The sequence below is a fragment of the Colius striatus genome, chromosome 3 (assembly GCF_028858725.1).
Source record: "Colius striatus isolate bColStr4 chromosome 3, bColStr4.1.hap1, whole genome shotgun sequence".
NCBI lineage: Eukaryota > Metazoa > Chordata > Aves > Coliiformes > Coliidae > Colius > Colius striatus.
In genome coordinates, this window is record NC_084761.1 from 35,852,014 (window position 1) to 36,140,371 (window position 288,358).

The window sequence follows — 288,358 nt, forward strand, 5'->3', positions numbered from 1 at the left end:
ATATTGTACCCTTTCACTTTGCTAATACCAATCTCTTTGTGTTACCTGTAATCTAAGTCAGAAATTTTCTCTGACTGTTTTCAAGAAACCAGAACAAAGAAATATGGTTAAAAGTAAGAAAATGAGGTACAAAGCTAGTTAAAGTCTCCTTTTCTTTCCAGTTTACTATGTAGAATGTTGGTCAAGAAGGGAGATACAATACCTTTGAAGATGTCTTTTCAAAGCCTGGTCATTCAGGTGATATTAATATTTCTTGGCAGCTCTTGAATTAAGTCCCATGGGAAGGAAAGGGAATATTTGAATTCAGGGACACTGAATCCGGAGTAGCTTTTGGAATGGGTTGATGGGAAAGACTTAATCACTCTTGGGGAAGATTTCCCACAGTTCATGTGTCACACAGGGAAGAAAGATCTTATGAAAGTAACAAGGGACAAAGGTTTTGTGATAAAAACTGGGACAGACAAGAAAAGGCTTATTTTTGTTTCCTTCTAAGATATGACTGGATTTTGACATAAAAAAATATCCTCTTCCTTCTGTGTAGGAAGCTCATACTATGAGATCAAAGACAAGTATATGTCTGGCTGCTAGCTCACACGGATTTTATAAGTTGGATATTTGGAAACAAGAAAGTCAAACCCTGGAGCTAAAAAGGAATGAATGCTCCACATTCAGAACTACTCTACCTAAGAAATTTGGAGACTGATCTCCCTATGTTCAAGACCAATCCTGAAGAACTCTGGGGGTTATGCTTTTGCCATGGTAGGATCTATCCTGGGATATGCTAAATATCAGCTGGAATCCAGCTATGGCAGAAGTCACTAGAGGGTACTTTAATACACAGCATTATTTCTTGTGCATGGGTGACATTCATTGTTCCTGTCAAAACTGAGGCTTGTCATCTGATTTTCAAGGGAGGGGTTGATGTAAATACAAATAATTTTATTATTAAAACTGCCTTCTTCTGTCTTTATCACTTGCCTGGATGTGAGGGCAATGATACTAGAACAGGACAATGTCTCCATGTTATTCACCATATTCATTGAAGAACCAATGTAGTCATGGGAAATGAAACTGGAAGAAAACATATATTCTCCCTAACACTAGTTTCACCTCTAAATACAAACCAGCTTGCAACACAGTGAAAGCTAACCTGATCTCATGCAGACATGAGCAAATCTAATCTCATGCAGATTAGCAGTGCTGTACTGCATGAGTTCAGAAACATTATGGTCTGTTATGTAGATATATACCCGAGAATCAAGCCCCCAGACAGTCAGCCACTTCCCTAGAAATAATTTGAACAACTGTGGTGCTAAGGACTTTCCTAGGCACTGTTTTCCTGTGCTTTGGAGCAGGTATTTTGCACAGTGTCACGTGACCCCACCCAAAGTTAAGGCTGAATCTTGAGTGGACCTTTCACCTTCTGGCCCAGATACCTCCTCATTTCCGAGTCCCAACAGGCATTGTCAGGCATTCTGGGAAAAGACAGGAAAAAAGCAGTAACTCATTCCTCCTCCTTTTTCCTCTTAATTTTAGACTTCCAGTAAGGAGGAGATTTACACATAGCTCCTGAGAGACTTTTATTGCTAGTGGTTAGTTGTACTGTATGAATATGTTTTCTTTTCTGAGTGCCTTTCATATATCTATAGATGTAGATCTATTTCACCACTTTTAAATCTGCATTTTGTGAATTAATTATGATTCTGCTGTCAGAATAAATGGTAAAATGTAGCTATGTTGCTGTCTAGGAGGTTAGACATTCTCTTTCAGATATGGATAACAAATTGATATTTGTGATTATTAATTCGATCTAAATAACCTGAACTGTTGTCAGATCTAGCTGACATGACATAGATGTAACTACTACATACATGATCTCAGAAGCCTGAATCTAGATCTGTTGTTCTCCCATTCTTCTTTTCATATGCATAGTCTTGAAGTTTGGTGTCATATACATCTTCATTTCTCACCTCATAGTTTACAATTCCTTTTTTTTTGTTGTCAAATTTTTATCAGAGTTATTTTTATTTTGTGCAGATACAGTGATTTTTTTTTACTAAGTAGTCAATGAGCACTAAACAACTAGTCATGATACAGTTGTTCTAATTATTCATTATTTGTGCTTTGTGAATGATCACTGAAGTCATAAAGTTTTTAATTTTGGTGGGACAAGCAAAACAGATATTTAAGTAGTCACAATTCTGATATTTATGTTATTTATATACACTTCCATTGTGGCATTTGATGTTCAATAAAACTTCATTTTTTCCCCCAAATAATCCAATATTTCTAAATATTTCAAAATATTCTGTTTTTTTCAAAATATGCTTTTGCAGCCTCTAATCAGTTATTAATTTCTATTTTACTTGAAACACTTGAAAATCTCTCAACATTTAACTCACTTCAGTGAATTAAACACAAACATTATTAATTGTAGCAAACAATATATTATTAAACACAAATATTAGTGAGAGAAGATTATGAAAACTCTAATGAAATTATTTAAAGTTAATTTTCAAAACCGTTCCTAGAAACAGGTGTCCATTTTATGAAGTCTTCTAATCACTTTGTCCCACTGGAAGCTGCAATGTTACTGAGAGTCCACAGAGAAGATCCAGATTTATTATGCAGAACGGGAATACGAGAAGGCAGAAGTCTCTATGTTGGCATAACAAACAAGGGACTTCCAAAAGATGTATCTCTACTTTGAAAAGTGACTATGTAAAACAACAAGTTTTTTCCCAGTTTTGCTGCCTGTGTGCAAAGTTCCATCTACTGACCTTAGTGACCTAGAAATAGTTTTACCGATCTTTAAACTTACTAACTCTGATGAGCAATACAGATCAAGAGGCTGAGTCACATCCCATTCCTCCCAGTTTGCTATCATTAGGGTAAGTCACTGTATGTCACTGTAAAGTACAGCATACCCACAGATGGCAATCAGGGTGCTCAGGGGTCACTGAAGGTATACACTGAAGACAGTACAGCTGTTCAAGGACAACTCAGAAAGTATTATGTCTCTCAGGGTCCTCAGTACTGGCAATAATGTACAGGAAGGAATAAACCCCATTTGACTCTCGTATTTTAACTTGAGTCTTCCTGGATGAGGGTTGAAAGCAGATTTGATGTCTTTCCCTTTCTTTTCTTTTTTTTTTTTTTTCCTATTGGAAATTGAGCATATCTGCTATAAAGGTCCTCAAACTATGCTCCTATATGCAAACTAAAATCCCTCCCAATGCAACCCTTTTTTACTTTCCCATATACAAGTTTGTTGTGCTTCAGAGTAAATGTATATGCTGAAAAGTGTCATGGGTGAGTCAACACATTGGGCACAACGGCACTTTCAAACAAAACCTTCTCAAAAGCAGAAACAGGGGTATTACTCATTTTCTTTTGTTCTTGCTGCCAAACTTGTTTCTCCTTCAAGATCACAGATCTTTTCTCATTTGTAATCCTATTTGTAATCCTATCTCATTTGGAAATAAACTGTCATGTAAGGACAAATATATTGCATGACAGAAAATGTTTGCTACACTGTTTATCTCTCTGTCTATCTGTGGCTACATGTAAGCAATAACAAAACAGTGAGCTGAGTGCAGCAAACTGTCTCCTCATAGGGGGATTTTGTGGTAGCCTAGAACTTCAAGACTTACGACTCCCCGTGCTTTCAGCGTAGAGAGTTCATTGCTCTTGCTCTATGAAGTAGCTCCTTGTTACTTCATATGTTTCCCTCTGTGTAATTTAAGACATCTGGTAGTTGCCCTAAATTGCATTAAAGGACAATGGAGCACCTCTGAGCTTTGCTGTGCAAACCTTTACCACTGCCAAGGCAACAGCATCATCCTGAGTCATTCTTTCTTCCCTGCTCCTGGGGAGTAGAGGGCTCACTGTGTGAAAGCTTTACTCTCATACACAAAGACTGAACAAAATGACATATTCTTTAGAATTGTTTGAGATTTAAAATTGAAATGCTTTGCTGCCCTTTTCCCTCAGGAGCCAGGAGATGAGGGGGTAGGTTTGTACTTGCAAGCATCCTTCCAAATCTCAGACTTCCATATGGCTAATATTGCTGCTTGTTGTTGTGGCATTGGCTACAGCCTTAGCTCAAACAGGCTTCGTTGACTCATCTGCTACCAAATTGTTACGTGACACTGGCTTTCTCTTCTTAGTTGTTTCTTTTCTTTTTCTTTCTTATTATTTTTTTTAATTGTTGAATCATTAATGTTTAGCCTATTATATTTGTTACCTAGAAACTTTGGGAAGATTGGACAAAAGTTTATCAATTGTAGACTTTGTGTCTCTATGAACAGTACACCTGTGGATTTTGTAAGCAGATTGGCCATGTATGTCTCCAGGAGGCAAGACACAAGGAAGTATGACTAACTTGCATATCAACTGCTTCTTCACGACTTCTCTTTGTAAGCAAGTTTTTTTTTCCTAACAAATGAACATGATTTCTTGAAGAAGACACAGATATGCAGGGAATTTGGATGGCATAAAAAATGATAATGATAATGACAATGACATAAGTTATAAGTATATGGAGATTACCAATTTTGACTACTGGATTGCTGTCAAACAGATTGTTTTTCAAGGACAGTTAAAACAGCTAATATTATCAGTGGTTTAGTCCAAAAAGACTAAGGTTTTTACTTGTAACAGACAAAAAAACCTTCCAGAGCTAAGCAAATTTGTCTTTTAAAAACTAGTAAACACACTAAGAACAACAAATATTCAATTCATTTGCTGAATGTATCAGGAGAAGTATATTGCTCACAAATAGTTATTGGGCTATATTCTATTGGATTTCTGAAATTGCCTATTCCTCCCTCAGCCAATTTAAATTCTCCAAAGCATTGCTTTCTTAGCTGAGTATAATTGAGCTGAATATAGTTGACATTGGACATAAAGTTATTGCTAGTCAGGTTTGGATATCTAAATCCAAAAAAGAGAGTAGACTCCCTTTACAATCAACAGAGAGAAAAGGATGCTTTCAGGTTACACACATGTGGTCTGCTTTAGGTGACTGCTTTAATATTAAATGGATAGTGCCCTAGACTCTTTTGTATATTGCCTGGATGCCATTTGACTGAAAAAGAGACAAGGCTAACTAGCTTGTCTATAGCTATGCAGATGAGTCCCTCTTCTTTTTATTCTAAATAGCATAATTAGGTGATGCTTGTTACATGCTTCAACCTGAAAATGCTGTGTATGGGCTTGTTCTGCTCCTCCCATATGAGGATGCATGCAAAATATGTATGAATCTAACAATGACTTTTTTGATGGAACAATTAAGAAAAACATATGGGGTGTCCAATCCTCTGGAAGAAGCTGAGTTAAAGAAGTTTTAGAAAATTTTGTATATGCAATCTCCATATATGCATCGTCAACAGCTTATTACAGTTTTTCCATACCACGCGATCTAGGCATTCTGCCAGAACACTCTTAGGGTATGTTTAGTATGCAGCACCTGGAAGTACTTCCGAGATCACAGATCAAGTTCTATGTCCCGATGCCACCCCTATTTTGGGAGGCTAAATTTTTCCCTTCCTCAGTTCCTTGTTTATTTGGGGAGGAAAGCCAACTACATCAAGTGAGGAGGTCATGACAGTTCTACTAGGGAAGCACTGGGATCCGGAATCTTGGGCTGGTACATGTATCAAACAGTTTAAACATATACTACGTGGCAAATAGTATTTAAGATGCATAGCACTTTTCAGTGCAGCAGGTCAAGTTTCATTTTTTACTTACCAGTCTTACAGTGTTAAGGTCAGATAATAGGACCTGAGTTCAAACTGCATCCTGCCTTGCTGACAATGAGATGTGGAGTGATTTCTTCAGTAAACTATTTATATATCTCTTCTTTTGCTGCTTGTAGTGCATACATGTGACATTGTGTCACATGGGACAAGAAATATAAATGGTCACTTTTTCCGTGTTATCCTGAGACTGTATTTCACAGATTCTGCTGTTCCTTCCATTTTGTGACTGACAAAGGGGTGGGAAATGCTCAGTTATTCTCCCCTATTCAAGATGTTGTAGCAGTGACAAACCATAGTCACTGAAACAGCAGAAGAAGGAGAAAGCACTTCCCTGGGATCACACTAAATGTGTGATCCAGAAGCCTTTCTACTTACTTCGAACAAAGGTACCCTAGTCTTTGAGGCAATAAAGTACCCTATGTCTCCCTTAATCACTTGCATGAGAGATAACTGTAGTTCGAGGGAACTGTATGTAATTGTTCTTATCTGGCAAGGATCATATAATATTTAGAGAGAATGTCATAGAAAATTTCAGGAGGAATAAAAACACTCCAGATAGACATAATGGAATCTAGACTCACTTTGCCATTTAGATGTAGGATTCAAAATTCACATCTTATTTTCTTGGCATGCCTTCATTTTCCTCCTTTTCTTTGCAGTCTTTCTTAGTTAATTACAGTTCTGGGGCCAGTGCCTAAAGTCTCTGCAGAGACTCTTTTGTTGTTATCCACTGAGGTCTGGGATGCCTAAAAGATTATGACTTAAATAAGGTGTCTTTTACTAAGATGGGTCCTAAAGCTAAAACAAAGTTGCATACAAACTTTATGTTGACTTCATAAGCTGTTGTGTGCTGAAACAATTTTCCCAAGTGTTCTCAAAACAACGCTCATTGAACAAGAAGCAGAAAGTATCACATTACTATTACTTCTAAATTATATGGCATCTTACTGTAAAATGTTATGCACCAATTCTTTGTGTACCACTATTAAGACAAGTGCTACTAAAAATAATCTTGTGTGGCAGAACATGCAAGTAACAAACTATACTGCCAGAATTCCTGATGGAAAAACGGTATGCCTTGTATATATCTGTGTTGGTTTTACTCAGATGTAGACACTATTCAATATTATCTTACCATTATGCAATATTTACCTCTGTATTACTTATATATTCATATAATAATCATCTGCCTCATGCTTCCTTTATTTATACATTACAGGGTTGGGGTTTTTTTCCCAGATGAGTATTCTTAGAATGAGAAAATCACTATTTAAAACATCACACGCTTAACAGAGTTTGATTTAACTTTCACACTACAGTGTGGTCTACCAGCAGATGAGAAGGTCCAGGGTCCTTCTTAAGATCACAAGACGTATTAAAATAGTGTAGCCATATTCAGTGCCTACATGCTCCTATCTCAGCTCTACTACCCCTGGGACTTTTTTTTCCCCACAGAGGCAGATATGGGGTGCTTGGCAGCATGGCTCATGGACCCCAGGCTATTACTCTGAACTTACAACACCTGGTGAGGCTATTTGCATGTAGCCTATAACCCTGGCCTGAAATCACAGAGACCAAATGCAAGCAGGTCCTGAGAAGGAGGTTTGGGAATCCTGCTGCTGACATGACTTGCTGCAGCAATTAGCAAGGATGAGTAAAAATAAAGCAGAGGATTAGAGATGGGTTTTGAACCTGTTGCCCATTGTGTATTTAGCACTTGCAGCTTTATTAAAAATGAGTATGCAAGAGATTTCTGTCCAGCTGAAAACCTCAAACTGCATTTGCAGGAAAAGAAGCTGCATTTGCACATCTGAAGGCAGACTTTTATTTTGAAGGCTGAGGACTTTAAGACATGGTAGCATCTGTACCTTCCACCGAGGCTGAAAAAAAAGGTCCACAAATTGTTTGCATAGAGCAATAGGAAGCCAATCAGACCCAGAACAAATTTAAGCAGTAGTCTCTGATACATGATCACAAACAGCTCAGGATGGTCTAGTCATTGATATTACATCAGATTTCTAGATTGTCTGTCATTTCTGTAGTCACATTTCTCATCACTTATCAGGGATGTTTTGGGTGGAGAGGAACCTCATGAAGTTCAACAAGAACAAGTGCAGAGTCCTGCACCTGGGAAAGAACAACCCCATGCACCAGTACAGGCTGGGGATTGACCTGCTGGAGAGCAGCTCTGCAGAGAGAGACCTGGGAGTCCTGGTTAATGATAAGCTAAACATGAGCCATCAATGTGCCATTATGGCCAAGAGGGCCAATGACATCGTGGAGTGCATCAAGGAGAATATGGCCAGTAGGTCAAAGGAGGTTTTCCTCCCCTTCTACTCTGCCCTGGTGAGGCCTCATCTGGAGTACTGTGTCCAGTTGTGGGCTCCCCAGCTCAATAGGGACAGGAAAATTCTGGAGAGAGTCCAGCACAGGGCCACCAAGATGATCAGGGGACTGAAGCATCTTCCTTACAAGGAAAGGCTGTGGGAACAGGGACTGTTTAGTCTAGAGAAGAGGAGACTGTAGGGGGATTTCATTAATATTCACAAATATCTAAATGGTAGGTGTCAGGAGGTTGGGACATCCCTTTTTTATGTTGTATCTAATGACAGGGGTAATAGAAAGAAGCTGGAACACAAAAAGTTCCATTTAAACATAAGGAAAAACTATTTTACTGTTCGGGTGAGGGAGCCCTGGCACAGGCTGCCCAGGGAGGGTGTGGAGTCTCTTTCCTTGGAGGTCTTCAAAACTTGCCTGGACACCTTCCTGTGTGATCTGATCTAGGCAGACCTGCTTTGGCAGGCGAGTGGACTAGATGATCTCTAAAGGTCCCTTCTAACCACTATCATTCTATGATTGTATGATATTTACCATGGTATCTAGATCCCAACCTGGAAATGTGCTGTATGTTCTGAAACAATACTTTCTTATACCAAAATCTCTCGTAATTACAAAATTTTATGGATGTCAATAGACTTGCCATATTATTTGGATTGATTTAAAGATAAGCATCAAATATGAGTCAACCAAGTTTCATTATTAACCAGATTCTACTTTTGCTTTGAGAACAAAAAATGTGAATGTAAATCATCTTATCCATATGGGTTTTCCACAGAGAGATAATTAGTTCCTTCCTTCCAGTAGTCATCTTCATTAAATGCCAGACTTCAGATGAAGCTAATTCTGGGCTGAAATGCTGGGGAGATGACAGTCAGGGAGCAGAGCATGCCCAGGGAGCACTATGAGGGGAAATCTTCTGTAATGGGATGGGAAACCAGAGGCTGAACCCAGAGGCTCAGGCATTTCTGGCTACTTTACCAGTAACTACAACTGCTCTTTTATTGAATCTAGTTTCAATAATCTTCAATGATAGGTCGTTTACAATTAGTGTCTTGCAGAGGGTGGTTCATTCAGGCTCTGTCCTCAATTTTCCCTGATTTCCTGGTTTCCTACTCTTTCTTTTAGATCCTTGAGTCAGTTTAAAAACAACTTCTTTGCACATTTTAATTTGATAACTGCTTCCAGAGTATACTTTAGCCCACCTTCATCTCACTCCAATTGTACTTACAGAGACATTTCCAGTAAAATAACTGATGTTTTGTTATGAACATTCATGTCGACGTAAATGAAGCAATTAGACAACCATGATTTGCTGGACCCTTGTCACTGTTACATTTGCAGAGGTGCCTTCTCTTGGTGATTTATATCTATACTTGTTCTTTGTGTTAATGTTATTTTCTGTTAATAGCACAGAATCACAGATCTTAAGTCTTGTAAGGGACCTCGAAAGATCATCTAGTCCAAACCCCCTGCCAGAGCAGGACCATTTAGAGTAGGTCACACAGGAACTTGTCCAGGTGGGTTTTGAATGTCCCCAGAGAAGGAGACTCCATAACCCATCTGGGCAGCCTGTTCTAGTGCTCTGTCACGCTCACAATGTTTCTTGTATTTCTTTGAACCTCTTGTGTTCCAGCTTATATCTATTGTCTCTTGTCCTATCACTGGACATCATTGAGAAGAGCCTGGCTCCATCCTCCTAACAACCACCCTTTACATATTTGTAAATGTTAATAAAGCCACCCCTCAGTCTCCTCTTGTCCAAGCTGAAGAGTCCCAGCTTTCTCAGCCTTTCATCATAAGGGAGGTGCTCCACTCCCTTAATTGTCTTGGTGTCCCTATGCTGAACTCTCCAGCATCTCCCCGTCCTTCTTGAACTGCAGGGCCCAAAACTGGACACAATATAGACAGCTATTCAAATGATGAAGTGAAGCAACCACAAATATAACCCTGTCATGGTTTAGGCCTATCTGGGAACAAAGGACTATGATCAGTCATAAGTACCAAGGGCCTTTGGAACCCCTAAGGTTCCAAAGGACAGGGTGCTCTCACTCACCACTTATGGTCCTGGGCAAAACAGACAGGACAGGACTACTCAATGTAGAGAAGAAACATAACTTAATTTAATTTGCCACCAACCAAAACCTAATAAACAGAAATACTGAAACAAAAGCAATACAGAATAGGGCAAATGATGAAAAACACAACCAGGCCCTTTAAGACCACCTTCCCCCAAGACTTTCCCTCTTCCCATGCTCAGGCACCTAATACCAGTGTCTTTACCTCCTCTCCCCGTGAAAAACACAGGGGACAGTCAGTCCTTTCTTGATGGCTCCTGCTGCTTGCCTAACCTCAGGGCAGGCAGGCTCCTCACTGGCCCTCCCTGCTCTAGCACAGAGTCATTCACACACCAGGCAGCCTTGCATGGGCAGCTCTGATGTGTGTTCATCCCAAGGGCTGCAGCTCTTCTCCACTTCCTCTGGGTCAGAGTCCGAAGCACTTGCCCATTCTGGTGCAGTCTCCAAAACTTGCTCCCTCTGGTACAGGATCCTCTTGGAGCTGCTGGCAATAATTAGTCCTGCCATTGCCCTCCATGGGTCGCAGGAGGACAGCTTGCATTCTCTCTGTGGGCTGCAAGGGGTCTCCTGTCTCTTTCCTTCTCTCCGACTGTGGGGTCCACGCAACTACCTCCTTCTTGCCCTACTCTTCCACTTCCTTTGTGCTATAAATTTCTGTTCTTAAACTTGGGCCACAACAACCCCAGGCAACGCCACAGGCTTGAGGTAGAGTGGCTGGAAAGATGTCCAGTAGAAAAGGACCTGGGGGTGTTATTCAGCCAGCTGAATATGAGCCGGTAGCATTCCCAGGTGGCCTAGAAGGCCAATGGCATCCTGGCTTGTATTTGAAACAACGTGACCAGCAGGGCCAAGGAAGTGATTGTCCACCTATACTCTGCACTGGTGAGGCCATACCTCAAATACTGTGTCCAGTTCTGGGCCCCTCATTACAAGAAAGACACAGAGTTGTTGGAGCATGTCCAGAGATGAGCAACAAAGCTGGTGAAGGGTCTGGAGAACAAGTCTGATGAGGAATGGTCTGGAGGAGACTGAGGATACCTGATCACTCTCTGCAACTACTTGAAAGTGGGTTATAGTGAGGTGGTAGTTGATGTCTTCTCTCTCTGATAATGAATGATAGGACATAAGAAAATGGGCTGAAGTTGCACCAGGGGAGGTTTAGATAGGAGAGTAGGAAGAACCTTTTCACTACAAGGGTTATTACCAAATGTGTTACCATTTCCCCATTATTAAATACTGACTTTATTTAAATGATCTCTTCACCTGAGAGAAACAAATTGATTTTGTGATTCAGATATTGTGAATAAAATCATTATGATATCAGAAGGCCATTAGTTGTCAACTAATGGACAATTGGTAGATCAAGGTTTATAAAGGGATTAATTCAGAAATTATCCATTTATCTGACTATTGTGTTACTATGACTTTTGTTATTATTATTATTGCTGCTAAGACATATGATGTAGTGCATTTATCATCAAATCAGTCAATTCATTGCCAAAAATACAAAAAAAATGGGGTTCACATTTACTATCCTGAAATGATGGTTAAACACACACACAATTTTATATAAAATAAATCAAAACGTGGGAAAACTTATGTTTGCTTACTGAACTAAACTCAGATATTCTGTTTTTTCCAACAGGTATATCAGTTAAAGTCAGACTTGTACCTAGGGAGAAGCCAGTCTGAGGACACACCAGTCAGCTAATTGGCACTTTCTGAGATGTGATCACTGTTTTGGGGACATGGTCTGAAAGAAATTAAAGAATCTTTACTTCCAACAAGGTCTAAGCATTGAAAGACAGGCACAACAGCTGATCACATTGGTTTTTAAAGTTCCTCTGGAAGGCTTTCTTCCATATATTGTTGTTAGTCCATTAGAATGAGCCTACATAGAAAATGGCATTAGATATATGAGATTAAAAAATAAGTCAATTTACATTGCCCTTTACTTCAGCATAGACATGACGTAGCCCAATGAAGGAAGTTGCATGGTTTCTTAAACTTCTATTTTAGTTTATTAAATTAAGCCTGTCAAGATTTTACATATCTGTCTTTCCAGCTATCCCTTTTCAGAACTGCTCCTGTCCCAGCTACCAACTAAACTCAAACAAAGTGCTGCTATGGTTACCAATCATCCTGCCAGACTTCATTAGACTTCTTGTACATCTGTCTATGAAAATACCTACTTATCTTTTTTGATTTACTACCAAAAGACGAACAGTTTAATCTTGTCTATAAGTATTTCATAACCTGTGTACAGAAAAGATATCAACCTTTTTCCTTTCTTTTTTTTTTTTTTTGTTTGTTTTGTTTCGTTTTAAGGACTGCTGTCTATCTTCAGTACAGACATTAAGATGGACTTTTCATACTACATATAAGAGACAAGTGAACTTATTTTAAAAAGAATTTAATGCAAACTTTTGGACATTGTTTAATTTACTTGCAGTAGAACATACATTACAGAAAATATCGAAAAGGGATGTCTTTCTGGCATGGTGTAAGCCTAAACAGCCACTAAGCACCATGTAGTTGCTTGCTCACTCCTTCTCTCTCCCAATGGGATAAAGAGGAGATATGAATAAACATAAGAACCTGTGGGTTGAGAAAATAACAATTTAACAATAAAAATAAAAAATACTAATAATTAATAATGATAATAGTAATGAAAAAAATATAACAAAAAGAGAGACAAGTAAAACTCAAGGAAAGACAAGTGATACCCAATGCAGTTGCTCATTCTGACTGATGCCTGAGCAGCGATCTATCTCTCCCCACCAACTCGCCCGTTTCTATGCTGGGCATGATGTTCTATGTTATGGAAGAGCCCTGTAGCTAGTTTGGGTCAGCTGTCCTGGCCATGCTACCTCCCAGCTTCTTGCACACCTCTCTGCTGGCGGAGTCGGAGGAAATTGAGAAATCTTTAACCTGAGATAAGTGCTACTTAGCAACAACTAAATCATTGGTGTGTTATCAACATCATTCTCATATTAAATCCAAAACACAACACTGTACCTGCTACTAGGAAGAAAATTAACCCTATCCCAGACCAAAACTTGACATCTTCAGTGTGAGAGGTCATGGTTTGATTTCTGACCAACTGATCAGCTGTCCTTCACAGCAGAGAACATCTGAAGGAAGATAGGTAGATGTATATGAGGAAAGAAATCTAAACTTGTTTTATTTTGGTAGTAAGTATCATTTAAAATAATTTCATTTAGGATCTAAAGACCCTCTGGCATAGTCCAAGAAATGAAAAAAAGCAGAAAAGGGTTCATCTGTAAAAGTCTGTCTAACACAATGACTTCAAATGTCTTTTATGATGTGGAAATCTTTGAGTCTTGATTTCTATTTAGGCAACTGAAGTTTTGTTGGATAATTCACAGACTCCAGCATCCTGCTCTATTCTAAGCTGTTTCATACTGGATTTCTTTCACTGTCTGCCCAGCTTAAAGAGCATGTGTTAAAGGGCTTCTCAGTGCATTTCTACAGCACCTGATACACCCTCTCATTGATATGCTCAGGCTGACCTTTGAAAGCCTTTAATCACAGCCAAAACTGCAACAAGGAAACTACGTTAATAAAAATGGCGTTTTTATGCTAATTTATTCCAGACAGTACAATAGCTCCTACAGTGAAGGAGAAGGAAGGAACACACTGGCAAAGTTTTAGAGCATGAAGTGACAGTAGCTAAATTAATCCAAGAAACATGGGACAAAGAAAGGCAATCAAAACCTATGATTTTTTTTCTGCATTCTGAGTCCTGCACCAGTGGCACACAATTGGACATGTGCACTTTGGTTTGTGTGCTGCATAGTTTTCCTTCTCGTAAAGCTGAGACATCCACAATGTTGTTGTGTTGTTCAAAGGCCTCTACAAAGTCACAGTGGCAGCTGGGAATGTTCAGGGCTCCTGATTAGCTTGTGTGGATACCCCCATGACACTCAAACCAGCTGGACATATTCCCCAGTTGACTTCATAGAGAATATCAAGGAGCCATCTCCTCAGTTGCTGGACAGCAATGATAAACATTTCCAAGCCTCATATTGTTGTGCTAGTAATTTTTTGCAAACAGAGGCTATTGACGATATTGTAGGACGATATTAGAACAGGATTGAGAAACAGGAAATCTGTCTCACTATCTGCCGATCATATTTATGGTGCAGAACAAGTCTTGCAACACTTTCAAGGGCAAGCAAGACTTACCTAGGGGGAGCCACTTTGTTGACAAAGCAGAGAGAAAATAATTTCAGTGCAAGGAGACACCTTGTGCAGCTACCTGTTTTTGCAGGTCTAAGGCCAGCCTTAGTTGCTCTGGAAAATCTGATGGAGTAGCTTATCAAGTGCAATGATGCTAAAAGTTCAGTGATGTTTTTAACATAATCTATATCATCTTGTTTTGCATCCAAGTCTGTGTTTGTATTACAGGAATATTCTAGAAAATTAATTCAGTGGAAGGAGTGTTTGCCAGCATGCTGAAAATATAGGTGGAAAGTTCATTTTTCATTTCAAGTGCACTAATTTTTACTGGGATTGTAGTTCTAACTTTTTAAGTCATTGAAATAAAGACAGAGAATGGACCATTTTAGCCAGGAAAACCACCTATTTAGATGATATTAATATCTGCAATGTTGTCAGTGGTGTGTATTTTTATAAAGCTTATAAATACAAAGCTCCTTGCATACAAATATATATATCTTTATATAAATTTTATTCAAACCTAATATTAGTTTACCTAGTAGATATATTTAAGAAAATTCTCAAATTACAAAAATAAACTCATGAAAGATGATTGTTTTAAATTAATAGCTTCATCTTTCCCTATTATCATTAGTAGAGTTCTGAGCCACAAGGATTTTTCTGCAATGTGGTACCAGCAATATTTTTATTGTTTATATTTTGTTAGATTTGTTTCTTCATATCCCTTCCTTTTGAGTTTCAGTTAATTACTACATTGCTAAGGGAAGCTGAGAGCCATTTTATTTTCTAGAGAACATTTATTTGAACAATGCTCTCAGCCTAGTTCTTAGATCCCACTCCAAATTAGTTTTGCTGTTGTTTATTTTACAGGTACAAGTAAAGCTTCTAAACTACTGATATATTTGTTATTTCATAACATTATTTTGGTGTAAAAATTTACCTGCTGCAATTTAGAGTAGGATTGAATTATACTCTTCCATTTCTAGGTTTCAAGGGACCATCAACATATCTGTCCTCCGTTGTTTTGAAAAGGAAAAGGCATCTCTCCATTTCAAAAATCTTATATTAAATCTCTGACTGAACACAGGGTATACTCTTCAGTTAGATTAAGCAGGAGTTATACTTTTAGAAATACCATTTATCTTTATGGAAGTAGAAGGATGGACTCCATATTTCATATTTGAACCCAAGGACTAAATCATGCCTGAAGATGTATCTGATTCATACTTATCATCTGAAGCTTCCTCACTCCAGACTGAGATACTACCTTGTCATTCCTCTCCAGATCCTTGCTCCTGCACAACTGAAGACATATTTAAGCTTAAGGTAGCTTGCAGTTTGAAAGAACAGGTTGAAGATGGATGCTAATAAGCTAATGTTCTTCTGGTGATAAAGGTGGGAGCAACCTGAACCAGCACAACTCACTGTGTCGCTGTTCTGCATTGTTGTGTTGGCTTACTCTTGTTGGAACATGAGTATAGTACACTAATAGTAGCTGTCTTTTGCAGTGGCGATGACCTTTCAGATGCCTTTCATGTTACAAAAACACGGGGTCAGCTTTTAAAGGCATTTAAGCATGCCAAGATTTGGGCAGGCAGGAATGAGATTTAAAAAAATCATAGGTATCATGTTTAGATGTGTAGAAGATTTTGAAAAGTCTACTTATGATCTCCTTGCCCAAATACACCTTAAAAGTCAAATCCTTATGGCAAGACAGGCTACAGTTTGCAAACAATTGGTTTCTCAAATGCTATCTTTTTCCTTCCATTTCTAAGTTATCCAGAAATATGGCCCTTCTTAACAACAGAAAAAAAGTAATAGAATTATTTAAAATAGGTTGGCAAGCAATTTTATGGACATTTTTGAGTTATGAACTGCCATTTGTCAACTGTTTGTAGTAAATATTTCATTGACTCTTTGATGTAGGGTTGGTGTTTGGCTTCCTAAATCACAAATTCTGCATTAATTTCCTGGAATGTATGATGTAACTTTATAAATGACTTCTTGACACATAATACATTTTCTTTGTTTTGTTTAAAAGGACTTCAGTAAGTGGGACTTAAATTATGTGTTTGAGATCAGTCATTCAAATACAAGTAAAAACACATTAGCAAAGGCACAGCAACAAAATGATATTAAACCTTTTTCCTTTATTTTGCTAAATGTTTTAGATTTTGTGGTTTATTACTAACTTTATCAGTTCTGTACAAAACTAATTGGTCTCCAGAGACGGCTGAGAAACTGGTAAGCCTGGTGTTTGTCATCCAAGTTTACAGTGTGAAACACCTGGATAAAGTCACACAGATGTGCTACACTGTGGAAACTGCAGAGAAAGGTTGATCCTGTGGTAACTAGTGCCATACTTGCACAGGTCAGGCTGCTGTGCTGTTGTGTGATGCAGAAGGTGATGCTGGTAGGTCTCTGGTAACATACAATCACACAGAAATCTTGTGCTGAGAGTCTTGAAATTTTGCTCTCAATATGTTAACTACTCACATTTTTGTAAACTGGTCAGAAGACATTCATTCTCATACTTGAAAATGGAATATGCTTTATTATTTTTAAAGTAGCTTTTAACAGATCAGAAAGTAGAATATTTTTTGCATTGCACACAAAGAAGATACATCACTGGATACTTTAATTTATAAGTACCCATTATATTCCAGCTTCATTGCCAGTATCTATTTACACATTTCCCACAAAGAAATTAAAATAGAAGAACATATTGTTCCCCAGACTTGTTGATTGACTTACTGATTTATGAGCTTGGTTTTTGAGACTCAACCAGAGCCTTTCCCATTGCACCACGCTAAGAGTCATGAAAATAATAGAACAGAAATACCACATAGCTAAGCCATGCATGCTTTCTGTTTAAGCAACGTCAGGCTGACCTTGAAATATTTCAATCTCTAAACCTTGAAATCTCCAGCAAACCACACAGGAAATACTTGCTCTACACCAACCAAGACATAGGAGAAACCCGGTGTTAAAAAGAATAATCCATTTCTTTTTCCTTCAGCACTAGCAATTACATTAACTTTAACATAGTACAGGATGGACAAAATGAATGTTGACATTCAATGTTTTAAATCTAAAATTCATAGTAAAGTAACATTCAGGTCCTACTCTGCTTTCAGACATGTTGGAGGAAGCAGAGTGGATACTCTATGCAATTCCTTTGTCTACAACATGAACATTATACCAGGCCATCCAGGCAATTTCTTTTTTTCTTTTTTTCTTTTTTATATTGTACTTATCAGTGTGTACTTTTACTATACAGTTTTCCTGCAGGTAGTGCCTGTTTATTTTTAGCACAGCTAATGGTGTGCTTACTTACAACATAACAGCCCTGCCTTCTGAATAAAGGGAATGACTCACATTCATTAAAATGAATCTTGATACATTTGGCTACTCATATAAAACAGAGGTCCATAATGTGGGGGAATTAGAGGACACAGAATTCATTAATCCATGAGGTGGCAGTGATGCCAAGCAGAGACAAGCATAAATTTCTCATATGTGTCTTGGTGACAAAGTAATTGTTCTAGGGAAAAAGAAAAGAAGCCTGGAATTTGTGAACATTTAACTCCTGGAGGGGAATGTTTCACAGGTTGAAAAGAAAAATGGACTGTGAAAATCAAGGTGACAGAGACTTTTAAGATGAGCATTCATGTGACACTTTGTATTTTTCATTTTGTTTTGAATGTTGGTAATCCTTCAGATTGTTTTGATTTAGTGATTTCTTTCCTTTTGGAATGATTTTGCTTAGCAAAATTTGTATTGCTGCACAGACTGAGAAGAAAATCTATTATATGAGTAGCAGCAAGAGGTGACATCAGCTTTATGCTACATGGTGATTTCGATTGTGTGTGGGTTGCATGCAAGTCAGCTCCTTCTGTTTAAAATAATGGTGCGGCCAATAAAAATAGTTGCTGCTGTTGAAACTTGCAGAAAGCAAAGAAAGGGACAGAGAGAGCAAATTTTCTATCTAACTTTTAGCTAAGAAAAACATAGCTCTCAACGCAGCATTTCTTTTAGGACCAACCACCCACTGACTTCAAGAGAAGTTTGCAGTGTGCAAGAGAGATGAAAGTAGTCCAGAATTTTGAAACTGGGATGCTTTCCATAATGCCAGTCCTTCAAGGCTATGTTAGTGTGGGAGAGGGTCATCTCCACACATTGGTGGTTGCATGACACCTATTGAAACAGAATGTTTGCCTCGTTTAACTTTTATGCCAAACACATGGTATTTTATAGAGACAACTTGTCTGTGTAGCCCTCTCATGTCCTCAAGTAGCTATGACAATATGTTCAGTGTTGATATATTTTAATATAGACAAAATAATACATAATCACTAATAATTTGCATGTAAGTAACACATTTTATGCAGTGTCTGGTAGACATATTACTGAATTCACTGAATATTTGAATTGACTGGGTTTCCCAAGTCTTTTCTGAGACAAGTAAGTGAAAGCTGACATTTACAAAGTTAGAGGGTTGGTTAGGCAACTAAATTTGTAATGAAGGCTCAGAAAGAGCATCCTTGTATTCAAAAATTCTGAGACCCTGCAGTTTCCAATATCCACAGTATTATTCAAGTCAATGATACAGAAGAAAAAGATGTGAGAGAAAAAGTCCTCATACTCAGATTCAAGTCACTCACATGCATATCCATCAAGCAGTAACCCTGTACCACAATAATTATAACTCACAAGCAGGATACATCACGGATCTCACTTGTATTCTTTTGGACTTTACTGCTGCCATCTCAGATCTACTACAAGGGTCACCAACATCGAGTTATCAAGCATTCAAATAGTGTGTGAAAGAATTTTTCCAGCTTGAAATTTGGAGATGTAGGAACAATTTCGGGAATCTCTATTTCATCTTTTTGTCTCAATATATCTACAGGCACCACCTTGGTGGCATAGCTATCCAAGAAAATGTCATCCATTGTAGACAAAACCGACTCCTGTTGTCTGTACCTCCCTGCACTACAGAGAAATGCTGAGTGTGATCTAGCATCATGATAACACTGGTGGTGATTTCTGACATGTGGAAGTAATTTCTCTTGTGAATAACACTAAACCCAACTCTTGTGGCTTTCCTATTGCTGCCCAAGATTTACCTCAGCTTTCAGTAGCCAAGCTAGGGTGCTTCTGGCCTAACAAATACATAGGCAGTGACATATAACTCAGCATCTTCAAAGTCTTCTTTATCCTGAAGGATAGTTTTTATTATTTTAAATTATGCAATAGTGCCAAGACACGGCAGTAATGGATTCCCTAAAACATACATGCTGTAATAATGATCCCCCTTTTATTATGTCTCTCTAGGATGCTTAAACTAATAATCTCTGGAAAGCTTTCTCTGCACCAGATGCAGCTACTAAATGCTTTTATTGTTATTCTCCACACTACCAGCATCTAATCCATGAAGCCAGGGAAGACTGTCCAGAGAAGAAGCAAATCAGCATTGATCACTGAGGGACTAATTTCCAACAGAGTGGATAAATCCCTGTTATCTCTCCTAATGTTCTTCGTGGCCCAAGGCACCCTGACAAACCATTGGCCTCTCTCCAACCCACTGTGAAAGGAAGTCAGATTCACAGTGAGATGATTCAAGGGAATAGTCACCCATTGCACCCAGACTGTTTAATTTTATTGAAAAGTCCAACACTAGCTCCCATTGACAAATCTGTTTCACTGAGATATACATAATCTTAAGTTGTGCCTGATCATGTGTCAAGGACAATAGCAAATCTGTTTCAATTGCAACCATGAAATATTAAGGGTTGGCTGGGAGTGGAGTTAGGTCTATCTTCCCCTCCCTGATGCACTCGCACCATGAACAGGTTTTTTCCTTTCTGCATTATCTTCTGTGGCAGGCATGATTTCTATGCCAAAATTTATCTTGGAAAAGATGAGTTGGATGGAACAATTTGCCTCCAAAATGTGAGCAGATGATGGCTACAACTTGAAAAAACCTTACCTTTGCTCTTCCAGCTCCATCTGCAGGGTAAGGACCAGTGCTACATGCCCTGGAAATGGGTGCAGGTGCCTGGCGTGCAGGAAGGCTTGCAGTGATAGGGCTGAAATAGGTGCTGCAGAATACTGTGCCCCGTCAGCTCTTTAAATCTATGTGTCAGTGTTATGTACAGAGAGACAGCATTATGGATAGCTCTTATCCCAAGGAGCCCCTTTTGACCTTAGCATCATTCTGTGTGATCTGCAAATTAAGGACTTCCAGGAAATTACATACTAGAAGCACTTATATGAAACCAAGAATAAGGTTTTGTAGCAGGACAAAATGCTTTTTTAAAGTGCCAGAGCAAGAACTGTCCTGCAGCGGTAGCTCACTTCATTTTAATAAATTTATGCCACTTTTTGAGAGACTGTGTTTGAGCCTTTTTTTTTCTTGGGTGTTTAAGGAAATTTGGGGAGTTTAAGGCTTTTTTTTTTTGTTATGATAGCCTGAGATTTCCTACCCTAATCATGGAATTACAGGGAACAAATGCTAGAAACAAAGCTAGAAACACAAGGGGGACAGTATCTTTTTTTAATTGCTCTGAAATGTGTTAAAGAATAGTTAGCCTGTCAATATTGAAATTGAGAGCTGTCAAAAAATTCTCTGAACCTGCCATCTGGAAATTAACAGCTGCAACCAAGCTAAGTTAGACACTGACAGAGGAGCTTTCTTAAGAGAAACATTTGGCTCAGAAGCACCACTGGATCTCAGAATAGTCACTCTCACTATGCCTAAAAGCCTTGTCCTGCAGACACATTGACATTGCTGAAATATTTTTTAGCCCTGTTGCTGCTGCTGATTTTTCCCTGCCTAGCCACTGTGGACTAGTAGGTCTGTTTCATAATTAGCAGTTGTTGCTCTTTCAGACTGGGAAGTACTAAGAGATAATTGGAGAAACGTGTTAAACTAGCCCTATTATGTCAAATCTATTATGACTAGTCTATTACAACTTTACACTTCTGTTTTCTCTGGGATGCTCTTAGCTGCAAGTTTGAGTTCCAGAGGGTTCTGCTGATCACCTGACACCCAGTAACGGATTTTATACACCCTGGAGAGCAAGCCAGAGAATTGCTTTTATTTGCAACTAATCTTCCTAAAACAATAGCCCATCCATTGTTTGTGGGATTGCAGTTCATGTACAAACAGGATGGCACGACAGTGAGAGAGGCCAAGGGGACAGCTTGCTCTCTATAAGTTCGTTGGAGATGATAAACACAAGAGAGAAGTAGAGAAGCTATTTAAACTACAGAACAATGTTGGCACAAGAACAAATGGGTCTGAGTTGGCCATGAATAAATGTAAGTTGGAAATTAGAAGAATATTTCTAACCCTCAGCACAGTGAGTCTTGGGAACAGATTTCTCATTGGGGGCAAGAAACCAAACTGAGTTTAAGATGGAACTTGATCAATTTATGGAAAGGATTATATGTTGTGGTTGCCTAAGACAGCGGGGGACTGGACACAATGACGCAGGATGTCGTTTCCAAGCTTATGTTCTTCACAGCAAAAGCAACAATTACTGTTTCATATATGTGTTTTTCAAGGCCTTCTTTTCCAGTTTAGGGCTGCACTGCTGTTCATAATCACGTTGAAGGAATTTAGGTTCAAACGTAGATACAACCTGGCAGCTTTCTTGCGTCAGGCAGTGATATTGTGTTTTGATTATGCCAAAACCAATCCTGGGAATGAAACCCAGTCTTGCTTTGGGTTTGGTTTGTTGTTTCTTGAGGCTTTTTTAAAATTATATTATTTATTGCAACTGGAAAATGACAGAACTTTAATTCTTACAGCATTCTTACTGATGCAGAAACTGCTGCGCAAATTTGGCACAACTACTTGTTTCTCATCAGAAAAGCATAAGACTAGAATAATAAGGAAATTCCCAATCAGGGTGAAGGTGCTGTTTTGATCACTTTAAACAGCTTATCACATACTGTATACCTGGAGGATGTGATAAAAATAGTTGTTTGTGTTAATAAACTGAAGTTGTCACATAGCACTGTTAAAGACTTTTGCATTAACTAACTGAAATTTAAAACCAATATCTATTATTAGGATTTCTGCATAAAAATGTAAGACAAATTCTTCATAGTTTTTACAGTAGGAAACAGTGGTGATATAACTCCAAAATCTGGGATTTTTTTTATTTTCAGGAAAGTCTGTTATCACATTGCTTTCACGTTAAGTCATGGCCTAAGGATAGAAAAGACATTTCCTTAATCCTATTAGACTTCCTCCAAATTATCACTATGTTCAATATAGTCAAAGTCACATTACCTGAATGTCAGAAATTGCATAACAACACATACCCATAAACACTTGAGCTGTTGGGTAGAGCTTTAGTTCACACAGGAGGAAGATGATCAATTTGTAGAGGGACTTTCAATGTTGGTCATTATCTGACAAAATGTCTACAATTCCAAAAGGGTGACTTAAGCCTCTTTAGACTAGAGCTGTTCTTCTTCACTCTTACAGCATTCAGCAGATGTACCTGGCTTCAGATGTAATTTTCATTAGAGAATAGCTTGCCCACCTCAGTGTCCTGCTCTAGACAAGGATGGGAAACTATTTTCAACAATAGCAGAGGTCTGTTTTTCTGGTGATTGGGTAATCCAGTACAGGAAGCCTATGTCATATATATTACCTTATTAACCACTTTGAAAACTGGAGATGATTGCATGTTGTAGTTATCCATCATCCTCTCATAAAGCTGTATTTGATGTCAGTTACATAGCTGGTGTTTGTGGTCTGTGTTTTTCAAATTCTACAAAAGCTTAAAGAAAAACTTGGAAGGTGATCAGTCTTACTTCTCTGTCTGCCAGTTGTGCCATTCATAAACTAGGGATAATGATATTTACCTCCTTTGTAAAGTACTTTGAGGTGCAGCAAATGAAAAGCAGCAAATAAAAGAGATTATGATTAGTTGTTACTTTATATTACAAATACAGCTGGTTATTTCAGAGCTGCATTAACTTGAATCTGGAGCTCTATAAAACTTTATTAAATCAAGGTGGGTAATTATTTTACAAATAGTATCTTCCACAAATCTATGTTCACCCTTTAAACAGATGAATTCCAGATGCTTCTCCAAAAAGCTACATTGTACTTTATCTCATAGAACCTGCTGTTCAAAAGCCAAAGAAAAAAATATCTTCTGAGTACTAAAGGCCAAGCAAGTAAAGATGTTTCTTGGTTAGTGGCAGTCTATATGGATCAATTCCGAAGGAAACTTCTCAAAAAGTAATGGACTGCACCTGACCTCAAAGCCATTTTTGTCTGGAAGACGACACATAAGCAGCAGCAATGATAGTCAAAGAAAAAAATGTTCAAACATTGCAAGTCAGTTAGTGCATTAGTAAATAATTCACCAAATAATCATTCTATCAGAAATGTAGATTTTACACCAGGAATGAATGTATGGTGTCATTTATATAGTATTGCAGTATAAGCAGTAGTTTTGTATGACTAAAACAAGAAATAATCTGTCATGATGTTTAGAAACAATCATTTGGAAGCCCTGGGCATTAGCAAAACCTCTCTGATTGGCTCAGTGGTGTTGTGTTTCATTTCCTTGATACAAGGTGTGTACTTAGAGCTGTGCATTTCAAAATAAGTTTTCTGTGAGTTTAGTTACTATATTTGGTTGAGTTTCTGTAGGCAGGCTGCCTACAGTTATAATGTCCATCAGTAAATAAGATACCTACTGGTCACAAAAGGTTAGAAATTGTATGATGAGAATAACATTGCTGGTGTCAGTAAGATAATGCAGACTTATTGTCTGGCACTAATGATTTCATCAGCTTTTGCACTGTTGCAAATCCTGATGTATTAGGAATGTGGGATTTACTATAGCAGATTGGCTAAGTCATGAATCAAGTGCAGGATGGGCTTTCTGATGGAGACACAATATTACCCTCATTATTTAGAAGGCGACGAGGTTTGATCCTGCTTTTATCGGAGTCAAAGGTGAAATACAGTGTGACAGCTAAACTATAATTCACCCTGTGAACTGCCTGATTCCAGGGTGGAATCTGAGCAGTGTCATAAAATCATCCAGCTATTCTTAAAAATATCTAGAGATAGTATTTAACTCTTTGACTTCCAGTAGCAATAAATTGCAGAGGCAAGACAAGGACATGGACATATTTTGGTTGGTAGGTTTTATTTTGAGGTCATTGTCAGATTTCTAAAGTAGTGGCAGAAGGCTTAAAAGCAGATTGTGCATCCACTTAAAAACAAGCATTGGGATATATACAAACTACTGTGCCTTGCATGCTGTCTGTTGCACATTTAACACAGATGAATTTCTTCACTGTTTAGGATTGTATCCTGATGGGAGGAAAAGATTAAATCAATGTTACATACAGAACTATTCGGACAAGCTCTATCAACTTTTGGAATTTATATGACATTAATAAGCAGTCAGCAGCCAGAGGCTTTTGCTTTTAAATTCCGTTTTATGCCACCGATGTCTCAGAGAAAATATTAAATCGATCTAACAAGTTGAATTCAGTATTATACAAAAGGTTATTTTAATATATTTCTTTATTCATCATCATCCTGTATTTATTAGTAAGAGTATTGCCTGGTGACAGATCTCAGCTGCAGATTTCTTGAGGTGATACTATTGCTTGTTTCCAAAACAGCAAGTGAACAGACAAGAGAACAAACGCTTTCCCTGTACTTTGATCCCTGTTATCTTCCCCCCAGATTTCACAGTAGCATCTTTTTTGTCTGTGTGTCTGCTAAGCTGAAGCATCATACTTTTTAATACAGTTTAACAGTTGTCACTTGGCTTATAATTTGCATTCTTAATGTTTCAACTTGCACTTCGCATCACTGAGCTGGCCCTTCACAATCTTAGGGCACTGATGTGATTTGAAGTATTTAACCTCTTGGATCAAGGGAACTGAAGTTTTGAATTTAAAACATGGGGGGAAAAAAGCTCTGCTAAGATTAAGCAGAATAGGGGTGCATGCTACTGAAGCATTTGTATTAATCACTAGTTTCTTCCCATTAAAGAGGCATTCTGGGAACGGCTTTCTCAGCTGGAAGTATTGTTATGTGTATGTAGCACACATCCCCAGGGAGAGATGCTACATATGATTTACTTCTAGTTTTACAGCTAGATTTGCTTAACTTATATTGGGAAACTTCTTCCACCCTCAGAGCCACAGAACACTGGGGAAATGTCACTGACTGGATCAGAGTAGCATCAGAGCAGGATCCCATTTCGGGGTGGCCCATCATTGCCTCTGACTACACAGTATCCCAAATGTGTTATAGAGCTGAGATAGAGTGCCTCCTTCCCAAAAGGCATTTTAGTATCTGAATATTGTTATGTTTAGAAATAGTTTTTATGACTCTCACATTTAAGGTAAAATATTATGGTTGAGATAAGCACATAGAAGATACATTTAAATACCTAGTAAGGTACTTATGGTATGAAACACTATATATACATTGGCAGCAGGTGAAATTTTAGATAGAATTTTGTTATGTTTTATAAAGTTGTGGATTGGAAAGGCACTTAAGCAGCATCCTGACAGGGGCCCACGAATCACTTTAACCTTGGCAGAGCATTGTCAGCTGGCATTCGGCTTTGTCACAGAGATTGCATAGCTCAGAGAGTTACCTTGCCCACCCCACAGTGCCTGTTATGTAAAGAACTGTCTACCCTCCCAAGCAGTTTGGATTATTTTCCCCTGTAGAGAGTGACAGGTCCTGGGCCACATGACACTGTGAGCTGCTGGCACCTGAGCAAGGTGGTGGCTACACCTCCCTTGGGTGGCACGGCCTGGGAACATTGTGCTGCAACTGTATGTTCAAATCAGAAAATGGGGATTACAGGAGGGTGAGGGGAGCAGATGCAGGCTTCACCATCTTGGCTGAGGAAGCTACTTGTATCAAGTGGAAAAAATTATGAATAAGTTTTTCACCACCAATGGGATTTTCCTGCATCATATGAATGTTTGAAGGTAACATTGAGAAGCCCAGAGAGCTGCAAGACACTGACAATCCCAAGACATATTTTTTGCTTTGATGAAGTTTCCTGTTCATGAGTGGTATTTTCCATGGGAGGCAATTTCTCCAGACTCTGTGTCTAGCTGATGGCTTTTGGCAGGGGTAGAAGTTTTTTGAAGAGCTCTGTTTTTTGAAGCTGTGTTACTAATTATTCCCCAAGTGAAGTACAGCTACAGGTGCCATCTATCTTCTCTAAGTGACTATAAGACCTAGAAGTCTTGGAGAAAAGTTTCAATAGCCTACTTCAAAAATGGCACTGAAAAGTCTTTATTAATACTAAAATTACACGTTTCAGCTCAAATTAGGCTTTTAAGCTTCAAAAAATTGGAGTAACCCCTCACTCACCTATATGCCAGGCCTCCTGGATGTGACTCCCGTTATAAAGAGTAGAAAGGAACAGAGAAAAACAGCTTGGTTTTACCTGGGGAAGTTTTTGAAGGGTTTGTCACATAGCAACTGCCAGTAAAGGCCCCAGAAGGTTTGTGGTCACTGGGGAACCATACTCCTTTGCTGCACCTTCTCTCAGATGACAGTCTGGTCTATCTAGAGCGCAATTTAATGTGTGCTAATCCCGCAACCTCTATGTTTTGATTAAGCATTGACTATAGATAAAGTGGCATTTTTTCATGCTGCATTATTCATGTATGTAAACTAGCCTGATTTAAAACTTGTCTTGTCCCAGAATGGAAAAGAAAACTAAGTTTCAGTGAGTTATTTGATTTAATTCATTAAAACAGTGGAAAAATACGTCAGACTGAGTTCTCCAGTTCTGCACTTCTCCTAAGCATCCTTATCATGAGACTTAGGTGATTTCAACCTGAACATGTTCCTCACTCTACCTCTCCTTCTCACTTCATGATCCAGAAATAACTATTAATAAAAAAATAAGTGGAGCATTAGCCCTCAATATGATTTTTCAAAAAAACCATCCCTGTCATCTCTGTCACAGGACTTTCACAAATAATAAGCAGCTTTTGAAAAGTCTTGCTTGACAAAACAATGTTAACCCACTGCATAGAGAAAACTGAATGGTACTTCAACATTATTTGCACTGAGCTACTACAACCAAACCTGAAATGTAATATTGTATTCTGAATTTTCTCTTGCTGTCCTCATGTACGAGGATGCGTGAAAGTTAATTTCATGACCTTTTTGCAGATGTTGTTAACATCCAAAGAAGATACATCACATAATTTAGCTGTGGGATAAAGGTCTACTTTCTCTTAAAATAACAAGTATTAGATAGGCCACTGACTGTCTGTAAAGCTAGTACTGTTAGACAGAACTGATCTTGTCAAGATTTAAGATGACAGATGCACAATCTCAACAATTCTACCTATGTCTTGCTATTGGTGAAGGAAAGCTATCTCTGTGATTAGCTATGCTCACATAGTGTAGTGTCTAATTTCTGGTCCCAGTACTCCTTTGCATTTCTGAGGGATTGTTTTGACCCTTAATGCTTAAAAAATTCCTTTCTTTGTAAGACCATCAAGGAGAGCAATAGATCTCGGGAAAAATCCCAGGTAGGCAGACATAATTGCATCCCGTCCACACTGAGATTTAGAGAGCTGCACCGTCACAGATATTATTTAACATTTGTTACAAGAGTTCCCACTGTCAACAAAAGAAAGGAGAGGAAAAAATTATAATTTGTGAACTTCAGTATTCTAAACCAAAGGAAGCTAATAAAATAGCTGACAAGATGGTAAAAGCCTATTGGCCTTTTTGATGGATCACCAGGAACTTGCTGAAACACCAATTGACAGACATTATATAAAATCTAAAATCATTGGATAAATGAAGAACAAATTGAGAGTCAGTAACACTGAAATCAGCAGAAAAGACACATTGACATAAGTGGAAGGAAAACCTGGCCATTAAATAGCAGCTTGTCACAATCAAAATTTAAAACCTAATCATGAAAGCCCCTTACATTTTATTGCTTGTGTATTTCTGTCTCCTCCACTGACCCTAGAATGTAACAACAAAATCATTTCTATTCCTAAACCAGTCCTCATTGATAATGGAGTTGATGTAAGTTTTCAAACTGGGCCTGATGACATAATTATCAATTATAACCCTTTTTTTTCTTCATTGCCTCCACCCACCCCAATCCATGTCTGTAACATTCCTATGCTCTCTGATAGAGGTATAACCCACCCTGCGTGGGATTAGTCTGCAATTGCCGCAAAGGCAAAATGCTCACTGAAGGGATGTTAGTAATAACAGGCAGGTGGAGGGATACATCCACCTACACCCTACTGCAGAATTAATTTGTTAAAGACTACTAGTAATAGTGACAGAGATAAGTCAACTGATATGTCTTACTTTGTGTAAATGGTTTCCTAGTTTCTTTTTATGAATATGTCTTATGGCCAGCTGAGGCTTTTAAGTGGACAATAGTTAACTGACTATTGACTTCATTTTTTGGGATTGCAACAGAGTGGAAGTAGGTCTCAGACAGAAGAGGAGTCACTAAGGGACAAACATAAAGCTTTAGAAATCTTTAGAAAGCAGCTTTTGGAGACTGACCCTTAGTGTCTGGGCTCAGGAAAAGGTGAGAACCAAAGTGCAGGATGCAACAAGGTCAGTCTGAAAACACTCAGATAAACATCTCCAGAGGCTGGTGGAGAGGTGAACAGTTGTTTCCCCTTGGCTCATTGACAGTATGAAGCATGGCAACTTCATGGTCTTCACTGGGACCAGACAGCTCTGCTTGCAGCAGCCCAGGAGAACTCCACAAAAGTTGCTTAAGTTGCGGCTGCTGCTTCTGGCTACTGAACCTGCAACTTTGAGATGGAAATGGTGGACATTTAACTTGCAGCCTAACTGCCTTCAGACTACTTCTTCTCATGGATTTAGTTATGCAACAGTCCGGGACTACGTCCAAAGTTACTCAGAGGCTTGGTCAGCAACAAATATCACTGTATGTTTCCCATAGAAAAGCATGAAACCCCCGTGCCTGACATGGAGGAGAGAAAACTCTTGTGCTGCAGTTGTGAGAAAAGGTACAATTACTACAATAGATTAAAATATTCTTGACCTGAAAAGGAAGAAGGACAGAGGAAAATGTACCTATTATGCTGCCATATGACTGCCAGATCTAAGTCTTTCTCCAGACTATAAGAGACAAGAAATTACTGTGCAATCTGACTGGTGTTTTGTGAACACTATCTGCAGCTCAAAAGAGTATACAAGCCTGTAACAAAAAGCATGGATTTCAGTCTTTGCCCTAGTAAGGAAGCAAGGGATCTCCTCCTATGGGATGCATTCTCCTCTTAAGAAGGAAGGAAACACCAGAATTTGTCCCTCCAGAGTAACACCAAAGATTTTGCAAAAATACTGGACACACCTACATTTTTCCTGCAGTCTCAATGACGCAGTTCTTTGGAATTATTATCTTATATTGGCATATTGTGTGAAAGTTAGTCCAAATGAAAAAAAGTGATATCAAGTGATTTTAAAACTTATTTCTGGAGTACCCAGCTCAAGAGAGACAGGGAACTTCTAGAAAGACTCCAATGGCCAAGAGGACCAGGAGACTAGAGCATCTTTCATATGAGGCAAGGCTGCAGGACCTGTGGGACCTATGGGACTCTTCAGTCTAGAGAAAAGAAGACTGAGGGGGCATCTCATTAACACAAGTATTTAAAAGGTGTTTGTCAAGAGGATGAGGCAACACTTTTTTCCATTGTATCAAGAGACAGGAAAAGGGGTAAAGGACACAAGCTCGAACACAAAAGTTCCAAAAGCCCTGGCACAGGCTACTCAGGGAGGAAGTGGAGTCTGCATCTCTGGAGGTTTGCAAAATCCTCCTGGACACGTTCCTGTGTGACCTAAAAAAGGTGAATCTGCTTTAGCAGGGGTTTTGATTACATGATCTCCAGAGGTCCCAACCCCTACCATTCTGTGATTCTATGATGCTGTCATTTTGTTATTTCTGACATTTGTAGCAGGTCTGCAAAGCTACTCAGAGAGTAACTACCTCTTGTCTGGCATCACAAAAAGTATAATAATTTTAAATTGACGATTGCTTATCTTTTAAGATTTCATTATTGCATCATCAGTAGAAACACACTGTTTCTACCCCAGAGATATATTCCCACTCTAAATGATATAATTGTCAATTTGTGACAGTAACAAAAGGTTTCTTGTACATAACCTCCATTTTGCTTATTATTTTACATTTTGAGAGTATGTCATTGATTTACATCAGGTGAGATTTGCTCCTTTCAGTTCAGCTTCTCAGCAAAGCAACCGAGCAAATTATGTATGCAGCCTACTCCATCCACCATTTCAGTTGGCAAAGGAAGAGGAATAGATAGTTTTCCAAACACACAGGAATTTCTGTATTTCTGTAATTTCTGAACATCCTAATGGCATCTAAGTGCAATCATACGAGAGAAGTTTCTTTTTAGACTTTTGGACCAGAGAATGTAATATCACATATTTTAACATCTCAAAACATTTTTTAATTTTGTTTTTTAAATGTTACTATTTTACAAAATATTGAAAGTTGCTTCTGACAGACAAAACTACATTAAAATAAACATAAGCCAGGTTTACTTTGGAAGGAAAGTGCCTAACTCCCATCAACTTGGAGGTTAAACACATTGCAGAGGGTAAAGTCTCTTAAAGAGTGCTACAAAATGCAAAGAACAGGAATATCTGTGTTATTTGGTTACTATATTGTTGTATTGAGGTGGAAAGACAGACACATATAAACACATATTTATGCATTTCTTTTATTGCAATTGTAGTGTTGTAAAACTACAAGGGATGGTAGATCAATCTGAAGGTAGTTATGTCATTACATTCATATATGGAGCATGAATCTATTTTTCTTTGAAGTGAGACGTGATACTTCAGATATACTGGTCTTGTTAAAACTGTGGGTCGACAAGGTGTCTTGTGAACTATGTTTTGCACTTTCCTCAGGTAGCTATATTGGATTTTATTTGCCATTGCTATACTTGTTTTTTAATTCTCCTCATGACAACAAAGCACAAAACAGTTGATGAAAAAGAATGGTTATTTTATAACCATATTTAATGTTGTCCACCCTCATGTACAGGAGGCTATTCAAGAAAAAAAAAAAACACATAATAAGGTGACTTACTAGATAATTTTAAACTAAATATATTTTATTGAATCAAAAAGGTTGTAAGTCTAAGAATTCCATAGCAGACGCAAATGTTCTATCTCCACTGCCCTTCAAAACATATTCCTGTTATACTAATAAGACATATTGCAAAGATACCTGGAAGAGATGGCACTTTGCCTATATCCTTCATGCTTATTTATAAAGTCACTTTAGAGAAGTCGGAAAGCCTCCAAACAAGAAAGTTCTATTAAGAATATATTAATAGTAAGAACTCTTCACAGTTACTCTTCATGTCACAATCTAACTTGCTGGATCTTGGGTATATCAGGTGCAGGAGTTGGTAAATTCATGCACTCAGTATTGTGCCTCCATCCTACATGGAAGATAACTGATAATGTGGATTTTCTATTGATTATTGTCCTGGTTTGGGCTAGGATAGAGTTAACTTTGATGAGGAAGTAGGAAGGGGCACAGCATGGGCAGCTGACCTGGGCTGGCCAACAGGTATTCGATACCATACTGACATCATGCTCAGTACCTAGGGGCAGGGAGCCAGGCGGGGGCGGGGCTTTGGGAGCGGAGACGGGGCTGCCGGAGGGGGGGTCGCGCCGGGTCCCGCGTGGTGAGCAGCCGCGGCACGCGCCATTCCTTTTGTATATTCCCCTCGTTTACTGTTAAAACTGTTCCTTTTCCCCCCTGAACCTGTTTCTTCTTATTGTTGTTCTATTAAACCGCTCTTATTTCAACCTACGCGGGTTTTCCCCTTTTTTCTCTGGTTCCCCTTCCCGCTCCACCGGGAGGGGAGGAGTGAGCGAGCACCCTCGTGGCTCCTTGTTCCCGGCTGGGCAAAAACCACGACAATCATCAGAAACAGATTATCTGGGACTATTTTTTGTCACTACATTTTATACATTCCAAATGCTTCCAATTTCCTTCACTTAATTCCTGTCATTTCATCTCATCTTCTACTTGTACAGCCACTGAGATAATCATTTACACCCATGCCCATTTATCCTTGCAGTCATATTGAATCAGTCAGTCACCTGACATCACGTTCAGGTGAGCAGCCAGGCATATTTACTTCCAGGCTTACTCCCAGTCATACTTCCCAACCTATTTGCTCACACTAATTCAGTATCCCTAACCCCTAAGTAGCAGCATTAGCTGAAGAGAACTTTGATCCATAGACTTAATTCATCAAACTCTTTTTTGCAGTTCACTAGCTACAGGTTGCTTTACTTTGATCTCTTTGAGGGAAAAAACCCAAAGCGATCATATTTTGTGGATGCCTCCTGTGTTCATAACAGGAGCATGTTAATGAGACCATTGGATTTGTAGAGCTATATCTAGGAGTTCTTTTAGGAACTATATGTAGATCTGTTCCTAGTCAACATGACAGAGATCAGACCGATTTTAGCTCTGAGGATGGAATATAATATAATGTGAATTCATATACATCTACATATGCATATGTTCTTTCACTTTATTCCTCATAGGCAAGAAAGTCATGCTTTGTCCAGGGAGATAATACACCTGATTTGATCAGCTATTACAGTGGAAAAAAATCTGACACTTTCTGAGCCACTGAAGTCCATTTGACTTCCTTCAAGTTGCCATTTCTTCCTGTGCTTTTCTCTGTAAATTTCTCAGGAATCATACATAGGCTTATACTAGTAAAATGTGATTCTTCACCTAGTGAACAGCAGAGATACAATAATCTATGTGTAATTTTGTGAAGTATGTAGAGATTCACAAATGAATATTACCTGTTTCTGTTCCTTATGCAAACAAGGTCTGTGTTTTATGAGTGAATCTGTAAAGAATATTTCAAAACAGGAATTAATTCATTAGTTCATTGCCTCACTCTACTAGTAGTAGCTACACTAGAAGCCCAGCAGTAATTCTTGTTGCAATGCTCCACCACAATATATTCTCAGCAGTGCTAATGAGTGCACATTTCTCTTTTACATAGGGGTTCTATCTGATATTGGAAATCAACTGAAGATATAAAACTTTGATTATGGATAACATAGCATCATATTAGTAGGTGCAGCTGCTGATACAAGATGACTGAGGGAATAAGAGAACTACTGACATTTTTCTCTGCTTTGTACTTTGCTCATCCATCTTGTCCAGGTAAATGCTGTGATCACATCCATTTGCCATCTCTTGGCAACCTTCATTTCTCTTCTGTATCCATGACTAGTATTCTGTGACTTGATTTTGTCCACTGCATGTCCTGTTTTAGAGCTAGCTGTCCTACTTAGTTGCAATTACATCTCCATGTATTGATGGTGAATAATTTCTTAGACGGATGTTTGTTATAAACCCATTCATTGATCTTCCTGACTTAATCTGAAATATTTAACACCTTATATATTTCTCTGTGCTAAAAAAACCCATTTTGTACAGACTTTTATTTCTGCTCTATACATCACTGTTATCAGGATGCATTTTTTAAATACGTGCAGACAGACATGAGCTGATTCTTCAGAAAGTTACAGAACTTATGAGACACTACAAGCCAGCTTTGTTCTCTGATATTCCTTCTCTCAGAACCCTTGCTCTGAACACCTGTATTGTATTTATCCTGTCTTACTGCATTTTCCTTCTACAAAAACCATCACTTCCAAAGACATGCAACTACTTTCTCTGTGTTTGCTTCATGCTAGGACTTTCATTTCCTTGCAGCTGTTCCTGTACCACAAACTTGCACCTTCCATCGTTATCTTCTTGGATATAAACATAGTGGGAGTTGTAAATGTCAAGTGCCTGACCACTGTCATGTTTATGGATGTCATGGTTTGGCCCAGCTAGCACAGCAGCATCACGACAGTCTCTCACTCGGTGCCCCCATTCACCCCAACCTTCGTTAGGATGGTGGAGGCCCCAACGAAATGGGAGTAAAAAGATAAGCAAGATTGTTGTGGATTGAGACAAGGGCAGGGAGGGCTCACTGCCAATTATGGTTCTGGGCAAAACAGACTCCAGTACTCGACTTAGAGAGGAAAGTAGGAAAGTTTATTCTACAAGAAACAGAACAGAATAAAAGCAAAAAGGGAGTAGGATGATGAGAAAATTACAACCAGCACTTTAAGATCTCCCTCCCCCATCCCTCCTTTCTTCCCGGGCCCAGCTCACTGCTCCTGATATCTCTACCTCCTCCCCTCTCAACGGCTCAGGGGGGCAGGGAATGGGGGATGTGGTCAGTCTCTCACAGATGGGCTCTGCCGATTCTCTCTTCTCAGATGAGGACAACTCCTGCCATTCTTCCCCTGCTCCAAAACGGGGTTCCTCCCCCGGGACACAGTCCTTAATGAACTTCTCTGGTGTGGGTTGCTCCTAACAGCTGTGGCTTCTGCCGATACAGGGTCCCTCACACGGGACGCAGTCCTTGGTGAATATCTCTGGTGTGAATTCTTTGCCACTGTTGTAGTTTCTGCAGTTACAGGGTCCCTCTCTTGGGACAAGGCCTCCTCTAGGCATAAGTTTAATGAGCTGCTTTGTCGTGGGTTCCTTCCCACAATTACAGCTGTGGATATTGGGTCCCTTCCTCGGGACATGGCCTGCTCCGGCCATAGGTTTAAAGAAGAAATCACTGCCCTTGTCTCAGGGTCTGTAGTGAAGTGATTGGGTCCCCCCACGGGACACAGCCTCCTCCAGCCATAGTCACTGTCCCTCGCTCGGTGCCTTTAATGAAGTGAATCACTGCCCCTGGTCTGGGGCCAGCTTTATCAAAATGAGTCTCTACTGCTGATGCAGGGTCTTTAAAGAAATGAAAATAAATCTCAGTTTTACCAGTTCTCTCCATAGAATGCAGGGGAGTCTCTACTCCAGCATACCTCCTCCTCTCTTTCCTCACTGACCTTGGAGTCCGCATGGTTGTTTCTCTCACTGTTCCTTCTCCTTGCACCACCACCAGCCAGAAGAAGGAGAAGCAACAGAAGGAGGAAGAAGATGGAGGAAGATGGAGGAAAGAAACCTCCTCTTCCGACTTCTTCTTAAAAAGTGATCACGGAGGCGTCTAATTGGCTCAGCCCCAGAAGTGGGTCTGGCTCTGAGCTGGGGAGAGTTGCAAGCAACTTCTTACAGGAGCCATCTTTACATCCCTTTCCCCCTTACCAGAAAAGGCTGTCATGTCAAACCATGACAATGGACCATTCATGGAAAGCTTCTTTCAGGCAGGCTATAATCAATGCAGCTAGCAGTGATATTTCTCACAAGCTCACATTTTTACTTACACTAGCTTAAACGTTTCTGCCTTCCTTTACTGTCATTACTGGGACAATTAATGCTTGATATGGTGCCAGGAACTTCATAACCCAAAACCAAGATACTTCAAATGGGAATGTTATGAACACAGAATCAGGGAATCACATCCAGTACACGGGCGGAGAAATTACAATTAAGTTTATTATTGACCATTGTAGGTAAAACTGACCCTGGTCTCTTCATTAAACATAGGAGGCAAATTGACTCTTGTTGTATTCTGCTACCACTTGTGGTGGCAATAAAAGATGTAGGCAACTTTTGTGCAGCTAATCTTCTTAGAGGAATTGAAAGAGCAAGTCGGAATGAAGGACTTTGCATACAACCCTTCTCCTCTCCTGTACACACATTACAATACTTGTCATCTTGGTTAGTAAATCTAAAAATGGGATATTGGCAGTGCCTGAGCATCAAGGTCAATTCTCAACTATTCCTCCAATTCCCATTCTCTCCTCTAATTCCCAGCATCTGAATTCTATCATACTGCAAAGAGATTATGGGCTTGTGACAGACAGATGATTTGAAGTGTATCACTGAATCCTTTATCAGTTCATTTAAAAGGTTTTGCTCAAGTCAGAATCACAATTTGCGTAGTTGAATTTAGGGTTTTTTCACCATTTTCAAATGAAAGTTCTTATTTGTTTTTTCAAGTTCTTCCACTGAAAAAATGTTCAAAAGAATAATATTCCTGAAGTGTGATCTAACATGTAAGAATTAAGTCAGAATGGCTTAAACTGTGAAGGAGTGATTTACAACTTACCCACCAGGCAAATTAATGTTTTTTAATGTAACACTGACTGCTTTTCTGAACTTGAAGGAGCAGAAACTCAAGACTGTCATTGTCTAGCTTCTCCTCTTTCTTGTCTTGTTTATTCTTCAGAAACCAAATTATTTCTAATTAAGAAAATGATAGTTCTCTATATTCTACAATAGTTTAGGTCAAATGGTAAAAATTCTCTCCTATGCAAACCCTTATGCAACAATGCAATATAGATTTTTATGCTTTGGATAGTAGTGCATAGTAGTTGTGATTAATATACCCCATAACCAACATAATGGAGACATATTGAGCTAAATGAGACAACCTGATGATGATGAATGGTTAACAGGAAGTTTTTATCACATCCAATGTCATACATCGAATATCTGGGACAGAATTTGCTGTACCTCATTCTTAAACTATGGTTGTTTTGAGCAAAGGACAAAATTTGGCCTCCTGTGCATTACTATTTTCTTTATTCTTCTAGATTGTGTTCTGCTCAGGGCAGGGACCTGCTATTCCTCTTTGCAAAATCCCAAGCACACTCATGGGTCTTGTAATAAATATTAAAAACCAATCCTAAAACCAGAGAAATAGAACTACTTTCAAACAAGGATTTTTATGCTTTGTCTAGCATCAATTTCCGTGTCCTTCTGAAAGTATTTCTTGTGAATTTAATTATTTTTATTATTACACTACAGGAAAAAGAAATAGTATTCATCTGGCTATTGTACAAATGTAAGGTAATGGCGTAAATGCAGTTTTCTGCTGCGCACATATTGCTTTACATCATCTTTCTTAACAGTTTATATGCAATTGCTGTTCTTCTGTCCTGAGATAAATTAACATCAAATAATTGCAGTGCAAGGTCAAAAATAAATTAAATGGAAATTACAGTTATTTGTTTAAAAACCTCAAGTAATGTTTTATATCACAAGTCACTTAGGTGATAGATCAAACAGGTTAATCAGCAACCAGTTTTCTCTGCCATCCTGACCCAATTTTACCTTTAGCAGAGTGTCAGAAAAAGTGTCCATTACCTACTTATGGTGAGTATCAAAGATGCAGGGCAAATCACAAAAGTATTGGCATCTACTACTGCTTTGCTACTAATATGTCTTACTGCACCTGGATAGCATGCATTTTAGATAGTGGAGAACTGTACTGTGTGCCTCTGAATGAACACATCTAGTTTTCTGGATCATTAAGAAGTTTGAAATGTTTCAGGCCAAACACTGTATTACACCATCTCTTGAGATGCAGATTTTTCAGCTAAACCCTACGGTTTCCAAATAGTACTTTCCTGTCAGCAAGGCAGTAGCTCAATTTCTATGTCTCCCCTCTTTCCCCCCAAAAATTGTGTTTTTTTCCAGTTTCTTCTTGTTTCATGCAATCAACAAACTTGTAAAACAATTATTGTAATGCCAGAAGCAAAGATCCACATCTGTAATTGTAAAATATGATGTTGGTATGTCAGTCATGGTTAGTGAGGAGCCACTATTGCTTGGTAACATAGGGAGGAGGCTGCAGTGCAGACCTGGTAAAGAGTTTTTGGACTTTCCCCTGGCTCTTGGGTTCAGATCCACCCCTAGCCCAGCTGGGCCAATCTGTCACCTCTGCGATCACTATTTAGGGACGGGAATTTGAAGTGCTTGGCAGGAGGTGTAGGAGTGGTACAAGATGGAGGCAACCATGTGGACCCCACAGTCAGAGAAGGAGGAAGGAAGGAGGAGCAGCAGACCAGAGACCCGCCTGCAACCTGTGGTGAGAACACAGGCTGTACCCCTGCAAACCATGGAAGGCAATGGCAGAACTGAGAGCCACCAGCAGCTCTGTGTAAGTGCACCTGGACAGGCGAGAGACTGTGTGAGGAAGCGGCCATGGTGCAGGCTGTGCTGGAGAGCCTGCACACCGCTGAGTAGATCCACACAAGAGGCAGAGAGAAGCTGCAGCCTTTTGGATGAACGGACATTGGAACTGCCCATGCAGGGCTGCCAGGTTGTGTGAGATAGCCTGCGCAGCTGCAGGGAGGACTGGTGCGGAGCCCACCTGCCCTGTGTAATGTAAATGGCTAACTATTTGTAAGATTCACACACTGAGATGATAAAAGAATTAAGTTGGTTATTTACATATTAATGGATACGCTGTTATGTGGTTGTTTTCAGACTTCTTGATTTTGCTTCCCCTTTTCTTAAGTATGAATAATTTTTCTTTACTCTTCTATTTTTCAGTTCCCTTTGCTTTTCTGCCTTCACTTTTCTGCAAGAGAATACCTTAGCTTCTATGTATAGCTTTCTTTTCCAAATAAAATTTTGCCATTTTCTTTCTCTTTTTAGCTGGACAGTAAGAGAAAAAGCACATGGAGTGGTGAAAACAAAGAGCAATAATATCCTCTATGAAACCGATAGCAAGGAATCCTCACTCAATTTTAGACTGACCCAAGAATGTAAAGGAGCCACAAAGCACCAAGTTCCTTGCTCTTATATCATTCAGCTTATTTTATAGGCAATAGAGTAAAATACTGCTGATTTATCTCTGTTCTTAAATACCAAAAAAAATAACGTCAAATAATTTTTCCAAGGGTTTTCACTGAGCTGCTATTTAACAGTAGAGCATTTCACAGTTTATCATAGAATCATAGAATGGTAGGGGTTGGAAGTTATCATATGATCCATTTTCTAAATTGTACTTTACATTCCTAAGTACAGAATAAAATTCTCTGCTAATATAATTACCAGTGATCTCTTATATTGTCATACTTGAAATTAACTGAGAATATGTAGTTGGGATTATTAATACCTCTTGTCTCCTTAGTGAAGCAGAAGGTAGAGGCACAAGCTTATCCATCATGTCTCTATAGAAGAGTCTGGACTTCACAGCTGGACCGGGTTCTAGCTCCAGGGATGTCCCCTCAAATCCATCAGGTCTCACTATTTCTGTTTTGCTAAAAATGTGAAGATCTCAATTCCTTTAGAGAGGTCCCACTATCAGCGGTGTGTTGCAAAAGACCATATGTCTAATAGCCATGTAGGATGTCAAAGGGGGTTAAACAGGGTGATCTTCTGCCTGCAATAATACCACTGAGTAAAGCAGAGCAAAATTAAATGCGTGCTGACTCTCCACAGAGAATAGATTCACTGTGCACCAGAGCATAGAGGGAAGTAGAATGAGACTTTTTTATATGAATACTCAATAAAATAATGGAGTTACTGAGGTAAGTTTTTTGAGGACACTAACAGGTGAAATAATACAAGAGTGAACCCACTTAAAGAAACACCCGAGAAATAAATTCTGCATTGCAAACTGATATAAATTTCACCTACCAGCAGGGAACTTCAGTGAATATTAGTCTTGTGCAACATGCTAATGCGTGTAAAATAGGTTTCTACTGTACTTTGGCTTTAAAAACATTATTCAGTTTCCTAGTACAAAGCCCCAGCAGGCATGCACTTGGCTAGCTAGTGAAGAACTCTGCCCCAGTTTTACATAATGCATTCATGAAGGGATTTGTAACAACTGATGGTTACTGCAGCAGAAAGACTAAAATGTTGTACTGTGGCACTTTTGAAACAAACACAAAAGTTCAATTACTACAGCTCTTACAGGCTAATGATGTGCTATAACCAGTGGCATATTGCTAGCAATGTATAATCCATACTCAAAGCAGCCATTCATTAAGACTTATAATTTCTTTTCTATATACTCTGCTCCTCAGTTTGAAACTGTGGATTTCAGAAGGCCCTATTGGTGATTCAGTCTCACTGTGGTACTTACCTGCTTCCTGCAGGGCTCAGTATACTGAGAGCTTTACAGAGAGTTCCCAGCACATATACCTCTCAGCTCCCTACACTTCTCTTTTACACAGAACAGCTGTTATCTGAGCATCTATGAAGAGGCCAGGAAGGTCAAAGGGCTCGTCAGCATATCAACAAAATGTAAAGCCTGGGGCTGCATCAAACGATCCTGGAGAGACAACACCAAAATCCAGTCAACAGGAGGATCAGGGCTGGGCTAGAGTAATGTAACTGCTAAGCAGGAATAATTAGGTAATGAACTACCAGTTGGGCTTAGTTTAAGGTGAAGAACGGCACCTCCTTAGCCAAGAAAACTTGGCTTATCAGAATTAGTGTCCTCCTCAGCCCTCCATTTTTAGTTCCTCATTACCAAGAGCTTGCTTCTCTCTCTCTTCTGATTCCAGCAGTTGGCAAGCTTCCTTTCCTTAGTTTCACGCTACCCTATTTTATTCCTAGATTTTTTTATCCTTCCAAAGCTCTCTGTATTAAGTAAAGGTGTGGCCTCAAGCTGTGTGAGGAAGAATGTGGAAAAAAGTTGGAAGAATATGTTATCATATGGAAGATTTTTTCTAAATTGATCTGGGAAGATACATACAGTCACAGAGAAACAGATGTCATTTATGGCCATCTCTCTCTTCACACAGCCTGGATCTCCCTTCGCACCTGACTTATTAAAAATAGAGCCCAGACACCTGCTGAGATGCTGTAGTACTCAATTACAGAAGAATATGTCTTCTGAGTGACAGCATTGACAAGTTGCATTATTGCAAACTCAGATTAGTAAAATGCAAAGGGAGATGGATGACCACGCTTCTGGAACATCTAACCATGTCCACCAGCAAAAGAGCCAGTTCAGCATCCACCCTGGGAAGAGTCTGGCCACTGCTCAGAAGCTCAGTCTGGGCACTGTGATGTCAGTCAGCATCCTCATATGAAAATCGATGATAAAGTATGGTTACATAGACAGGATTTAATTCTCAGTATTGGGAGGAAGTCACTATAGTGGATTGAACAAATTTTATTCCTAAAAGACAAACTAACAATAAGCATTGTCCAACAACTATGGGATAAATATGTAATGTTACAATGAAGAACTTTGTAGTGACAGTTTTACAGTGTTCACCCTGAAGGATGCAAATTCAGACATTTTTTGCATTTACAAGATTGGATTTAATTTATAATGACTATATTTGTATTTAATTCCAGCTCTTACAAATACTGGATAACAGCCTTCATCTGTGCTGTTTGCTGATATTGACCCATTCTACCCTTCTAGAGAACCCAATATTGAGATGAAGAATAAAAAAAATACTGAAACTGGTAAAAGATCTGAAAACTTCTGAGTGTGTTCACGTTAACATTGGCATTAGTGCAGACAGTGTCTCTGGAAACTTGAAATATGTGCATATCTCTGGAGAAATAAGGCTTGAATTAGAAGGAAAGCACCTGTGAGGAAAGGATTTTGCTCTTGAATCTAAGAGCAATTTTTTTGGAAATGAAACAAAATATGTGCTGCAGGTCACATGACGCAGCTGTGGCAGAAATCAAGCTTCTTAATGTTCAAGACTTAGCAGTTCATACCTTTCTCATGAGTCAGTTTCAAATTAACCCCTTCATACTCTACAATACATACACAAAAGGTAGTTCAAAAGGTCTTACATGTGTTATTTGCTTTCTCGACCCTGTTATTTCTGCACAGCCTGTGTGCAGATCTTATTGTTACAGCAGGATGAGAATATAAGAATCATGTATTGGGATAATACCACATATGATGTACTCAACTCTGAGTCATCTAATTTATGAAGCAGAAGCACTAGGCACAAGGGTGGGGATTTGGGAGAATCGGGGGAGCAGTTCAATCCAGGAGCCTTAGCTGGGCCTCTTAAACTACTGTTATGTCAATAAATCTAATAATAGCAAAAATGAATCGGTTGGGAAAGCGTTATTATCCTTTTTCACTGCAGACCAAGGAAGTTATTAATTTGATTTGCAGTCAAATCTCAAGTGGAGCTGGATGGTTGCCTGGATTGAAAAGTATTCGCCAAGCACATGGAGTGAGAGATGTGGGGCCCAGGAAACCTGGGAACTAGACTGTGCACACCCTGTGGAGACTTCGGATTATAGTTGGAGACACGTTTAAAAATCACCTTACATAGATGTCCAGCCTTCACAGACACTTCTCTGTCTTGAGTCACTGAGTCTTTAGTGTTTTTTTTCACTTCTGATAGCAAATTAATTTAACAGTGATAACAGGGGAGCATGAAGTCCTTATGCAAGGCTCAGCAAAGAGTGCTGGGTCTGAATTCTGCTGATTGAAATCCAAAATTTCCCCTCCCAAATGATAAATCGAACCCCCACACACTGAAGCTCAGCAAAAAAATGTAAAAACCTACAACAGGATTTTAGTTCCTTAAAATTGCTCCTTACCTTTTATAACTCCTACACAAATAGCTGTGATATTGTAAATACGATAAATCACTCTATGTGAGCTGAATAAATTGATTAGGAAAAAAATAGTCATGTGGGCTGGACTAGATTGGCTTATTAAGGATTCAACAACTAAGTGCTTGCACAGTGGGATGAAAAGGAAGGAAGAAATAAATATATAGAGAAATATATGTTTGTTTGTGACACAGATGATGGGCTGCTGGCCAGGGCAGGCTGAAAAAGACTGCAGGAGTTTTAGATACAGTGAGAACCTATTACCAATGGTTGGCATGGAACAAAATTCAAAGGAAGACATCCACAGACTGCAGTGCCTGCAACAATATAGCTGTGGTTCAAGAGTTTCTCTTTTATGGCCTGATTACAAATGCAATATAATTAACTGCACCATATACTTGCGCAGTTCCTTTAATCCAATGATTTCAAAGAACTTCATAGAGAATTATTAAACAAGGAAAGATATTTGACCCAGGAGGAAAACTTGGATATGGACTTTCCAGCTTCCCACCCTTTCCTGTTTTCTTTGTTGAAGTCGTATCTGTTTACTTGGATTGCGGATAGTGAAGTTTGGAGGCAAAGCTAATTAATAGTAAGAAGATGTTTGTGTGAGGTAAGAGGAGCATGTGCATTCAACTGTTAGTCAGAAAGATAGATGCCAAGCAAGAATGAAGAATCAGGTAAGAAAAAAGGGAGGATAGAGGTTGAAAAGGAGTAGAACAAGTTCATATTAGTAAAAGAACTAAGGGAAAAGAACTAAGGCCCCTTTGAGAGGATGCTGGGAAGAGTGCTGTACTTCAGGGTAGGTTTTGTATTATTCTTTGCCCACAACAGCTCAGAAGAAGGTCTGTTCCCTTTAACAGCAAACATGGTGGGTCATTCTTCCTTCTAAATAAGGGTTTAGAAATAACTCTAGCCAGACCTCATCAGCCAATGTAAAGCAAAATCTACAGCTTCAGGGAGAAAAAGGAAAATTAAGTCTTTCCCAACTATTCATTTTCTATGACTATCTCAGCAACAAGCAAAGGACTATACATGGTGTGATAGATTAATTAGCTCCCAGCAGATCTGCAGTTCCCCAGCCATGCAAAGTGCTCTGTTGAAAAGTGCCTAGTCATTCTGCCAGCCCAAGCAAGCAGAAAAGGGAATGACTTAACACCTTCCACATTTTAGACAGAAATAAATAAGGCCAAAGCAAGTGGACTCTTAATAAATGAGGAGGTAATTTAGAAGTAGCAGAGTAGTAGTTGAGAAACAGAAGTATATTTTAAAATATGTGGTCAGTTTTCACCAGATAAGAGAAAATTCCAGAGCAGTGGATGATTTAAGGTTTTATGCAGGAGTAGCTATTGTTATTGCTGCAGAACAGATGAAGAAACTGTCAAAAGCTCTGTGCAGTTGCTAATTGGCTGGTCTGATGAGACAGGCCACAGGTCAATGAGGTCTCTGTGTCACCGAAAATCCAGCAAAAATAAGGACAGCAGCCTTTTTCTAAAATGAGCTTTCCAGGATTGCAGGCTGCATGGCTTCTTCAGCAAACTGTCCCAGTGAAGCAAAGCAGAGCTTGAGCAGCATAAACCTGACTATAACACAATTAAAAATATGGAATGAATATCAGGATAAAGATACTACTGAAAACCTAGAGGAGTGCAAATTTGCAAGCTGTAGACAAATACTGTGTCATTAACTTTAAAAAATAAGAATAGAATGGTAAAAAAGAGGCCTAATTTTTATTAGCACCTGGATGTTAGGAAAACACTGAGTAAAATGTCTCAAGGAATTCAAACAAAAAAGCAAAGCCCACCATGCAGACAGCTGAGCTGCAAGGAGCAGGGACACACATGCTTCTGCCTGGAGCTAAGTGTAGTTCTGCAAGAGCCAAAGACCTCTGGAGAATGTACTGTCTATGGAAGAAAGGGGAGAATCACTTCTTAGAGATGAGCAGTGATGCTCCAGTCACGAATGCTCACAATGGGCTTAGAGATCATTGGTAAAAGGAGTGATGTGAAATACACGTGAAGTATCATTATTATTTCTGTTACACAGGTTTATTAAATTTAATGAGAACATTGAGAGATTCCATTAATCCTAACAGCAGCATCAGTGTCTCTCAACATTTTCTTGATTAAGCCATTGAAAATATAACAGCTTTGAGTGCCTTGCATTTTTACACTGTGAGATTGTAAAGTGCACTCTACATGTAACTGCATTTACTCGTTACACCTGAATTCTATTCTGGCATGTAATCTATCTGCTCAGCCTCTTTCATAGCAGAAGAATATGATCCTGCGTAAAGTCCATAAATATACTTTTCCTGTAACACTTTGCATAAAGTGAACATTAATTTATGCTAAAGTACAATGGAGCTTCCATAGAATTACATATTACATGTATACTAGTATCCAGGGAGCAGCTTGATTAATATGATTATCACAATGAATAGTTGAGGAATTACTGTAATTTACTTCTAACTATAGCAGAGAAGGGTTTAAATTATACTTTTGTAAGACATCTTCCTTATTTTCCTATAAAAAGTCTTGAAAGTTGAAAGAGTGAATGTGATAGTCAGCTGAGTAAGGCATTTCAGAAGGCAAGTTATTGGATTTTTATTTGTTGTTAGGCCTTCCTCTTTTTTTAAGCCTTTCTGTGAATACGTGCATGTCTTGCATGTATATTTTTTTTCTGTAATATGAAATAGATTTCACAATAAAGTTTGCATTTGATTATAGTGAATTTTAAAAAGCTTCTCCAATACATTTGCAAGTTGTCATGACTTCCTTCCCTGTTATTAAAAAGTTATAAAAACTAAAAAATATATAAAATGTGATGCATAACAAAAAAAATTTGTCATAAGTAACAACTAGAAAAGAATTCTTAGTAACTAATCAGGAGCAGTGCACCCAGTAAAATACACAATTACTTGTATTATTTATTTTTCAATCCTTCTGTTTCAGTGGGATCTACGAAGCTTAGTTTGATCAGGTAGAATATACTTATATTTTCAAACTAAGTAGACGAGCGCCATAAAAATGTAGGAGAATGGAATACAAATGGAATTCATTGCTTAATGTGAATAATTCATTGCTTAGTGGACAAATAGCTTCTCTTAATATGTTACCAAACTAGCAAAATTTTAAGAATTTAGAGAAAACAAGGATACACAACTTCAGTGTACAAAAATATTGGCTCTGAGATGTTTCATATACACATAATGAATAATAAAAGAGTAAGGGATAGAGTGAAGATTCTAGGTGTTACAAGTTCTTGATTTCTCTTTTTTTTTTTTTATAAAGTTGAAAATTTGCAGAATACTACTAGCTCATTTCATTTTCGTTGCTTTTGATGGATAGCTTTTGAGCCATCTGGAGCTTTGGTAACACCTATGACAACCACAATAGAGAGAGTAACTCCTCTCATCTCTGATAAATGACATAAATACAGACTTAAATCATTTTAAAGTGGTGACTTTGGGGACATTATTGATCCTATTTGATCTCATTAACCCCCACCTACTTAAAATTAATGGCTGACAATTTTCTCAGGCATAACTGGCATTTGTTGGTGAATTTAATAGAAATAACACTTATAAACACAGGGTTTATAAGTTTAACTTTCTCACTACAAACATATTCACTGCTGACGCAGACCACATTGACTGCTTGGGCATATGTCAGTCATGTACACTTATACTTTCAAAACAGCATCCAAAAAGGAGCCCTCACAACTTCTTGCTGTAACACAGACTCATAAATTAAGCCATAAAAATAAGTTGGAAATTTTACAGGTCTTAGAAGTGTAACGTGATGGCAATGAGCCTTCTACTTACCACTTCAGGGCTGGCTTAGTTCACCTTTAACCTAGTTTTGTATATAACTAAAAGGTCTTTGTACAGATCTTACTGCATGTAGAAGAAAGGATAGACATGTAAGATTCCTGCAAAAATGGCCAGTTGGCCTGGTTCCCTTTCTGTTTGCAAACCACATACTTGAAATGAAACTTTACTGTCCTGAACTGCAGTATTTCAGTTACCAGTCTGCCTTCCCAACTCTGGGGATCTGTGGAGTGAAATGCAATAAAGGTGAGTAAGGCACTGCAGCGTCTCTCCTACAAGGAAAGACTGAGAAAGCTGGGACTGTCTAGCAAATCACACATCAAAACACAGGAGGTGCTGTCTGAGCATCAGGGAACTTTTTTTTTTTTTTTACTGTGAAGGTGACTGAGCACTGGCACACATTGCCCAGAGAGGTTGTAAAGTCTCCATCCTTGGAGATATTTAAAAGACACCTGAACGTGGTTCTGGGCTACCACCTGTAGGTAGCTCTGCTACTCTGTCTTCCTATTGCAATGACTACCAAATAAAGTAAGTTTCTATACCTATTGCCACAAGTAGTGATATGTTCCTTTATCACTATATGCTTTAAAAATCTTGCCAAAATTAACAACAGATTTTTAAAACAATTCTGTGTCTTAAGAACCAAAATAATAAAAAATCTTAACAGTGTCTTCTTCCTAAAGGAGTCCTATTCTTTCACTATGTCCATTGTAAATTGAGTAAGCAAAGACTAAATTATCTCATAAGTGCACTAGATATAATTTTATGTGGTAATAAGCTGTAAAACTGAAAACAGAATAAATTAAAATTAAACTTCAGGAGACATATCATGACTACCAGGTTTATTCAACGTATTTTCCAAAGCAGAAGTATTTCAAAATTTTAGGCTACTCTTGGAAAAAGTACTAGAAAATATGATGTAATAAACAACTTTGTCTTCACAGTGAAAATAGGAGAAAAGTTTAATGTGTTTTATTGATCTCAAGTTTCTCCAATATCATGTTTACTTGCATTAAGTTTTTTGTGGGGGGTAGACAAGGACATTTACTTAGTTCGTGGAATGCCTTCAACTCAGCAAGCTGTAGATAAAGCTTCTGAACATTGGAGATGTGAGTGGGAAGTTAGTTCACAGTGTTAGGGCACTTACATTATCCACCACAGAAAAAAAAAAAAAGGAATCTTTCCTGTCCATCAGAGCAATACAGACCCGTGCTTCATGAGGGCAGTGAAGTTAGCTGGCCATCACCTTTTCTACCAAATATGAATATTCAGTCTTAACATACAGGTTACAAAACCTCAACAGAGAGGCCATGGGTGCTCTCATCAGTTAGTTGGCTGTCTGCAGCAGATTCTGGTAGCCCCAGGACCACTCTGCTCCATGCTCAGATTTGTTGAGGCTCTGGGTGTGGCAACTCCACTGGCCCCGCCAGGGAGAAGCAGAATTCCCATTTACTGCACCAAGGCTTGAACAGTCTGTGTGTGTCAGGATTTTATGAATAATTTTATTAAGACTGTTAAAAAAACCTTGAAATTAGATAGCTCAGTGATATGAAATGTTCTGTGCAGAACAACAAACTGTGCAACATTTGAGGGTTTTTTTCAGCTTTTACTTCTGTAAAAATGGATTCTGGGAATAGAATAGGGTTTTTTTAAGAAGGAAAAAAAATTCTTAATGTTTTTAGAAAAGGTTTGTCCTTTGGTAAAGCCATTGTGCTGTATTTATGCAGCAAACGATGTATTAATGGGTTTTCATGTACCTTTCCCTGATAGATGGGCAATCTTTTTCATAAGAGTGAATGACTAGAAACATACTAAAGAGGTACCTAGAAACAAAAGCCTGAAGCTGAGAATACAGGTTATCTTCCCAAAGCAGGATTGTTAGCTAGGGAATGATTGTACAGTTCCAAATGTAAAAAATATGATCTACTGCCACTTCTCTCTTGTTGACTGCTATTTATAGCGACAGTTGAATGGTAGATCGCTGTTTAGCAGTTTGATGTCATAATTTGTATTCTAAGTGAGATAGATAGCTTTTTGAACGTGAGTAAATATAAATACTGATTCCCGTTTATCAACATGTATACATTCATTATCTCCTACATTTACCAGAAAGCATGCATGCTAGGATCACTGCCACAGTAGTAATTACCAATATACAGCAGGCTCTGAAAGAGCTAAAAAGTTTGCTAGTTACCATGAGAAATATTGCCCACAGGAAATGTATGATTCAAAATCAGTTTGTACATGGTGAATGCCTACCCATAACCATGCATAATTCAAGTAATTCATGAACCATAACAGCCTCACTTGTTACTCCTGAGACAACCAACAAATGTCATAGTATGAATAATAGAAGAACACATATTTGTATAGCATGTTGAATTATCTACTGTAACTCCTCAACTCATTGCAGATACTGGAAATTATCTCTGTGTTAGCAGACACTGAATAAGCAAAATATTTACCCGAGAGGCTTTAAAATTCTGAAATCCCTAATCCTGAGTGGTCTCTGTTGTTTTGCCTTGCATATGGAGCTCATCAAGTGCTATCTAATGACAAATGTTCATTTTGCAGCTTTCAGCACAGAGTCCAGTGCTCCGTTTCTTTTTCAGTGGGCTATTTTAACTTTGGAACTCTGTGTGTAAGTGAAATTCAGTTGACATCATTCAGATGCGGTCATCATAGTTTAATTGCCTAACTAACTAAGCTGGTGGAAAGGAATGTGTAATTTGTCAGGGCATCTATCTAGACTGTAACAAGGTTCTGTTCAAGTGCCCATCAGTACTCTATGCTTTTGATCACCTGTGTTGTCTTGACTAGGTTTCATCTGTAACAGATTTCTCAATATAGACACCACTATCCACATAGTTGTCTAGACTATTTTTGTAGTCAATAGAAGAAACAGGCACTTCACAGCTAGCAAACATAATGAAAAAGCCTTGAAGTATTCACTTTGAAGGTAGGTGACTAACATAGGACAGATTAATTTCTCTCCAGATATGTCTGTTCCTTTCACTTATTAGAAAGAGTCTAGAGATAGGTCACCTTATATGCGGACATCAAATTTCAAATGTACAAATTCAAGGGAGCTGAATCATACCTTTATTGTACACAGAACAACTATTCCAAGTATATTTTCCTGAATTTGGACTTACATGAACTTAAGATCAGAACTTCACTTTCTTTTATTTGGACTGTTGTCATGGGTTTATGTGGCACTGTTTCTAGTAATGGGGAAGGGGCTGTAAAGATTGCTCCTGTAAGAAGTTGCTCAAAACTTTCTCCTGTGCTAAATTAAATCCACCTCTGGGGCTGAGCCAATTGAGTGCCTCCACAGTCAATTTTTAAGAAGAAGATGGAAGGAGAGGGCTACTTGTTCTGGGAAGTGGTGAAAAGAGTTGGATGAGAGAGAAGTGACCATGTGAATGCCAAGATCTGTGAGGGAAGAGAGGAAGAGGTGTGCTGGAGTTCACCCCCCTTGCATCCCATGATGACAGCTGTCCCCCTGACATCCATGGGAGGTAATGGTGGAGCTGAGATCTGCTGGCAGCTCATGGAGTAGCCCATGGCAAGGGTGATGAGTGTGTCCAGAGGAGTCAAAGCTCTGTGGGACAGCAGCATTGCAACAGAATGTACCTGGAGCTGTGTATCTATGGAGGGGTTCCATGTTGGAGGAGTTTTCCAGATGTTGCAGCACACAGGAAGGACTCAGCGCTGGAGAGGTGTGGTGAGGACTATATCCCATTGGAGCGACCCTGCATAGGAGTAGAAGAACATGGGGAGTCCTCCTCTGAGAATGAAGCAGCAGAGACTGTGACGGACTGACTACAACCCCCATTACCTTCCCCCTTCACCACTGAGATATTGGAAGCAGGGAGCTTCCCGGGAAGAAGGAGATCTTAAATTGTTGGTTGCATTTTTATTATCATCCTGCTTTCTATCTGTTCTAGTTGCAGTAGATTAAACTGTTCTTATTTTCTTCCCTAAGCTGAATTGTTGAGTCTGTTTTGCCTGCAACCCAAGCTGTCGAGCAAGCCTTCCGTGCTCTTGTCTCAATCCACAGGGCCCTTTAGTGTCTTTTCTCCTACCATCTCACTGGGGACTACCATCCTAGACAACATGGGAGTGTGTGAGGACTGAGTGATTAGCTGTGTGGTGTTTCTTTTTTTCCAAACACGGGTCAGATGGTAATTACTCTTCTAAATTAGATGAATATGAAAAAATATACAAAGAAATCTTTTCAGAATTCAGGTCCACAGTGGCCCAAACTCATTTCTGGATTGTGAAAATGTTAATTTTCTGCTTAAAAAAAAAAAAAAATTCAAGCCAGAACTCTAAATTATTTTTCTTGTTTCAGATTTATGGAAAACACAAAAAGAGGTTTTCACTTCAATTATTGTGTCTTTTCTAATAAAACTATTGTTCTAAAAGGACATATTTTCCAAAAATGTAGCTAATCCATTCTTTTCCTTGTGTGAGCCATTGGGTGTTTTGAGTTGATAATAGTATAGATATTTGTCTGAAAATCAATGGATAATCTTCAGTGTTTGAAGAAACTTGTATATTTTCTGCTTATTAAGACACACAAGCTTGCCACTTGGCCAGATATTTCCGAGCACATCTGAGCTTTTCTCAGTAAATGCCAGGTAAAGTTGATACCATACAGAAGTGTGTTATTGTTGTTGAATTTGTGTTTTATAAACAGATAAATAAACATATACTAACAGCCTGCCTGTAAATGCAAGTGAACCATATTTCCTGGACATTTTTCAGCTTTCCAAAAATAGTCTCAAGTTAAAAAAAAAAAAAATGATGTGAAGTAGCCCAGCAGTACCCAGTGTGTTCAAATGTGCAGAAAAATTACAGTATGGCAAGTCTCAGGCACAGAAGTTGTACAGTGTAGAGTGATACATCTGATAGAGATTTTGCCTAGTTGGACTTGAGAAGGTCACTACAAAGCTTGTTCAGTGACATGAAAGAGAAAACCACTACACATTAAGGAGTGAAGAGCAACATTATCTACAGTTATCAAGGTCATAGATGAAATGGAGGAAAATTTTACCTAACCCTGCAGGAGATGAAAGCTTTTAAGGCACTTTGATGCCTATGTGCAGAGTCATGTTTTTGCTTTGCCTCTTTCCAGACTGGATGCATAGGAGCTGGGTTTGCTGGCAGATGGGCAGTGGGTGCAAGGCCAGTGCCAGAGAAACATTCCTTGTCAGTAGAAGCAAGCTGTACTGCAAGGTATCAGCATTTTCCCTGTGCCCAGACAGCCTAGGGTGAGCCCTAGAATCAGACCTGTAACATCTACTTGATTGTAAAAGAAATGTTCCAGTCTCTAGACTAAGAACATTGCTCCTGGTGTCTAACTACATGTTTTATTTTTCATTTTAAGCTTGCTATTTTTTATTCTGCTGACCAAGGGTGTGAAGACCAAATTATTTTCCACATGCCTTATATATACGTGAACACAACCGTCTTGTGTCTCTCAGTCCTCTCTAAGAAAAGCCAAGGCCGTATTTTCATATGGATTGTGTTTCTGGATCCTTCATGATTTCTTCTTTGCTCTCTGTCTTGGTTTCCCACTTTTCCTAGGAAGCAATATCACAAACTGGGCATGGATTTCATCTGTGACAAGTCAAAGGATTGCTCTGTATTTTGTATATATAGCACTCCTACTTGTTGGCTTCAGTGTGAAACGTCTATTATTCCAACTGTAGCTATTGGTTATTTTACTCATGTTGAGTTTGTATTCCATCAGATTTTTTTTTTGCCAAGTTACTTGCCTATCAAATCAGTACTCTTGTAATTGTGTGCTGTTAATTATGCCTACTTAAATGGAATATTTCTCACTCACCTCTACTGAAATGTTTCTTATTATATTTCAAACTATTTCTATGATTTGAAAAGATTTCTTTGATTCCCAATTCCATACACTGAGATTTGTACTACCTTTTGTGTTGTCTGAAAATTTACTAATGTGCTTTGTTATACAAACAGTAAATGAAAACATTCTTCAGTATCAGAGGTGGGACAGGTTTACATAGAACCTTAATACACATTTCATGACAAAGCATGGACAACGTTTTGCATTAAAGCTTTCAAATTATTGCTCTTATGTCACAGCACTTTCAACTAGATCTTTCATTTCCAGATTTCTGGAAATGTCTGGAAATTTTTCCCTTGTTCACAGGTTACATTGGCTACAGGAGGCAACCTGATGAAACAGAGATTCTGAAACTGAAATGTTTATTAGAGTATTTTCTGTGTGATTTCTCTTGACCTTGCAGATTCTTTTAGTAAGTTTCTCTTCTTCTTAAATACAGGATGCTTGAACTCTACTGCTTTCATGTTTGCCAAGTAAATTACAGGAAATTTGCATTTTGGCAAGGATTTGTTTGCATTATACCCATAATGAACAGTGGATACATAAAAGTAGAATTCCAGAGAGGGCATAACCAAGAAATCATCCCTCTGCTGAAGTTTGAGATGTGTTGCTTTCCTTTTGAGCTGCAGTTAGTTAGGTCTTCATTCTGTTGTTTTCTCCTGGTGAAATTCTATACTGTTACTTGAGCAACAAGTAAATCTGTGGGGACAAGAACCAGCTTGGTTTCAGAGTGGTTGTGCAGTGCTTAGCAGAGAGGTCACCAGCACTGGCTAAGGTGTGTAAGTACTGTTTGAATGATGAATTGATAATAATCAGCCATACTGTATAATTTCTAATGTTTTTCCAGATTTTATTAAGTGGATGATGTATCATGACATCCATAGTTTTTTCTTTAGATATTTATTAAGTAAACCGATCTTATCTGAAAGATTTCCTTTATATTTAATGTGCACAAAGGTTGCTCCTGTGGAGCATGTAGCTTATAGGACTGGGACCAAGCAGATATTTGTTTGTTGGTCAATATTTGGTCTTTGTAAAATCATTCTACTTGGAACTCATATTTCTTATACCCTTTACTTGTCTACTTTCTTGTTATCTAACATTTCATTTCCATATTTACTACCTCATTTTAAGAGGGAAAAAAATAATTTTGATGGAATTACATAAATAAAGATTTCAAAATATTTTTTCTGGCAAATAGTTTTCATTTTCTTAGAAAAGCAGTAACTATAGAAGAAAATTAACAGCAATCACTGCTTAGTTTATTTCATGAGACAGTGCTTTTAAATGTTAGTTTAGAAATTGCATATCTATTTCAGATAAGCTACTTAACTGTAAAAATAGTCTCTGTAAGATGCAAAACATGGGAGAAAAGATGGTAGAAGCCAAAAGGTTGACTTCAACAAGAGTTTTGTTGAATTAAATTAAACTCTAGCACAGAAGAAACTCTATGGAATGCAGGAGGACAGTCTAATTTAAAAGGGTGTGTCTTGCCATGTAGTCTCTTTAACTGTGATCTGCTTTTGGCCTAATTTTCTGTGACAATGTATTTAATAACAGTGATCCCTTACTGAGAATACCTTCTGCCTGGTCTGTCACTGTAGAAATTTCAGCTCTGTAATCAGCATATCTTTGTCAGTCCAACACTTAAATTTCCTTCAGGGAATTAAGAACTCTTAAATGTTGATCATACATCTTCAGATGAAGAAATTTTATGCTGTTATTAAAGCATCTCAAAACCAAGCCATTCTCAATTTGTTTCTCTTCTACTTTTTAGCTACCTATTAAAAAATCAGGAATTTTTAAAATAAGAAGACTGCCTTGTAAGACTGATTATTTAAAATCCTATAAAAGGCTCTCAAGGGCAGATCAAGAGTTTCACAACAATGTGGATTAATATGATCTTTTTTTGTGTGTGCTAAAAATAGGTAGGCACTGCTGTTTGACAAGTGTTTTATGGGGAATGTACATTTTTCATTTATGAACATTTATCATTAAGTAACTTTATATTTAAAACATTACCTAATGGAGCTGCATGGAGTTAAGAGCCAACATGCAGATGTACTTCAGTGGTACTTAGTTTCCAAAGCAGCAGTTCTATTTAAATGTGTACATGCCTTCTTTGACCTGACATTAGAGGTTCTGAATTTAATTTAGTTTAAATGTGCAATTTTCTCTTTTTTTCTTCCACTGCAATTATGCAGCATATGAAGTATATAGAGTAAGTCCATGAACATGCTGTGTCTGAGGAGTCCAGCAGACATGCTGAAGGATTATTTTTCTCTCTCCTCACCATTATGCGAATAATTGTAGGATTAAAAATCAAAAGAATCTGTAATAACATCTGAAGGGCTTGAGTCTTGGTCTTTTAGGTTTCCTATAGACACAGCAGGATAAAAGCAGTGCTTGAATTAAGTCAGATTCCTTAAGGAGTTCTGTATGCTGTATCCCATACAGCACTTAATGTGTCAACAATGTATAACCATTTTTGCCACTAGAGCCATAACATGAACAACTCCCAGCTTGCAGCAGAAGTGCAAGGTATCCTGTCTCTTGCTGTATGAGCATCCTTATTAAAAGCAGTAGTGAGATAGGAGTCTCAATGGGAGAATCTCCCTTTCTCTGAGGGTGTCTGACCTGTTCCAGCCCTTCACACTCTCCAGTCTGGTGTTTTAATCCCCCAGCAGATTGTGGTTTCTCTCCTCAAAGAGGTGTAAGAAGCTGAAGAAGGTGGCCTTGGGCATATATCCCAGCAGCAGATGTTTATCTCCTGTTCCTGGAGAAGGAAAAGGTCCATATTTGCAATCAAGGGTGAAGAGCAATCTCTATCTGCAACAGCAAGTACTCCAGTTTAACAAGTAATGGGAGCAGGTGCACTGGTGAAGGACAATTTAGCAGATTTCCCCTTAAATGCTGTCCTGTGCAGGCACCTAACTTGACAGCACTGCTGAAGCTAACCTGTTGTCCATATCTTTATGGCTAAAAGCTGTTGTCACAGTCTTAGCTGAGGATCAGAGTGGATTCTAATCAACCAAAATCGAGAAACACAGATTGCTCAACTTCTGTATTTTCATTTTTCATCTCCTGTGGCACAGGAAAGGTCATAACAAATCATGTCTTGGCCTAGACTGGAGAAAACGGATTTCCTCACAACCCTATTTTATCAATGAGGATTTCAGTTCTCACACTCTGAAGGCTTGTGTTTTTGTTGTTGTCTAGAGCAAAACTGTACAATGGCATTATCCATCCTCATGTTAGTTCTACCTGCCACCTATCACAGTTCATTGTTACAGAAGACTATGCAGAGGTAGAAAACCAAAGTGGTAGTAACCCTTCAAATGAAGGTGGCAGGCAGAAAACATAGGCTTAGAGGATCCCAAAGAGGGGTTCTAATTTTAACAGTGTTCATTATGCTGGTACATTTCAAATAACAGTATTTGGGAGAGGTTGAAGTTATACACAATTAATTATTTCACATTCTTAAACCACTCACTAATTTAAGCCAGACACATGAATACTATATGCATCTTCTTATGAAACATGAATCTTGTTGAAATAATCTCTTTATTACTCTCACTAAGAAGTATATACATGTAGTTCAGAAAAGAGAACACATGTAGCCAACAAGAAAGGAGAAAAGAGGGATACTTTGTCATTTGCTTTGTTCTTGATGTAAATGTCTCAAGCCAAGACATGGGATATATTTGACAATCCCTGCAGCACATCTATCCCAGTGTAAAATAATCAAGGTGAGTTATAAGGTGCATGCATTTACCTTTAGCATCCTTATTTACTAACAAGTTTCACTCTATCTCAGTCTTTTAAATATCTTGTAAAACATGTAGTACAATGGCTTCTGTCTGGATAAAAAGAACCTGATCAGTCTGAGCTGTCACCAATCATATCTCAACTGAGAATTTGTTATCTTTTCCACACTTAATGCTGGCTTTGCTACAACAATCATAGCATGCATTAAATTAACTTAGTGATACATTTATACAACTGGAATAATAGCAATTGTCTCCCTTGTCCACATTGCCTCTATACCCTAACATTAACTGTCATATCTTTATTCACTCTTTTCTCAAGTGCTGATTGTCTGCCATAGGCAGCTGAACCCTATGCCATGTTCAAATGTGAAACAATAAAATACACAGTAGATTGATATGAAAAGGCACAAAAGTCAAATGGAGCCATTTCTAAATTTATCTTCTTGTCATCCCATGGTGCGTTTCCAGTCATGTAATAATAAAAGAAACAGAAGGAGGGCTGAAATTAGATAAGAATATCAAATTGGTTTTTGACAACTGGCTTCTAGCTTTAGGTTCCACACAGATCCTTTCCTTAGTCCTACAAAAGTGTACTTACTGAATTCAGTACATGAAAATATAAGAAGCTAAGGTGAGGTTTTCCTGAAGCAAAATGGGGAATAAAGAAGGCGTATACACAGATATAGCTAAATATTTTCAATTCCCACATATTTTTTAATGTACTCTCTTTGTTTAGGGGTGCTTTATTACAGTCAATTACTTGTTCTCATTAACTTACAATTTGACGCTGATAGCTCCATAAACTGCCCTAACAGCCTCCATGAGTACTACTGTAGTGAAGGATCTGATTGTGTTACCATTATAAACCCAGAGATATTTATAACTCAGCCATTTTAATTTGCATCAGGCTTTGAGAAACTTGGCTTATAGGTCAAAGAGTGAAACAATTTTCATCTTATGTATTTGAAAAGAAAATATTTTAGCCAAGAGCAGTTTGCAGTACAGAAAATTTCATCATGATTTAGAAGGTTTCACATTAAGAAAATTTTTATTATCTTATGCAGTAATTATATAATGTGAATTACATTTATGTGTATACATTCAGATTAATGATATATATTAAATATTTACAATGTTTTATTATCAAAATATGTTATTTTTGCAAATTATGTGAAAGATTAAAATATGGATACTATCGTTTCACCTTCAATTTTTGAAAATTTATTAAAACTTTGCATTTAGAACTGTTTCACAAAATGAAAAACAAGAAAATGTTGATGAGAAATACCCCAAATGTGTAATCATTTAGTTGCTTACTTCATATATTATAGTGATAACTCACTGCATTTGCAGAAGAAAAAAATCTGACATTTCCTTTTTTGGGGTCCTTACATCTGCCTGGAATGTATACAATATTGCATGCATTTTCTCTCCTGTTAACAAGGAAATGAAAGCTGCTTAACTCTACTAAAAGCTTTGGGCTGGCTCATACTTACCTTTACAGTGGGAGTGCTTTCTTACTGTGGATATATTTACATAAATATATTTTTAACATGCATTCAAAGATTTTTTTGAATAATCTAGAATATTTGTCTACTGGAAAATATGATACTAACTTATGTTAATTTTCTCAGTTATTTAACTTTAGAATCTAATCAACACAATTTCTATCACTAATACTCTCAGGTCTAAACCATATAGCTTCTAGTCTAAGTTAATAACTGATTTTCACTCTAGCTCCTACTCTGTCAGAGAATTGCATTACCTCTTCTGGGTCACTGATATGAAAACTGAAGAGACTCATCCTTAATGTTTACCCCTTTACAGGTCCATTAGTTGCATTCCTCTTTCTGAAGTTCAAAATTACCCTCTTTGATGTTTAAGCCTATTTTGTATCTGTGCAAATACCTTATACTTTTCACTGTTCTTTCTAACCTTGTAGATTAACATTTTTTCCACTTTTGTCTATCAAGCTGCCTTGAAGTCCATGTAAATTGTGATGATGACTTCCTCTCTCTTTTTGACTTTACCTATCTTTTCTTCCTCCTTTATCCTTACCTGCTCCTAACCTCACTTGTTCCTTTTTTTTTTTTTATTTCAGGTGGACAGGTTTTTAAAATTTCTGTAAAAACCCAGTTCTGCAAACAAATATTAATTAAAATAATGTTTGTCCATTGCATATTGTGTACTTAGGTATTTAAAATATACAATACCATTTACAGAAACAGGGTCAAAATTCAGAGAATCTGATTTCATAATTACTTTTGCCTAGTTCTCAAATCTTTCAATACCCAAAAGATTAAAAAAATTGTAATTCCTTTTCATCTGAAAATGGTGCAAAATGTTGATAGCTCTAAGTTCCTGCAAAACTAATTTTCTGAGGATTTTAATTATCAAAACCTCAACATAAATTTATGAAGGAAGAAGTATCTGCTTTCATTAGGATAAAAACAATTGTGTGACCCTCAGTTGGAATTCTATGATTCCTATATAGGTATATAATATGATGTGACAGCTGTAAAAGTCATAACATGCATTTCATCCTTACCAACCCAGCACACTCAACCTTATCAAGACAAATTTTTACAAAGCCCATTTGACAAATCAGCATTTGTGGCTGTAAATCATTCTGATTGTTCTGGAAATAATCTAAAATATTTTGCATAGTCATTGTGAAGTTTGATTCATGGCTACAGTGCTCTCGGATCCTCAAAGGAAAGTCTCTTTATAAGTGGAAGAACCTAAGTACCACTGCAAAGCGGGATACACTTTCTTAGGTTCTTGTAGTTTGATTTTACACAACTGGGGTTCTTTCCCTCATGAAAATCCAGACTGAATGTGACCTACTCTAGGTGGTCCTGCTCTGACAGATGGGTTGGACTAGATGATCTTTCAAGGTCTCTTCCAACCTTTAAGATTCTGTGATTCTGTGAACTTGAGGAGGGTTTTATCTAAAATATGGTTAAATTAAGTAGTTATTTAAGATTTGTAGTCAACATCTTCCCTGGCTAGATCAGCAACAAAAAGGTCTCATTATCTTTCCCCTACATCCAGTCCCTCTGTAACTTCAATTTGACAATGAGAATTGCCTCTTCTTGCTGAATTATAATTAGGATTCAAAAGGGCTGCAGAACTTGCCTGCTCAGAAAGTCTTAAAATAATAACACTGAATTTTGCAGGACTTCTCAGATTTTCTCTTTTACAATATCATCTTAATAATTTCCCCAGCTGTTCAAAGATGTTGGTGAGATAAAAGAGCCAATGGTTTATTTTTTTAAAGCTTTCTATTCATGCTTTTTTTTCTTTTTCTTCCATGACCATTCTTCAATAATATACTCTCTTTTTCACTACAATAAATAAGGCTTCTGTAAGATCTGTGTCGAATGAACGAGTGGAGTATATTATATTTTGACCCTTTAGTAAAATTTGTCTTCAAGGCAATTAAAAAAGACAAGAGGGGAAAAATGTCTTATGTGTGCATTTGAAGTTGCTGCAAAAAAGGCAATGTAAATAGCTGTGGAAGAATACTATATTGTATCTTCTGTAAATGGCAAGGGGCTTCAAGCTGTAGAAATGATCTGCTAGACCACCCAAGAGTGAGTAACACATAACATGTTCTGTACCATATGCATTCTATCAAGTCCTTAACATGAGGATATATTTACTACACAAAAATTTAGCCAAAGGAAAGATTGTTCCTATATTCATTTACTCTCTTATGCATGTATGTTAGGATAATTATTCATGTACTAAATATTGTAAACTGGAAAATAAGTGTTCAGCTGCAATTAACTGCAACCTAATAGCTAGTAAAATGAACAACAGCTAGATATCTTGATTAAACTTTTAATTACAGTTAAATATTTAGATCTTTGATGTCAAATTAAGTTCAAACAATGCAAATTCAGATAAGATGGCATTTTAAAAGTTATAGGAACAGGAATTAAAAAAGCAATGGCTTGCTTGAAAGACTTAATCACAAGTTGACAGAGAGCTATGGCTTCACTGATGCTTGTTGTTACATTTACAACAATGCACAACTATTGGAGAGAGAATAAATTTAAAACCTAAGCCATTCAGATGTAAAATGAAGTCACAAAAGTAACTGAGGAAAAAAAATAGAATGTCTTAGATTCTGAGAGTTAACCTTGAAGACTCTTCTTTCACATCATGGGCTACAGAAAGAAGCGTCAAATCTTGGAGAAGGTTGTGCACTAACAAGGTAACATAAATACTACCTTATGAACCAAACTCATCTAGAACTCAGACTTAATAAAAAAGCATATGGTTCACATTATTCCCCAAATTAATTGAAAATAGGGTTTTGAATTTCAAATGAAGTTCTTTTAACTAGTAAGCAGAGAGGAGAACGTGCTGATGCTCATCCATAGGCCCTTTATTTGACTCTGACGTACAGACAAACAGAAAATTGAAGTTACTGCATTTAAATGATGCAACTTCCCAATTTAAAACATCAACTTCTCAGAATCAAGTACCCTTCATCTTGCAGATATGTCACTCAGAAGCTCTCCTTCTGCCTACAGGGTCATGATGTCAAACAGCTGATGCTCTTGGGAAAACTGTTGGCATGAAATTCTGTAGCTGCTTAACTCTCATTGCAGGGTGCCTTTTCTCTGTATTAGATCTATAAAATTGTCTACTGGAGGTCTGTACACATTCAGAAATAATGAGAGCTACAAAGACACATAAACCATTCATATTGTTTGTATTTTTTGTGATATTTACATAACTTGCCAAACCAGCCATGTCCTGTTCCTATTTATTGAATGAATTTCTCCTACTCTGTACTGCATTATGTTTACATGGGATCACTTGCTTGTTTATTCCTTTTTTTTCTTTTCATTCCTGTTATGATTGGTTTCAATTTTTTTCCTATTGTACTCAGAGCCTCAGAGCACCTTGTCCAGATGCTTGTGAGCAGAGTCGCATTGAGAAGACTGAAGGGAGATTTCTCTGATTTTGATGGCACTGTCTACTGAATCTGCTTTAGTCCCCTGAATCTGCCAGGAGTTTTTCCTAGGAATCCAGGGTGTTACACTCCAAAGCATCCAGAGAAAACCTCTATATAAATATGTCCAAGTGCTGTATAGACCTTAAAATTGTCCACATTTCCAGCAAGTCTCCTGGGGAATTTGTGTTTCAGTTCACCAAAGTTGATTTCTAATTGTAGAGATTGCTTCCTTTGGAAACATTGCAGTGAAGATGTTGTACAGATAAGCCTGCCCCACATTTCCTCTGTTAGAAGAGTCTTCTTGGTTTTCTTACATTTTGCTCTGTGCGCAAATACATCTCATTTATATGCTATGCACCACATCCAACTGAAATGTGCATTAGTCTAAGCGAGATAATAAAAACTGAAATCCTTCAGTGTCCTTGCTCTCTTCATTTTTCACTACACTTTCAACAGAATCTCACCTGTCACAGTCTTCAGCATCCAGTTTATACTTTTTTTCTCTTTGCACTTTTTTTCTGTCTCTACAGAAAAGGAGATCATACTAAAGAATACTTAATAAGTGTAAGATATATTCTGTCTCTATGATGAGGGATATTTTCTACTTTCTTCTGGGTATGCATTTAAAGAATAGTACTGCAAAAATTGGGATTGTTTCTATTCCCTTGGGGGCCCTATATGTACTGGCTTGGGCTGGGATAAAGTTACTTTTCTTCATAGCAGTTAGTATGGGGCTATGTTTTGGATTTGTGCTGAAAACAATGTTCATAACACAGGAATTTATTGTTATTGATGAGCAGTGCTTATGCAGCATCAAGGTCTTTTCTGCTTCTCACCCCAGACTGCTAGCAAGTGGAATGGGGGTGCACAGAAGTTGGGAGACGATACAGCTGGGACAGCTGATGTCAAATGACCCAAGGAATATTCCAGACTGTAAGGTCCCATGCTCAGTGTATACAACTGAGACATTCAGACTTACAGTGTTTTTCTTCCCAAGTAACAGTTATGCTTGATAAAGCCCTGCTTTCTTGGAGATGGCTGAACACCTGTCTGCCCATGGAAGGAGTGAATGCATTCCTTGTTTTGCTTTGCTTGTGCGCGTGGCTTTTGCTTTACTTATTAAACTGTCTTTATCTGAACTAATGAATTTTCTCACTTTTGTTCTTCTGATTCTCTCCCCCATCCCAACATGGAGGGAGTATGTAAGTGGCTGTGTGGTGCTTAGTTGCCAACTGGGGTTAAACCACAAGAATAGGTTGCTTATGTTTTTTCACATCCCTTTTCTTACTTACATTTTCATAGATCACATATATTATCCCCAGGTCTAGGGGATAATCTAGTTTCTGTGTGCACACGTAGAAATTCATGTAGAAATCAATTACAAACAAATGTAACTTTACGTAAGAAATGTGATTTTCACCAATACTAGAGCTTTCACATCCAAAATTTGAGATGAGTAACTCCAACTATTTCTAGTAAATCAGAGAAGTTACTTCAGAAAGATTCATATGTTCATATGTTGAGATGGTTTTAAATTATATCTTTCTTTGGTACTTCCTCTGCCTCAGATTAGCCATGACACCCTAGACTGATATTCATTTTATATTCCAAATGAAATGAGGTCTGTGAAAAGTCTTAATGATCTGAGTTAGGAGGGAAGATTGTATCTAAATCTCAAAGGACATATGGACAAGGACTGCCAAATAAGCTAGCAATGGGAAAGTCCTCAAAAAGAACTTTTCTGCTTTTAACCCTCCAGCTTGGCAGTTTCATTAGACCTGGAAGATGCGTATGCAATATTCCTATAGGGAGGTAGGCATGGAAACCTTACTTCTGTGTACCAAAAAGCTCTATTATCTCCTCATTGATACCATTGGGTTCCATTTTATTCCTTATCTTATATCTTTATGGTCCTCTAAGACTCCATTGTTGTACTCCATCTCTTCAAATGATTTGTCAGAATCTCAGTCATAACTGCACAGTGTGAGGGTCAGATTTGTCCTTTCCTGTCCTGGCTCAGTTATACAGCACCTAATACTGGAGGCTACTGTGTTCCTGATCACAAAAACTCCTATGAACCAAAACAGCAGATGGAAAAAAGGGAGGCAGGAATGGGTCCTTGCCTTCCCCTATCTACTTCAGATACAGACCCTAAATCACTAGTAGACAATACGCTGTAGGAGAGTTTGCACTGGTTCTAATTTTGTACCCTGGTGGTCTTTTTCCATGGTTAGCAAGAAGGCATTTCACCACCATCTGGTTGTACAGAGTCTAAGAAGTTAAGACTCAGACAGATCTTAGAAAACTATCTAGTCTGGTTCTCCCTGTTCCCTACTGACTGCCACCTTCTAAAGCCCTTACTTAGAAGACTCCTGGGAGGGCAAGAGTCTTCCAGGGTAGTCAGCTTGTTCAAATATTTTACTGCATTGTAAGGGAAAAGGTTTTCCTGATATCCTCTACCCTATTATACTTATTTTTCTTTAGTGTGAAGTTAACCTGATTTCTTCTTGCCTGTCCTTTAATCTCTGTTTCCAATGTGATCTCAATTTTGTAGACATTCCAGGTCATTTTTATTCTCCATACTACTTTTTGTTTGAATCCACATTTAAAATAAAATAGAATTAAAAATCATTAAGTATAACTAATGAAATGTGGTCCCTAAATTTTCCCAATTTGCGGCTGCACAGCTCTGGCTTTTGGCAAGTGTCAGTATCTAAGAATAACAATGCTCAATGACACAATGACTTTTTAAAATGAGGTTTAAAAAAATCTGTTTAAGCCAGTAGCCCCATTTGTCACCAAAATTCCCAGTATTACAGAGAAGATGGATTATCATGAGAAGAAGTAATCCCATCAAACTGCCTGCTAATTCTATTAAAATTATGCAAGTGACAAGTACTCTCTTAAGCACTGAATAACCCTTGCAGAAGTATCCCTATCAGTGAGAGAATGTTGATTTTTATACTGTCAGCAGCAAGAGAATACCTTACTCTCTCTGCAGATATATGCAATGCTTATTTCTAGAAGGACACAGAAATTTTTCCCTTTACTGCTAGGATGTAATTTTCTATTGAATTGTTTAAACAAAGTGACTAATTTTTCTTCTTTTTTTTTTCCTCCGATGGCCAATACATATGTATCCTATAGTTGCAAAGAGCATAACACTGCTTATAGTGTTGGTAGGAGAAATTGAAGAATATTCTGCAATTGATATTCATCACATGAAAATTATGTGTTTTTTTTAACTTCTGCATTCCATTTCATAGCTAGTGCTTTAGTTAACTTGATGACACTTTATGACGATCCTATGGTCACAAGGAATAGAGAAATAGGCATACTCAAATTCAAAACCCTTCAAACACTGATCCTGTTTCTTTTGTCATTGCATTGTCATTTCACTGATGCAAAGTTATTTAAAATGGGTGAAAAGTCTTTCTAACACCAAGGCAATTAGAATTTCCTATCTGGTTGTACTTATCTAATTTCCACTGCTGCCAGTGGAAGTGCAGAGAGCCCTCAGACCATCAGTGGCTTGAAGGCCATTATGGTCTCTCAGAGTGACCTTGAAATGGGATATTTGGAGTTCAGTAAATACTTATGATAATAAGTTGTAGTATGCCTAGCTTGTATAATTTCAAAATAATTGGAAAAGGTGATTTATTTCCTGCCAACTTTTAAAGGATCTTTCTAAAAGTACGCAATATGTCTCAGAGTGTTAAACTGTGTCCTAAGGCTGTTAGATTTTACACATTTGCATGACTTTTTAAATCAGTCCTAAAGCTGTTGCTTTTGGTTATTTTTAATGTAGTCCACAGAACAGATACTGTTCCACTTTTACCATTCTCTTTGATATCTACACAATGACAAGAATAGTATTTATGACCTTTAATCTAAAGAGCACACAGACGAGACTGAGAAAGTGCACATTTGAAAATATTTCCTTCAGAAATAGGGGGTAGAGGAAAAAGAAAAAAAAATGTGTGAGAAAGAAAGAAAGAGAGACTGAGAAAGAGTAAACAGTAAAACACCTCTTTCAGTCTCAGTCTCAATCTCTGGAGTCTTTGGCATTCAGGGAATACAAACGTGCAAGTGATGTCAAGCAAACATGAAACACAGAAAACTTCTTGCAAAGAAATCCATGAAGAATTGGAAAATGCTGCTACATGCCAGTGCTAGGAAGTGGAAACGCAAAATTTGTAATCTAAACACTCAATTCAGAACAGCTAATATGGGATTTTTTTGAAAGTTGAAGGTGTTGAGTTACTTTTTACCACTACAATCCTTCCCATTCTCATGTCCCCATTCTCTGTTTCCATGCACTTCAGGCCTCAAGTGGGAATGGAAGCAAAAGTATGGAAAATCTGTTGGAAGAGCTCTGCTCTCATCTTTTCATTGACTTATCTCCAGTTGCACATATCTGTTTTGACAGCTCTTTCTCAGGTGCCTTCATCAATGGAGCTCCCCTGCCTGAAATTTCCTTCCTGACTCAATCCACTATGCCTCCACCCCGTATTCTTTAAAGTCTCTTCTCAAAATACTCATCTCACAAAAACTCTAAGGCCCAGTTCTCCCATTGGATCCATCAAAGAAGCAGACGTAAAAAAACCAAACTAATCCCCTGAGGACTTACTAAGGCATGAAAATGTGCTGAATGCAAGTGCTCAGTCACTTTTTTTTAAAACTGTCTTCCCACACTGTTTGCCTTCTAGTTTTATCTACCTAGATAGATTGTTAATTGTCCTTCTGCAGTTTTATATCTATACTATCAATTTCCCAGAGCAGGATCTTCCTTTTAATAAAAGGAGTCCATAAAAAAAAGTAACGTCCTCTTTGCACAAAGAAAAATTGTATTCAAATATCCTTTTACCAATTACTCAATAACAAAAATTACTGAAAAAGCTATCATCAGAAAATTACCAGTGTAATTTATTTGATTAAGAAATGCAGATAAGCATCTGGGTTTTTGAATGCTTCCTGAGACAAAGGACTATATTCATCAGATCCTTGGAGGTGCAAAGCTACCATAAACTCAACTTTTTCTGGAGAGGGAAACAGTTCTACAGCTGTTTTCTGTTGTCAGAATGACTCAAACTGTATGGGTGAATCTGGTTTCAAATCTTCTGAGATTCACCAATTATTTGCTTTCACCTAGACAGTTGCAGACTTAAAAAGTTGCACTCTGATTCTGGAAAATTTAAGTCTAGAAGTCTCAGTTTGAGTCTTCTCTTCTTTTCTAGCCTCTTTCAGAATAGCATTCCCCTCTGTGTTTAAGTCAGGCATAGGGCTAATTCACAAAGGCTGTCCTGCTTAGGCACCAGAAGGCTTCAGTAAGTCAGATGTAGAAAAGGCATTCTGCTGACCGTTTACAAGGTAGTAAGTTTATTCTTTGTTAGCCCAGGACTTGGTTCTCAATAAACACAGAACAGGCACTGGAGATAGAAGGTTGCTGTGCAGTGATTTTGTTTGAAGATTATTTTTACTTTATGATTTTGAAGAGCTTTATGTCTTCTACACTTGAGGCAGTTGAGTTTCTCTGTACTTACATGTCACAGTTTGAAGGTAATTGTGTCGATTTGTTCAATATTAAGACCATAATGGAGAAGATAATTTTCATGATCCTGGGACTGCTATTAATGAATATTTTGTTATTCTATTTATTAAAGATACAGAATCACTTCTCTAACTTACTTCCAAAAAAGCATGATTTATCTTACAGTAGATTGCGCCATAAACCCCCCAGGCCATTTTGGGGGATAAGAAAGACAAATCTTTGTTCTGTTGGATTTTTGTTTTTGTTTGTTTGTTTTGGACTAGAGCTACAAAATCTACAAGTAAAGCATGTAAGTTGTTATTTGCAAAATGGCATCAGATTTACAGAGGATAAACTAGAAAAATTTATTTAGCTATTTCACTAAGACTTCTTTATTTCCAATGGAATTTGTCTTCCATAGTAATACAATACACAAAATGTTCAGAGAAAAACCATGATTTTTTTAAACTGATGGAGTCTTTGGGCTAAGTGCTAAATTGATTATTGTTCTGAGGAGTCTGTATGCCAGATTGCAAGTATGAAGCAATGAAGAGCACTCAGCAGCATGACTCATGTTTATCACTTTGTAAAAACCTTTACCCTTTGTTAGGGTTCAGATCTTTTTACTTGCAACTTGAAAGACTCGTGAGTCTGCTCGCTCCCTCATGATATGCATGTAACCAGAGTTAATGTTCATCCCACCAGTTGCAGATCTAACGAGGCAGGCGGAGTGTGTTTTTGCAGCCACCTTCTGTCTTTTTTAGCAAGAAAGACTGATATTCACACAAGAAGTCCAATTTAAAACAATCATTTAAGGCTATGGCTACTGGTAACTGATCAGTCCTCTTTTTAAACTATCTCAGACTTCTTCTCAAACATACACTAAAGGTAAAATGTAAAACGATGATAAAATCTAAAACTAATAAAATGTAGCTTTCGACCATATTAGACTACTGCATACTAGAGAAAAACATGGTGAAATCAGATGAAGTGAAACCATCACAAGTTTAGATCTTTGGCCAAACATTTTGCAGGCAAATTTTGACATTGCCCAGAAGGCCAAGTTTTTATATAACAAAGTAATTGACCTGTCCAGCCTGAGAGCTGTCCCTCTGTCACATCTATCTTTAGAAACTGATGAATTTATTTAGTAATTCATGACAAGAATTTTAAAGGGAGGAGGTTTACTACCATGTGCCAACTGCTGCAGATTGTTGACTAGCTAGGCTAAATAGTGTTTCTGGCAAGCCTGCCCAACTTGGTGCTCTGAAAAGCTGGTTTTCAGAGGAATTTATCCAAGCCAAAGGTATGAGCAATGGAAAAATGGGAGCAGTAAATATATTGTGCAACTGACCCGTTGGTCCACATTCCACAAAGTGAAAAAAGAAAACCTCTGTCTTTTTAAAATACCATATGCAAAGACACAAGGTCTGACTGCACAAATCGTCTCTTTTTTAATTACCTTTGTGTTAAGTATTGTGTTGCTCTCTCACATTGGATTCCATTTCTAAATAAAAGTGGCTTCTTTAAAGGCACTGATTAATTTGCTGATTAGGTTAATTTTTTTTCATCAGGCTAATTTAATTTTATTTAGAAATAAAAAATTCCCTCAAGAGAAAATTTTTGTTTTCATTTGGCATTATTGACCACTTTGTGCAGCCAAATGCAATTGCACCTATCTACATGTAAGCACACAAGAGTTTGAGGATTTGGAAAGGTGGTCTGGAATGGTGATGGAACAACTCATCCAGGATGCCATCTCAAAACATATGGAGGAAAATATGGTTATCAGGGCAACGCAACATAGATTCACCAATGGGAAATCCTGCTTGGCCAATCTGATAGTCATCTATGAGAGTATAACTGGCTGGCTAGATGAAGAAAGAGAGTGGATATCATCTACCTTGACTTCAGCAAGGCTTTTGACACTGTCTCCTATTATGTCCTCATACAAAAGCTCAGACAGTGTGGCTTGGATGAGTGGACAGTGAGGTGGATCTAGAACTGGCTGAATGACAGAGCCCAGAGGGTGGTGATCAATGGACTCAAGTCAAGTGGGAGGTCTGTGACCAGTGGGGTTCCACAAGTCAGTTCCAGAGACAGACTAATTTCAATATCGTCGTTATTGACTTGGATGAGGAGACAGAGTGTACCCTAAGCAAGTCAGCTGATGATACCAAACTGGGAGGACTGGCTGATTCACCAGAAGGCTGTGCTGCCATTCAACAAGATCTTGATCTGGGCTCAGAGGAACCTCATGAGGTTCAACAGGGACAAGTACAGAGTCCTACATCTGGGGACGAACAACCCCATGCACCAGTACAGGCTGGGGGTTGACCTGCTGGTGAGCAGCTCTGCAGAGAGAGACCTGGTGTTGTAGGCGTCCGGAAGATCTTGGGTTGTAACATGAGAGGTGGAGGGTACAGAAGAGGTGGGCACGGGGTGGAGTGAAAGGAGGTGCTTGTGTTAGCAGATAAAAGCACATGGTGTAAACAATTAGTTGGAATAAAGCATCTTCCATATTGTATATGTATTGATCTTGTTCCCTCAGCAGGGGTGGGCTGAGTGATCCATGCAGGCAGTCTGGTGATGTTGCCGGTAGCGGCAACAACCTGGGAGTCCTGATTGATAACAAACTAAACATGAGCCAGCAATGTGCCTTCGTGGCCAAAAAGGCGAATGGCATCCTTTGATCAATTTGATCCTTTGATCAAATCCTTTCGTCAAGAAGAGTGTGTCCAGCAGGACATAGTCCCTCCTCCTCTGCTCTGCCCTGGTGAGGTCTCATCTGGAGTCCTGTGTCCAGTTTTGGGCTCCCCAGCTCAAGAGGGACAGGGACCTTTTGGGGAGAGTCCAGTGCAGGGCCACCAAGATGATCGGGGAACTGGAACATCTTCCGTACTAGGAAAGGCTGTGGGAACGGGGGATGTTCAGCATGGAGGAGAATGAGGGGGGTCTCAGTAATACTTACAAGTATTTGAAAAGTGTATGTCAAGGGGATGGGACAACACTTTTTTGTATGGTGTCTAGTGATAGGACAAGGGATAACATTTAAAGTTCCATTTAAACATAAGAAAATCTATTTTACTGTTCAGATGAGAGAGCTGGCTGCCCAGGGACAGTGTGGAGTCTCCTTCCCTGGAAGTTTTCAAAACTCACCTGGACGCATTCCTGAGTGATCTGATCTAGGTGGGACCTGTTTTAGCAGGAGGATTAGACTACATGATCCATAGACGTCCCGTCCAACCCCTAACATCCTATGATTCTGTGATTTATAGTGTCAGTGCACTGTCAGGTATGTTTTTTGTTTGGTGGGGCTTTTTTTTCTTTTCATGGTTTGGGGAGCCTGTTTTCCTTGCACAGGAAGAAGATAGAGAGTCTGGTTATCTAAAACTAAATGGAGAAGAAGCCCTCAACCCAGTGTTACAGCTTTTTAATGTTCAGAAACCCTTCAGCTCCTACTGTTCAGTAGCCATATCCAAATGTCTTGGGCAGTATCACTGTGTTTTGCACCTTCCACATTAAGGTCAACTTTGCTGCTGGCTTCTGCCTGTTTGTGATCCTGAAGTGCAATTGTAGCATGAAAAGATTATTACCTGGCACTGTATAATTTCCTTTCTCTGAGAGCTGTGGATATGAGAGACAGGGAAGTTCCTTTGATTTGTTCCTAAACAACTCTGCAAAGTTTACCCTGGTGTTTTAAGACTGGGTAGGGTAAAAGGAAATTTGAACTCATAAGCGTAACTACAAACCCACTTTGGTTATTTGCCTTAGCTTTCAATTATATTTTTCTACTTTTTTCCATCTTTCTTTCCACTGCCTACTGTCCAGAGGGCAAATATAGAGCTAGTATGTCTTACATCTCTTTGACATGGTAATGACATTTATTTTATATCCTACTTTCTAATTTTTATTATAATAACATCACTGTTGCTGTGAACTTTCCACAAGTTTCACTGATGTGAGAGATTACTACCACAGACATCCATTTTATTTGACCATCTCTTTGCCTAATTAGCCCCAGCTTGCAGCAGAAGGAGAACTGGTGGTAAAGTAGACTTTTTGGTATGTGAAAAACAATCTTTTCCAAATTTTGCTTTAATAAAATTTGAATAAAAACCTAAAAGGTTTCAAAATTTCCTATGAACTAGAAATCTTGAAAACTTTTTTTCCAAATTTAACACATATGATACTTCCCCAGAACCTAAATCAGTTCAATAAAATTACCATTCTCCTAATTTTCCCTGATGCAAGGAAAGTCAGTTCTGTTAAATAGCTGACTGAAACACCAGGGTTTCTGGTCTACTTTATAGCTAAGGCTTCTTGTGCTTTTCTACATCCCTTGCCAAGCAGTAAAGACATAACTAGTGCTGAGCTGATGATCTTGAACTTCTAAGATCCCTATCTTATGAGCAGGCTGCCCCAAAATTCTAAATTCCAAATGAAATTCTGGACTGCATTTGGCAAATATTTTTTACAGAAAACTTTTGGGTTGAACACAACCATATTTTTTGTTAGAAAATGTTATTCATAACACTAACTGAGAACAGCATTGGATTGTCTTACTCCAGAGGAAATTCTGGGAGTTTAGAAGAAATCCCTGTAAGTAGGTTACAGAGAATAGCAAATACTTTCTTCCATATCTGTGCCAGTGAAACTGGCAGGGTCGTGCCCAGGGCACATACTAAAGGAGAGACTGTCTGTGCAATGATAATAAGAGACTATTTTCTGGCGTCTATCATGTGTCATGATCAGGGCTATAAAAATGATGCACAGAATACATAGCAAGTTTCCACAGTTGCTGAGGCCAGTCACTGCTGTTACATATCTTGTATGTTCATTGTCCTTTTCAGGGGTGGTAGGACTCGACCATAGTTGTGGCAGGAGGTTCTGACAAATTTCCATTGGGAAAAGCAGAGTTTTGCACTTTCTCTTTTTGAAATTACTCACACAATAGCCAAGCATGACAGAGTCTCTGCTCTCTAAACATGAAACGATTCTATGATTTTATGATTCTATGAAATGCAAAGATGTTGCCGACGGTACTATTACAAATAAAATTTAGAATTAATTATTCTTTTTCTCTTCTGGCAATGCATAAAAACAAACAACTGTACCTGGTAAAAAAGAGAATGTTTATACAATATTAATATTTTCTTTAGCTAGTTTTATAATTGCCAACACCCAATGGCACCATCAGGGTCATCTTTTATTAGCCAATATTTGTGTATGTACGTATATACCATGATGTCTCTTTCCTGCTCCCTCCATATGTGTGTGTCCATATGTATATTTAGAAAAGCACAAACACTTTAAAAAAGCAATCCTTGCCTCATACACCTTGTGGTCTGTTGGAATATCTATTGGTGAGACAGCATTTGAGTCACTTTGGGACCACGTGCAGCTGTTTTTTGGACATGCACATATGTGTGTTTGTGTGTGAGCCACCAGCTTCCATCTGCAGTTGCATTACTGAGACTGCATGTGTGATGCCATGTGGCACTAATAGTAACAGAGCAGCTTATGCCAGCCTTTGCTTTTTTGTTGGATCTGGGCCTGAAGCTGATGGGGAAGTGGTCATCAACTGAAGTCACCATAGGTAGTAGTGTGACCCTTGGAAAGCATGGAGTCAGATTTTCAAGAGGTAGTTTATTTTGCAAATGCAGTTTGTACTTGTAATTTTAGAGTTGTATTTGAAATGGGAAAAGCAGTCAATTTTCCCCTGTCTCCATCTCAGAAGCTCCAAGCTTAGTAGTTGGTGCTTCGATAGATACACAATTCTTACTATTGAGGATGGGGGTTAAAAAACAAAGGGGATGTGTTTCAGTCTGAAGATACCATATCCTTCTTCCATATTTTATATAAAGCCCATTCCAGAACAGAAACAGTAAACACTAAAAGACCAGGAACCTTGTCCCTTTTAACAGGGAGCTTTATGAGCTGCTGCAATATACTTTGAAGCCATTGCAAATCCCATTAGTAGTCTCAAAATCCAGCTAGTACACCTTACAGCATAGCAAAAAATTGTAAGTAGCCAAGGCAGTAACCACACTGAACTTCACTTTTCACTTCAGGAAGATGCCTAGATTTCAAAAGAGTTATTTTCTTAATAGTAATTGGTATTAAATGATATTTCTTGTAATTTAAATATGCTCAGTACTACTATTCTGCTTTATTCTGTTCTATTTTATCTTATTCTGCATGTGAGATTTCTAGAGTAAGAGATCAAGAGTGAGCACGAATCTGTGTCACCATAATCTAGGCCCTCCTACCCTGGTTCCAGTGATAAAAGCGTGTCTCGTGCTGTCAACCAAGCCCTGGATACAAAACTCTTATTCTTCGTAACACATCTTATGGAATTGAAGACTGACAGTTTTCTTGAGTAGGAGATAGGGACAAGAGTAATATTTGGGAATACAGAGAGGAAGTATTAAACATGAGAAGAGAAAAACAGTAGGTACAAGTGCAGAAAAAAAAAAGCAGAAGAGGACTGAGAAAATCTGGGAGAAGAAAATAAGGAATAGTCTACACCACAGCACACCTCCTGAACTCACACACAAAGAACTCATAACTGTGTTAAGAGTTATCATTGTTAATTATATCCATTTCTAAATTAATAGTAATTATCATAATCATTTTGATTGTAAGACTGGTATTGACATAGTGCTAATAACTGCACTTATAAGACCATTGATAATACCGATGCTCCAGCATCCCGACATTTCTGTACTGTCCAGCAGATCACCATTGAACCGTTGTTGTGTCTCTGCTTGCTTTCAGGTTCATTAAGTACCAGTTGATCACCAAAAAAAAGCTTGTTTGGTGAATCCAGAAGATGTAACTCTGACATTAATTTGATTCATATTTCATGTTGAAATTTTAGGGTAAGGAATTCTTCATTTCAATTTCTACAGGTATTTGGCAACCAACATTTAAAAATAAGATGCTGAAAGACCTTTTGGCTTGAAAAATGCTTATAGAAGTGACTAAATGGGCATAATTGTAATTCTTGCTGTCTGTCTGACATACCTGAAAGGAACTTATTTCTACAATGAACCAGAGCGTGCTCCTAATAGGCGGCTTTTCACCAGGGAGCTCCCTGTGGCAATAACGTATCATGAACTCCAGTCCATAGAGGATACCAAGATTAACAGAGCAAGATGAACACATTTACAAGTATTTCAGGATATGTTCTCCTGCATTTTTGACAGATAGCCTTGAATCTGTTAAGAGCTTGGGAAAAAAAAAAAAAAAACCAAAAAAAACCAAACAACCAGCAACAAAAAGGATATCTCTAAATACTCAGTAACATTTAAACTTTAAGGACAGAGCAGAGGCAAATATAATCTTAAATCTCTTGCAAATTCTCTGGGATTCACTGAAGATCTGTGTTAATATAGGTTAACGAACACTGGAGCAGCAGAGAGGTGCTTTCTGCAACATCCCTGCAATCGTTATAACTGGATATCCAATTTTCTTCCCATGGTGACACAGTGCTAGAGGCAAAAAAGAAAAATGGGAAAGGAAATTATGCATCTTGACTTCATCCTAAAATGGAACTAGTAGAGCATTGGGGGTCTCTTCATTCAGTTATAGACAGAGATACCAAAATTTTTCATTTTTTGAGATGGAAAGTCTGAGTGTGAGGCAAAAGAGAAAAGAAGGGTGAGACAAGGGTTCATGCAGAGACATTTCAGAACATCTTAAAAGATGCAGAAAAATGAAGAGTTCCATTTTTTGCAGATCACGTTAACATTATTTTTAACCTCACTTCTTTTGTAACGACCCCTCTGGAAGGGTGAAACATGCATTCTTACTAGGTCCTTTTATTCAGCTTAAAACATGCATGCTGAGTTGTTGTTGGCTTTTGTACTTGAAAAGTAAAAAGAAGCAGGATGTTAGGCGAAAATATATTTCTGAAGCATTATTTGTTAAAATGTCTACAAAGAATTTCATGGGCTTCACAAATAGATGAAAGTGAAACAGCTCACAGTTTGACCTTTCAACCTTTCCTGGGATCTCAGTAGGTGATACTGCAAAAAAACGGGGTTGTCTGTTTCTGGTTGAAGCTGCATTATGGTAGATTTGAACTGTCATTTTCCTATTTGCTATACCCCATAAAAATGAGGGGTCGTCTCATAGTCTCAGTAAGACTGTCAAGGATCATGTGTTCCAGGACAGCCCCTCTGAAGCCCAGTCAAAATCAATGAATTAAAAAAACCTTATCCCAGTCATCAGTGAGAACAGGCAATGAAGCTGCAGCAGTCTGGGTGAAGAAGATGACGACAACATATTGGCAGATTTATAGGATGTGAGTTGAAAAAGAAGCAGAACACTTCCCAGCCACTCCAAATCCATAACCAAGCAGAAAACACAAGTGTGTTAGAGCTCCTCCCCGAACAGCTGAAGATATTGTCAGACATATTCTGCACTCCCACTTGAGTGGAGACATAAAGCTGGGCAGTATTAACGAAGTAGTTCTCACACCTACAGCCACACTTTAAGGAACTGTGTTTTGATGATGTTGGCAGGCTTGCAGAACTTGGACATAGCAAAGCTAGGTCTACTTTCAGGGCTACCCCTGAGAGTCTAGACACCCAGGTATATCCTAGATGCAGACTGCTTCAAAATTTTTAAATTCTAAAGAAAGGGGTACTTTTAGTCCAGGAGGACTGTATAGAAAGGTCTGAATAGAAAAACCTGATCTAGTCTGTTCCCATATTGATGGGAATAGTGAAAAACAGAGGGAAAAGTAATGCACTGATCAGATATAAAGCCAAGAAGACTTGTCACAACACTAGGTTCAAATATCAGTGAACAGAGTAGTTTCTCAAAAAGTTGGAAACAGAAGATTTTCTTTGACTGTCTCAGACCATATTATTAACCTTTTATTTTCCAGAAGTTCATATAAGATTAATGGAGATATCAACGTGGAGTCTACAAAGTTTTTCCTCTCATGACCATGAGTCAATAATAACCAGAAACATAAAATCAGGGTAACTGTTCAGCTAAAATCAGACAGTTATTACCAGGGATGAAATGAAACTTTTGTATTTTGCAGCCACTAAGTGAGACTAGGAAATCAAGACAACTCCAGATGCAAGCTCAGCATCCCCTTGATCTGCTTTAAGATAAGAATGTTAAGTACACATCACAATTACCCAAACAGATTCTGTAATGTAGATCAATAGTCTTAATGCTTTAGAAACCATGGATTTGATGGGTGACGTGCAATTAACGGACATACCAATAAAATCTCCACTTCTCCTATCTGTGTATATATATATATATATATATATATATATATATATATATATTAATTATTGATAATTAATATACCAATTCACTTCTTATAATTCAGTCAAAGTCAACATTCCTTGATTTTTACATCATATCTGACCGTTTCTCTGACAGAGGCAGGAAAAAACCTCAGAAACCATAGTATCACAATGATGGTTTCATTTTAGGGTTTAGAGTGCAGAAGTATTTTCTTTCTGACCTTTACCAAGGTAGAGGGAGAAAAGGGAAGTCCACGGAGAGCTCAGTGGTCACATAGTTCCTTTCATGGCTATTGTTACTGGAGGTGAAATAAGAGAATCAAGTGTGTATTTTAGCAAGTCCAAGTGTTTCTCTGTGCATTATATCCTGGCAAATAAAAACATCCAGTATAAGACTGACCACCTTCCTCTGAAATTCAGTCAGTGGGATTTGAGGTGGAAAGAATAAACACAAAGAGTTACAGAGTCCAATCTTTGACCCCAGAAACACATTTTTGGCTCACATTTCACAGGCATCTGCTACTAAGCAGCCCTACTATGTCTTTTAAAAGATCTTGTGAATTGAACTGGGTGTGTTTATTAAATATACTTCTTGCCCACCTCTGTTTCACAAGCACAACAGCCTAGTGCCCTTTGTCAGCTCTACATGGAAGGTACAAAGTCTGTGATCAGACTCCATGCTTTCTGTTGATGATTTTCCACAATATTGCATAATTCTACCCAGAGTTCCTCAGAACAGATTTAAATCCTATCTGTTATTTGGGGAATTTCCAGTATGAACGAGAGAAAAATTCCAAAGTTGGAGAAAGAATATGAGAGCTAGGACAGGAAAACCAACTGATGATTGATAAAGGACTGTTAGCTGGAGGTGACAAAGGAGCAGGTAATTAGACATTCCATCCTCGGATCACGGAGTCTGCCAGGTGGCCACAAATCCTGGGGTTTTGGTTAGCCATTGCAGAGATAAGACCAGCTGCAAAGCTTGGATCCTGATCAAATGTTTGCAATTTAAACTCCATACGAGTTGGGGTTATTTTTCATGAGCTCTTGTCTAGTTTATATTAATGTTTATTGCCCTTTGGCCATTCAGAAACTAACTTTCATAATTCACACCTCAGCAGTGTATGTTTGGCTGTCCTGATGGCAGACTACAAATCCACTGTCTAGCAAGCACTCTTTTTAACTCTATGGAGCTGCCTTGAATGAAGCTTACATGTTACGGCTGACATGGGATGAATGACAACTTCAGGACTCGGTGTTACGAGCGTAGCCAAAAAAAAAAAAATCACAAAAAACAAGTGTTCTGCTAGAGCTTTCATCTTCCACTCAACGCTTTTCACAGCAACTCTTTGGGTGAGAAGATCCTTGTCCTCTTTGCCTGCCTTCCTTTCCAGAAGTCTCACTTGGCAGGCTGTTTCATTGGCTCCTTGTTCGCATGACTTGTAGACTTAAGTAGGCTCAGAACTGACCTCTCTGCTCTTAAGTGTGCCTTAGATCTATCCCATGATCTTGAAATCTTCACCTTAATGGAACTTAAAGACTGGCATAGATTCACCATAAGCTTCATGAGGATCAAATAACAAGACCAAGAACAAGAGCAAACAGTCTGGACTTAATGTTTCTTGGAGCACAAAGAGATGTTAATCATCATAATGAATAAATTTATTTCTCATACTCTAGAAGATAAAGAATTCAGCCCAAGAGCCTCCTGCTTTATTTCACTCCTCTGGTAAAAAGTGTATTTTATTAATTACTCTTCACATTTAAGTTTTCTCCGTTCTTTCAAGCCAGGGGAAAAAAAAATCAGCAAAAGATATATTTCACAGGCTATTTCTGAGAGCATGTTGGATACTTAACAAGTTCGTCTTTCATGAGCAGCCATTTCATGCATCAGACCATAATAATTGCTTGGGTTCAAACTGAAGCACACAATGAAACTCTCTGTTAGATCCCCTTCCTTGATGCAGGAAAGCCAGAGTAAATGTTATCTTAACAATACTTTCTTCCTCTTTCCACTCCTCATCTGTTTTGAGTATTTCCCTGTCTTCCCTCCCCCTATTTATAGCATGTCTTATTGAGCATTGATGGGTGTCTTCACAGACAGTGAAGAGGGAAGGATGTGGTGTTGCTGAAGGATATTATTTTCTCTAATGCTTCTAAGTCATTCCTGGAGATCACTTCCGGTTTAAAAAATAAGGTGTATTAGCCTGAGCAGTGTAAACTAAACTTTGCTTAATAGTTCCTCTATTTAATTTATATCACATAATGCGGCCAAAGTTGGCACATTTCTGACCTCAAAGTCTATCCTAACTAACATGACCACTGCTCTTATACAACATATGAGGCACACACTATCAGAATTTTCCTGCCCCAACATTATCAATCTTTTATTTATGCAAAAATAACCCCACCCAACCAAGCCCAATTTGGATGAACTGACATTAGGATAATGAACATTTTTTCTAGTTATGAGTGGTAGTGTAAGGCAATTGCATCTCAGGGCACAGTCTAAATAACCTTTTGATTACGTTGTTGACTTCTGCTGTCAGAAAAGAGCACTTCCCCTGATTGGGGCACTTCTCAATTTATAGATTCTGTTGAGTTTTCATTTTGATAAAAGAGAGCCATGAGGAGCTCAATTTTCTTCTTTCTTTCCCCCTGTGGGGCCACCTACCCTGAACACAGCTGGCACAAAGGCCTCTTGGATCAGGCTTGTGAAAATGCTCTGTTTCACACCCAATTAGCAGTGCAAAAACAGCCACACAAGGTTAAAAACAATTTTCCACTGATGAAAGTTAATTGGTGAGTTGGACAGAAAACTAAACTTTCACGATAAATCCCAGCTGAACGGCCCTGAGTGAAATATTTGCTACTCTTTTTTTCTTTGTCCTGTAGTCAGTTTCAGAGCAGCCCAGCATCTTTTTTTTTTTTTTTTTTTTTTTTTTTTTTTTCCAATGGCCACTACCTTCCCTTCCCAGACCTCCCTCTGCATCTTTACCACAGTCTGGATCAGCACAACTGAAGGAAATGTCACTGTGAGGCATTTTCCTACTCTGATCACTCTGATCACTCCATCTTACCTAGTCACAGGCCAGACCAAGCTCTGGCATAGTTTAGAGTTACTCTTAAAATACTCTGTGACGTGACACATGTATCTAGCTGGTAGAGAAGACAAGAGGATGCCAAAGCCCTACTCAGCACCTGCCTCAGTTGGGGTCACTCTAAGTATGCCTCAGGGAGGGGCAAAGGTGGTGCATGCAGCGTGAACCAGCCTGGCTTCACAACACCCTCGGTGGTATTTCCTCTGGCAGAGGAGACTCTCAACTGCACTCAAGGTCCACTCATCCTCGCACAGACACATCCCAAAGTAAAGCATAAAGCACTCAGATGTCTTTAGGATTTTCAAGTTCAGTACTGAGTATAGTGAGTCTCCTGACAGTATTTATTGCAGAAAATAATATTTTATAATTTTTCACCATTTCACTTTAAATTCAGCCTCTCTCTCCATACCACTTTCTCCAGCACATTTTCTTCATGCCTAGAGACACCCCTGCTGCAATGTGTCCATAGATCAGACCACAGGTTATGTTTCAGTTTAACTTTTAATGAGAAGAAATGCAACATTCTGAGAAAGGAAATATGACTAGACAATTACTCTTGTTCATATACAGTTCCCTGTAGAGAGAAGCCATGTCTCCTACTTGATTATGAATCTTAGTTACAGAAAAATATTGCTCTCCAGCATAGCCTTGGGAGCTACATGGTGCTGTTTTCATTCAGCTCTGCTGAGGCCACAGATAATTTGCACACTTTAAATACAAATTACATCATGCTAATGAATTCATAATAGTCAAAAGTATTCATAATAGATCTGAAAAGCCAAAATACATTACATTAATATATTTTAAAGAAAATCTGTTTCAAGAATCCCGTAAACTAGAGTTAGTTGAATATAATGCAGACAGTTTTCAAAGGATATTTTTGACAATGTTTACAACATTTTAAATTTTAATATGTATTTCATCTAAACAATTCTTTACAATCTTGTGCCATGTACTGATATTTTAGTGTCTTCTATGCTGAGATGTCAAGCAGTAAGTACAGTTATAATTTTCCTCCTTTTGACACAATGTACACCTACATAGTTTGCACACAAAAGACTCCATATGTTGTAGTGCATAGGAGGATCAGGCCCTACAGTACAGAAGATTCTCTGAGTACGCATTAAATCCAATCAACAGTAAACTGGAATGTTGCTTTATCACCAGTTCAACCTTGTAACCTCAGAGTCTCCGGATCTGTATGTTATCTCATAATCTCTTTTTGTTAGCAAGCATGAGTTCATGATGTATAATGCTTAACCGATGATTTAGCGGTCTTTTAAAAAAAAAAAAAAGTTTATTATTATTAAGAATAAGTATATTGTGAGACTTTATGTTGCTGTCTTTGTTTTGTCCTTCTTAAATCACTAATGTGTTTCTATGTAAAGGCCTAATTCCATCTTCACTGATAAAATTTACCCTGGTGTTGATGAGGGCCTACAATGTTTAGGGAGAAAGATTACTCTGATTAGTAGGAGCCACAGAGGAACAAAAATATTCACCCTTACAGGCAACTAGGGAGGGAGAAAGTAGGAAAAAGAAAAGAAAAAAAAAAACCTACGTGGCTGATCCCCTTTACTTACTAGGAAACTAGTAAGCAAACAGATTAGGTCTTTAGTCCTCTAACACACCAGACGTTAAACTTTGGTAAGGCTGTTTTAACTCGTCATTTTCTTTCCTGACTATACCTTCCAACGTAAAAACCCTATCTTCACATTCTTCCATATATAAAATGAGACAAACAAGCAAAGTCTTACTAACCACTGGTTGTTTCAAAGACTATCTGAATTTATTTAAACAGTATAGATTCTATATTTGTTGCACCAAAAGTTGAGTTTGGATTTGAGTCTATGTCTCCTTTAGCAAGGTCTCACTGAAACACAAGTTCTCAAGTAATTGTAAGTTTTTACAGCAATCAGTGATGCTCTAATTTATAATATAGCTAAAACTATAAGAATTTCCAAAGAGGAGGGCAAACACAGCATTCTGTCAATTTTAGATCCCACACTCATAATTTTACAGACTTCCTTATCAATATTCCTTTATTCATATTTCTAGAGGATTTGAGCCTTGAAATGAATAGTTCCTACACATAATGCATGTCATTAGGTAATTTCTTTGTAAGATTCATGATTTTCATATTAAGATGTCCATCTTCTAGTGTTTTGTCTTTCTTCTTTTTTTTTTTTAATTGTAAAATTAAAAGCATTTTCTTAATCTATGTTTCTGCAGTGGGTGAATTGTCTTCCTCAAAACTTCTCCACTATCTACCCATGGCTGAGATATGTCTGCTCTTGATTGGAGCCCAACATAATATTTGAACATTTAATATTTTTAACAAGGACAGGAGATAAATGTTTTTTAATTTCCTGAGCATCTCATATTGGCACCTTTTAAATGAAATTATATCACCATAGCTGTTTTTCAGAGCTTATTAAAAAGAGACCCATTCTCTGCTCAGGAGATTACAGAGCACCGACATAGATGGGAAAGAGACGCAGCAGCTCTTAAACATTGGCAATAGTGGGTAAGTCTGGGGAATGTGCTAAAGAGGTCCTAGGTGGGCTGTTCTGTGTGACTGTGTATAGCCTAGTGAAATCCTATCAAGACTAAGCCACTGTGTTATCTCATGAAGCCCACAAATGTATGAAGAGGCCTTGTTCTTAGCCTCTCTGAATGAAAGCACCTTCCTCAGCAGTTATAACTCAGCTCTATGTTACTGGTATCCTTTTTTTTGTGTGAGCTGTGGCAGATTACCTTCTGGTCAGCCAATTCATTACATCCCCAAAAACCCGTGAGCCAGGATAAAATGCACAAGTGTAAATTAGAGAAGCTGAACTAAAGCCCTAGGTTTGCAAAAGACTTGGCATTGATCACAAAATGTGTGGGTGGACAGTATCTATGTTCATGCACCAGGAACATGGAGTAATGATTAGGCCTCTGTTTTCTCCACTCTCTGATGCTGGCTTGTTGGTACTGAACATGTGCTAAAATTCTATGGTGCTTTACTCATAATCAGTTTTCACATCATGCCACAGAGGGCAGGTACCCTGAAATCACCCAGTGGAGTACACAACCAGCTCTGAGTTAAAATAGAGACTTAAAGGAGAAGACTATTCTCTTTATTCCTGTTTAATAGTAGGAGAAATATTGGAAATAGCACAGAATATTTATTAAAGAAGTAGTTGATACTATAAAGGCAACTGAGAATCTCCTTAGTAATAAATTCTGCACAGACTATCCAGAAAAGTCTTTTATTTTAAAATGTATCTTTAAATAGAGCTGGACTACAAAAGGAAATTCATCACTACTCCCTCCCTTGAACTTTGGGCTGAGCCACAGCTCTAAACCACTCCCCAAATTATGGGCTGCAAAGCCAAGAGGTGTCTATTTTCTAGTCTCACTCTTCTGGACTGTGACTAAAGTCCCACAAAAAATCATCTTGAGTTTTCACAATAGCAGAAAGCCAAGAGTAAGGCTGATCAGCATCAGAACCCCAGGAATTGGTTTGCAAACATCTCTCTTGGCATCTTCTAAATTTTCAGATAATTTGAAATTTACTGTATAGCTAAAACTGACAAGGACCATCTGGCAACAGTCCTCAGTTGTGCCCTGGATGTGGTCACACACAACTGGATTGCTTGGGCACAGTAGGACTTGCCTGCCTTATTTGCCCCCATATATCTCCCTTTCAGTGTTATTCCACAGTGCCATGACAGACAAATATTTAACAATATGGTTAACTTGAAATGTATGGAGCACTTGATATTACTAGCTTCATCCATTTTGGCTGGAGGAAATGTTGCCTCCCCATTATGGCTAGGACAATACTGTAGCATGGTATGAGCTGATTCTCCTAATTTATCATCCAGGCTCTAGTCTCTGTTCTTGAATCCTTAGCAATGTAAACGTATGCAGCTCTGCCCACACTGTTGATTCAATTCTCCTGACAGGTACAGCTTTGTTGGTACAACACACCATAGTCTTAGCTATGCCCATTTCGAAGTGGTTGGGAGGAGAACCACATAATCACAGAAGCATCGGAAGGGACTTTCAGAGATCAACTAGTCCAACACCCTGCTGCCTGAGCAGGATCACGTAGAGCAGATCACATAAGAACTCATTCAGGTGGGTTTTGAATGTCTCCAGAGAAGGAGAATCCACAACTCATCTTGGCAGCCTGTTCCAGTGCTCCACTACCCTCACAGTGAAAAAATTCTCCATTGTCTTTCTTTGGAACCTCTTATGCTCTAGCTAGTACCTGTTGCCCCTCATCTTATCATTGTTCACCATTGAGAAGAGCCCTGCTCCATCCTCCTGAAACCTACCTTTTACATATTTATAAACTTTAATAAGATCACCCCTCAGTCTCCTCTTCAAACTTCCCTCAGCCTTTCATCATAAGGGAGATGCTCCACTCTTCTCATCATCTTGGTGGCCCTGTACTAAAGTCTCTTCAGCAGCTCCCTGTCCTTGAACCAAGGGACCCATAACTGGACACAATATTCTAGATGTCGCCTCACGAGGGCAGAGGGAAGTGGAATTTTTTCCTTTGTAAATCATATGCACTTCGGTGTACATCATATGCATTTCTGTGTACCTTTTTACAGGATATCTTTCTTAAAAATGGAAATAGGTGAATCCAAAGAAGATTTTGAGGGGACTTCACTCAGAAAACTAATAACAATTTAGGCACAGAAGGAATGAATCCTGCTTTCTGTGGAGCTTTGTCTTTTAAGTGGTCAGCTCTGACATGCATGAAACACAAACGCAGTTGAAGCTAAGTCTGTGTCTGGGGCATTTACAGGGGTCCTTTTCCCATGTGGCTGTTCTAGTGCCTAATGATGTGTGATACCACTCTTCAGCTTTTCCCACAGTAAGGGCATTTTCAGCATCTGTCTGCTCTACCCATTTGTCTGTTTTCATGACATTTGTTACTTAATTACCCTGGAGAGCTTTAGCCATTCGCCACATTTGGCTGAAATCTACCACTGGACTAAAACAAAAAAAAAAAAAAAAAAACCCAAACCAAACCAAACAAACAAAAAACCAACAACAAAACAAAAAAAACCCACCAAAAAACAAAAAGAAGAGAGAGGCAGACAGACATCCAGGCAAACCCCATGCCTCTATAAGCCTTATTCCCTTAAGAAACAAATTAAAAAACAACAGCAGTGCGGCTGACAACAGTAAAACCGTGCAGTGACAAAGACCACACAATTTCTGAAGCAATCCCCATGATTCTTGAGGAAAGAGCGGGGAAGCCACTTGAGGAGCAGTGAAATCCAGGCACAAGGTACCAGGGTATCCGATCCAAGAAAGTGCAGGTTTAGGGGATATATCAGAGCAGCTCGATGTGACCTGTCATTCCTGGGCTTCAAACACCCTGCTTCAGACAAGGAGAGGCATTTTGGCAGCTTGCCCTTTCCTCTGGAAGATCCTTTCCAGGATCACACCAACTGTAGGTCTGGGCTTTCTATGTCTCCAAGCTCTGGCCACACCATCCGTTGAGCCTTATGAAGGGCATCCTGTCCTCCTCATGTGCCAAGGCCCACTGGGAGAAGTTTTCTGCAGGATCAGGATTTCCCTTAGCAGCTTATTTCCAAGCCTCATTTCATTCACAGCTCTGTGCTGTGACAGTGCCCCTTGGAAGACAAGACTGGGATGGTGACTTACAGATATTCCCAGGGTTTCTATGAAAGTTGAATGTGTATAGGTTAGGAAATCTATAGAGTATTTTAGTACTTAATTTTCCAAGATGATGCAACTTGGCTGAGCATTCCCTCCCTCTTCTCAGACCAGGTTTTTACAGAAAAGTTGCTTTTTACATAGCATTTCTTTAAAAATGCACCTTTCCATCACCATCTGCTTAGATAAGACAGAATTACGTTCATCCACCTGATGTGATAGATAATAGATTAATATACATTTTTTCTAGTTTTTAGGAAAATTATTCCATATATTTTATCTTTCATTTTCTGCCTTTCACCTGTGCAGTGCAATTGTCATCTGCAACTTTCTTGATTCAGGAAGTGAGATCCTTGGGTTAGCATGAAGAAAAATAAACCAACTCCCATCAGCTACAGTATAGGCTTAAATTACAAATTGGATAGTTGGGAACTCAACACTTATGCCAATTAAAATATTAATGAAGAATTCTAGTCATTTTTTCTATGTTAAAAAGGAGGAAATTCTGAACTACATGACTACTGTATAATACACAATTTAAAAAGATCTCTTTGTTACTTGTTCAGTGCTCTAAAATATATACTTTTGAATATTGGGTTGGATTTTTACCCCTTGATCTTTTTGAGAGGCAGAACAAAAGTTAAAAGCACAGGAAAGAAAAAGTATGAGGCAGTCCAGCTTCCCTGAAGTGATGGATTGAGTGGGTGGTAGCCATTTGTCAAGGAAGTTCATCTGGTAAATTCACAACTGAATTCATGTCAAAGGGAATAACTGCATTTCAGCTCCATGTTGGCCAGACTGATCAGCATTTCAGAGATAACTGGACTGTAGTAATATTTCATAGCTCCCATAGGTTCTCACATGGGAGGATCGTTTCAAAAAGCTAACCTGCTTGCAGATGCACTAGCTGGGCTAGAAGGGAAAAGAGGGGAAAAAAATAATGTCAAAGGATTTTATAGGTTGATTTTGTTTCTAAGGCTTATATTTATAAAATGCAACCAAGATCAAGAAAAATAATCTTACTGTTTCTCCAGATTTAATTATTTCCAGTCAGAGCTGATAACAGGCATGCAGACTTTCCTTCGTCAGCTAGTAATCTGCTTTTTGATCAATATTAGGTATTGATTTATGAATGGTGGCCACCAAGCCTTCTGGGACTCCCTAGGTTCAAGCATGCTCTCCACTGATTGTCACATGCCAGATTTTTTCTGGTCACAGAAAGACTTCTTTTTCACCTCAGATCACTGCATTACTAACTCTCAATGCAGACTATTGCATTGTACATAGACACATATCCTCTTCCCTTTGAGTATTACAGAGGCCATAGGCAACTGCTAGTACTTGTAGAGATGGTTCGGACATCTGACTGTAAGGACAGACACAGGCATAGATCATTTTGGTACTAGCTAGTGCCCTTGAAATAATTCTTCATTGACATTAGGTGAAAATTAAAAGTAGATTACTTAACTTTTACAAAATGCAAAAGAATAACCAATGGCAAAGACACAGATTACATAGATGCAGATGATAGAAATAAAAGCAAGTTCTACTTTATCAACTGGAACTAAGGATAAATTGAAAAGATTCATCTTTACTCCTCTGTAGCTAGCTGACAGGCTACGGTAGTGTACCCAACCCATTTGGTGAGCAAATACATTCTCTTGCATACCTACATCTCATGCTACAGCCTTACAGTGTATTCTGTTTTGGTATCATGTGCTGGTTTGTATCTTAAATTCCTCTCTTGGTCTCTCAGTCTCTTCCACAGACTGAAAGCTGTAGCTTATATCAGCATGGAACATCATAGTTATACTTCACATAAACAGATAAATAGAATCAGTTCATGTAGTGTATTTGTGGCACTTCACTGAAAATCTGTGCATTGATTTTACAGTGGCAGTGGATTTGAGGTAAGTGAAACCATGGAAATGATTTGCTTAAAAAAACAGCTTTGATCTCTTGGGAATGTCTTTAGTTACTTGGTACCAATGTTTGCAAATGACCCTATCTGTGTGCAAAAAAACTGTATATAGAAACAAAGCAAAGAAATCTGGATATTTTTTGGCCACAAGGTTTACAGGAACTACTTGAGAAGAAAGTATCAAAGTGTTTCCATGATTATCTAAAGCCCAACTTTGCCATATAGTAAGATACTAGATCAAAACAGGGGAAAAATAAAAAGATGGAAAAAAGTGAAACGCGTAATTTAGAAAATCAGTATATTTGGGGGAGTAACTAAGACAACAGATACAGTGGCAGAATTATCAACAAATTGAAAGACAATCTGTGAATTATATTTATATCATGAAAAACTTCAGTTATATATGGCCGTGAAAAAGCAGGACTGGCTGTTCAATGCTCTACTTAAGAGACAAGCTTACTAATCTCATTAGAGATTATCTAACAACAGGATCTGCCCCTGTAAGTGATAGAAAAAAAGGGGTTAATATAGTGAACTGTAGTTTTCAACCTAAAAAAGGTGATTAATTCTTGTTCTTTGGCATAGGGTAAATAAATTAATAAGCAAGAACAAAAAACCCCAATAAATAAGTGGTTTGATTTTGAGAAAAAGCTGTATTTTGAGTTTTTAAATAAATATAACATGCTCTTAAAATAAAACTGAGAAAATCTGTTACATTAAAATCAAATGGAGTAATTATTTTTAAAAAATTATGGAATAGAGAATGTCTTTTTGTCTATTGGCTCCTTTTGTCTGTTCATCATGTGAAAAACGAATGCTTCTTGCAAAATTTTGAAGCCTTGAACTCAAACATGGCAATTAGGGAAGAATTTATTTAATAAATGAAAACTATATTAAAATTGGAGATTTTACAAAACTCTTTTAAAGAACTTTTATTTACTGAAAAATTACACTTTTAGGTTAATGTCCTTAGACAGAAATAAGTTTCCACCTTTCCCCTAGCAAATACAAAACCAGCCTTTATACATATGTGGTGTGTTTGTCTCATTCTGTGGGCTGCTGGTACAAATTTCAGCACTGAAAATCATTCGTATATGAGCATTTTTTACTTGCCAGTGTGTTTTCTTTGACTTCAAGTAACAAAGTCTACCATAGCCAAAGCTGAATGATCTCCTTTTAGGAATATGTTCCCAAGTGTTGTTCATCACACTGAAAATGTTATCCAATGACATTAGGACTATTTGGGTGGTATTATTGGAATATTTATTTATTTTTAGTGTTTCTCATGCAGAGCTACATTCTTTAGGTCCACATTTTTTAAACATGGGATATATTAGCTCAAACATAAGAAACAGCTCAAATAAACTGGCATAAGAGGCCTGCAGGCCTACTTCACAATATTTTCTCCAGCTGTTTCCTCTGGGATACAAAGAAAAAAGCAAATACACAAACAAAAACCTCAAATAAACCAAACAAAATCCCATCAACAAACCAGACCCAACAATAAGCCTCTCTGGCCATTGCATACATTGCTTGAAAGTGGTGCTGCCGCACATATACACACAAGCACTCAATAAATTCCCTCCCTAGGGAAAGCACAGGGCAGCTGGAAACCCTTTCTGTGTGCCCTGATTAGAAGCAGAACTGTGCAGCAGAGAGCTAAGCTGGCAATTGAATTCCAAGTCCCAAGGACTATTTTACTCCCACATAACTTACCTTCAGTAACAGGGATAGAGAATCATATATTCTTTTCAAATAGCAAGAACCAGCATCTAATTGCACAGCTACACTCAAGACTCAGTGATCTAGTCCATGCACATTTGGCATCATGGTATTTTTGTGATCGATTTCAATGGGAACTATGTCACCCCCAAAGGAATAACCTTCTCTCCTCTCTTCTTCTCCCACTCAGTCCACTCCTCCTGCAACACAAAACACCCCTGGCCACCTTAGCTACACTCAGATACAATTTGGCTGCTGTTAAAGGTCAATGAGCAATGATTAATAAGGGAGTTGCAGCAGCTCTAAATCCTGTCACAGTCTTTCTATCAAATTGGTCATTTGGTGAAGCTGCTGAAATGTAGGCATTTGGTTAAGTGGTGATTTCACTCAGGCCTTTAACGATGAATAAAACTTTCAGGTATTAGATCAAGTGAGGGTGACATGAAATGACAGTATGATCTGAATTCCAGACAGACACATGAGCAGACTTTTGGAAGAAAGACAATTACATGAACTACAGAAAAAAATTGTCTTATGTGATTAGGTTAATTGCTGAATTTAGTCATGTCTACAATCTATCTTTATATTGGCTACATCCTTCAATGCTCTTGTTTACAGCATGGGTTTTACAACTGGAAGTTGGGGGGCTGAGGTGGAGATCACTCGCAGAATACAGTCACCAACCTGTTATTTCTCAGATGCTGAATTTAAATAAGATATTTACTTTTTTTACCTGCATTGCTGCAAGAGTGTTTTTTTAAAACTACTCAAAAAGTGAATTATCATCAGCCTCCTTCTGCATTTTTCACCCTTCAAAACATGGATATTTGGGGGGAGAAGTGTCTTCAACTTTCGCTCTCACAGCAGGGATTTGAAAAATGCACCTTATATGTATGCTTTGTTTCTGACTTCCCTCTTCGTTCATTTCACTGGCTGAGTAACCATTAGTAACCACTGAATCTCCAGAATAGTGACCTCAGTCATATAATAAGGGCAAAATCTTGACTAAATGTGACTCATTTTGGTGGGATGGCAGCCAAGAAAAGAAGTTAGCAGTAGTCTTAGCTATCACACCTTCTGTATTGGAGGCACATTTATCCTTTAATACACAAAGATAATATTTATCTAATAGAGAAGATGTTCTTATTTTGAAGATATGTTTTCAGGTTGTCAAACTCAGAATTAAAAGCAGAGGAGGATAAACCAAATCTCATTAGGAAAATAGCCAACATTAGGATAACATGATTTGGCTTTTTTGTTTAATATGTATTAAATAACATTGTTTTAGTAAACTGAAGGGCAAACAGGAATTTTGCTTTCAGCTTGCATGTTTTTCCTTCTCTCTTTTTATATATGTATGTGTGTATATTTCCTTCTTTTAACAAAGAACAACACATATTCCATATAAAAGTGAAAACATACTCCTTTCAAATATGCACTAGGGTAACATTATGTATTCATTAGTTCTGTTTGAACTAAACAAGATTACTTGTGTGTAAAGTTATTTCCATATGTAAATTTATATAGAATCAATGTATGATATTCCAGTTAAAAATCTAAAAAGGCAAGGAAAACTTACTCAGACAAAAATAATGGAGGTGTTCTATGATTCTAGAGTTTTATGACATCCAGTACTTGAAAGCAATATATTGCTTATTCATTTCTGAATGAGTGGATTTTTTAATATATTGTGTTTTATTCTTCACTATGTTCTCTGGTGTCTGTGTGACTTACATCTACATATTTTTGGTGGAAGCATAACAGTATATATTCGGTGGAATTTAATAGCAGATCTTTTGTTTGTGAAAACCAAGTAGCAATTGATAAAAGTAGAAAAAAAGTAGAAAGAAGAATTAGGTAAGTGTTAATTGATATACCAGATGATAAAGAGAAGGCTAAGGTATTTGTAACTACTTTGTTTATAACAAAACATGAGAAATAATGTATACTGTGTCTATATCATTCCTTTTGAATTAATTAAAACAAGTGGAAAGATTGTAAACTAAACTTCATACATTTCTTCATATATAAAGACTACATAAAAAGGAGTTATTATTCCACTTCAATGGATGACAAAACTGAATAACAGTTAGGGTCCTAAACACTCTAGCTCAGATGCTATCTAATGCCATGGATTCTCAAACTGGATTTTTTGCTTAAATGTGCCCCAGACAACACAGACAATCCCTCTGAACATGCTGCTCTTGCTACAGTACCTCTCTCTGGTCCAAGCTCCAATAGAGATTCAACGCTACACTTTCCCTCCTCCACATTGCTAGCAAACTTGCCATGTGGGAAGGTGTTGCGTGAAGGGTGAAAGCTTGATGTTTGCCTGTTGAAGTCCCTCCCAGGGACTTTCACCAAAAGCAGTTTTGCAAAGTCTAGGGGTCAGAATTTGATTTGTAGGAATTTGTTAAGGCGATAAATATAACAGATTCAAGATTGCTGTTGCTAAACACATTTGCTGCAGCAGCGCTAATATATGATAGAATGCCAGCAGTACTTATCCCAGGGATTCATTGCCACAGAGAAAAAAAGTGCAATTCTTACCAAGAAGACATTCCTATCTTGCTGAAGGAAGGGCAGTACAGTGCTGTCAGGTCTGTACTGGGAGTACAGACTCTCATCTCATTCTTCAGTCTCTTTCTCCCTGCTGCGTCTTTATCTCTCTAAGTCAACTTGAGGAGAAAAAAGAGAAGAAGAGAGGAGAGGAGAGGAGAGGAGAGGAGAGGAGAGGAGAGGAGAGGAGAGGAGAGGAGAGGAGAGGAGAGGAGAGGAGAGGAGAGGAGAAGAGAAGAGAAGAGAAGAGAAGAGAAGAGAAGAGAAGAGAAGAGAAGAGAAGAGAAGAGAAGAGAAGAGAAGAGAAGAGAAGAGAAGAGAAGAGAAGAGAAGAGAAGAGAAGAGAAGAGAAGAGAAGAGAAGAGAAGAGAAGAGAAGAGAAGAGAAGAGAAGAGAAGAGAAGAGAAGAGAAGAGGAGTCTCAAAAGGCTAAAAGGCTAACAAAGCTAAAACCCCCCTTTATCTCCCTCTCCCTGTGGACTTTTATGCCCCAAACTTCTCTGCTCCCTCCCTGCGGTGACGTTTAATATCATAGAATCATAGAATGGTAAGGTTGGAAGGGATCTTTAGAGATCATCTAGTCCAACTCCTTGCAGAAGTAGGTTAACCTAGATCAGGTCACACAGGACCATTTATATATTTGTAAACCAAACCCTTTCTTCAGGTCTTTGAGTACAAGACTGTAGCTGTGTAACTTCTTAAAACCCATGGGATAAAAGAAATCTGCATGAAGTACAATATAAACATATAATATATATAATATGATATATGATATATAATATTATAGATAATGCCATCTATTTTATGTTATATGTTATATGTTATATATAATAAAATATATAATACAATATTTTTGCTATTGTAGAGTTGAGTCAAGTCAGTAGAAAAGTTGGATGAAGAAATCATAACACCTGAATACTGTTTATATTCTTTAAACTTTACATTATGTTCCACTTATGAGTTTCATATGTAACCAGTTTGATTGGAGTCATTGGGCAATTAATGGCTTCTATGAGGGTATATCAAAACGAACACAGTGAACTGTAATTGCTCAAGAGATTCCTAATCCAGCAAGCTAGGATCGACTAAATGGCCCCAAAAGGGCAAGTCCAATAAGGCAGAAATAAAATCATCACATCTCAGCTGTTCTGAAAAGAAGGCAACTAGTGATCTTAAACTGCTTATCATTAATATTTACAGGGTAACGTGCTTTGCAATATGTGGCACACTCCAAAAAGAGTGCATGGAGAGTTTTCATAGTCAATGAGGTATGCAGCTACTCCTATGTGATTAAATACTTGGTCCTAACATTCAGTCACGTCACTAAATTATCGTGTCCAAATCTTTGCCTTTCAAAGTCATGTATGACCTCTGTTTTATGCAGGAAAAATTACTATCAATATATAGAAATTGCTTTTATTTACATTTCTTCTGAAGGCAAAATCAGTATCTATGCATGGTGACCACTGTATTTGGTCCTAGCTACTCTCCTCACCTTCTTCAGTGTCAACACACATCATACTTCACTTTTCTCCTCTCAGCAGCAAAATTAAGCAGACTTTACAGGGAAAGCTAAAGATATGAGTCCAATACCTATTTAGGGAACAAAAGACTTGTGGTCCCAAGTGTGAGCAACCTGACAGCTACCTCTTCACTGCTCCTTCATGGTGCAATTGCAGCTGTTACATGTTAACCGAGAGAGTCTTTCTCAGACAGGTATACCACAGGTTATTTACTTTTTATCTATGAAAACCTACTCACATTGATCTGGAAACCAAGCAGCAGCCAGAGTAGCTGACAATACAAATTTGGCAAACTCATGGATAACATATAGCCCAACAAGCTCAACATGTCCTATCCTGCACATTTGGTTTTGCTGTGAAATTACAACATCCAGAGCATTAGTTCTGATGAACAGCACCTTCTAGAGAATATTTATTTAAAAGGAAAATGACATTGACTCAGTTGTCTGCTCTATTGAAACCAACTACTGCCACTCTCTTTAAAGCAGGAAAGCTACACTGGAGGAACCAGTCAAAGAATTGTAATTCCTGTAATGAACTGCAAAAAGTTCAGAGCCAGCTGGAGACTGATTTAACACCAGGATGCAACTTGTACATCAATCCTAATTAAAAGAGGAAATGGATTTGTCGGACAAATGCAATGTTTCAGGGCAATTCCTATCACCAATGATAACAGTTACCAAATTTTACAAATTGGCTACTCTAACATCACCATCAGAAGGAAGCTGAAAAGAATAGACATGTTTGAAGAATGACACTTGAGCTGGGTGGAAAACTCTGCTAATGATTTCTCTTGCAATTTCTTTTGTAGCCAAAAAAACCCCCATCTTTTTCAAAAGACAGGAAAATCAAAACTTACAACTGAAAAAAGAAAGTTGGCCTTCTACTTTCCAGTTGTTGATGAAGACAGAAAATTTCCTGTGTATTTTCACTGAAGTATTTTATATTGGAGACCAAAAAAAAAAAAGAAAAAAAAAAAGATGGACTTATTTCACTTAGCTTTGCTACCCAAATCAGGCAGAGAAACTTTAGCCACTGCTCTGTTTTATTGCATAAGCGATCTAGTTTCTAAAATCCCAACACTGGCTACAAGAAAATACCAACTGGGACATTGTAGAAGAATAGAAACAGTCAATTGTATGAATTCAAGCTCCCTGTGCTGTTCAGTCACCACTCTGCAGTAATGACCTTGGCAATGACTGTTTCATTCCCTTTTTCTCCTGTGGACTAGGAACTACCACACAGACAGTGTTGAGCACACATCTCTGAACAGCCCAGATACCACATAGTTATTCCCCAGAGCAGCCCGTGAATGATAAGGGAGCAGTGTTCACGTAACATGGGATTTCAGGAACTTTGAGCCTGTCTGCTACTCTATCTTCACAACAATGTCTAGCTAGTCCATGATGCTACTGACATCTGAACTTGTATGTCTCCTCTGATACATGAATATTAACATCAAGAAGCAGCAAGTCATTTATTTTGCCATACGGATCCCTTTGGTGCGAGAGTCTCAAAGTGCATCAGGATGATGCACACAACACTGCTCTAGAACTGGGAGGGCACTGTCAGCTCTGTAGTAGTCCACCAGGAGCAAAAGCACCCTCTCTTGAGATGTTCTCTATATATCCTTTCTTTTTTTGGCTTCTTTCATTTCAGGATCAACACCCTGTGTAAGATAAAGGAACTAGCATCCTTCTAACTCAAGAAATAGCATTCATGCCCTTGTTGCTGTTTAACTGTGGCTCTATCTCACATATTTCTTTAGTCGATGTGTAAATAACACTCTTCATCAGTTTATCTTCTACTTGAGAGGCTTTTCTTTAATCTCTTTTAATAGAGTTTCTGGGAATAGTGGTTTATGTGTCAGTGTGCAGCTTTGAAATAATAGCTGTCATATTTACTTTCAGGTTGACAGTCTTCATATTTTGGCAGAGCATTATTTGTTGCTGCTATGTGGAGTTCATCTGAGCTAGAGGCACACTTGTCATCCTTTGCCCGCACTGGCCACACGTTGGGAATATCTGCAATCAATTAAAAGCATGGTGAAACTCATTCCCCTTTTGTATATATATTTCTTTTTCTGGACATCATCCATTTTAATAGTGGTTGTCCAATGTATGCAAGCTGCTTTGTTCTTGTTTTGATCCAAGACAGAGCTCTGCATCCCTTTTTAGCTTTAGGACTTTGGGTTCTGGTGATATTTTTGCATATCAAATCAGGCCTGCAGTGTCAAAGGACTGTGATCACTATGTGGACTGTGGCAAGTGACTTTCTTCCTCCCTAACACACATCAGCAGCACTTTATAAGAGCTTCACTCTGGATTTTCCTGTAGTTTCTCTACATTTTCTTCCCAGCTCCCATTAGGACATGGTCTCCTCTTAGTTATCCCTCAAAATTGCAAGACTGATTACTCTAAGCTAATCTCACACATATGTTTCATTTTTACATGGAATTTAGGGTTTCTTTCTGTACTACCACTTCACAGTCAGTCTCTGCTCTACTTAACAGAAAATTATTGAATGCAACACGCTTTTCAGAACCAGTTGCTGTCAAAAACAAAGATATCTTCTGAATATCTTCATTTCTATTGGCACGGCTTGCCTACAAACACAAAACAAACTGCCTACTGAATTTCCTTCAGTTGTCTTCCATATTTCTGGAGAGTTTTGGCTCTAGAGATTTGAAGTTCTCCATTCCTCTACTTAATCTATTTTTATTCTTGGTACCATGTGGTGCTCAGCAATCACTTGGAGACAAGGTGTTTAACACAGTTCTATTCCGTTCAATGTGTCTGCTCCAACTGCTTCTGCATTACAGCAAATGAGTCCTTTACAGATATAACTCCTCACATCTTTAAGTGATTACATTCTTTTTCTGATGAATAGCTTTTTCTGAGAAATCTACAGGCTGTATATGTGTTGGGGTGTTCACTATGACAATTTACTGCTCTTGCTGTGTGATTTAATGTACTGTAGCTTTTGCCCTATAGCTATTGCTTCAAAACTTGTTAGCTATTTGGGTTATTTTTGTAAGAATATGCAAGATTTTACAAGACAGTTTGCAACACCACCTTACCACTTTCTTTGCAAATAAGCTCCTGTAACATTGCTAGAAAATACAACTAAAGTTGTTGGAACCATAGCTGAAATAAATAAAATTTATTCAAATTATTATTTCTAATCTACTTTTTTGAAACACATTTTTGCAGCATTCATCAACACATAGCTCTTATATTGCTCTGGGAAAAAGTGGGAGAAAAAAAAATAGGGACATTTTTGACTGCATATATAAAAGAGTAATCCCAATGGAATTTGAATCCCACATTCTTCAGAAACTGAAAGAGCAAATAGAAGGTAGCATCCTTAGCTGGTTCAATTGGCACACCACCATTGAATTTCAATAGCTTATCTCAGAAAGTAATAACTAGAGCAAGAGAAAGCTATCTGTCCTTCTAAAAGTCAAGACAGAAACTAGTGTGACATGAAAGCAGTGACTCCACAATTCTTTCAATAGTGATAAAAATAGATTTCATGCTGCTTTACATCCTCAGCCAGCAGCTGAACTGCAAGTTACAGTATGTGACCCATCTGAATTGTTTACCAAGAAACAGAACTTCAAATTCTGAAAAAATCCTGAGTAATTTGTTGGGACAAAATGTTTAAGAAAAAATGGCTATAAAAATGTGCATGTGTGTTATACTTGTACACAGGTAAACATTTCAGTGTGTCCTGACCAGCACTAGCTCTGAAACTGAAGATATGTGTGAGAATCACAAGAGATGTCCTCTGGAGGTCTGGTTAGCCTGTGAAGAGCATAGCTGCTCTAACACTAGCTGATTATTTCCCACAGTGGCATGCTCCTAGACAGGACTCTTAACTTTTTATAAGACACCTACATGTACTCCTGATAATGTTTGTTGGGACTAGTCCTAATAAGGAAGTCTTTGCTTACACATTTATCAACCATTTAGAAGAGTTCCTTTGTGAGCTCTTATCTTACATGAGTTGGATGATATAAAGGGTTTCCTCATTTTTCTTTTGTTTGGGGGGTGGGGTTTTTTTTTGTTTTTTAATCTCTTCTTGCAATATTTTTTAATTTCTGTTTTTCATAGCTAATTTGTTAAGATTACTTTATGGTTTTCATTTATACTCCGAGTACAGTGCTCATTTCCCTGTACAGCAAAGTCTTTACATTACATCTGTTACCCACTGGAAAGGCAAAAAGAAAAGAGAATAAGAGGGACTAGATTGACTTGAAGTGGAAAGCAACAAACTGCACATTGAAGATAAATATTGCAATTACCTTGCTCTGAGAGCAAGCTGGAGGGCAACTAGTATCAATTTTGTACTCAGCAGCTGTAAAAATTGGGCTATTGTGTAGCTCACCCCAGCCTGAGCTGGAATGAAAGTCCCTAGTTCTGTCCTGAAGGTAACAAAAAAACCCACTTCAGTATACAACGTGACTATTCAGACTGATTGAACTAGAGAAAGTACTGGGAAAAATATTGCCCAAGTAGTCATATAAAAATGTAGTCTATGTATCAAGAGCAGGTTTTTCAGTTAGATTGCTGACCAAAGATGAAAATGAGGTTATGTTTGGTTGGCTCTTTGCCAGGAGATTCTTCAGACTGATAGTAGGAGCAGGCACAACCTTGATGATTTGTAAAATCTTTTAATATTTTTTTCTTAGCAAGATGTTTATGCCATGGAAGAGACCTTGATGAGTAGCTTTGGCTTCCATGGGTCTTAAGAGATATGTCCTTAATATATGTAGATTTACTGCTGTGGTCAGCAAGATCACCTAATTTCTAGAGATTTACACTTTTGGAAAAAGGAGAATGTCTTGTTATCAAGCAGCTTCTTCAGATCACCACAAGCCTATTCAACTGCATTATTTTTATTTTAAATAACAATACAAACCAGCTAAATAATCTCTCCTCCTTTGGAATTAAGATTTGACCCTTTCTTCAAGAGAGCCAATAGCAAAAAACTTCCTATGCTTCAGTAAGAACAGGTAGGAACCTCCCCTTGACAAGTGAGGCTCAAATCCTTTTCATTTCTGATTTAGTTTCTGTCCATTTTTAAAGATTATGGCCTAGGAATTAAAGAAAACATTCTTTTCTTGATGACTTGGGGTAGTTAAATAGTTATACTTTTACAGCTCTATTGATTCATTACTGTTAATAAACATAACCCCCCCCCCCCACAAACTTTGGTAGAATATGCAGGAAAAATTCAGAGGACTCCTACCTAGCAGGTAGATTGAGCAATACAATGCTATTTTACTGCACAAAGTTGCTACTTTGGGATATAGTAATGATTCTAACTAATGAGAGAGAGCATCAAGATTAGATAGAGTGACAGAAATTATGCTAGGATATTCTTTCAAGGTCTCAGTTCCTAAAGGTTTTCAAAGTAATTGATTTCAAATGAAAGCTAGTGAATGTGATATTCAGTTTATGAGAAATTAAAAAATCATGAGGAAAACCAACATCCTCTCTCACTATTAAATCACGCAGAAATCTTTGGTAATGCTTAAAGCTAATGTTCATGTTTTGGTATCAGCTAGGCTGAAATGTGTTGAGAGAAATTGTGAGTATAAATCAAATAGAAATTCTTAGTCAAAGACCTTCATTTTTCATGAAATGGAGATTAAAAAATGCTGGGCAAATATTGTCTGACTATCAGTTTAAAAATGTCACATAGAGTAAAAAATACATCAATTTGTCCCCCTGAAAGAGGCTTATAAAGAATATTGATTTTATAACCAAAGACACATTGCCCTAAACAAAAATGGGTCAGCTACTCAGCTGCAAATTGGAGAGCTCCAACAGAGATCTCAGAACTTCCCCTGATAATGCTACAACCTCTACCAAAGAGTTATGAGATGAACAGGTTGAGGGCTGGAAAATATAGAATAATTACAAGTAATTTCCATGTACTGAAACCCAGGGTCATTTGTGTGTCAGTCCTCAATACCACAGCAAATGAGTTTGGGCAATCATAACACCAATACATTTAGTGCACTTGGCTTTCTGTTCAGAAAGTATACTATGGTGCTTGGTTGGAATACTAGAGTTTTAGAAAAAAAAAATCTTAAATGGGTTGACCTCAAGTATCTAATTTTTAAAGGGTTGCTGTAAACCATTAGGCAAATATAGACAATCATTTGCAGGTGATGCAAGTGGAAAATGAAGACAGGCACTTACAGAGAAGACTTGCATTAAAAGGTCTGAGAATAAACATTACATCAGATATCTTTAAACATGTTCTGGAAAGATCATGTAGAACAATAGATTAATGACTTAAAATGAGCTTAATTAATTATTAGCCAGTAGGCTTCATGAAGACTCATATCTTTGAATACAATATAAATCATGAGTAAACTAGATGTAGAGCCTTCATTATGCTGAGAAATAAAATTAGAATTCATTATAAGCTGAGAAAATATAGAAAATTTGCTCAGTATCATCATTTATTTCATCGGGGACAACAACACCGTGTAAAAGCTGCACAAAAATGAAGTTCAGTAATAATATGACAGTAATTCATAGCTGAAATACTCGCAGAGTCTCCTTCACAGGCTATGGCTTCTGCTTCACAGATCACTTATAAAAATAGAGAAATGGAAGCTTAAGCACAAATAGAAAAAAACAAAGTTCAGGGAAGAAACATGAAAGAATTTCTTTCTGATTGATGTTGAGGTCAGACTATTGGGTCACTCAGCTTGTAGTGACACTGTCACTATGTCATTGATCCTCAATAGTTTTGGGTTTTGCTGCAAAAACCATACAGCTGCTAGTCTGACACTGACATTTAAGTAAATCAATTCAGGAAAAAGTGATGAATAAACTAAAAGTTACTCTAGCCAAGACCTGGGAATCCAACTCAAGCCTAGTTGGCCAAGTCAGGGAAACATTTCTTCTCTCCTTTAAACATGCAGTTTGACCAACATATTGAAAACATTCTGGTCTGAATACACCATTTATACCTATCTTTCAGCATCAACTTCCCATTCCTGAGCAAGATGATAAGTCTAAATTCTCAGCTTCATATCTATGTGAAGATCATCATCAAACTCCTTTAGTTGAAGTTAGAATGAGATATGTTCCTCTTTTATTTCTTGTAGGCTTTGTCTGCTTAAAAGATTTTCTGGTATATATATAGATTTGTCTGCATGTTATTCTCCGGGTGGATGTGAATTCCAGCTTCCTATGTCTCTCTTTGGACAGGTCCAAAACAGAAGCCATATTGCTGTGATTAGTTCAGAGCCCAGCCTTTTGCTCTTGAGAGCATATTTATTCCCAAGTTAACTGCAGCTGTGTGCTTTCTTCTTCAGAAAAGTTTCACATCATGCCACTTTAAGGACAAAGAGAGAGAGAAAAAAAAAAGATGATTTCTTGGAAAAAAAAAAAACAAACAGCAGTGTCAGCTGGCAGCATGAAAAGAAATCTGCTTCATGCAGTCAGGAATCTTATTACCGGTAATCAATAGGCAAAGAGAGGCCTATTGCTCAACTAGGTTATTCTGTTGGGTGTTTTGCCTCCTGGTAGCATTACAGTAAGCAAGGCTGACTTCAGGGGCTTACCCTCAAGTATGGCTGTAGGCAAGCAAGATCAACACAGCTGCAATAGGCATCATGATTTGTAGAACCCTGGGCTATGTGCTCTTTCGGATGAGCTCAAGCTTTAGACAGCTCTGAATTTAGCAATCACTGCAAGCACCGCCCTGACACATATCCCCTAGTTGACTATGGTAAGTGCTTTCACACGAGGTAAACCCATTGACAGATGTCCATTTTGCCTGTTCAAATATACTCTAAAAAGCATGGTCTGTATGTCCCAGCTTAAGCAGAACAAAGTGAATAAATAATAAATAATAAATAATAAATAATAAATAATAAATAATAATCAGGGTTAGAGCATAGATGCTCAGACTTCCCAGGTCTTGTCAGAAGGCTCATCCTACACTGCCAGCTGATCCAGTTGGTTGTAGAATGTGTACCGTGGATATGTTTTATGAATGATGTTTTTGTTTGCTTGTCCATCACCACAGTTTGACAGACTACAATTACCTGCTAAAAAGAAAGTCTTTTGACTCCATTGTGAAAGTCTCCAGAAAATATTGTTCAGTGCAGTTCAAACAAAAGTTTTCCACATTTGCCTCTTTTGTCCTTTCTTCTAGGTAGCTGTCTACCTCCCTATGTGCCTCCTTCATGTACGCTTTTTCCAATGACAAGTATTTGTGAGAGGTGTCTTTCTGACAGTGGAAATAGCGGAAAAGTAGAGTATCTGGGTTTCAGAAGCACATTCATGTCATTTACAGATATTAACATAATTATTTCAGTTTTGATGCTTGGCTTTTTTACTTCCTCTATCTAAGATAAAAAAGAAAGGGCAACTGAAGGGGCAGGGACAGATTCATAGAGCAGGTCAGACTAATCCTTCTTGTCACATAGGATGGCTGAGACCATGTCCATTTAAAAATGCAATGCAAAATACAGTGAATAAATGCTTTTTCACACACCAAGAAAGTACAAGACATGGAGGGAGCAGAAAGAGATGCTGCTTCATAGCAGCACAAAGTGTCTCAGGACCAGATAGAGCACACAGATTACCAAGCAAACAAACCTGGGGCAAACTATAGTACCACTTCATACCAAACACAATTTCGTATTCAAAATACTCTACAAACAATAACGAAAGGAAACGTGCATATGCTTGCATGCAAAACAGAACTATTGCTGCTGGGGAACTGTGTTTGTTTGCATGCAAAATAGAACTATTACAGAGTGGGGGTCACGTTTTCCTTTTATGAAAGAAAGAAAAACACTTTTTATTTGAAATCAAAATGCTTCATGAAATCATTTCCCACTGAACTTTAACCTGTACTATCTCTCTTGTCCGGTGTGTAAATTTTGCCAAAGGGAGAGGGAAAGAGTTTGACTACAGAAGCCTCTTCCACCTGAGAAGCAGAGAATGACAGCACAGTCACACCAAACCATACTTCCTTAAGACTGGGAAGATCCTCCAAGGACCTACCTGCTAGGAATGACCTTCAAGCTTCATAAAAAGTCTTTGTTAAATTTTGGATTCCATTCTACTGAAAGTAATGGGAAGGAGAAGACAAATCTTAAATTCTGCAGGATGCGAAAAGTATTTCTTAGCCAGCTCAAATCCAGGCTAGTGAAATTCCAGCTTTCAGCAAATAGTTTGCTTTATTTGCTGGATCTCCTCGGTGCTAGTTGTAACCCTACACGGGTATTGGAAAATGAAGGCATTGTAACCATTTCTTTTGTAGTTGCTATCTCCCTTTGACTAATCTAATCCTACCTTTGTGTTTTTCTAGGCATGTTCCTGGAAGGTAATTATTTTCCTTCTTTAATTGACTTGATATGAATATGTATGTTTCCAGTAGTGGCAACATTTCTTGTCTCTGGTTGTAAAATCTTGGTCACAGAAACCTCAGGGGGTTTGTCCTGTACATAAAAATGAATAGTCCAAGCTTCAGTTATAATGGACCCCAAACTTCAGTTGTTATTAACTCCAGATGCTGCTTAAAAACTATAAATATATGTATTTTTGTATTAATTTCATGTTGCTCCTTGATAAATCAAGATCAATGCAGTTTTCTTTACGTTGCATTAGTTCAAAAGTATGGCAAATAACAGATTTGCTTATAAGTATATATTAAAACTTAAATATAATGGAGTGGATGTTATGTCAATCTTGCCATTTGCAAAGCTGCAGTAAAATATTTTTAGTTTAATGAGGGCAGACTGCAATCTGGTCTAATCTATTTAGTCTCCAGTCAAATTCAGAGAATCAAAAAATGGTCATAAGCATCTTTGTGATTCCCTGATCTTTGCTCATTACACAGCAGGCTGGACCCAAATTTCAACTTAAAAGACATCTAAGACTGTTATTGTATGTCTTTGACTGTAAGAAAACCATTTTGGTGCCATGGGAGAGTGTGCAATGCAACAGCAAGTTAGCTACTCCTTCCTTTCCAAAGTTACACAAAAGGAACCCTGAAAGAAATGGTTCAAGGCAGCTTCTAGGTTATATTGAGTCTTAAAAACCCATTGATTTTGTCGTCCTGCTTGTAGTTCCTGCTCTGAATATGCATATTGATTGTTGTCTTTTTTTCTGTGCATGACATTTTTGAAGATGTTAACAACACTGAGTAGTTTTTCCAGGTAGCTTTTGATTTTACAGTGTCAGTAGCTTGGAAGCATCTTGACAAAGAATGGTCTTATCTCGGTCTGTCAGGCAATCGCTGAACCTGCATCAGCCAATAGGCTGCAGCCACTGTTTGTGCTGTAAATGCCACCAGTTGCCATAAGCTATCTTTATTCTCCTTGCAGCAAGTGAGGTATAGCTGGAATGTATCATCCAGTTCATAGACAGCAATGTGGATCCCACACTAGTCTGTGAATGTGTATGATGATGTCCAAAAAGGGTTACTGCACTCATGGACTCTCGGTGCTGCTATCCCTGATAGAGCTGGAGCCTGATGGATGTAAGCTTTTCACCCTGAAAGCAATGGCTTGTATTCAGCTTGACAATGCACAGCTTTCTGATGTCAAAACAGGCAGTTCCCACGTAAGGGATAAGTGACTGAACCTTAATATAAAAATATCAAATTAAAGATGTATTTTTTTCTCCCTACCAAAACAGTATTTGCTTACCAAGGTACAGTGGCTTTTAAAATGAGGCATGATAGGGCAATCATACACAAGAACTACTTTTCATACCAAGCATGGCCTCTGAATGAAGTGTCACCCTTTTTCCTTGACTTGATCTCTGCTCTCAAAATGCAAGTGGGCATTTGGGCCTGCAGTGGGCTCCTGGCAGGATACAGTCAAGGTGGCCATGCACCAGGGAGCAGGAGGAGTTCTCTTATACTTGCCTGTCAAGTGAGAGTGACTGAGTCTGAAAAAAAAAGAACCAAAAACCAATCCTCATAAACAAATTTTAAACTGTGGGCACAGCAGCATGGGGTGGGAGAAACAGTGCTGGCCTGAGTGAACGCTCAGTCAGAGCTGGTCTTTCCCCATGCTCTCACTCAGATATCTCCTTTAATCCACTATCCATTCATGCAGAAAAGTCTCTTATCCAAGGTTAATTTGGTCCTTTCAGACTCAGTTGGCTTACACACAGCTACGGGTGAGATTTCCCTTCAGACTGTGAGCATTTGCTCTGCTGAGAGGATTTATCATGCAAGTGCTGACAGCGCTCTAACATTTTTCCACAGTCTCCTTATATGCCCTAAAAGTCATTTAGCTTTCCCACAGTTTACTTGGGAGGACTCAGGCCTTGTCCCAGTGCAGGCTGAGGATGCAGGGGCTACTGGACCACTGTATAAGCTATCACTGGTTGGCTGTACCAATGCTACAGAGTCACACTGTCACAAGACTCACTGAGCACCTCAGTGTGATTAGCACATTCATGCAGATCTCTGCACTGCTCACCTCCATCTCCTGAATGCAAATATAGTCAGCTTTGAAAGCTTTTCTCCTCTGGTCGAGTACAGGGGATCAGCTCTCCATGTCATGCATGCTTTGGAAGAAATCATAGCCCCACAACAAGAGGCCCAGCAACTGAAGAGGTGTGACTGTATAGTCAAGAAGTGACGTGTATCACCTTGAAACCAAGGATCTAAAAGTGTGTTTCATTCTCTGAGGCTTTTGGGGATATGTTTGTTGGTAGGGATAATGTCTCTTAATATCAAAGCAGCAGATGATTTTCTGGATCTTGTTAATTTTTTATGCCTGTCCCTGCACAGGGAAGCCTTGATTCGTTATTAGTTATTGAAAGAATACCTATCCTTAGCTGCTGATTTGCGCTTGCAGGTTGTCGTAGTTTGGCCCAACTCGCACAGCAGCGTCACAACAGTCTCTCGCTCGGTGCTCCCATTTACCCCCACCCTTGTTAGGATGACAGAGGTCCCAGCAAAATGGGAGTGAAAAGATAAGCAAGGTTGTTGTGGATTAAGACAAAGGCAGAGAGGGCTCACTGCCAGTTACAGTTCCAGGCAAAACAGACTTCAGTACTCGACTTAGAGAGGAAAGCAAGAAAATTTAATCTACAAGACACAGAACAGAATAAAAGCAAAAAGGGAGTAGGATGATAAGAAAATTACAACCAGCACCTTAAGATCTCCCTACCCTATCCCTCCTTTCTTCCCAGGCCCAGCTCACTGCTCCCGATGTCTCCACCTCCTCCCTCCTCAATAGCTCAGAGGGACGGGGAATAGGGGATGAGGTCAGTCTCTCATAGATGGACTCTGACACTTCTCTCTTCTCAGATGAGGATGACTCTTGGCATTCTTCCTCTGCTCCAACACGGGCTTCCTCCCCCAGGACACAGTCCCAACAGCTGCGGCTTCTGCCAATACAAGGTCCCTCACAAGGGACGCAGTCCTTGGTGAATAACTTTGACATGGATTCTTTGCCACAGTTACAGTTTCTGCAGTTATAGGATCCCTCTCTCAGGACAAGGACTCTTCTGGGCATAAGTTTAATGAGCTGCTTTGTCATGGGTTCCTTCCCACAGTTACAGCTGTGGATATTGGGTCCTTTCCTCGGGACATGGCCTCTTCCAGCCGTAGTTTTAAAAAAGAAAATCACTGCCTCTGGCTTGGGGTCTGTAGTAAAGTGATTGAGTCCCTCCCACAGGACAAGGTCTCCTCTGGCCATAGTCACTGTCCCTGGCTTGGGGCCTCCTCCTGTCTTTCATCACCGACCTTAGAGTTTCTCTCACTGATCCTACTCCTTGCACCACGATCAGCCAGAAGAAGAAGAAGGGACAGAAGAAGGAAGAAACAGGAAGAAGAAGGGGGAAGAAGCCTCCTCTTCTGGCTTCTTCTTAAAAAGTGAGCATGGAGTCATCTAATTTGCTCAGCTCCAGAACTGGATCTGGCTCAGAGCTGGGGAGAGTTTCGAGTAACTACTTACAGGAGCCATCTTTACAACCCCTTCCCCTTTACCAGAAAAGACTGTCATGTCAAACCGTGACACAGGTGTTGCTTTGTAGTTCTTCTTCGATCCAATAGCTCTTTGGAGTCTTTTTTCTCAAGCTCATTGAGCTGAGGATGCAGAGCATTTGTCTGTTCACGCCAAAGGCTTTAATGACCCCAATCTGCATGGACTTAACAATATTTCTAGTCATTTGTGGCAGCTGTGCTCAAGTCTGGATTACTTCTAAGTGTGTTAAATTTCTTGTATAGCTTAAAGCAAACACTATGCCGATTTTTCCAGAATTCCCTTTGGAAACTTTAGGGAAGCATGAGGAGTGCTACAAAAAAAGGGATTTTTACTAGTACTAGTTTTACTATTATTGCTAGGAAGTCACCAAGGGCAACTCGAGGATATGGGTGCAAGGTGATATCTACCAGTGAGTTATGAGTGTGACGGTACCAAAGTGTTGTAGGGGTGTGGTGTTTCTCCTATATCCTACTGAATAGCAGTTTGAGAGAGTATTTTTTCAGCTGTGAAAAAAACACAGACTCCACTTCAGATAGGTACATTAAACAAGCTGTAGTACTTCTGGGAAGTAATTGGACTGGGAGTAGACTACTACTGTGACGCAAATATAATGAAAAAAATATTTTGACTATTAAATTAAAGTAGGTGGTCAGTTTCAGATCTGAAGAAATGCCACAGGAAATAGACTGGTGACAAACAGTGAAGACTCAACACCCAGAGTCTGATAGTCTGCTATTGTGAACTCTTGCATAGAACACATGTAAGAAAGCCAGCCCTCAAATCAGCAATATTTTCCACCCTGTATTATTTTAGATGATGCAGAAGAAAACCCACAGGTCAAGCTACAGAGAGGCCTTTCTCTTCCTTATAGTGACCAATGATGACCACACAGTCACAACTTGTACATTTAAAATTGCCATTTAAAAACTCTTTTGCTCATCCAGCCAGAAGCCTCACGTTCTGAGATCATAATGCACTGCTGCAGGGCACATTTTCCTGTCACAGTGGGAAGATTAGAGATGAAAGAGGTCTGTAAAGAGTAAGAATGTCATGCAAGGAGGATGAAATTGTTCTATAAGTTGAATGATTAGGAGAGATATGTAGATGTAAGACACAGAGGTTAGATTTCTTTCCTAGGCCAGGAGCAAACAAGACTTAAAAAGCAGAACAGATACAGTGACAAAGCAAGACACATACAAGCACTAAATGCAAACAGGCATCCTCCCAACTTTTCAATTTCGTATTCACTCAGCACACTGGAGAGCCTTGAGTGTCATAGCTTTAAGCTCTGTTTACACTACCCACCCCTCCTGCACAAATACTTGGAACACAGCAAAAGGAAAATGAGACCAAGCACTATCCTTTCAGACACTAATGAAACCTCATATTCCATAGCCTTGGATTTATGCCCTTGTGAATGTTTGTTAGGAAACGTCTCCCATTGTTTACTCCTCTGTTGTCACATGAGTAGCCCTGCTGGGCTTATAGCATATTTATTTAAGTAAATTGGTAGAAAACACATTGCACTTTATTGTTATTCTTAAGACTCTTGCATAAACATTGTGGCATTTTTATAATTACACACCTAAGTAGTTAGAATGCCTGATTGAGCAGACTGTTTACTGTTATTACTTTATTTTTTTAATTTCAATATTTTTCTTTTTAGTTACATTATAATGTGTGCTTTCACTCTAATACTGTACAAGATGCATGCTAGGATGAGCAGATTGTTGACTCTTGTTTTAATAAATATTTCTATTGAGCTAATTTATATTAAAGTGATCCCTTCCACTAGCAGGAGAAAAAAACGGTTTCTAGAATGACTAGCCAACTGCAACAGGCATAATAATAGCCATCAAGTTTATAGCAGTACCTTCAAACAATGACAACTGAAGACATATGTTGTTTCACGAAAAAGCCCTCATGTATTATGAAAGATGAAATTGCATCGTGTTTAAGGTATTCGGCATACAGTACGTGTTAGTGAAGTGAAAGGGCACATCTGTGCTGTACTTACTCAGATGACTATTTTATTCACTGGATGATGGCAATTTATTCATTGATTTCTGGATCCCAGATTGCCAAGAAGATATCAGATATCTGGTTGATGTTAAAAGCAGTTGGACTTTGCATTTGAATCTCATTGTCTGTAGCTGTTTAAAAATAATAATTGAATGGCAAGCAAATGAAAAAAGAACAGTGAAATAGAAATAAAATATCTCATATCACTCCCTCTTCTCTGGTCCCTCAGAGGGAACAATATGCACAAACTTGCCCAATGATTTCCCACACACTTCATTAAAGCTCACTTTGCCTGTGAAGATTCTCAAGTTGAGGTCTGGACCGTAAAATGAAGACATTACTAGGATGGTCATAACTTACCTTTCTGCCTTGCACTGCTGTAAGCAGGCTGTCTGTACCAAATGAACAAATAATAGATGCAGTGGAGTCTTATACAGGCTTTAATTTTCACTTTTTGCTTGAAGATCAGGAGAGGGGAGGTCTCATGACTTCATTCCCAAGCTAAAAGCAAGAGAATCAACGTGAATATTCTGCCTGACAAACAAGGCACAATACACACTGTCTTGTCAGTGTGGCAGTTGTCAGAGCATCAGTATCTCCTCTTGGTTTCACTTACAAATGTGTGGGCTGTGTAGGTGGGTAAGAGTTCAGGCTGATACTTCAGCCACCATGTGCTAGGGTTCTCCTCACAGTCTGCTTGGCCTCCACAAGGCCTGTCCCACAGACTATATCCAACCACCCTACCTTATAACCTGAGAAGTAGAGTTCCCAATTCTGGTTTTACATCCGAGGGATAATGATCTCTGCCCAGAAGTATGAGAAGATCCTACTTTCTCTCCATTATCAGACTGTACAACCTTAACAGACTATACAACCTTAGTGACATTGAACTCAGAGATAACACAGAGGTATACATCAAAAGGACATTGGTAGTCTGCAAAAAATGAGATTAAGACGGGGTCTTCCTTACTGTCATCACAATGTACAGTCTTTAAGCCATCTCTTCTAAGCCTACATAGCAGAATGTGTTTTAAAAACAGGAAACTATACTCACAATTTTAATGACTATGCCTCAGAGTCTCCAAATATTATAGAAAAAGAATTATATTGAACTGATATTTAGAGTGGAAAATGAAAAGTTAATTTCTACTAACATTTAGATATTTTTGCATGCAAAGCATTCCTTTCATTGTGGTAGAAAGCATCAGTATTTTCTCAAGTTATTTTTCTCTTTTCCGCCTTGGGAAAAGAACACTCAAAATAGTTCTTGGTGGAAATATTAAAAGTAGAGGAATGATTTTGCATCTGAGGCAATACACAATTTTCTATTTACCTTTGTCTGATTAACTGCACAGAAAATATTATTTATGTTTATATATATAAAGCCAAAATGCAACATTTTTTCTATTTTCTTTTTTTTTTCCCTGTGGCCTATGTGGTTAAGGCAATCTCAAAGCCATAGTGGATTGTTTCTATTAAGAGGAAAGAAGAATGGTATCAATCAGATAATGTGGAAAACGGAAAACACAGTGCCTTTACCACACCCTTCTGCAGTGTCAAAGTAACCCATCCACCACCAATGTGATTCCAAATATACTCACAGCTGAATAAACACAGAGGAAAACAAGGGGATGCAGGGAGTCACAAGGCATCCTGATTTGCTCCCCAGTGAGACAGTGTTTGCCATGGGTACACTGCAGAGAGGAGTCCTGGGGATGGTGCTGGGCACTGAAGGCCAGGAGTCAGGGGAAACCTGCAGTATAGGGTGGGCAGCCTCTACCTGTTCCACTAATTCAGGGCAGGAGCAGGCCAGCCTCAGTTGAGTAACTGTGTTGTTTCTCTCTCTCCCCCCCATAAGTGTGTGCATGCAATTTAGCTTCTAATTGATCTGATAACAGCAAGCTTTGCCTTGAGCTGTGGCTTTCTCCACTACCACTACACATCAGGGCATGTAGTTGTTCCGAATAAACAGTTGCTCATTTACTTTAAGTACATCTTTGGCTGCTCAATAGATATGTTTACTAGAAGCCATTAACCTCTTCCAGCCTAAGAAGAGGAGAAAAAACAAAACTCCATCTCACTGTGAATAGATGTCATGAGTCATAGTTTTACAATTAAGCTATCATTGCCCCGCCACTAGCAATGGCCATTGCTTACTTCTCCAATGATAGAATAGAGACTATTAAAAATATCTACTGGAGAAGAACTTTGGAAGTGATCTAGTCCAAGCCCCTGCCTGTGGCACTAGCTCAGGTCAGCCATGACTGTGTCAAGGCAAACCTTGAAAACCCCCAAGGATGCAAGTTGCTCAGTTTCCCTGGATACCATGTTCCAGTGCTGCACAATCCTGGCAGGGAAATTTAGCTCTTACTGATTTCTTCCCTATGTTGGGAAAAAAAAGAAAGATGTGAGAGATTACCAGAGATTACCTCTTCCAGGCACTGCACCGTCCAATCCTTGTAATACCAAAAAGTGAGGAATCCGGGGCAGTGACCCGTTAGAGATGAGCTGGCACCCTCTCCCCATTATGACTGTTGGCATGACCAGCCCACACAGGAACAGCACAGGATGCCTTGCAGTTGCATGGTTGTGATCTTCTGAATGTTTTTGAGAGAGGGAGAGGGAAAAAAAATTGTCATTTTAGAAGGAAGAGTGTGGTAAAAACCATAATTTGGCTGGGATTAAAGAAACCACTGGACGTTCCTTAGTTTTAAATTTTGCACAGATGTCAACTATACTTGTTCCTACTGTCTTTAATTTAATGTCTGGAATATTGTGGTACTGTAACTCACATGACATATGACTGGGAAACAACCAGACCAATAGATTTGTGAAATTTTCTTTTTATGTTTAGATTTAATAACAACAGAAAAAATAACAACAATAACAACAACAACAAAAAAAAAAAACAGAAACACACCTTTCGTGTGGCATTTCTACACAGCGGTGTAAGAAATTGCACTGGAAAGCTATGAAAAATATTTGGAACATGCCTGCAGACAGAGTAGAAGGTAGAGCTACATTGTAGCAGTGGTGGCAGCTGATATTTTCTTATGTTTTTCCAGCCCAGCACACCATGTCTCTTCCCCTTCTCATCATGGAGAGGAACAGGCAAATGTTGGTGCACTGCATTTGCTTCGGTCTCTTAATCAGGCACAGGTGCGAGGAATTGCAAAGACACCTATTCTGAACTGTTTCAGCTGTTTCCAAATTGATCATCCTCATAACACCACACACTTTACTCCATCTTATGCATTATTATCAAATTACAAAAACTTTGGGTGTAGTGTTTGTTGGTGATTTTGTAAATAAAGACCTGGGAAAACTAATAAACAGTTCAAATGACTGTAATCAGATTTTTGGTCAAGTGACACAGATGAGATAAAATCAGCTTATTTTTGTCTAACTATACAGTGCTTAAACCTGTCCTTTAAGTTTCCTTAAGGAGGAGCTGAAGTTGTCCTGATCTCAAAGAGATCCAGGAATTTAGCTCACTTTACCTGAAAGAACTTCAGAAATGGTTTTTAACTTATAAAGGAATCTGGTAAGGATCAAAGATTTTCTCATCTTACTGTCATTGAAGAAAAAAAACCCAAATCAACAAAAACTCCAAGTCTTGGAGTGACCCTACACAGTTCTTTTTAGCCTTCCAGTTCTTTGGCAGCTTATTACAAAATATCTCTGGAGACCATTTTGCTTTTGGAAGAATACTACTAGTATGTAACAGACCAAAGAGAAAATTATCTCAGTTCTAGTTTCTGAAGTTGTTTTGTACACAGGTCAGATGATCTTACCATCATTGTGCCTCCAGTAAGGTCCTGCTTAGCCTGGAGCGGGATCTACAAAATTACAAGTTAAATTATCCTCTCCACAATGCATTTGTAACTACTTTATCTTTGTCCATGTTTTTTTACACGGAGGAGGGAACACTGGTTCCCTCTGCATTCTGGAGGGAACATCAACTTACATCATGCCCTACGGCAGAGATACCCAGACGCAGTCAGTGTAGCACTACCTTGCAGGAGCATGTTTAGGTAAAATAAAATCTCTCGGAGATGTATGTTTAATGTTAAAGTTTGTGAAAGAGTTTAAAGAACTGTGCAACAAATGACTTCAAACTGCCAATCTGGTCTCACTGTGTGTCCAATTGACTTATACTGTTTCAGATCTGCTTACCTTTGTTGCATTATGCAACTGCAGTAATACAAATTTCTCCTCAGGACACACCTTTGATCCCTGTTCATGTGCAGCAATAAATTCCTAGCTCTCTTAATGACTCTTCTGATTTAACTGTTCTTTCACTTGTTATAAGTGGGAGTTTATCAACATATTTATTGCCAAATTCTCTCCTTAGATTTTAAAACATACAGTAAATTATGTGGTTGAAAATTTGGCTGCCAAAAGATAACCATGGCAATCTACATGGACAAGAAAATATAACATACACAGTGGCCTCAGCAGCTTTGAGACCAAAACTTTTATTTCAAGAAATTTACCCTTTCACGATATTACCACAGGTCTAAAAAACCCTACATTTTTTCACTTGAAATGTTGACTTGTCTTTAATCTTAAAACATATGGATGTCATTCACTTTTTGCTCAGAGGGACTGATGCAACTAAAGAAAAAACATTACATTTCTGGAGAGAGGCCAAGCTGGATAGCAGCAGCATAGAGTATACAGTGCTTCCATTGACATCAGATCTGGAAGCAGATCAGATATGAATGGAAGACCTATAGTGAGTCAGGTTTGCATGTAAATCCCCAGTGAGTCTGGATTAGCTCCAAAACCTAATTTGATATCAATGAAAGAACTGCACTGTATCCACTTTCAGACTTTTCCTGAAAAAACAGATTGGTTTTAGCTCATGGATTAAAATTCAGGCAAACTGTGGGGACAATATTTTATTTTTTAATGGGCCCATCAAAACTCCATCAAAGCATTGTTAAGACATTACATAAAACAATGAGAGCTCAGAAATCCGTGGTAAAAGAGAATACTGTGACCTGCTTGGTTAAAAAAAAAAAAAAAGACTACAAGAAAGACAGTGAGATCTTTTGGACTGTACTTTCTGTAATACCAATTTTATTTACCTTTCTATATTTGAGAAACATTTCTTTTCAGCAGAAGATTCTTGTTTTTATCTTTTATTTTCTATTGGCAATTTCAAGTGTTTTATCCCTTGGTTAAGAACTGATGGATTTATTAGTTCCTGTAATCCATGAAGATTTTTGTCTTGGGATTAGAACAATTTAGAATTAACAAAAAAATATTTCCGTTCTGAACAGGTGTCAATTATAAATATGTAGGCTATCAAATATTCCCCTGCTTTCTAAAATATATTTGCTATTATATATATTGTATATTTTATAACTACATCAATGCTGTTCTCCTGCTCTTTCAATTCTTGCACCAAATTTTTGAAAAGGAATAAAGCAAAGGGAGAAGACAGGAAGAAACAAGAGCAACTCAATTCCCTTTGATAAAGCAAGACCTTTCTTTTCTGGAAAGCAACATGCATGTTGTGTTCTGCAAACTAAAAGCAAAGTGTATAAATGTTATCAGCTCCTCACTTCTACTGGAGAATTAAGGCTTTTGCTTTTAATAACCTTGCAATCTCAGAACTTCTTACCTACTGATTTCTTTCTATTTCTACCGAACATAAAAGAAAGAAATTCAAATCCATTCTCATTTTAGTGGGTAGGTTTAAAGGTGCTTATGTAGAAATAAGTCCCTGCTGTGCAGCTCCATCCTAACCCACCATGCTGACATCTTTCTGAGTCTTGTGAATGTCATTGTGTAGAGCACAGAGAACGTGATATTTGCTTTATTGTGTGTGTGCTGTACTGTGTGTCAGTTACAAAATATGAAGGTATTGCTAAAATCTAGTATATTTCATGGCAAAGTCCAGTCCAGAATAAATTGTGCTACCTTTGAAAGAATCCAGAAAAATTTAAATGTGTTTAATTTGGAGTACATTTGCAGCCAGTAGGTTAGATGTGAGCAGAAAGTATGAAGTCATTTGTGTGTGTCCCAGGTCAGCACTAAGTGGGCAAATTCTACATTGCCCCTATAATTTTGGAGGAACTCTCTCTGCCAATTACAGTTATATATGCCACTATGTCAAAGCTTTTAGACTTACAAATAATTAAGAGATCAAACATACTGGACGTGCAAGAAGTCAAGAGCGGAAACCCAACACATTACTCTGACTCCTCAAGTTTCAGGTGTACTATAGGTATCTCCTTTTTTCCTTTTTCTCGGCCCGTAGCTCTGGGATTGCCCAGGTGTTTTGCTACTTTGTGTCTATGTTGTAGCAAGGTGGTAGGTTTGAAAGAAATGAATGGAAACATAGGACTTCTGAATAGTTTTGGTTTTGTATTTTTGAACCATGCATAAATATGTATTGAGAGATGAATTCTGTCCTCCAGAAGAGACAGTCAGTACCACATGGATTCTCTCCTTTGTTTGTTCTACAGCTGTGAAAGACTATACTCCCACATATTAAAAATATTACAAACATTAGTTGCGGTCCTGGTTTTAGAACCATCCATATATAATCTGGTTCCCAAACTGCTGAAACATCTGGAAGAATACCCACTTCAAACACACTGTCTTTTCAGGAAGCAGCAGGGCTCTCTGCTCTCTCTGGTTCTTGAATTTACTGGATTCTTCATTCCCATCCACCTCCCCTCCTCTCCTGCTGTTATGCATGGACACAAGGCATCGTTTTTGATGTGCCAGTTAGATATAGTCTTCCCTTTCTTGCAAGGGAACCTAGTGTGCTCTTGTTACATGCATTGCTGGGAAGCTTTTTAATGGTGCTTGAATTTACAGGCTCATTGCAAATACCACACCTTTTCTTCACTACATTTTTGAAATTCAGTTTCCTGTTTTTATAACACAGCATAAAGGGAGTCTGGCACTAGAGTCTTTGCACATGTGAACTTTCTAGGTAAATGCCAGCTTGACTCATCCCACAATTAAAACTTGACAGAAGGAGATCTCAGTTTATATATTTGAGCAATGTTATTGTTCAAGGGACAAGCATAAGATATTCATCTTAATTTGAGATGGCAAAGAAATGAGTGAGAAAGACTAGCAACAGATGCGCTTTTGTTTTCTTTGTGCAGTGGAAAAACAAAATAGAAACTGAATCCCTGACTTATTATTCTTGTATGCATATTAAAAAATATACCAGTCTTGAGTAAAGTTTTTATCTAGGCAGTACATTTCATGCATTAAGCCACTCCTTTTATGCACTGCAGGGTAACTGACGTCTCCTGTCAGTTGTGCAGGAGCACTGTGTGCAGAGGAAATGGTAACAATTTCCCTCTCCTCAGTGTGTTGAAGACATTGTTAAAATCCAAGTGTAGGAATAACTAACCGCTACTGATGAAGGTCTCCTCCAACCCCTACCATTCTATGATTCTATGATCATTCTATTAATGCCAGACAGTGACAGTATTATTAATAAAAGTCAAGGATGGCTCTACAGTTCTAAAAGCTATCTGTGCATATGTGACTCAGATCTAAAACATGACTTACTTATCAGTTTCCCCATGCACACTCTGGAAATTTGCCGTATTGCATAGGAATAACACCTGGGGAGTACAGAATTACTACACTGACACCTGCAAATCACCCTTGACTTAAACTTTTGTAAATAAAGATATTTGACCCTTGGAATCAGACACAATAAGCTGAGATGACAGAATCATAGAATCATAGAAACGTAGAATCATAGAATCATAGAATGGTAGGGGTTGGAATGGACCTTTAGAGACCATCTAGTCCAACCCCCCTACAGAACCAGGTCCACCTAGACTAGGTCGCAGGAACACATTCAAGAGGGTTTTGAAGACCTTCAAGGAAGGAGACTCCTCAACCTCCCTGGGCAGCTTGTACAAGTTCCCTGTCATCCTCACAGGAAAAAACCTACTGAAGATGAAAAAGATAGTTTTATTCTTTGGTACTAATTTTTAATAAATAAGAAACAATTTAAAAGTTTTTATATGATCTCTTCCATTTGACCTCTCAGACTTTTGACTTTTGTCCATTGTCTTGAACATGATTTATGTTGATATCCCTCAGTACTTTTATCACAGAAAACAGCAATTAACATGTATGCAGTCTTTTTTCTAGGTTCTTGTGAAGTTTATTCCCTTTTTCAAATGTGTCACGAACTTGCTATCTCCAACTAAAATACTCTGTCACATTTTCCCTGTCTCTCTGGAGCCTCCTCCGTGTCTCATTTTTCTTTCAGGGCAGCAGTTGCTGGATCTCTTCTTTAAGATTCTCAGCAAAGTTCAAAAGCCAAACAAAATACACAGAAACCTCTGAATCAGATTTCTGTTTTTCTATAGGATTCTTGACATATTAGTCTTCTCACTCTTAAGGGTCAGTCACCACAAGAATTAGCTTCCACACTGTAACACAATAGTGACTAGTACTGTAGACAAACTATTGCTTGTTGCCATTCTGGCAAGCACAGAAAACCCTCTGTATGTATGTCTCTCCTCCTCACGTTACTAGCCACTTTTTATTGCAAAGATCCATCTTTCCCCAGCTTCCTCCGCAGCTGTAGGAGTGGGGTCTGACACACTTGTGGATGCAAGGCAACAGGTTGAACCCTCAGGCTTCAATTCACTGAGAGCTACCAGACATGGGTACTCTGTTGCCGGTAAGTGCAGATTCAACTGACATAAAATGTTCCAGGTTGTAGACATAAAATTTATCTTTCTGTCCTAATCTGCTAAACAAGTAAGTTCCCTTCAGTGTTGGGATTTCGGAAAAGAAAAACAAACCTCAGATATCTCTTGCATAAATAGTAACATCTCTGGACATTTATGAGATCACAGGCCTCGGGTAGGAAGGCATAGGTCCCACTACAGCCAAAGGCCACAATTCACCTTTCCCTGCAAAGAGTTTGGTCCATGAGAAGCAAGCAATCCTTATAAATCTATACTTTTGATAACTCAGTATAACAATGTATTCAAATACTACCAACTGCTGAAGCTGAAGAAGAGTTGTAAAAAACAGTTGAAATGACAATCTGCTCAGTGCATTGCATGTAATCAATGTGTCATCCAAACAAGTTTGGTTGTCATTAAAAAAAAAAATGCATTTTCACTGGTTTATTAGACCTAGTAAATTCGTTCATGACACTAAGAACATCATGTTCAATTTTATACATGAGTGTAACACAGAGTGGCCAGGTGCTTATTTCTAAATGGAGATTTGTGAACACTCACCAAAATAGTTAGGCTGTAACACCAGTTGTTGATCTGAGGGATTTCTGTTGACTTCCCCAGAAATAAGGAAGAAAAAAAGATGGATCTAGACATAAGTCCTTAAAAACACACTTTAAACAATGTGATTTCACAGTTGCTTAAAAGTCATGGAGCAGCTGCACTGAAATTGTAAAATCTGCAGTTTTATTATGCCAATGACTTTCTATTGGCCTCAGTCATAAAATAACATACTCCTCACTGAAGTTCTCTACTAAACAAAAAACACATCCAGACTGACTAAAATCAAACTCAGACAAGCAAAAAACAATTTGGCCTTCATCTTACTGGGCTCGATTGGTCCAATAATAAACAATTTTATTTTTCTTCCTCAATACTACTCCTGCTGATAATTACTGTATTCTCAATGGGGAAAATAAAGGACTGAAAAGCAACAATTGCTGAGAGGAATTCACAAATAGTACTTCAACCTCCTGCAGGACTTAAAGGCATGCTGAAATTTTTCTAACTTTTTCTGTTACTATTTTTTTACAAATTTCAAATATGCCAATGCAGAAGAGGATTTGCTGAGGTGGTTTCTCTCCAGTAGAGAAGACAAGTGAGTCCTAATCAGTTCGCTGCTGTTTGGGAATTCAGGTGATGGCTTTCAAACAAATTATTGCTTCTAGAGTAATTCCTATTTTTAGCCTACATCTTCTGTGCCTACGACTCTAGTTAGAGGGTACATTAAGGTCTAATGTACTGTATACTCTATGCAGAATAAAAACATGTTCTAAATATAGCACTTACTTGAGCGTAAAATAGATGTTCCAGAAAATAATTCAGGCAGTGAGACTACTACGATACTGTACTGCTTATAGATAAAATGTCAGAGAATTAGGGAAAATAGCCCTTTTCATGATTTCTGTGACAATAAGTAATGTTTGAAACACATACTTCAAAACAAGGAAAACATAGGTAGAACTATTGTTCTTTGTCCACTTAAAGAAAATATTCTAAATCTGATTTCTTTGTACTTTTTAGCCTCAGTCTTCTAACACTGTATGTGTTTTTTCCTGCTTTATACTCTCTGACAATAGTGGCTTGTCAAATATTTGAAGGACTGTATGCCAGGATAGATGGGGTACAAAGCCTTCTTGAGGCGTCTGTACACAATCATATATGATTTGCATCAAATTATACTTCTATGGAGTTGAGTCCATTAATTTTGTATTTGTAATGGTATTTACCAGCCATATGACAGGATAAAAAATGAGACAGTACACTGTGGCTATGATCAGAGTAACAAATATTGAATCAGTAGGTAGCTCTAAAAGATGTTCTGATTATCCATTTACATTTCTTAGATTTAATTCAGTCTGTTGTTATGCATACCCTTAGATTTAGAAAACAGTGAATATTAATCTTCTGAAAGTATAAATAAAATTGATCTCTATGGACGTTATCTGATGACTCATCTGTTGGACTATTGAGTTACTATCAAATAAATTTTATTTTTGGAAGAACTACAGCTTATGCAGTCATCATGCTGATGATGTGTACCAGCTAACCTTAGGACTTATATTAATTTTAATGGAACTAAAACTGTACACTATGATCATTTAATGGACTACGTAAGTACACAAGCATTGAGCTGAATCTAGATTTCTATGTACTCAAAAGGACACTCAATTGCTACTGTTCAGCTTTCAGGGTTAGTACCCTATTGAATTGGAAGGGACCTTTCGTTATTCTCAGAGATAAAATTTCAGATTGCTTGCAGACTCAGCCTGATCCTCTTAAACTATTTCTGGTTTTATATTTGGATGGCAACAGCAAATGGATTATCTCATTCAGGTCAGCAAAAATTATTCAGCCTTCTGTCTGAGTTCCACCTTGACCTTCCACTTCAAAACTAGAACTCAAAGACTGAGAACACCATACAGGTTTCTGCTTTCAGACCTATATCACAGAGAAGTTACACTCCACCAAGTGTAATAAACCTGCACCATGAAAAAACTGACAGCTAACAGAAATGAATTTTTTTAAATTATCCGATGCAATGTGGCACATAGATTCCCAGGCAGGTCACACCTCCCAGAGCTGTTTTTTCAGGTATGTGGAAACTTAACTCTGAATGCATTAATCCTCTGAAATTAGTAGCTAATGTATTTCTTCGATAGCCAGAGTTTCTAATACCAAAGATGGCAACTTTGGAAGAAATGTTGGTGGGGTGCACCATCATGTGTCTTCATTTGATCTCCATACAGATGGAAATGGAGATGAACTCAAGGAGTGCAGGATGATTCCTGGAAAGCTGTAATAAATTACAGAAAAGATGATTCGGAGCACTCTGGTGCTGGAAGTTGATGCTTCACTGCATTGTCTTTTAGATTCTCCAGTAGCCATACAGGTAACCAAGGTTCCAATTTAAGTACCCAAGCTCTCAGATACAGTATTTCTATTTGGCATGTAAGTACTCTTGGGCAAAAATACTGAGCTCAGGTTACAAAGAATGAGATAAAAAGAATGGGTACACCCCAATAATTTCTTTAAAATTCAGGACAGCATCCCAAAAGTCAGGAATGTAAGAAATTGAAAATAATGATAATAATAAACCAAAAATTTTAGAAACAATAATAGCATTTATGTAAACATGTTCTGAAATATCCACAACTTTATCAAAGACTGTATCATTTGCCTTCCTTAAAGCAAGACAGTCATGTCTTACCCAAAGCTTGCTTCAGGTTCATTTTAATTATTTCTTCCACAAAATATTATATTTTACAGAATTAATCCCTCTTTTCTGCTTTATTTTCAATAATAAAAGCAAAAAAGCCATCATACAGGAAAATACTGTAAATCAGATTGCTATCTAATGCAGTGAAACTCAATGTGTGATTTGTGGGATTTTTTTTAACCGATTTAAATCACAGCTGAATTACAAATCCTTCCTTGTCAGAGAGAATGTAAAGTCTGGGCAGCTCTAGAGTTCTATCAAACCTGAATGTTGACCTTGCACATCTTTTCTTTCACTTTTTGAATGCTCATGAACTTAATTTGAGTGTGTGTGTTTCAAAGATCAGTCTGAAACAGTGTTTTTGAACTCAGCTGGGTCATACGAACTTTCACAGCACTCTATTCTAATTTGCAGTTTTGCTATAATAAAAGCCCCAAATATATTGCTACTGTCTAGACATTTTATCTGAAACAAGTGTCCTTTGTAGTCTCAGAGGACTTTTCTATTTTATTTCCAGTAAATCAAAGTCTGTGAAGAGCTTTGTTTCTTATTAAGACATACCCTTCACAGTCGAGCGACTGCCAACGGAGGCAAGACATTGACAGTTCATTTACATATAAGTGATGACTTCCATCAGGTAGTTGGCTCAAAAATACAATGGACATTTAGAGCATATCCAATACTTCTTGTTCTTTGATGAGCATCAAGTGCCAATTTATATACAGAAACTGACTATTGGAAAATGAAGGCTTCTCTTCACTGACCTTACAGTGTCTTTTGCAGATCTGGAGTGACATATTGTCATTCCACTTAACACAAGTTCTTTCCTCCAAAGAGGCATGTAGAGCAAGCTGCTATCAATAATCATCAAAACAACCCTAAGCTTCATAGAGGAATGCCCTGGCTGCATTCAGTGGTAGTGCAAATCACCATACTTAGCAAAGGGCGATGGGGGGGTGGGTGGGGGGGGGAGGGCGAGGCAGAGAGAGTGCTGCAGAGGTTGCTTTGAGGGTTGCTGCTCCCTCAAACACTGGACAAACAGCCACACTCTCCCCTGGGGCTGGAAGGTGTGTCAAGAGAAGGCAGTTATGTGCTGTTGGCAAACTGGATAACATTCCTAACAGTGAATGCTAATAGAAATAGAAAATTTTCTTTAATAAAAGATGATAGGAGAAAAATAATAACAAATAATAATAATGATTAAAATAAAAGACTGAAACGGACAAAGGGGAGCACGTGTACCTTCCTTCTAGTAGAGAATGTGTTCCACAGCAGTACCTATTCAGTATATTTGTTACATTTCTGTTAAAAACGATGAAGGAAAGAAGCCTTCCAACTTGTTCCAGTGAGAGAAAGCAGGCAGAATCTTTGCAGCTGCAGCAGCAGCAGCAGCAGCAGCAAACAGTCAACTCTTCTCCAAATTTTCCTCTGCACTCAAGTTACCTTTGTTGTTAGCATGCAACATGCTTGTACCTTCAAACTAATAAGCAGGTGGGTGGTTAACTGATAAACTGCTAAGTCATTTTTAATGTCAGAAATTAAAATCAGTTCTATAATACCTTCTTCTGGCAGATGCTTAAGCACCTTATTTTGGCAAAAGGTGCATGAACAGCTGGGGATGGACAGTTGGAAACCCCTAAAGGGCATCAGCTGGCAGTGGATTTACAATTCTCCCTAAATAGCACATCTATTTTAGAGAGTCCCCATCGCCTCTCTCCTCCAGGTGGAATGGATGCTGAACCAGCTGCTGGTGTGGCAATGGGGAAGAAAGCTCTGTGAAAATAATACACCTTAGTGATTTTCCTACATCACTTGTCAGCTGTGCTTACTGGACAAAAGAAAAAAGCCCTGTCTGCAGTCTTCAATACTTATCTCTATGTTGCATTTTTTTATGATTTATGCCAATTTGAGGGACAGAGGTACCAAAGCACGCATTAGCAAAAAACAGAGGTGTCATTTACTCTACTAGGTTTAAAATTCCAAAATATGAACTGAATTTTTACAGAAGGATGTTGCCTCTACATTTACAGTAAGATTACCAGAATAAAGATCTATCCCCTATACAGATTGAAGAAAAAAACCACTAAAAATTACTTATATGTTGCCCCAGAAAGGCTACTGGTTGGTACAACTTTAATTTTTTCTTATCAATTAACTATGTCATAGTGTTTTGAACTCTGAATGCACTATGTACATTGCACACTGATTCACTTTATATGAAAATCGATACATGTTTTTAAAAAATGGTCTTGAAATTATGCAACCTGATGGATTTTCATATTTATTTTTATGTCTTCATGAAGGAGATCTTCAACATGAAGGAGTCACATATCCTGCTTACTCTCAGATGTAATATTATTTCCCTACAAAAGTATGTCTCTACAATGGAACTTTATTTCTAAAGACTTCATCAGCTATTTTTCATGCAGTGGCACTGGAAATCCTGATCAGACAGGTGATTTTCTTTTCCATGCTCTTATTGAAGAAGTTGCTAATGCAGCTGACACTTGAAAATCAACTTTCTTCAAATTTTGATGGGAAAATGCTGTAATTAAAAAAAATAAACATTTATTAATTAGCATATCAGAAGTTTAATAATTAGAGGTTTGACAACAAAGGCCAATAATATTTCAACACTAAACCCCTCAAATTCTACATTCTTGGGAGAAGACTGATAAATGTATTTTCCTGGCTGATATTATTCAGAAAACCCAGGAGTTTTCAGACTTTTTCAAGGAGACCAAGCTCATATTTGAAATAAACAGTTATCCGCAGTGACTTGCCTTGACTGTTTACAGAACCATATTGCATTTGGAAGCAAAGCTCACTTTAAATGTTCAAGTAAGATGTGACATTGCAAAGTTATTCCTAGTAGTTTCAGTTACTGGATTTCCCTAATTCAATAAATTTGCAGAACTGTTTTCCCTGTAATGAAAGAGAAATTACCACTGGCTTTGGATTACTTTCAATTCTTTATAAAACTTTTCCTTTTTAATTTAGAAACCTCATAACACTTCTTTAGGTTGGCCATGCTATAACACAGTTTTTTAGGTTCAGCATTTGCTAACACAGTTGCTCAGTACCATATTTTATTTTTTTAGAAAAGGAAAAGTTGAGCCAGATATGTAAAATGCAATCCTTCCAGAAAGAGAAAGAGCAATTTTTAACATTTTATAAAGCAAAATAAAGGAAAAGGAAGATATTTATCATGTAGTCCTGTAATTCCAGGAATCTCTCAGTTTTATTTTTTCTGACCTGAAGTGAGGCCTTACTTTAGTTTCTCTTAAAAGAATGAGAATTTGTTTCATTTTTTTCTCAGCCTGACCAACTTGAGAAAGAAAAATATCCCTAGTACATGACAAGAAGAAAGACTTGTTAGTGCTCATCAAAAGGGAAGAAAAATGGAACCAAAAATATACTCCTGTACATCAGCCAGTCACATCTACAAAAGAATATAAAAGCTGACACAGAAACTTCTAAGTACTAACACTTAACTTTCCTCATACTGAATACTTTTTCATAATCTTTATGTGACATTTCTAAAATGCAAGTGAAAGGGAATCAGGTATGATCGCTAAGGAATAAAGCTAAGGAATCAGGTATGATCACATTAGGCACAGAAAGTCACATTTTGCTAAGAATAAAAAAAATGAGTATGTTTACAGTTAAAAGATAAATTCACAGTAAGAGGAGTAAGAAATACTGCTTCCACACTGCATTCATAAAGCAGCCCCTTTCCATCTCAACTTGTTGCACAGAGGTGCCTCACATAGTAAATACTCAATTGAAATTAGGACCAACACCATCCAGAGCTATGTTCTTGGTATGTATTTTGGCTTGCTTTAAAGTAAAATCAAATAACATATATTTAGGTTTAAAATGGCACATTTTTGGCATAGTTTTAGGGAATAGGAGTTTACCATGTGGATATTACTTTCTATAGAAAATAGACTATTCAAAAGAAATAACAAGAGCAGGATGCTTTCTAATATGTTCCAAAAGTAGAGAAAACAAACACACACATATAGAGACAAACAAAGGACTTAGTTCCATAAATACTTTCACACATGAGAAAACAGTACTTTGCTGCTTCCATGCCAGTTAACTATATTTTGAAGGAAATAAGACCCATTCACTTCTGACAAGACTAAGATTAATACCATCACAGTAACAGGTAATCAAATTACTTCCACAGATGTAAAAAAACTTGTTTTTTTTTTTAAATTGTCATTTATACAATATATGATTCAAATGGTGCACACACAAACCCCTGTTTTGTGCATTTAACTGGCAGCAAACCACTGAAGAACTTTGGGTCAACAAATCCCACAAATCCCATTATTGCTGATGCTGAACTTGCAGTGTGAGATTGCCAGGAGGCTTTGTGCTGCAGACAGACTTTGTGGGGTAGGTTAGGTATTAGCAGGAAATGAAGAGCTGTTTAAAGAGTTTTCCTTCTTGCATCACTCTGGTCAACACAGCCCACATCATTTTGGCCACTGTGTTACTCCTGCTGTGTCTTAACATTGAAAATGTTCCTTGTGAATCCTCTTAGAAGATTATTTGCACCTTTAACATTCTGATGGAGCACTGGAGTTCTCAGTGACGGACTCCAACTGGAAAATACAATTGGAATCACTGGAGAATGATTACAAAGAGTATAGAAAGAAGCAATTGCCAAGAACATTTATATTACTACTTCAAAGTCTAACCAAGCCTCTACTCCTTCAATAGTGAAAACAAGGAGACAGGAGGAGAATAACAACAGAAGGGATAAGAAAGAGAAGCAGCTGGAAGAAATAAGCCGGAAGCCCCAGAATGGAAAATCTCTTGGCAGGATCTGTGGAAAATATCCATATCCATAGAGCTGAACTATATAAAATAGTGCATTACCAAATGAAGATTTAAATAATATCTTATTAGTAGGCTATTGCCTATTGTGCTCAAATAAAGAAAAAAAATGGACCTTTGATAGTTTAGAGAGCAATCTAACTATGAAGGGTCAAGTGAAATCGATTTCTTCCTCTGCATGGTGCCCTTGGTCTCTTCAGTTTTGCATATGGAGACTTTCTCACCAAAACTCTCCTTGTTGCAGAGAGTACCTGTGGCTTCTCAAAGCCTTGTCAGCACTCAGGTGTGTCAGAAGTGGGACTGGGTAGTAGGAAGTACAGGAAACAATGCCAGAAGTATTTAATTAAAAAAAAAAAAAAAACAACAAGAACCAGCATGTTATTAAACCAAGAAAAAACTAACCACACAAAGTATCTTTAACAATTACATATCAAGATACTTACAGAGCAGATAAAAAAATTCCATAAGCCAACTCTCCAAGATAAATCTATGACACCTAAAAGTTAATTTGCAGTGGTCACACATGAAGCTGTACAAGTACAATGTACAGCAGAGGCAGCCACCTTATGACTTCTTAGAGACACATTGCAATGAAATACAAATTATGAATATTTTTCCTCTGGGGGAAGGGAGGAGGAATGGGGAAGCCTGAACTAGATCATTTAAGTGAATTAGTTATGACGTATCCACTTCTAAAACTATTCATTGCTTTTGACAAATGCCTTGAACACACTTTGTGACTGTGGTAGTACTATATAACGGATTGCCTTGGTCATCTGCCCCAGTTTTCTCATGTTGAAAGTTAGGATAATACTGAATACTTTTGCAACAGTTAATTATCTACTATATTTTTTAAGATATAGAAGGATCATGTATCACTTGGTGTTAAAAGTGCAGCATCAAGTATACATGTTACATTGGTCAACATCAGAGGTACAGCAGCCTAACTCATTCTGGACAGTCACCTCAAACTTAATAAAAGCAGAATTGTGAGACTTTGTCACATGGTCAGCTGCAAATCTAACTGAAATTTCTAATCACAGAGGAAAGACAAAGAACTAGAAATGACTGTTAAGGGGAAATATTTTTAGGTATTTTCACAACTATAAGTATTTAGATTTTGTATATAGCTGACCACTGAAAACTCTTGAGATTGAAGACGAAATCAAGTATGATCTGAAACACAATTACATTGTCTGAAAGATAAAGCAAACAGGGTCAGTTTGGATCCTTCCATGAGACAGAAGCTATAGTCTGAAATCTTGAGTGATTACTCTCCTAAGCTTCCTATCTAATTCTTGTCGGCATGAATGAATCATATTTATATTACTTTCAATTTTAGGATACTGTGCATTAGAGAAGCATAATTCATCTTGTCCATTTAGATTGATGCTATTGCATCTATTTACAGCCATTAGACATTAAAAGTGTGATTATGGTCATTAAAAATGACTATGAAGGCATGTAATTTTATTTTTGAACCACTGGTATTTCTGTAGCTACTTAGGATAGCAACTATTGCTTTTTATAAAAAATAATTTCTTGAGGATTTTTTTTTCCTTTTTTATTTCTTTCCTTTTTCACTTCAGCTCTTTGCAGAAGCAGTGCAGCTATAAAAACAGCCTCAGTCCTATGCTGGCTCAAGTTGTCAGCAATATTGTAACGTAAGATTCTGTTGCAAAAAAAAAATCATCAAGAGCAAAGATGACAGCTTGACTTTGACATCACAGGCAGAGTTACAGGGCTGGCATGTAAAGAAAAAAAAATCGTATCCTTATTGGATATGAAATTCTCTAAGATAATAAATGTGGAAACCTGTAATGACATTTTCGGTCAGTCTCCTGAATATAACTAATAATCAGATACTCTGCTGTTTCACAACTTTGGCTGCAATTTACAGCTACACATAGACAAATCTCCCAACTCAGTAGACTGGCAACATAAATAAAAAAGCAAAATGTACAGAGAGACTTGAACAATGTGAAAAGGAAAAGAATTGCAGGGAGTTTAGACTTTTTGTCTACTCTGTTAGCTAAATTTGTGGTTAAGATTAAAGGGGTGGCCCTTTCCCATGAGGAATGACATTGCCTCACAGAGAGTGAGGGGAAAGACTTCCAGCCAATGGAGACACAGTTTCACCTTGACTTAGGAGCAGCATCAATGATCAAAAGTTTTGGAGTGGTGCCTGCCTCCAGTGAAAAAAAAGATTCCTCTATCTGAAGCACACCTTTTAAAATTGGCAAATCCAATGTAACAGCAGTTCCAGAAAGGCAGCTGGAACGACCTGAGCCTAGAAGAAGCTTGTACATAATACTAGAAACCAATTTAAAATTGCAACATTTGAATACATGCAGCGCTATGTATGTGACATAAAGTCATGGGATCCTTTAAAAATATGATTCTATGGCCCTGTTAAAATACATGCAGTTGACTACCACTGTCTAGTTCTCCCAAGTAACTAGTCCAGAAACTAATATATATACAAGATTGCATTATGATCTAACAGCTTGGAAAAGCTGACGTCTCAAATCATTAATTATTCTTTTAAATCTAGAAGCATGAAAGTTGGAAAAATGTCATTTTAAAATTAATATAAGTGATAAAAGAAAGCAATAAGCAATAAAAGGGAAACTATACCAAAACATTAGCTATGTTATAAACTTGAAAATGCTCTATTTTCTTTACATATAATGCAAAGCTGCTTCTTATGTCTGCATTAGCACTTCCCGTATCTTAGCTACAGTATATGTGTGATGATATAGGATTTTGCTCTGTGTGTTGTGGCTGGTTATATATTTCTCAAAAGTTAATCCACTTAGAAATTTATTAAGCAGTAAAACTAAAATTCTATTAACCTTAATGGGATTTACACAAGAGAATTCACACTTAATATGGATGCAACACTGATTCTTAAAACTGTTGCCAGAAAAAAAAAAAAAAGGAAGACAGGCTTAGTGTAGTTAAAGTAAAGCCATCACATTTTCTATATATGTAGTCCTTCACAAGGGTAATCCTCTGTGTATTAAGGGGAGAAGAAAGAAACACAGACTGGATAGTATTTAAGCTTTTCAGATGCCAAGCAAGATAACTGCACTTGCAAATAAAGGGTAATCTTATTGGTATGGGGCTAATAAACAGTGGCATAAGGATGGAAAGACATTATCTTTAGTTTTCTTATGGGTCCTGAAAATGCTTTTGCTCACATTTTCTTCTGTATAATGCTGCACAGTAACACTGCTATTGGAATACATTCCCTGTAATGTAATATATATATGATATAACGAATACAAATTCATGTTCTGCCTGTACCATCCATTCCTCACAACCAATCAAAAGTAAAATTCCTCAGACTTTTTTTCAAGGGAATGTTCATCTCTATAGTTACTAGCTTAAAATTAATTGTAGAATAGCTTCTAAATCATCTAGTTAACACATGGGAGATGATTGACTTCATTTGGAAAGGCTGAGTAATCTCTAAGTATGTGATCCTGAATTCAGTTTTCCAAGAAAAAAATTATTGGATGCAAGGTACCAAAATGTAAGATTGCTGAAATGTTGAGATTTTGGTGAGAGAAAACAGCAGGTCCTGAGTTTTGTTCAAAGAGAACCACTTAATGGTGTGTACATCAGAGTGAGGGCTGCACAGAAAAAAATAGAGACCCTGAGGCTCAATGCGTCACCTCTGCCAGTGAGGAATGGAGCAGCCCTTGTTGCAGAAGTGACAGCAGAAGCTGGAGAGCATTTTGGTTCCTGTAGGTACAGCACTAGGACTCCCTGGGCTTTGAAGCTTTATGGGATCACATGCAGGAGCTGTAACTAACAGTCAACTCTTCTGATGGATACAGTTCAGAAGTTGTCTTTGAAGCAGCTTCATGGGTTTCAAAGTGGTACGTCAGACACATTTTGAGCACTGATGATAGAAAGATTGAATTATTTGTCTTGCCACTTTGTCCTAGGAGTACATTTCACTCAAAACAAATGATGTTACCTAGATTATATCCTAACCTAGTCCCATTGAAAATATTTGTAATATTGAGGTCTAACCTTCTGCAGAATAAATTCAAATAAAAGCCCTTGAAACACTTATGAAGGAATTAGAAAATCTTGTGTAAATTACTAGAAACACGTCAGACTTCACAAAGTTCATAACTTGAGTTTTCTGACATAAAAATAGCAGTCTGAAGTAAAATTACTGAAATAATACTGTAGTACAAATAAATTGGTACTTTTATAATGAGTCACATGGTAAGTGCACTTGGATATACTGACATTAACATGCAATCTGAAATGATGAAAAATAATCACTTCCTTTCTTATGCCACTTTTTATGAATTAAACATTCACAAAATAAAGACTTTCTCATGCTCTTAGCATCTTTGCCCTTTGACAATGTAACTCTGATACCCTAACACAAACATAAAGCTTTCTAATACAGATTTACAGATAGAGGTCTGGTTTGTTATTCCATTCATGTCATTCTGCCTTGTGAAGATAACCATTTTAAAGCCAGTAAAGTCGAGTTCCTCTCTGCACAACATCATCTGCTGTGTCAATATTCTTCATTAGCTCAGATAAACTATGCAAAAATCTGAAAACGATATTAGGTGGTGTAGGGATTAATTTAATGGTAGCTATCTTCTGAAAACAGAGATAATTTTATTTTGGTCTTACAGTAAGTTTTCTCATACATAGAATCAGAGCCAGGCTACATGCTGTGAATCTAAGACTGTATCATTTCTCTCCATGTGGGTAGAGGGTTCATTTGCAAGGGCATTTACATTTTAAGATTCAAAGCTTCTGTTTTTTGGATTGTGTTCTCCTTTTCATAACATAATTGCAATGATACAAGAATGACAGAAAGTTATTTGTCTTTACATATGTGTGCCTGGAATCTTGAAATGGTGATTGATTTTGGTCACAGCAATTGATCTTCCTAGAAAAAAGAACAAGAAGCACAGGAAAAAAAGTTCTGAGTCAATCTTTTAATAAAATGATGAGACCAGACAGTCAGGTACCCTAATCTTCGTTTGAAAAACCACTTCATACAGAAAGAAATAGGAGATATTTTTTTCATAAGCCCACCAAACTTAATGGAACCTTTCCCTGACATCCAGAACTGCAGGATCAAGCCTCATATCTGTAAGCATCAGCCTGTCAGACCAGTGAGGGCTTGGAGAACTTCAGCATCACAGTGCACAAACATGCTAGCTAAGACTGCAAAAAAGAGGCGGGACTACCTGTGAGCCTACAAATAGGTTTTGTACTGTCCACAATATAGGATATGCCAGCTTCTCCTCGGAGCACAAATGCACTTGTTGATGGCCTAGATCACATTGTCAGGTGAAGTGCCAGTGTGGTGGATGATGGTAATTCACTTGCTGTTCCTGTGGAGGAGTATACAGGTTGCAACCAAAGTCCTTTAATACTAGGTTTAATGTTGGATGTGAACAGTAAGTAGTTGCCTACAGTGGCTGCACTGAGTTACAAGCAGTATCTACTTACCTGTCTGTCTCAGAAAAGCAGTTTAGTCACCTGTCAGAGCTTTCTCTTTAAACCTCAAACATGCAGGGTGAGAAAACTGAGTATCTCTGAACATTTATGCCATAGTCCCCAGCAGTGCACAGAACTTCATGCAAAGATCATAGAAACAAAGAATCCACTGCTCATCTTGCATTTCTTCGGTGTTTTTAGTGATATTGAGGGATATTTTACATTCAAATATTATCTGTCTTGAATTAATGAGGATAGAACCATTCGGAACATTGCTACATATTTTCAGTATTCCTTATGTTTTTTTCACCCTGTGAATGTTCTTGAGGGGAAATATACCACAAGAAAAGACATATACTAAAAGAAAAAGTAGTTATACTGAATTCTCTCTCCCTTTCTACTCACATATCCATCTTTACTTCTGTAAAATATCTACATGGCTCATGGGCCACATGAGAAAAGATAAAAATACTGAGCAAGGAAAAAAAAAAAAATTTAAAAGGTTTCGTGCAGCAAATTGACAACAGGCATCATAGTACTTTCCTAATATTTAAAATCCTCTACCATCTCGAATCATATTCAGTGAGGACACAGCCACTGCATCTGTACTTCCTTGCTAATTTGTCATGCTACACCATGCTCCAGTAACAGCTTTCCCAAATGTTCAGATCAGGCATCAGTTTGGATGAACACATATTCAGTCATTTCGTAATGCTAAAACCCACATTCCAGGAAATGGAGGTGTGAGCAGGTTTGCGTACGTGAATGTGAGAATTCAGAAGACCAGTACTCTGGACAAGTACAGACAGGACATCTGTAAGCTGATTGTCCAAGATCAGTTTATTTTCTTCTATAGTTCCTGATTCATCAGTCATGTTTCTATATACATGTATAAATGTGTGTGTATGTAACATACACGTCCACACATGTCCATATTGATCTTTTCTTCTCAAGTTTCTACCTAACACTAAAATACAATTAAATTATTATGAGTCACGGTATTATTTAAAATTTTACTTGCAAGTTTCTATACATTTCATTACATCTCTTTTTAAATAAATTAATGTAATTATTTTTACATAGCATTGCAATTGCAATTATTTTTAGATGACAGTTAAGATTTAATGGAATTAGTATTTAACAGATTTCTGCAATCTGTCCAAGTCTGTTTGTTAAAGAATAATATTATTTCTACTGCTGCATTTGAAGTAAAAATTCCTTGAACTCTGAGAAAATGAGAAAATCGGAATTTTACAACACAATGTTAGACTATGTCCTCATACAGTGCTCTCAAAGCATGCAAACACAGCCACACATCTTGGAAGCTGTTGCTATAAAATCTCTGATGCAAATAATCCTTAGTCAGTCTTTAGTCAAATTCCAATCATTCAACAAAGTCTGGAATTTATGAAAAGTCAACATTTTCTTTCAGAAGGAGTGGCCAAGGAGTCAGGTGATGAAATAAAAATGCTGGAAGAAAAATGTTGAGAATTTAAGAGATATTGCATAATACTCAAATCTATTTGTAATTAATTTTTTTCAGTAAGTACTTTTCAATAATTTTCATATCTGGAGGTGAAGAAATTAATCAGTTAAAATCCAGTACATAGTTAGCAATGAACACATCTTTTGTCCTGTAAGAATTTATCCTGTTTTATCCATCACTGAATCCTGTGAAAACAATTATTAAGTCTTCTGTCAGATTTATCTAACCTATATAAATAACTATAGATAAAAATATTTTACACTTTTAGGGCTTCTAAATTTTTTTGTCATCTGTATTTCCACCTCTCATAGATACAAAAATAATTTATAGTAATTCTGCTCTGAGCAGCTATGGAGATTAAACATAATGACATGTACGTTCATGGCATCAGACATCCACTGTCAGAAAATGAGAAACTTCCTTGAAAATTGCAGGCACTTGTGGCAATTACTTCTATCTTTTCTGATCTTTCCAGAGCAAGCAAAGAAACAGCAGCACAATACAAAGTCTCCTCTTTTTTTTAGGACTTTTATTACTAGTTGATGACAAGTTGTCTTCAGAATTACTGTGAGGGTATAAGCCATGGATGGATGTAATGCAATCAACTAAAAATAGTTTACACTGGGATTCCTTGTTAAATCACAGTAACTATCTTCTTTTGATGCATTCTGTTTATTTGAGGTGACATTAAATACTGTTCCATTTATGGTCTGTATTTATTGATATACATAGGGTAGTTAAAATTTAATCTCTATGAAAAATATAAAAATTTAGCATGCTTTCCTATTAGTGGGAAAAAACAGAAGGCGGTGTTATGCAAATTGGTCAGTTACCCAGATGCCTGCTTCTATGAGCAAGGGATTTTTCTCCTCTGTCACACTCCAACATTTGGTGTACCCTGGGTACATTCTCTGACCCTTCAAAATTAGTCTGAGAGTAAAAACAGTTTTTCCACTCACTTTTATTGAGGAAGCCTCCTGAAACTTTTATTTCATCCTTGTAAAGGTGCAGCAGGGAGCCTAGTTCTTTCAGGATCATCACAATATTTGGAAGCCTTTCTTTTCCAATTTTCTTGTCAGCCCACAGAATCTCATAATGGTTGAGGTTGGAAAGGACCTCTGTAAGTCATCTTGTCCAGTCCCCTGCTCAAAACAGGGCCTCACAGTAAGGAAATATTTCCAGATGTTCAGATAGAATCTGCAGTGTTTCAATTTGCTTCCATTGTCCCTTATTCTACTACCTTCATAGGAACCAAGGTAAGTCTGTCCAGTCGGTAGTTCCCTGGGTCCTCCTTCTTACCCTTTCTGAAAACATAACATTTGCTTTCTTCCAGCCCTCACTAACCTCTTCCAATTGCCATGAATTTTGTAGAAAATTGAGTGGTCTTTCGGTGACATCAGCAGTTGTGGGTGAATCCCATCAGGTCTCTCAGATTGAAATACCTCTAGTTTGTTTAAATATTGTCATTTCTGATCCTCTTCCATCAAGGATATCTCTTTCTTGCTCCAGACTTTCCCCTTGGTCCCCAGGGCCTTGCACGTCCAAAGGTTGTTCTTGCTAGTAAAGACTAAGGCAAAGAAAACATTTGGTACCTCAGCCTTTTCTATGTTCTGTGTTACCAAGTCTGCCACATTTAGCAGTGGGACCATGTTTTCTCTAATCTTACTTTTGCTGCTTAAGTACTAGTAGAAGCCCTTTATGTCGTCTTTGATATCCTTCACCAGGTCCAGTTCCAGGTGGCGTTTGACTTTCCTCATTGTGTCCCTGCATACTCAGATAGTGTGTCTGTCTCTCCCAGGTTACCTGTCTCTGCTTCCACCTTCCCTATACTTCCTTTTTGTACTTGAGTTTGACCAGGAGCTCCTTGCTCACCCATGCAGGCCTCCTGGCATTTTACCTGGACTTTCTGCTCTTTGGGATGGACATTTTTTGAGCTCAGAAAAAATGATTCTTTGATAACAACCAGATCCTTGGACTCCTCTTTCCTCTAGTGCTCTATTCCATCAGACTTTCAAGCAGTTCTCTGAAGGGCTTCAGGTCTGCCCTTCTGAAGTCCAGAGTTGTGATCTTGATTTTTTGCCCTACTCCCTCTTTTCCTGTTCCTAAACTCCATTTCTTAGTCATTGCAGCTAAGGCTGCCTTTGAACTTTGCATCCCCAGCAAGAGTTTCCTTGTCTGTTAAGTATGAGCTCCAGTAGACCACTTCCCCTCATGGTTCCTCTGTCATTTTTGTCAAAAAGTTTTCATCAATAGTCTCCTAGAATCTCACAGAATCACAGAGTCATGGAATGATAGAGGTTGGAAGGTACCTCTAGAGATCTAGTCTAACCCCCTGCTAAAACAGGTCCACCTAGATTAGGTTGCAATCTCCTTTTGCCCTGTTGTGATGTCACTTCAGAAGATACTGGAGTGGTTAAAATTCCCCCTGAGGACAGGGTCTGTGAATCGAAGGCTATATATAACTTTCTGTAGAAGGTCTTGTGTACCTGTTCTGATGAGGCAGCCTACAGAAGACACCCACTGCAATGTCTCTCATCCCCTTAAGCTCTGTTAGTTCATCACCCATCCCCAGAAAGAGTACCATGCACTCCAGCTACTTCCTCACATAAAAAGCAGTTCCTGCCTTTCATCTTCCCAGTCTGATCTTCCTAAAGAGCCTGTATCACTCCATTCCAGCATGCTACTCATATGAACCATCCCATCATGTCTTCATCATCCCAACAAGATCACAGCCTTGCATCTGTACACAGATCTCTGATTCATCATGCTCATTCCTCATACTTTATGAGTACAAGCACTTCAGAAAGTCAGCACAACATATGGATTTCCCAGAAAAGGTCTGGAAGGACAATCCACATAAAGGTGTCTTGCAGGCACTTCCTTGCATACATGCAAATGCTTGAGGTGACTCCACCTAAACACAGTTTTATTGATTATATGTTCCCTTGGTTCACATCAGCTCAGGCCCTTGCAGAAGATCCAAGCAGCATAGTACAGCTTTGTCTTATATCTCCTGTAGCCCTTTTTTTACGTAGGATCTGAGTAAAAAGTTCTGAAGCTTCTAAGGACAATTGCCAAAATCATTCCAGGCCTCACCCGAAAGATTTGCTTCACTACCTCATTTCAGAGCTCTACCCTGTTCATGGAAGTCACTGAGACTTTGCAATAAAAACTCCTAATGCCCATATGTGGCAAGCATTTGCTGTTTACACAGCCATTAGCCAATCTTTCCAGAAGATTTCTTTCTTGCATGCCATTTTCTTACTCAGGTTACAAGTGCAAAAAACAGAGGCCTGTAGTAATATGTTTTAACAGGCAAAAACTCAAACATGAAGTCACAGCCACATTTTTTTTTTCAGATGTGCTTTTCAGCATAGTCAACAGAAGAATCAATTTTAAGTGGGTTTTTTCCTGCTTTCATGGTAAAATTTACTATAAAAGATCTTTTCTTCAGGCTGAAATCTACATTGAAAGCAAGATTTAATCAGGAATTACATTTCTTAATACTGCTTTGCTGAGCTTTGATTGATCAATTCAGCCTTCCCTTAGTCATATGACAAATGAGTGGAATGAAAGATGAATAGTCTATCTGGTCCTTCCATACTCTGTGGTATTCAAGCCAGCCTTAACAGAACTGCTGTTTAATATCAGTCTGAAAAAAAGATCAGAGCCTATTACAAACTACTGTACCAAAGAAATATGCAAATCTTTCCTTGTTCCATATTCTCTTTAGCCTTCCACTACAATTATAAAATTATAGGGTATTAATAGAAACTAAATAAAGCACTCTGAAAAGATGAATTCCAAAGATGCAAAATTCAAATGCCAAATAAAAAGTATGCAATTAGGCTCTTAAATAATTCTTATCATATTTCATGCTAATATTAGCACTTCCAAAAAACAGTAGAAAACTGCATATTCCCAGAGACACTCCTTTGAAAAAGCATAGTGAAGCACAGAATTCTTGGTGACTTCTTATATTTTGATGTTATGCACAAGTAAAATTTAGATCCAACTACAATAGTAAAATAATTTTGCACTCCATAAGGCATTAGTCATATTTACATGATGATACTGAGAAAAAAAAAAAAAAAAAGTAGGTTTGGACAAATGCAATAGCAAAACTGAGGGGGTTTTGTGTAGATTTTTCAGAGAGCACAAACTTCTACTTTATTAGGCTCTTCAAGTACGTACATAGCAATGAGCACTACTCTCTCCTCATTGCTTTTTAAAACCTTTATGTCTATCCAGATCCCATAAACTTACAGATTCTAATAGCCTTAATGAAGAAAAAGAACATTGTTATTCAGTTTGACTCAAGCAGATCTCCATTCAGAATGACAATGTCGCCATTCACAATGCCATTGCTGGAGTTGTGTCATCCTTTGTATTTCTTGTTTTTCAGGAGTTTTTAACTTGTCAGTTATTTTTCTTTCTTGAATCTCAGGCTTAGCAAATAAAGCTGGTCAGTCCATTGGACTGTCAGGCTGTCTGTCTGTTATCTACACACATATTCTACACTCCTATACTACACAATGCTGACTGACAGAATCATTTGTTTGATGAGTTATTTGGAATATCACTTCATACACCTCAAAATGACTGTTTCAAAAAGTACAGTTTGTTAAATGATTTACCCACTATACGGTCAAATTAATCTGAATTTCCTGATGACCAAAAGAATCTAATAGAATATTTGCAGGACTGAGGTTTACATATTTGCTTCTTATGGCTTGAGGTTCTTTGCATGTACTAAATCTCCAGGATCATTCTCACTCAGAATAGATACATAACAAGATATTAGAAATTGAGTAGACATTTTGATTTAATAATAAATTAGGCAGCTTTATCACATTTCAGAGCATACTCTGTATTGGATATGGTTACATACCAGAGCAAGTTCATGAAAATCAAGTTTACATTTTATACAACTGCAAATGTACAAAAGTCTAGATTCATATAATTCTAATCAAGTTACATCAGGAAAGGCAAAGGGAATACAGGTCTCCTCTCCTTTGTTAAGTGAAAAGAAAAAATAAAAAAAAGAATGGAAACCATAGCATTTCAGGAGGAAATCTAGGATCTGCAGACCTCTAAACTGTGGAAGTGATATTTTTCATAGATAGTCTTGTCCATTACTCAATTCCTTTTGAGGACAATCTGTTGGGAAACTCCAGAATACTGAATCTTTGGTGTATCATATGCAGAAGATCTGTGCACTGTCTCCCTAGACATGTATTTCATCCTCTTCTTTTCATAGTAGAACTGCTTTGACCTCAGAGATGGAATCTTCTGTGACTGTAGATGCCTGGCTACCATCAAGAATGCAGAAAGGATTGTTAGGCAAAGAGGAATCTCATGAGGTTCAACAAGGACAAGTGCAGAGTCCTTCACCTGGGGAGGAACAACCCCATGTACCAGTACAGCCTGAGGATTGACCTGCTGAAGAGCAGCTCTGCAGAGAGGCCTGGAGTCCTGGTTGATAATAAACTAAACATGAACTAGCAATGTGCCCTCATGGCCAAGAAGGCCAATGGCATCCTGGTATACATCAAGAAGAGTGTGCCCAGCAGATGAGGGAGGTTCTCCTCACCCTCTGCCCTGGTGGGACCTCATCTGGAATCCTGTGTCTGTTTCTGAGCTCCACAGCTCAGGAGAGACAGGGAACTTCTGGAGAGAGTCCAGTGCAGGGCTACCAAGATGATCAAGGGACTGGAGCAACTTTCTTATGAGGAAAGGCTGAGGCTGTTCAACCTGGAGAAGAGACTGAGGGGGGACTTCATTAAGGTGTATGTCAAGAGGATGGGGCAGCACTTTTTTCTGTAGTGTCCAGTGACAGGACAAGGAGTAATGGACAAAATCTGGAACACAAAAAAGTTCCACTTAAACTTAAGGAAAAAACTTTACTGTTAAGGTAAATGAGCCCTGGCACAGGCTGCCCAGGGAGGGTGTAGATTCTCCTTCTCTAGAGCTTTTCAAAATCCATCTGGACGTATTCCTGTGCAATGTAATCCAGGTAGATCTGCTTTGGCAGATCTGCTTTGGGGCTTGGACTAGATGATCTTTTGAAGTCCCTTCCAAATCCTACCATTCTGTGATTCTGTAATGTCAACACATCTACAATACAGCCCAGTTGTCACACCTTCTACATCCTACATTCCCACAGGGTTTTCTTTAGCTAACCCAAACAGCCCATCTGCACTGCATGCAGTCGAAATATGAAGAACTTTTCTATTTCATAAATGTGATCACTACACTGTTGCACCTACATATTAATGGTGCTTGAACAGCTGCCTCAGATTTAAATCTGCTTTGCTTCCAGGTGCTATATTGGTAACCCCAAAACTGATTTTCTACTTTCTAAGTGTGCTGTGATCCAAACCAGGAACCAATCATAACCTGGAGTCAGATGTCATCACAGCATGATATTAAATACTCACTTCAGGCTACACAGTTTGCAGTAGCATACAAGAACTAGCTGGAGCAGGAATGAAAGTTGGGTACTAGCTGAGCATTCTCAGCAGTGCAGCTCTCTGAGAACAAATTATTATATCTAGAAGAAAATATTGCATGCTAAATGCTGGACCAAATGCTGGAAAAATTGGAAGATGAGAGGAACAGATGGCTCTCTTTCTCAGACCAGGGAAGACTGAAATGAGACAGTAGGATCACAAGCAAGCAGAAAAAAATGCCCTGATATCTGAACTTCCCTTCTCTTGTCTTCCTCTCTTTCCCTTCTTCTATCAGAAAAAAACCCAAATAATGTAAGTTTGGGATAACCAGTATGACCATGGAAGTCACCAGAAAAGTACCAAAGCCTGGAGAAAAAAGTTTCAGCCCTTCAGAACTGTACTCACCTAACCACATTTAGTCCACTCAAAATGCTCAGTAAATGAAAACAGTTCCAGAAGAAACTATTTATTTATTGTTTTAGGCTTAGATGCTTGCTTGCTCTGGAGCTGACATATGAAGTCAGATTACATGTAGATATCTGTATTCTCCTTATTTTAGAGGTGCCTTCAATAGATATTTAAATAATTCATTCTTCCATGAAAATTGTTTTCAATATTTTATATTATATATTAAAATTTTTAATATTGGATATCAAACATATCACCTGTTTCACCAAATAATGTTTCTATGAAGGTGTCTGACTTGCTTTCCTAATCAGAAATGTTTTTAAATATTATTTCTTGCTCTAAAAGGTGATCTTTTTGAGATCACCGTTGCAGAAACAAAGTTTACCATTTACTAACTGGCAGTATAGTCAGAATGTGCTTTGAGTTGACTAGATGTATTATCACCTGTCAGCTATTTAGAGCTCATATTAAGTTAGAAGAGAGACCCACACTGAGTCGGGAAAAACTACATCTGCTTCCAGACATCAAACTGACATTTCCTGGAAAGAAAACGCCCCACCTGTTCACCAAAGTGTTTGGAGCTGTCAACAGGGCAAGCAGATATTATTTTCAGGATAACCAACCAAAACCAGATTAGTGAACATTAAAACTTTGCCATTACATTATTAACTCCAGTATGTTACCCAGGACTGGAAGTATTAAATATAGCACCTGCTGGAAACTATTCAAGGGAAAAAATTAGACACAGAAATAAGGTCACTAACAATGACTCTAGGAGAAAAACATGCCCTGAAATAAATGGATTCCAATTTTCTTAGTACTTGGGCTAGAAACTGTTTTCTCATGGATGTTTAGTGCTTTCTTATAACATGGGAAATGTTTTATTGATTTACGAGTCTATTGATCCGAGAGCCTGGTTTTATGGGATGTAGCAATAAAAATAACTACAGGTATGCAGCTTCTTATGTGTCTCTGGGTAGTTTACCGTACTCACCATCAAGTATTGAGGTATTAGCATGAACTCAATCAGATCACTAAAATCATTGTTCAGATTTTTTAGTGTGAACTATATCTTCCAAATTTTCTTTCCTCCTCATAAAGGAAGGAGTTTGCTAAGCAACAAATTCGGCATTTCTTCTTGTGATTGAAACCCTGAGAGCAGTTATAAATAATAGGAAGTGGAATGCCTGGGGCCTAGAAAATATTCAAAATTGTTCTATTCAAAATTTCCCTTGTCATCAAGTGAAATAGATGTAGGCAATGTTTTGCCTATAGTCGACCAAAACCAATGCAAGCAGACATTTTAGCAAGATTACGAACTTGTACTTTAGATTTATCTCAAAGATAGACAATTCATTCGCTCAATATTTGGCATAGTTTTAAACATTATCTTTTTAATTGTTACAGAAACCAACATAATCATATTTGTGAAAACTAGCACTCAAACTAGTTAGATCAAGTAAAAATAATATAAATAGATGTGGAGAAATAAAAAGCAAATAAGTTTCAAGAGATAATAAAGTGGAAGTTAAGAATTTCTTGTTTCATAAAATGTAGCTCACTTGAAGAAAGAAATCTTATCAATAGATTTGATGTTTTAATCAGATTTGACAGTACCAGAAGGTATATTTCTGTTTGCTTAATTGAAAAAGTATTTTTTAAAACAAAACTCCTCTCTACTACAATTACTTTCTTCCCCAAATTGTTTCTCAGACTAGTCTTTTTTTTTTTTTTCCTTAAAATTACCAGAAAGTTACTAAGTTACCTCTGGATATCTATCTAGGAGGGGTAGGTGGTAATAATGATGTTTACAAACAATTGTTATTTTGAAACACTGTCTTGCTCACAGCTTCACAATTTGGAGTATCGTGTTCTCTAACTGTGATATTACAGTTTTGTTTCTAAGGGATCTGATTTCAGGGCTACAGTTGTATCATTTCAAATAGGATTTTGCAATACAGCTCTTCCTGCCGTGGAATTCCAAAGCTTTTAAGTTATTAAAATTTTATGCATTCGTATATTTTCTATAGATATAATATAGCATAGCATTTTCACTGAGGCAGTTATGATCCTCTGAAGTCAAGGCTTTGTTGCAACATCTAAAGTCAGATCTGAATGTCTTTCAGAATTTGCTCAGAATTTTATTCTTTTATTTACCCTGTTCTAATAAAAAATGTTAGCAAGTCAGTTGATTTACTGATTGCATATCTATGCCAGTCTCCACAAAAGCTGAAACTTAAATTTTCCCTTTGTATGTAATGTTTTGATATAGGCACTGAAGAATAACATGGTGTTCCTACTGTACCAGTTCTTCGTAAAGAACTGCATGCAATTTACTGTACTATATGAACTGTGAAATCCTTATTCAAGGGAGCTCTCAAATGGTAGGCAAGAAGTATAACAAAACCCACATATGTTGCTGGTATTTCTAGTCAATGGACTAGTAGAATAATTAATAAATGGGATAGTTTAATTCTCTTTCATGTATGGAGATGAATTTAATTCTTTATTCTTGTAACACATTTTTTAGATTGTATAATTTTTTAGTTTAAAATAACACGGTTAATTTGAAAGCAAGAAATATTTTTACTCCTTTTTTTTTTTTATATAACTCAGATTTCTGCATGTAACTGTTGGGACACAAACTACTCCCAGACTATTTGCAGAGCATGACAAGCATGTCTTGTTCTGCCATAAATTCATCAGTACCACTTCTCAGAGTTTTAAATCCCTATTTCAAAGGCAGAATTCCAACTAGATTCATACTGGAATTCTTTATGATCTCCTTGCAGACTTTTAAGATACCTTGATTCTATAAACACTCTACCAAAGGTTATCTTGACTCTGGATTTCAATTAGGATTCATGTTCTTGCCTGACTCTGTTAAACAACTTCATTTAATCATGTAATTGCAAATTTTCAAAAATCTCTTTATGATATGATTTGATTATCATCCCTTCAAAAGTATTATATATTGCTTCATGATGAGTAGCAAATGACAATGCAGTAATAAACAGTAGTTAAGAAGAGAAGATACAAATAATTTCGACTGTTACATTTGATATTTTAAAAATTTGTCTTCATTAACAATGAAATAATGACATTTCAGTTAAGTAGAACTTTTAAAAAGTGACAGCTTGACTAAAATTTTTCTCTTTTATTTGAAAAGTTTGAAATTTGTATTTCAAATACATTGAAGGAGATATTTAAACAAAAAAAGTATCAATGAAGAATACTCACACATTTCATTCAGAGGATGCTGAAGAAAAGATGCCAACTACTTCAGTTAGAAATATAAATATTTTAAATCAATATTATAATTTCCTTTACAAATTGTATGTCATAATGTTCTCATTCTATATATTAACACATACATGCATGTATGTGTGCACATATATATCTAATACTCTATTTCTCCATATTAAAGTATTTTGGAAAGTTTGTTCTTATCAGATGCATTATGAAGTATTTACATTCAAAAACGTAAAAAGAAATCCTACACTAATACTAGTTCTCACAAGTTGCAGTGAATTATGTTTTAAATTTAAGATCAGTTTAGTCTAGTAGATATAGAACAGCTTCGAAATTATCCTAAATCTGCATTTCTAGGATTCCAGACAACCCTAGAAATTTCAAAATTAATCAGGCTTGAGACTGTGATTACATGTCCAGAATAATTTGAGTACCTGGTAGCATTTTTTCACAATTCTACTTTCAGCATGTTTCTGCATCTTTTTGAACGGGCTTGAGTAACACAAAGTCTATCTGAAAGTCAATATGAAGCCTTCAAACTCCATTACTTTTGTTTCAGTGGATTAAGTTAATATAATCAGGAAACAGGAATAGAACTGTGAAATTTAATTGACTAGTCACAAATATTTGTACAGGTCAGACTTCAAACTCTGACTTTACAATGTAATGGATTAAATTTTAGAGAACTGCAGACACTCCAAGTACCTTGTAAACACAAAATTAGACAAGAGTTGACTTTTCTCAAATTATTCAATATATTTCATTGCTAAATTATTACCAATCCAAGTGCCACATTCAAAGAATCATATAAAATAGGACTAAGAGCAATGTGACATCTCCCTCTTGCCTTCCTCTAAAGACATTTCAAATACAATTTTTTCACCTTTTTTAAATAAAAGTCTTCATTTCTAAGCAGTTAAGCTGTCATTTCCAATGCTTTAAAAGGATTTTTTGGCTGAATTTTACTTCAGATTCCTTTGATATTCAACACAGCTTAGCAAACTAAGGTATGCTCTAATGTGAAATGCAACAAAGTAAAGAGTCACAATCCTCACCTTAAGGGAGGGACTAAGGTGCCACTGCATTATCTACGAGTTCTACAAATATTTGTGTTCATGTGAAGCATTTTTTTTCCGGTTACATGCCTTGCAAACATTTAGAAAAGAAAGGCTTTGCAGTAGAGAGCTTAAGCTTTCATTTGTGAGTCCAAATGTTGCATGCTTTTTATAGACAGCTTTACAATCCCCCAAACTATAACAAGTCACATTGCCTGACTAAAACAGAAGAAGCAGCAGCTTTGCAAAAACGCAAAGGAAAAAAAAAAATACAGTAGATATTACTAGCCTAGCCCAGTGGGCATATATTGTTGGTCACAGCATGGATCTGACACTGTGGGCATATTTACGGCATGGGGTATGGAGAACTACACATACAAACAATCGTGAGAACAGTATATTTTTTCCTATGTGAAACGCATTGAAAATCAACCCTGTGATGTAAATGGGGAATTGGACTGTTGTGGAAAGTCTACTGGTTTGTGTGCTTTTTAAGTGTTGAATTTTCTTTTCAAGTGATCAAAAGTGTCTTTGAGTCATAACAGTCAAAGATGGTAAAGACCACATATTGCTCTAATTCTGGTCTTCACGACATCTTGCAGAGATTAATGCTTGAAAGATATTATTAGAACTTTTTATTCCTTTATCCTAGACTTACACCATATGAAAAGCTTGCCATGATAGGTCTTCAATATCTTCTCTTTTTATTTTTGAAGCTGTATGATGTAAATTAAACAGAGAAAATAACATCAAAGCTAAAAGAAAGAACTAATATGCACTACATAAAGACATTTAAACACCAGCCATACCCACTTATGCTCAGGTAGTAGAATAATCACACTAACGCTTGAAGTTAGTGCTACAGCCTTCCATTTTACATTGCTTCCTCTCTGCCTCTTTCTTTCCCAATGAAATTGCTGAGCCCATGTTTACAAAGTTTCTTCTCACATACACAATAAGGCTAAACAATACTATAATTCCTCTAGTTGGTAAGACACGGTACTTTCAGGTCCTTCTTATCACAGTTTAGTCTAGTAGCAAAAGGAAAGGTTGACAGAATCGTATCTGTTCTGAATATCGCCAGGAAACCATCCCTGGCAGAGATTCTTTACACCCGTGAGTTAGCTAGCGACAAGTAAACAGACTGCTGTGGGCATATACCAGTATGTCATAAGAGACATTTGAACATATCCATGGCTTCTAGAGGCTCTGGTAGTAAACAGTGGATTTCTAAACCAATTTCTCAAGGAAAGGCTTCTATTCAAAAATCTTTTCCAATCTTCTCCATTTGAATTAACCAACCTAAGCCCATTGGTGTACTACCAAAATAGATAATTTCAATGTATATCTAATTCCAGCAAGTATAATAACACTAAATTTTTCTGTTATTGCTTCTTTGTGGCAGTTAAACATTAAAAAAAGTCATATCTTTACAGACAAAAAAAACAAACCCATGCCCTGGTTCCACAAAGGAACAAGATTTTTGTAACAAATAAAGTAAAAAAAAGTCATTCCTTTAACTATCAAGAGGAAATATTGTACTATAAGCCTAATACAGAAAAGCTATGTCATCGTTGATAGTTCTGTACAGTTTAGTATTTATTTCAAATTGCTCACACAGCAAAATAAAAGTGTTGCTCATTCACCCATGTAATTATTTAAATAAGGAAACTATGCCTTTTTTCACCTAAAAGCACTTCAGAGAAATGAATTTTAAATACTATCCCATTTTCAAATATGAAAACTGGGATATATGGAAAGTTGAAATGCTTCCAAAACTTAGCACAGCATCAAACTTCAATATAAATTGAACCTTGATGTCCTGACTCTTTAATCAGTAAAGCAATCTGAATACAAGAGCTGGCAAATAAATTGAGTAGGAAGATGCATTTTCACATAGTCATTTTTCAGAAGGGAAACGAATATTGTCTTCCATTTTCCAGTTAAAAGATACAGTGAAGATTAGTCATCTTTAAAGGAGATGTTAGCACACTACTTACTGGTAATGCAGGAGTAAGTGCAGAAGTGTCACGAAAACTTACATTATCTACCAATGATATGAAAAAGCTTTTGGATTTTAAACAGTTTAAAAGCTTAATTCCTACTTTTTAAACACACATAGAATTTTTATATTTAGACTAGAAATTAATGATACACTGTGCCAGAATCTATAATTTACATATGGCATAAATATATGCATATCATAACTTCCACTTTTGAATTAAATATAATCATAGTGGAAAAGATTATTTATCTTTAACAAATAGTAAAAGTCCTGCCTACAGATCAGTCGGTAAGTGGGTGTTGACCGCTTCACAGTTATCTGCTGAAAGCTCAAAGCACCTCAGAAGCCACAGAAACTGACACAGTAAGCGAAAAAAAAAGAGTGTATGAATCTTGTAGTATTTATGAGCATTAATGCTGGGACACAATAAATTTCCACGGCTATCTAGAGCTAAAATGCTTATTGTAAGAGAAGTATCTGAGCTACAGCAAGTCCTCCTTCAACAGACTAATCTATTTTCAAGGCAACTACTGCATCTCTCTTGTCAACCAGTTTAATAACTGCTGTAACTCTAGAAGATGCAATACCCTGGTAACTTGAGAAAAAAAGCTTGAAAGCCCTCCAGAGGTAGATCTTTCCATATACATCATAATCTCATTTGAAGGTCTATTTTTATCTCTTCCACTATTCCTGTCTATATTATAATCAAAATCTGACAGATCAATATGCTATCAAAGATCTGAATAAGCATTTAAAATGAAAAGTCATTATCTAGAATATTGACTAGCATGAGGAGAGTGTTAAAATACTTCAGGTCTTGTCAGACTTCAATAATCTCACAAAAATGGCACCTGTCTGCAAGTGACATATACCAGCCTTGCTGGAGAAAAAGTCAATCACTTTTCCCATCAGACAGGAATCTGGTCCAAACAAAGTATAATTCAACATATCATAGTACCTGTTCAAGCACAGTAAAGAAAATGCTAATGGTATATCAAAAATAGGAGGGGAAAGCAGTTTTGTGTATTTACCTTAAAAGTATCTTTTATGTATGCAGGTAAAAAAAATCCTTTTACATTTTATTTTGAATCAGAGACTTACAGATGTTAGACTCACAAATTATTATTTATGAAAATATAGGAATGAAAAATGTTGAAGAATAGACTCTGCAGCTTAAAGTTCGAGTGAGATAGAAAGTTATTTTTTGAATAATAATTTCTTCAGCATAGTAGCTGTTATGAGGACACTTGCAAAAAGGAGAATAAGACTGTCTTGTTAACACATCAAGGATAAGCACAACTGTCTTAATTTCAATCCAGTGCTCCTTTCATCTGAACGCAGCATAAAAAAGCTGAATATTGTCTGGACAAGGAATGGCTCCCATTGTCCTCTGACACTTATTCCTTTCCACCAATCTGATTTACATCCACATTTGAAAAATAATCTGTGCTTGCAGAAAAGGATGTTTGTCTTTCAGCATCCTTGAATTCCACATTTTTGTGCAACCTACAGAATGCTGTCTTTAAACCAACATTCTAGAAATAGGTTTACAGTCTAAATGAGCTGCAGGAAATTCCCATGAAGATGTAGGAATAACCAAGATTTTGAACCTTGAGTTTCTAACATACTGTTTACCTGACATTACCTGGGAAAGTAAAGGGAAAGAGTATAAGAAGTGCAAATCATGGACCATTTCCCGGTACAGACTTTAGTCTGATGTTTTCTCCAACTCCAAGCTAATTAGAAGGAAAACTCTTCTTATTCTGACGTTAAGGAGCCAATAAACAAACCTGCAACACACAGTTTTGTGGAGGTTTTCAGTTGTTTTTTTTTTTTAATTTTATTTTCACGTCTCTCCTGCTTACACAATCTTTGACTGCAATCATTGTCCCTTTTTCAGTGGAATCATGCCCTGAAGACAAGCTCAGTGTATCAGCTTAGACTTTGTGGTAGCACTGTACTCCCAATACTAGCACTACCTGGAGAGGTTCCCTCCTCTATCCTTTTCAACTCCTCTCTTCAGCATACACACTATACACCCTTTCTGCACATTCAGACTCATTTGCATGAAAATATGGAGTTCCTCTCCCTATGATTCTGAGGCAAAAGTGACAGAAAAACAGTTCATCCCCTGAATCTGAGTCTTCAAAAAGGTGACTACTGAACGTGTTCTTAGTATTAACATGTACTAAAATCATTACAGGTTGAATGTGATGCTGTTACTGAATTAGTAGGTTTTTTTGTTGGAAATTACTGAAAACTAATGAATTTCTCTCATCCAGTGGAAAATCAGTAGGTAAACTAACTCATTTGTGGGAACTATACATGAGTTTTTTAGTAGCAAGTGGGATGGTGCTGGTAAATTTGTTTGTGGAGATTAATATCCCACATATACAGTTTCTAACAGATGATATGGAAGGTACAACATCTTCATGCTCTTCATTACATTAATATCCTTTTGAGGGGATGAAATTGTACCTGGCTTCTTGGATCCATCCTTTTCATTCATAAGAGGGTGCATCCATGGTAGCAGCACTGTGATTAGGCTCTTCACTTTTGCACCAAGAGAAGGGGATGACGTGAAAGACATTTCAATTGCTTGATATTATTAGATGCTTCTTATAGTATCAGCAGAAGCTGAGGAAAATAAAAACACATATAATCATTAATATATTTCATTTGATATATATAAAAATGCAATCGACATTCACAGTAATAACCCATGCAGACAGATTTCCTTTTATTATTTTTAATATTTTCCTTTTATTATTTACTGAAACACATTAGGATGGAACTATGAACTTCTGCAACTTAAAATGCTGAGATATGTATAACATACAGGCTGTGGAGCTGTTGTATGGGATTAAAAAACAGGAAAAGGTATCCAGTTTGGAAAGAATTAATTGATTACTGTTCTAATACTTCAGCTACTTCAATATGGATATGTGTTCTGTAAGGACACTCACTATATAATATGATTCAATCTTTTCTGAGTGGAGACCAGTATTAAACGTGGCTAAAGTTTTCCTAAGGGAGGATAAATGTGCAATTATTCTTCAGCCACTTTGAAAACCTCAGGCTTGATAGTTGTTATTTATTGATCACAAACAGTAGCACACCTGAAGGTAGACCATAAAATTACATGGTTAAATGAAATATTTAGTAAGAGTACCCTATTGAAAACCAGAAAGAGTTAAAATTTCAAGTGAGAAACTATTCTCCTCATACTTTAAACATCAATATTCAACAGCAGTTGATCATAACTTTTTTTTAAAAAAGTGGAACATCTTCAGCATAAAAAAGTGTCCTCGTTTGGGCTGGGATAGAATTAATTTTTTTTGTAGTAGGTAGTACTGGGATGTGTACTGGATTTGTGCTGAAAACACTGTTAAATACACACGGATGTTCTGGTTGTTGCTAGGCAGTGCTTGTACAGCGTCAAGGCCATTTCTACTTCTCCCACCACTCCACCAGCAAGTGGGCTGGGGGGGGGCACAAGAAGCTAGGAGGGAGCATGGCCAGGACAGTTGACCTGAACTAGCCACAGGGTTATTCCATACCATAGAACATCATACCCAGTATTGAGGCTGGGTGTGAGTGGTGGGGAGGGGAAGATGGCTGCTGTGGCATCGAGTTAGCAGATGAATAGCAATTGCATTGGGCATCATTTGGTTTGGTTTTCTTCTTTCTTCTTTTTTCATTCTATTTTTTTCTGTTCTATTACTTTTCACTGTTACTGTATTTAATTTCATTTTAGTAAATAATCTGTCCGTATCCCAACCTAGAAGTTTTACTTCTTTTCTCCAGTTCTCCTCCCCATCCCTCTAGGGAAAGAGGAGGGCAAGTAAGCAGGTGGCTGGTTCTCAGTTGTTGTCTGGGGTAAAACAACGACAAAACAGAGCCTGTAGAGGAGTCTGATCCTGTAAGCGTACCCCATGCATGTACTTCTACCACATTCAGGAAGCATAAGCTGTTATGAGACCAAAGAGTTTTGTCACTCATATATGGAGAGCCTTCTTCCTTGGTAACTATAGTTTGTTTCTGACCACAGGAACAGTTAAAGCCATGTAAATTCTGGATATGACATTTTTGGCACAACAATTAGGATACATCTCTAGAATCATGTCAGGGGCAGGAGTGGGGCACAATTTTCTCATCTGATTAACATCCAACTGCAACCCATGCCCAGGATGCTGATCCTGACACTCAACACAAGAACACCTGTTGCATTCTTTAGAAAAGGCAAATGAGCCAAATGTCTAAGCACTACGTCTCTACCGGTCTTGGTCTTTAAACATTTCGGCTATATCTGAACCTAAATATGGAGGCAAAGGGATCTATGTTATATAGGGAATAAATTTCAAGGCCAGTTCAGCACTGAACTTCCAATATTTTGTTGTTACAGTTCAATAAAATCACTTTATGCTACGTTCATTTCTGTTTAAAACAAAGTGAATGTCATACTTTTTTTGTCATACCATTTTTATTCAACAGGCTTTTTTCTATACCCATTAGTTAAAAAGTTGTAACAAGACAAATCATTTATCAAAATGAAAAATGTTGTACTCCTTGAACAAGGAAAGGGGTATCTAAATAGAATGTCCGTGCCCTGAAATTAATGGAACCATCTTACACTTAATATTTTCTCTTAAGTAGTTATGTAAGCACTCCAGACCATTAATGAAGTAGTACAAAATCACAATTTACAGCTGAAGGGCAAAACTGCTAACAAAGCATTTCAGAATCATGTCACCAAGTGATACAGTCTAGAAAAATAAATGTAAGGATCATTGAACTCCGATATCATAATTAAATGCATACAACATATGACAAGGAGAAAGCACAATAAAGTTCATTAAAACTTGTCTTAGAATCTAAGATGCAGAACTAATCAAGCAAATGTACTAGGGAAAGGTCAGGTTTATAAACAAGATCCACTTTCCTTTTAGTAAAAAGAATTTTTGAATAGATTTTTTTGTTATTATTCCAATTTTAAATAAGAGTAGTGGTACCTATTTTGAAGAAAAAAATATCCAATCTACCAGAGGAATTACAGACAGATAATTCAAATTTGACTTGCCAAGTTAATTGGCAAGGCAGACAATTTGCAACCTGCTACAGAGACATGCTGAAAGATGAGTGATAAATAGAAACAGGAATTGTCAAAGACAAAGCCTGTCAATGATATAGATGTTGTTGAACATGAGTCTCCTGCTCCATATTGATACCATTCAATCCCTTAGTATAATCAGGCTGTCTTAAAACACCTTGATGTGTGCCAGCAAGTACAATAATCACCTTTTTCAGACTTGGAGGAACAATCTACTCAATCTAATTCCTCATTGCTTTATAGAACTTAGACAGAAAAATTTTATTTTACTAATGTAAAATATACCATTGAAACATTTTACATCACTAGACCATTTTGTATTTGTCAAATATTAAGGCTTAACTTGTAAGTTGAATACATTAAAAAGCATTACAACATATAATATAGATCACACTCATATGGGAATATTCCTATAAAGAAGTCTACCTTATAAAGGTCTACAATCTCATCAGTTACAACAACAGTTCAAGAACCATTTACCAGGTTTTGATTTGCAGTGTTTAAGGAAGGTCATTTCCTTGTCAGTTATGTGAAGCTTTCCATGTTGAAGATTCAACGACACTAGATTCTTGTTTGTCCTCATAGGACATGGGAACTAGAAAACAGCATACATAGAGACACTTAGAACTGCCAGGTTTATCAGGAAATACACACAACACCCCCCCACCCCCCAAAAAAAAAAGATTTCGTGTTCAATTTAGCCCTCAAGCACAGTGAATTCTAGATGTAGGCCTTCTGGACTAGAGACTCCGAATCTAACTCTTGCTGTGCTGATATATATGGAACAAATATATATATATATATATATATATATCTATATATCTATCTATCTATATATATATATATATCACCTATTGTGAACTGACAAAGGAAAAAAATATCCTATGCTTCTTACACTGAGGCAAATTATCCCAAGCAAAAGCAAGGGCACAAACTAGAAGAAAAACAGGTATTTTACAAGGCTATTAAGAAGTACAAATTCAACTAGGCAGACATGTTGATGCTAACCTAATAATTTTTACTCTTTCTATGAGCAGTGACTGGGTGCTCTCCTTGCAAAGGCTAGAGCATTTTCTCTATAATTCTATAAACAGTTTCTACTACTGTAATCAGGGCTATATCACCTGACTATAAAAGGCACAACAGTATCTTATATTTACATGATTTCTTACTGCTTTTCAGCAATTTTCTAGTTGTTATCATTCATTTTGAAGACTTCTGTTAGCTATCATATTCAATCAGAATCTATAAAATACAGAGGTATGTATGCTTATAACTTGTTTTAATACAAAATATTAATAATTAATTTTAATGCATGAGAAAATTAATCTAATGGTTAGACATGATCAGAATGAATCTGGTACCTCACACCACACACAACTTTGCATTTAACTTGTGAACAGAGAAAAAAAAAGTGAACTCAGAAAATTCTACTTAAAGGAAATGCAAACAATAATGTAACTGAGGTCCAAGTTAATTGGAATAATATACAAGAAAAACAGGTTAGGTTGGAATTTCAAAATTTCTTAATGGTGGACTCTGGAATTTTATTTTGCTCTCCTCCATTTCAGTTTTTCAAACAAAAATGTAAACAATCTGTGGAACCAAACACAATCCTCAGTTAATTTAAAATTGATTTAAAATGTTCATCTATGAGACAAAAGATCTTTAAAAGCTTTTGCTTCAAAGTGGAGTAGTATGGTACAACCAACAGCTCTTCCTCATCCACATGGCTGTCATGGTTTGACATGACAGCCTTTTCTGGTATGGGGGAAGGGGCTGCAAAGATGGCTCCTGCAAGAAGTTGCTCACAACTCTCCCCAGCTCAGAAAAGGCTCACTTCTGGGGCTGAGCCAATTAGACGCCTCCACGATCACTTTTTAAGAAGAAGCCGGAAGGGGAGGTGTCTTCCTCCATCTTCTTTCCTTCTTCTGCCCCTTCTTCTCTTCTTCTGGCTGGTGGTGGTGCAAGGAGTAGGAACGGTGAGAGGAACAACCATGCAGACTCCAAGGTCAGTGATGAAAGGGAGGAGATGTACTGTAGCAGAGACTCCCCTGCATTCTATGGAGAGAACTGGTGAAGCTGAGATTTATTTTCATTTCTTTAAAGACCCCACATCAGCGGGAGAGACTCATTTTGATAATGAGCCCGCATCAGGGGCAAAGACTCATTTTGCTAAAGCTGACCCCGGACCAGGGGCAGCGATTCACTTCATTAAAGGCCCCGAGCCAGGGACAGTGATTTTGGCCGGAGGAGGCCTTGTCCCGAAGGAGGGGCCCTTTATCACTATGGCCGGAGCAGGCCCTGTCCCTAGGAAGGGACCCAATATCCACAGCTGCAACTGTGGGGAGGAACCCACAACAAAGCAGCTCATTAAACTTATGCCCAGAAGAGGCCTTGTCCCGAGAGAGGGACCTTGCAACTGCAGAAACTGCAACCGCGGTGAAGAATCCACGTCAGAGATATTCACCAAGGACTGTGTCCCGAGAGAGGGAACCTGTATCGGCAGAAGCCGCAGCTGCTGGGAACAACCCACACCAGAGAAGTTTGTTAAGGACTGTGTTCCGGGGGAGGAACCCCGTGTTGGAGCAGGGGAAGAATGCCAGGAGTCATCCTCATCTGAGAAGACAGAAGCGGTAAAGCCCATCTGTGAGAGACTGACCACATCCCCCATTCCCTGCCCCCCTGAGCTGTTGCGGGGGGGGGAGGAGGTAGAGATATCGGGAGCAGTGAGCTGGGCCCGGGAAGAAAGGAGGGATGGGGAGGGAGATCTTAAAGTGCTGGTTGTAATTTTCTCATCATCCTACTCCCTTTTTGCTTTTATTCTGTTCTGTTTCTTGTAGAATAAACTTTCCTACTTTCTTCTCTAAGTCGAGTACTGGAGTCTGTTTTGCCCAGAACCATAATTGGCAGTGAGCCCTCCCTGCCCTTGTCTCAATCCACAACAATCTTGCTTATCTTTTTACTCCCATTTCGCTGGGTCCTCCGCCATCTTAACGAGGGTGGGGGTGAATGGGGGCATCGAGAGAGAAACTGTCGTGGTGCTGTTGTGCTAGCTGGGCCAAACCACGACAATGGCAAAAGGCAGAAATAACACTAAAATGACCATGAAGCTCACATGTTTGTTGTCTTCTCTATTTAGAAATACATTCACAGGTTGAAGGACTCCAGAAAAATAAATACCTGACAACACTGGTGCAGAAATCTAAGGAAATTTTCAGAATTTGGCAAGCCCAGTCCAGATATGCAGATACGAAGAACATTGTAAAAAAATGAAAAGAGATGGGAATAGTATAGTTTTCAGACTAAAAATGTGGTGTTTTTCTTCTTATGAAATTACTGTTCAAATCTTACACCATGATTAAAGCTTGGGTTCTGTGTGAAATAACATTCATAACTCTAAAATACATTTTTATATTACTTAAATGAGATAGTTGGAACAGATATACAATACTCCCCTAAATTGATTGTGTTTCTGAAGCTCTGTTAGAATAAACTTTACATTTATTTTCATCAACATGGCAGACTTGTCCCATTATCCAGATTCATATTTGTTTTCCAGAAGATTTCAATTGTAAGTATTTGGTAGCCAACCCTGAATAAAGAAAAAATCTGTTCATCATTCCCCTAATATAGATATATGACAGTCTGATGTCCAATAAAGCTTGTACTGCCTCCAGTTTAGGAAGACTCTATTCATAATAAGTGGTAGACCTAAAATTTAAATATATGTATTTTCCCAAATGACTGACATTCAAAACTTTATAGAATATTACATACAAAAGAACTGTGTTCCAATATCATTACTAAGGTTGCAAGAACAAGTTCTACTTCAGCATTAGAATTCTTCTAGCACATTCATAATGATAAAGTACTTAACTTCACAATCCACATAGCTGTGTCTCCTTCACTATACCAAGCTGATGGTGTTCACCTCACTAGCAGCTAGTTGGTATTTTGTTTTCTCCTTTTTCAGGTGTTATCCCAGGACTTGATTACCATATAGTAATTTCCTCATAAGCTTCTTCATGAGTCTCATCACAACAGTACCAGAAATTCAGATACATTAACAAATTTACCTTTGAAACAACCTAAGGGAGGAAAGGAATTTATTATGGCCATTTTACTGCTTAGGTGGTAATGCACGTAGGATCAGGATAGCCAAATAGATAACCAAAAATGCATGAAGGAGCTTCATAGTTTCCTGAAAAGTGCTAAAGCACTTTATTTCCAGCATACAGGTGCTTATGAAATTTCTTCAATCAGACTATGCCCATCACTAGCCATGAATATACATTTTAACATTTGACCAAAACATATTAAGGATGAGAGTATCCATGAATCATGGATTCCCACTCTTAAGCAACTTGGATCTCATTTTTAGAGTGTTTGGCATTCTACTAACATTTTATGTGCTTTAAACACAAACTTCAAGCTGCAGCAGAAATCTAAACACCAATTGTAACTCTTAATCTTCAGCATTTCTGCATATCAGTCATCAAGATCCCATCCAAAAATACTGAACACCTCTGAAAACACTTTTACATAAATTAACTATCAGCAAAAAGAAAATCTGTGGAGCTGCTGTGGGCAATTTTCAAATACTCTAACTATGTAACCATTCTCTCACTGCAATTCTCATCATCATTTGCTGTGTACCTTCTAGCTTCCAAAAAATGGAAAAGTCTTGACTGCAATCTCTTTTGCCATAAACTCTGAAATTCTTGCAACAATTTCTTACAAGTATGTACATGATTGTGCAATTGGTACACTATGTATATATGTAGAGACCCATTTGCATATGTAGTGCAGCTGATGTGCAAACTATAGATCACTTGACTGCAACTCCAGTTTGGGGTTGTTTGGGGTTTTTTTGTAACGCAATATTTGAAAGAACAAAGTACAAAACTGCCATCATTGTTTAATGCACTAACACTCTCCAGTTTTCAACAGACATCAAGACTTTGGTGCTCCACATATATGCAGGTGACCTTTATCATCATTTCCATGACAAGGCTGCAGAAATTATGGCCTTGCCTTTGCGTTAGATAGGCCCAAACCAAACTCAGGCTTCCATCGTCCTTGAAATAAAACTGACACTTCAAGTCACTTTATTTCCAAAGATTTTTTTAATTGTGATTTATTTCCTGTGACATATGAGTTACCCTGAAACAAAATTTTATTTGTAGTATCAATATAAAGCCAATAGAACTAGCTCCACACATAAAAGCTGCTGGAGCATGTTCAAAGAAAGGCCATGAAGCTTTGTTTATCCTGGAGAAGAGAAGACTGAGGAGAGACCTTATCATTCTCTCAAACAACTTGAAAGGAGCTTGTGGTAAGGTGGGGGTCAAGCTCTTCTCCCAAACAACAGGTGTTAGAACAAGAGGAAATGGCTTCAAGTTATGACAGGGAAGGTTAGAACTGAATATTAGGAAAAATGTCTTCATCAAAAGGGTTGTCAAGTGTTGGAACAGGCTTCCCAGAGAAGTGATTGAGTCACCGTCTCTGGAGGTACTTAAAATACTTGTAATTGAGATGCTTAGGTTTTGTAGTGGACTTGGTAGTATTCAATTAATGGCTGTACTCAATGATCTTAAAGTTCTCTTCTAACTTAAACGATTCCACGATGCCAGGATTCTAATTTCTTCATTTCTTTTTTGTCTACTCTTGTATAAATGACCTGAAATATCCCATTATATAAATTCTTATATTTCACTAGAGATGAGATAGTTTTTACAATGATATAAATGATAATCATGAAGTATAATTTTACTAACTGTTGTAATTATTACATTGATACTAAGATCTGAAGTACAATAAGATAACAAAATTTGAATACATCAGTGGACATTTTTGTTCCTGTAAAAGCATTTTTTTATCACATTCATTGCAGACATAGATGTACAGAAGAAATAATAAATGAAGAGTTGAATAATCGAAAGCAATAGAGACTCCTGAATACTCTAGTAAATTTTTGGTGTACTGGAAAGATACTTCATCTGTTGGCTAATACAGAATCAGAGAGTAATCATAAGTATATCTTCACCAACACTGAAATATGTGTCAAGACAATAAAACTATATATATTCTTTTGTTCAACATCTTTGGTGGAGAACTATCATTTAGAAATAATACATAATAGCTCTATAATATATAATATGTAATTATGTTAATAATTAGTATAATCTTGAGATGAGATGAGGGCTATTAGTGGCAGTGGATACTTTGAACCTTGCACATTTAGTCAAAAAGACCAATGTCATCCAATCAAATTTCTTTAAAACGAATTGCAACAAACAATGGCAGCACAGCTGCTATTAGAATTATAATTGAGTTTAGGAGGGAAACAGCAGCTGAATGCAATGCAGATAATTAAGGAGAAAGCTTTTGTTAACACTATCAGTAGGGTCATGATTCTGCAGATTGTGAACTTATTATGATAGAACAAACTATTCTATTTTTATAACAGAGGTATATTCTGGCTTTTATACTGATAAAGTATATTCTGACAAGATAGCTGATCTCTTATTTATTTAAGCTATCCATTTAGAGAAATGATAAGCATTTACAAAATCTAAGATTACCATGGAAACCTTATTCTTAAAAGCTGAGGATTATGGGGAGAATTGGTTATACAATTGGATGGAAAATAACAAGCCTCTGAATATGACAAAGGCTATAGCTATGAAACTACATTAAATAATTTATCTCTTTCAGACTAATATATATTTTACATTAACTCAGCACTGAAAGTGAAGTCATAGACCTTCTTTGGGTAAATAGTAAAAATAAAACACTTTAAACTATAATATTGATGATATTCAGACAGAAACTATGTAAATACAAGTCTTTGTGGTCATAACATCCAACTCAGGTGTTAGGGAATTACAAACTCCAGGACTGGGAATTACAAAAGTGATCTAAAATTTGTATTTTCTGTTGTGTAGGAAATACAAATTGAATAATTTTGTAGTCTAATCTTGCAACAAAGATTACCCATGTAAAAAAGACAAACAAACAGGTATCACCAAAGGATTCAAAGTCACTTTGAGCTTGCAACTTGGCACCACAGTCAGGCGGTATGAGATGCTTGACCATTCATAACCACAAGTTATGTTCCAGAAATGGAAAGGTCATTAAAATGCCAATAACAGCATTACATACCGTTAGCAATATTCGTGTTATAATCTCTCTTTATACAAACTGGAGTGTAGGTCTACCCCAAAGATGTTGTCATGGCAATTATACTAGCAACTCCTTTAATCCCTATAGCACAGACTCAAGATCTTTGTTTTTGACACTATAGGTCATCTCACTGGCAAATCTAAGTTTGTTAGGGACAAATGAGTAATCCTGGTTTGGAATCTCATTGACCTCAATGCATAAATAAAACAAGCAGAATGCGTCTGACTGGCAGTAAGCCATGACTGTGATATGTGCAATAAAAACACTAATATGTTAAAGTGATTTTAAACATGTTTTGATATTTTGACCTGCTGAAAATTCTATTTTTGACCCTGCAACCTCCTGAAATAATATAACAAAAAAGTATTTAAAAATACTTTAACATTACTAAATATTTGCCCATGGCAGAGTTATTTGGAAGTTTTCCATTCCTGGTTCTCAATCTTCTAAGGTTTTACTTCACCTGACTTCGGAAAGAATAAAGCAGAGCTTGTCCTGATTTTAAATTATTTTTATCTGTGTTTCTTTGGGAAATCTATCCGCAGCCTCAATACAGACAATCTTAGTTAGTTCATTATGACAATGGAAGTCAATTGTGCTTCAGCAAGCCTCAAGAATGGTATCATTTCTGCCCAGTTCCTTTCAAGAGAATCTGGAAAAAAACAGGTATCAGTCATTAAAATGTTCCCTTCAGCTCATATGCAGAGCATGTTGTGATCTCCGTCTTGCAGATTAGTTTCCATCATGTCTCAGCAGAAATCATAAGCACCTTTTAAACTCTATAAAGAGTAGTGTTGATAATTTACTAAAACTTTCCTAATACTCTTTTTGCATTTGCAGTGGGAATAAATGCATGAAACTTAAAAGACAAATGGAGATGAAACAATCTTGCAAGTTTTCAAAGGTGTTTGTAATGTTGACTACTCAAGCAAGCATTTGACAAGAGTTTATTTTCTGAAAATTTCACAGGATCGTTGTGACTTAGATGTGAAGATCATATTTTCCTAAAGGCTATTAATAAATGTATTTTTAAGCACCTTTTTGATGGAATATCTGGAAGATTTCCTCCAGATGATCATATTTCATTAAGGCAACAGCACTGGGGACCTGTCCCTACAGAGCAAGGCCTGTTTCCCTAAATAACCTCTATAGTTAACTACAGTTTGCCACTTCAAAAACTTGGAGTCTAACAGCAAATCAACAATATATCCTTTTAGCAAGAAATTTCTTGTACTAATTTAAAATGAAAGACTGTTGACATGATTGTATATATTGTTATGATCACAACTGAGGACAGTAATGCAAAGCAACAAACAAGCTACAGTTGGACTGTTTACCAACTTCATTAGATCTTGATCTAATATGAGGCTGATAAATTTGCATACTTTAATAGAGAAAGTTCTCTCAGAGAAATATGCTGCTAACCAACCAATTAAATCAGAAAGCCTTGAACATCTTTACATGTCCTTTCCTCTCCAATTGGGTGTTTTTTGCAGTTCTTCAATGATACTAACAATTTCAAATACTTTGCACAAGTTTCACTGTTGGTTTGTGTACTAGATGCACTAAACCACTCCATCCAAACCTTCTTCACTCCTGTTACAGGCTCCTAGCATCACTTCAGTAATATTATCATAAAAAGCAGAGTATTCAAACAGGCAGCTCCAAAATTCTCTCAGTGAAATATCTTCTACTTTCATATTCAAATGTTTCCTGTTTACACTGAGTACAGCTATGACAAAATTAAAAGAGATTTAGCATTTCATTAAGAAACTAATTTTCAAAATAATAAACAGGAATGCTTTTTTTCCCCTACAAAAACCAGAAAATTAATGTTAACTAAATGAGCTACTATAGCATACACAGCAGCTAGTGGACTTATTGGTAGAGGCAAAAGTGTCTGGAAACAGAATCAAAGAATTGGCAGGCTCTACCTAACAGCTCACAGCCTGCCTTAACTGGTCTGATGTCCCACCATCAAAGGACAGGGGAATATCACTTATGTCATTAATTTTTTTTATATCTTTCTTCAATTTATAATGCAGGATTATGTCTCCCATTCTTTCAGGGACAAAAATCATGGTAGGAGTCAACACAACACAATTTCAGCAGTGAAAAATTCTGGAGTTTTAGTTTTCTTTCTGTCTACTTTTTTCCACTTTCTTTTTTCGAGAACTTTGTAGGGCCATGATTAAAAGGACTGTCATACTCTGGATAAGTCGTATATGGAGGACACTTTTTTGCACAACTGCAATGGGTGTCCTGAGGCATGGCATTAACTACTGGCAACCCAACACTGAATGGTCAGGTAACAGGTAGCATTTCATTTTTATAGAAACGAGTGAAAAAAGAACTTGGTCTTCCAGATTTTCATTATCATTAAAACCTCATTTCTAATAATGCAGAAGGGATAGGAACCAAGACTGACTTTGCTGTCATGGAAAAAAAACTAATAAGCACAAAAGGTGCAAAGCAAATGACACATGATTAAACATGGAAGCCCTCTTAATGCAATCTGACAGGATTATTTTTCAGACGTATTCCAAGTTTACTCCTCCCTTTCCTCCTTAATAGCAGTTAGCATTCATTTTCCTGCAGTTTCCTTTTTATTGATGAGAACTTCCCATAGTGATGCAACTGCTACTCCACAAAGTGGTTAAGAGCAAAGCTTGAAAGGTGAACCTCCCTGATCACTGTACCATACTGCTACTGAGCTCTCATTGGATGCAATGGTCTATAGAGTACATTTGGAGAAGGGTGACTTCTGTGTGAAAGTTTTACATTGCACAATTCAAATTTACTAGATTAATGAGATATAGTACAGTGCAATAATATGTCATATATATCACATATTACTTTAAATCTCCATATGAGTATTAATCAAGGAACCTCTTTAATATATCAAGAGCTTGTATAGCATCTACTGTAAGCTATAGTTCCACATATAATACATAATTTAATATTTTCTTATGACCTTGAATTCTATTCAGACTTTTATCCTACCTTCCTTCATCTACATGGAGTTGACACTCATGAACTCAAATACATTTAGGCATACAACTTCTGTTGATAGTAAAGTAAGTGAGGCAGAAAATCTTTGAGAATCTGAAGGAAATACTTTCATGACACACATTAAAGGAGAGGAGTAGCACTGTGTTTCCCTTTTTCTCTGTTTTCTTCCCCAATTGGGATAATGATGTGTCAATTTTCAAAATTATTTTTCTTTTATTTATTTTATGTCAGCTGTGCTTCACATGTTTGATATTGAGGCAAAGTTAATGTCATGCAGCTTACATGTGGAATGGAAAGTGGGGGTGTTTAAGGTTGTATCTAGATCTTATGGGTATATGGTAGATATTGCCAGAATATACAAGAGATTAAATGGTGCTTATCAAAAATCAATGTATACTATTTTTTCCTATCTGTGCAAATTTACTGGGTTCAAAACACAGTGGATGTAATTTCTGCATTTTGTACATAGCAGCTACCCAAATTCAAGGTCAAATTCAAAATTAATTATTGAGACAAAACTCTCAGGCCATTGATTAACGTGGTAACAAGTTAAGTTTTACCTTATGCAATGATTATATATGAGCCATTACTGAAGTCTTGTATGGAATCAAGGATATTTGACTGATTCATTTAATGCTGTTAGGGTGTCTTCATTTAAAAATATTTCTAAAAACTCTAGCTGTAATTAAAGGCAGGATAATGGTTGTCTCTCCCTATAGAGGAGTGTAAGATAAATTGGATCAGTAAAAAAAGACTTCAAATACATTTGACTCATATTTTGTAAGAGATTTCTAAACTGAATGTGTGCTAAAAACAGATATGAGATAAAACTTAACACAAGTAAAACATATGATTAGGCCACATGGGAACCACAGTCAGAATCCATTTCTAGACACAATTTCTTGTGTGACTGTTGGTAAATCCCTGATTTCCCCACACCTCCATGTTCTGATGGCAAAATAGACATTAAACTTAATCCTTCTTTAGGGAAGTATTGTTGAATTCAATAGCACTTCTGATGAATTCACAAACTATTAATATGTAGGGAAGGTCAAACAAAATTTTCCTTGATTTCTTTTCACCTTTCATGACTGAGGGCTAGGCTATATAACCCAGTAAATTTATTTATGTCTGAAAGCTCTAAGAGGGCTTGACTTATAATGCAAGTATGTCTGAGTACAGTGCATATCTCAGTTATGAAGCATGCTATCCAAGGAAGTCATTGCAGTTGAAGAAAGAATTAACTGCTCAGTAGGAGGGCTTCATAAACTTCTTTGTTATTACAGTTGCTCCACAGAGCCCCAAATGTCCAGTACAATCTCCTTCTGATTGTATTGTCTGCTAGGAACTCCAAAGTTATTGTAATGAATGATGAGGCTTTTTTTTTTCTTTTTTTACTATATAATAATGCACTTAAAAAACCATGTTGGGAGCTGTAAGACATTTATTTACCATGGTGGGTTAATCTCATCTGGGGAGGTATAGAAACTCAATCATGAGTGCTACAGTATATAAGCTAATTGCCAGGATAAAACCAAATGAATAATTACTTAACTTCAGAATGAGGCCTGGGGGAATTTTTCTTTAATAAAGGTTTAATTCACTAGTGATAATGAATGCAATCTCACATGCTACTGAACAACACTATTAGCATAATGGCTAAGATACAAAAAGCTATAATTAGAACAAAATAGAAATGTTAATTACAGCTACGAAGGTACCAAACAAAAAGAGAGTTTTCCTTTACCTGTCAAATGGGTTCTTGCCTGTGTAGCTTTAGCAATCCCTGTGAATGGGTCATCAATTCTGCTTGAGTGACTGACAGGCAGAAATTAAAAACTGAGGCTTCCTTTGCCTTTTCATTTCAAAGAGGATTGCAATTCACACAGGAGGCTTAAATAATGAGAGTACAGGTGAGGGCAGTAAAGACTGTACCTCTAATCATAAAGATTAAATATTAAGCTCTCATGTATCTGAATCCCACACTTCAATTCCATTTCACAAAAAGATGGTTCCATCATGTCAGCTCAGGAATATTAGATTCCTTCCAAGTTTATTTACTACCCCTATACGTACTTGTACACAGCACCGTGTAGATGGACAAGGCTTGGCAGCTGCTGAGAAGTTTACTGATAACAAGCAGCTTCATTTCCGACACTAACAACAACAATAATAAGAGCTCTTTGTACATAAAAATTTGCACAATCTCTTATATCTTGCTTAAATGAAATTTATGAGATGTCCTCATGGAAGAGCATTCTTTTGGGCCATTTCTGCTGTGTGTTTTCTTTAATCTCATGCTACAGAAATATTAAATTTACAGATTCAAGAACTCAGAAGTTCTAAAATATGAGAACTAATGTTGCATTTTTTCCCCCTTACAGCACTTATTCCATGTATAAAACAGACACGAACAGAAATGGGAGCTATTCAGTTTTTCTTTTTCTCTTCATCCTTCTGTACTTGATTCCAGACCTTGTTTAGCACACATCATCAAAACCCTGCACTGAATATGAAATTACCAATTTCTTCATAGACTTTTTTGTGGTGTTCTCAGCTTTTTTGTGGTGCTCTCAGCTCTCACTATAATTAATCTATCCTCCCAAAACCTCTAAGAATCATATAATTGAAGCACAGAAAGACGAAGGCCATTTTTCTAAATATTCACTAATTTGGGTGCTTGCTTTGATACAACTACAAGTTCTAAGGGGGAAAGTTGGAATTTATGTAGCAGTGCACACATTTAAACACAGTCCACATTAATTTGGACTTTACACATGAACTTTTATGCATGTCCATAAACAGAAAATAAATCTGTGATAACTGATCAAAGAAATATGTTGATGACCCCATTAGAGCAGATAGGTGAAGATAGGAGAGGAACCCAGTCCCCCGCAGTGGCACACAGTCATATGAACCATGAGACTAAGCCTTCCACCATTCCAGTTCTGCACCTTGCTTGTTGCAATTTCTGCAACAAATGAGCAGGCAAGGGTGCAAAGGAAGAAACAAAAACAGTAGTAACAATCTGAGAAACTAGAGATTTTTTTGTTATTGCATTTTCTGTTCTCCTTTCAACTTGAAGAACCTGAGGACAGATCTTGGTAGGAAAGACATCTAACACCATGGCCATTAAAGCTAATGAAGGCTGACTTAAATATCTAAACCTAAACTGAATTCACAAACTTGTCAGGGAATAAACTTCTCTCATGATGGAGCCAGTCAATGGCTCTCCTGTGAGCATGGTTTGACACATATCTACGAATATGGCACTTTCAGTAAGATGTCAAGGAGAGGGCTTAGTTAAAGTACTTTCTTTTCAAGCAATCGAAGCATTGATGCAAAAACATTGGCTAAACCACCTTAGGGAGAGGAGATTCAAAGCTCACGTGTTTGAATAGGTCTCTCACCACCTGGCTATATAGGTTATGAAACCTTTCCTATCCTATTAAGACATAGAGCCACAACAAAGAAATAGTCAAGCTTCATTAGATGAAACTGTGGAAAAAAACAAGATCCCGGAACATGACATGACATTTTAATGCAGTAAACAAGATACTCCTGTAGGTGGCAAGAAACCTGGGTTATTTTTCAGTTCATGTGTTTTATCTAGTGACTATTTAACATTAAATGCATCATAGTTATTACAGTACAGACCAGAAACTAAATTACTTCTTCCTAATCCCCCTCTCCCCTAGCAGCAAGACTAGACTTTTGCAGCCCCTAGATATATCTCTCTAGTATAGCAACTGCCCAGCAGAACAATGTCATCAGGTAATGCAGTCCAACACACCCAATCAGCCTATATCACGATTATGAGACTAATCTAAGAGACTGGAAACACAGATTGGAATGTTTTCATGTTAAGTAAATCACTGAAACTTGAAATACTGTGTCCCAGGCTAAAAATCAAAGTTTTTTGACTCAATAGAAGGAAAAACTTATTGACAGTGAGAGCAGTTAAGGAGGAAATCACTTGCCTGTCCAGAAACATTGTGTGGTTTCCATTCCTACAGATTTTCAAGATAGTATTAGATTAACTGATGAACACTTTGGTGTGACCTTAAACTTTCCTTCAGCAGGAGGTGGAACCAGAGATCTGAGCTCTCTTCTAACCTGATTATTCTAGGCTCTCACAGGAAAAGTGAGTAGTGACCTTTCTCACCAATTACTCTGTGGAAAAAGCAACAGCTGAAACCAGGCCTTATGAGGACCTCAGAACTACCTGCAGTAGTATGCCAGGAATGCTTACCAGAGTCCTTCACTCTGTCTCATTATTTCAAAATGTCTAGAGAGGTTGCAGGCAATTTCCATGTATGGGTCTTGCAATGGATTTTTATTTTTTTCTTTTGTCTCAATAACTCTGGTGTTAAAGACATGATAGCCTTACTAGAGAGTAAAAATATTTCTGTCTAAACTGACTTTTACATTTCAGAAAAGAACAGTTTTTCATGTTAGACAGAAATGACCTGTTAGGGTAAACTGCCCACTCCATCAGAATGCTATGCAACTGTAAGAGATTTCAATTCACTCTGCTTAAATTATGATGCAGAAAGCTAAACAATTTTCTTGTATCAATTTGTCTTTCATGCAAAGTAAGGTTTTCTAGAAAAAAAATGATGTAAAACTAACAAAAAAGAACAAAGGAACAGCTGTAAGTCAAGAGTTCTTATGCCAACACACTGTTCAGCTGGGTTCCACATTCATTTCCACCCCCCACATCATGCTGATTATAAACTTAGATGCAATTCTAACGTTTTCATTTAATTCAATTTTTTTCCATGTTTTAAATTCATTGTATTTAGTGAACATTCAGTTTGAAACATGCAATACCAAAAGAAACCCCCACAGGTGCAGGGAATTTGAATAATCAAGTCCACATAATCCCTAAACCTCAATGCACTGAAGTCTCCCTGGGACCATTTTAAATGTGCAAAGGAAACAAATGTCCAAATTATTCTAAATAATTGTGAGGTAACAGATAAGGCAGATGATTAAAATATTGATATTTGTATTAAAGTAATGCCTTCAGTCACTCACAGAGATACTACCTCTATTGTGCCAGATGTTGCATAAGCACACAGGATAGTGCTCTTCACAGGGGAATTTACTGTCCAAATCTTGTTTTCCTCTCAACAACCATGTTGTAACATCAGGTCAGGAGTAGCCAAAACTGAGTGTTGGGAAGAAACAAAAACGTGAAACAATTATTCAGGATGCCCAGTAAGACAGTAAGAGAACTGGGCAAGCTTCTGTAGCTTTGTTTTTGTGCCCTGCTTTCCCAGATCTCTCTGTAAACTAATCGTTTTTTATGTTCTTCTGCTATCCATGTCAGCTAAGCACTGCCTGTTTTCAATACATTTTCCAGGTTTTTAGGTGCTTCCATTTTCCTCAGTCTACTGCTATGTGTCAGAATTATTTATGTTGCTGGATTCTCCACAACACTTCATAACATTAGGATAGTTCCTTTACATATTTTTTTGCAAAACTGTAAGTTTTCAAATTAAGTTTGCCCTACTGTTATCTAACTACATCCCAAAGATGAAAAAGAACAAATGGGGATATGCAAAATGAACAATGTTGTGCACACTCTCTTAATAAATTAATCTTCTGTGATCAGACTACACAATTCATTTGATGTATTGTTGAAATACAGCCAATGACTGAATATAGTCCAAAGAGCTGAAGGACAGTTCTCTCCTAAAAACTAGCATTATCTGGAAAGAAAAGTGTCATAAAGTAAAAGTTATAATCTAATTGAAACCTTAAATTCCATCCCTTAGTATGTCATATGACATACATACTCATGCATCATTGAAAAAACAGTGGGGAAAATCAATATGTGAACATCTGCTAGCATCCATACCTACCTTACAAAATGACAAGACTGACATCTTGGAAGTGGAATCTTCAAGCAGTTATTCTTGATAGTTTTATTCATGGTCCTGAAAGTGCTCCCAGTTTCACATCTGTTATAACTATATAATTGAATCTGACTGTTGTGTGGAACAGCAATTTTTATTTTGTCTTTATTTTTACCTTTTTTTTAGCTGAAATTTCCTTTTACTGAACTACGTGGAAAAGAGAATGCCTTTGCTACATGGCAACAGATACGATCTTGACTATTCCAAGGAATTAAGTCTTTTTAAGCAAGGATTGCTTTATTCAAGTGAAGCAGTATTATGCATCCCAGTCTTTTGCTGTCAGCTAAAAAGACATTACAAGTTAAAATACCAAGTTGAGGTTTATTCAAACCAGATTTGAACCAAGTATCATCTGCATAATGCACACTTCCTTCTCTAACTCCATATAATGGACAAAACATGTCAGAGGTGCAGAAAAATACCTGATGACTCACCATGTTCTTTATTTATCAGAAGAATTTCTTTAGATATGACAAAACCATAGCTTTTTATTTGTTGTATTTTTGCAATAAATCCAAAGACTGCGTATAGTACACATCCAGTTTTCCTGTAATGCAAACAATAACTTTTTGGCTGGATAAGTATCCAAACAGCTAATTTCCTTACTCTCTACCTGTAAACCAGGATATATCTTTTGGATTTTTAGCCATATCAGGCTATTGAATTTTATATTTACTCCACAAACAATTCGATTTACACAGTATCTTTTGTTACATTTTTTTCTTAGACTTTTTCAGCATTTTTTATTTGAGGATTCAGGAGGAAGAGTTAGGATGGTAAAGATTTGCGGCTATGACTTATTTCATAACAAGCAAGAGTAGAAAATAAGATTCCTCTCATCTCCATATTTACTTTATTACACCAGACACTCTCTTTGACTTGGTACTAAACAGTTCTGAAAATGAGGCAAATTCCTAAATATGGATTTAGAAGCTTAAATTTAGGCTCTTTAATCTGAATTGTGCTTGCCTGCAGGGTACTCAAGCTCAAATTCACCCTTAGTTTCAGGGAGTGCAGTTTCTCTGGCTTCACTTTTGCTCTCAGTGAATAAGTTTATTCAGGCTTGAGAACGCACTTTACCACCTGTCAACACTTTTTTTTTTTGGTTGTGATGTTTTTATAATGAAGCTTTACCACCTTCTACTAATTTCCAAGTGAGCTCAACCTTTTCTGAGAACCACCAAAAGCTTTACAATGAGCTGTTGTTGGTTTACTTCTTTTCAGCAATGTATCTTGCATCTATACTGATTACTAGGCTTTGGAAATAGGCTGAACATGTATTTATTGACTAAACAAAAGTACAGTAAAAGTAGAAAGACACAGCAATATTTAAAATCTAGCTGATTACCCTTTGGTGGCAGATGACTAACAGCTTACCTCAGCAAAGCAAAAATTGCTGCCAAAGGTTTCTTCATAGAAATAATCCTTATTTATTATCCAAGTTCACAGCTGTATACACTGCAGGCAGTAACTAAAAACACTTAAGAAGCACGATGCTAAAAAAACAAACCCCAAGCTTATGTGACTATGATGCTTATTAAAGGTCCAATCCTTCCTCATTAAAACCAACAGGAGGGGTTCTGCCAATGATTTAGTAGTAAAAGAAATAATCTCAGGGAAAATATTCAAAGTCATAAAGCTGCATTCTGTTCATTAGCAGTAAATGTGTGATTCTCTTTGGCATGAACAGTGAAAGTGCTAAATAGCTCCACGAATTCTTAGGTTACTCAATAATCTCTTTTCTTGAAATAATGGGATAACAATAGAAGCTATTTTCTGCCCCGAGTGCACACACAGCCTCAGCTGACTGAACTCCAGTATTCCTTTCATTTAAAAAGTGTTTATACACAGCTGTTGTAATTTTGGGGCTAGATTAGCAATCTTTACATGTAACGATATTTTTATAAGATCTATTAAAATCTCACTTATTAATAATAATCACTATTCAGTATGGTAAAGTGTGTGGAACAAGATCAGATGAAGACAGTAATATTCACTAAGCACTAAGTTGCTTTCATTTGTCCTTCCTATGCTGCAGTCTGCAACATTTTCATATAGTTTGCCAGAGCCAAATATGAGACCCAGCAAGGTTAGGTGACAAAATATCAACCAGTGATTCAAAATAGGCTGAAATAAGTGAGAATTGAACAGATTCTACTCCTTTCCTCTCATATTGCTACTACAGGAAATAATTGTCTTTAGATTTAAAAAAAAATAAAATCTGATATCGCTTTTCCTGATGCTGGGTTTGGGAACGATATTATAAAGGACACCTCTGTGTAAGATGTCTGATCCAGTAGCTGACCCTTTGCATTGCTCACTGCCTTAGCATTCATCTGCTTCACAATGATCAAGCCAAAACATGAAAGCTGGAAGCAGTGATGAATAATATTCCCTGCACAGAGCCTATACATCTATCAGGATTAGACTCTGTGTCTCAAGAACCACGAGCCAGAGTCAGTGAGACAGAGAAGAATGGAAAACTCAGGAATCTGGGAGAGCAAATATGCATCTGACATGAAATGAAGAACAGAAAATGTTTCCAGACTGAGTATGGAAACAGAATTAAGAATAAGGAAACAATCTTGGACACTTTTGTCAGTTCTTTGAAGTGAAACTTTGAAGTGAAACTTTTATCGGTGGGGCACATGGTGGAGGCAAGGTTTGTTTATTCGCAGCTGTGCCAATTGGGGTAATCCAGGGGTTCTTGGAGCACAGGGAGTGGAGGGGAAGTGAGGAGAGACACCAGGAGCAGTGATCATGAGATGGTAGAGTTCAAGATCCTGTGTGGAAGAGGCAGGACAAAGCAGGACCGTGACCCTGGATTTCAGGTGAGCCAACTTTGGCCTCTTCAAAGACCTGCTTGGATGGATCTCATAGGATAAGATTCTAGAAGACAGAAGTGCCCAAGAGAGCTGGTCAATCTTCAAGCACCATTTCCTCTAAGCCCAAGATCAGTGTGTCCCAACACGCAAGAAAGGAGTAAAAGGAGATAGGAGGCCTCCATGGATGAGCAAGGATCTGCTGGAACAATTCAGGCAGAAAACAGCCATCTATGAGAGGTGGAAACAGGGGCTGGCTTCTTGGGAAGAGTATAGGAACATTGCCAGGGCATGCAGGGGTGCAACTAGGAAGGCTAGAGCCCTTCTAGAATTACATTTAGCCAGGGAAGTTAAGGACAGTAATAAGGCATTTTTCAAGTACATCAGCAGCAGAAGGATGACGAGGCGGAATGTGGGCCTGTTACTAAGCATAGAGGGTGCCCTGGTGTCTGAACATACAGAGAAGGCCAAAGTATTGAGAGCCTTCTTTGCCTCAGTTTTTACGGCCAAGGCTGACTCTCGGGAAGCCCAGTCCGGCAAGGATAGTAGGATGGCCTGGACAGCAGAGGACTTGCCTTGGGTGGAAGAGGAAGAAGTTAAAGAACTGTTGGCCGAGCTTAACTCTCATAAGTCAATGAGTCCTAATGGGACGCGTTCTAGAGTGCTGAGGGAGCTGGCTGATGTGATTGCTAAGCCTCTCTCCATCAATTTTAAACAATTATGGTGAACAGACAAGGTGCTTGAGGACTGCAGAAAGGCCAATGTCACTGCAGTCTTCAAAAAGGGCAGAAAGGACAATCCAGGAAACTACAGGCCAGTCAGCCTCACCTCCATCCCTAGAAAGGTCATGGAACAACTCATCCTCGATGTTGTCACTAAACATATGAAGGAAAAGATGGTTATCAGAGGGAGTCAACATGGATTCACCAAGGAGAAATCCAGTTTGACCAACCTAATAGCCTTCTATGAGTGCATAACTGGCTCGCTAGGTGAGGAGAGAGCAGCAGATGTCATCTACCTTGATTTCAATACGGCTTTTGACTCTGTCTCCCATAATGTCCTCATCAGAAAGCTCAGGCAGTGTGGTGTGGATGAGTGAGGACAATGAGGTGGATTGAGAACTGGTTGAATAACAGAACCCAGAGGGCGATGATCAATGGCACAGAATCGAGTTGGAGGCCTGTGGCCAGTGAGGTTCCACAGGGATCGATTCTGGGGCCAGTCTTGTTCAACATCTTCATCAATGACCTGGATGAGAGGATTGAGTGTATTCTCAGAAAGTTCGCTAATGAACCAAACTAGGAGGACTAACTGATTCCCCAGAAGGCTGTGCTGCCATTCAGTGGGATCTCAACCATCTTTGACAGTTGGGCAGAGAGGAACCTCATGAGGTTCAACAAGGACAAGTGCAGAGTCCTGCATCTGGGAAGGAACAACCCCATGCAGCAGTACAGGCTGGGGGTTGAACTGCTGAAGAGCAGCTCTGCAGAGAGAGACCTGGGAGTCCTGATTGATAATAAGCCGACCATGAGCCAGCAATGTGCCCTCATGGCCAAGAAGGCCAATGGCATCCTGGGATGCATCAAGAAAAGTGTGGCCAGCAGGTCAAGGGAGGTTCTTCTCCTGTACTCTGCCCTGATGAGGCCTCATCTGGAGTCCTGTGTCCAGTTCTGGACTCCTCAGCTCAAGAGGGAGAGGGAAATGTTGGAGAGAGTCCAGCACAGGGCCACAAAGATGATCAGGGGAGTGGAACATCTTTCATACAAGGAAAGGCTGCAGGAACTGGGGCTGTTTAGTCTAGAGGAGACTGAGGGAGAATCTTATTAATATTTACAAATATCTAAGTGGTGGGTGTCAGGATGTTGGAGCATCCCTTTTTTTTTTCTATGGTATCTAGCAACAGGACAAGGGATAATGGAATGAAGCTGGAACACAAAAAGTTCCATTTAAATATAAAAGTATTTTACTTTGAAGGTGACGGAGCAGTGGCACACACTGCCCAGAGGTCTTCAAGACCTGTCTGGACATGTTCCTATGTGATCTGATCTAGGTTGACCTGCTTCTGCAGGGAAGTTGGACTGGGTTATCTCTAAAGGTCCATTCTAACCCTATCATTCTTTGATTCTGTGATTCCATGATTCTATGAAGTGTGATAAGAGTCTAAGAGCTTCCTTATCATAAGGTCTCCAAAAAAAGGGAGCCCTCTGAGGGTGTAGCTGACCCAGTCCACTTAGGGATCAGTGGAATGAGAGAGCTCTGAATGAATTAGTAAGCTGACATATTATCGTGAGGCAATATCAGCTCAACTACCAGAACGATGGTGGGATTTGTGTTAAATCTGGACTAATTAGTTGCATCTCTCAACAAGGCATTAGTCCAGGTTCTGCACATTTGCCAATGTGAAGGTATTGTCCTGATTCAAGAGCTAGCCCTGCAGTGCTATAAACTATTCTCCATTATGTAGAAAAAGCAACTACTGAAGTAACACACACACAAGACATTTAAGATTTTACAGGTTCAAACTAATGCTTATATAAACCAGACTGAAACAAATACAGGAATTGATATAAGTCATGATTGAGAATTGTCAGGTGCATCACAAGAGAAATGTGCCATAGAGTAGTTTATGAGCCATTTTTTTCTAGGTGCAGCTTGTTGCCATCCTGGAAGCCACTTACCTGCAAGCCACTTGCCTGCAAGTCCTCTATGTAACTAGAATTAGACATAAGAGCATGTCCTATGTTTATCCACACCAAATCAGTTCAAACTCAGAGAATTTAGATATAAATATTACTAGTGGGAATCATTTGGTGTCATGCCAAATAACTGACTGGGATCTTTGGAGAAGTTGAAGACTCACAACTGGAAGATTTTTTTAAATTTTTTCAAGTTACTGAGATAACTGTCTTTTTATTATTGCACTGATCTCCTGATCTTTCCCTTCACTCCAGTACTTTATCCTACAAATTTTCCAGTTCAAGTTTTCTCTTAGCCTAGTTTTTCTGCTCTCTTCACTTCCCAATTCTGTTCATAATGGTCAAAATGTCATTCAGCCCCATAGCTCAATATGTTGCTGTAGTAGCTAAAAATGCTGTTCAGATGTTTATGGCAGTTAACAGACCTTCTGGTCATGCTTTTGATGAATCGCAAACCTCCCTAGTTTCTCATACAGGAAGTCACTGATGAAACCTGGAAATTGTCTACAAAGCAGCAGTATGCTTCCAAAACTATGGATATGCCAGAGATTTTTAACCCTAGGAAGTTTAACTTCTTGTTGTTGCAGTTGCATTACTGGTTTTCTATACATAGCATAGTGATTTCTGGCGTATAAGTAATTCTCCATATAGTATTCATGCTTCATTTGAACATTCAGTTTTGCTATGGCTGATTACACAACAGTTAGGTCAGGTAAAGAATAATAATAAGTGTGCATATAATAAAACCAAATTTCTAAATGGGAGAACACACCTATTAAATGTTGAAACCATTCTGAGGGATGTGGGGTTTTTTTTTTCCCAATAGAATTCAGGAGTACAAAACACGCATTCCAAATATATATATTTCCTTGAAAGGTAACTATAAAAAAGTATGCTGAGAGTAAATTAATATTTGCTTATTCTGTTATTATAAATTATATGATCTTTCTAAATAGAAGCACTGGAATAATGAAGCTAATTTTCAAAAATTATTCTAGTATATTCAATTACAGATTTTAATTATTTTGGAGAAATAATTCACAGTGTTAATGAAAGAGACAGTAGTTAGAATCATGGCAGAGTATGGGTTTCATGTTTCTGCATTCCAGAAGCCTTATTAGAAATGTAAATCAAATATTTGATGAATACTAAGTGCCTGTTGGGGCATTGAAATGAATATTACCATTGTGGCTCTGAGAATCAGGTTGAAGTAGAACAGAAGTCAGTTAAGGTAAGTGGATTTCAGTGCCAAAGGGAACATTAGCTGTTTTAAATAGGCCTCTAGAGTATTATCCAGTACTAAATATGAAAAAATAGATGTTTAAATAACACTCAGGTTGTGACACAAACCTACAAAAGACACCAAAATTTCAAAGTTTTAGCTGTTACTTCGTATAAATTAACCTCATCTCTCATGATGATAAAAATTAACTGAGGACATCAGAGTGGTGGGGAACATGTAGATGGCACATGGAAGTTAACTCCAAGTCTCCTATGTTATCCTCTAATCATTCAATATTACAGTTAATGAGAATTTTGCCCCTGCTTTTGAAGACAGTAAGTCTTAATGCTGGCCCTAGCTTATACTTTAAAATATGATTTGATATTTAATGTTCTGTAAAAGCATCCAAAACTCACCGTATTCTACAAAGGGCATTTTGATAGACTAAAAGGTTTAATAGTTTTGAATAATTACACCAGTTCTACATATTTATTTTTCATACAGTAAATAGTACTTTGAAAAGTCTGCAAGCTAAAATTATTCTTAAGAGACATCACGCTTTAGAGAATGTGAAAATAGAAAGCATAGATGAGCTACATCTTCTAAGGCAACAAAGATTGCATCAGTGAAACAGCTATTAAACATGTTATTCCATCTCAGGTTTTCCACAAAGAACTATGTCCCGTGATTTCTTGTGAACGTTTAAGAAAAGATCTACCTCAATTTTGATCTACCTCCTCATTTAAAGGGATGGAGGAATTACATCAGCTAGAAAAAAGTATGACAATTCTGTGTGCTTTACTACCTCATAATGGGGTATACAAACACTATCAGTAGTCTTGGGGTGAAGAGATAATTCTGTGCTTTCAAATTTGTTTAGACTGTAGATAAGTCTGAACATAAATTGACAACTTGTTTACATTTGACAAAGTTACAAACAATGATCCTCTAAAACTTAATGAAATTTCCACCTTTAAAGGTGGCAGAAGATAAGCTGCTATGCCAGATTTTTCACTATTTAGATGAACTTTCATGCAGGTAATAATTCCTGTGAAATTTTAATTCTATCTGAGCAGAACTCAGAAGAATAAAAGAATTTCATTTTGTTTCAAATTGAAATTCCATACTTTTTGTACCAAAATGTTGATTTACATATTAGGATTCAGACAATTTTGTGTAGTTATCTCTATTTTTTATGTTCTTCCCTTATAACATTTTTTTAATTAGATCTGTGACCAGTACATTTCATGAGTTATTAAGATATCACTGATAGTATATTTAATAACAGAAAATGTACATGGAGATTTTGTCTGCTTGAAGTATTACTTGAATGACTCCATGTTCAGGGGAAAGGAAGAACCAGTGTAATAAACACTTTTTTTGCTAGTGCTTTGACAAAAAGGGCTAAATCAGCCCTGGTTGATCAAGAGTCCACAGTTTTGAAGGGTACTAAGCCACAATCTGTCACATAGCCTAAATATAACTCTACAAGTTTTTGAAAAATTTTCTTCTTCCATATAAAGATGTTACATATGAACTTAGCATTACAAAAGCAGTGGCATATATTTAAGAAATACAAGTTTATATAAGTAATATACAAGTAATACATAGCAATGTCTATCTGGTCATTTCTGAAAATATAAAATTTCTTTTCTTGTATTATTACTGTCATCAGAAAATTTATTTTCAACTGCAGGAAGCATAGGATCAAGCTCTGAAAGTTTAAATAACTTTCAATTGCTATCCAGGTGCAATTTTATTTTAAAATGACAAAGACTTTACACTCTAACAGACAGTAACATTAATAAAAATGTAATTTTGATTCTGGATCATGGAATTTCAAATGTTTCTCTGTGTCTTTTAGTGTAAAATATGCCATTAACTCTGCTAAATCCATAAAAGGAAAATCAGGATGGTTACCACTAGTTCCTTTACAGTGAGAATCTCATCTCACTTCTCAGTGGAAAAAAGTGTGGAATTGTGTAAAGGCTTTGTCATAATAGATTGTAAATCTTCTCCTTGACCTAGAAATATTGATGAAATTGATAAATCTTCAGAAAACATCAGCATTTTCCAGGAACTTTACAGCAAGTATTTATGCAGAATTTCATGAAATATGTCACAAGGAAAGCTGTGGAACACACATGTGCTTTTTTTTTTTTTTAAAGGATGAAGACATTAATAAAAATTTTAAGTTTTAATTCTTATGCTTTTGCCTAGGCCCTTTCTGTAACATTCAAATACCTTTTCAGTACTGGAAAAACAAAACAGCAAAAGCAGCTTTAGTAAATGCATTCATTTAACTAACATAAAGTTTCAAACGTTCATAAACTTTCAACTTTGTTATACTAGAAAAAAGCTTAAGTTTTGCAGAGATTTGATCTGATATGCTGAACTATTTAAAAAAAGAGATATAAGTGACTTAAGTCATATTTAATTACTTTCACCTAAAAATTTAACCCACAGTTACAGTATTGTGCTATTAGGTAAACAAGAGTTGCCCATATATCTCTGAACTTATGGCCTAGACCCATTATTTGCAGTGATGATCTTAATTTGAGTCAGTTTTTTATTGATGTCATTGTCCTCTAGATTATACCTGACAAGTTATGTCCCATCTGTATATGTAGAAGATAATACATTTTGCAATAACTATTTGGGATTTAATCATTTAATCTGGAATATTTTTTAACAAAGGTGTTACAGATATTGTATCCATTATATTAAAGTACATATAACATGATTCCATGTTGTTGGATAAGAAGCTAGGAAATTAAGATGTAGGCATTCTTAGTTGATTGGGTTTTTTTAATTTTCTGTTTAACATTCATTTTTTATCAATATTAAAATGCACAAAACCATCATTTTCATACTTTTCAAAGTGGCAAAAATATATTAGGTTCCCTTTTTTACTGACAATGTTGACAATTTTCTTTAAGAAAATGCAGTCTATTGATGACTATCTAAAGTATTTAGTCATCTGCCACACAGAAATTTATTAGATTATATCTTGAACTATATCAGAGAGCTATCTTGGATCTTATCTTCCACATATGTTCTAGAGACTTTGTTCCAAGAAGCTGGACGATTATCACAGCATTATAAAAAAGGCATCCAACACAAGGAGTGCAGTTTCAAAAAATGGATTGAAAAGAAATTACCACTGGTATGCAACTTTCAGCACAACTTATATGAATTCAAATACTAGTTCATCAACCAGAGGAGAAAACTTCCACAACAATACTCATGATAATAGATGTCCCTAGTGCAGAAACATAGGTTCTTCATGGATGACAGACAATATTAGCAATAATACACTAAAACTCAGTTTCAGATAGAATAGTAGAACTGAAACCAATGTAATCCCAGCAAGCCAAATAGTAAAAACCCCAAAATTTACTCAACATCAAAACTGACAACCAAATCTGTTTTCTTTACGAGAGACACTAATAGCCTAACTACGTGAAGGTAGAAGGCCTCGTAATTCTCTAGGAGAGTTATATAGATAAAGAAGGCGTTTTGATCAAGTGGATGTAGCAGTTGATAGACAAGTATTTAATCTTTCTGTTGAGTAGGATGAAAAAGATAATTTCGAGAAAAAATAATTACTCTTTAGATCAAAAGATACTACTTCATCTAGAGTTACTACAACAACAGGATGGAAAAAGATCACAATATGAAGGGAAACAAAGGTCTATGCAAGACTTAATACACAGGATGCCTAAGTGATAGAATTCACATAAGTAGAGAGCTCCTTAGTTACATTTTTTTATGGCTGTATCATTTTCACAGTGCATCTGAAAGAGACAGAATCCTAAACTATAAGGTTGAAATACTAGCCTGGACAGGAATTTAACAGAAGTGGTTCATACTGACCTCAATTATTGATATAAAAAATGTTTAATGTGATGATACTGCAGAATATAGTTTTGCTATAGAATTCTGGTTAGGCTTGGGATTGAAGAGTTAAGGAATTGTTTTATAGATGGCTGTTCTTGAAAAAAAAAAAGGAAGTATCTCTGTGTCAATCAACCAATGATTAAGTTTATGCCATCTAACCTGGGAGAGCTTTAAATGCAAGACTGGATTACAGGAACATGTGACAGGACATTTTAAATAATAAAATGTTTTTACTCAGATAATTTATGTAGCAGCAGAAAGAAAAAGTTAGCTTTATGAAGTAAGGAAAAACTTAAAAAAATATTACAAATAGAGTGTGACGCAGATGACAGCATAGTACTTTCCTGTTATTTGTAAAGTTGTAAAGAGTAGTATACAGCAGAGTAAAAACTATTATATTTTACAAGTTTTTTTCCCACTGCTTTCAACTGGCAAAGGATTCTGTATAATAACATAGAAAAGTAATTTTAATGGAGCAGAGTCCTTATGCTCCTACTTTTGTAATCATGATGATTAGCTGAATGTTATTGTTACTGATAGATTGGAATTTGCCTGAAATGTATCAAATTATCAAAACTTAGCAGGAAAAACAAAGGGAAGTTCAGATTTTCAGAGTTTTATTAAACAAATTGAGCAGTTCCTCTACTTTGACAGCTATTTTTCAGCAGAAAAAAAAAAGGTCTGATTTTTGTTCGAAAGCCTTTGCATCTCTCTACTTTGACAGCTATTTTTCATCAGAAAAAACAAGTCTGATTTTTGTTTAAAAGCCTTTGCATCCCACTCAGTCTCCTGTATACCTTCACTACTGATACAAAGAATTCAAGGACCACTTTTTCATGAATAGTACCTGTCTTACAGACAACAAGAATTAGCTGAAGTTGGATACATGTGTACCAGGTCCATGCCTTGTGGAGAGGACTAAGTATGAGTATGTATGTGCATACACATATGAAAGCCAGACATAAAAATAAGCTGTTCCTTAGAAATCAAAAATTTTATGAATGTGGGCCTAATAACCAGATTTAAGGCAATTGTAAACTATTCAGACCAAATTTCTATCACCAGTATATGATAGGGACAAATAATTTTAACTCTTTATTTTTCCATCAAATGAGAACAGTATATACTTGCCTATAGTCCAGTAGTACTGGAAAAATTACTGTTCCTTACAGGATGGATAAAAATTATTTAAGAAAAAAAAGAACTCTAATATGATGTGAACTAATACATAAACTGGATATTAGAATGATTCTCCCCTCATAATTATCAAATAAGATGTTTAAATTCTTTACATTCATTGCCCTATCAAGAGATCTTGGGGCATGGGAGCAGCAATTATCTGTATTTCCTCCTGTTTAACAAGTGATTTCTGTTCAGTGAATATGGGTGTTTTTTATTTCAAGACATATTATGCAACTTTATTTTCTGTATGTACTACACATACATATCCACATCTCTGTATAGATGCATTATATTGTGCAATTTCTAAAATATATTATAAATATTATAATATATATCTTAGTATCTGTTAAGTCCATCTCCTCACAGACAGCAAGTTCTTCAAACATTTAAAACCTAATATATATCTTTCTGATCAAGAATATTGCTATGATAAATCTTTTCATGTATTATTGGAGAAAAAGCCTTCCTAAATCATGTAAAAGATATATTTGTAGAATAAATGGTGAATATTTCATTTCTTTCCCACATACTATGATTTTATGCTAGAATTTTTGAATCTCTTAATAGCTACCTAATCTTTAAGTTCTTTTTTTTTTTTGCTGACTCATTTTTTCTGTTAGGGTTCAAAATATCCTACTCAAAGCATGGAGAAATACTTTCCTGTCAAAACTGAGATGAAGTATAAAGTGAGGTCTCAAGAGAGGTCTGTTCCAAGTCTGGTTCTGTTCAATATTTTCATTAATGACTACTAAGATAATGGAATAGAGAAGACACTTATAAACCTTGTAGGTGACACCATGCTGGAAGCAGTTACAAGCACTTTACAGGAGAGCAGTCAAACTCAAAATTATCGTGATAAATTGGAGAAATGTGCCAAAGCCAATAAGGTAAAATTCAATAAAGACAAGTTCAAAGTAGTAAACTTGGAAAGAAGTATTCAAATGCTCAAAAACATGGGAAACTCTCTAGACAACAGTAAAGAGCTGTACTATATTATAAAACAACAAACAACAGCAGTTAACAATACAATTGCAAAACCAGCAAATGTCATCCTGAGATGTTTTAAGTGGCACACTGCCATTCAGGCAGGCATAAGAGAATGAATGAATCTGCTCCATCATTATCAGTGGGCTTTCAAGAGTACTTTCTCCATTTAAGGATCTAAAGTCAAAGTCTACATGAAAAAAGGATTTACAAACTAGTGCCATTAAGACAAAAGTGAACTTGATTAATTATCTTAATAGAAGGCATCTAATTTTTTTACTTAATGTAGAGATTGACAGACAACAGTCAGAGATTTCAACAGGTATGAATAGGATCTTGCCACAGCAGAGAAACCAGAGGGAAGAAACAGATGAGAATGAGCTGGAGACAAATCATTGGCTGCCGCAATACTTTCATATTTGTCCATAGTAATGAAACGAGGATTGTCTACATGTACCAGTTGGTGATTTGGAAAATCTCCTAGAAATAGAGTCCAGAAATGCAAAATAGACAAGGCAGCATTATGTTTATTTGTTAACCATTTCAGTGTGGCACATGTGCTAACTACCTTACAACTTTAAAATGGTTTTTAAATGTGCGTGCTGTTGTATGAAGGAAATGTATTGCACTTGATAGTATTGCATGAAAGGTATTAGCAAGCTGGTTCAATAGTATTTGTACATAAATAGCCATTAGTTGTTGTTCTTCTAGGCCTGAGATGGGCCAAAGTGCTAAGAGAGAAGATGGGAAACTTGATCAAGCCACTCTATTGCTGTGATGCTAAATCACAGTAGTCAAGAATGGGGTTAAAAACCTTCAAATTTGTGATTTGGTGTGATAAGCACTTACAAAAAAAATGCTGACCCATGGAAGATCCTTTCTCTAAAACTCAGCCAGGTGGTCCCAGATGCAGTGAGACTGACATAGACACAGTTCTGTGTTCCTACCACTGGATTCACTGTGACATATATCATGCTTTCTGTATGTCGGGGTAGAGAGACCCAGGTAGCAGAGAAAATTAGTCAAATGTAAGGATTTATACTCTGTCTATAGAGTGTAGAGAAGTTAGGTCATTTAAATTTTAAAATTCCCCAACTTTCTTTAAAGTACGTTTGACAATGCATCATTATTTGTACAGTCTATTAGTATTAGGATTTAACACAGATGGAACAAAAATCCACTCCGAGATTACATAGCTTATATGTAAGAGGAAGAGACAAGACAGGAGAATATAAATAAAACGGCATCAGTCTGTATAACAGGCAGCACTGTCAGCATACTACTAGTTTAACTGATGTCAACTGTTCTGTAGACATAGCAAAGGAGAATTTTAAAAAGAAAATTTACTTGCCCAAAAGTGGCATTGTAGTTGCAAAGTAAAATGGCAGTGCAATAATTCTAAAGGTGATGTAAAATGTGAACAGACTTGCAAAAACTCTTTCCATCAACTAAGCATGACATCTAATTTGTTTTGGTCTCTACTTTGTTAGCAAAATACATTAATATATCCACAATGAGGTTTCAGACTATTACTACTGACAAAAAAATATCCTTTTCAATATGTTAAAACAAGGTTGGTGTCTGGCCTAGGGTACTCTTGGTTGTGTGGGAAATCCAAATTGAATTTCCTGTTCCACTTTGTACACTCCAGGAGGAGCCTACTGATGGTATGCTAACAGCAGAACACTCAAGCAAATTAAGTTGTTAAGCAAGAAATTTACCTTCCTTTAAAAGACAAAAAAAAAATAAAAAAGAGAGAAACACAAACTTATGTTTGCATATACGTGGTAGGTTGCAAAGGATGCTTGCGGACAAACATTGATTAGATGGAGCTTGGATCCAGCAAGGATTTTTACATTGCTGTTGACAAATATTCCAGATGTTATAGTTCTTCAAACTTTTAGACTCCTTTGTAGGGAGAATCAGTAGTCAAGGAGAGGGGTATACGATATGTATTTTATTTCTTTTTGCCACATTTGATAGTGAATCACCCACAGTCTTTAAGACCTGTAGAGATCATTAGATCAGACTTGCACTTAGCCCTGATCCAGCAACCATTATGTAGGAAATCCAAAGCTTTGCAATACTGTATTAAGACATTTTATTAATTTATCTTTTCATTAATATTAACTCACTTATAGATCTCTTCCATGGCAAAATTTAAATTTCTTGACCTTATGTTTGGATTAAATGATGGTGTCTGCCTCAGGGCTCATAACCACATAGGTGTGGAGAACATGATTGAACAACAGTATAATGAAACTCATGAGTATTATGTTCTGTCAGATGCATGAGAGCTATTATACTTTTGTTTCTATTACAGTATTCATAGCTTCCCATCACTTGTCCTGTGAGATTTTGTTTGATGAAAAAGAAATAGTTTTAGGAGACAATTTCCAAACGTACAGGAAGTATATTTTTCTTCAGAATGTGTATGGTACTCAACTCCAAAGGGGTTTATAAACCCCTATAAATAAGGGTTTACTGGCATGACTGTGACAGAAATTGCTATTAGGTGTTGTTTATATTTAAGAATTTATGCAAAAGTTGTCACAAATAGGAACCACAGTAAGGAAGAATTGAGAAAGTAAATAGCCGCAGATCGAGTTGGAGAAAACTTCAGATAAACAGTGCTGTTTCCGAGCTAAACCTCTAAAAATGTAAGAGGTTTCCAAAAGTCCAAGTAACAGACACCAGTTATCATGGAATACCCCAGTGAAATTGAAAAATAATGAATGTTCAGTATGAGTCAAGCTCTGAAAAACAGATTGTGACAAGGGCAGTATGGAACTGTTCTACTATCCTCTATGAGCTTCAGACAAGGAACCTGGACCTGGGACCTGCTGCATCTCCCCTGCCTGTCTGTAACTTGAAAGGGATTTGGCATTGACTACTGAAGACACATTGCCAGAGCAGTCTGTAACCTAAAAGCTCCTTCCACTAATACATGAAAATTTAAATATATATAAATTATGGATACTTCTGTGCTTAAATGAAGAGTCATTTACTACCTCCTTGCAAAGTTAGAATGTTCAGCAGTGAAGCAAGGCTGATATAAATTGAATCGACTTATAGGCAATGATTCAAATTCAAGTAGACTATGTGATATTTCATATCCTTAGCCTAAACACTGGATATTTTGTATAAATACAAGATAGTTATCAAGACCACAAAGATGGAAAAGTCTGGGGTTTAGTAGAGGCAGCTTAGAAGGGTCAATTGCAGAGAAAATCTTTATTGTGTTTACACGTTATTTGAAAATACTCCAATTATCAGGATGCTGCAATTTTAAACAGCTTGCATTTCACAGGTATTTTATAACAGTCTTCTTCACAGTTTTCACAGCAAGCTCTTTTCATATAAGAATGAATATAACCATTTTGCTACAAATATTCTTGGTTTATTCTGATAATTTTACTATCTTATCTTCAGTGCCTAACCTTTACATCAAATAAGCAGATTTGTAATTATGTATGACTGATGTAATTAAAACTCTCAAGAGAACATGTGAAATAAAAAGTCTTCAAGATTTTCCTGTCTAAATTATTCTTAGCCAAAGACACTACTCATCATTTCATTACTGGCAATGGAAAAGTGACAGGACATTTAACATCTGAGCACTCATTTTTATAGGCTTTGTTTTATCAGTAATGTTTAGATTCGTTAAAAAAAAAAAAAAAAAAAAGGAAAAAAAACTAATAAAGTAAACGAAGAAAACCACAAAAAAAAATCAGTAAGAGTACAATGAAATGGAAAACTTTCCAAGGGGAAATCCAGAGTCTTTTGGGGTTTTTTTTCTGTGCTCTGACTAAACAGCCACAAGGCCAGGGTCTCTTTTCTTGTTTTAACCTTCTGTGGATCAGTCACATGGGCCTAAAGGTTGCAGTGTTCATCAAAAAACTCAGTATAGTAATTATCAGTAGACCTCTTCACCATTCTGCCCAGACACATAAACCCCACTACCCCTTTCCATTCTTGAATACGCAGCCTGGTGGTATGAGGTGCTCTGCACTGGCACAAAAGACAGTTACATCAAATCAGTACTCAGCAATTCAAAACATTTAATGGGAGCTTCTCTCCCAGGCAATTTATAAAGGTTATACTTTGTTAATAACTTATCTTCAGAAATAATTACATCTGTATTATAAAATTGAGAAAGGACACTTTACAGATAGGTGTCATTTATTCAAAATGCTTCCATGTTAGAAATCACTTTATGGGTGCCCTTTAGACACAGGCACATCTCTATGTTTCAGTAATTATTCATCACTTACACGTTCATAATTTGGGAGTTTTGAACTCAAAATGAATAAGACTACGCATTTCTTCAAATGGCTGAATGAGCCTTGATAATACTTCATAGCTAAGAGACTCTAAATAAATTAAAAAACAAGTAGGGAAGTATGAACCTTTCCTAGTCTGCCTGTGAACACAGTGAAAAGTAGCAATAGCCTCCCAAATCTAGGATATAAGACAGAAATCTGTCTCACAGTCACAAAATCTCTTGTTACCATAGTGATGGGGATTGAGCAAATGACTAAAAATATCTGGTCTTATTCACACTGTCTTAGGAATATGACCTAAATGACATGTAATACATGATTTTCCATGATAAATTAATTGCATTTACTAGGAGCCAACACTGAGAAATGCATAATGTACAAGTTTAATGTGTGGTCAGATACTCAGAGACCACCTTCTCAAAGATGTAGCTTGAACAGAGAAGAAAGCATACAAAAAGTTAAGATAAAAAGAAACCATATGTAGGTCATTAAAAAATCAAAAGTACCAATTAAACATGGATTTCTCTGACTAAACAAAGTTGTATTTTAAAAGTACTATATGGAATTTAAAAGTAATTTAAAAGTACTGTATGAAATTTTTGATACATAAAACTATCTGTAACCTCCAAAGAAGATCATCATGTGCAAGGATCTCCCAGTTGTGATGACTTTCAAAGTTAGAAAGATGCAGAGATAATATCAATTCATGTTTAGATCAGCTTTGGTTCATGGCTCCTACATATATCAGTACAGATCAAAAATGTGCTACTAAAATGCACCAGATGCAAGTGGAATCTCCCATCTCAAATTGTGAAGTGCTCAAAGAGACTATAAGTCTCACCCAGAAGCTGACACGGCTGCTCTACACTAGGTAAGAGTGGAGCGTTGCAGGCTCCTCCACTGACTGCCCAGGGGAAAAAAAGCAAAGCCAGAAGATGAGAATCTAGATTTATTTGAAGGGCTTAATCATTTACACTTTTATTTCTATGTTTTAAAAGTAATGATTTCCCTCCTCTTTTAACTACAGGATATCTTAATTCTTGCTTTTTGGCATTTTATTTACAAATATTGAATGTTGGTAAATATATGAACATTTGGAAATGCTTGCTGGACTGAGCTGTTTAACGATGTTGGAAGTCAAACCAAGAAGCAAATATTTTGCCTGAAGATATCTACAAATGAAGACCTGCCACAAAATTGCTCTGCATCATCAAGTATATTTCAAGATCATATGGAATTATATTCTGGAATTGTCAGGCACAGTATAGTTACATAAAATGTACTTTATTTCAAGTATAATGTCTGAAAAAAGTTAGTCAGATAGGATTTGTTCTGACTATTCTTTTAAAAGTACTAGCTTCTTTACTCATACAAGTTAAAAAAAAAAAACACAAGCAAAATACCCAAAGCCTGCAGAATCTACAGTTGAAATTTCGTTCTATTTAAAGCCTTTTTAAGAAATCTGGACAAATAATCTGGAAGACATTCTGTATTGCAGCAGATATTAAATATCCACAGTCTCTCAAAAATTCTGACCATTTCTGTTCCTTTTTTTGTCAAATGATCTCTCGGAAAACGTTGTTTTATACACTGGAGAAGTTTCTGTCAGATATATATTTACAATAACTTATAAAATACTGATTTGTTTTTTTCTCCTGAATATTTCCCTCTTTTTTTAGAAATATTTCTATCAGAACCAAGATAATACACATAATCAACTTTGTATGTAAACTTAGGCCTATGTACAGGTCGTATGATTGGGCAGCTTGCTGCAGATTTGCACTACAGTAAAATACACATCATCCTTACTGAATGCAAAGGAGAACAGTTAGGCTGAAAAACATCTCTTGCACATACTACAGTTTCTCAATATGGAAAGACTCTTCAGAGTTAGGCTGGTAGAAAGACGTTGAAGTAAGTGGATATAGTGATTAATACTCTTTTTTACTTGGCTGATATGCACAACTTACATAAAGCGGTGTTATTAAACTGCCTCTCTATGGTAAAAAGCAAGGTGAAAAGTCACAGTGTAAGACATTGTCCTCAGTACAATCCTAATGGAGAAGCCTATAGATGCCTTGCCACAGCTACTTAAAAAAGAACAAGGAGGATATATACCGGTAGGTTGCCAGTCAATTATTTTCTAGATAAATTTAATTAATTAAATTACATAGACTGAGTGAAATAGATTAACTCAGAGATAGGTGTTGTGTGATTTATTTTGCAATGCTCAAAGAAAAAAATTATAGAATAAAAATAAAAAACATCACAGTCCCCTATACTTTCATGTCCACAGGACATTGCAGCTGATTCACCTAACTCACAGATTTTTGCAAAATTGGTGCAATTCTTCAAATCTTTCTCTCTGAGAAACAGAGGATACAAGCCTAGCTGATTTACTGCTAATTAACAAAGCCACCAGTTTTCCTGTACAGGTTAACAGTAATAAATCATTTTACATCCTATGCTATGCATAAGTGTCTATAATATGTCTCTTTCTGTCTTCAAAGCACAGCAAATTAATGTCAATTTAACATTTCAGAAAAACATCATCTACCTTTTAAGGAAGAGTTTGTACTTTGATCTTTGAAGGCCATAAATTAAAAAAAAAATGCATTGGGCTGCAATATTTTACCACATCTACAAACAAAGAAGCTTTGAAGGTATAAATTTAAGACTTCCTATTAAAGCACCAGTTTATCATTTAATTACAATATAAACATCAGTTCAAAACTTTTAGTCAGTATTAGACTGTATGTTATGAGTTATGCAGCCTAGAAGAATATACCTTTTAAATATACCTGTTTAGGAGGATATGGGTAATGTTTTAGAAATTAATTAATTTTATTGATTTTATTTCTAATATATGGAGAAAAAAAGTTTTACATATATACACATTGATTTATTCTTTTTTTTCCCCCTATGTGATATGAGGAATATAAAGTCTGATTATGGAATTTAAAAGTCAAAACTGAAACGATGTTGTGAATCTCCAGGTGACATGATTTGCATCAGTAAGTTATTTGGAGGGAACTCAAAGCCTACCCACTGAATATGTTCAAATTAAGTATTACAATCATCCTACTTTACACTGAAGTATAAACCATTAAGAATGCAGAATTAAAGGATGAGATGGCAATGGGAATCAAGATATAAACAATTAACATGCATCAAGAAGGCATAAGAATTGAATAGAACCTAATTCCAGTATTTAACGGTTAGTACATTTCTATTTTTATAGAATACCAACTTGCAAAATTGTGTTTTCATACATGGTTGAAAATTCATCCTAATTCTCATTTTATCAGCTCTTTCCTGTGAGGAAAGTTATTTTCTAGTGTACACACTCATCTAATGTTAAATATCCTCTATGATGAGATGACCACATTTTTTTCTGGAAGAATAATTTGAAGAGCAAGGCATCAGACAAAAAGGAAGTTCAGATTTAATTTGACGGTTTACACTGCTTTTTTTTTATTTAATTTTTTTCTTTTTTAATATCTTCATATAATCCTTGGGGTGAAACAGACTACACAACCAGAAACATTCACAAGAATGCAGAAGGCAGCGAGTAGAGCATCTGGAGGTAAGGAACACAGGAGGGTTTGGTATTAGTCAGCTACTTCCTCTTCTTTCAACACTTCTCTGTAGCCCTAGTCAAGCAGCCCTTGTGTCTGTGCCTTCTTGATTATGCCTTCAAGCTATTGTCATCTATGTTTCTCTTGACCATTGACGTTTATTCTTTATGTGTGTCCATGAATTTTCTACAATACAGCTGAACAACGTCTGTCTTCTCTGCCACTCTTGCTTGACTGTAGAGTGAGCCATCAAGCTGGTGAGGAAACAACAGAAATAAAAACAGTTATAAAAGGTGATTCCATTAATAAAATATATAGTACATGGATTGCTCAAGAAAATCCATGGAGGAATCTTCTTCAGTGAGGCTCTCTAAATGTAGAAGTTGGGGTTTTTTTTCATTATGAGAGATGTTTAAGTGTTATTTGTTTTACACACAGTCCCTCAAAAATACAACAGAGCAATAATACCAGAAAAAAAGAAAATCTTGGCAAGAATGAATAAAAATGATTCTATTATTCTATGAAAACAATAAAGTGTTAAGAAAATTGAGATGATACTCAGTTTTGCATTTTCTCACCTACTATATCGTTACAAAACCTCCTTCCTGACAGTTTGTGACAGTGCCCATCATTTCACAGTTAACAGTTACAATCTAAGGACCGCAGCACAGTGACACAATCATAAAGTACCGCATGCAAGAGATAAAATAGCTAATGGTGATAGTTAATAATTAACCTCTTCATTAAGTGACCAGGAGAGTCTCTTTATTCAAGCTAAACTCTACAGTTCTGCAGTGATAAAATGACATCTTAGAAATGCAGCGATACATATAGAGACATGAAATCTTCTTTGCACCAAAAATCAGTTTAAAGTAATTGTGTTGCAGACATGGAATATTAGACAGACCACAGAAATTAAAATAAAATAAAATTCTATTAAAAAATTGAATGGCTTACATTTCTTCTTGTACATCAACTCCTCTAATTCAAAATACTGAAGTGGTGTAGAGAGATTCAAAACACCAGCTCAACATTTAATGTAGGCTGTCATTTTATGGTAGCACCTTACTATTGCTGATAGTGGTGGCCCATGATTTGTAGACTATAATTATAGGCATGTTTCACTTTCACTACTGCAAGAAACAAGTCAAGGGTGACTAAAGAAACAGATGAGGAGATGGAACCAAGAGATGCAGCATATATAAAAATCTTAAGAGAAAGCAGGAAAGGTTCCATTCCTGTAAACTCAACCAGATTGATATATAAAAACAATTACTTCATGGTGCTGATAAGAGATGATCCATTTCAAAGGTGATTGGATAAAACTATTTTGGGATAAACACATTTTATTCCAAACTACAGAAGTAGCTCAGGAACTGTGTGAAATACTATCTGCACATAATCAGTCTTGAGAAAAAGGCCAGGTTCTGTATCTCAGCAGAGGAAACTGGAACAGTGAAACTTGGCAAGATGAGAAACTCTGTGTTCAACATTCAATTTTTTTATTTAAAGTAGGTAGTGAGAGGAAAAATACATGTTCTCTACGGCCTAGCTATAGATATCAAGAAATGCTGTCTCATCTCATTATTATATCAGCAGAAAAAACCTCCTCTCTTCCAGTATATAAAGTGAAGGAATATTTTAAAAGGTTGTCAATTACTAAATAATATGGCTTGATTTTTATTACCCTATTTGAGATACTGAAAAACTAACAAAATAGATTTTTAATGGATTACTTAGTTTCTACTTGACCCACTTGTTAGAATTACGTACTAGTTTTCTTATGGTGCACTTCTTGATAGGAGGCTTAAACATCACCAGAAAACTGATAGCTCAGCTGAAATTATGCAGCCCCCATTAACACTCAACCCACAATGTTCATAAGCGCTTATAATTTTATATAAGCTTTGAGATAGAAGGCAAAAGTGCATATCATAGCATTCTTGTATGTAATTTCTGAGCAGCCTACATTTCATTTAATAATACTAGATGACAAACATGAAAAACACTAATGATACTACAGAATCCATGGGGTTTTCTTGTTTTAGTTTTTTTTCATAAAACAGGATGGGAGAAAAGTGCATTAAGCACTTTGTTAGTTACAGTCTGTTTCTCTACCTGAAAAACTGCAAGCTCCGGAAGTTACAATACAACATGCCTCTACACCATGGCTATCTGAAGGCAGAGGGATCAAATGTCACACATATCATTCTTTTCTAAAAGTTAAAGGGAATCTTCTTGAGATCAACTGATAAAACTATGCCAAAGCAGAGCACTATCACTGAGTTTTTGCTAATCTTGAAATTACAAAACCATGACAGACAGACTAGCTGAGCATAGGCTTTTTTAATAGCAAAATAGTATCAAGGATTCTTACACTACTAGACTATGTGGTACATGAATTAAAAAATCAATACATTACATTAATCTTTACTCTCTTGAATGTCCTATGTTCAAGCCACTCTCACATATCTTTGAATGCAAATGGCTACAGAATCACAGAATCTTAAGAGTTGGAAGGGACCTTGAAAGATCATTTAGTCCAATTCCCCTGCCAGAGCAGGACCACTTAGAGTAGGTCACACAGGAACTCGTCCAGGTGGGTTTTGAATGTTCCCAGAGAAGGAGACTCAACAATCCATCTGAGCAGTCTGTTCCAGTGATCCCTCATCCTCACAGTGAAGAAATTCTTCCTTGTGTTTCTTTGGAACCTTTCGTATTCCAGCTTATATCTATTGCCCCTTGTCCTATCATTGGACATTAATTCAGAAGGGCCTGGCTCCATCCTCCGGACAGTTGCCCTTTACATATTTGTAGACTTTAATGAGGTCACCCCTCAGTCTCCTCTTCTCCAAGCTAAAGATCCCCAGCTTCCTCAGTCTTTCATCATAAGGGAGATATTCAACTCCCTTCATAATCTTGATGGCCCTGCACTAAACTCTATCCCTATCCTTGAACTGGGGGGACCAGAACTGGACACAATATTCCAGATGCGGTCTCAAGAGGGCAGAGTAGAGGGGGAAGAGAACCTCTCTTGACCTACTAACCACAGCACTTGTAATACACCCCAGGATGCCATTGCCCTTCTTGGCCACGAGGTCACATTGCTGCCTCATGGTCATTCTGCTGTCCACCAAGACCTCCAGGTCCCTTTCCCAAACACTACTCTCTAACAGTTCATTCCCCAACCTGTACTGGTACATGGGGTTATTTTCCAAGTGCAAGACTCTAAACTTGCCCTTGTTGAATTTCATTAGATTTCTCCCTACCCAACTCTCCAACCTGTCCAGGTCTCGTTGAATGGCAGCACAGCCTTCTGGTGTGTCAGCCACTCCTCCCAGTTTAGTATCATCAGCAAACTTGCTGACAGTGCCCCCTGCTCCTTCATCAAGATCATTAATGAATATAATGAACAGTACTAGTCCTAGCACTGACCCCTGAGGGACTCCACTAGCTAGAGACCTCCAACTAGACCCAGTTAACAATCCACCTCACTACCTGGTCATGCAGCTTCTGCTTTCTCAGTTTTTCTGCAAGGATGCTGTGGGAGATGGTGTCAAACACTTTATTGAAATCAAGAGAAACCGCAACCACTGCACTAGCACCATCTATCCACCCAGTTACGTCTTCATAAAAGACTTTCAGGTTGGTTAAACATGACTTCCCCTTGGTAAAGCCATGCTGACTGTTCCTACTGACCCTCTTGTCCTTTAAATACCTGGAGATAGCACTCAGGACGAGTTGCTCCATCACCATTCCAGGGATGGAGGTGAGACTGACTGATTTGTTGTTACCTTGCTCCTCCTTCTTACCCTTTTTAAAGACTGGAGTGACATTGGCTTTCCTCCAGTCCTCTCCTTTTCTCCATGACTTGCTAAACGTGATGAAGAGTGATTTAGCAATGACTTCCGTCAGCTCCCTCAGCACCTGCAGGTGCATCCCATCTGGGCCCATGACTACTTTAAGTAATTTATTGCTAAGATGCTTTCTACTGTCACGAGAAGCTTCAAAGACTTGGAGATGTGCCATAGTTCTCTTCTGAGTTCAAAGATCAAGGCATTTGTCACTAATTGTTTTCCGGTGTAGTGGACAAATGCTTGAACTATGAATCAAAATTCTAGAAGACAAATTGTAACTTGCACCTAAAATAATTACAGAATCACGTAGAATCCTTTTATTTACGTGAATAGCTTGAAAAGACTGAAAAGGAACTGTTGGTCATTTACCATCTACAATTACAGAATTAGCATCCAAATCTGCTTGCCAACTGTTCTGCTGCAGCTGTGTAGATCTGCACAATGCCTATGGCTTTGTAAACTATAAGGATTGAGCTGTTATTTCCAACACTGTTAACATTTTTAATTCCTAGTCAAATGTACAGTTTTTTACGAAATACATAATGCTAAAAGTCATATTTTGTGTGAAAACACACTATCAAAAAAAAGGGAGTTAAACTAAAATAATAACTTACCTACAGACTCTTACAACTGAATTGATAATACAAACAGTAGTAGATAGACACATTGGAACTTTAAAGTGTCTCTTTCCATCTGAATGCTAACTTCCATGGCTTTTAATAATGTGTATTCATTAAAGTTGCCACGAAATTCCCTACCCCTCCTCCCCAGAAAAAGGTTTTTTTAATAATATAGAAATGCATTGAAATCAATCTTTTTCATAAGAACATACCAGGAAATGTGGTATTAGAGTTTTCCTGTCAGAACAAGGTAGCATAAACACCAGAAAAGCCAAGACATTCAATAACCTGAATTGTATGTGTATTTGCTACAGTGAAATTACTGAAAGTAATTTTAAAACTCTAAAAGCTCTTAACTTTGTCTTGATAGAGAATGAGTAGAAAGGAACTCTCCAAAGTTTCATCTCTACTGCCCTATGAGATAACTTGTCTATGTCTCAACAGAGGAAATAAAATATATATAATGAATAATTTAAATGCTAGATTTTGCATTTCAAGCAGTGTAATCGTCAGAAATGAAAACAAAATGTAGCTGAAGGTCTTTCCATCAATCACATTTAGAGCTTTCTTTTTTTTTGAGGGTATAACTGTGAATAGTAATTTTATAGTTAAGGTCATAAGCAACTGTATGCTGTAAAGTCAGTTGTAATTTTACTTATCACATCCAGATTGTGGTAAAACTAAACCAATCTGCTTGAAATATTGTTGAATTGAGAAGAAAATTTTTCAGATGTCCAGTTTTAATTAAGCAAGGCACTAGTCAGATGAAATGTTTGAGAAATTGAGATCTGAGTATTTCTCAAATTCTTGTCTTTTGCTGTTTTGTTTTCTTTTGGCGGTTATAATATATTGGATTTTTTTTTTTTAACAAAGTAACTTAGATGATGAATTTCATACTTGTTATCTTCTGGTAATCTTTAGCACTCTCTCCCTCTAGCCAAGAGCTTGCAAGATTTCTCATCAGACCATCTTATTATAATTAGAAAATATCATTTGCACTTATTCATGATTCCACTCTGACACAAAGAGAAACCTCTTCCATCAATCTTGATCTCTCTCCTGGCTAAAAAGTCGCCCAGGTATTTCAAATAACCTGACAGTATGAATCTGCAATCTCACCATTCTCATAATCTGATACACCCTCTAACATTTTCCACCGAACAAAGAACTGAACCATCTACCAGCTTAATTCATCTCCATACCAGCAGGGGCTGTGCATTCATTATTTTTACCAGAGATTCTATCAGACAACAGCAGCATTTTAATTTGTTTGTCAAATTTCAAAGAAATTGCAGTTTCATACATTTCACAAGGAATACCCTGAGTGGACTCATCAGCACAACAGTTTCTAGATAGGTCTAGTCAGTTTGTAAGTGATGCCTACTCTCTACTCTGAGACATGAGAATGCATCAAGCATGAGACTATCCAAGATTTGTATCTCTGGACAGATCAAATCCACTGTATTTGAATCCCGCTGTACAGGAACAACATTGTCAGATGAACAGGAAGGGAACTACCTGACTTATTAGATGCATGGGTATGTAGAATATGCACAGTATTTCTACAGATTTTTTTTCCCAAATTTTGAGAAAAGGTTTTTCAAAGGTAGTTAATTATGTTGGGAGGGCAAGTCCCATTGTGCTGCCTTACAGGAACAAAATTTTGAAATGTTTTCCTAACATTGTTTCCAGATTTATGTCAGATTCCAGATATAGTTTGATTTTTCAACCAAGATCCTCAAATCACTATAAGTTGAGGCAGAGGTAAGTTATTTGAAGAAGGCAGAGCATTCAGAAGAAAGGAGAGAAAGTCTTCTTACAATCAATAACCTTTTAATGAAAATGTATTTCAGAATAATTCTGATCTTGTAACCATCACAATCTTTTTTAGATCCACAGTAACAAAAATTATATGACAGATATAGACAAGTAGCTGCTCGAAAGACCAAGTGTACAATCAAATCCTTGCTTAGGTACAGCAGCTGTCTACACTACATATGTCTTTGTAAAATCAAATTCGTGCTGCAGATCTGATGGCAATGGATTGAATGGCTCTTCCTACTGAATTATACATGGAGCAATTTTTTTTTTTTAACTTACAATTTAATTTTATTAAATTTACATATTCTGATTAATAGTGCAGTGTAAAGAAATATTTAATATGCTCTGGCACTACTGTATAAATGATGTCTTACATCTATATTTTGTGCTATTCTATAAGATTAATTTATTTTAATGTTGTTTTCAAGTTACACTGTTCTTTTTCTCATATCGCACCAAAAATTGCATACTAAACTACCTCCTGCTTAATGTGATTTCTCTCAAGTTACACTATTCTATTGATAACTTTTATAGGAGATTTATTGTTTTAATAGAAGAAAAAAGATAAGCAGGGAAAAAAAATGCTTTTTATTGAATAAATATTTAGAACATACTAGAGAGGACAAATATCAAGCATGATGTTTGAAAAGGAATTTCTATCAAACAGCTTATCTGTATTAATATATATTCCATCAGATAGAAATTTCAGTTCAGATAATGCTACTAATTAGTTTTGGCTGATATCGGAGTATTTTGTATGTCCCATTTATAAAAGCTGTTTGCCCATCTGTTAATAGGTTGGAAGTGATTAAAGGACACTTATTTTGGCTGTTGCAAAGGCCAAATCATTTTAAAACTGCAAATGTGTGACAAAATCAGCTAAAGGTTTGCCAAGTTCAGGACCTGATTTTCTTAAAGAGTTGTAGTGTCTGCTTCTTTTCCCTCCTGCCTAAAGTATCCATGAATTTTCAGTATATAAAAACAAAAGATCAGCCTACTATGACAGGCCACAGCTACTACCTATCTATTTAAACAGAGGTTTTAAACAACTTTGGATGTTTTTACATCTCTAGCAAAAAAAAAAAAGCATTTTTCTTGCTTGTATATTAACTTCAGCATTATATTTAACTTTATAGCATTACTTCTGAGACCTTAACTAAAATGTGGTTTACAGGAGTACTTAGTATCACTGTCTTATTTTACCTGTGCCTTCTCTTCCTGCCTATTGTTTCATCAGTGTGCCTAAAAGAATAGGAAAATGAGAAATAAACCAACATGGAAAATATCAGAGAAGAGGGTAAAGATGTAAGATGGAAAGGACAGCCATGGGCAGTGAGCTATGAATCAACACCAAGCAGTTATTTCCATCTAGGGAAGAGTACTTCAGTCATATGTTTAGCTTAAATGAAGACAAGAATTAGACTTGTACAGGTAGTTGAAATAATCCTGTATATCATTTACATACTATGGCCTATCCAAAGGTAAATCGCATGTGCTAAATTAAACCCTGCTTTTTCTCCATTTTCTCTATCACTTGACTTGATGCTTTACAGTATCAGGAAAGAACACAATCTCACCCTTACTCCAGACAAAAAATTGCAATGGAGCTGTGAAGGGAGCATTCAAACAGATACTCTAATCCTGGTTTGTCTGCAAACCTCTGAATAATTTTTTCCTTGACTGGATTTAAACTGTAATATCAAAGTGAAAAGATCAGTAACTAATCCTAGTCTTATTTTCTTCATCTACAAATTTAATTTCATAAATGAGCAACATAAAGTGCTACCAACCTACATTAAAAATATACTAACGGTTTTGTACTACTTTATTGGAAAAGCACTTTCTTTAATGATTATGTGTCTTAAAAATTCAACAAATGAAAGGATTATCACTGAAATCATATTAATCTGCAAAGGATTAACAGCCTACTGTTGAAAGACTTCATGAACTGCAATAGGAGAAGATCTGAAATAAAAAATGCAAAGAGCTTTTCACATAAATAGTGCAAAGAGATTGTAAAGGTTGAAGCAACAAAAGTGAAAATGGACTGAAGCAAAGAATGCTGATATGAATCAAACACTTCAACACTGAAAATAAAATAACAGAATGGGAAATGTGCTATAAGATGTAACATCCTTACCACCCGTATACAGTTTACTAATTTTCTTTGTCCCTTTTCTGTGATAAGCTGCACTCTCATTATCATTCATAATGTTAAGCAGATTTAGATACATTATTTTAAATCCCTTGTTTAAAAATTAAACAGAATTTTATTGAACATTCTAAAGTTAATGAAACACTCAGATTTCATACTGATAGTCTTCTTTAAGGGAAAGAAAGAACCCCCACAGTTTATAAAACACTTCAACAGTACACAGCTTAGCTTTTAGAATTTCAAAAAACAAACAGATTGTTTTCTCTCTGATAGATTTTCCTTGCCTGTAGGACATTAATGAAACCATGGCCAGTCATTTCTTGTTATTCAATGGCCAATGGAGTTTATTTTATCAAATCTCATTCAGTAGTTATTCATATTCATGAAGTCACTTATGGATGTGTTTGATTTTAGATTTAGTACGATTTAACGATATGCTTAAAGTTAGGCACATACTTAAAATGTTATGCTGAATTTGGACGGAGACAGTTGCGTGCTTACCTGAGCTAAAGTTAAAATTAAGCATATGCTTAAGTGTTTTGCTGAATACAGATGGAGTGCTGAACTGGAGCCCAGTGATTACTCATAAGTGTCAGTATGTTCTCAATCCAGAAATTATCACTTTACAAATAAAATCTGAAGATATGTATATACATAATCAATATATGGCTGAGTAGAATTTTGATGACCAGCTAATTACAATTCATGCAGACTTAAGTTAAGAATGTGATAAAACACTTTTAAACTCAAAGATATATCCCAAATTGTTGAGTCAGGTTGTACACAAAATAAGACAAATATGTCAGTAAAACAACATGGAGGCATAAAGACAAGCCGCAAGAACAAGCAGAATAACAGCTTTCACTTTCAGTTGAAGTCACCGTTTTCAACCTCAGTGGGCCTTTCATAGTTAGTCTCAGGGCCTGATACTAAAATATTTCTATTATTTCTAATATGTCTAATATCCTGAGGCTGCAATCATGTTAATGGGAGGTTAATATATGCATCAAACAGATCTTATTTACTATATAGAAGAACCTAGAATCACTTGGAATGACCTGATTCTGAATTTTCACAACTTAATGACTTACAAATTCTATGGATTGGACTTCCAAATAGTGTATGAATGACTAAGACCTATTCACATTCTATCACACTTTTGTCAGTTTTCAGTATTAATTTCCAAAAGAAAACCTTTGAAATATAGGTCTGAAAATAGAACATCGGTTTCATCTGCTGTCATTTTTACAAAAGATGAATAGAATCATAGAATTATAGAATGGTAGGGTTGGAAGGGACCTTCAGAGATCATCTAGTCCAACCCCCCTGCAGAAGCAGATTCACCTAGATCAGGTCAAATAGGAACATGTCCATGCGGATATTGAAGACCTCCAAGGAAGGAGACTCCACAACCCCTCTGGGCAGCCTGTGCCACTACTCCATCACCCTCACAGTGAAATAGCCTTTTCTTATATTTAACTGGAATTTTTTGTGTTCCAGCTTCATCCCATTACCCCTTGTCCTGTTGCTAGTTACTACAGAAAAAAAGGGGTGTCCCAATCTCCTGACATCCATCCTTTAGATATTTATAAATGTTAATAAGATCTCCCCTCAGACTCCTCTTCTCCAGACTAAACAGCCTCAGTTCCGGCAGCCTTTCCTCATATTAAAGATGTTCTGTTCCCCTGATCATCTTTGTGGCCCTGCGCTGGACTCTCCAACACTTCCCTGTCCCTCTTGAGCTGAGGAGTCCAGAACTGGACACAGGACTCCAGATGAGGCCTCATCAGGGCAGAGTAGAGGGGGAGAAGAACCTCCCTTGACCTGCTGGACACACTCTTCTTGATGCATCCCAGGATGCCATTGGCCTTCTTGGCCACAAGGGCACACTGCTCGCTCATATTTAGCTTATTATCAATCAGGACTCCCAGGTCTCTCTCTGCAGAGCTGCTCTTCAGCAGTTTGACCCCCAGCCTGTACTGGTGCATGGGGTTGTTCCTTCCCAGATGCAGGACTCTGCACTTGTCCTTGTTGAACCTCATGAGGTTCCTCTCTGCCCAACTCTCAAGCTGGTCGAGATCCCACTGAATGGCAGCACAGCCTTCTGGGGAATCAGCCAGTCCTCCCAGTTTGGTGTCATCAATGAACATGCAGAGGGTACACTCTGCCCCCTCATCCAGGTCATTGGTGAAGAATTAGAACAAGACTGGCCCCAGAATTGATCCCTGTGGAACTCCACTGGCCACAGGCCTCCAGCTCGATTCTGTGCCATTGATCACCACCCTCTGCGCTCTGTCATTCAGCCAGCTCTCGATCCACCTCACTGTCCATTCATCCAAACCACACTGCTTGAGCATTCTGATGAGGATGTTACGGGAGACAGTGTCAAAAGCCGTGCTGAAATCAAGGTAGATGACATCTGCTGCTCTCTCCTCATCTAGCCAGCCAGTTATGCATTCATAGAAGGCTATCAGGTTGGTCAAACAGCATTTCCCCCTGGTGAAGCCATGTTGACTCACTCTGATAACCATCTTTTCCTTCATATGTTCAGTGATAACATTCATGATGAGTTGTTTCATCACCTTTCCAGGGATGGAGGCGAGGCTGACCGGCCTGTAGTTTCCTGGGTCATCCTTCATGCCCTTTTTGAAGACTAGAGTAACATTGGCCTTTCTGCAGACCTCAGGCACCTCGTCTGTTCTCTGTGATTGTACAAAAATGATGGAGAGAGGCTTAGCAATCACATCAGTCAGCTTCCTCAGCACTCTAGAATGCATCCCATCAGGACCCATTGACTTATGAGCATTAAGCTTGGTCAACAAGTCTTTAATAGGAATAGAAAAAGAGCATCTCATATTCCTTCTTTCTCACTTAGCACTGGATGCAGTGCTCTTCTTTTTTATGGCTTGGAAGTATTCAGTAATCTGGAAAGATGGAATAAAGAACTAGTTTATTGGATAGATCATTTCAAGAACTGCATGTGTACTGTAAAATGTTCTAAATTTAGTCAGGAATTCAAGCTTTACTGAGCTCGACTAAAAAGTTCAAAGAAATAAACCCAGCCTAGTCAGTAACCACAACTTTTAGGGAGGAACCTGGTAATACGTAGCTTTAAGCTCAGATGTAGAGGGTGATGGAGCACTGGAACAGGCTGCCCAGAGGGGTTGTGGAGTTTTCTTCCTTTGATGTCTTCAAGACCCGCCTGGACATGTTCCTATGCAACCTGATCTAGGTGAACCTGCTTTTGCAGGTGGGTTGGACTAGATGATCTCTAAAGGTCTCTTCCAACCCCTACCATTCTATGATTCTATGTACAGATTCAAAAAAGGAAAATATTGCTTTCTCCTTTCCATCTCCTTTGTGACTGCTCTCTGTCCTGCTACCTTGCAATTCTAATGGTGTTTTCATTTAATGAATTATGAAATCACTAAACTCACAAATATTTATATGGTCAATGTGTTTGGATTTTTCTGTGATGCATTTCTGACCTGGCTACCTCTTAGAAAGATGTATCATCTGTAAAACAAAAAGGAGAGAGAGAGAAAAAGCAAAAAAATACATTAAAAAAACAACTCAGTGTGTAACTGAAGCATGTACCTATGTCCCTCTCAGATGTCCTTACCATTTAAATTACTGTGTTCCTAAAACACTGTGATAAACTAAGCATGTTAGAGAACAGATATCTGATATCACATCAAAACATCACCCATTCAAATATTCTCTTCCTAACAAAGGCCAACAAAAGAGTATAGGCAGCCATAAGAAACATGGCATTTTCAGTGGTGATTCTTTTCCATTATAGACTTGTAATTATCAACAACAGTTTAGTGACTGAGCTAGAGGCAGTATCTATACTCTTATGTTTAGCAGCCAGTGAATAACCATTCATATTTTCTAATCACTTTTTGATCCTTTTTCTATTTTCAGGCTTCACAACACCTGTGGCTGCCAGATCCACAATTCAATTATGCATTACAACAAAAGGATTTTTGAGGTTTTATTCTAAACTTGCTATTTGATGACTTGAACAAGTCCCTCTAGTTTTTGAGATATTAGACCACTATATATTATTCTTTACTATCTTTTCCGCAACTTCCAAGATTTTATTCCTCATCCATTGTTTCTGTTGCCTAGATTTTATTATAATGAATAAATGGATGGTAAAACGATCTGTGATATCAGATTATCAGTATATACAGCATGAAACATTTTCCCACCTGATGATTCCCAGTTTATTTAATCTATTTTATGACAGGATTTTTTTCCACACCTCTGGAAATCCCATTCACTACTTTCTAGATTCCTTTTCTTTTCAGGACAGTATGACTGGCATGTGGTATTTAAGACATGGATGTACTACAGATGTACTATGAACTATATCCTGATCAGTAGCCAGCTACACAGGTTGTATAGACATTCTTAGTAACTTCCAACGACATTATCATCACTAGACCTAATCTCCGTAGTTTTCTGATCGGTTAAGGATTTGATGCATTCAATCGGCTGGAGGAAAGACTGCATGCCTGACAGGTGATTTGTTCCTATCCATTTCATCAAAAAATGAGTCCTATTGGCTGCATGTTTCCACATGTTTTTGGCTACCTTATGCTTCAGATCCTGCTCCCTAGTCTTATTTACTCAAATCAGAGTCCCATATTCAACTGTATACTAGCCTATTATGTACCATCTTAGGCCTTACTATACTCCATGGACTTTCTGACACTGTAGCCCAGCTCCCCCAGCACTTCTACTGATTCTTCTTCTGACCTTGTCATGGTTTGACATGACAGACATTTCTGGTAAGGGGGAAGGGGATGTAAAGATGGCTTATGTAAGAAGTTGCTCAAAACTCTGCTCCCCTCTGAGTCAGACGCACTTCTAGGGCTGAGCCAATTAGATGACTCCATGATCACTTTTAAAGAAGACACCAGAAGAGGAGGGTCCTTCCTGTTTCTTCCTTCTTCTGTATCTTCTTCTTTTCCAGCTGGTGGTGGTGAAATGAGTGGGAAGAGTGAGAGAAACAACCATGTGGACTCCAAGGTCAGTGAGGGAAGAGAGGAGGAGGTGTGCTGTAGCAGAGACTCCCCTGCATTCTACAGAGAGGACTAGTGAAGCTGAGATTTGTTTGCATTTTGCTAAAGATCCTGCACCAGGGGCAGTGACTCACTTTGCTAAAGACCCCTAGCCAGGGGCAGTGATTCTTTTTATTAAAGACCCCATGCCAGGAGCAGAGACTATGGCCAGAGGAGGCCCATATTTACAGAAGCTGTAACTGTGAGGAGGAATCCATACCAAAGAAGCTCATTAAAATTATGCCCAAAAGAGGCCACATCCCAAGGGAGGGACCCTGTATCTGCAGAAGCTGCAACCGTGGTGAAGAATCCACATCAGAGATATTCACGAAGGACTGTGTCCCATATGAGGGACTCTCTATTAGCAGAAGCCACAGGTGCTGGGAAGAACCCACACCAAAGAAGTTCATTAAGGACTGTGTCCCATGGGAGGGACTGTGTATTAGAGCAGGCAAAGAATGCCAGGAGTCATCCTCCTCTGAGAAGAGAGAAGTGGCAGAGCCCATCTGTGAGAGACTGACCACATTCCCCATTTTCTGAGCCATTGGGAGAGGAGGAGGTAGAGATATCAGGAGCAGTGGGCTGAGTCTGGGAAGAAGGAAGGGATAGGGGAAGGAGATCTTAAAGTGCTGATTGTATTTTTTCTCAATCGTCTTACTCCCTTTTTTCTTTTTGTTCTGTTCTGTTTCTTGGAGATAGCAGAATAAACATTCCTACTTTCCTCTCTAAGTCAAGTACTGGAGTCTGTTTTGCCCGGAACCATAATTGGCAGTGAGCCCTCCCTGCCCTTGTTTTAATCCACAACAACCTGAGTTATTTTTTTTTTTCTTCCCATTTCGCTGGGACCTCTGCCATCCTAACAAGAGTGGGTGTGAATGGGGGGTATTGAGCAAGAGATTGTTGTGGTGCTTCTGTGCTAGCTGCATCAAACCACAACAGACTTGATCTGTTACCAAATCCTGACTGGAGCTTCTCTCCTCACTACTACCTGCCTTGAAGTACTCTTACATGTTCAAGTTTTCCCTTCAGCCCTAAGATCTTTTCCTCTCCCTACCTCTTATTGTGTTTTGTACTGCCTTTGGCTAGCAATTTCAGACAACTAACCACAATGATTCCAAGTTCCTGCCTGTGTGAAAATGACCAATTCAGAGCTCATTCAGGTGTACATGTATACAGGGATTCCCTTCACTGAACTTTTTCAACATCTTTTCATTTACCAAAATGTTTTCATAAACAAATAAGAAAATACTATTCTGTTTAAAAAAAAAAAAACAGAATAATGTCAGCAATACGTTAAGTACAACTAAACCACTCTTTCAAGCATTCTATTTCAAGCAAGTCTATCCACAGATCCTGAATGCTAGACACCGATCACCCTTTTTTAATCAAATAATGCAGGTTTTAAAGGCTGCAAGTCAGTATGCTGACTTGTATTGCAGATTTCAAGCACTGAGGTATTAGTTACCCAACTGTTAGAGAAAAACTTTCTTCTTAGAAGATTGCTAATAAACTTCAAGAAACTGCAACTGCAAATAGAAAACCTGGCTCTGCACATCCATGTATATTTTAGGATCATCAGCCAGTAGTGCAATTAACTAATGGAGAGAGATAAAACTGGGGAGTGATAAAATGCATGCACATGTTCATAGTATCATTTAGTATTTCATTTTATAAAAGTATATTTATTTATTTATTTATTTGTTTGTTAAGTTCTGTGTCACCACTGAGTAGTCTTGTCCAGTTTGGTTGCCTTCTATATTAGCTTCCTATATTTTGGTCTTCATTGCTGTTTTCTATCTAGGGGTTTGACTCCTGAAGCTGCTCCTCCCAAAACTAGAATTGCTAAAGCCTATAATTACATGAATGCCATTCAACCATTTGGAAACCCTGTCAGGCATCTAATGTACATGCTGAAAGGCAATCTACATTTTTGTTCACGTGGTCTAAAGCCAAGCTAATGCCTAATAAAGCCACCACCTATGACTTAATGTGATAATGAAATTATACTTCTTGTGCAACTGGGATGTGATTAGCTATTTGAAAGCAGTGTGGATGTTGACACCAGCTGTCTGAGAGAAAACATGAGGAAAGAGTGGACACAGTGATGCAATAAACATACTACCTGCATAAAACTTCAAAAGTCATTCTCCAAAAACTAATTTCTTGGCAAAGATCCAACACTACAGGAAGTGACTTTGCACTATATAAATGGTTGGCTATAAATGTATTAAATGTAATGTAATGGTGGCTATAAATGTATTAATCCAAAACAAGATAGATACTTGATAAATTTCTAAGTTACTTTAAACGTATTTCAGTAATTCACATAAGATTTCCCATTTTCCAAGGGACTCTGAGGTTCTCCATCTGTTGTTATCAGTATATGGTTCTGATTACGAGCTGACAAGAGAAACTAAAATTCTACTATGCATGTGATCAGCATGTACCACGACCAGATCTCTGAATATCTCTAATATTCATGAATCAAGTTTTAAACACTTACAAGCATCATTCATTAAAAAAAAAATGACATTTTGAGAAGATAAACCTTTGATCAGCAGACTGCTGTCAGGCTTAATATAGCTGAATGAAAACTATTTTTTCACCTTACTTAAGCAAGGTACATTTTATCTTGCTTTCTCAAAGTAAGTTGTCCACGTATTTCAAAGTGTGTCCTCTTCTAACAATAGGGAAAATCATATCAGCCTCTGGAAGGTGGGAGGTGAGAAATACATGCAAAGATTCTTTAGAAGTTGCACTAGCCAGGCTATTTGATAAACTGTTATAAGAAAGGAGTCACAGGGCTTTATCTTCTCAGAATCTTCCACATAAAACAGTTCAGTGAAGCATGTGTTTGACTCAGAATGAGATGTGCCCACTTCACACTGTGATGAGCCCCTTGCCAATTGAGTTCAGTCTCCTGCTTCCCCCTTGCAAAGAAATTTAATTGGCTGTTATGGCAATTTGTATTCTGATAAGATTCCCGAGAGGAAAAAAAAAAAACCAAAACCACACAACAAAACACAAAAAGCACTCAAAACGAGAAACTATCTCATCTGAAAACTTCGTATAGTATTTTTCTTCTACAGCCCTCTGTTTATGCTGGTCCACCATCTCAGTGAGTAGCTACTCTTCAAACAGCCATTCCTCCCTTCAGACTTCCAATTTTTTACTAGAGCCATCCAAAAGTTCACAATTCTTTACCTATACTTCCCAAACTACCTTTCAGGTCTTCAATATATGGTCTAGTAGGTTGCATTTGCTTTCACATGTGGTTAACTCTCCTTTTTTAATTCAGTTTTATTCTGTCTGAGACAAGGGTGGCCTGCAATAAAGACCTTGCTTCTACTTCACAAGCCACCTGTTATCTTCTTCACCAACCTGCCAATTCCTCTATTGCTTCCTAGTCATACTGCTCCCCAGCCCACTGTGCCATCTGCACAGCAGGAATTCAAAGTGTTAGAAGTCTCAGCTTTGTCTCAGAGCCTGTGCTGCTTTGTGAGCAGAATAATTAGTCTGGAATGAAAGTATCTTTTATTAAAGAATACTGATTGCATGGAAAGCTACTCCAGATTCTGGGGTAGCAAACTGATTTATTGCCTTCCAACTCTGTCTTGTTCCTGTTTTGTACAGGGCCCAAGATCTGTTTGTGAATATCTTAGATTTTCTTAACTATGACAGGATATACATGCATACCATAATTACATTAATCTACAAAAAATAATGAAAATTTACTCAAAATACAATTTTTAAATTTCCATCAATTTATGAAAGCAGCATTTCCAGCATTTCTGAAATTGGGGAAAAACTGAAATGCAGGACCCTGATGACTCCAAAGGATAAGACTTCTGACCCAAAGTTTTAAAAAACAAAAAAAAAAAAAAAGAAAAGAAAAAAACACTAAAAAACCCACAGAAAAACTTTTACAGAAAGACCACAGATCACTGCAGTCCAAAAGAAAGTGTAGAGTGTTCTATAAAAGCCTGGAAGAGGGGACTAGGTTGCAACCGGACATAAAATTCATCTCATCTGCTATAGTTAGTGGTACCATGCCACAGAAACTGAAGACCTTAGCCTTGGTCCCAGTGTCTCATCATGCTGGTCACAAGTAGAAATTCCACAATAAGTAGAAAATAGTTAATATTTCAGACAATTCTCAATTGCAGTAAAAATTAAAAGACTACAGAGGAATATGGAGAGATTAAGTAATAAAAGGAAACAATGAAGTGATCTTGATTGGCGTGACACAGAGTACATCAGGAGCTTAATAGCACTTTAAAACAGGGAGTGAAGTAAAGGTTAATCTTAAGACTGAACATAAAGTGCATTAAAGAGGTTGTTTTGGATCATCTACAAAGAGTTTCTGCCAAGCCTACAAGGTAGCACAGGAAAAACACCTGTAGTTGCATTCTGGAACTTTGAAACTGGTATCACTCATCAATGGGAAGAATAGAAGCTGATCATTCTATTGTGAATACGAGATAATAGATTGGAAAAGGATGTTTCATATTTTGTTCAGTTCAGATTATTATTCTGTCTAAACTGTTGAATTTGAACTATGGAATCACTTTGCATGATAAACAGTAGAATTCCTTATCAGTCTTGAATCATAATGCAGAAATGGGTAATACACATCAAGCTTTGAAAGAGCTTTCATTTTAAATAAATGTCTCCTATTTTAGGTCAAGTGTAAAACCCTACCAAAGTGAAAATTGCAAACAAACCAAGCAATTTCAGCTCTTAAAATACCACAGCTGTATTCTATCTCTTCCCAAATAAAGTAAATCAGTAACTCAAAAAAATGGCATTCTGGTAACCTGACATCTTGACTACAATACATTTTTCCTCAGGTGTCTTTTGCTGAAAGATTTTATTAAACATATTTTAAAGTTTAATGAACTAGTCTCATTTTTTTTTCCTTTGTTTCTGTTAATTTTTCAGGGAATACATAAAAGCTATTCTGAAACAACAGTATCCCTTGTGTGCAGATGTAAGCACAGCTACAGGCACTTTCTGAGCACACTTCCTGTTTTATCCAGATTGATAACCTACAGTATCTTTGTTGCCTTTCCTCATTAAAGAAAATTCAATCACTCTTGGAAATGTTCCACAAGGGGATTTTCTTTCACATGAAATGTTCAGTAGCAAAGGTGTCTTTGTGAACACCACACTTTCTGCTTCTTGTTCCCTACTTCATGTAATGACTACATTTTAATCCAGGTTAGTTTTTCTTCTTGATAGATTAGACATTGTAGTTGACTCTAACCAAACAAAATGCCATGAAGCAAACACAGAAGTTTATATGGTACCTTACCTACCAGGAACAGGAGTATTGCAAATGCAAAGCTAAAATGATGCTGAAAATAACTGAAAGGTTGTGCTCTAAATTCAGTTGTGAAAACAACATAACTACACTGTCAATACAAGCCTACCATTAAAGTCTTCTTTCAATAAGATATTTCAGGTATATTTATCTATACAAATAAAGAGTATTGTCCTGTCTTTGGATAACATGCTCATTGCAGGCTCACTCAAAACTTTGCAAAACATTTAATGACTTTTGAAGCTCCATTTTGGGCTGTTGCAGACAGAAAAAAAAAAAAAAAAACCATAAAAATAAATCAAGAGTTTCTACACAGTGACTAAGGCATTCACTTGTGAAGTTGAAAACGCATATTGAATCAAATGCCCTAAATGAACAAGCAAAGTGATTTAACTTTTTTTACAGCCTACCCAAAACCCCCTGTGCATGCTTGTTTTCATGAAGGTGCTCAAATTTCTGGTTTTCCCCGTTCTTCCCCAGAGCAGATATTCTAGGGCTGAGAAATTCTTCTTGAGAAAAATGCCATTTAAAATCATTTTGGGGCAGGGAGGAACATTTCATCTTTAGACCTCCAGGATTTGCCTAAATCCGGGGTATATTTTTCAGTAATTTTCTCCTTGTAGAGGAAGTGCTGTCTTATCATTGCTAAAAAAAAAACCCACAAACCACTTTTCTACAAGCACTACACACTAAAGGCAGACCTTGCTATTAATGCAAGTGTTTGCAGTGTAGCGAGAGAAACTCTGACTCCCTAAATTCTATAAACTCACTATGAGACGTAGTTTCTCATGCTTAACTCAACCTTAACACCAAGCAAATTTAGTACTTAAGACATTCTTTATTTAATAAAAGGTAAGGCCAGGCATTTTGATGCAATATTACAAGCAACATACTACAAATATATGTAAAATGCAATTGTAACTTAGACTTAAGGATCAAGTGCCTCTCTAAGCCAGAGGTAACCTGTTTTATCAGACTCCCCAAGACTCTTCCATGCTATCAAAGGTGAAAATTTACTGCATTTGGTAATACTTCTTCTGAACTTTTTTTCTGATCTAAAGTTGCTTAAGGATACTAATCCCATTCCATCCTGTCTGATTTTTATTTATTTTTGCCATACTATTTTATAACTGTGAGTGTAATCTGTGGACTTTTTACTATTCCTCAGGAATACTTCCTCAGAAAGGTTTGCACATCATCAGCTACCAAGGGTTACTTCACTCTTATTTCATAAATCTACAGGATTCTTCAGTTAATGCCTTTATTGCAGCTTAAATGATCTTAACATAAGTTCCTAAGACATTTCAATAGTTAGAATACTCTCAAGGCTGAATGGTATCCTTTACTTTTAGTTACTGCTGATTTAAGCTCGTAACAGAGACTAAATATGACATCTTTGGGCATGCCATTAATATTGACAATAGACTTAGGAAAACAATAGTGTCAAATCTAGAGACATGCTGTGTCTGTCTCTGTCCTTGTAATCTTGAATCATTTTGACTGATGAGTACTGTTTAAAAAAAACATGTAATGAAATGTTACCAAAACAATCTTTTCTTCAATAAATCAGTTTCATACTGTAAACTACATTTTAGATTCAGTATCTTCACTGATGAATGTCATCCTATAAATCTTCAGACTGACACACTTTCTAGTACAGTTTTCAAACCATAAACAACAATATGAGTCATCAATTTGCAGGTAATTTCTGAGGCCACTTGTAAAATACAAATTTTAAGATGGAGAACAAGTAGACCTCAAAATGTGTTGTTTAGTCTCCACAGATGCAGTTATTTACCCTTTCAAACCTTTTCAAATAGAATACAATATTAATTTCTTAGCTAGCCCATTTTTTACACTGAACCAATTCTAACTCCAATTTAGTCCCTAGCTGTGGTTTCTCATTACTTATAATGTAGATAAGGAGTTGAGTAAAGGAGAGCCAGTAGTGCACTGATGTAAACAAGAATCTATGTCTAGCAGGAGATTGCTGTCAGATTTCCTCCAAAATCTGTGTCAATAGTGAATATAATGCTTCTGTTAGCATTCAGCATGGAGTAAGAGTATACTAGTAAAGTGGCAGATAGTTGGAGAATGGCACAAATAAACCTGGAAGATCCAGGCATCATAGAGGAAAAGAAGAATTGGATGATATTGCAGACTGGAGTTATATAAGCAGAGTGAACAATAAAAATGCCATTTTATAAATTCATTGATGAGAATAAATTCTATACAAGTTTTTTAGTTAGAGATAATGATAGAGGAAGACAAGGTCTCAGCAATTTCCAGCATGACAATAAGCAATAGTTGAGTAAAAGTAAATTTCATCCTAAAACTATCAGAGGAAAAAATTACTGCTACCTATGAATTGTTATATTTTGTATCATTGTGGTGATGGCTTTTAGGACAGCTATGGCAATGAAGAATGTCTCAAATGAGAGGAAAAAGGAACTAGTTTCACCTTGTTTATCCCAGAGGATCAAAGGTTGCCTGTGGACATAATTGATTCAGTCAGGAGTGGGTTTAAAAAGTCATGGAGAGAGAAGCACTATGAAATCACATGGCAATGTTGACAAAATAGAGAGTAAGTACAAACTGCCCTTGCCTAAAATTAGGATGAAAACTAAATTTCTGACCACCAAAGGAGACAAGAGCTCCTGTGTTTTTATGGTGGCAGTGGGAGAAAAATTTTTAAAATAACTAAGTTAAAACTAGTGCTTAATAAATATCTAAATGGCTCAGTCACCTACAACAAGGCCCTGTATTAATTATTTGAAAATACCCTTGTAAGTCCAAAGTCACTCCCGTTGTGAGTTAACTGACTGTTAGGACAATTTATAGAGAACTGAACTACAATACAGAAAGAAAAGTTGTCTTTTATATAAGGGCTAGGTTCATAGTGTTTTCCAAAGAATGGAGATAATTTTCTGACTGTATCCATCTGACTAGGAGTCATTTAAAAGTAGCTATCATTATAAGATGCCTTTAAGGATAACATTTCTCAATTCATGAGGTGCTAAAATTTCAGCTGCCACTATCCCGAATCTTGTCTAACTCAATTTAAGCTATCAAATCTTCTCTATTCTTTTACATTGTGATTTATTCACAGATGCTCCCTTTTTAAGAATAAAATGAACATCTAGAGAATAAATAAAACATCCCTTCCTCTTTCTTGCAAACCTTTCAGTCTTCACAAGTGTTTTCTGACAGGCTAAGATATGTTTTAAATTATTTTATTAAATAGTAGGATCTATTCACTTCTAAGGTCAAACACAATACTTTAAGCATGGAAGTTACCTCCAACAGCTGCTTGCTACGTTGTTACTTTTAACATTTATACTTTCTACCTCAAAACCGTGTAGTTCCTAAATCCTGTGTATAGAATGTAAAAAGTTTTGTTGAGTGTTTCTATTGCTTTCTGATCTTTACCTCATTTTAACTATAGGATTTGAGAATCTGTAGTCTTTGCAGTGTTTGGCATTTCTCATAAAATATTTGGAAAAATTACTTTAAAGGTATGGTAATCTAAATAACTTGTTTTCTGCCTTACATTACATGAGGCTAGGCCAAGTATTTTCAGCTTTATTTGCCCAATGGGGGGGAAAAAAAGGCTTATATTTCCAGATGACATGTTGTAAAAATCAGGTTGGTGAAATAATAAGATAGCCATGCCATTAAGATAGAGATACTTGGAAACCTGTCCCCCTTCTTAAAGAAAAGGACAATCTAGATAAAGTTACTTCAACTTTGAAATTAGCATGTGTTATCTAACACAAGGTGACTCTTAGCATTGAAAAGTCTGTGTACTCCACATTTAGTGTTTAGTTTAGTTTAAAACAGGGATCTGTATGTAATACATAATATCCACATACATTATGCAATAGACTTACTTTCATGAATGTTCCATTCAAATTAGTGCACCAGTACCGAAGAAATGCCTTGTCCATAGTAATGGACTCACAGTACTCATAACAATTTAAGGATCTCTGATAAGCTAAGAATTTTCCAGACCCAAATACTAGCTACTGATCTAGCTATAAACAGTGTTTCCCCTGTGTTGATAACAACATTGTATATAATATTGATCACTTACATTACAAAAATGAAAGAATTTCTAATGTACACAGAGATGAAAAATATATCATTTTACAGACTTTCTCATCCATCTTGCTTTTCTGCTTTGCTTGGCTGTACTCTTTCACAGAATTTGGTGCAATCGTGCCTCTCCAGTCTTGGCATTCTTTGCCTGCTGGGAAGATCGGTGTGTTTTTGAAAAAGATGTCATTTATTCAAATTAATTCATATTATTTATTTGTATTCTAGCTATTGAATTAGAAGCTTCAGTTTTCAGAACTGAAAATGGGCTAATGAAATTAAAATCTTTATTGTGCCATCTTTGTCCATTATTTGCACAACAAAAGAAACTGCCTTACTGAAAGAGGTTCACAGTCATTCTTGTCCAGGATTCATTCTCCAAAAATAGCAAACTCTAAAAACTTCTGAGAAAATTTTAATTGCAAACTGTACAGAGAAATCTCCAATCAACAGAGTTCCATCTCTCAAGATTGGCTGGTCTTCAGTCACTTTTGTAAAAGGTATGGGGGTTGGACTAGATGACCTCTAAAAGTCCCTTCCAACCCCTACCATTCTTTGATTGTATGATTCTATGAAAAAAAAAATTGAAAAGAAGACACGATTTTTAAAAAAGGAAACAAATAAATGAAGGTTTATTTTCATTTAAAAATTCCTTTTGTTTTTCTGTTAAGAAAATGGGAGCACAAGAAGATAAAAATCCTTATATGTGTTTTCTTTACTACTCAGCATCCCTGATGTTACTTGTTTAAATTTCCCTTCTTTATAGAAAGCTTTCCTGAAGCTTTTTCTCAGTAAACTTTGTCAATGCCTTGGACTGGAAAACAACTATCCTGCTTCTGTCACATGCTTTTTGGAATGCTTTGACCAGGACTGCACACTGGATTTCAGATAAGGCTGCACTGTTAATTTATTGAAAAAAAACAATATTCTTTCCCTATTTGTCATATTAACCTCTAAAAATATACTATGCTTTCTTTGATTCTACTAGGAAAAATACTTATATAAAATAGCAGATAAGAGCTTAGCCTTCTACTCAAAACCAACAGAAAATTCTGCCAAAGATTCACCAATGATAAAAGCTGAAAAATACTAAGGAGAGATGAACATGGAAAGAATGACATGACACAATGGTTAAGACTCAGAATATCTGTTTTCATATTCTGTCAGATACATTCTGCAACCTCTGTCAGCCTAGGAGTTGCCATCACTGCCAGATAGATACAACATTCTCTCTAATGTTACACACTTTTATTCCTGCAGGGAACTGATGGTAGTTTCATGATTGCTATCAGGAGAGATGAGTTTCCTAACTGGGAATGTTACTTAGGATGGAATGATGTCCTACGCTATATTTAAAAAAAACCACATTTTTTACTGTGAACGTAACAGAACCCTGGCACTGACTGCCCAGGGAGGTTGTGGAGTCTCCTTCCTTGGAAGTCTTCAAGATCCTCCTGGACACATTCCTGTGTGACCTGATCTAGGTGAACCTGCTTCTGCAGGGAGATTGGACTAGATGATCTCTAAAGGTTCCTTCCAACCCCTACCATGCTATGATTCTATGATTCTATGATTCTATGCATTCTGCTCTATATTTGATAAAGCAAGCACGTCATAACATTAGGAAACATGCAGCTAAATCATGTTAAGTCTCTATATGTAAGAAAGAATGGGATTTAAAGATACATCTCTTTCTTTTGTGCCTTTATTTATTTGGCTGAGCACCACATCTCTGTTTAGTGGGATGGATTTTACAGCTTCTGAGTCTTTGAATGCTTAACTCAGAGGATCCACTACAAAAGTCAGTTATCTAAGTCAGTTCTAAAAAGATCAATCAGTTAGGAAAAACTGTAGAATATAATCTCTTGTCTGTATTTGCATGACTTCCTCCTCTATGAAAAGAAATTATATTTTAAAATTGTCTGAGACACCTAGGTATGAAAGATATAGGCATCATGTACCTATCACAGGCAAATATCTCAATGCAGAGACATTCAGAGGTCACAACATATTGGGGATTACTGCTTCAATTGTTTATTCCTACAGCTTTATGCAAATATTTTAGGTATATATGTATATATGGTAAGAGATTATATACATATATAAGAATTAAAACTTCAGTACAGTATAAAAGTATTTAAATATTCCAGAAGAAACATAATATTACAATGTCTATTCAGTTCTTAGGTAATACGAGATATAAGAACATTCACAATCTCATTAGAAATTCACAATAATTGAAGCTATAATTTCACACTAATAAATTCTTTTGTTATAAACTATTTTTATTTTCAAAAACTTCATCTGAAAATATTTTCTGATTTACTCTTTTAATTGACACATGATTCATTTGATTATATAATTCAAAAATATACAAATACTCACCTATCCATCTAATGGAATTTTGACCAATCGAAAAGACCTAAACTCCTCTATGGATCAATGAAGAAATTAAGACCTGGTGGGTTTTCCTAAAATTTTTGGTGCTCAGACTACATTCTGACATGCTAAAACATTACTAAAGTCGAATTTTTTAGCCTCAGTTTCCATCTATTTTGTGATATGCAGATTTTTTTTTATATGCAGAATGCAAACTTTCTGGTACGGGAACTACTTGTGTTCACATGTAGGTACAGCAACTACCAATGCAAAAATTACTGTTTCTATTTCCAAGCTTTCACATCTCCAAACTTTGACTTTTCGATTAATTTCACTGAATCATTATGATTGGAAAAGACCTTTAAGATCATCAAGTCCAGCAACTAACAACGCTGCCAGGCCTGTTACTAAACTAAACCATATCCCTCAACATCTCATCTATGCATCTCTTGAATGCCCGTAGGGATGGTGACTCCACTACCTCCCTGGACAGCCTGTTCCAATGCTTAATAATCAGTATGCAGTATAAAAGTTCTTCCTAATATCCAATCTAAGTCTCCCCTGGTGCAAATTGAGCCCATTTCCTTATGTCCTATCATTCATTACTAGAGAGAAGAGGTCGACCCCCACCTCACTACAAGTCCCCTTCAGGTAGATATAAGAGAGTGATCATGTCTCCTCTCAGCCTCCTCTTCTCCAGGCTAAAAATCCCCAACTACCTCAGCCACTTCTCATAAGACTTGTTCTCCAGACCCTTCACCAGCTTCATTGCCTGTCTCTCAACACACTCCAGCACCAACATGTCCTTCTGTGAGGAGCCCAGAACTGAACACAGTATTCAAGGTGCAGCCTCAGCAGTGCCAAGTACAGGGGGACAATCACTTCCTTGGCCCTGCTGGTCACACTGTTGACACTTTTGATTTTAACTTTCAGCCAGTGCTATCTCCTTTGGACTGCTGCAATTTTACTTTATGGTTGCCTATGTAAATTAGATTTCACTAACACATGATGACAACACTCGTCTTCGTTTTCCCTCACAGATGTGTATTTAGACTACACCAGAGCTTGTTAAGAGTTTTCAAATGCAAGAATTCTGGTTTTGTAAAGTAAATTATATAGAAATTCTCAGTCCATTTATTTTATTTCTTCTGATTCATAACTTTCATTTCATTTTTACCGATTTACATGTTGTTGCAGACAAAGCACTTGTAACATCAAACTATGTTGTCTTTCCAGTAACCTCTTTTTCTCAACCAAAGGTCTGTTACATTTCCTAATAGCACAGTTACTGTCGATATCACACTTCCAACGCCAAGCAGCCAGTGTAAGATGTAATGATTCATGGTATAGAAATAGCTATTGAATCAGCACTAATTGTACTTTTGGTGTCAGGTTCAGCAGTGACAACATAACCAATCCTCTCTACCCCACAGAAAAGGAACTGACCTCAGGTACAAGATATTTTCTAGAATTCATTTGCTCTGTATCACAGCCACATTTTTAAAACCCAGGTATTTAAAATAAAAATATTCTTCATTTCCTTTCATTAAAGTATTACGAAACATCCTTCTATATTCTAAACACAAATATATATTTAAAAAATAGTTTAGCGTCTTTGGAAAAATATCAATTTGTTTACCAGAAATGTACCAGGCAGGCTGTGAACAGAGAAGAATAAGGCCTCTGAAAGTGTACTCACAAAGGTTTCCTTTTCAGAGTTGATATTACAAGTAATTAGCTTGACATTTAATAAATGACATTTCTAAGAACTGCTAAAGCTGACTTAACAAGCAAACAAAACAACTTTGTTTTGTTTAGAAAAGGTAGTTGCATTGTTGCACATTTTATGTTAAATGCTTTTGTCAGCTCATGTTGAAAACATCTACATGCATAAAATACTTGAAATAAACATTATATCTGCAAACTGAACTTTCTATTATGGTGCTCTCTGCTTAGCACAAACTTTGATAAAAGGTCTTGTGGTAAAGCTAATACATATTGCAAGTGAGTGGGCCCATATAAAGTTATAATAAATTAACTCTGAATTAAAGTTTGTGCGGTTTCGTAAGCATGTTAAACCACAAACAAAGCAGACTGCATTTTACATTTTGGTTTCAAAAAAGTAGAAGATAGACTGAAATCATCTATCTTTAAACATTTCCTATGCTTTAGAACTGATACTGATATTGGTAGGTAAAGTAATCACTTTGAAAGATCAAAAATGTGTGTGTTAGTCTAGTTAACCAATGCAGGGGATAGGTTTTTTGACGTGTAACACATTTCAAGGGCACTTAGATAACCACAGCAATTCAAGAAATATATCTGGACTTTGGTCTCATTTCCTGACTGTGTTAACAAGAATATTAAGTGTTTATATCATGATGGTCTCATCTGCTTCCAAGTGCCTGTAATATCAGAGTAACTTTCATCTAGTTCAGTTGCTTGGTTAACACACCTTCACTGGTTAAACATGGGGTGAGGTACATTTACAAAGTCATCCTGTTCAAAAGGAAACATGAGCAAAACCACCAAACTTTTTTTTCCTAATGCTGGAGTTCAATAATGATAGGGTTTACTGAACCAAGCAGTGTATCTGTCTCAAAGCAATATTCGCATGTACACAAAAACTCATTTAATATCTGAAGTATATAACATACAAAAGAAAGATAAAATGCTGGAATGAGTGAAAACAATGCCAAATGTCCAATCTATTATATCTTTAAGATTTTGAGAGAAAAAGAAACATATGCCTTTTTCTCTTTCCTTACTTTCTTCATTAATATCTTTTATAACCTAAGATAACAAGATTGTGAGCTCCATAAGCATCAAAAAAGTCTTAAAGTGAGAAGAAAAATAATTTTTTTGCAAAACCAAAATAATTCTTGAAAAACGTGATACTTTCTCCAGAAAATTTTCATCTCTAAAAATGGGAAAAGCTTATTAAAAACAAGATTTCTTAGTCTGCAGTAGTCTTGAAAGGGCAGAAACCTTACCTGAAAAAATAAATTTATATAGAGTTTTCCATTGCAGTGTACAACTTGTGCCTGAAAATCATGAGATTATGTAGCTAAAAGAGCTCACCTTCACCAAAGCAATATTGGACTTAAAAACAACCAGAAGTTACTTTGTGGGTCCCTCGTTGTCATTGCATTGGCACAGGGACACTTATGGAAAATAGCTCTAAAATTTCCAGTTCAAAAGAGATACTGTCTTCACTGACAGTCCTTGACACCTCTTCTGCTAAACCTCGAAGATCATTTGTTTCCCCATGCTAATCTAAGTCTGATCACACAGCTGATTATTCTCCCTTTTACCTCTTGTATAGCTGATCCCATCCTAGCTGATCCAGCTCATTTCCAGCCTCCCAGAGACATCCTATTTCATGGCTTTTCTTTACCTCAGCTGTATAAACCTTTCCATTAAAGAACTCACTTTCTGCCCACAAGGCACTTCCATAGGCCTGTTTTATTGTAGTGAAAATGCAAACAACGGGCAAAAGAATCCTGTATACACATGAATGAAGTAGGCTCCCTCAGAAAAAATCCTTTGAACTGCAATTTCTTTCCCTTCTTCCCTATCTCTTTGCACCATAGGTTATTTTTCAAATGTGCTTTCACAGCAGTTCTTTATTGAACTGAACGGTACTTCTCTGGGACCTAGCTATTTATGCAGTAATTACTATTGTTCAGCCCTGTATTTAATAGGCAAGTGAGAGGACTACTAAAAATATAGCAGCACTCATAAAGGTTGCCTACAAATCCCTTTAGAAATACATACAAAGCTGTAGTCCCAAACAAAACCTGTTCCATTCAGCAAAGATTTTCTGTTAAACTGTAATGCAAAAAAAAAAAAAAAAAGAAAAAAAAAAGAAAAAAAAGGGAAAGAGTAAGGACTAGTTCAAACAACTACGGCCTTGGTTGGGAAAGCAAAACTCTATTTTATCACTACTGCAAACCGTTCTCTCTTTCTGTTGCTTCAAAATCCAGGTAACTCTAATTTGCTCTAAACAGCTTTTGATTTCCTATGTGAATATCTTTCATAAAGGTCAAATGGTTTTCCTGTCTTAGAAAGTGAAATCTCCTAACCTTGTGATTCAAGTTGTATTTAAAAGTGCATTGTTTATTTGCAGAGCTACAGCTTTTTCTTCTCCTTTCCTTCCTGCAAATCTTTTTTCCAGCTAACACTATCCTTTATAAAATTAAACAGTTTACATGCTTTCTCATGAAAAAGCCTCGTTAGTTTTGTATCTTCTTTTACTAAACAAGCATGGGATTTTTTCCTGATAGATGTATGATCATAAACTGTGATGAATCAAGCAAGAAAAATAATCAGTTCCAGAGTTTACTGCTATAAGATGGAAGTGAGCCCTCACAAATTGTGCTAGATCATTTGAAATTATACTTGTAATAGTGTTAATTATCAAGAACCCCCCCTACTTTAGGAGCACATAATGAAAACCAGTTACAATGGAATCTAAGAAGGATAACATCTCTTCATCGGACTTTTTTTTTTCTTTTAACAGAAAAATTGGCCATTTTTCTTATACAATAAGAAAAAATTAGGTAAATGTGCCTGAAGCAGACAGGAGTAATTTGATTGTTTCTTAAAAACTCATTTATATTGAGGACTCAAATTGAATCCCAGCCTTGATTTTTTCCATTCTACCCAGGTGTGACTGACTACAGATCACATAAAATGGTGACACAAAAGGGAATTAGAGCTAGACTTATGCTTCTGCTGAAGCTCAGCAACTACCCAATGTTCCTTTAGAGAGGAAAAAAAGGGTGCAGATGTTTCCACACTGAGTAAACTCAAGAGAGAGTGTGATTCTGCAGCCCTTATTTAGTAGTGACCTTGAGCAACATACTAAGGGCTCCAGCTTTTGGCAGTCCTTCAGCTCTGAAGATCAGATTTTCAAAATTGTTCTGCTGTCATAGACAAAGCAGTACCATCCAACAATTGGCCTTTCAGTTTCTGGCCTCTATTGCATCAAGTCTTTCATTCAGAAAATAGATTACTTATTAGCATCATCTGTTAAGCCAGGGAAGGAAAACTGACTTTCATTGTAAAATTTAATTTTCATCAGGGCATCCAGAAATTCTAATTTCTTATTTTTACTTCTTTCATACAGGACCTATCTGTAGAAAAAATAGGTTTGGTAAATGTTTAGATATATGGCTTCTGAGATTCTGTTTTCTTTCCAGTACCAGATCTGTCATTAACCTAACTATGAAAATATATATACTAACAGTGACTTGGAAGAAGCTGTTTCAACTCATTGAAAGAAAGGTAAAGAATCTCAATCAAGCTTTGCTGGCCAGAATGAGTCATTCTGGAGAGAGTAGTATTACCTTACTGAGTAACTCCAATCATAAAAGACAAGTGTTCTTGCAAGTGTTTCAATCATAGCATTATTTTTTTCAGTGTAAATCAGATGGCTTATTTGAAGCACTTCACTCAACACTGAAAATGTTGCTAATACTAATACATTCTGCCACCATGCTTTTGCATGAATGGGTAACATGAACATTGTTACTAGCCCCTCCCATCAAAATTGGCTTTTCAATTACAATTGAAGCTGAAGATTTCTTCACTGAGAGTGTACATCTATAAACCCTAAAAAAAGCCTCAATAAATCTAACTTATACCCCCCCAAAAAATGAAAAATCCAAGTCAGCCTACTAGACAAAAACTGAATTCCAACTTGCCTCCTTGTATTCTGCTAGAAAATCATTATTCTATATGACAGAAATAGAGGTGGGCAACAGAATGAAAAAGCTGAACTAAGTTCAAACTAGCGCCTGGTTGTGACTCATCTCTGTTCATGAATAAGGATGAACCAAGTCAATGCAAGGTTTCTGGCATTATTTCCTTATCATCAAATATGTTTGATTTCTCACATATTTGTCATCAGCTCCTTTGGCTTGGATTGTTTTTGGCTGATGGAGATAAGTTAGACCTTCATTTAATTCACATCTTTAGTTATCTAGCACATTGAAAGAGAAATAGTCTGCATTCTATGGCCTCTACATGAGGAATAACATACAGCAGAAAACAAAAGTGGGGCAGGGAAGCTTCAAATTTCTGTTCGAAAGATTTCACATTTTTGCTGAGAGAAAAAGGAACAAAAAGCAGACTCCAGGTCAACCTGCAAGCCCCTTAGTCTTGCAGGCCACAGTGGACTACCATAAATAAAGAATCAAGGCTTCTCCAAAGTTTACACAGCCTTAAAACCATTTAGTTCATCTGTATCTTATTACTCATATAAACTTTATTCAACAAAGGTGGGTTAGAAGACAGCAAAAGAAGAACTTCTACTCCTCTTCTTTCAGTCTGTCCTCACTTGCACAGTTCTGGTCCTGTGGAATGTCCCAGAGAAAGACTGCCAGCAAGAAATGCTGATAAAAATGTGTGTTGCCTTTCCACCATGCAAGATGATAGTATGAATTTATGAGGGTCATGTAACTACAGTAAGGAGCTATGTTAATAAGCTCACAGAATATTAGTGAGAGTTACTCTCTTGCTATTAATGGTTTTTTAAAAAGGCAAGTTGCTAATTATTTGACATGAACAAACAAACAGTTTGTATTCATTCTGTACTATCAACAAAGTATCTGTATCCATTTTGCTCTATCTGTAAGCAAAGTGGATCAGTAGATCTTAGGAGCTCATATGGAATTTTATATATACCAAGTGACATACACACAAACACTGGTGTTAAAGTACCTACAGCCTTAAAGCTTTTGTCTCATATTTTTAATTAACTTAATTATTTAGCTCCTTTAACAGCATATCAAGCCTTCCTCCAATAGGAATGAAAATATTCATAATTTAATATGCAGTTTAAACTCAGAGGAATACAATCAAATCTGTACAAACATTTACAGAATTAGGTTTTATTCCTAGAAGATATGGAAAAAGCTCTGGTCCTCTTACTTTACAAGACAGTCGGACTAGTGTCATTTGCTAAAAATATTTTAGAATTACTCCTGACATTTTTTATCAAATAATTTACTAGTTCTTACTGAAGATATAGGTATTCAACTAGCTGGACAGATGCTTGGATATGTTTTGAAGAATATTGACATGAACAACTGAATATTAAATTAATAACTATTACTAATAAGTAGTACATTAATATTATATAAATAACGCATAATAATTAAAAAATAATAAAATGTTAAAATACCACTTCCTTGGATATATCTAGACATTTTTACCACTATTTCATTATAAAATCCACTAAAGATAAGGAGATAATCACCTTTACCTCAAAAATATCCTGCCATTTTTTAAATTTGTGTATATTTTTTTTAAAAAAACACATTTTTACAAATGCATAGACTTAAAAGCATTAAATAGCAGGTTTCCTTAAATCCTCCTTCAAATTAATATTTTGGCAGATATTGCAAGGAGTGATTATGAAGCTTTTTTGTAATGTAACAGACAACAACTCACATGAGCTAATGCTCAGTTTCAACTTTCTGTACGTGTAGTACAAATATACAGCTGGTACCAATAAAATATTCCCCGATTTTATTCTAAAATATGCTGTCAAATTATTTTACTCTCTCTTTTTATTCATGACCCCAGAACTGCAATCTAATCTCCTAGCATTCACATAGGGAATATTGTGCACATCTAGAGCTTACTTTCACATATCAGCTCAAAGAACCAGTGTGTCTCTGACTAATACACTCAAATAGGAGACTACCACAGAGTAAAAACATCTATGTCCTGTGAAAAGGACAAGTTTATATATATATATATACATATATATTTTTTTAATAGAGAAAAAAGTGCCTATCGTCATATTGATAAACATTATTTGGAACCACTTTGATGGTAACTCCACAGAGGTTTCTACTCTTCATTGCATACAGTGATGTGCACAGCATGAATGGTGGGAGCAGGACATCCAGTCTTGTTGGCCAGCAGAGCTGGACCAGCTAGGAAGGAAAAGTAATCCTGTGCTGAATAGACTGTAACAGATTGCTTCCTCTGTGTAATGAATGGAGGATGAAAGCACAAGCTGTAATCGAGAGCTAGCTCCCTGCCTGATCCAATCTGGGGGTGGACAGCTATAGGCTGCTGCTGAGGCAGTTTAAGGCAAGTTGTCATTCTGCAATTTAATCCTAAAAAACAATCAAATACAGGTTTTCAGAGCCTTTCTTTGCCTTTTTAAACAATATTTGCAAAAACACTTTGAGGATATAGTCTAAACATTTCCATTCATTTAGACAACAGTATCCTATTGATAGTATATTAAATCAGTTCTTCTTTGTCTGCTTGCATGAAAATTTAGATTTTGTAATGTGTAAAAGACCTAAACAGAAGGCACTGGAAGACAGAACGGATGTCAGCTCATTCTCAATACCTGATTGTTTCAGATTCCATTGGCTTTTCATAGTCTTAAGTTTCCTTATATCAAGATTATAAAGTGCGGAGAAAAAGGGAAGATCACAGCAGACAGATCATTTTGCTGCTAGTAACAGCCTACCTGGGGATCTTTAAGTGCAGTAGATTAAGAAAATGTTTAGTGACTATCATGATTCAGAGCCCAGTTAAGTCTGTGAAAGCCCTAAGAAGCATTTATGGCAAACATGTTTTTGTTATTATTTCTGTTTATCAAGGAAAACTTGGGTCAGTAATTGTCTTATTTTCACAACAGTCAGATGTTGTTATCTATTTCTTGGTGCCCTTTGACTGAAAGAGATGAAACTGAGTAGGTTCATTAGGTCTCAAAAACATTAAGTCTCCAATTTGACATTGGGAGCTTTTACTACAGATCTCTCCAGTCACATTATTTTTAGGATTTTTTCCATGAAGGAATAGGAGACCAGGTTCTCAGCTAGCCCTTATACTACAGCAGCTTAGGCCAGTGAAAAGCTAATACAAGCTAAATTCAGGATCCAAGCAGTAAATGCTGGCAAAGGGAAGATTTAGCTGAGTATTTCGAGATCCATACTGCAAGATGGAGGTCTCAAACAGGGATAGGCTGTCTGTTTGGCAGCAGGTACAAGTTGGGACAGGAGGTAGGACAGAAGGATACATATCCAACAGCCGGGATTAAAAACCAAAGCTGGAGCAGACAGAAACTGGTTTTAGGTCTCAGGATCACAGACCAGAGCTACATCCAAGTGCCTGACGAGGAAATCTGACTGATGGGAATACCATCAGCCAAGCTTTCAAGCCAACATCTAAATCCCTGAGGGATAGGCTATGGGCAGGCTATTTGACGGTTTTTCGGATTAACAGTGATTAGGTGCCCAAGTATAGAAGTAAGATTTGGAAGAGGTTTGACATACGTTAGCATTGTTGAATACAGAAAGGTGAACAACAGGACCTGACAATAGTACCATCAGTCAGACAAGTTCTTGGTACTTGTTCATATATGCAAAGAAATATGTGTAATAGCTCACAGGTGCCTTTCACTTTGGGTTTGGAGGACAAAGCATAAATATTTCAAACAAGCTAGCATAGCCTATTGAGAAGGAGGAGGTTGGAAGATGAATACAGTGTGTTGTCTCTGAGATTCACAGATTTAAAAAATGTTTTGAAATTATTTAAAAAAAAAAAAGAAATCTAAATTTGTCTAGTACCAATGTCGATAATGTTTTGAAGTTTTGCAGAATGTTACAAATAGTACTCAATATGAGGAACTATTATAAAATATCTCTCCCTCCAAAAAATCAAGATATCTTTTCTAGGTTAATAAGATAATATGTACTCTTTGTACGAGAGCAGAATGTACTCCTCTTTACCTTTATGTGTGATCTGAAGCCCAGGAATACCATATAACCTGGGAGAAACGCAAGGTAAACCCAAGGATATGCTTTAAAAAAAACAAAAAAACCAAAAAACACAAAATTATATCTTTTCTTTATCTCTATAAACTTAAATTGTAAAATAAAGTCCCATACTATGCAAAAAAATCACTTCAAAATCTGGTTTTAAACACTTAGAAGTAAAAATTAAACACTTGAGTAAACACTAGCTTTTAGGTTGAGTTTTTAACACCAGTCTTGAATTTCTAAATTAGTTGTTCTTGCTGGATATATTTAAAGTCATTATAATCTAAAAACTGCTTTGTGACAGTAGGAAATATTTGATGGCTTCACACTCAATTCCTCACAGACTAGACTCTGTCATTCTGACTGTAGCTAGCTGCCACTCATGTTGGAATTGTGACTATGGAAGTCAAAGAATGAAAGTAAACAAATATTTTCTACAGCAGCATTGCAAAACAGAAATTTTTCCATATTGGTAAAGAAGACTGGGCAAGTGGTATTAGAATCATAGAATCATAGAATGGTAGGAGTTGGAAGGGACCTTTAGAGATCATCTAGTCCAACCCTGCTGCAGAAGCAGATTCACCTATTATCAATCATCTATTATCAATCACGACTCTTATTACTGAAATACGTTACACTTCCAAAAAGTAAAGTCCTTATTATGTTCCTGAGTTTTAAATCTCTCATGTTCTTCTATAACGCACTCCAGGAATGTTCAGGAGGGTGACCTTCAGTTGTTTGTGAATTCCAAGTGCGAAAGAAAGGTTACATTAGATAACGCCGGTTGAAAAGATGTTACAGTAGAAACAGCACAAGATAAATCACAAGTATAGCTATAGTTCCTTGTGGGTGTCATCAGTGCAATCTTACATAAATTGGGGAAACTAAATGAGCTTTCTTGAAATTCTCAAAAAATCATAAGAGCTTGATAAAATAACTAGTCATTGTCTTCATGACTCCAGCTTTTTGTAGAAAATATGTCAGAAGATACAAATACAACCACAGGGGTGGGAGAATGCAACAGGCCCACATAAGGATTTCCAGTAAACTGCTTGTGTCTGCAAAATATTGTCACAAAGGTGCAGGTAAATTCAAAGTAATTAAAAAAAAAAGTCAAAAAATTCAGGATTATAGACCTCAATGAGATATTCATTTGCATACAGATCCTTAATCCCCGCTTTTCCTACTTTATAGTGATCTTTTAGACATTGCCTCAGTTTTCTTTGACAAGACTGGCCCTTGGGAAGCTCAATCCCTGGAGGAGAGCAGAATAGTCTGGAGAACACAACACTTTGTCTTCATGAAGAAGGTAAAGATGGATACTTGGGGGTTGGACAAGAGGTCTCTTCCGAAGTCCCTTACAAACCCTTCAGATTCAGTGAATATTCTGTGATTCTGTGACACCCGTAAATCCCTGGGAACTGATGGGATGAGCCCACGAGTGCCAAGGGAGCTGGTTGATGTTATTGCTAAGATAACCTCGATTATTTTGCTTGATCGTGAGGGACTGCTGGTGTGCCTGAGAACTGGAGGAAGGCCAATGTCACTCCAATTTTGAAAAAAGGCAAGACAGAAGACCTGGGAAACTACAGGCCAGTCAGTCTCACCTCCATCCCGGGAAAGATGATGGAATAACTCATAGTGGATGTCACCTCAAAATACATGAAGGAGAAGATGGTTATCAGGGGGACTCAACATGTATTCCTACTTGACCAGCCTGATAGTCTTTTATAAGAGTATAACTGGCTGGCTAGATGAGAGCAGTGGATGTAATCTACCTTGACTTCAGCAAGGCTTTTGACACTGTCTCCCATAACATCCTCACAGAAAGGCTCGGGCAGTGTGGGTTGGTGAGGTGGATCAAGAGCTGGTTGAATGACAGATCCTCTGGGTGATCTGGGTGGTGATCGATGGAGCCATTTGGAGGCCTGTGGCCAGTGGAGTTCCACAGGGATCAGTTCTGGGACCAGTCTCATTCAACATCTTCATCAATTATTTGGATGAAGGGACAGAATGCACGCTCAGCAAGTTTGCTGATGACACCAAACTGGCTGATTCCCCAGAAGGCTGTGCTGTCATTTAGTGGGATCTCGACGAGTTTAAGTTGGGCAGAGAGGAACCTCATGAGGTTCACCAAGAACAAGTGCAGAGTCCTGCATCTGGGGAGGAACAACCCCATGCACCAGTACAGGCTGGGGATTAACCTGCTGGAGAGCAGCTCTGCAGAGAGAGACCTGGGAGTCCTGGTTGATAATAAACTAAACATGAGGCCTGGTGAAGCCTCATGTGGAGTCCTGTGTCCAGTTTTGGGCTCTCCAGCTCAAGAGGGACAGAGAACTTCTGGAGAGCGTCCAGCGCAGAGCCACCAAGATGATCAGGGGACTGCAGCATCTTCCTTAAGAGGAAAGGCTGTGGGACCTGGGGCTGTCTAGCCTAGGTAAGAGGAGATTGCAAGGGGAACTTACTAATATTTACAAATACCTAAATGGTGGATTTCAAGAGGTTGGGACATCAGTTTTTTTTCAATTGTATCTAGCAACAGGACAAGGGGTAATGGGAAGAAGCTGGAAAACAAAAAGTTCCATTTAAACATAAGAAAAAACTATTTCACTGTGAGGGTGATGGAGTATTGGCACTGGCTGCCCAGGGAGGGTGTGGAGTCTCCTTCCTTGGAGGTCTTCAAGACCCACCTGGACACATTCCTATGCAACTTGATCTAGGTGGACCTGTAGTGGGGTTGAACTAAATAGTCTCTAAAGGTCCCTTCCAATCATTACCATTCTATAATTACCACCTTCTGGGCTCTGTCATTCAGCCAGCTCTCGATCCACCTCACTGTCCATTCATCCAAACCACACTGCTTGAGCTTTCTGATGAGGATGTTATGGGAGACAGTGTCAAAAGCCTTGCTGAAATCAAGGTAGATGACATCCACTGTTCTCTCCTCATCTAGCCAGCCAGTTATGCACTCATAGAAGGATATCAGATTGGTCAAACAGCATTTCCCCTTGGTGAAGCCATGTTGACTCCCTCTGATAACCATCTTTTCCTTCATATGTTCAGTGATAACATTCATGATGAGTTGTTTCATCACCTTTCCAGGGATGGAGGTGAGGCTGACCGGCCTGTAGTTTCCTGGGTCGTCCTTCCCCTTTTTGAAGACTGGCATGACATTGGCCTTTCTGTAGTCCTCAGGCACCTCGTCTGTCCTCTGTGATTGTACAAAAATGATGGAGAGAGGCTTAGCAATCACATCAGTCAGCTTCCTCAGCACTCTAGGATGCATCCCATCAGGACCCATTGACTTATGAGCGTTAAGCTTGGTCAACAAGTCTTTAACCTCTTCTTCTTCCACCCAGGGCAAGTCCTCTGCTGTTCTGGTCATCCTGTTATCCTTGATGAACTGGGCTTTCCGAGGGTCAGCCTTGGCCATAAAGACTGAAGCAAAGAAGGCTCTCAATACTTTGGCCTTCTCTGCACCCTCAGACACCAGGGCACCCTCAGCATTTAGCAGCAGGCCCACATTCCCCCTTGCCATCCTTCTGCTGCTTATGTACTTGAAATTACCTTATTACTGTCCTTAACTTCCCTGGCCAAATTTAATTCTAGAAGGGCTCTAGCCTTCCTAGTTGCACCCCTGCATGCCCTGGCAATGTTCCCATACTCTTCCCAAGAAGTCAGGCCTTGTTTCCACCTCTAATAGATGGCTGCTTTCTGCCTGAGTTGGCCCAGCAGATCCTTGCTCATCCATGGAGGCCTCCTACTTCCTTTTCCTCCTTTCTTGCACATTGGGACATGCTGATCCTGGGCTTGGAGGAAGTGGTGCTTGAAGATTGACCATCTCTCATTGGCACTTCTGTCTTCTAGAATCATACCCCATGAGATCCGTCCAAGTAGATCTTTGAAGATGCCAAAGTCGGCTTGCCTGAAATCCAGGGTCAGGGTCCTGCTTTGTGTCCTGCCTCTTCCACACAGGATCTTGAACTCCACCATCTCATGGTCAAGTTGCAGCCGAGGTTGCCTCCAACCTTCACATCTCCAACCAGGCCCTCCTTATTCATCAGTACCAGGTCCAGTAGCACACCCCTCCTCGTTAGTCCCTCGATATTGTTGGAATGATAGTTTGCCCTGCATTTTTCAATAAGATCTAGGAAATAATCTATATATTGAAGAGGCAATAGTGAACTCCAAAAAAAAAAAAGTAAATGAACAATCAAGCAGAACTTTTATTCCTAGATTTTGTACCATTTTATATATTTTTTTTTTAAATTACAGTAAATATAACTTATAACCTGTAAAAAGACAGAGTCAACTTCTTGTATGGCTGTTAGAGGAAAAACAGCAGTCCAGTCAATTATCCCAGATCTTACCTGAGAGATGAGAAGTTCTCTTTTTTATCATTCTCCAAAGTTCTACTCACAGAGCCAATCCTGGACAACTCAGTAATACTTATTCTCCCTATGAAAAAGACAAGTGATATAGCAAAGACTATATTTGTTTCTATACATAAGAGCACAGCCAGTTCAAGAGAGATACCAAGTCATCATGGTTTTCTGAAAGAGTGAGAAACTTTCCAGAAAAACTAAACACACACACATACTGCAAACAGACATCATTTCCAATGTCACTCTGCATTTATTTTGCAATCCATTATGCAGGTGGACCACACATTCCACAGAGCTCTGTTTTACATTCACAAGCACGGAGAAAACTAAACCACTTTTAAGTATTAAAAATGCTTTATAAAAGTTTGTATTAGTAATGTATACATACAACAATTGTTTTAGAAATACCAAAGATAGCAAAAATATGCAATAGCCTTCAATTACGTACACTGTAAGTACTGTCCCTTTGCTGTTGTCATGATTTTGGCCAGTCAGAAATGAAGCAACACAACAGTCTCTCATTTGGTGTCTCCCATTCACCCCCACCCTCATTAGGACAGCAGAGGCCCCAGCGAAATGGGAGGAAAAAGATAACTAAGGATGTTGTGGATTAAGACAAGAGCAGGGGGGGCTCACTGCCAATTATGGTTCCAGGCAAAACAGACTCCAGTACTTGACTTAGAGAGGAAAGTAGGAAAGTTTATTCTACTACCTACAAGAAACAGAACAGAAAAAAAAAAGTGAAAACAGAGCAGGATAATTGAGAATGTTACAACCAGCACTTTAAGAACTCCCTTCCTTATCCCTCCTTTCTTCCCAGGCTCAGCCCACTGCTCCCGATATCTCTACCTCCTTCCCCCTCAAAGACTCGAGGGGACAGGGAATGGGGGATGTCGTCAGTCTCTCACAGATGGGCTCTGCCACTTCTCTCTTCTCAGAGGAGGATGACTCCTTGCATTCTTCCCCTGCTCTGACACAGGGTCCCTCCCATGGGACACAGTCCTTAACAAACTTCTCTGGTGTGGGTTCTTCCCAGTAGCTACGGCTTCTGCAAGTACAGGGTCCCTCACATGGGATACGGCTCCTTTTGCATATTATTTTAATGAGCTTCTTTAGCCTGGGTTCTTCCCAACAGCTATAGCTTTTGTGACTATGGGGTTCCTCATAGAGGACATGGCCTCCTCTGGCCATAGTCAGTGTCCCTGGCCTGGGGTCTTTAACAAAGAGAATTACTGCCTCTGATGCGGGATCTTCAAACAAATCTGTGCAAACAAATCTGTGCTTCACCAGTCCTCTCCACAGGATGCAGGGGAGTCTCTGTTCCAGCACATCTCCTCCTCTCTTCCCTCACTGACCTGGGAGTCCGCATGGTTGCTTCTCTCTCTCTTCCAGCTCCTTGTACCACCAGCAGCTGGAAAAGAAGGGACAGAATTAAAAAGAAACAGGAAGAACCCTCCTCTTCCGGCTTCTTAAAAAGTGATCATAGAGGCATCTAACTGGCTCAGCCCCAGAAGGGGGTCTAGCTCAGAGCTGGGAAGAGTTTCGAGCAACTTCTTACAGGAGCCATCTTTACAACCCCTTCCCCATTACCAGAAATGGCTGTCACGTCAAACCATGACAGCTCCCTTCAGGAGCTCTCCTTACACAATAAAAATATTCCCTTGTATTTACTTTCCAAATTAACATATTATAGATATTATACATTTTTAAAGTAATTTACATTTTTTTACTATGTTCACAGACACATACAGATGAATTTGGAAGCTTTCTGATTATTTTAGTAGCCATATAGTCATACTACAATATACCATGGGCAAAGCTGCTGAACTGAAGATGCTCAATCCTCCAAGCCTCATCATGCCATCCCCACCAAACCTCATGTCAGCACACTAGCAAACAGATCATTATTTAATTGTCTCTCTGGAAAACATTTATACTTTACAGAGAAAAACAAAACATTGGGAAGAAAACAAATTAAGTCTCTTAGCTTCAGTAAAACAAAGGGGAATACAAGTATGAAGTATCATTTCAAAGTAAAGAATATAGGGAGATTCAGAAATAAATCAATTCCAACTCATCCTGTGAACTACTCTCACCTCACAGCAGCAGATGCAATGAAGCACATGCAACTTTCACTCAGTAACAGCCCACTCCCATTAGCCTAGCAATACACCTGTACAGTTCTACCACACTCACAGATCAGACAGAAAAAAACCACTACCATAGCATGTAGCTCTATTAGATGGAGTGACACACCCAGAGTAGCAGTGCTGATGTCTTGATTTGTACTTGCTTAGGAATATAAATTTCCTCCTAGTTTATGCTGTAATTTGTAGTATATCACTTTAAAATCAAAGATAATTTCTCTTTTACATTTTAAGTATGTGCACATGCTGATTTAACACAGGTAAAAATGTTTTCCATTTCAGTGCCATAATTGTGGATATTTCCTCAGTTTTATCTTCAACACATTTATGCACTTTTGCAAATTATGTTTTAAATAGAATGACCCTAAACTCATTCTCCTCCAAGTTGTAAACCTTCAGTCTCTTTGTTCTTGTGCTTATTAACATGTCATTAGCTCCTCAGTCATCAGGAATTTTTCTTGTAAAATTTGAATTTCAAATGTAGAAAGCAAGCAGAAAAAGAACTGTCTTTGGCATAAACATTTCAAGATATCTTTACATACATCATGTACATGGAAAGGCTCTACAGAACATCCATAACTTCCTCAGCATGGAGTACACTACTGTTCCAAATGCCAGGTACATATCTTTAATGAGAAAACTTAATATTAGCATTAATCCCACAGCATTTTCAGCTGACATTGTCTTTCTTCTTTGCATGCAAGTTTTCACCATCTCTCTTGCATTTTGGTACTTTCATTTCATACTTTACAGTTTTATTAGCATTTATTTGCTATATCTAGATGTCACAAAACTTTGAATACACTATATAAAGACGTAGAGTAAGACAATGATGGAGAACAGTCAGACACAGGTAATCATCCTGAAAGCATTCCAGAAATCCATCTAGTATAATTGCCCTTTGTCTAGAGTAGTAAAACCAGTAGTCCTAGCAGACAGCAGATTCTGACAATTTTCACACTGTAATGTTTATTCAAAGATCAGCCATTCTGATATTAGTACACAAGATAAAATTTCAAGTAACGACAAAAGTTCCATCAAGACTATGGGTAATTATTCTTTAAGGTATTTCTCTTACATATCCTCTACATAAATACATATTTGTATAAGTACAAGCATGAATGGTTGCAGTCTTCCACTGCTAGATTCCTCTTCAGTCATCTCTTTAAAGAGAGAGAGTTTAGTTCATGACTGTTCCCTGAGATCTGCTCTCTCCTTTTCTCACTACCTTCAAGTCAACCTTTTCTTCACCTGCCTCTTCTTTTCCTCTATATCTCTTCTCCTCTCAGCCAGCCATCATGGTAGATGGCAATACTTAATAAATGGGGCTGCAAGAAGATTCAGAAGTGTTCCAATCCAAAACTATTACTGACTCTAAATGAAGGTAGAAAGTGAAAAGAAGGGTTTGATCATGACTTGGGAAAAAAAAGAAAAGAAAAAAAAATGCAGCATTGCTACTGTTCAGCTCAATGGAATACCCAGTTGTGGTAATTCCCTTGTTTCTTTCAGTGTGTAAGGACCTCAGTCTCTGAAAGTACAACCATTTAACAGTCAGAAACATTGGCCAAAACTAATTCTAAGGCAAAGGATGAAGTCATAAGCATGCACAGATGTTACTATTTGAAAACATTAAAGAGGTACTGAATTTCCTGAGTACATCCCAGGCTGTGTTGATTTCAGCAGCAATGAGTCATAAGGAAGAAGATAATAGTAAAATTACATGCTTGGGACACTTTTCTTTGCCACTCACATTTACAAAAAAAAAGAGTGTCTTTAAAAACACTTAATGGTGAGGACAGCATTCTGAAAGATTGCCATTGCCAAGTACTAAAATAAATAAATCTGTTTGCCTGTGTTTATACAGTTAAGCAAACACAATGCTCATGCATTACACATTTCTGATGATCTCATGGAAGGCTCAGGAGATCTAATTTCCCAAGTATCTAAGAAAGGTTAGTGTTGAAGGTCACAGGAAATTATGAAATTATTTTAGAGAAAAGTTTATTTAATGGAATTTTGGCAGTTTTATAAATAACACAAATAAAGTGGGACTACTCACACATTCTGTGCCAGTCCTGCTCTGATTAATAATTGCATTGAGTCTACTGAAATATTCAATTAGGTGAGCAAACACAGTCAGGAGGCCTTTTTTTTTTTTTCAGAAGTGACTGAATCTTTTCTAAGTTCACTTTAGTAGCAGCTCAAGCCTCCTTCAACATGAAACAGGGATTTCGTGCGGAGCATGAATATTCACCACAATGTGTAAATTTGGTTAGCTCATGCTATTCTTTCTGTAGTTATCTTATCCTTGTGTTCAGGAAGAAAGGGGTCTCAAATTAAGAAAATATTGAAAGAGATGCAACCCAATATCTCTATTCACTTTGACAAAGTCTAATTCAAAGTTTCAGAAAGCTTTCTATATTTCTTTAGGGGAGAAAGTAAAATCTCTAAGAGCTGTCTTGGCCCATTATCTACTAGCGAACTGGAATTTTAACTGAGGGAGAAGAGCTTATATTAGCTATTTTGCACTTGTACCAGTACAAGAATAAAGACACATAGAAAAAGAGATAATTTAAGCTATTGCTGTTACTAACTCAGAGAACAGGGCATCAAAAGTGGAAGTATGAATTTATTAGAATAGAAATTTCCAAATTTTTCACCTTTTTTGATGTTGTTCAGACGTTCTTTTCCGTTGTTTTGAGATTCTATTTGTAGAAAAAACTTTGCCCTAGACATTTTCTTTGTGGAAACACTCTCATTTTCTCTCATGTCTAAAGAGAGCTACTTAACTACTTGCTATCTTCAGTAAGATAGCAAGTATCAGTCAATATCTCCTCACTAGGCCCTAAAATAACTAGTGTGTAAGATCCACATCATCTTTTACAAAATAGTCACTTATATATTCACCTACATATCACAGTATCCTTCTACTCTACCTATTTCTGTTTGTTGCAGTTTGACTCGAAATATCTCGATATCTAAATTTTGATAGTTTGTTTGATTTAGAGTATTTGAAGTGAGGTGCAATCCATCAAAGATAAGTATACTCTTGAGGGGGAAAAAAAAAAAAAAAGATTAAATAACAAATCTAGAAATAAAAGTGGATCTTTGGGGCTTCAGAATTGCCAGATAGATTTTCTCAACATTCTTACTGAATTGCAAATATCCCTTTTTTGCCTTAGAACTTGTCAGATTTCATAGTACTGTTTGACTTGGGCCACCTGTATAGAATACAGGTAAAAGCCTATACGTTAAAGATTACAGGAAACTGGATCTGGTTTATATCTTGCAGTATTTAGTGGCTTCATTCCTTTTATCTCTAAATAAATATTTGACAAACCAAAGGAGTAAAGCTTGAAGATATTTTCCTCTGAATGCAGTTTTCTCCATGTTGAGTGGCTTGAACATTTTCTCAATAGAAAATGAAAAATCAGACTTACAAATATTTTCCTTCAGAGATATGTATCCATCAGACCTTGATAACCCTACATAAGTTTTGATTTACCTGAAGTAAAACTGGAGAAAGTTGTCAAATTTACCAGCTGACTAGGCCTGAAAAATGGTAGAAATATTTCTACGATGCATATTATTATGGTGATTTTCTTTTCTAGCAGATGGCAGAGGAACACACAAAGCCAGAACATTCACTTTGAAAAGGGTATTAAATTCCAGTCTTCAAAGCAAAATCAACCAGAGATGCTTGGAGAAAGAATCCCCTTAAGACACACAGAATTCAGGGTCTTCAGTGAAAAAAAGTTCTTTAACTTCATAAAAACAGAAGTTCCCTTCCACATCATGAAATAAATAAATTGATCCCAAACCAGGACCAATCACAGGACATTATATGAATGCCACAGAACAGTCACAAGATTCATACAACATTTTGCTTTAACTTGTTCTACATCAGAGTGTCTCAGAGTCACTGGGAGAAAACAAATAAGGGTCACATTCAGTATAAAAAACTGTCAGCTGAAAAGATAGCATTTTGATGGAAACTGGAGCTTGTAGCAAGTTAATATTTTATATCCAAATTATCTGCTTTCAGGAGAATATGTTACTTGTGAGAAACAGAAAACAAAACAACAACAAAAAAAAGGCAAAAATAAAATTTCCAAGGTTGTGCTCTGTTCAAATCTTTTTTCAATTTTCAGCTGGGTTTTTATATTCATCACTTTTCAGGTAGGTTTTCATATTCATCAACCAAGACTATGAAGTAGCTCATCATCTATGCACAAATCTATTAATTGACATGGAAAAGTATCAATGTCAAGTCAGATGAGAATGTGGCCTATGATGAAAAATGCAGCAGAGGGCAAACAGTAAAGTGACAAATTTCCTCCTGTTTAAAAAATATAGATGAAAGGAAAAACTTCTCACCTTCTTGATCCATAGTGTACTATGGAGTTACGTAGATATAAGCCTTATAAGAAGTTTCAACAGTCTTTTTGGGGAATCCACTGCTTCAGGTAACTTGTATGATCTTTTTTCTAACCAAGAATCTTGCTGAGAAACTCTTTTCCAACTTGCCTTTCCAAAATCTTTGATGTCATAAAAGTTGTCATCATTATTTTCTGAAAGAAATTCTGATCACTCACAGGAGTCTGAGTTGAGCCCCAGCTGCAATAGCATACAGGAGTTTGTTGGGAAGATGCACATCTGTTGTATTTCTGTTAAAGTGAATATGTATGTTATTAAATTTATTATAGTTTTTAAGTATTTCTTTTGCACTGACTTATGTCCAAGCTCCTGCTATCAAATAAGATAACAGTTAAATGAACATTTAATTATCTCCAAAATGCCACAATTCCCTCAGTGGCATTTCCCTTTATTTGCCCTATGAAGTTTTGTCATCTGACTTTTATTCTTTATTTTATTTTGTTGAATATGTGTTTGTTCTTAAATAAAATATATGAAAAAAGAAAGTGAACAAACAGAGCTGCAGTTTTTAAATCTTGAAGCTGCTTCTGACTGCAAAAGTTTTATATATAAGCTAAGTGCCCAAATACAAAAATATTTGGCAAGAACCTATCCATCCTTGACTCAGAACTTCAAGATTAGATTTTGCACCTATCTAACAGTTGGCCACTTAGCATTGGCCTATTTTATGCAAATAGTCTCCCATTTAAATAACAGTTATTTCCATTTATTAGAGTAATTCAATTTCCTAAGGACAGCCTAATAATACAATTGCCCCATTATGACATGGCTAAAAGTAGTCAAATAGTTGTTATTATATTTCAAATATGTTACTGCTATTTAGCATTCTATCATACTCACAGCATGTTTGGTAGCTTACACATATGAAGTACAGAGATCTCTGCCTTATCAGAACACATAGGTCATTGTTCTAACAAAGATCGTTATATTGGTGCATTTTGTAATGTTCATGTAGGTAAAATTACTAGACCTTTAATGAAAAAAAGTTTATTTGACAATCATTTTACACACATATCTATAGGTAGTTCAGTAGAAGTGAATTACTGTAGTAATTACACAGTATTTTACAGAGTCCTTATATCTAAATTCTGAGCCTGTGTTGTCACAGGCTCTAATACCAGAAAAGAGGGGTGTGTTCACAAGATCTCAACTACTCCTATCAGTGTGAAAATATCCTAAAGGTGTTTTATAACTAAGCCAGTTCCTACTGAAACCAGTGGACCAGACATGAGAAGGGTAGTGGCTGCACAGAAAAAAAAACCAAAAAACCCCAACAAATGGAGAGAGATTTTGTAACACAGATTTTTAAAACATGGGCCATGTATATCCACGCATTCAGTGCCCCAGAATTTCTAGCTTCAGTTAAGAAAACAAACAAGTTCCCACATTGGTGTCACTCCCTAAAATATCCATGATGTGTCCAATGTGACATCCATCCATCTTGAGTTCTCCCCATCGTACATTCTGATATAGCTCTGCAATGACTTCCTGCAGGGTCTCAGTAGATATCATATTTCCTCCTGCCACAGCCACACCATTTCACAAGTGCATACCCCAAGCATGATCCTGGGGAAGAATACCCTTGCAGCACAGCTTCCTGGCCACAGCTTGAGTACAACCCATCCCTAACTGGTGATGGCAGACCCGGGCTGGTGGTCCCACAGTGACCTCCTGACTCCTCTACTTTGGAAGCTGCTGGCCTGTGCTGCAACCCAACAAAAGCCACATATGTGCTGCCCTGTATGGTGGCACACATTTCTCCAAACTGTTAAAAGCAAGTTGACCACATCTTTCCATGGCACAAATACAGTAGGCTAATTCACTCAAGGTATGCCTGGAATTCCTCTCTTCATTTCAATAGATGTTAATAATTACTTAACAGTCCTGCATGATGAAAGGTAAAGTAAGCAAGGGAGGTAACTTTTAACCAGTTCCATGACATTTCATGTCAACTGAGATAAACCTCAAGAGGTTTATCCCTAATAGGAATTTGTTGTAGGCTCCTTGAAGTTCTATGCAAGATGCAATAAGTGAGATTTTTCATTCTTCTGTTGATTTCATCCTTTTGAAGTGGCCTCATTCCTTCTTTTATCCTCTTCTTCAGTGCTCAAATGAAAAAATTTCAATGGTCAAAATCAATGTAGCCTTCTGCTTGGTGCTCGGTGATACTTACACTTCAAGAGCTTGTTGGCTTAATGGTGTCTATTTGGATTCTAAATCCAGAGACTCGTGAGTTTTCAAGTATTTTAATAAAAATCACCACAAAAATGCACTATTTGGAGAAGGTAGTTAACAGTTATTTGGCTGTATGTGCTAAAACAGCAAGTAGTAATATTTCTACTATTCTATGATGATGATGGGGTATGTTCTTCTTAACTTGAGAGAATCTTTTCTAAAAATTATTATCTGCATCCTCGGCTAGTCTCTCACGAACCTTGTGTACAGGTGCAATCCCAAATTCAATGTACTTGCAATCAAATGCAAGTAACCTTAAATGAGAGGGAAAAGGAAAAAAAATGCAGCTATCCTCAACTGCCTTTCCCCTGAACATTATGAATCAATTATTTTCATTTGACAGTAGCTTTAGAAGGGACGTGCAAAAAGGAGCAGTTTTCTATATAGCTTGTCTCAAGATGGATATGATCTTGTCAGGCACAAATATAGCACTCATCAAATTTGTTTTCATTATGGAGGCTTAGAGAGTACAGATAATGCAGTAGAGGTAAAATACATAGGACAAAAGTAAAGATGTGGAAGAAACTCAAAGATAATTAATAGAAACAATATCATTCAAGAAGAAGGAAAGAGACTGTAAAAGAATTCAAAGAGTATGATGGGTAATGTAGATGATAGACAGTCTGGGGATAGCAAAGCTAGAAACAGGAGGACTACCAAAATGGGTGATAAGAACTAACATCAGTACTTGCAGAAGATGGGTCAGAAATAAGCCAGAAATATAAAAATGGTAATGGCTGCAGTGCAGAGTGAAAGCCCTTTAGAGCCAGATAAAAATACCCCAGAATTCTCCCAGTGGAAAACAATATATTGAAACTGATGCTCTAGGATTGAGCAGACAAGTGAGCAGAAAATTAGAAGAATGTTTCACCAATCTCTCTTAAATATACTCTTTTCAAAGGAAAGATTTAATTGAAAGTGTCAGCAGCACAAAGTAAATAAAGGAGATAAAAGAGTGGAAGAGATTCCAAGCAATTCAAGATTCAGCTAGCTAAGAGGAGTTTTAGGAAAGTGTTGAGACAGAGAGCTGACTAGAAGTGGCTCAAGGTATACTTACAAAAATGAAGTAAATATTTCTATTTGCAAAGCAAATTAATTTAGACTCCTAAAGAGATGGACCAGTGGAAATTACTGAAAGGAGTCTTGCCTGCATGTTACATCTTGAGGTGTTGTGCATAGATAGATATTGTGACCCACAGTATCTATAAACTACTTAATTAGATTAAATTGCTCATTTTTACAGTACATGCTTCGATGAAAAACAATGTCATGTTAATTTCAAATAATTTACCTTAGAAAAAATTATCTGTGAATGCATGTTAGTTCACCTTGCAAATGCCCAGTATATCACATTTCTCTGTGTAATTTCCATGTTTACTCATGTAACAGTTTTCTTCATTACAAGTAAAAGATTATTAACATAATGGTGTCTGTACGACAAAAATGAATGTGTGATGTGATAAAGAATGATTTATCTACTCCTTACAGCTGCTTATACATTTGAACTGGTTTGCAAGCACTAGCTCCATAAGGAAATTTTGCAGTTCAGTAAATAACTCCTTCCTTGCCCACTCCATCATTAGCAGGAAGGTAAGTTGCATAGACCCCAGAAGAAACCAAAGCAAGACAAACCTAAATATTTTTTTAAAGATCCTGCCAGTCTAAGAACTGCAAAATCACGTGAATCCAGTTTACAAAATGGAGAGATCTAAAATCAAATTTTTACAGGCTACTAAATCCAATTTACCCTGATATTGACCTTCCTAATCTCAGACCACATTCTCACACTCATACTGCACAGCTGAGCTGGCCAGGTTCCTGCATCATCATCTTAACTATCCTCATAGTTTTGAGACAGTTTAACTCCCCAAGCCTGCTTACCACAGATCCAGGTGAACAACCGTATCAGTACAATATATGCAGCTCTGTGCAGTGGGAGGGAAAAGGACTACAGCGGCTGTGATTTAGATCAGCTTAATCTAGAGCTCTTTCAATAGGAGCAGACCAACAAGGAGACAGAGGTACCTCCATCCCTATAACCGAAACATCCAACACTATTTCTGAGCTTCAGGTTTCATTCTTCATGGTCCAGCAGGGACACCATAATGTGGTGATCTTTTACAAGAGTAGAATGAACTTCTGGTTTAAAATTCAAAGACTATTTTGGATTTAGAAGCATATATCTTATTATAGAAAAAAACATTGTGAAATGTGGCTTTCTTGTCTTCCCCAAAAGTTTAATTGATTTTATGGAACTGAAGGATTGTACCTTAAGTACTCCATCTGCAAGCTTTAGAGTTTTTCTTGAGACAAGGAAATTGGTTAATATACTGTACTTATATGACTGTAAAGTATTTGGCTTATTTCCACATTCTCAGCTAACACATAGTTGCTGATTTCTTGGAGTGGGGCGTTGATAGTATTAAATGTGATAACTTAAATGTATTTAAATTATTAAAGTTTATTTTTAAAATTATTAATTAGCTATTAGCTTTAGAAGCTATAAATATATTCTACATTCATCTTAAGCTGCAGAGGAGTAATGCCTGTCTAATCACAGTATTTCTAATACAGGCTAGACAGTATTTAAGTCTTAAGTCCTAAGTATCATTTTCAATGATCTGGAAGAAAATACAAAGCAATTGTTGAATTGAAGAGTGTGCAAAAATTGATGAAGTGGCAAGTTAATAAGGAAATGTTCTATAGAACGATATGTCTCAATTGGTTAGGTGGCTTTATTTGAACAAGTTTTAATAAGGACAAATGCAAAGTCATAAATCTAAGCACAAGGAATGCAGGTCATAGGTATAGAATGAGACATTGAAAAAAGAGATTTAGAAACTGTAGACAGGCAAGAAATTATCTGTGAACTCCAGTGCAAAGGCATTGTGAAATGAACTAGTTTGATCTTTGCAAAAAAATAAAGGAATATTGAAAAGAAGATGCTTTTTATTAATTCCATTTCAAGAACTCAAATCACCAGTGCTGAAACACCATACTTAGTCTGGCATTTCCATTTTTAAAAACACATTAAAAAATTTAAATATTCAGAAGTCAATTAAAGCATATTTTGACACCTGAAGAAATTGCCTTAAGGGCAGAGAAGGTCTATATTTAGTTTAATCAAGAGAATGCTAGAAAATCCTTTCTTCATGTTGAGAGAAGCTAGAGTAAACCAGCAGAAAGTGTGAAGGCAATAAGCCTGTCTTGGCTGTTTTAAGGAACATGTATCTATTACGTATACACAAATCATACAGATACATGGCAAGTAAAAGCTGCTAAATAGTTTTATTAAGCACCTGTAGAAGGTGTTTTCCCTAGAAATGCTTTTGTTAGGATTTCAGAATTGGTTTCATTTTTAAAGGTTCAAATATTATTATAAACCTGAAGTATTCTCTGTGATGTTTACAAATAATTCTTCTTTTATCTTTACGGAATTCTTTGTTACAGAGTATGAAATATTAAGCTGCAATAAAATACTTGAGATTATGATGATTTTATTTGCCAAATATGTGTGGACCTGCTTCTACAGGGGGGTTGGACTAGATGATCTCTAAAGGTCCCTTCCAACCCTACCATTCTATGATTCTGTGACATAATTTTGGCAGAAAAATAAAAAATATACAGACAAGAGATCTGTAATTATGTAAAAAATAAAATGAAGTATTTTCCTGACAGTAGGTTCCATGATAAATAACCAGTAGAAAGCAAAATGGAGGAAATCAAAAGAGACAAGAGAAAAATTATGAAGTTATTTAGATGCATGACACAACCATTTTCTTCTTCAATATGGGCTACCATATTTGAAAATAAGGCTTAGATCAACATCCTTGTCCCTGAATTTACAGCTTTACAGCTTATTTTTCTCAAAAATTATCTTTTTTCTCAAAAATCATCCAGATAAATAATAAGCTAAACATGAGCCAGCAATGTGTCCTTGCAGCCAAGAAAGCCAATGGCATCCTGGGATGCATCAAGAAAAGTGTGGCCAGCAGGTCAAGGAGGTTCTTCTCCCCCTCTACTCTGCCCTGGTGAGGCCTCATCTGGAGTCCTGTGTCCAGTTCTGGGCTCCTCAGCTCAAGAGGGACAGAGAACTTCTGGAGAGAGTCCAGCACAGGGCCACCAAGATGATCAGGGGAATGGAACATCTTTCATACAAGGAAAGACTGCAGGAACTGGGGCTGTTTAGTCTAGAGAAGAGACTGAGGGGAGATCTTATTAACATTTACAAATATCTAAATGGTGGATGTCAGGATGTTGGGACATCTCTTTTTCTACTGTAGCTAGCAACAGGACAAGGGGTAATGGGATGAAGCTGGAACATAACAAGATCCACTTAAACATATGAAAAAACTATTTTACTGTGGGAGTAGTGGAACAGGCTGCCCAGAGGGATTGTGGAGTCTCCTTGGAGGTCTTCAAGACCTGCCTGGACATGTTCCTATGCAATCTGATCTAGGTGACCCTGCTTTTGCAGGGGGGTTGGACTAGATGATCTCTAAATATCCTTTCGAATCCCTACCATTCTATGATTCTATGATCTTAGAATTACACCACAGGTGACGATGATTTTGCAAAATGTAAAGGGGAATGCAGAAAGCTCACCTTCAACCTTCACATTGTGGCAATTTCATCCAAAACCAACACTGCTTTATGTGACTGTAAATTCTGTAGAGCCTTTACTTCTCTTTTTCCCAAAGATGTCTAGAAATATAACCTGTTCTCTTATCCTCTAATTTGAACAAAAATGTATTTTCTTGAGAGATCAATTCTTATCTCTTTCATGCTGACTTATAAAGTTGCTGTTTTCCTTTTATTCTGTCAAATAGACTTTCGTATTCTCATTGCAGCTGACCTCCGAATGCACCACAGGAAGCAGAAAAGTTTGATATCATCACTGCAGGGTAACTTTGTGTTATTGAAACAATGACTAGTTGAGCAGCAGGAGACTCTGTGAGAAGCCTCTTAATTGTAATCATTGAGAAGACTTCTCCATCAAAATCACCCTGGAGCTTCTGATCTGATTCTTGAAAATGACAATGTTGAAGTAGCAGTGTTTAGTCAAAGGAGGATTTTACCATAAACAGGTGTGGTAAGCAAAGTGCTATGTTTCTGGGACATCGCTGAGAAACGAGTCTATAGTTCTTTATAAATTCACCACATTTTTTTATCTCCAAATTATTATTTTAACCCAAATTATACTCAATGTAACTGTGCTCCTACCAGTCATTAATTAGAAAGGAATAATCTTGGAGTGCTGTCATTAAAGTTTTTGCTTTTCACAATATGTTTGGAAGATAGCTAGTAGGAAGGTACACAACTTGTAGGATGAAAGCAAAAGCAGACTTTTGGGGAGACTCTCATTTAATTCCCTTTTCTCTCTCCATTCCTGTTCAGAGAAAATCCCTTTCATTCATACATATACACATGTGCAAAGATGGCTTAACTTCCCAAGGACAATTAGCAAAACAGTTGACTGGGATAAATAAAGAGCTATTGTACAGAGCTTTTTTTTAAAAGGTATACTCTGTCTACAATTGACAAGACAACAAATAAATCACTAAATTTGCAGCAGGATAGATATAATTATGAAGAAAAAGAATGCAATAGATAGAAACACCAGAATGGATTTTTACAGGAATCTACTGAGCACAGTTGTTATACGTTTGGTAAGTATGTACACGATGGTATAGGTACAGCTAATCCCAGTTTTGGATGGACACTTATATAGATATAGATAATTATGTCTGTAATTAATAAATACACTATGATTTTGAGAAAAAGAGTATCATCTTGTATCTAATTTATCCTGGCACATTCCAAAAAGATTATTTTTTAAGTATTTAGCTTTTAGGTAAATAAACTAACTACCTTTAAAAATTTTGTTTAATAGAACATTCTGATCTATTTTAATGATAATGCTTGAGCTTGCATTTTGTCAACTCATGAATATATGTACAGGGTTTCCAGATTTGGGAGTCATTTTGTAGATCACCTTAAGAAGCTTTATGAACTATAACAGATCAGCTGCTTGGAGGCTGAATAGTAATACACCAAAAGTCTTCCTTGAAGGTCTTTTCAGATGTATTTTACTATGGCTTCATTTAAAAATAAAATTAAACATTTTTTTAAAAGACTGCTTGAAAACCATATGAGCTGAAACTCTTGGCAAGCAAAATCTCGCTTGCCTTTATTACTCCTCATTAAGATAATATTGTGTTACAAATAGATGGCATGGGATTACCAGATAGCCTTTCAGGAGTTCTTCTCCCAGATCTGGCACTTCTTTCAGGTGGTCCTTATTTTAAAGCCAGGGGAATGCCTAGAAAAGCATCTATGTCTACATATAAATATGCAAATGGTGGTCCATGACCAAGCCTCAGTACTGCAGCTAACAGATGCTGATTTTCCTTAGAGAAAGCTATTTGGAGTAGTACAAATCGCAGCCAGACAGAGTTCAGTATTTGAACTGGACAGTTCTTTTTCTTGACAGTATAGATAAAGAGGAGTTCAGGGGAGACTACAACCAAATGTCCATGGATGTGGCCAGTCTTCCATTTGACCTCAAGGACCAGAAAATAGATCATGACCTTCATTTTATTATAGTAGTGCAGAAACAATCCTTTACACAGGTGCAAAGTAATATATCCAAATATGACAGATATTTCTCTCACTAGTCAAAGATGAAAGGCATAATATGATGAAAACAGCTTCTTTAAGACCAGTATAGTCAGCGGTAGTACCCTTCTTCCTTTGAAGATGTGAACCCTTCTTCCTTTGAAGTTCCTTGGGTGACCAGCTCAAGAGCAGCTCAGTGGCAAAAAGTCTGGAATTTGGCCAGCTCCCTGAAAATAGCAACAATGTAGGGGGAGTCCTTTATTCATAGGGTAAACAAGCTTAATACTCAAGCTTTATGACTAAAGTATCTTGTTTTTCTCATCTATAGAATTGTGCTATGGATACTAGCATAATCCCAGGAGCTGTTGCAAAGCATTCTATAGCTGTTATATTAGCAATAGTCCTGAACATCATTCATAGCTCTCCTCCCTTCTCTTGGATCTGTATTGGCTTTTTCATGATTTTCCTAATATATATAAAAGCAAAATATTACCATTCACAAAAGGCTTGGTCAATCTGGTATATTTGAAGAACTAATACTTTCAATAAAGAAACTTCTTCTAGTTGTTCTCGTAAGAGACCTGTGCCCAGCTTTTTGGGTTATGGGGTTTTGGTTTTTTTGTTTGTTTTTAATGTGGGAGCAGACATGAGAATACTCTGTGGCTATTGCAGAAAAATACAACATCATGGTAATGTTACCTTTTGTAAAGTTGCAGATCAATTTCAAAATGATTTTAGCTCTGGCAGTCACTTGGGAAATAAAAAGTATCAGGTTGACTCATAACTGTAAATGCTAAAGGCTAAGAAAAAAGATAGAACTATAGGGTCAGCAGCAATTATCTGAACCCTTTGGAGAAAGAAAAGCAGTATGAAAATACCATCTTTCAAAAAAAAAAATCCTAGTAAATAATAAATACTGAGTAGATCAGCTGTATCAAGTGGCTCCTATCCAAAAATAAAAATTAACAGGTAAGAGGAGTTTTCTCCTTCATTGCCAAAAATCTATCTGCCTTTCCTCATTTATGGGATATAACTAGAAATAAGTGAATAAATACATTTACTTTTAGAATGAGCTATAACTTCCAAAGGAATAACTGAAATTCTCTCCTACTGTGTATAGCATTGATAACATAGGTAGTAATATAGATTCGAGCACTAAATCGTCAGTTGAATGTACATGACTTAGGATACTTTTTTCTGTTCTCCGATGATTTGTATTTAGGAGAGTTCTAGATCTTCAAAATCCTGTGTCACTTTTTCTTTAGCTATAGCTGGCAATTTGGGAATCTCTGTGTCCCAATAATGGAATGAATCTACTTTACTTTTCTGGTCAGCTTTCAAGTGCTGAGAACACAACAGAATATGTACCACACTGCAGATTTATCAGTCATGGTTTCATGTGGAGTCATTCCTGGTAATTGGGAAGGGGCTGTAAAGATGGCTTCTGTAAGAAGTTGCTCAAAACTCATTTAGCTCATTTAGCACAGCCAGGGACATCTAGGTATCTTAAAATCTAATTGTAAAACAATGCAGAAAGGAGACTCTGCCAGTGTAGAGTCGGCCAAAGAGGTCCCTCTTCAGTAAACATCTTACAAAATCTGTTTTACCACACAACATGAAACCTCACATTACCTTTTACTATAAATTCTTTGGAAATCAAAATGTCTCCATGAAATCACAATAGCTATTGACTCATTCTGAAGAAATTAATCTCTTTCTCTAACTCAAGAACACTTAAAGACATAGTTGTTCTCAGGCATATTCTCAAGTACCAAATTAAGTAAAGCCAGTAAATGTCTCTCTTCTGTTAATTTAGTTCAACTATTTGTTTTTCTCCACACTTTGTATGGAAATAAAATGAAAATAAATAAAAATAGTAACTGCAACAAAATATGGTCAAGACTTCAGAAATGTTACCTCTTTTGAGATAATTTCTGTAAAAATGGAAAACTGAAGTTGGACCAAAACCTCCCTAATTCTATAAAAGAGAGAAATAAATTATTAAAAATATTTATTTTTCTGCTCAACTGTTTCGGTTTTAACTGTTGCAAATGGTTAAAGCCGCAGAAAGCCAAATATCATTAAAATTTGAAAAATTAAAAATTAGTAAAAATATAACAAGATTTCATTTCTCAGAGCCTCTTTGCAGGTTCTAAGTCATACCTGAGGTCTGGACCCACTGTCCAAATTACTATCACCATTGGAACTTCATCCTTAACTAAAAATATCAGTAAAGTACTACTTGGGCAGTAAAAACTTTAAAAAGCACAGTAGCTGTATCAATCATAGTCACAGAACTTCTGTATAGCCTTATAAAACTGTGTCATGGATTTATATATCAAAAATTAACTTCTCTAGCACTGGTATTTCAACTATCTATTTGAAAGGTGGGAGCACATCTTTCAGTCTGAGATCTCCAAATAAACAAAAAGATACCTCTAAACTACTATCTCATTCTACCAGTCCTTTTAAGTCTTCTCTCCATTTATTCTGCATCTTATTTATTAAGCCATCAACTAGGTGGATACTCAAATGATGCAATATTAGAACTTAGTTTCATAAACTTTCTCTGCCAACGTCAAAAGCAAAATGTCTGAGAAAGTTCAAAGTGTATTTACTAAACTAAATACACAAGTTCTGCTTACTAAAAGGTTATATACCTCTCAAATGGGATACAGCTTCAGAGAGTTGGGCATGCAAAGAGGCAGAGTTCAGGGACAGGTCTCAATCCAAGGTGGAGTGAGATCTGGGACACAGAAACCATGGGTTTGCATTGTTATAGAGATCCTTGCATATTTTTATCTTATACCCATAAACAAACATCTTCCTGTTATTCTTTGGCCCTCTGTCCATCACTCTTCCTCACAATGTAAGAAAATGTTTAGTTTAACTACTGCATAAGGACTTCTGCCATTTTTTATTTAAATGACTAAATTTCATGTCAGAATCTACAGAGAAGTTTGAGGCGATTTTTATCAGATTTTAAAAAACATTAATGAATAAAAGCCTACAGAGAATGTATCACCCTACTGCAGCAGTTATATTACTTGATTTACTGTACTTAAGACAAAAATTGCCAGATATGAATGAATATTTACAGACACAGTGAGCTAAGATTTGTAGTTTCAAGTTGAAAACATAACCATAAACTCTTCCTTGAAATTTTATGAACATTTTAATTGTTAAGTGTCCAGTATATTGTAAACTGTCACTTTTACCAATATAGTGACTAAAGAAAGATTCAAACTAAAATAATGGATTTGAAATGTGAAAGGAAAAAGAAAAGGGAGGAGGAAGTGGGGAAGAGTCATTAATTCTGATTCAAATTAATGACATTTTCAGGGACACTGACATTATAGATGTAATGTGTAAGTCTGGAACTCCTGGCAGTAGGTGTCCTTTCTTGTCTTGCATTTGGCAGGAAGTATTACAATCTTATATGCAAAATAATAGGATGCAGGGACATGGTATCCATAAGGATCAGCAATGGAACCTCATACAGGGGATTGCACTGTGTCTTTAAAGCACTGTGTTAATTTTTCAAACCATAACCAGAAAACTACATCCCTAAAAAGTAAAAGGGTTGCCTAAAGCTGCAGCTTTTAAATCACCAGTTCGCAAGCGAGCAGATATATATATATATATATATACACATAACATTTTAAAATATTAACATTTTAATGGTAAATTAATTCTGAAATATACTAACAGATCATGTTAACTGTTGCTTGATCTTGTTTGTGTAACTTCAGCAAGGTATGGCCATAGTTGTCTATAATATCATCAGAAGACGTCTCTGAAACCAGAAGCTCCTGGACTGAGTCCTGGTAGATTCAAGTTAGAAGTCAAGCAGAGCATCCTAATGAGTAGATTTCTTTTTAAAAGCTACTTGAATTAATAAAAGAACAATTATTTTCACTCTCAATCTTCTTTTAAATTGTTGTAATCTTGGATAAATAGAGTTTAATGAGATCACCTTATGCTAAATTGATTTTTCTGTTCTACAGAGCAAAGTGCTTTTCAGTTCAGAACTCATCAATAGATGTAGTGAAGTTATCATGATCAAAATATTACTTTAAGTACATGAAATGTGAAGACATGCAGAGTACGTTGCTTTGCTATGAAATTCTAATATAAATGTGGGTCATTTATATATTCAGATTCCTAAAATGAATGTTTCATTCCTTACAATAAATTATTTTTTTCCCTTTTCAGTAGAGGATTTTTCAAAAACAGATACATCACTTTTGGAAGTCACATACATTCTCATAAGACAGATAAAGTCATCTTATGTTGAACTGAAGCCAGGACCTATGAAATCTAATACAAGTTTTGAATCAAATATATGATCTACTAAATCATATCAGTATTACATATATTGAAAGCTGAACTGATGAATCACTGGATAAATTAGAAAGAAAGTGTGTGACAATATAGTATTTGTTAAAATGGACCAGTGATTCATTTCAGTTTCAAGAACTTAAATGTATCAACTTTTGAAGAATTCTTTAAAATTGTAGAAACTTTAGAAAGGCAAAACACACAGGTAAAAACACAGTCTGTGTGTGATGCTACTGTGTGCTGTTGTTTAGCTGGAGGGAAGTGGTTTCATTAGGGTCTTCAAAGAAATGCAGCTATCCCACTATAGGTCAGACCAAGGCATTTCTTTGGGATTTTTCATTTAACAGGTAAAGAACAGAAAAAGAAAAGAAAAATTTAAAAAAGCAATAAACACAAAAAATCACAAAATATTTGGGAAAAAAACCTTTATGAAAGGCTCAGAAAAGTATATAGTCACTCAAGAAAGTAAGAATAAGATATGGCAATAGAACCCTATACGTGCATTTTTAATTTCAATCTCTGTTAATATTTAGACACGATGTTCAACACAGTAATGAACATTACTAAAAATTCTCCAAAAAATCTTAAATGTAATTCTAACTAAAACTGCCTATCTCAGTATTGCTATTCAACGTCCAGGATATCTGTTCTGGAAGTTCCAGGAAAGACCTGAGAACTCACATCCTTCAAGTTGTTCACCAATGACAAGGACATTTCCACTGGACCAAAGCACTCCTGATTTTTTAAAATATAAACCAAGGTTACAAATGGGACATAAATCAAAATCCTTTGTGATCTAAAAGTAAGAAAATATCCATGAGAATTGCATGAATGAAATAATTGCGAAGTTCAAGATTTAGAGAATTTTTAAAGCCTAATTAGATAATGGAATAAGTAGCAAAGACTAACTGCAGAATTGTAACTGGTAAAGAATGTGAAAACACTTTGGGCTGGTCATATAACCTGCTTTAAGACTCTTAGAACTTAGTGGAACCCCATTCTTTTTAATATTCGGTATTCTCCTGGGAAAACCGAAGTCTGTGATTACACTGAAACGTTAGTTTTCTTAGCATCACTCCATTTCCAACTTTGTGAGGATTCAAGAATTACCTGAATTATCTGCCAAAATAAATTATCCATTAATTCATTCTAATTTACACACCTTCTGTATTTTTAACCTTCTAATTAAAAGGACAGGCAAATAGATGTTATGTTCAAAATGAAAGACAGTAACATGATAAAATTCACTAAAATATGGTCCAACGTTATATTTCTGATGGTTTATCTTAGTCATTAAAAAGCATTCATAAACATTTATATGGACAATATCCCTAAAACTATTTCCTATGTATTTGGAGGACAGGCAATGTCTCTAAATACAGGCTGAGGTAGGACTAGTACATCAAGTGCCTTAGAGACAAGCCCTGGGGTTAATCTTTTCTTCTCTTGCCTCCTTAAACGGAAATAAATTCCTGATCTGAAGATGCCCTTTTTGCCTACACAACCTACCTCCCAACTTTAATCTTCAAGTACAAGCAGAAAAAATTTTCGGCTAGTCTGGCTGATAATCAGGACACACTTTTCCACAAAGACATAACTCCTTTGCTGAATTAAAAAAAAAAAAAAAAAAGATATGTGTGCAGCTATATCTTGAAGTAGGCCAACTAACTCTCCTGTCCTGCACAAGGGATCCTTACTTGCTCTGCTGAACACTTTCTCAAAGTAATCCTACTAGGTGGTCATAACAGAAGTCTGGTGTCTCTACAAAGGCCTGCCTCTTTTCCTCTGCTTTATAACCTGCATTTCCACTATCCTATACATAATTAGGCATAATTAATATTACTGAGAGTTTTCTCAATCCTAACAAGATTTTAAAATGGGATAATCACTCAGAAGGTATGCTTTCTCTACACAAAACTTCCCTTAAATAAAATAGCATAGTGTATCTTTACAGCTACTTTGCAGCAGTCCTAAATTTTCAGTCTTTGTCTCCCCATCTATTCAGCTGATGTATTGGTGCAACCAGCCTCACTTGTTAGAGGAAGTAAGAGTACAATATGCATCTGATTTCATCCTTTTTTTGCAAAAGTGATTAGATCACACCAGGCCTGACTCCCTTGGCTCCCTCAGAGTTTTCCAATGTCGTCCCATAAGGCTTCATATGCCTGTAGAAAGTATTATAATGCACGGAGGCAACTAGACTGCCTGGCAGAGCACTAGTGCAGTTGGGAGGTGCCAAACCCTGTCCCATGGACAAGGCCAGCCCAAAAGCAACTACAATCAGCAAGGACTGCCCCCCAGGGTTGCTGGGATGAATGCTCATGTTAATAGAAAAGAAGAAATACTTTGAAAAAATAAACAAAAGAAACTCCAACAACAATCAAAATCCCCCACCACTTGGGAAAGAGTAAATAAACTGTCAAGTACACATGCATGGCACATTACACCAGGCAACTTTGGCAACCATGAAATGAAGATCACCAAAGTCTCAGCAGGCTTTGTAAAGGAGCAAGCTTTGGAAGTGCTGCAGTGGATGGATGAGTTTTTTGCTCAGCCTGTGACAGAGAAAAGGCTGCACAAAGGCCAGGTAGCTACAGTCAAATTACTCTGGAGCTGCTATAAAGGAAACAAACTTTTACAACACCACTTAAAACATGCTGCCAGAGCTAGCACCAAGGTCTTCCTGTGCCCAGGTGGGAACTTGAGTATTCACTCCAGTGCTGCTAACAAAGACAATAAAAACCTGGTCACTGTGATGTTGCCAGATATAAGATGGAAAGCTAACAGGTCAATTGTATAAAAGGCTATTAATTTGCAACAAGATCATTTTATGCTAAAAAAAAAAATCACAATGGCTAGTTTCTCAACTGATCAGGCCACACCAGAGGTCATCATTAAGCATCTAAATTGGAAAGAAATGGCTAGTACATTTATGCTTATTAACTTTTTGTATTGTTTGTACAGAAAGCAAAAGGGAATATCCGTACACTTACCTACTGGGATGTGTTAGAGAGCCTTGCTACACTGAAATGATTTAATTTTCCATTGTGTATTCTCATTTATGTCTGTACAAAGATTATTACTACCAAAATTTGTAGGTAGACTTGCCTATAGATTATAGCATTATAAAGAGGTCATAAGGCAGAACAAGAACTAGCCCAATAATTTAACATCTCCAAAATCTGGTATTGAATTTTGTCTAAACTAAAGCACCAAGAATATTGTGAAAGATCACTGAAAGATAAGAGGAAGAGACAGTTATTCCACCCAACTACCAATACACTATCTGAATTTGTGGTTTTATACATTTTTAAAATTTTTCTTTCTCATTTTTTCCCAATTTCTGTTTTATTTCTTAGAATGAAACCATTTTAATTAGAAAAAAAAAATCATTCTCATGCTGCTGGATTCTCAGTTTTCCTAATCTCTGAGTGTTTTTTGCAGTTCAGATGCCCTAGAGATTTTTGTTTTGCAGCTTTTGAAGTCCAGCATAGGATTTAAGAAGCTAATATGTATCATAAAAGGTAACAAATTTGAAATTACTCACTATAGATTTTCCTATAGATTTTCCCACAAGTTTATTGTTGAAACTATCTCACAGAATAATAACAAGATGATGATCTCTAAATAGGTGTGTACAGCAACAGTAAAATGAAAAAATAGAACACTTAGGCCAGTGTAATTATAGTTAGTCATCAGTATCTGTCCTTCAAAATTACTGCTTGAATAAATACATGATAAGGGGTCAGCATTGCTGGCATCTTAATCGTCATACATTCCACATTTTTCTTAATGGGTCTTTCCTGTTTGCCAGGTTTTGTCATTTCTACAGGAGCACAGTGGTACTGCTGGCACAGGACAGCCAGCAATCAGTTTGTCACCTTGTTTTAAATGGATGTTGATAAAAAGAAGAAAACAGCCTCCAACGGCAGTATGTGTGATCCAGAGAAAAAACAAAACAAAACAAAGGAGGGACTTGAGAGCAGAGTTGTTTAAAACTTTTGAAAATTAGAGAACCATAAGATAATATTAAATATGAAGAACCTTCCTTAGAAGTTTATATCCTATTTTCAGAAGTCAATTATAAGGTCTGGAGCCTAATTTTATTTCCTTTCAAGGGATATTAGGCTACCTTACTCCCTTTAAAACTGAGACATTGGATATTTTTGTAAATTTTACTCCAATGTGATCATTCCTTTTATATTTACCACCTGACAAGGCAAATAGATTACCTTCTACACTATTATTAGCATTCCTTGGACACACTCAACTAATTTCTGGATACTTTATATTTCTGAATTAACAACCACATTGTTAAAAGTAGCATCTCCTTGATAACAGCCAACAGCAAGCTTTTGACATGCAGCAAACTGATAACACAGTTCCCGTTCACTGCATGGTACAATTTACAATACTCCATGAACCACGTAGTGACAAATACCTAATAGTGACATGACACTAGTCCATTTGTTTATGAGGTTTTTTACTTTCTTTTATACTAGGTTTGGGGCTTGGGGTTTTTTAAGATGAAGTTGTAAAAAAAAAGTGTTCGGGAAGTAGCAACTCTAGCTCAAGATAAATCTGATATTCATCAGAATTTATGTAATCAGATTATCTCTGAAAGTCCCATTTCTTAAAAAATTCTATAATGCAGATAAATTAAAACATATGCAGTAATGATTTAGCTGAGATGCAACATTGTCTACAATGGAGTCCTTCTGTGACCTTGCCAAGTTTGCACAGTATGCCAATAACAGAGCTGGGGTTAGAGAACTGAGTGATTAAAATTTTGCTCACTAGGATAAAACACTTGAAATGAATCACCCAATTTTCCCACATGTCCTTGGGTTGCTGCAGGCACAATAAATTACGTTCACATAGTAGCAAACAACTATAAAAAATTAGAGTTAATACATTTCATAGATGTCCTATTTTTAAAAATCTCAATTACCTTAAATTTTGATGGTAGCTGACAATGAAATATATGACCAGTATTTTTCAGGGTGAAATTTCAGAGCTATTTGTCAGATCCAAGATACACTGAATTCCACTAACATCTTTCTCCTGACTCAGTAGCCTCCAGAACGAGCCCATTTCTGACTAACATCAAATGCTGTCCACAAAGTATGTTCACAAAGAATAGACTTGAAGAGATGCTGAACGTTCTGGGTATAACCCAACAGTCCAGTGAAAGAAGTAGAATATAGATTAAAAAAAATAGCAACAAGCAATCACAATGGAAAATAATAAGTAGAAGCAGTAATGTAATTAATAGTTGTTGAAGCCTTGCATATCATGGCAAAAATGCAACCTATTCTGCAGCTGTTTGTCATTCTTGCAAGAAGTTCCAAAGGACTAAGGTTTACTCAACAAGGTAAATCTCCCAGATTTCCTCTGTAGTACAAAGTTTAAAAGTGTCCCTCAGAATGAGATTAAGAGCAGACTCTTCCAATTTCCTTCTCAAGGAGCCCATCTACTCTGCTCACAGTTAAAGACAGCCTGAGAATATTAGCTGCCATAGGGTAAAAGCCTATTATTTGCAAAAGAAGCTACAAAGGACTCAGTTTTTCTAGATGAGTAAAAGTCAACACCTATGTTTATGTAACAGCCTCAAACTTTTGTCAAGATAATACAGAAATACCTAGCTAGTACAGTGTGCCATCAAGCAAGGTAATCCGTAGAATGGTCTATTTTAAGGATTTTGAACGGGATTTGAAGGCATATGGACAGTCTTAAAAGGAGCATTATGATTTTTTGTTAAGTCCTGAAAGGCAACTCTTCAGCTTATTCTACCATTCTGCTGGTCTGGGAATCTGGTACTTCCAAGGTAACTGAGCTTGCTGTGTATCATGAAATACTCTATAGGCATTCCAGAAAATGACTGTGAGGGAACAAATGTTTATGTAAGTAATCATGTAGAAAACTAACAAGGCAAATTCAGAAATAAAAATAAGACAAATTCAAGACAACTTGAATTCCTAAACCTCAAACTAATGTATAGTTCTAAAATGTAATCACCTCTTTATCATTATGTGTGTTTCTTCTCAGAATGAGGTACAAACTAAAATTTTTTATATAAATATAGATTGAGATATACTGGACTACTATTTTTGTAGTCATTGGCTCCAATCAACATGCTTTTCATCAGTTTTCGATATTAGAATTTCATTGTAGATTTTAAGAGACATTAATTTTTTTTTAGAAGATATACTAGGATTTTTGAAGAGAAATACAACACAGACTCAGACTTTTTTTTTAAATCAGATGTAACATTCTTCTGGTGAAAGTAATTTCCAATCTCAAATGCATTTTCTGTAATAATAATATTCACAATTAAAAATTCAATATTTTTTTAAAAAAATTACAGAGAATTTCCCAGAAACAATATGTATTCTTAAATATCTTCTAAATTTTGATAACTAATATTAGATATTTCTGACATTCCAAAATGCATTACCATATCACACAGAGTCAATATATTGCCAATTCTTTTAGACCATAACCACAGAAATATTAGTAAGTTAAAACTGGATGCCAGGTTTCAGTAAAAAATAGTTCATTTTTCATGTTACAAATATTTGTATTTATTTTTAAAAAGTGACAGCTATTGTTATTGCAGAGAAAAAACAATTCAATCCTAATTGGACATTTGTCTTAGTAATAAGGTACAAACATATTACCTTTAAAAAATGCATATTAAAAAAATCACAAAAGTAACAAACACCCAAAAGCTAACTCTTCCACTAACTTTGCTCTAGGTTTAACTGGTTTTTAGGATGACTGCCTAGGTCACAAATAAAAGAAGCTTCTCCAGAAGCTAACCAAAGATAGACACAAAGTTCTCTAAACCAAATCTCTGATATCCATGTAAGGTAAAAAAATTACACAACAACGATGAGATGTTAGTCCATTTAAAATATTCCTTTTAGCCTTGAATTAGAGATTTACTCTAATGGTACTATAATATGCTACAACTATAGAAAAAATATGCAGTTGAAAAAGAAATTAAAGCGAATCAAAGTATCATTCTAAATTAACTAGGAAAAAAATATTAAGAGAAGATCAGACTTTGGTATGATGCTGAACAATTACATGGGAAACGTTTACTTTTCATATGGAGTGCATTCACTTTAAATTCTCATTCAGAAAAGCATTCTTATTCAGGAAAACACTTAAGCACATGCTTGACTTCAAACACATGCTTTGGGCCCAGTGAAGTAAATGAGATTTAATCACAAACCAAATAATGATTGATGTAAAGCCAAAAGATATTAACATGAATGGTTTTGTGATTCAGGCTTAGCATTTTTCAGCTTTTAAATACACACATACAGACGCGTACATATACACATATATACACCCCCACACAGACATACACAGAGAGATCTGTCTCTAAGCTAAGCCAAAACATGAGAAACCAGAATTCAAAATATAATTTGCTAAGAATCCAGAATTAAACTGAAAACAGAGACTTAATCCAGTGGCAACTTAATCTTACTGGCTTTTTATATTCCAAGATTACTTACTCTAAAGTAAACATTTATGAAAGCCTGAAAACATTTCCTATCTGGACTCTTCCTTCCATACTCTCACAACCTAGGTTTTGATCTCACAGGAAAGGAATGGTTTGGCTCTAACAAAAATGAAGTTTATATAGTTTTTTTTGTCATATTTTCATGCCATGAACAAGAATTGATTCCTCTTCTAAAGAGATGAGTCTCCTGGTGAGAGACTGATGTTGGCAAAAGCACAGGCTTTGCATCACAGATCACTTTATGGGCTTTTTTACATGAGATACAGAAGAAAAAGTATGACACTTTTTATAACAGTATGATAAATCTTTACAGATAGATTACTCTAATCGTTAATTATTCAATCACTTATTGGGTTAATCATTATTATTTTCCTTATAAGGAAAATGAAGACTCTCTCCTGTTTTCTCTCTCAAAGTAAAGATACCGTTTTAGAAGCTGCTGTTGAAAAGGCAGTTGGGTGAAGTTGTGTTGAAACTATGTAGCACAATAACATCCTTTTTCTGGAGTACATTTAAAATAGAGTTAACCTCTTTTTAGAAGTTTAATAACTGAAGCTGTAAGACTTTCCCCCTAAAACATAGCACTTGCACAGATCTGCCGAGTGGTAGGACTATATGTTTGAAGAGGTTTTTACTGTGCACTGAAGATAAAGACACAATTGTTACATGATGAAGACCTACAGATGTGTGAGCAGAAGCAGCTGAACAGCAAGAAAAGCCAAGAGAACAAGAGAATTATTTGCCATCTGACTATCAGATAGGGTGTGCTATCAAAATGAGAACACAGAAAATAAACTGCCATCTCTTTCATTCTTATTGCATTTGAGGGAATGATTGGTTACATCTTCAGTAAACAAGAAAAGTGGCTTCTATACAGCTTGCTCCCACCAGTTTTTCCCCATAACAGGAAAGGGAAAAGTATGCAAAAAAAACCAAAACAAAACCATCACCAAAAAAAACCCAACAAAAACAATAAAAAAAACCCACTCAAACTACAAAATTAGAAATAAACATTTTTTAATGTTTAAAAGGTTTGCAACTGAATATAAGGTCCTGCTTCAACCAAATTAATTACAAAAGTAACTGGACAAAGTTCCATATCTTGATAGTCTGTTATAAGTTGATCTAATGGTTTCCTGCACACTTAAAATCTTCAATTTTATAAGTATAAAACCAACAAATATATCTCCAGATTCCACATCAGTCAAACTATATCACAGAGGAATATGGAAAACAAAGAGACAGAAAGTGAAAGAAGAGAATCGGATCTTTGTAGAGGAAAGCCTGCACTAAGCCTACACAGTTCAGAGGTTTGACAGAACATGTAGGCTGACCGCAACTATGCCAAGAGTACACACAAGACATTTTTCTTCTTACCTGTGGCAGAAGACCTCATCTCCAAGAAACACGATGTTCAAGATTCTATCCAAAAATCCTTTCTACGTTGGTTTTTGTAAGAATGTGATATCAGTTGTGTTCTAACAACTTGAGGATTAAGTGCATTGAAAGTAATGCAGTAAAGTGTGTCCTACTTCCTTGCTATGTTTCCATAAAATCAAAAGATAATCTTGTTTCCCTAATCACTCTCTATGCGGAGCACAGATTAAAAGATGATCCTGCAACATATACTATTTTTGGTAAGCTCTGCAACAAGGTGATTTATATTTTTGGAGTCATACAAACTGAAGTGAATCATTCCTGTCTTATTTGCAAAGCTGCAAACTTCCAAGGACAGTTTAATGAATATGTAAGAAAAACATAGCTGAAAGTCATCCAAAGGCTGTCCTACGCCATATATGGAAAAGACACAAAGATGTATATATCCTACAATTATTTTCAATCTTGGATTCAGAAGCTGAGCAACATTCAGTGCTTGAAAACAGCCATAACACCCTAAGAACTGAGAAGATGATGGTTTCTGGGGACATGAAAGACTTCTCCTTGCTTTTAGTCCATTTGATAACTTCAAATATACAAGAGCTATCAAACTTTCCCTTGTAAATTCTTATTTCATTGGAAAGAAAGCCTTGGACTTGAAATAGCAACAAGAACTAAGAAGGACAGTATTTCAGATACAAATTAAGAGTCTAGTTTCTGTCTACATGGCTATATAAACATTCATAGAAATTACTAGATGTTTGGGATTCTTAACCAAATAGGTCTGGAATTTTAGGTATTATTCTGATGTTCCATTTCTATTAGATATTGAATCTGAATTGCTGTTTGGTTTGATAATTATTTACTTTATTCTTTATGTTAGCATAACATAAAGAAAGGTAGTTCTTGAAATACATTTTTTTTACTATATTCCTGTTATTCAATAATACCAGTCATTACCCTACAATTTTATTATATTGATATGACTTTAATGAGCTTAAGTATAATTACAATAGCAGATTCTAAGTCTCTCCTTAGAATAAAAATACATTATTCTCTATTAGACAACTCAGAATTTTACCTAAATCTTCTAGTTGCCACTTGTATCTCAAGTGTTACATGAAGCAGGAAGACGTACAGTCCACAGCCAGCTTAGATACTTAAATTGTCAAGCATTAAGCCTCCAAGTGCCCAAAGGAGGGTTTCCATCTAGAGAAGCAGTTCTCTTTTGTCTCTTCCCTAAAGAGAAAAAGAAATACACTCTTTAGAAGTATAGTATTTTGAAACCTGACCAACTGAAACCCATATTATTCTTTTTTCAGTTTGTTTTTAATTCCCCTCCCCAAATCACTCTATTGAACATTTTTACTACATGACATCATGATATTTTTTTTGAAATGCACATAAATATGTTTTAAGGGGTTTCAGTCTTACTGAAATAAAATGTTTCCAGAAAATCTTTTCAGTATCCTTTGAATGAAAGTTTCAGGAATCTTTTTATTAAGACTTTCAGGTTTTAACTTTGATTAAGGATGAATGGACAGAAATTCTGTTCTGACTGAAGATAATGGTGGGTTTTTTTCCTTAAAAAAACCCAAAACATCAAGATCTTTTCTTTCTGATCACATCTGTACAAATTATTTGCTGTGCTTTGCATGCAGATTTCTTGAAATCTGATACCAGTTATCCTTGATTGGTGACTTTTATCAAAATTTCACTACTATTCCCTTCCCTCTCCCCAGTTTGGGAGCAACTGACTGTTTGGGTGCTTTTTGCTGTATTTATGTAGCAGTAAAGAACATGGAAAATTTAAGCTCTGTTAGGATGAAATGTGGAATATACCATGCATGCATCGAAAATTGGGTTCCCAGTTCCTACTAGGCAGTGAACCTACATCTAGAATCTCTTAATTACATGGATCATTCCTCTATTTGTTAGGCACATGAGATTTTTGAGAAAAAAAGAAATAGAAAGTGCTCAGTCTGATGGGAAAGAAAAAAAATCAACAATAGCTTTTTATTTAATTCAATGTCCCTAAATTGTTCAAATGATGTCAGCCATTAAAGTCTTATAACTAAAGCCTTACATAACTATAAAATAATTAGGGCCTGATCTTGTAAAGTCTCTCTGGAGAAAACACACGTCTGATTCCCTTGGAATACTTGTGAACTAGGCACAGCCACTGCTAGCATTGATCTCCCTGAACTAGCTTTACGCAAACTAGTTTCAATACTGGGTAGCAGTAACAGAGCAAAGCTCATAAAAGGCTACAATCTTAAATCTTTACCAGTCTCCTCAAGCATATTTTTGTACTACACACTGCATTCTCTCATTGTAGCTACTCTTTTAAAACTGAAATGTTACTATATGCTATAGTAATAATTCTAAGCCTCTAGTTTTCCAGATTGCCTAAGGATGCCAATGATCAGTTCCTATAGTATTAATAAACAAAAGTATTTTAATGAAAAGAACTATGTCCAACTAATCCTTAGAGGTTTACTTACAAAAGCCAAATCAGAATTGGGGAAATATAACTGAATTATCTTTGGTAACAAGTTTTCTTAGTTATAGTGAATGTTAAGACAGAGATGTGATGATTGTTTCCCTCCACTTCTCTCAGATTCTACTGGAATTTCTTTGTAAAAAGTGAATAAATAAAATAACTAATGTCTTTCTCCAGCTATGCAACTGGATGTCAGGTATCATTTTAAAAGCTTCACTGTGCATTCAGAGCATGATCATGCTTCAAATTATGTCCTTATTTTACATCATAGAAATGGCTACTTGAAAATGTAATAATAGCCTGAGAAATAAAACTCATGATCCCCTGACATATTTTTCAAATTGTCATTCTTGCACACAAATTCCACACAATAATATTAGACTGCAGATTTTATAACCAAATGAGAACTAAAATATTAGAAAACTCACGCTAACCTCTCGATATTCTTTAAAAAATGATGATTAAGGATGCCTTATGCAATGTTATTAATAAGTCTTTGAAGATACAAAATATTGCTAAGAGCTAACTATTGTTCTGAACCAGCCTGTGTATAACACTCTCCCCAGAGACTGGGCTAACTAACCAGAGATTCAAGAAATTCAAAATATATGCCAAGCAATACTACATTTCACTGCCAAAAGTTTTCCCCAAGAGATGAATAACATTTTCCATAAGTCTGTGGAAATGATTGAATTAAGTTTGGTAATAAAATACTCACAGCTACTTTTTATGTATGATTCAACATTTTATTTCTCTACTGAAAAATAGGGGTTGCATTAATTACAGAAAAGGGAAGCTCATATTTATTATTCAATGAAAAGATTAACAGTCTAAAACACAATGTTTTAATACACTAGGGAATCTTTATCTCACTGTTTAAAGCATGAAATTTGCTTATCTTAACCTACTTTTCATCCTGAAAAATTATTCTTATTATTACAGTTTAATTTTACAGAATTTCAATTATATATAAAATACATTTAACACATTTTGTATTAAGTAGTGTTAATTATACAGTGGATATTTTGTAATTAAAATAGCTTAATTCTAATTGTCATAAGTTTCTTTACTTAGACCAATTCAACAACCACCAATTATAGCTAATAGGTTCAGGAACAGAATATTTTCTTATGTTTTTTTCCCAGCCAGGACTATTGAGGTAGCCATTTAGTGATGCCCAGCATTTCACTCAGGAATTTCTGCTTTGTTTTCTGACCTCTTTGGAGTTATTTCCTACACACATAAGTTTCTCTATTGATGTTGGCTATTCCATCATCCCACTGGAATATTGCTCTTATGGGAGGTGAAAGCTATCTAGAAAGGCAGCTTTTCAGTTGATGTAAAATAATATAGCAAGGCCTGAAAGTATGAAAACCCAATGTCTGAATTTAACCCAGTGGGTTAAAAGAGCAATGAGATTAAATATTCTTGATGGACTTCACTGCTGAGAAAAAGTGTTGAGCTTTCAAACTCAGCTCAGTTTAGCACTGTATACCTGTATCATCTGCATTCTACAATGGATACATGGATGTTCATAATAAAGCTTGCGACTACATCTGCTTGGATCATACTACTAAAATCCAATAGAAGACTTCTGGTTCCTACCCCACCCCTTACCTCAAAGGCATTTTTTCAACTATTGGTATTGGAAGTGGCTGGAAGGAATGAGGAGTCCAGATACCAATAGTGGTGTTAATAAACTGAAAATTACTTCAGTAGTAAATGATGTTATAAATTGGCAATTTCTTGCAATAACAGAACATCATCAACTCGTATTTTCCATGATTAGCTTCAAGCAGAAGCTCCTCATCCTGATCATAGCCAGGCCATTGCATGGCTGGACAATCACTCTTAGAGTTGTAACTGTCAGCCTCACTGCTGTTGTTGACATTAAACTAATACCTTCACTTTCTGGGTAGGAAAGATATATTCATTCAAATGGAGCACAGGAGATGAGTCTTCCTGCCTTCCTTCTCCAGTATTATTAAAAATGCAGTCACTATGGGAGAAGAATTGGTTGAGAAGTGTCTGGAGGTTGAGAAGTTCTGAGTGCCAACATGGCAACACGGGGCATTAGGTACCCCATTTTACCATCACACTGTGAGTATTTATAAGTGTGCTTCTGATTGGCTTCTCTCCTTATCCATAGAAAATCAGGACAAGCTCAGATCTATAGAACTGGAGGCTTATAAGTGATGGCTCACAGTGATACAAGGGAATAAAGTTAATTAAATGAAGCACTTCTTCCTCACAGCAGAGACCTAAAAGGATAGAAATGTGTTAAAGAAACATCACAAGATGTTACAGGCAAGTAATTAGTTTTGCTTTTTTGTTTATTTGGCTTTTTATACAATTGTGTTTACTTAAAAGTGCATCCTTCTGGGAAGAGAATGAGCTAATATTGGCTGTAATCAAGCTATGCTACTCTGCCTGATGTAACACCACTGAAGTCAATAAGAAATTTAAAGGTCACATTTGAGAACTGTTTCTTCTGTCCTACACCATATATTTATTCATATATGCCTTCTCCACCCATTCTCCTTAACTTAAGCTTCATCTGAGGAACTCATCTAATTAGTAAATTTCTTTTGAATTCTCTGGTGCTTATCTTTTTCCTTTTTTAAACACATTTATTATATGCTTTGAATATAAAATAAATTGTATTGCAATGTTATGTCATAGTTCATACAGGATAAAGCTAATGAGTTTTTACATGAGTTTGTAGTAAATTCTGGTCATGAGGCACGCTTAAGTACAAATGCAGGCATCATTTTCATTTATTAAAAAAACGTAGACAGTATCAAAATAGAAATGTCAACAGCAGCACTCTTCTGGTCTAGCTTTCTCCATGAAATATGGAACAGTTAAAGTATTCAAGCAATTCCTCAAATTTATGTGCTGAAAGCTATTCAAATATAAAATAAGTACTAACAAACGGGCAACCTTGTCAGTTGTAATGCTAATAAATCAAATTCACCAAGGTAAGTTAGCTACATTTTCCGTACAAGTGGATATATCATAAGAGCCTGATAATGATACAACTATCAGAAAAATAAATGTGCATTCTCTGACCTTGACAATAATTCACTAACAGCTTGCCTCACAATTTTCCTAACATTGAGCCGCTCTTCACAGGCTATCTAACAAGTGTTTACATTTCTGTGGATGGAGAGTTTCTGTCTGTGTCATCACTATTCTATTATGGATTTTAGTGCAGTATTAAGATAAATTATAGAAAAGAATAAATTTCAGGATCATATTCTAAGAAACCACCTGGGGACATTTGCAGGATAGCGGTCAGATGCACACTCAGTGTGTTTGCTGTGTTTGGGGGTATTTTCCTCTTCTTTTGGAGGACTAGCCTGACATCCTTCACAGCATTTCACATGGCTCTAAAACAAACAAGGATGGATTTTCTTTATGGATTCGTTTCTCCCTAAAACAGGTAATGAGTGGGATTGCTGTTGGGCTTGTAAGGAAGAGGCAACTTGCCAATATTGGACTCTTATTAAATCTTACTGGGACCAACTTGGACAAATAGTAGTTTCAATGAGAGCAAAAGAATCTGTTTTCTCTTAAATTGCTGAAATGATAGACTGTGCCCTTTTTTACTACTTTATAAGGTAGACTACAGACAGTAAAAAGAACTATTTAAGATAGAGGTGGTAACACAATAACAGTTGGTTATAAACTTTCCATTAAAAAAAAAAAAAAAAAAAAAAACAGGCTCAAAACTGGAAACAGGAATCCAAGCAGTTAGAAGATGGAATATGATAACTTAATGGAAAAGACTACATGATGCAGCTCCAGAAGAGGCAAAAAACTGAACCTAAAGGTCCTCAAATTGTTTCTAATGTGGGCTTCAAAGAGGAGACAAAGGAATAATGCAGGTCCTTTGCATGGTCTGTAAATCTAGGCTGTAGGGAAGAACTCTCTTGTCTTCACTAATATAAGTATTTTATCCCTGAGTGATTGTTCTTGTTTTCGGTAAGTCAGTTTAAAACATGGGCAGTCAGGCTTTCCACAACACAAAGCCACTACCACTGGTCACTGCCACCGCCATTTCCTTCATGCTTACTTATCTTCCTGTCATCCCGTGTTGTCAAGAGATATTGGAAACAGGAACTCTGTGACAGAACTGTTCCCAGAATCTGCATTCAGCACCACAGAATGACCCAAAGAAAAGCATCAAATAATCAATATTACTTTATCAATTATTTTAATAAATATCACTTTTGGGACATGAGATTTGGAATCATGAATATGGAGGAAGATGTTGAGAGTCAGCTAGGGGACTGCTAACACATTGCCTCAGTGGAGAGATTGGATATAAGTCTTATCTCCCTCTCATCTCCCTCCACCCACAAAGCACTGAATTCTGTAAAGACTGTGAAAGACATTGATACACTGTTAACAAAAAAGCATATCAAGGGAGAATTGGGTTAAACATCAAGACCAGTATCTCATCCGTCTATATCTGCTCTAATGACATCTGTTATTTTCAATGACATATCCATTATTAAATGATAATAAATTAATTGCTTTCTCAAAGCTAGAAAAGTGATGAGAAATATATTTCCATTGTTGTTTGAAGAAGCCATGTATAGAATAAACACTTTTTTTTTAACTTACAGAGTTAACTTTCTAAAGAAATAATCTCAAAGGCTGATATCTCTGCCCTGACTGCAAACATATCAACATCTACAACTGGCTTTGGGGGTACAGAATGAGATTACAAAGAGGGCTTGACTCACTTTAGTAAGGTTTTTTTTCTGTTGTCTAGAAATTTAATGAGAAAGAGGGAAGAAAGTGTACTTACTTCATTTTAAGATTTATTTTTTTGACTGAGTCAAGTAGCATTGCTTTTCAAAGAGGGTTTAGATTTTTTACTTTTCAGCAAATATTTTTTTTTCTCACAAAGTGCAATATGTGTAGGAGTCAGCTCACGTAGAAAGTGGTTCCCTGATCAAAACAGATGGCATGCTGGCAGGGTAAGTTTTAAATGGCAGAGTGTTGATGTTGAAAGATTTCAACAGCATCTTCCATGACAGGGACAGAGACATAAATGACAAATACAAAATACAAAGACATTTCAATAACTTAGCAGTGTATCACTTTTTAAATTAATTTTTCGCTCTTGGTTCACAAGATGCTAGAGGGAGCATTCCTAGCAGTGGGCACTAGACTATATTCTACCAATATATCTCAAAAAAATAAAGAAAGTTCTGGCTTTAGGCCAATGAACCACGAAAACTAAGGCTTTACTGGCATGGGGAAGGAATAAGCCCGCTACTGGAAAGGTGTTAGCAAAACTCTTGGTGGAACAATGACCAAGTAATTCTTCTCCTGATCTACAATTACATCAAATTCTCCTGGAACAAGGTTTTTGTTAAATTCTCTGAGCTTTCATCACATACATTTTGGTTATGCATTCAGTCTGTGAGGCACAGTAAACCTGAATGTTCAAATTGGGAAATCTGTGAGGGCTCTTTTCAGTGTATATAATGTTTTAATATTTTCCAAATTTTAAAAAATATTTAACCAGACAAATTATTTTAGAAATCCAAATGTACATATCTCCTGTCCTTCCTCTTTTCAGTTCTTATTCTTTTCATATATATCTGTAAATCAATATTGGTTTAAATATGTTAATTCATCTTTAAGGAGTTATTCTTGATATTTATTATACTCCAAACATTTCTTCATCTCCTCCTGTTTTCACAAGCTCTTTCCAGAGTCTCATTGTCTTTAAAAATGAAAAAACACCAAAAATACAGGCTGAGATTATCTTTTCATAGAATCCTAGAATTGTTATGGTTGGAAAAGACCTTTAAGATCACTGAGTTCAATCAGTAACCTCACACTGCCAGGCCCACCACTAAGTCAAATCCCTCAGTACTTCATCTATGCATCTTTTCAATATGTCTAAGGATGGTGACTCCATCACCTTCCTGGGCATCCCGTTCCAGTGCTTAATAACACTCTTGGTGAAAAAATTCTTCCTAATATCCAATCCAAACCTCCCCTGGCACAACTTAAATCCATTTCCTCATGTTCTATTATTCATTACTGGAGAGAAGAGATTGATCCCCACCTCATTATGTCCCCTTCCGCTTGTAGTAGAGAGTTATCAGCCTTGTCTCAGCCTCTCTTCTCCAGGCTAAAAATCCCCAGCTCCCTCAGCCACTCTTCATAAGACTGGTTCTCCAGACCCTTCACCAGCTTTGTTGCTCATCTCTGGACATACTCCAGCACCTCCATATCCTTCTTGTAGTGAGGGGCCCAGAACTGGATACAGAATTTGAGATGCAGCCTCACCAGTGCTAGTCACACTACTTCTAATAAAAGCCAGGCTACCACTGGCTTTCTTGGCCACCTGGGCACACTGCTGATTCATGTTCAGCCAGTTGTCAATTAACACCCCTAGGTCTTTTTCCGCAAGACAACTCTCAAGCCTCAAGCGTCTATTGTTTCATGGATTTGTTGTGGTCCAAGTAAAGGACTTGGTACTTGGCCTTGTTGAACCTCATGCAATTGGCCTCGGCCCATCGCTCCAGTGTGTCCAAGTCCTTCTGAAGGCCCTTTCCGTCCTCAAGCACACCTATGCACCTGCCCAGCTTGATGTCATCTACAAATTTACCGAGGGTGCCTTCCATTCCCTCATTCAGATCATCAAGAAAGATGTTGAACAGAACAGGCCTCATCACCAAGTTCTGGGGAACACCACTGGTGACCAGACACCAATAGGATTTAACTCCATTAACCACCACTCTCTGGGCCTGGCCATCCATCCAGTTTTTCACTCATTGCACAGTAGGTCCATCCAAGCCATGGGCAGCCTGTTTCTTCAGGAGAGTGCTGTGTCAAAGGCCTTACTGAAGTCCAGGAAGACCACTTCCACAGCCTATCCTTCATCCATCTTGTCATAGAAGGAGATGAGATTGGTCAAATAGCATCTATCCTTCATAAAGTCATGTTGGCTGGGCCTGAATCCTTGGTCACTCTAACTTTCTCTAAAGAAAGTTTCTCTAGAGAAGGTTTGTCTAATTTTTTTATCAGTATTCTAATGCTTTTAATTTTTTCCATCTTTCCAGATTCAGTTTGGCATCCAGCTGTCTGTGAAGCATTTACTGCCAATAAGATGTGGCATAAGTTATTATGTTAAGGCAAACCAGAACAACCAAGCCTCAATTCAGCTCCTTGCTGAAGAGGAAGACGCATAAGGTGGAGTGACAGCGCTGGGAAGCAACAGATCATCAGAAGGAGATCAACAATTTGTTTTTTCTCTGCAATGAGAAAGGTTTGTAGACGTCAGCTTGTACAGGAGGTACTCCCTGATCTGATAATGCTTGGGGCCAAACAATGAATAGTGAGCAGATTTTGTACAGTCACCAAGGCACTGGTTTTATGCCTCTGATAGAATATAGCTGACCTTTTCTACAGTCTGTGCTTTCAAAGAAAGGCATCAGAGTAAAAAAGTACACCATTTTTTTTTTCTGTATTGTGTAATTAGTTCCATGGAAATAATCCCATCTCTCTATGCCATTGATATGAACCAAAGTGGATTAGATTGAAACAGTAAAAAAGGCAAAGGTAGATTCATAAATACTGAATATTGAGTAATACATAGTAAATAATAGCAATGTATAATAATAGTATTACCTATTATATACCAAAGAATATAATAATCCCATTTTAAAATTATTCTGAAAGTCTTATATAGAACATATACATAAAATAAGTTACTAAGGAAGGCTGCTTTCCTTTTCATAAGACAAAATATATTCTATCTTCAAGGAACTACATCTCAGAAATTAAGCTGTGTCTTTTCATCATTCACAAGTTGCCACGTATCACCACAATAACAGTATTACTGAAAGGATATGTTAAAATATAGGGTTTTGCCTCATCCATTCAGGCAAGAAGGTGAAAAATAAACTACAGAAAATTTAAAGGTGTTTTTAATCATTTGATATTAAAAAAATTGACCTATTTTGTCAATACAATATTTATTATTTCACATGAATAAAACAAGGTTATAGAACTCATAGTTTTCAGTAAACTTTTTTTCACTTACTTCCCCTTCTAAAATATTTTGCGTCGTGCTCATAAAAAGATACAGCCACAAGGAACTCTCAAGAGGAATTGTTAGCGGTTCTCAAATTCAGGTGTGCAGTTACATAAATCTAAGTTTTTGTCTTCATGTATATATAAGATTGAGTAAACTTGAGTAAACCCTTGGCAAGTACCTGCCTTGGTAGGATACAGAACTATCAAGAACTTTTAAGACAATTTTGCTTAGAATTAATCAGCTATGTGCAGCACAATATTAGACTTCACAATTATATGTCTAATCAGGAATTCATACATCAGTTTTCAGTTACACAGGTTTGAATATTTAGGCCCGTGTTTCCAGTATTGCACTAACTTCATTATTTTGCTTTGGATACTTAGACTTTGAATAATGTTCCACCTCTTTTACTAGCATGATTTGAATCCACAAAAATGGCACCCATTGAATGTTATGTTTAAAAAGAAGCCTCTGTAGACAATTTGTAGAATTAAATTCAATAAGAAGATTTATAATAGTTTTATTTTCATTTATTTCCCATTTCTATGACAAATAAAAGCTTTATTTTATTTAAGGAAAAGGGGAGTTACTTATTGCACTCAGGGCTTACTACTGCTAAGTGTCCTAAGGAAAAGCAAAATACTGAGTAGAACTTGAAAGTCGAAAGGGGAAATCAGATGCAGAAATGAAGTGCATTTACTACAAGTCACTGCGATTTATGGTCATGGCAATACAGTTTAGCCGGGTACCAGTATGTCATGAATTCCCTCTTCAAAACCTGACTCTGTCAGTGAGCATTCCACTACACTTCTCAGGTTTGCTGTTCAGTGTCTGCAGACCTTCTTCTACTAGGAAAAGCTTTGTGATTCATATCATTGAGCTCTCTAGTTTGTCCTATCTTGTGCAAAGCAGCTAGCAACTGTGAGGAGCAAGACTGGTATTAGTGAGTTTGTCTATCTCAAGTACTCAAAATCGTGTGTCCCAGTTGGACAGCCTGAGCTTTAGAGAACAATCTGAGGGAATTCTTTTATTTGCCTTCTGGTTATTTTCAGGATTTTCTATGCCAAACCAGGAAAGCTTGAAATGTAACTTTCAGAAAATAAATAAAGAAAACACAAATATAAGTCTTGAATTTAGTCACTTTGCTTTAACAAAAGCACAAAACATCTAAAGGCTTGTAAAATGTCAAGATCTGGCTATTATGAGAACCTGTTTGACTTCAGGCAGCATCTATTTTGAAAGATGAGAAGTGCAGCAGTCTGGGTATTGCCTCCCTTCCACTCCTCTGTGAGAGTGAAGTGTTAACAAAACAAAAGCAGCTGTCAGCTAGCAGTAGGGAACAGCTAAAATGGCCAGTGTGGGACAAAGGGAGAAATGCAAGATATCTGCAAAAGCCCCAAAACAAACCAGAAAAAACATAACCCAAATATTTTTTCCTGCTAACATTTACATGTGGATCTGGCAAAGTCTGTCAGAATAACTATATCACTTCTAGGTCTCCATAGAAAATATTAGAAGACCAGGATACTAACTGAATCCTACCCAGATCCCCAATACTGAGGTCAAGGGTTTGGAAAAGCTCACCATTCAAGTCTTGAAAACACAAATGATAGAAAATATTAGTGACTATTTTATATTGTTCAGCATCATTTTTTGCTCCAGCTAGACCCAAGATCAGAACTCACGTGAGCTAAGATGAAAGTGCACCTAGAGGTACTTCACTTCCTACCAGAGCTCCACTAATTGGACAAGCTTGCTACCACTGAGCCTCTGATCCACAATCATCATAAGACAGTCAGCAAAATGAGCCACTATACACATTTCAATGGCATAAGATCACTTGCTTGCTTGTTGTAGTTATCCAAACATTTCATCCATCCATCCATCCATCCAAAATCTTCCTTGATAGAATCCTGTGTATTTTTAGACTGAGATCCTAGCATACTGTTTGATCCCCTGCTCCACAATATCACATAGGAGAGAACTGCCAGAGAAAACAGACTCAACCCTTTTTTAAGGAAGACAGCTAATATGCATCAGGGTGATAAAAAAAAAATCACAATAAAACAAGAGTTTCACATATCATATTGAACTGAACAAAGAAAATTGGAGAGCTACTGTTAAAGTAACTTGAAGAGAGCTACGATTCACTGCTCTGAAGTAGAGACACATGGTAAGAAAATAAGGATGACATAATTTATAAACTAAATATTGTATCTATGACTTACTTGACCAGAAAAGCCTCAAACATAGTTTCCTCTAGAGCCTTTAACTCATACTGAAATTACAAAGCAGCTCAGAGTTAATTCTGAACTGTAAGTCATGTAAGTATTCATAAAAGTAATTTTCATGATCACATGCCAATTCTACAGAAGAAAAATACCCATGTTATACCATATAAGAAACATCTTATTTCTATACCATGGTATAACCAAGGTTATACCAAGGTTATTTATCATGCTTGAGCAACTACAATCCCTACTTTATAACAAGATATTATCACTGTTGCTCTAACAGTATTGCAGCATGTACTGCTGGCACTATCTGGAGATGGGCATATTTCGTACCATGACAATTGACTCTCTAAACATCAAAGTCTTGTACCTTTACCTTCTACTGGTGAACATATATTGATAATCTGAAAAGTGTAAAATTCTCATTATGAAATGCCCATTCCTATTTGTCTACTATAGTAACATTTTCAAAATGATATACATCATGAATAGACTAATTTAAAACAAAATGTTCATTCAAATATAATTTGATGTTCCATGAATCTTCAAAAAGTTCTTCATATTCTGCAATCCACCTCTTAAAATGCCCGTTTTATAATCTGAAAATCAAACCTTTTTTCTGTGTACAGCACACAACTCAATACACATTGACTACCAGAGACGTAGCCTATTACAAAGAGGTATCATTCATGGCTTACAGTACTTAATGAGTACTTACAATGACAGAATATGTTGTCCTGATAAGATTATAAACACTATATCAGAAGAAAATCCATTAAAATGTAATTATACACACAAAAGTTACAGCATGAAAATCTAGCTGAGGCACTTGGACTGAAGGTCTGAAATTACAACTAATTTTACACATATAACACTATTGGCGGACTTAATTCCTACAGGAATTTAATTTAAAAATCTTGCAACTACATACTGATTAGAATAGAGCTCCAAGGCCAACAGGATTTTACTATTGCTTTTAATTTAATACAGATTTTTAACGCAAACCTGACTTGGGTTAGTAGAAATAGGGAAATCAGGTGTTTAAAAGAGTTACCAGTAACAAATTGCTGCAGTAAGTCAGTCTGCAAGAGGCTTTTCAACTACTGTCTTTGAAAAGTTCGACATAGGGAAGTACAAAAAGCAGTGCACAATCTGAACTACACAAAGAAATAACAGAATGAACTCATCACTTCTGCTGACAACCACAAAACTCACATGCTCTATGCAGATTGCCACAATCACCTGTTTGAGCCAAGATTAACATGAAAAACATAATACTTAATTTTTTATAACTGCCAGTAACATGATACAGGAGTTTCATTTCTCTATCCCTACCATGACCTCCATATGAGTAGTAAAGCGTCTGGATGACAAGCTAAAGTAATGCTGAACACAGATCATTAAATATACTTTTAAATAGGGATTCCTAAACGTCTTCATCAATTCAGCTTCTACAGGAGTAAAATGGAGAAAGAGGACGACATAGTAACCTAGGAAAGTATACAGATAGTATAAACAATTTATTTGGATATTCTTCTCTTTCCATCAGAAAAAGAGGAGCACATTCAAAGGAATATAAATACTTATCTTGCCAAAAGATAGATTGGTTACTTTTTTAACCTGAAATCCTATGAAGTCAATCCTATTAAAGTTAGTTGATGGCTAAAAGTGAGCTAAAATCTTAATAGGACATAAGTGGAAGAATTCTTTATTCTTTATGGTAAACATGAAGACCTCCAGGAGATACATATTTATGTATATAAAACCAGGAGATATAGATATAGACATATAGATACATGTCTCCTTCTGATTAAAAATGCAAAGACATGGAAGTCTCAAGAGAGGATGCCAAAATTTGAGTAGAAAGTGGAAATAGAAAAGATGAAGTAAACTTCTCAGCAAAGGCTTGTAACTTGGAGTGTAGTGCTGAAGAGGGCTACAAACAGGAAAACATATTCAGTGAAACTGATGGATTATATGTACAAAATCTTGCCATGATATTCTTAAATTTTACCAAGAATAACCAAGATGGGAACAAGCCATGGACATATGTAAACAGAATTTGAACATATTCCTGTCATAGTACTCTAAAGATATGCAGAAAGATAAATCAATATTTTAGGGAGTTTGTTAGGCTTTTTTTTATGAAATAGGCTTTATTTAAAACATTGGAGTCTCTCTAGAATATTATGTTCTCTTTTCCTCTTGGTTATGATCCTATTATTACATGCTATCACACAATTGCATATATAAAATATAATTAAGACATTTTAATGAGATCCTAGCAGTGTGAAACATGGTTACATTACACAAGCAATATAAAGACTCAAACCCATCAGAGCTAATAGAAAGTGTGTAAGACACTGAAGAACTAGCTGTCACACAGACATGAAGTTTAACTCTCCTTTTCATTATACTATTGTGAACTTGTGATGTTGCAAGAATGAAACTGGTGAAGAATGAATACTGTAGTCTGTGATACCCAAGACTGAAACTCTATAGAGTAAGAAAGAAAAACAGGACAAAGATCATAAGTAGAATGCTGCTTATTTTTCTTTCAACATAAAGTAGGAAAGCAAAATGGAAAAAAAAAAAAATCCAACCACAAACCTGAAAAATGCTTTTCTCCAATAGATGCTGTGAATAACAGAGATGTTATATGTCAGATGTTAGAGCCAATTTACTGAAAAAGTAACCATCCAGAGAAAGGGAAGACATTAGTATGTATTTCTTTACCATCAAAGTAGAGCAAATAAAGAAGACAGATAAAAAAATATTAATTAAATTTTTAAAAGCTGTAAGCATTCCTTTTACAATTTCTTGAATTTAAACTCCTTGGTTTCCCTTTTGCAAGTGACAAACCCTAGAAGTTCACCAACTACAGAACTTTCAAGGGAACTTTTGCAGAGAAATTTTCATTCACATCTTTCTTTCATTGAGTATTCGTAAAAAGTCTGCATTTGGAATTAAATGTATTGCCTGTTACAGCTGGTTTCAAATTAGGAAGTCTCTTTCAGAACAATAAAAGTTAAATCACTGTTTCATTAAAAGTGAAGTTATGCTCTATGTACATATGTCCTTAAGCCCACACTTACCAACCATCTATCTCAGCCATAAATGTCAAGGCTTTGCTGCTTCAAGATGCTACAGTGAGAATAAATAGCACATTCCCCCAGAAGAACAAGAGCTCAGTTCACTCACATGTGGTTCACATACAAACCTATGTTGGGTAGGTTTAGGCTGAATTATGGAGCAAATCTGAAAGGGGCTCTCCTTCCACAGTCTCAATACATATTTAGTATTGATAAGTGAAGCTTCAATAAGGTCAAAAATATCAATCCAAGCCAGTGGGACAAAAAGTTTATCATAGATGTGTGACTTAAATAACTATATTCACCAGGAATAAACTTTGAATTTGGTGCAAACACCATTTACACATGGTGTTTAGACGGCCACCTCAGAAAATCCTGCTTCACTTAACAATAATACACTGTTAAATTCAGTGATTTGCTCAAGACAGATATGTTAAAGTTTCTTTTGCATTCAATGATTGTATTGCCATCATCTTGCTACAATACTAGTTTATTCAAAGTAAAAAGAGAGATTATATATCAGCATTTATTTTAATATACCATTTTTGTTATTTTCTTTGTCAATGCTGCCACCTTCTGATAGTCAGAAATTTCACCAAGTGTCTCAAGTCCAGTATTTCAGTTACAGAACTGGACAACTTCATAATTGCAGTCTTTCCAGCCTTCAAACTCAGGAATCCTCTCTATCCCAGTCCATCTACTTGATTGTGATTTTTATGTAAGGAAAGAAGCAGAGATTTGAAGAATATACAATTGTAACACAGCAAATGTTTAGGAGACTAAAAGTGAAAGATGCTGGAGATGACATTTGTTCAACACTCCAGTTCTAAAACACCCATGCTCCCATATCACTGAAGCCGCTGAGAAGTTTTTGAAGTTGCTGGAAACTACACTTGCTGTATTTTGCCCTCTGTCCTGGAACATTTAGCATGGAAAGTCTTTGGATTTGTGAGGTTTAGGCCCTGTTTACTGTTTCTGTGCCATAACATAGTTTCCCATACTAAGTTCTTGGGTTGATCTAAAGTATTGTTGAGTCTTTTCAGTTGAGTCAATTGTTTATCTGTTCTATCTGTCAAGGTCAAGTCTACCTAGGGAAAGGCAATGGTTCCTATAAATGGAACTCCTCCCTTGAAGGATATTAAACACCAGTCTACAACTTTGAACCAAATTTGCCTCACTAGGAAAGCTGTAAATTTAATTTGTTCTGATTTGGCTCCAGAGCAGACAAATATTTTAAACTGAAGTTTCTCATACCCCAGACAAGTAGTCTGATCACTAAACTATGGCTAAACAGAGTGCCCACAGGCCTCCCTGTGTTGACAGTAGGCATCAATGAATCTTGGTCTCCAAGTGAAAAAGGAGGAACTCTCCTTTATGAATGGTATCAAAATTCGAGCAACAAAATGACCAGTCTTGTCAGAATTTGACATTGTTAGGCATAGCTGGAAGTAAAAATGTACATGGCACAAGAACTTTATTGACAGAAATCTAGACATTTTGAGGATTTGTCGTGGTTTAGGCCCATCAGGGAACAAAGACAACGATTAGCCTCGAGTACCGAAGTGGCTGAGAATTGCTCAAGGGCAGGGAGAGCTTAATTGCCGCTTAAGGTTCAGGACAAAACAGACCAGGCCACTCGGTTTGGGGAAGAAAACAGAAAAAAACAATTTAATGCAACATCAACCAAAACATACCCCAAAAACCCAAAACATAACCAAAATGAAACAACACAGAGTAATGCATCAATGAAGAGTCCAACCAGCCTTTTTAAGAACACCTTCTTGCCACACCTCCCCTCTTCCCGGGCTCAGAGTCCTGATCCCGGGGTTTTTACCCTGTCCCCTCCTGAACGGTTCGGGGGGGCAGGCAGTGGGGGTTTCAGTTAGTCTGTTCCCGATAGCTTCTGCCATTTGTCCCTCCTCAGGACAAGGTGGGCTCCACACCAGTCCTCCCTGCAAGTCCGTGGGGTAACTCACACACATGGCAGACCTGCACAGGCTGCTCCGACGCGCACTTATTCCAAAGGCTGCAGCTCCTCTCTGCCTCTCGTGTGGGGCTGCTCTGCGACGTGCAGGCTCTCCAACACGGCCTGTGCCATGGCCGTCTCCCCACACAGTCCCTCGCCCGGGCTCACTCACATGTAGCTGCTGGTAACTCTCGGTCCTGCCATGGATCTCCATAGGTTGCAGGGGCACAGCTTGCATTCTCGCCACGGCTTGCAGAGGAGTCTCTGGTCTATCGCTTCTCCTTCCTTCCTCCTTCTCTGGCTGAAGGGTCCGCGTGGTCGCCTCCATCTTGTATCACTCATACATCTCCTGACTCGCATTCCGAATTCCCGTCCCCTAAATAGTGATGGCAGAGGCGCCAGATTGGCCCAGCCGGGCCGGAGGTGGGTCTGAACCCAGGAGCCGGGGGAGAGTCCGCAAACTCTTTACCGGGTCTTCACTGCAACACGCTCCCCCTGTTACTAAGCCAAAAGCTGCTCCTTGCTAAACCAGAACAGGATTAGTTATCTTGTTCTGTACCTAGATTTTGGACTAAGGTGCCCAATTTAATTGTCACAAAACTAACATGTCTATAACATGTAACAGGGTCATATAGAGAAGGCTTTTACATGCCATTTGCCACTGCACCAAGGGAAGGACTGCTGAAGAGAATTCATTTCAGTTTAGTTCTTTCAATTTTGTTGCATTTTATTGTTGAGAATAAGTTCACAAGGGGCTCAGTTACATAATATGGTCCAAATGTCTTTAGGCTTGCATATGTAGCCATAATGCCCAATACGATAGCCTGTTACTTGTTGAAGATCTGCTACTCTGATTATTTTAATGACCCAATAGAACAGTGCACTCCATTGACTTTTAAGTGCTTTACAAGATCTCTAGGAAAACAGGTTACTCTCACAGATGATTATTCATCAGAGCCAGAAATGGTAGGTTGTATGTCATAAAAAAAGTTTTAAAGTTTAGCAAGTTGAAAATACCAGATAAGGTTTTAATACCACATACTGAAAGTGGTTTGTGACACAGAAATCATCTTAGTTGAATATATCTCAATACTCACTAATTATTTTTACAGGAAATTTTCTGGAAGAGCCACAACTCCACATGAACAGCCTATCAGTTTTTTCCAGTTGGCTTATCATATTAAGAAATGAAAAATAAAAGATTTATAGATTTTTAGGTCATATTAAGACTCAATCTGAGTGAAAGCTGTGATTTCAAAATTTCTCTAACAGAGAATGCAGGTGCAGTCAGCTGCTAGAAATATGTATTTCTATCATATCATTTCTAAATATCGTATGTAGAAATATGTGTTATGATAAGTTTCCAAGATCAGTAATATTTCTTTCAGAAATTAGTAGTAATACTATTTGTAAAGACTGGTTTCTGTAGAAGTTTTGCGTTTTTTTTAACTGTCTGCATAATAGTCAATAACATAATCTAACTCTGGGGACTTAAATTATTGTCCAGAATCTTGATTGTACAGTTGAAGTTATTTACAAAGAGCAGATTCCACTCTTGAGTAACATTGTTCTATTTAAATACATTCAGAGAAATAAGCTGGAATACTCTCAAATAAAAATATTGCATAATTGGAAAAATAGAGTGGAATAGAATAGAGTGGAATAGAATAGAGTGGAATAGAATAGAGTGGAATAGAATAGAGTGGAATAGAATAGAATAGAATAGAATAGAATAGAATAGAATAGAATAGAATAGAATAGAATAGAATAGAATAGAAGGAGAACGAAATAAAACAAAATAGAATGGTTCCAGATCAATCTGAAGAAGAAAAGCAAATGTACCATCTTATGTCGACAGTAGTGTGTTAAAAAAAATAAAAAATAATTTAAAAAAAAAGACATGTACAGTATATTCATTGAGTACCATGACGTACAAAAAAAGTCTGATCCACAGATGTCCATGACTACAGAATTAGGTCTCAAATATGTCAAGTGAAGGAAAGTCAAAAGCTCCAATTCTCATTCTTAAGAATGATCTCCTTGAATCTCCTTAACAAAAGGTTTTAAATGTTATGTCAGTATTTTTGACACCTTCACTTGCATTATTCTTTGAAGATAAATGCTTTAATTATCAAATATAATAAGTACAGTTGAGTTGTAAAGTAATACAGTAAAATAGTTAGCCATAATACTTTATAAGGTTACACAAACTCATTAGAAAAAACAATGTGGTAAATTCTTTCATAATGTCTAAAATATAACATTATTTTTTGTTCTCTAAGCACTTTATTGGGAGAACACATTTCTTCACTTTTCTTTAAGTGCTTCAAGACACATTCAAGTTCTTCAAGACACATTATTTCAAGTAAAAGATAGTAATTTCCAAAAGATCTTTCTAAGATTTACAGTTGACTGAAATAGCTTTAGGAGAGGGATGAATAAATCTGATAGCAAGGCCGTGAAGCTAAATACTGTTGCTTTAAAAAGGGGTTAGATTTTTCCAAGTCCTACATATTTGATTTTTCTTTTCATACCAGATCATATGTAGAGAGAAAAGGGATTGTGCAGAAAGGGGATTTTTTTATGTAGAAAAAAAATGGTGTGAGATTCAGAAAACTGAAGGAGGAAGAGGAAACTAATGGAAGCAGAGATGGCAAGGAGTGAAATACTGTATCAGTGCAGTTGTGATATCAAATCTTGAGTGCAGACTATGAGCTCTCCCTCATGCTGGTCAGTAGCGTATCACAGAAATGCAACCCTTCAGAGTACCTGTGTAAATAACTGCTCACTGCTGCAAGGCAATCACAAGGCAGCTCTAAAAAGCAGTTGCCCTGTAAAGCTTGTATGTATTCTCCCCTAGCTTCTTAAGTTCCATTTCCCTTCCAGCAATATATTTTGGAAGATTGCCATTAAAAATTCTGTATGGAACCAAAGATCAAGTCATACAACCTGGTGCTGAGTTGTAAGATAAGTCTGCACAAGTAGATGAAAATGTAAATACAACAAAGTTAAAAATATTTGAGGTAATTCTAATCTGTATAATATAGGTACCACTAGTAACTGGTGATGTAGTGTGTTCTACCTGAAACTGTAGGTAGTAAGGCACTAGACACATAGTAATCCAGATGTATGAAGATGAGCAAGAGATTTGTACGGACCATTTTCTGAAAATGCTTCTGGATCAGTAAGTGTAGAAGAACTTCATTGCCACTACATATACAAGCACTAAAAAAAAAAGAAAATATTTTTGCCTTTGCCTCCCATCCCAACCCTTCTGTTGTGTTGGCTTTTGCTGTATCCATGTAACAATCTCATCTCACTCTTTGACTGGTTTTTCCTCAACAACTATTTGTTCTTTTCAAACCTTATGGTGTTCTCCAAATTGGTTGCTTCAGCTCTTTGCTAAACCTCTGGAAAAAGAAAAGCAACAGTCCCTGTTACCAGGCAACAGGCAGTTTCTGCTGCTCATGGTTGTGATGAGGTGCAGTCCTGCTGCCACTGCTACTCCAGCTCCACGGAGTTCATTCAACAGCACCTGAAGCTGGCAGACAGTAGTTAGTCTCTTTATATTGCTCTGATAGCTGCTTTATAATTAAATCAGATAATATCAACTTTCTGCAGACTGATTTCTAAGCAAAATTTACAGCAGCAAGAGGCCAGAAACAACACTTAAGTGTAGTTTTAGTAAGGTTATTAGATTAACCAGGATTGCATGAATAAAGTAGTAGATCTAAATAAAATCTCATCCTTCGGCATGCAAACTGATTGCTTTGGGCATCACAAATAAATAATTTGTTCCTTTCACTTTTATTTCTTTTTATTTTTAAGCCAAGTGCCTTGTTTGTGTTCAATGGAGTCTAGCAGATAAAGCTAGAAAGACTGCAGTTTGCCCAGATGGGGAGCTCATAGTGGGTCTCACCATGCCTTGTACACAGCTCCAGCACTTTTCAAGCTTCTAGCATTACCTGTGAAAGTGAAATTCAGTTCATTCCCCGTACTTCTGGGTGAACAGAATTCAATGTTTAATTTTTTTTTAGGAAGTTATATAAGATCCAGAGCATCAGTCACAGAAAACTTTTACCTTCCTCTAAAATGGTCTATGCAGTCTGTATGGGTTGAACAAGATGAAGGGAATGTGTCATGGGAACGTGTCATGGTTTAGCAAGGAGTCGCTTTTGCTCACCTGCCCTAAGGAGAGACAAATAGCAGAAGCCACCAAGAACAGACTGACTGAAACCCCCATTCCCTCCCACTCTGAGTTGTTCAGCAGGAGAGGAGAAAAAGACACCAGGATCAGGGCTCTGAGCCTGAGAAGAGGGGAGGGTTGGGGAGAAAGTGGTCTTAAAGAGCTAGTTGTGCTTTGTCACTTGATGGGCCTAAACCATGATAGAGTGTCTGTGCTATAATTGTTTTCATGGTTTGACATGGCAGTCTTTTCTGGTAATGGGGAAAGGGCTGTAATGATGACTCCTATAAGAAGCTGCTCAAAACTCTCTCCAGCTCTGAGCCAGACCCACTTCTGAGCCAATTAGATGCCTCCATGATCACTTTATAAGAAGCTGGAAGATGAAGGGTCTTCCTATTCATTCTCTCTTTTTCTTCCTTTTTCAATCCCTTTCTTTTTTCCAGCTGGTAGTGTTGCAAGGAGTGGGAAGAGTGAGAGAAGCAACCATGCAGACTCTAAGGTCAGTAAGGGAAGAGAGGAGGAGGTGTGCTGGAGCAGAGACTCCCCTGCATTCTACAGAGAGGACTGGTAAAGCAGTGATTTGCTTGTATTTTTCTAAAGACCTCACACTAGCAACAGAGATTTATTTTGATAATGACCCCGTGTCAGGGGCAGAGATTCATTTTCCTAGAAACCCCTTGCCACGGGCAGTGACTATTGGCTGAAGGAGGCTGTGTCCCATGGAAGGGACTCAATCACTATTACAAACCCCAAGCCAGAGAAACTGATTCTCTTCATTAAAACTCTGGCTGGAGGAAGCCATGTCCTGTGGAAGGGACCCTGTATCACTATGGCCAGGGGAGGCCATGTCCCGTGGAAGGGATCTAATTTTCAAAGAAGCTTTAACTGTGGCGAAGAACTCACAACAAAGCAGTTCATTAAAATTATGCCCAGAAGAGGCCTTGTCCTGAGGGAGGGACCCTGTATCTGCAGAAACTGCAACCGTGGCAAAGAATTCACATCAGAGATATTCATTAAGGACTACGTCCCGTGTGAGGGACCCTGTATTGGCAGAAGCCGCAGCTGCTAGGAACAATCCACACCAGAGAAGTTCGTTAAGGACTCTGTCCAGGGGAAGGGACCCTGTATTAGAGCAGGGGAAGAATGCCAGGAGTTGTCCTCCTCTGAGCAGAGAGAAGCAGCAGAGCTTCTCCCACTCATCCCCCACTCCCTGCCCCCCTGAGCCATGGAGTGGGGAGGAGGTAGAAATATCGAGAGCAGTGAGTTGGGCCTGGGAAGAAAGGAGGGATGGGGGAGGGAGATCTTAAAGTGATAGCTGTAATGTTCTCATCATTCTACTCCCTTTTTGCTTTTATTTCATTCTGTTTCTTGTAGGCAGTAGAATAAACTTTCCTACTTTCCTCTCTAAGTCGAGTACGGGAGTCTGTTTTGCCCAGAACCGTAATTGGCAGCGAGCCCTCCCTGCCCTTGTCTTAATTCACAACATCCTTGCTTATCTTTTTACTTCTATTTCACTGGGGCCTCCGCCATCCTAATGAGGGTGGGAGTGAATGGGGGGCACAGAGTGAGAGACTGCCGTGATGCTTTTATGCTAGTTTGGCCAAACCATGACAATTGTACAGGATGTAGGTACATCTAAGCCCACTGTAAACTACCAATGCCATAGTAGTACTTTCAGCACAGCAGTCCCAAGCTCCAGCGGAGGTTAATTTACACAGTTTCTCAAGCACTGCAGTAAAGGCAATCCCTAACCATCTCAAACGACATTGCATATCATAAATTCCTGCAAGTAAAACTTTTTACAATCTGAAAATATCTCACTGCTCACAGAGATTATAACGTATCTTGCAGCACAGAAATAAGACTTCACTCTTTAGTTAAAACGTTCCCTTCCTTCATACCTCTATGTATAAATTGCACTGGATAGATCCAACCTGTTCCTGAATATACTAATCAGACCTCCAAAGAGGCCTTCAGAATGATTGACAGGGAAGCCCTTAATAAAGGCTTTCTGGTTTTGGCATGCAAGCAGGAGAGCAAGCAAGCAAGGAAGCAGCTTGAGTTACTTGAAATGCTGAGGTGGATGCGTTTGAGAAACTGTGAAGGGAGAGGTGTTTGATAAGCCCTGAATAAAGAGCAGATGCAGAAATTCTAATGGGCCTGCCGAAATGGCCATGGAGTAAGTGGTTGTTAAGTCTTGATTTTTTGTTCTTCCCATTGGCAGAAAGGAGAGATAAAGAGTGCAGTCAGCAGAATACAGATGAGCCGAACCATTCTTATTTTCAGTTTCCTGTGAAATGGAGAGCCTGGAGACCCCACTACCTTTTACAGGTCACATTTTAAATCCTTGCTTTGTCAAGGGAACCTCAGTTCCTGGAGGACAATGTAAAAGTCTGGAGAATGGGAGGCTTTCCCTTGGCAAACAAAAATGAGGTTAGAGACCTGTTGGGCAAGATGGAGACCCATAAATCCCTGGGAACTGACAGGATGAACCCATGAATGCTGAAGGAGCTGGCTGATGTTATTGCTAAGACACTCTCCAAAATTTTCAAAAGACTATGGAGGACTTGGTGAGGTGCCTGAGAACTGAAGGAAGGCAATGTCACTCAAGTCTTCAAAAAAGGCAAGAAGGAAGACCCAGGAAACTACAAGCCAGTCAGCTTCACTTCGATCCTTGGAAAGGTGATGGAACAACTCATCCTGGATGTCATCTCTAAGCACATAACCATCAGAGGGACTCAGCACAGACTCACCAAGAGGAAATCCTGCTTGTCCAACCTGATAGCCTTCTGTGAGATATAACTGGCTGGCTAGATGAGGTAAGAGCAGTGGATGTCATCTACCTTCACTTCAGCAAGGCTTTTGATACCATCGCCCATTACATCCTCATTGAAAAGCTCAGGCAGTGTGGATTGGATGAGTGGATGGTGAGGTGGATCAAGACCTGGCTGAATGACAGAGCCCAGAGAGTGGTGATCAGCAGAGCCAAGTCAAGTTGGAGGTCTATGGCCAGTGGGGTTCCAGAGGAGCTGGTTCTGGGGCCAGTCTTATTCAACACTTTCATCAATGATCTGGATGAGGATGAGGATGAGGATGAGGATGAGGATGAGGATGAGGATGAGGATGAGGATGAGGATGAGTGTACCCTCAGAAAGTTTGTTGGTAACACCAAACTGGGAGTACTGGCTGATTCACTAGAAAGCTGTGTTGCCATTCAGCGGGATCTCAACTGGCTTGAGAGTTGGAAACATCACGAGGTTCAACAAGGACAAGTGCAGAGTCCTGCATCTGGGAAGGAACAACCCTATGCACTAGTACAGGCTGGGGATTCACCTGCTGGAGAGCAGCTCTGCAGAGAGAGACCTGATTGATAATAAACTAACCATGAGCCAGCAATGTGCCCTTGTGGTCAAGAAGACCAATGGCATCCTGGGATGCATCCTGGGAGGTTCTCAGAATCACAGAATCTTAAGGGTTGGAAAAGACCTTGGATGATTATCTAATCTAACCTCCCTGCCAGAGCAGGAACACCTACAGTAGGTCACGCGGGAACTTGTCCAGGTGGGTTTTGAATGTTTCCAGAGAAGAAGACTCAGTAACTCATTTGGGTAGCCTGTTCCAGTGCTCCATCACGCTCACAGTGAAGAAATTCTTCCTTGTGTTTCTTTGGAATCTCTTATGTTCCAGCTTGTACCCACTGCCCCTTGTCCTATAATTGGACATCATTAAGAACACCCTGGTTCCAACCTCCTAACACTCCCCTTTATGTATTTGTAAACATTAATGAGGTCACCCCTCAGTCTCCTCTTCTCCAAGCTAAAGAGCCCCAGCTCCCTCAGCCTTTCATCATAAAGAAGGTGCTGGACTCCCTTTATCATCTTGGTTGCCCTGCACGGAACTCTCTCCAGCAGCTCCCTGTTCTTCTTGAACTGAGGGGTCCAGAACTGGACACAACATTCCAGATGTGGTCTCAAGAGGGCAAAGCGGAGGGGGAGGAGAATCTCTCTCAACCTACTGTCCACAGTCCTTCTAATACACCCAAGGATGCCACTGGCCTTCTCAACCACAAGTGTACATTGCTGGCTCATGGTCATCCTGCTGTCTACCAGAACCCCCACGTCCCTTTCCCATACACTGCTCTCTCACAGTTCATCCCCCAACCCGTACTGGTACATGGGGTTCTTCTTTCCCAGGTGCAAGACTCTACACTTGCCCTTGCTGAATTTCATTAGATTTCTACCCGCCCAACTCTCCAGCCAGTCCAGGTCTCATTGGATGACAGCAGTCTTCTGGTGTGTCAGCCACTCCTTCCAGTTTAGCATTGTCAGCAAACTTGTTGACAGTGCCCTCTGCTCCCTCATCAAGGTCATTAATGAATATAATGAACAGTACTGGTCCTAACACCGACCTCTGAGGGACTCCACTAGATAATGGCCTCCAACTAGACCCTGTCCCATTGATCACAGCTCTCTGCCTTCTTTCCTTCAACTAGTTAACAATCCACCTCACTATGTGATTGTCCAGCCCACACTTTCTCAGTTTTACTGAGAAGATGCTGTGGGAGATGGCATCAAATGCTTTACTGAAATCAAGATAAACCACATTCCCTGCACTACGACCATCTATCCAACCTGGTTATGTCATCATAAAATGCTACCAGGTTGGTCAAACATGACTTCCCCTTGGTAAAGCCATGTTGACTCTCCTAATGAACTTCTTGTCCTTTAAATGCCTAGAGACAGCACCCAGGATAAGTCGTTCCATCACCTTTCCAGGGATGGAGGTGAGGCTGACTGATTTGTAGTTACCTGGCTCTTCCTTCTTACCCTTTTTGAAGACTTTCCTCCAGTCCTCAGGCACTTCTGGTCTCGATGACTTACTGAAGATGATGGAGAGTGGTTTAGCAATGACTTCCACCAACTCCCTCAGCACCCATGGGTGCATCCCATCAGAGCCTGTGGATTTATGTACATTCAAATTGCTCAACAGATCCTTAGCCCAGTCCTCATGAATCAAACAAAATTCCTCCTTTAATCTGACTTCCTCTGGAGTCTGGGGCTCCTGAGGACAGTCTCCAGCAGCACAGACAAAGAAGGCACTTAGTAACTCCACCTTCTCTGTATCCTCTGCCACCATGGCACCTGCTTCATTCCACAGTGGGCCTACATTGTCTCTAGTGTTAGATTTATCTGCAGTGTATTTGAAGAAGCCATTCTTGTTGTCCTTGACCTCCCTTGCAAGGTACAACCCCAACAAGGTTTTAGTTCTCCTAATTACCTCCCTACATCCTCTGGAAACAGCCTTATATTCATCCTTCCATGATCTATAAACTCTCTTCTTTCACCTGAGTTTGCCCAAGAGTTCCCTGTTTAACAGTGTGGGTCTCCTGGCTCCCTTTCTTGATTTCATACCAGCTGGGATGCTCTGATCCTGAGCCTGGAAAAAGTGATCTTTGAATGTAGAAAACCATCTTGGGCCTCTTTATCCTCTAAAATCCTGTCCCATGAAATGTCCCCTAGTAATTGCTTGAAAAGGCCAAAGTTGGCCCTGCTAAAGTCCAGGGTTGCACTCCTGTTTGATATTCTGTTCCTCCTGAACAAGATCCTGAACTCCACCATCTTGTGGTCACTGCAGCCAAGGCTGCCCTCAACCTTCACCACTTCAACCAGATCCTGCTTGTTCGTGAGTACAAGATCCAGCAGTGCTCCTCTCCTAGTTGGCACATCCACCATTTGCATCAAGAAGTTATCATCAGTGCACTGAAGGAGCCTCCTGGACTGTAACTGGCTAGCTGTGTAGGTCTTCCAGCAGGTGTCTGGGTAGTTGAAATCCCCCATGAAAACCAGGACCTGTGAATTTGAGGCTGCTCCCAGCTGCCTGTAGAAGGCCTCATCAACTTCCCCATCCTGATCAGGTGGCCTGTAATAAACGCCCACAACCGTGGGTGTGTGTTTCCTCCCCCTCTACCTTGGTGAGGCCTCATCTGGAGTACTGTGTTCAGTTCTGGGCTCCCCAGCTCAACAGCAAACTTCTGGAGAGAGTCCAGCACAGAGCCACCAAGTTAATCAGGGGACTGGAGCATCTTCCTTATGAGGAAAGGCTGCAGGATCTGGCACTGTTCAGCCTGGAGAAGAGGAGACTGAGGGGGGATGTCATTAATATTTACAAGTATTTGAAACACGTATGTCAAGTGGATGGGGTGACACTTTTTTCTGTAGTGTCTAGTGATAGGACAAGGGGTAATGGAAAGAAGCTGGAACACAAAATGTTCCATTTAAACTTAAGGAAAAACTTCTTTACTGTAAGGGTGAGGGAGCCCTGGCACAGATTGCCTAGGGAGGGTGGGGAGTCTTCTTCTCTGGAGGTTTTCAAAACCTGCCTGGATGTGTTCCTGTGTGGCCTGATTTAGATGGACTTGCTTTAGCAGGGGAGTTGGACTGGATGATCTTTAGAGGTCCTTTCAAACCCCTACCATTCTGTGCTTCTGTGAAGGTCTCAGACATGGACACTATTTTCAGACCTCACACTGAAAATTCTGTGGTAGAATTCTAAAGATATGAAAAGAAAAGAACTTATAGTTTTGCTTCCTCATGCTCAAATAGTGGAAGGCTGGTGAAAACTGAGAGCATCTCCTATCAGTGTCAAGGCAATAAGGCACTAAAGTCACTGAAGAAATTGTCCACAAAGAAGCAATGAAATGTTCCCAGCATCAGGTGTCCTAAAGAGTTTCTAAAAAACAATTATATTTAGAAACAGTCTAAGTAATTACTCCAGGCCAAGTGAATTTAGAACATGTCATCTGGATTGAATAATTCACAGCAAATGGAGAGGCCTGAGATCTTTCTTCAAGTTTTGCAGGGGAAACTAAAAGCATTTGACAAGATACCATGGATTAATAAGCAAAAAGAAGGTGTGGAAAAGTATATTGAAAGGTGCTGACACTACATTTCAGCAGTTTTCATAACAATGAAATTCTTACTATGGTGCGTTCCTAAAACATTTAAATTGAGACTTAACTAGATTTCCTCATCAGCACTATTACTATATAACATGAGTGTTAGAATGTGATTCTGTGGTGTTTAAGTGTGTTTTCATAACTCTGTTATTGCAATGTCTACGTTGATCTCAGTTCTGCAGTGTTAGCCGTGACACTGAGTGACAATATACATTTCTCACTAGCAGAGCATTTTACTTTGTGCAACACCAACAGATACTACTTTGCTTAGCCAGCCTAGGGGTGGAAATTAATGACATTTAACAAGTGAAGGTTTATTCAGACTTCAGTTAGCAAAAACAGATGGAATTTTATTTTCTCACAATTACTATAAGTTCAGAATAGCTAAATTGTTGCTATGGAAGTAGAAAGGTACAACAAAATAAAATAGAAGTCTAACAATCTTGAGGCTGAAATATAAAAATGTTGCTTCCCATGCAAATTCAACAGAAAGAACACATTAGAGTAAATCACGGGATGATTGCATCTAATTATATAACAAGAATAGGTTACTGTATGTATATAATTGTGTTTGTGGGTTTTCCTGACTCGGTTCCATTCTGCAAGACAAAAATGGCGAGGTTTGCATGACATAGCACTTATATCCTACATAAAACAAACAATACTGATAAATGTGTCTTAGTAACTGGTCAAGTTTTTCCTCAAACTTAGCTCCTCATATTATCTCGGTAATTTATCTTTGACACTTTTCAATCTTTGTATTTGGTTTCTTTGTGTCCATTTTTACAGCCATTATAGGTTATGTTCTCTGACTTAGCCTAGAAAGGGGTTTACTTGCTTCTTTGCAGACATAGGGGGAAAAAAAGAAAAACTTAAAATGGGAAGTAATTCCACTGGGCATAGTTCTATCTCAAACTAGTCTATTCAGTGTGTAATTTAATTCCTAGTGCAGATCCATACACATTGACCCAAAAAGTCTAGCCTCCAGACCATGAAATTTTGCTACTAACTTCACAGGGATTTCTCCTGAAATAATCATAAAATAGAATGAAAAGCAGAGGTGCAAAGGGCAAAAAAACTCATTGAAAATTCAACAGATGCATTGCTTTTAGAGATAAACAAATTTGCCCAGATAACCTCAGTTTGCCCTCCTTTATGACCTAGTTTAAAAAATCTTGAGTAGAACTTCACATCAAAATGCTGCAGAAAAAAAATACAAAAGTACTCAATGTTTGGGACTTCAGGGAGTCCCAGATGCTATGGAGTTAGAGGATATATCTTACTGGTACAAAAAGTGAATCTTATCTTGACAGATTTCTATCATGACACTAAGATCTGCTTGCAGACCGAAAGTTTTATCTACTATCTAAGTTGGCTAAAACAGAATTTACACTTTTGTAATGTACTGTTGTAGTGGTTTTGCCTGTGCCAGGTTTGTTGGTAGCAGGGGGGCTACAAGGGTGGCTTCTTTAAACAGAGAGCTGCCAGAAGCTTCCACTGTATCTGATAGGGCTAATGCTAATCAATTCTAAGATAGACCCCACAGCTGACCCACGCCTGGTCAATCAGTGATGGAGGTAATGCCTCTGTGAACAACTTATGTGAGAAGGAGAAGAAGTTGCTCTGCAGTTGCAAAGCTGCAGCAGCAACAGGGAGTGAGGATGTGAAAACAGCTCTGCAGACATCAAGGTCAGTGGAGAAGGAGGGGGAGGAGGGTGCTTAGACTCTGAAAGAAAGACTCCCCTGTGACCTGTGGTGAAGACCATGGTGAAGCAGGTTGTCCCCCTGTAGTCCATGGAAGACCACTGGGAAGCAGAGATCCACTCTTGGAGGACCCCACACCGGAGCAGGTGGATGCCTGAAGGTGGCTGTGACTCCATGGAAAGTCCATGCTGGAGCAAGTTCCTGACAGGGCCTGGGATCCCATAGGGAGAGAGAAGCCAACACCAGAGCAGGTTTGCTGTCAGGACTTGTGATCCTGTGAGGGACTCATGCAGGAGCAGTCAGTACCTGAAGGACTGTTCTCCCATGTTCCCACGTTGGGGCAGGGTGTGAGGAGCTGCCCCAGTGGGAGGCCCCATGCTGGAGCCATTCGTGAGGAACTGCAGCCCATGGGAAGGACCCACGCTGGAGAAGTTCATGAAGGACTGTCTCCTGTGGGAGGGATCCCACACTGTAGCAGTAGGAAGTGTGAGGAGGCCTCCACCTGAGAAGATGCTGTGGTAAAGTCCATCTGTAATGAACTGACCGCAACCCTCATCCCCTGTGCTGCTGGGGAAGAAGGAAGGAGAGGTCTGAGAAGAGGGAGGGGTGGGAGGAGGTGTTTTTAAGATTCAGTTTTATTTCTCATCTCCCTGCTCTTATTGTTCTTTTAATAAATCAAAACTTTTTCTCCCTGAGTCTGTTTTGCCTGTAACAGTAATTGCCTGTGACAGTAATAACTCAGTGATCATTCCGTCCTTATCTGAACTAGCAAGCAGTTTGCATATTTCTCTCTCTCTGACCTGTCCAGTTTAGGAGGGGGAGTGATATTATGACTTGGTGGACACCTGGCTAAAACACCACAAATGTAATCATTATTAAGACATGAGTCACAGCTTGGAATCCCTTCATCACTTTAAAATATACATTTAAAAATATACATAGAATCATAGAATGGTTTGTGTTGGAAGGGATCTTAAAGATTATCTAGTTCCAATCCCCTGACATGGGCATGGACACCTTTCACTACACCAGGTTGCTCAAAGCCCCATCCAGTCTTCCAGGGATGAGGTAGCCAAAGCCTCTTTTGGCAATCTGTCCCAGTGCCTCACCACTCTCATGGTAAAGAGTGTCTTCCTTTCATCTAGTCTAAATCTATCCTCTTCCAGTTTAAAGCCACCAAGCCATCACCATTTGTCCGATGACTACATGTAAAAAGTCCTTATTCGTCTTTCTTGTGAGCCCCTTTGGGTACTGGAAGGCTGTTATGAAGTGTCTTCAGAGCCTTCTCTTCTCCAGGCTGAACAATATCAGCTGTCCCAGCCTGTCTTCATAGGAGAGGTGTTCCATCCCTCTCAGCACCTTCATGCCCTCCTCTGGGCTCACTCCAGATGGTCCATGTTCTTTTTATGTTGTTCTTATGTTCTCAATCTACTGGCCAAGCTTCTTTGATGCAGCCCAGGATATGCTTGCCTTTCTGGGTTGTAATCACACATTGCCAGGTCATGTTGAGCTTCTCATCAACCAACACTTCCAAGTCCTTCTCCTCAGGGCTGCTCTCAATCCATTCTCTGCTCAGCCTCTATTTGTGTTAGGATTGCTTCAAACCACGTGTAGGACCTTGCACTTGTCTTTGTTGAGCTTCATGAGGTTCACATAGGCCCACATCTCAAGCCTGTCAAGGTCCCTACAGATGGCACCCCTGCCCTCCAGCATGTCGACTACATCACATAGTTTGGTGGCATTGGCAAATATGATGAGAGTGCACTCAATCCCACTGCCTATGTCCCTAACAAAGCCAACTGTCGCGGTTTGGCCCAGCTAGCACAACAGCACCACGACAGTTTCTCGCTCGATGCCCCCATTCACCCCCACCCTCGTTAAGATGGCGGAGGACCCAGTGAAATGGGAGTAAAAAGATAAGCAAGATTGTTGTGGATTGAGACAAGGGCAGGGAGGGCTCACTGCCAATTATGGTTCTGGGCAAAACAGACTCCAGTACTCGACTTAGAGAGGAAAGTAGGAAAGTTTATTCTACAAGAAACAGAACAGAATAAAAGCAAAAAGGGAGTAGGATGATGAGAAAATTGCAACCAGCACTTTAAGATCTCCCTCCCCCATCCCTCCTTTCTTCCCGGGCCCAGCTCACTGCTCCCGATATCTCTACCTCCTCCCCCCGCAACAGCTCAGGGGGGCAGGGAGTGGGGGATGTGGTCAGTCTCTCACAGATGGGCTTTGCCGCTTCTGTCTTCTCAGATGAGGATGACTCCTGGCATTCTTCCCCTGCTCCAACACGGGGTTCCTCCCCCGGAACACAGTCCTTAACAAACTTCTCTGGTGTGGGTTGTTCCCAACAGCTGCGGCTTCTGCCGATACAGGTTCCCTCACACGGGACACAGTCCTTGGTGAATATCTCTGACATGGATTCTTCACCGCGGTTGCAGTTTCTGCAATTGCAAGGTCCCTCTCTCGGGACAAGGCCTCTTCTGGGCCTAAGTTTAATGAGCTGCTTTGTCGTGGGTTCCTCCCCACAGTTGCAGCTGTGGATATTGGGTCCCTTCCTAGGGACAGGGCCTGCTCTGGCCATAGTGATAAAGGGCCCCTCCTTCGGGACAAGGCCTCCTCCGGCCAAAATCACTGTCCCTGGCTCAGGGCCTTTAATGAAGTGAATCGCTGCCCCTGGTCCGGGGTCAGCTTTAGCAAAATGAGTCTCTGCCCCTGATGCGGGCTCATTATCAAAATGAGTCTCTCCCGCTGATGTGGGGTCTTTAAAGAAATGAAAATAAATCTCAGCTTCACCAGTTCTCTCCATAGAATGCAGGGGAGTCTCTGCTACAGCACACCTCCTCCCTTTCGTCACTGACCTTGGAGTCCGCATGGTTGTTTCTCTCACCGTTCCTACTCCTTGCACCACCACCAGCCAGAAGAAGAAAAGAAGAGGCAGAAGAAGGAAAGAAGATGGAGGAAGACACCTCCCCTTCCTGCTTCTTCTTA

The 288,358-nt window shown here is 37.4% G+C and overlaps 1 protein-coding gene across 1 annotated transcript; it reads right to left on the bottom strand.

Annotated features, from left to right (window-relative positions):
- Positions 1-94,449: 94,449 nt before the first annotated feature.
- On the bottom strand, positions 94,450-234,307 carry IQCM (IQ motif containing M). The gene is given in 13 exon segments (XM_061993183.1): positions 94,450-94,607; positions 147,044-147,202; positions 171,453-171,458; positions 184,357-184,435; positions 185,524-185,528; positions 187,424-187,568; positions 188,889-188,928; positions 188,930-188,971; positions 225,953-226,040; positions 232,492-232,569; positions 232,572-232,701; positions 232,704-232,781; positions 234,182-234,307. Coding segments are annotated over 13 exon segments (1,134 nt in total).
- Positions 234,308-288,358: the final 54,051 nt, after the last annotated feature.